Here is a 243793-nt window from a genome sequence, read left to right on the forward strand (position 1 = left end):
TACATAACCCCACAGAAAGAAATCGCATGGGTTAAGTTGGGAGAGCGTGGAGGCCATGACATGAATTGCTGATCATGATCTCCACCATGACCGATCCATCGGTTTTCCAATCTCCTGTGTAAGAAATGCAGAACATCATGATGGAAGTGCGGTGGAGCACCATCCTGTTGAAAGATGAAGTCGGCGCTGTCGGTCTCCAGTTGTGGCATGAGCCAATTTTCCAGCATGTCCAGATACACGTGTTCAACCGTTTCTTCGCTCACTGCAGGCCGACCCGTTGATTTCCCCTTACAGAGGCATCCAGAAGCTTTAAACTGTGCATACCATCACCGAATGGAGTTAGCAGTTGGTGGATCTTTGTTGAACTTCGTCCTGAAGTGTCGTTGCACTGTTATGACTGACTGATGTGAATGCATTTCAAGCACGACATACGCTTTCTCGGCTCCTGTCGCCATTTTGTCTCACTGCGCTCTCGAGCGCTCTGGCATCAAAAATCTGAAGTGCGGCTTCAGCCAAACAAAACTTTATGAGTTTTTGTATGTATCTGTAGTGTGTCGTGACCATATGTCAATGAATGGAGCTACAGTGAATTTATGAAATCGCTTCAATCATTTGTAATAGCCCTGTACATTGAGGCATTGACGGACATCATTTTGAGCCTTTATTGCATGAATGTGGTATTTACAGGTAATCACGCTGTAACAGCATGTGTTCTCAGAAATGATAAGTTCACAAAGGTACATGTATCACATTGGAACAACTGAAATAAAGTGTTCAAACATACCTACGCTCTATATTTTAATTTAAAAAAACTACCTGTTACCAACTGTTCGTCTAAAATTGTGAGCCAAACGTTTGTGACAATTACAGTGCCATCTACCACAAAGCGAAAAAAGAGGTCCAACTAAAACATTCATATTTCTTTACGCACTACACGAATATGTAACAAAAAATGGGGGGTTCCTATTTTAAAAAAACGCAGTTGATATCCGTTTGACCTATGGCAGCGCCACCTGGCTTCCCCCTTCAAGATAGACAAATTTCGTTCTTTGTAGTTTTTTCGTTTGCGCTTATTTCGTGAAATATTTGGCCTGGTCACGATCAATGGACCACACTGTGTGTGTGTGTGTGTGTGTGTGTGTGTGTGTGTGTGTGCGTAATAACCAGAAAATTGACTTTTTGTTAAGCACCAAGTTGCTTCAAAATACTGTTTATGTGACTTCAGTATTGGTACGTTGCACTTTATTTTTCGTATCTCGCGAGGAAGACTGTTCATGGTGCCAAATTTAGTTTCAAAAAGAATTTATGTTTTAATTCCAATACTGCAAGTAGTAATTATCTCTCATTACGAAATTTCATGGCGATTCATGCTCTTTGTGTCAGCTGCTGGGCTGCCTCCCAGCACAGTTATTCCAAAATTGACCAACAAAACTACCACACATTACAAAAACAGATGGAAGGATGCTCAACAAATTAGGGGACCAGATAAAATATATAGGTAGTTGGAGCAATTGCAAAATGATTTGAGTGAATATTGCAGTTATAGTGGTTGGGGAGAGAAACAATGTGAAGTGTTCAGAGCTGATGTAGTTATGCTAATGCACGTTTAGCTGCACCAGGAATTGTAAGCCAAGAAACGCAGACACGAATGGATGTGTGCGTGTTGAGTGACAATGTGGGAGTTCTGAAATATTGCTTTAAGTTTTATTCATTTGAGTTTGGGTGTGTGGCTTGATGTTTTCCTTGTCTCCCTAACTATGTACAGCAATGCCGGTGTAACTGCGGCAGATATTCTCTCTTTGTGTTGACTTCTTCTCCGAAAAGGTTCATTTACAAATGCAAGACCTCGTCGCATCAGGAGGTGGAGATTAGGACGTAGCTTGTTAGAATGAAAACTTGTGGCTTATGCATATTATAACTTTTAATAAATACAATATTTGGAGAGCACTTGTACATACGTCTTTATTGCCCCGGCTCAAAAAACTGACAGACACCAACATCAGTGGAGGAGAGGAATTAGAGGTACATAAAAAAGCAGTTTAATAAGTCATGGCTGCAAAATACTAACACGAATTCTATACAGATGAATAGAATAACTGGTAGAAGCCAACCTCGAGGAAGATCACTTTCGATTCCGTTGAAATGTTGTAACATGCAAGGAAATACTGACCATACGACTTATCTTAGAAGATAGATTAAGGAAAGGAAAACCTATGTTTCTAGCATTTGTAGACTTAGAGAGAGCTTTTGACAATTTTGATTGGTGTACTTTCTTTCAAATTCTGAAGGTCGCAGGGGTAAAATACAGGGAGCGGAAGGCTATTTACAATCTGCACATAAGCCAGGTGGCAATTATAAGAGTTGAGGGACATGAAAGGGAAGGGAGTGAGACCGAGTTGTAGCCTATCCCCAATGTTATTCATTCTTTATATTGAGCAAGCAGCTACGGAAAGAAAAGAACAATTTGGAGTAGGAAGTAAAACCCATGAAAAAGAAATATAAACTTGGAGGTTTGCTGATGACATTGTAATTCTGTCAGTGACAGCAAAGGATCTGGAAGCGCAGTTGAACGGAATGTGTGATGAAGGAAGGTGGGGTAGTTTTAATTCCCCTCATGTTTTGCCATCTGCCTCGTTAAAATTCATTTTTTCTTAACAAATTACCATTAACATACGGAAACAGAATCTGCATTTATCATAAACGAGAAAGGTTGGCCCTCACTTTTAAGGAATACAACACCAGATCTAATTTTGTGCTTAGTTTTATGTATGTAATTGCTCTTCTCATTTATTTCAACTATTCCTAGTTATTATCTTTCATCACATGGTGAAATCAGTGATTGTTTCGTAACTTGAATTCCATTGTTGACATATGATGATGATGATGATGATGAGGTCCCATACTCCGAGGAGTGTAGGGGACGATGCGGGAGACCCGCACCGCCGACTAGGCAATGTCCTAGCGGAGGTGGTTTGCTATTGCCTTCCTCCGACCGTAATGGGGATGAATGAAGATGAAGACGACACAACAACACCCAGACATCTCGAGCCGGGAAAAATACCTAACCCCGCCGGGAATCGAACCCGGGACCCCGTGAAGCATGAATGCTACTGCAAGACCACTAGCTGCGACATACAAACAAATAAAAGTTCTGTAATAATTGTAAACATTTAGAAGGCGAAATGCTAGAATTTTTAAAGTATGTATTAGTCTCTGGTTGGAAACATGTTAGCAAAACCAGCCTTTAATTAATTCCAAAGTAATTTCCAGTTTCGTCGGAAGTATTGTTTGCGTAACTATATTTGTTAATTTCATGATTTAAACAAATAATTCGGCCTAACTCTTGCAGTAGAAGAAACTGTTAAAAAGAACCAATTTTTCGATGTATTCTGTTAATGTAATGAGTTAAGTTTTAATTGTAATTTCTGTAAATTAAACTTCGAACAATGTGCAGTTTCAGCACCTATTATTGTGATGATATAAGAGGGTCCGATTTTTGGTCACGAGACAGTCAGTTCACGGCCGAGTTTCAGACGAGGAACCTGTGCTGGTTACAACTACTGTGGTGTCACCACCAGACACCACACTTGCTAGGTGGTAGCCTTTAAATCGGCCGCGGTCCGCTAGTATACGTCGGACCCGCGTGTCGCCACTGTCAGTGATTGCAGAACGAGCGCCGCCACACGGCAGGTCTAGAGACACTTCCTAGCACTCGCCCCAATTGTACAGCCGACTTTGTTAGAGATGGTTCACTGACAAATTACGCTCTCATTTGCCGAGACGATAGTTAACATAGCCCTCAGCTACGTCATTTGCTACGACCTATCAAGGCGCCATTATCATTTGCTATTTATCTTGTGATGCATGTACCGTCAGACCGATGTTCACCAATTATGGATTAAAGTTAAGTATTCCAGAAGCTACGTACTTTTCTTCCTACTATAAACTCCTATAACTGTTTCAGATCTCACGCCAGCCTGCGTGAGCTTAGACGCGTGCCTTTCCGCTACCAATCATAGTGGCTTGGCTGTCTTGCCAAGTCACAACAACAACAACAACAAAGCTTCACCTTAACAGTGGAGTATGTGTCAAACAATTAGGCCATGTGTAAAAACAATAACACTGTCTGTTCCATACGTACTTGTTTATTCTCAAAGAACTGTGAATTATGTGTTTATGTTTTTACTGCTCGTAGATGTTAGTAGTAAACTATTGTAGCAGTATATGCAGGTATTCCTGCAAACTATTAACGAGGCTTATCGAAATATAACAACAGTGCACTGGCCAAATAACTGTGTATTATTGGGGGGTTGTGAATAGTGAAATTAAAGTACTATGAGACGTAACTGTGCATCTGTCGGCTACATTATTTACCGTAGTCAGTGTCCAAATTACAAACCACATTTTTCAGCCAGTGTAGTAATGCAGTACGTCGACACCAAGGACAACAAACGAAGAAATAAAAGCAGGTGGAACCGCTACAAATGGACAGTATCTTGAAAGGATGATATAAGATGATCATCATCAAAAGCAAAACGAGGATAATGGAATGTAGTCTAATTAAGTCAAGTAATGCTGAGAGAATTAGATTAGGAAATAAGAAACTTAAAGTAGTAGATGAGTTCTGCTACTTGGGTAGCAAAATTATTGATCATGGTCGAAGTAGATAGGATATAAAATGCAGACTGGCTTGGCAAGAAAAACGTTTCTGAAGAAGACAAATTGTTAATATCAAGTGTAGATTTAAGTGTCAGGAACTCTTTTTCTGAAAGTATTTGTATGGAGTGTAGCCCAGTATGAAAGTGAAACATAGAAAATAAATACCTTGGACAAGAAGAGAATGAAAAGTTTCGAAACGTGGTGCTACAGAAGAATGCTGAAGATTTGATGGGTAGATCACGTAACTAATGAGGAGATACTGAATAGAATCGGGTAGGAGAGGAATTTGTGGCACAACCTGACTAAAAGAAGGGATCAGTTTGTAGGACACGTTCTGAGGCATCAAGGGAGGGAAGCCTGAAGGGTTAAAATCGCAGAGGGAGACCAAGGGATGAATACACCATGCAGATTCAGAAGGATGTAGGTTGCAGTACTTACTCGGAGATAAAGAAGCTTGCACAGGATAGAGTAGCACGGAGAGCTGCATCACACTAGTCTCTGGACTGAAGACAACAACAACAACAAAAAAAAAAAAACTTTCTCAGATATGATCATAACTCTCTGTAATACCTTTTCTGTACTGGACTTCAGTATACAGGGGTGGTGCATTAAACTACTTGCACCTTCTTTGTTCTTTAAAGTCTTGGCTGTCAGCGTACTGAGACCTATATCCGTGGCCAAGTTTATCTCGTTTACTCCCGAACGTGTCATTAAATAACATATGTTCGACGACGTATGCAGGAGGATGGACTATCAGCTCGGAGCCCATAGCTGCAGTTACCCTTGATGCTGCATCACAGACAGGAGCACCAGCGATGGTGTACTCAACGACGAACCTGAGTGCACGAATGGCAAAACGTCAGTTTTTCGGATGAATCCAGGTTCTGTTTACAGCATCACAATAGTCGCATCCATGTTTGGTGACATCGCAGTGAATGTACATTGGAAGCGTGTATTGCAGTGAACGTACATTGGAAGCGTGTATTCGTAATCGCTATATTGGTGTATCACCCCGCGTGATGGTATGGGGTGCCATTGGTCACACGTCTCGGTCACCTCTTGTTCACATTGACGGCACTTTGAACTGTGGACGTTACATTTCAGATGTGTTACGACCCGTGGCTCCACCCTTCATTCGATCCCTGTGAAACACTACATTTCAGCAGGATAATGCACGACTGCATGTTCCAGGCCCTGTATGGGCCTAACTGGATACAGAAAATATTCGACTGCTGCCATGGCCAGTACATTTTCCTGATCTCTCATCAATTGAAAACGTCTGGTCAATGGTGGCCGAGCAACTGGCTCGTCACAATACACCAGTCACTACTCTTGATGAACTGTGGTATCGTGTTGAAGCTGCATGGGCAGCTGTACCTGTACACGCCATCCAAGCTCTGTTTGACTCAATGCCCAGGCGTATCAAGGCCGTTATTATTCTGGGTACTGATTTCTCAGGCTCTATGCACCCAAATTGCGTGAAAATGTAATCACATGTCAGTTCTAGTATAATACAGGGTTATTACAAATGATTGAAGCGATTTCACAGCTCCACAATAACTTTATTATTTGAGATATTTTCACAATGCTTTGCACACACATACAAAAACTCAAAAAGTTTTTTTAGGCATTCACAAATGTTCGATATGTGCCCCTTTAGTGATTCGGCAGACATCAAGCTGATAATCAAGTTCCTCCCACACTCGGCGCAGCATGTCCCCGTCAATGAGTTCGAAAGCATCGTTGATGCGAGTTCGCAGTTCTGGCACATTTCTTGGTAGAGGAGGTTTAAACACTGAATCTTTTACATAACCCCACAGAAAGAAATCACATGGGTTAAGTCGGGAGAGCGTGGAGGCCATGACATGAATTGCTGATCATGATCTCCACCATGACCGATCCATCGGTTTTCCAATCTCCTGTTTAAGAAATGCTGAACATCATGATGGAAGTGCGGTGGAGCACCATCCTGTTGAAAGATGAAGTCGGCGCTGTCGGTCTCCAGTTCTGGCATGAGCCAATTTTCCGCGGGCTACGCGTGAAACTTGCCCGCACGCGTTCAACCGTTTCTTCGCTCACTGCAGGCTGACCCGTTGATTTCCCCTTACAGAGGCATCCAGAAGCTTTAAACTGCGCATACCATCGCCGGATGGAGTTAGCAGTTGGTGGACCTTTGTTGAACTTCGTCCTGAAGTGTCGTTGCACTGTTATGACTGACTGATGTGAATGCATTTCAAGCACGACATACGCTTTCTCGGCTCCTGTCGCCATTTTGTCTCACTGCGCTCTCGAGCGCTCTGGCATCAAAAATCTGAAGTGCGGCTTCAGCCGAACAAAACTTTATGAGTTTTTCTACGTATCTGTAGTGTGTCGTGACCATATGTCAATGAATGGAGCTACAGTGAATTTATGAAATCGCTTCAATCATTTGTAATGGCCCTGTATATTTGTCCAATGAATACCTGTTTATCATCTGCATTTCTTCATGCTGTAGCAATTTTAATGGCCAGTAGTGTAATTCATGTGTTTCAGTGGTTGAACCAGGCTCACACTATCAGCATCTTGAAGACACTTTAATGGGTTCAAGGTAAGTCTCCAATGGCTTTATTCATTTCCATACCCTCTCTGAGGTGGATTGTCTTGTCAACACCCAAGTGCACCCAGGATATACAGGTTTGTTACTACCCAGTACTGGCACACATTTTTTGTAGAGGAACACACAAAATTATGGGTTTAAAATCTTCACAAAATGTTCGCAGCACATTTACAGTTATTAGTTCACATATGTAGTCCTGGAAAACTTGATTAGCTTTACACTGTGTCATAGTTTTTACATTTGATAATTTTTATGACAACCTAAGCATTTACATTTTAAAATATATTGTCATCTACATTTCTTTACATAAATACACTCCTGGAAATGGAAAAAAGAAAACATTGACACCGGTGTGTCAGACCCACCCTACTTGCTCCGGACACTGCGAGAGGGCTGTACAAGCAATGATCACACGCACGGCACAGCGGACACACCAGGAACCGCGGTGTTGGCCGTCGAATGGCGCTAGCTGCGCAGCATTTGTGCACCGCCGCCGTCAGTGTCAGCCAGTTTGCCGTGGCATACGGAGCTCCATCGCAGTCTTTAACACTGGTAGCATGCCGCGACAGCGTGGACGTGAACCGTATGTGCAGTTGACGGACTTTGAGCGAGGGCATATAGTGGGCATGCGGGAGGCCGGGTGGACGTACCGCCGAATTGCTCAACACGTGGGGCGTGAGGTCTCCACAGTACATCGATGTTGTCGCCAGTGGTCGGCGGAAGGTGCATGTGCCCGTCGACCTGGGACCGGACCGCAGCGACGCACGGATGCACGCCAAGACCGTAGGATCCTACGCAGTGCCGTAGGGGACCGCACCGCCACTTCCCAGCAAATTAGGGACACTGTTGCTCCTGGGGTATCGGCGAGGACCATTCGCAACCGTCTCCATGAAGCTGGGCTACGGTCCCGCACACCGTTAGGCCGTCTTCCGCTCACGCCCCAACATCGTGCAGCCCGCCTCCAGTGGTGTCGCGACAGGCGTGAATGGAGGGACGAATGGAGACGTGTCGTCTTCAGCGATGAGAGTCGCTTCTGCCTTGGTGCCAATGATGGTCGTATGCGTGTTTGGCGCTGTGCAGGTGAGCGCCACAATCAGGACTGCATACGACCGAGGCACACAGGGCCAACACCCGGCATCATGGTGTGGGGAGCGATCTCCTACACTGGCCGTACACCACTGGTGATCGTCGAGGGGACACTGAATAGTGCATGGTACATCCAAACCGTCATCGAACCCATCGTTCTACCATTCCTAGACCAGCAAGGGAACTTGCTGTTCCAACAGGACAATGCACGTTCGCATGTATCCCGTGCCACCCAACGTGCTCTAGAAGGTGTAAGTCAACTACCCTGGCCAGCAAGATCTCCGGATCTGTCCCCCATTGAGCATGTTTGGGACTGGATGAAGCGTTGTCTCACGCGGTCTGCACGTCCAGCACGAACGCTGGTCCAACTGAGGCGCCAGGTGGAAATGGCATGGCAAGCCGTTCCACAGGACTACATACAGCATCTCTACAATCGTCTCCATGGGAGAATAGCAGCCTGCATTGCTGCGAAAGGTGGATATACACTGTACTAGTGCCGACATTGTGCATGCACTGTTGCCTGTGTCTATGTGCCTGTGGTTCTGTCAGTGTGATCATGTGATGTATCTGACCCCAGGAATGTGTCAATAAAGTTTCCCCTTCCTGGGACAACGAATTCACGGTGTTCTTATTTCAATTTCCAGGAGTGTATTCTAAAAAATTTACATAAAAAATGTACAGAAATTAAAAATATAAGATATAAAACCACATGAAATGTATGTAGTACAGGGCTATTCAAAAAGAAGGAACATATTTCAGACATTTATTGCTTCCAAACAACAAAAGATAGAAACAGAATTCTGATGTTCCTGGAAAGAGAGAAGTTCAAATTTTTATACATTCAGTGTGCCCACCATGTGTTATGTCGCAAATATCAAAGTGGTGGCTCATATCCTGCCACACAAAAAGCAGCTGGGAGGCCACCAGTGATGAGGTAGGGCCTACATTTTCTGCTCCTCCCAGGTTACCAGACCTCACTCTTATTGACTTTTATATGTAGGTTTAAGCACAAGACCACATTCTTATCACCCCTATGCCTAAGACACTTGAAAGTCTGCAACATCGAGTGCTGAAGCGTTAATTCCATAATGGTGCTCACACTGAATACATGAAAAATTGAACTTTTCTCTTTCCAGGAATGCTGGAATTGTTTTTCTATCTTTTGTAGTTTGGAAGCAATAAATGTCTGAAATCTGTTTCTTCTTTTTAAAAAGCCCTTTATTACCCACATTTGATTTTAAGTCAAGTAACATCATTCAATTTTTTCCATTATCATTTTTACCACATTTTGCTCTCTGGAATTACCCTTTTGAATGTTCTTTTGTGAACAATCTGTATTCATAGTCTCATCTTATTTTAACTTTACACAGGTTGTCATATTTTCAATCTCATTTTCCAGTATTGATAAAATATTTGCATGCAACATTATCACACGATGTGCATAAATTATGTGTTAACACATTGTACTTTACACTAGTATCCATTTTCACAGATTCTGACGAAAGAAAGCTTCATAACATGAAATCATGATAAGCTTACATACCTACATTTAGCTATGCCTCTGATAAATTTACTAGGATGTGTCTACTGTTCTAGAGGAAATTTTATGGGCAGGAAGAACCATTCATTTTCACTCTACTGCAGCAATCCTTCGTTCATCATGAGATAACTATTGCACACATCATTTCATGATATCTACTCATGTCAAACCACTTACTTCATGTTTGCTTTCTAATGATACATTCTGGTAGTATACTGTGTTATACAAGTGTCATCCTCAACTGTAAACAGTTTCTGTTGTGCATGAATATGTCTCTACAAGAACTTTGTCACAGACCAAGTGTAGAACAATGTTGAGACAACTTGGGATCATGTGTAAATGTACTGTAATCATGCTTGCTTGGCCCTCTCGTCAGTCACAAGAATTTGTAATGCTTGATCTGACCCCTTTTCATTTGGTAGCACAAGATCTTAGGTTCAGCCTTTTTATACATCTGGCGTACTGTAGCTTTTACACACACACACACACACACACACACACACACACACACACACACACACACACACACACAATTTTTTTTTTTTTTTCGCATCCCGCAACTACCCTCCCGACCTGGTACAGAAGCAAATAACCAGAGCCATTTCCTCATCCCTTCAAACCCAGAACCTCCCACAGAAGAACCCCAAAAGTGCACCACTTGTGACAGGAAACTTTCCGGGACTGGATCAGACTCTGAATGTGGCTCTCCAGCAGGGATACGACTTACTCAAATCCTGCCCTGAAATGAGATCCATCCTTCATGAAATCCTCCCCACTCCACCAAGAGTGTCTTCCGCCGTCCAGCTAACCTTCGTAACCTCGTAGTTCATTCCTATGAAATCCCCAAACCACCTTCCCTACCCTCTGGCTCCTACCCTTGTAACCGCCCCCTGTGTAAAACCTGTCCCATGCACCCTCCCACCACCACCTACTCCAGTCCTGTAACCCGGAACGTATACACGATCAAAGGCAGAGCCACGTGTGAAAGCACCCACGTGATTTACCAACTGACCTGCCTACACTGTGAAGCTTACTATGTGGGAATGACCAGCAACAAACTGTCCATTCGCATGAATGGACACAGGCAGACAGTGTTTGTTGGTTATGAGGATCACCCTGTGGCTAAACATGCCTTGGTGCACAACCAGCACATCTTGGCGCAGTGTTACACCGTCTGGGTTATATGGATACTTCCCACTAACACCAACCTGTCAGAACTCCGGAGATGGGATCTTGTCCTTCAGTATATCCTCTCTTCTCGTTATGTCTTTCAACAACATCTTTGCCTCTTTACTTCCACCTCGACTGACATCTCTGCCCAAACTCTTTGCCTTTACAAATGTGTGCTTGTGTGTGTGTGTGTGTGTGTGTGTGTGCGCACGCGAGTGTAAACCTGTCCTTTTTTTCCCCTTAGGTAAGTCTTTCCGCTCCCGTGATTGGAATGACTCCTTACCCTCTCCCTTAAAACCCACATCCTTTCGTCTTTCCCTCTCCTTCCCTCTCTCCTGATGAAGCAACCGTTTGTTGCGAAAGCTTGAATTTTGTGTGTATGTTTGTGTGTCTATCGACCTGACAGCGCTTTTGTTTGGTAAGTCTCATCATTTTTGTTTTTATATATATACATATATATATAATCATTTATTTTCAGTGCTGCCTTTATACTTTGGTACCAAACACCTAAGTATTGTGTTCTCTATTTACTTAGACTATGGCTGCGTATTATTTATTTTAGTCCTTCTAATCCTACATGTATAGAATATATACAAGGATATTGGACATGGTTAGGTCTTTAGAAGATAAAATACAGTTTGTATTGCATTCCTAAGAACTAGATATTTAAGTAATTTAGCAAAGAGTCATATATACAACAGACATTAGAGACAACATATAAAGTATAATATTCATAATCCATCTTTATTTTTGTTGTTTGGTTTCTAGGTACTCGTCAGACTGTAAAAGCAATTACCAATTAAATATGCATTTACCTCAGCCTTAAAATTACTTAGTTTACTTACTGATTTAATATGGTTAGGCAGATAATTGCAAATTTTTTTCCCAGTATGTAGAGTGCCTTTTTGGCACACTGATGTTCTCACCTGTTTCATATGAAGATCAGATTTTTGTCTTGTATTGTATTGTATGAATGTTTATCTTCATTTTAATGAGGTATCTGGGTGTCTATCAACACATTGTTTGATGAAAACTGACGTCTTGTAGATAAAAATGCAAGGAAGAGGAAGAACTGACAGTTTTTTGAATATGGGTCTGCATGATTTCCTATTGTTTACCCCTTCAATAATTCTTAATATTCTCTTTTGCATGCACATAGGAGTAGTATACATTTAACAGGCTGGCTTTGCTGCAACAAGTTTTTAAGATCCTTATCATGTAGCAGGTTTTACTTAGTTTTCTTTACAAATATTCAATGTGTACCTCCCATTTTGAGTTGTTGTGGAGCCAGAGACTCAGAAATTTTGTGCTGTCAGCACTTTCAACAACTCTGTCCATTAGTTCCATTTGTATGTTTGGATGGTGCCTTCCTTTTAGATTATAGAAGTTCAGTGCTACTGTCTGTTCTTTGTAATTAGCTTGTTATAGCTGAACCACTCTTCTACACTGTTCATCATTTGGATAGCAGAGTCTTAGTTTTTCTTCTGTTTTCCCCACTAATAAGAAAGCTTGTATTGCCTGCAAATTGGAGGGTGGTTTGGCAATACTTCTTGTACATAAGATCATTGACATAGAGGAGAAACAGATTGGGTCCTAATACTGATCCTCGAAGGACATCGTATTTCACATCCTGAATACAGGTAGCTGATTTTGTTATGTCAGTATATGGCACTTCAACCACCTGTTTGCAACCACATAGGTATGTCCTGAGCCACTCATTGGATATACCTGTAATTCCTAATTGCTTCTGCAGAAGGGCATTGTGATCAATGAAGTCAAAAGCTTTGGATAAATCAAGACACATGCCCGTCACAAACTCACTCGCATCCAGTTTAGCACAGATTTCATTAAGAAATTCAAATATTACACTTTCAGCTGAATAGCTTTCCTGAAACGATGCTGTGAGGGAAAGAGAATTTTATATTTATTTAGGAAATCAGACAATCTCTTGAAATACAGGAAATAGGGCTATTGATCTATAATTTGAAATACCTTCTGGATTTCCTTTTTTGAGCAGTGGTTTCAGTTTTGCTGTTTTTAAGCGTGAAGGGAAGGTTCCTGATGCTAGTGAGCTGTTGCACAAGTGTGTCAAGCGTTCAGTTAAGGCAAGACGGCATTTTTTAATAATCACATCTGGTATTCCATCAATTCCACATCATCACTGTTTTCAAGATTTTTATAATTGTGGACGTGATATTTTGTTGTGTTCGTCCAGTCTACTCACCAACTGTTCACTTATGTTTGCAAAATATTTGTTGACGGTCTCTGCAATTTTTGTTGGGCAATAAATCATTTGTCTTTCATAACGTAAGTTTATATTTTTATGTTGTTTGGTTTCGCTTGTTTGATTTTTTATAACTTACTATATAGCTTTCAATTTGTTTTTTGAATTTTCAATGTATTTGTCATTTGCCATTGTTTTAGCTTTCCTTACGACATTTTTGAGGAGCCTCTTGTAATACTTCAGGTACAAATGAAATTCATGAGGCCTGTTCTGTGTCTTTGCTATATTGCGTTATCTTCTTTTCTCTGAACAGGAGATTCTAATACCTATTGTAATCCATTTGTTCTTTTTTAAGTTAGGTTGACATTTCTGTTTTTTTAATAGAAATGCAGCTTCAAAATATGACATGAAGATTTCCATGAATTTTTCAAACTTTTTGTTGGTATTTTCACAATTACACACTTCACTTCATACCAGGTTTCTTCATTTAGTCTCTGTATAAAAACGTTTGTGTGTTTGTTAGTGAATTTTGTTTCTCCTACAGGTTCATCTTTCTCATTTGTTTCGATTGGGGTGTGTAACGCAATAAAATGTGTATAGTGATCAATGAATCCAGTATTAATATTTCTGGCACAGAAATTGTGATTTACATTTGTATTTATTAATATCCGATCAATTGTTGAGCTTCTTGTTGGTGTAACTCTTGTAGGAGAGTCTATGGTGGCTTTTATGTTACATGTTTCCAGTAGGGCCATTAAGCTGTGCTGGTCTTTAGAGATTTCTTGAAAATCAATGTTAAAATCTCCACATATGATCACTGTTTTGTTTAAATGTTTTATAGTATTTAAAGCTGCTTCTAGTAGATGACAAATGATTGAAGTTCCCATCAGGGCTCCTATATACACAAATGATTATTAATTTTAATGCAGAGTGTTCAATTGCAGATACTTCAAAAACTCTCTCTTCAGCTAACAGTTCAATGAGTTTTATATTACAAAATCAATACCAGTTTTAACAAATATACATGACCCTCCATGACTGGATGAAATTTTAGAGAATGATGACGAAAGATTGAAGTCTGCAAGTTTTGTGACTGACATTGCATCTTTAGGCAGCCAGTGTTCTAAACGTTACAGGAGTGTCGTTTTTTAGCTCATCAGTAAATAAAGTTTCAAGTTCATTTAATTTATTTAGCAATGATTGGACATTTTGATGAATCAGCATGAAATGAAAAGATCTGTTAGACTTTGGCATATTTAATTGATCACTTACTTTTATCTTGTCAATAAAAAGTCATTCAGGGTACTGGAAGTGCTACTTTTCTTTTCCCTATTTATTCTTCTATTATCATCTGCTGCAGAATTTTCTTCTGTGTCTGGCTCACCTGTTAGTTGGTCAGCTGTTCCAGCTGATGATTTTGCTGCTGATGTTAGAGCTGTTACTGCAGACATACCGTGCGCGCGCGCACACACATGCACGCACGCACGCACACACAGACACACACACACACACACACACACACACACACACACACACACACACACACACACAGGTCATTAACAATCTTACAAATTCTTCCACTGGTTTCACACCAAATGAATTAATGTTTTAAACCAGACAAAAGGACAAATGGGAGTCACCCCTACCAAAAATACCAGCGGTGGAAATGACATTGGAGGAGACAATTAAAAAAGCAGCAATCACACTGGAAAGCAGGGCTGAATGTAGGAACATTGTCTATGATCAGAAACTGAAGTGTTTTACACAGTTTACTGAAGTCCAACGAGTTCTGTTACGAACCCATCCTAAATCAAGAAAAGTAGGAAAATTAAACAAGAAGTGGCAATTACTTTATACAGGACCGTATATAATTTCCAAAATCCCCTATCCTGGAGATTATAGATTGATTTACGAGAGGGCTGGTCGAGACAAAGGTCTCTACCCCCACAAGGACAAAGGCATTTGTGGAATAAACAGTTTTGACAAAAGTATTTTTACTGAAAATGACTGCACATAGTGTACATAATAGTAATTTAATATCTGTTTTCTTTTGAATTCTAGTGTTAAGGACACATGTTTAGAAACGAGATTTTTACTTGTATTTTGACATATGAAGTAGCAGGTAAATGAAATTGAGATGGATATTAAACGATACAGTGCTTCACTTGATGTGAAGAGCGACGAAGCAGAGCAGAACTTACAATGCACACTGTAGTGTAATCGCAACTGTGGTTACATCAGCAGACAAGGTGAAAGCAACAACTCGCGCGCATGTGCAGTAAACACGGCCACAGGAGATTTCATTATTAGACAGCTGACATGATAAACGACTGCCAGCGAACACAATTAAACGCAACTCGCCCTCACACATATTTATAAGAATTATAAACATATAGGAAGGAAGAAGGAATAACTATATTATGGATATAAACTTACGGTGGACTACATCTAATATATACACACATCAAAATATGTTTTGCATCTCCTCAGTTCCGAGAGTTCTGGAACATGTACAGAAAATTGGAACAGAGATCAATATCAACATCATTTCCACCCTTTTTATTGCTCATGAAAACCACACAATGCATGTTGTACCATCATACAGCGAAACCTTCAGAGGTGGTGGTCCAGACTGCTGTACACACCGGTACCTCTAATACCCAGTAGCACATCCTCTTGCATCGATGCATGCCTGTATTCATCATGCCATACTATCCCCAAGTTCATCAAGACACTGTTGGTCCAGCTTGTCCCACTCCTCAACCGCGATTCAGCGTAGATCCCTCAGAGTGGTTGGTGGGTCGTCGATAAAAAGCCCTTTTCAAGCTATTCCAGGCATGTTCAGTAGGGTTCACGTCTGGAGAACATTCTGGCCACTCTAGTCAAGTGACGTTATCCTGAAGGAAGTCATTCACAAGATGTGCATGACGAGGGTGCGAATTGTTGCCCATGAAGACGAATGCGTCGCCAATATGCTGCTGATAGGTTGCACTATCAGTCGGAGGATGGCATTCATGAATTGTACATCTATTTCAGCGCCTTCCATGACCACTAACGGTGTACGTCGGCCCCACATAATGCCACCCCAAAACAGCAGGGAACAGTCACCTTGCTGCACTCACTGGACAGTGTGTCTAAGGTGTTCAGCCTGACTGGGTTGCCTCCAAACACGTCTCCGATGATAGTCTGGTTGAAGGCATATGGAACACTCATCGGTGAAGAGAACGTGATGCCAATCCTGAGTGGTCCACCCGTACCACACTGCATGGTGTCACGGTTGCCAAGATGGACCTCAGCATGGATATCAGGAGTGAAGTTCCGCATCATGCAGCCTATTGCGCACAGTTTGATTTGTAACACGATGTCCTGTGGCTGCATGCAAAGCAATATTCAACAAGGTGGCGTTGCTGTCAGGGTTCCTCCAAGCCATAATCCGTAGGTAGCGGTCATCAACTGCAGCTCTTAGGTGGCCTGAGAAAGGCATGTCATTGACAGTTCTTGTGTATGTATTTCCTCCATGTCCAAATATCACTTTCGTTCACTCCAATATGCCTGGACGCTTCCCTTATTGAGAGCCCTTCCTGGCACAAAGTAACAATGCGGACGCGATCGAAATGCGGTATTGACCATCTAGGCATGGTTGAACTACAGACAACACGAGCCATGTACCTCGTAACTGGTGGGATCACTGGAACTGATCGGCTGTTGGACCCTGTATAATAGGCACTGCTCATGCATGGTTGTTTACATCTTTGGGTAGGTTTAGTGACATCTCTGAACAGTCAAGGGACTGTGTCTGTGATACAATATCCACAGTCAATGGCTATCTTCAGGAGTTCTGGGAACCGGGATAATGCAAAACTTTTTTTGATTGTGTATTGGAGCCCCAAGCACGTTCTCCTCCTAATACATTAGGGCCCTCCTTCAATCATGTCAGCAGGTGAACTTCCAAGAACACTCTGGACATTAGCCACCTGAGTCGAGCAGGCAATGTGTAAGGCGCAAGTAAACAGTTGCCCACAACACTCAAATATGTTGAACGAAGGAAATCTACAGGAGACTGCGAGCAATATCTACATAAAAATGATAATGTTAACCTACTCTATACAAATATGTACAGGTGTTTACAGAAAGTGAACATTTAAGGATATTAATGATGACAGCGAAGATGAAAGCAGGATACAGAGATGAGGAACATAAATGTCTCACGCTTTACAGAGTAAAGGTCAGTGAGGCTAGTGATTTACTGGCCAGAAGTGGTGAATAAAACAGCTGCATACTGATGTAAAAGAATTACTGAATCAGTGGCCACTGAGCTACTACACATCTAGTTCTAAGTTGTAGTGCCACGAGAATTTCGGGGTAAATTCTAGAGACACTCAGTCTTCCACCGTCTCAAACACTCAACATTTTAAATAAGAGTGTGGCAGAGTGGAGATGTGTCTACCACGCCACCAGTTTTTGTGTGTGCAGGATGGACATGTATCGGGAGAATACTGCAATCATGGAGGTTGATCGGCGCAAACAAGTGTTTGCCGCTCACGCTATGAAAGATGTATTTGACGTACAAGGAAAAAGCATGTGTTATTCTTTGACGGTGTAATGATAGTAATTGTTATGAACAAATGTAATATAATTTGACTAGAGACTCTTAATTCGGGTGTTAGACTTGCTATAAGCAATAACTGTCTTTGAATTTCTGGTGGTTATTAAACTCACCACATTGTAAATATACTTAATTGTATCTGACAGGTAACGATGCAGTTGACTTGCAAGAATTTGTATACATGTGAGATTTGTGGAAATGGAAATATACCAGAACTGAACTGAAAGTATTATGAAGTTACCTAGTTATTTCACGAGCAGAGAGAGTCTTCAGAGAAGAAGTTGTGGAGATCAACGCACCCGCGTATCCAGAGAAGAGGATCGGCTGAATGTTTCAAGTACGTCAATTGTAATAAGAGAAAAGAAAGTTCACAATCCAGTTTTGCACAGCTTCTCTTGTCGCCGAACCCGTTAGAAAGTTTTTACATTTCAGGGACCAGTGCGTCGACACGGCGTGAAAGAAGAGACGATAACCTTCGAGAGTGGCATGGTACCATACAACACACACACACACACACACACACACACACACACACACACACACACCTAAAAACAATGATGATGTGACTTACCAAATGAAAGTGCTGACAGGTCGACAGACACACAAACGAACACAAACATACACACAAAATTCAAGCTTTCGCAACAAACTGTTGCCTCATCAGGAAAGAGGGAAGGAGAGGGAAAGACGAAAGGATGTGGGTTTTAAGGGAGAGGGTAAGGAGTCATTCCAGTCCCGGGAGCGGAAAGACTTACCTTAGGGGGGAAAAAGGGACGGGTATACACTCGCGCACACACACACATATCCATCCACACATATACAGACACAAGCAGACATATTTAAAGACAAAGAGTTTGGGCAGAGATGTCAGTCGAGGCAGAAGTGCAGAGGCAAAGATGTTGTTGAATGACAGGTGAGGTATGAGTGGCGGCAACTTGAAATTAGCGGAGGTTGAGGCCTGGCGGATAACGGGAAGAGAGGATATATTGAAGAGCAAGTTCCCATCTCCGGAGTTCGGATAGGTTGGTGTTGTGGGAAGTATCCAGATAACCCGGACGGTGTAACACTGCGCCAAGATGTGCTGGCCGTGCACCAAGGCATGTTTAGCCACAGGGTGATCCTCATTACCAACAAACACTGTCTGCCTGTGTCCATTCATGCGAATGGACAGTTTGTTGATGGTCATTCCCACATAGAATGCATCACAGTGTAGGCAGGTCAGTTGGTAGATCACGTGGGTGCTTTCACACGTGGCTCTGCCTTTGATTGTGTACACCTTCCGGGTTACAGGACTGGAGTAGGTGGTGGTGGGAGGGTGCATGGGACAGGTTTTACACTGGGGGCGGTTACAAGGGTAGGAGCCAGAGGGTAGGGAAGGTGGTTTGGGGATTTCATAGGGATGAACTAAGAGGTTATGAAGGTTAGGCGGACGGCGGAAAGACACTCTTGGTGGAGTGGGGAGGATTTCATGAAGGATGGATCTCATTTCAGGGCAGGATCCTCTCAAACCCAGAACCTCCCACAGAAGAACCACAAAAGTGCCCCACTTGTGACAGGATACTTTCCGGGACTGGATCAGATTCTGAATGTGGCTCTCCAGCAGGGATACGACTCCCCAAATATATATAATATGAATGAACGATTCAAAGTATATGCAGTAGCAGTCCGGTAAGTGACGTCGTAATGACAGGTTTGATGCTACCAAAGAAGTAAAGGGCTGACTTACACACAGGATACAGTCACTGGTACAGAAACAACTAACACCAATTTTTTTCCTTACAATGTGTGTACAACAACAATTATGACAAACATGTGTCACGAGTACTTAAGTTACACATCGTATAAAGTAAACAATTTCTATTTAATGTAGTAGGAACATAACAAGAATCTACCGTGAACAATGCTAATTGAGTCTTCTTGTAACACATGCCCTTTTCTTAGTAATCCCGAACTGATGACCTCAGATGTTAAGTCCATAGGGCTTAGAGCCATTTGGACCATTATTTGCGAACTAAAGTGATATGACTGTTCACAAAAATAATCAAAATGACTGCTTATGAAGTAAGTATGAGTGTAATGTCAAGAATATATAGTAATAGTACTATATGAATGTATTAAAATTGTAACTACATAAATAATGGTTTGTTTAAACAGTAACAGCGTAAGAAAGCAAACACTTTATGCAAAATAAGTGAGTAATAGGGTTGGATGGCAATTCAGCAAGGAACCTGGGTAAAAGTGATTTTTTTTTTTTTTTTTTAAAGTAAAGTGTGTTTATGCTTAATACGCATGTGCAAACCTACAAAAATGTTTACTAGACAACACTGAGTTCTGAATAAATGGAGAAGTGTTTTATAAGGGACTTACCTTATCGTCGAGTGCTGATTGACAGATTTCGTCTCCACAGAATAAGGATGTTACGACAGGTAAACAATGTGTCCCAGGCCGTAAAACTGTATGTCACCTGTCACAGCATTGAAATTACGACAAGCATACACACCATTTCAAAGAAATGAACAAATATTTGTGGAGGAATCCATGATGCAACACACGATGACTTCGCTGTTTTACTCCGCGTGAAATGGAGACGCACGAGTTAAAATATGTAGATATAATAAGGAGAAGCTGACATCTGCACTTAACATGACATAAGTCTATCCAGAAGACCGATAAATAAAGGGCTTTGACCCCCACATCGGTAATAAATAGCTACCGATTAATCATACGATACTGCCTAGCACTGTACACCTCCATACAATGTCAGTGGGGGGAAATTATGTACTACCTTTTTAGTTTTTCTCGCAATATGAATGTTTTCTTTTCCTCATTACTAATAAGAAATTTGTACATTGCCGCAAAAGATGGCAGAGATAGGCTTTTAAAATTGTCTTTGTAACAAAGGAGAAATTCCAGGAGAACATTCAATTTCTTTTAACAACTTTTGTTTTGATATCGCTTGAGAGTACTTATGTTTTAGATCTCATATATACGTGTAATTTTTACTTGTGCGTCAACAATCGGTGTAGTAAATGCTATGTGTGATAAAAATACAAAAGGAAAAAATATATATAAAGAGCTATCATAGATGAACAGTTTTATTTATTACGCCAACACTGTTCACAAGCTTGACTTTTGCCTGCAATCATAAGAAGATGCAGTAATTTCTTCCATCCTGCAAGACCTCTTAAAATATGTATGTGCTGATCATCAAGATTTTGTGGATGGACTGTATGATTGGTATCCACAGAAAATTACATGTAACATCAGTGAAACTTAACATACGGTTTGCGTGAGTTCAGTATTGGTATGTAGCATTGTATTTTTCTTACGTTGCAAGGAAGACTGTTACGGTACCAAATTTAGCTTCAACAAGAGTTCATCCTTTAATTCCAGTACTGCAAGTAGTATTTATCTCTTACTGCACAAATTTCACGCCGATTCATGTTGCGCTGTCTCACAGCACAGTTATCGTAAAATCAACCAACAGAACTAATACAGGCTGTAGTCTGGTGATAAGCTCATCGGTCTGGTGTTCCTAAGCACATCATCGTAGGTGTAATTGCATGATTTGTTGCCACGAGTGCTGGTTATTCAGTGGCCGGTCACTGTCTGTTTATGTAGCTCCACCATTGTCAATAATGTGGTTAACAGTGCCATAAGGTGGTGAGAGACAACTCAAAAATATTATTAGTTATAAGAAGTAAGCAGCGATACAGCAAGCTGCTGTCAAGAAGTTGTGTGGTGCTGCCATTGTGGATTATTTTAAGGGCTGGCTACAACAACAACAGTGGATTGTTAAGTCTATTATTTGCAAAGGAGTGTTGTAATGCATACCTGCCATCATAAAGTGACGGAACGAACTATTAGTGAGTTAGTGGTCACCTCTTATGAGTATAGTAAATATTGATTTTCCTGTCTTGTTCTTGTTATCACCTTGGTATGGTATCCAAAACAGAGAAAATTGGAGTGTGGAACATCCATGCATCCTGTGGTGTGTTGTCACATGGTCAGACTGTTCCCGACAATGCAGGGCATTGTGAGATCAATTGTCTTATTTGTAATTGGTATTCATTTTGTTTGTTGAACTTCAAGGCCTTATGTTTATGTTAATGGGACTTTTAAGTTTTGTTCTTGTTGTCACTAAGTATTTAGTCTTTGCAAAATTACTTGCAGGATGAAATTAATAATTGACATGGTAGTTTCAGGTGTCCTACCACGCGCATATTGCAGTTTCGGCCAGTTCTCACCAGCCAGTCCAGCAGGATGCCCTGAATTTGACCAAGATTCAGAATTATGCCAGCAGGACAGAGAGGGTACCTTCCATCTTCGCATTATTCAAAGGATGCCAGGCAACATCCATTCTGGAGAGGTTGGTCCTTTTATTGTCCAGAGCAATTTAAAGAACTGGAGAGATTTCATTGAATTCAGCCTCGACAATTTATACCTAGTGTGATGAAACATGCTGGGATATTTTTACTGTCCCTTGTTTTGCCATCTGCCTCCTTTAAATTAGTTTTTTCCACTTTTAACTAATTAACATTAACATACGTGAGTATAATTTGCACTTTCATAAAAGAGGAAGGTTGGCCCTCAGTTTTAAAGAATATAACACCAGATCTAATTTTGTGCTTAGTTTTACGTATGTAATTGATTTTCTAATTTATTTCAACTCTTCATAGTTAGTATCTTTCATTACAGGGTGAAATCAGTAATTGTTTCGTAACTTAAATTCTATTGTTGACTGATAAACAAATGTAAATTCTGTATTAATTATAAACATTTAGAGGAACAACTATTAGTATTCCTGAAGGATATATTTGACTCTATTCGAAAACATGTTAGCAAAGCCAGCTCTTATTTAATTCCAAAGTAATTAACAGTTTTGTCAAAAGTATTGTGTGCATAACGATATTTGTGAATTTCAACATTTAAATAAATGATTTGGCCCAAAACTCTTGTAGTAGAAGAAACTGTTAAAAAGAATCAATTTTTCGATGTATTCAGTTAATTTAATGAGTTAAGTTTTAATTGTGATTTCTGTAAATCAAACTTCGAACAATTTTAAGTTTCACAATAGTGCACTGGCCATATATAATTGTGTATTACTGGGGAGTTGTGAACAGTGAAAGTCAACTACTGAGAAACACAATTTGCACCTGTCGGCTTCATTATTTAAAGTAGTCAGTGTTGTACTTCCACACCCCATTTTTTCAGACAGTATCACAACTTAGTACGTCGACACCGAGGACAACAAACGAAGAAATAAACGAGGTGAACAGTCACACTAGTCCTCCACAACTGTCAAAATTGGGTTCACACTTACAAATCAGAATAGAAAACAAATACTGCATCTGGGCCATCCACTGACAATTTGAATGGTTCAAGTGGATATATAAAATGAATTATTGAATGATAAACAAGAACTTACGCTACATTCATGAAAATATGAAGAAGCTCATTACATACTAAAATATATGGCAGAAGCAGATTCACGCAGTACTACCTATATTTTGTACAGTTTAATGCAGCTTGACAATCGTCAGTTGAAACGCTGTTCAACCCAGATTCAGCAGTCGTCCATCGAGCAACAGTGCAACACAGATTCATCTGTCACTCACAGCACAAACTCAATCAAGCTGCAGTCCAACGCAGATTACTCTTTCATACATGGGCATTGAAGTTTGACGCACTGCTACCAGACAGCACTTGCACTACGCAGCCACCCTATCAACAATATCAGCATGCAGCCACACCAAAGAAGGCAGTTACAGCAGCAGACGACACATGATGTGATCCATTTTCTCCAACTACTGAGTAACCCGGTGGGTGCAATCATTTCTGAAGAGCGAAGTAATGTGATTTGTGGCCAAAAAGGTGGTGCTGAATCACAGATAAGCATAAAACTACAGAAATTTTCAGTTTCATCTTAACTTCATATAGAAACCACATAGTTACGAGTAGCATTTGACAAAAAGATATCCTAATTAGCAAACATTTTATTACTAAATAATTATTCATAAAATACAGGTTACTTAGGTAGAGGGAAATATGACTATGAAAGCATTTATGCGAATGGTGCTCTTTCCACACACAAATACAAAAATTTCAGAAACAGATGGCAAGTTAACTCTGGCAGGTAATAAATTTTCTCACGCAGACAGCAAGTTAAATAATGTAATAACGAATCTACATAAACAGAAAACTGAATATAACTAATGGCTATTTCAGTGCAAGATTTCAACTCTAAATTAAATGAAATTATGGACAAAACAGATACTACAATACACTTAGGAAAAATCATGTTATCAGATTGCAAATGATCGTTTAAATTTAGTGGATGAAACAGCATAAGCCATACTGGGTAAGTAGTTTCTATTAATTTGGCACAAGACAGTAAACAGGACGAGGAACACCTTAGAAGCAAAATCATTAGAAACATCACATATTTTAGAAGAAGTTACAATTAAGAATGTGGAGAATGTTAAAGTAATTATGAATGATATGCAACAACTAGACAAGTTACAAACTATGGAGAACCATGTGATAGTGAGATAACTACTCATAATGTAGATTTACTAGATAAAAGGCTATGATATATTAGTACTGAGACAGTGATAGATATAGGTGCTACTGACAAATTTTTACCATGTATTCTTTCCAGGAATTTACAGTCATCTGTTACAACTGAGTACATGCTACCTTCAGTATCTGCTGAGAATTTACCACCTACTGCTACCACAGAGCATTTACTGGCATTTGCAATTAGCAGGAATTAATTATCTTCAGCAACTACAGAAATTTTTCTTTGTTTGTTGTTAGCACCGAGCAGTTACCAGCATTTGCAATTAGTAGGAATTAATTACCTTCAGCAGTTACAGAAATTTATCTTTGTCTGTTTTTAGTAGTAACTTAATAAGTGCAATCACTATTGGCAAGATACAGCACTCTTTTATTAATATGAAGTTAAAGTTGAAAGTTAATTACTTATTGCTATTACTGGTATCGTTTATCACTATTGTACAGGTTGATGTAGGCGATAAGAAAAAACTTTATTACATATAGTTCACATTTAGTATTGCAAGAAAAATGTTGAACCGTGCTGGCCCATTGCCTCGTGGCCTGAGAAAGCACATGATGACCCATTGCCCCATGGCTGGGGAGAGTGGCAGGCACTCCCACTGGCATTATTTTATACAACTGATACACAGTTAGTGTAAGGAGATTTTACAGACGGCATAAGACATAATTTCTGATTTGTGACAGTCTTTAAGGAAACCTTTCCAAATGACCAATGTACACAACTTCTAAATTTTGATAAAACCTGTAGCATCGGAAATTCTCAACTACATATTGCGAACTTAGGTGGAAGTAATATTTTGGCTAGATGGGAAATAGGGCACAAAGCAATTGCACTTGCTTCCCACTTCGAGGATCAAAAGAAACAAAGTAGTGCTTAGGCACAATGGAGAAAATGTGGTAATAATTAAGCAACACATCTGTACGCTTTTGACAGACTTATTCTTTTTCTTACGAATCCACGCCAAGGTACACGTGTGAGGGTACACGATTTTCAGGATTTTAATTTAAGGAGAGTCTCACGAATTTCTTCGATTTAAAATTTCTGTACTTTCAACATTATATATAAGAATGAATAAATGTTATAAATTGTTTGACATAATACGAATAACGATTGCATAAGGTTTCAATTTTGATAACCAGTGATTTACTTATGTACGAGAATAAGTTTCTACTTGTGTTCTGTAATTTCTGTTTGAGGTATTTGTTGGTCATCTTGCAGTGTTGTGGAGACAGTGACAATGCTACGATGTCACAATACGTGTAGAAGAGAGACTCAATGTCACCATTCCACTGAATACTTCAAGCGCAGAGGTCTTCCTTGAGAAATGTTAAATGTCAGGAGAGAGAGAGAGAGAGAGAGAGAGAGAGAGAGAGAGAGAGAGAGAGAGAGACAGAGAGACAGAGAGAGAGAGAGATTGTCTGTCATATAAAATCGTTCATGTTGACGAGGTCTATGTATCCAAAATACAACATTTACACTGTTTGTTATATGAAATTCCCCAGTTACTCGTTGCAGTAAACTCAGTAGGTCTATATTTAAAAGAATAAAGTGGATAAATGTTCTGCAGGTCCAGAAGACATAATTTTATCCCCCTGGACCATCACAAAAGGTTAAAAGTACTTTTGAACTATGAATCTTTATTGTTTGGTTGATGTTTCACAGTAGTGATGACATCACTCATCTAAGGGGAGAAATCTGTAGTGTAAAATACCACTTTGGTGAAGGGATATCTGCACAAGCACCTTTCAAACCAACGAATGGTAATAACCACTATAGAGGGTCTATTTCTGTAACGAATTAGATAAACTACTGTTCAATGTGTTTTATTTGTGTGCTTGTGTCACATAATGGATGGACGCAGCATATCTGCAACCTGTGACAAAACTAATCATCATAGCACATTCGTAGTACCTGCCGTTCATTTTGTGTTATCGGGTCTTCCCTCGGAGGTATGGCGCAGGCCACGACAACACATACGATGTCACAGGGATGATGGAAAACTTGTTGTACACTCACTCAACTGGAATCTGTTACATAAGACAGACTGTTTTTGGACTTAGTCCTTATCAATGTAATTGTGATGTTCCGAATACTGATGCAACTTTATAATTTATGTTCACTGTAAACAAGACTACAACATACGATACACTGTTCGTGAGAAGCCTCGTATTTATTTTGAGAATCGAGTGTGGGGTCGGCACTCTTTACTTCTAGTAGCAAATGCAGCTATTCGAGAAACGAAGTTCGATTAGAAGAGTGTGGCAAGTGTGCTGAAATAGTAAGGTGAGCAAGACAGAAAAATAGTAAGTATTAGCCCCTGATCAGACATTATTTCATCACCCAATGTCACAGTAAAGAACCAATGGAAAATCAAACACATTAGAACAGCAGGTGTGGACCTACAGACTACAGGACGAGAGAAGAGCCGCGACAGTGTAACGGGACATGATGTGGCCGCTTAACGTGCTTTCCACGAGCAGTCACATAAAACAGTTCTGTTACAGCTCCTATAGCAACACATCAATGTTGCCTAAGTTGTAGGCAGCGATGGCTTTACAGCAGTACCGATAACTTTTCACACTCCACACTTCAAAGTGGGCGACAGTACTACCAGCTCTCAGCCTACCTCTTTCACAGTATGGAGTACAGTATTCTAAGGCTATCCATCCCCCCCCCCCCCCTCCCTCCCCAGTACCTATACACTATGTTTTGTACCAACATTTGAGGCAACTTATGCAAACCTCTGAATCATCCTGTCAATCTCCTATCCCAACTAACCACTGTCTGCAAGGTTGTGTCATGGAGAAGATGTGAACACTAGTAGTATCAGTATATAATATTATAAAGTGTGCTGACAATTATTGCAAACAAGTATTCCATTCGAGATATAAGACTACACGTAATGAAAACCCAGCAACTAATGACAAAGTATTTTTAATGTGCTTGTGAAATACAAATATTTGAGTACAAATCAACATTTTAATAAATAATTGTTAATTTACTGATACACACTTGTATTCTTACATATGTACACGGCCTCATTGTCACAACCAAATACAACATTTGCCTTGCTCACATCAAGGGAGTTGATTGGTTTATGCAGCTGTGGCATCAGTGCATATATCTGAATTCTTTGCTTTGCTACTGCACCACTAACCCACGGGCTTTCTTCTGCAGTCATATCTGGGGAAGAAAAATGAAAATACAATATTCATGTCATTTTGATTGAACATTAGGTAAGGAGCTATAAATGAAAATAAAATAAAATTGTCAACAGGGGAGAAGAGGAGGCGGACCGGGGTAGGGGGAGGAAGAGAGGTGGGGTCGACCTACTCAAACTTGAGAGGGGTGGAGAGGAATCCCCGAGAATTTCTGACAAGTATTACAAATTACCAAGCGAATATATTCATTTCATTGTTGTATATCATAACTAGAGCCTGGATTTCCACACATACATTTGAAATAATTTGCTCTTTGGGAGTAATGTATATTTTGAAGATTTCTATGATATAACTGCATAAATTTAGACCAGTGGTCATCAAACTACTGGGCGCACATAGCCCGAATGAATATTCATTAAGCCCCTGGTTCTCAGCTGTATTTTATAATAATATGCATATTGCAACTAGCAACTGAATACAAAAACATCAACGAACATTAATAGCTTGTTATGAGAGTAGTTTTCTCACTCAGCAACAAATAAAAATAGTTACAGAGACAGTGACATTTTAGGATGTGCTTAATTTTAATTGATGTGAATTTTGCCATGAGCTAGGTAAAGTTGGCCACTTACCTCAGGCCAGAGGCGTAAGTAGCACAGAACCTGCAAGGTTAGAGGATGTGAGAGTGGAAATGTTTGACTGTTTATCTACCACTACTGAGAACTCACAGGCATGTGCAACTCAAGCCAATCAGTTGCTATGGTATAAACTTCAGACAGAAGTAACATTGACTCATAAGTGATCATTATAGAGATGGTTGTTGTGGGTTGGCAGGAGAGCCAACACTGGTATGAGAGGAAGCCGAAAGGCACGCGTTTTAGCTCACGCAGGCTGGTGTGAGGTCTGGAACAGGACAAGGAAATTAGACTGTAGAAAAAACTGACGTAGCTGGTGGAATACTTAACTTTAATCCATAAATGGTGAACGTCGCTCTTGACAGTACATTATTCATAATATCAATAGTAACTGGTACTGGCGCCTTGCTAGGTCGTAGCAAATGACTTAGCTGAAGGCTATGCTAACTATCGTCTCGGCAAATGAGAGCGTATTTTGTCAGTGAACCATCGCTTGCAAAGTCGGTTGTACCACTGGGGCGAGTGCTAGGAAGTCTCTCTAGACCTGCCGTGTGGCGGCGCTCGGTCTGCAATCACTGATAGTGGCGACACGCGGATCCGACGTATACTAACGGACCGCGGCCGATTTAAAGGCTACCACCTAGCAAGTGTGGTGTCTGGCGGTGACACCACAATGGTCATCTTCAAATGTGATGCTTATTTGCAACAAGGAAAATGAAATTAAATTAAGGCTGTTGTAATACAAAACAATGAGCAGAAATAAAATGCCATTCAAAACATTTAGTAATCACTTGGGACAACATTAGGGCACTGGGGGGTGGCAGCTATTTGACAGTCAACACCAAGCATTCCCAGATGGTGCCGTCTTTTGATGGTCAGTACGTGAAGGCAACTGGTAACTTATTGCATCCTTACTATAGCTAGTCTATTGAGGCTGATAACAGTAATTTATGTACATTATTGAGTAATAATAAGATTGGTACTGTGATATTACTGGATTTCAGACATTTTGCATATGAGAAAAGGACAGCCACCGAGCTGTAGTTTGTAAAGGTACTAAGCATAACAACGCGAGAGTAAAGAAATAAAATTGTTTATAACGTGCGCCTATACCAACACGCGCGGCCAACGTTTAAAAGGTACTTTTAAACACTATGACTCCCTAGGCGCAGGTATTTAAAATCATTGCCGCAGCGCTTGATAGCAAGAAGCTGCGAAACAGAAGAAAGAACAATTTATCATTTGTTAGGAAAATTCTAGAGTCTTTATTGTTAGTTGTACTTCTGGTCGCCGATATGTTAACATTTACTTCATTACCTTTGATGTTTGGTCGCCGACTTGTTAAGACGTGTTGTGTAGCAACGCTACAAGTTATATTACATTTAGTGTGAAAAACCACGTTATCACCAAGAAAAAAGAAACGCTTTTGTAAACCTTGTGACGATAAAAAATACTTACGCGCACGCCAGGACATTTAATTTTTACAAAATATACACATACAAAAGCAGCGATTGTTGGACTGTTCCATGTATGAGAAAAACATAAAAATGTAAGTTTTGTATTCATTGTAAATTTGTTAATGTTTATAGCTTAACGCCTTTCTTCTTTGAGAATATATTGATGCTTCACTGTACAGAAAATCTATGCTTATTCTTTTCTTTAAATTAACCACAAATAATGTTTATGTTTAAATGAACTTTGTTACAGGTTCGCTCTTTATCGTGGTGTCTCGATTGTATTTGGGAGACCATTAATGTGTTCAATTTCCGATCTGACAACCTTTTTTACAAAATTTCACTGTTTTGCATTCATTTCCAATTTTTTTTTATTATCCAAATAGGTCCCTTAGGTAATTTCATTGAAGAGTCTGATTGCGTGAAAGCAATCCGGGTTAAGAGGTCATTTGAGAAACTATTTTCGCGCAATCAATCAGTACGTCTCCTGAACACAATCGAGAACCGACGCATCGGCGATCATTCATTAATTTTTCTCTCTTTCCAAGTCGTACCAAAAAACGGCCAAGGAGAACTGCCGTGAGTACGCAATCTAGTGTTAAAGGTTGCATTCTTTATCTTGTCAGCCAACATTGCCATAAATTATCATCATCAATGTTACATTTGGTTAAATGTGAAAAGCAAAAAAACCTTTTAACGCTAGAGTACATGTGCAGCCAGAGGTGCCTCCCCCCAATACCAGTATAGGCTCTAGAGTAAGAAAGGTTGAATGACCACCGATTCACACATTTATAATGCACATTATATCATTTTTCTGGCCCTCAAGGGTCCCAGTTTGATTCAGTAGATGCAGGCAGAAGTCAATATCCCTCACGCCAATAAATTTAAATAAAAACAGGACCTACTCTTGTTTAGTTATGCTGCCCCATATATGGATGAAGCCGTCAGGAAAGCAATTAAAATATGTTATCCTAACCTAAACCACATTACACAATTAGTACATGTGCTATATCGTGTAGCTGAAACAGTACTTCTAAAATAAGACAGTGTGACTGTGCTGATATCCTCCAAAAACAAGGTAAACAGATGCACAAAAAACAAAGGTTTGATAACTCTGACAGCATTAAGTCAGTCATCTATATGCTGACACTTTTTCCCTATTGAAGGTATCCTTGAAATCACCTGTCCATGTTGCTGCACTTACATATCTACAGCCAGATTTAGCTTTGTCACAACCTATTTTAATCAGATGGGGCATTAGGATAAATGCCATCATCTTTCACTGTGATAATTCTGATGAAATTTTGTTGCTATCAGACCATAAATTATTGTACATTTATTGAAGTTCATATCTGTTTCCTTCATACTATTGAAAATCTAAGTTACTGCCCCCCTGATTGGTGTTTTTTTCCCTTTCTAATTCTGGCTCATAGACACTTGCAAAGCCACTAAAGCAGCTTGCAGAAGTGGCATTCAAGAAGCCAGATCTGATCTACATCAGATCGAATTTTGCACATTTGCAATGAACAAAGTTATCAGATCAAATCTCGATTTTGAGTTTACGGAGATGACAAAAAATACATTGCGGCAAAAATGTAAAAGACTTTCAATTTGATCTGACTTTGTCCGAAATTTATCCACTGAAGTATGCACCAGACACGTCTGGCATAGACAGGTCATTTTCTATGCACAAAAATATTTTGTCTGATTAAGTCTAACATGAAAATTTGGAGAAATTGGTTGTTGTCTCCCTCAACAATTTTTACACCATCCCCCCTGCCCCCCACCCCCAATACTAAATTGGTGATCCCTTGATGTCTATCAATTGATCCCTTCTTCTATTCAGTTTGTGCCCTAAACTACTTTTCTCCCCAAATCTGCTCAATATCTCCACATTAATTACATGATTACCCAGCTAATTTTGAACATTCTTCTGCAGCATCACATTTCAAAACCTTCTATTGTCTTACTGTCTAAACTGTTTGTCTTCCATGTTTCACTTCCATACACAGCTACACTCCAGACAAATACCTTCACAAAAGACATCCTAACATGTAAGTCTATATCCAATGTTAACAAATTTCTCCTCTTCAGAAACACTTTTCTTGCCACTGCCAGTCTACATTTTATATCCTCTCTACATCAACCATCAGCAGTTATTTTGCTGCACAAATAGCAAACTCATCTGCTACTTTAAGTGTCTCTTTTCCTAAATCAATTCCCTCAGCATCACCAATTTGACTACATTCCATTAGCCTTGTTTTGCTGTTGATGATGTTCATCAGACCTTGCAAGACACTGTCAACGCTGTTCAACTGCACTTCTAAGTCCTTTGCTGTCTCTGATAAAATTACAATGTCACTGACAAACTTAAAAGTTTTTATTTATTCTCCCTGAACTTTAATTCCTACTCCAAATTTTTCTTTAGTTTCCTTTACCACTTGCTCAATGCACAGGTTGAATAACATCAGGATACACTACAACCCTGTCTCACTCACTTCTCCAACCAGTGCTTTCCTTTCATGCCCCTCTACTCTTGTATCGGCCATCTGGTTTCTGTATAAGGTGTAAATAGCCTTTCACTAGTTGTATTTTATCACTGCAACCTTCAGAATTTCAAAGATCGAAGCCTACAAATGATACAAACATAGGTTTTCCTTTCCTTAACCTACTTCCGGAGTCTTGTTGCAACTTAAGTCTTTCAGTGATGAGTCAAACTCTTCTTGTAATATCATATCTCCCACTTACCTTCACTTATGTCCTCTTCCATTTCTACAATACCACCTTCAAGATCATCTCCCTTGTATATAGTACGTACATATAGACTACGAGAAAGGAGTGAAAGAGGAAGCCACCAGGTAGAATGTAGCACAGAGCATAATTTAATCAACACAAAAACTTGGTTCAAGAATCTTGAAGAGAGGTTGTATTCTTGGGAGAGACCTGGAAACACTGGAATATTTCAGGCAGATTATACGAGTTAATGGTAACATAGAGATTTTGGAACGAGATTTAAAATTGAAAGACATTTCCATATGCAGATGTGGACTTTGACCACAATTTATTGGTTATGAACTGTAGATTAAAACTTGAGAAATTGCAAAAAGTAGGGAATTAAGGAGATGGGACTTAGATAAGTAAAAAGTACCAGAGGTTGTTGAGAGTTTCAGAGGGAGCATTAGGCAACGGTTGACTAGAACATAGTAAAGGAATACAGCAGGAGTTGAAGAGCTGTTTTAAGAGATGAAATAGTGAAGGCAGCAGAGGATCAAACAGGTAAAAAGATGAGGCCTAGTAAAAATCTTTGGCTAACACAGGAGATATTGAATTTATATTATGTATGGAGAAAATATAAAAATGCAGCAAACAAAGCTGGTGAAAGAGAACACAAATGACTAGCAAGCATCCTTATACACCATAATATAATTTTCTGCTACAAAAATAAACTCTTCAAATTCTACTTGCAATTACAAGTAATGTGTACTTACACAATAGAGTGTAGTGATTCGAGAATTTCTGTGTAAATTCTAGAACCACTCAGCCTTCAACCATCTCGAAAACACGATATTCTGGATATGAGTGTAGGATGGTAGAATCCTAGCTACTGCGCGTCACATGTTTGTATGTGCAGGTTTAAAATCAGTTGCGGGAAGGAAGTAGATGCGGCGGTCAGACAATACCGACAAGTACCTGTCAGGCAACCCATTGATGATTTAGGGAGTGTGTAAGGAAGAATCATGGAGTTTATATGCAGCTCTGCATTTACTGTGTCATTGACTATTATTATTAAAACAAGAAAAAGTACTTGTGTAGACCCTTGACACAAGAACATTAGAACATGGCGACCTGTGTGAAAGGACTGAGAAAACAGGACTTTTATGTAAAAAATGAGAGAAGAAGCTGTTATGTATTGCCATAGCACCCAACATAATAAGACAAGGGAATTATTCTGAGACATTGTAATATGTTTAAGTATCCAATGGAGCAAAATTTAAATGGAAAAAACATTGAAGACATGAAAAATTCACAACAATAAAAATGGTAAAGAAGATTTCGACATATTTCTCTAAGTAGTAGTACACATAGAACACTTCAGCTAAGAAGATCCAGTCCAGGGAGTATACAGCTCTCATACACATCGCGGGGATGCAGATGCTGAAACCTACATACATCCGATGTCGCAGGCACCAGCTGCTGTTCACTAGTGATGACCTAACTCCACATCCGCTCACCTACCCAACGAGAACTCTAGGCTGGGTGAGCGTGAAACAAAACTTGATTACTTTAGTATGAAGTGGTACAAGATACTGTTGAGTGAACTGTTATTGCGTAATTATCATATTTAAAGTTAGTTTTAAATAACTACAAGAGCTAAGGCATATAAAAGTATGCAAAATATACAACAGGTTGAGAAACTCAAGACCCAGCTATGGCTATGAAGATTAGCAAAGAAGTGCCTGGCTAGACTGAGTTGATAAATTTAATCAAAGCTCAGAATCTTAAGTTAAACTCATTAAATTCTCAATTAAAGGCTCAGAGTGTGACTCTTGGTAAAGAAGTAGACTTGATAAATTCTCAATTAAATACACAAATGACAAATTTAGATTTGTTAAACACAAACGTCGACTCTCAAAGCAAAGAATTTAGTAATCTTGGCGAAGGCATGGGTGCTTTGAAGACTGAATTCGACCCCATAAGTAATAAAGTAGAGAATTTAAAAGTAGATTTAAACGACTTGACAAATTCTTTGACCACTCATATAAATCATATGTTTGCTGACATTAGTCATAAACAGAATGACACTTTTCAAGATTAATCGAAAATGTTAGAAGTTGACATTGAGAACAAATGTAATAATGTAGAATCAGAACTTCTCAAAAAGTTAGGGGCTTTGAAAACATGTACAATATTAAATATAAAGATGTAAGACCGGGAATGTACACTTTGAAAGAGAGTGTAGATAAGCATAATGAATTAATGCCAATCACTCAATCGCAAATTACAGGTGTCAATACATGGGTAAATAATGCAGAAAGGAATTTCAAAGCGAAAATAGCTAACTCCAATATTATAAAATAATTAGTTTGGAGGAACAATTTGGAGATATTATAGGGCAAAAGGTTACCTAGGACATAACATCTGGAAACTTATCGCCTATTCCTTCTTCCGAACTTAATGACACCATGAAGGGTATGGACGACCTGTGGAGAGAAATTAAGCTTATCCAAGACAAAGTAGAAAAAAGGGTAACTTCACCTAATGTTGTGTTACCTAGTGAAGCGTTGACTAATTTGCAATGGGAAGCTAATTCAGGGTTATCTAGACAATTCCCTAAATTTAAGCCAGACAGAGATGTACATCTGACCCATTTCTTAAAAAGATTTAACCAAGCTTTGTCAAAAAATTGGGAAGCTTACAAGAAGATCTAATTTGCTGCGGAGTACCTTCTAGTGGAACATCAGAATGTGGAACAGTAAATACTGAGAATTTTTCCTCTTGGGAAGACCTTCAAAAGAAATTTAAAGAGAAGTACTGGTCTGCCAGTGCTCAAGAAAAGTTGATATACGATCTATGGGTCCTACAATATTATAATAATACTTGGAGTACTATGAGGAAATATTTCAATTGGCATTTAACATGAGCAAAGTATTTAGATAAGCCAATGGAAGAAGAAGGATTAATATGTATTTTAATTAGACGCTTGCCAATCTTTGCGAGAAAAGACATCTTATGTATTGTTTGGTGGTTCATGGTGTGGGTTCCTGTAGTCACGTCCGAGTTCATGAACCATAGGCAACGTATGAGTGGCCAAGTAAGTGGTCCCGACAGTCGGGATACCAGTTACTTTGGAATAAGGCAGGGCATCTCAGACATATTCTGAGTCATGGTCACCTTTGTGCTCATATGGTAAAGACTACCAAATCCACCGGTTAATCCCTCAACCGTTAGGGGTAATACCCAATGGGACTCGGGGCAAGTAAGGCTAGCAACCTGCTCCCCTAGTACTTTAAATATGATGCTGGCAACAATCAGAGCAAAATGCCTCGGACCTTTGTAGGTGCCGAAGTCCCACCTCTAACTGACAAACCAGGTACTCCTAAGATACGACTCGGCAAACAAATGGTAATGAGATGGGGAGCTATTAATAGCAATGGGGGCTACTCTGGGAAGAAGGTAGAGCTGGCAGAGGCTGCGAGTAAGATGGGGATGGACGTTTTAGCTGTTAGTGACATTCGGGTAAGGGGTGAGAAAGAAGAGGAAGTGGGAGAATACAAGGTCTACCTGTCAGGAGTCAAAGCAGGAATAGCACAATGGGGTGTAGGGCTTTACATCAGGAAAGAAATGGAACCCAGCATAGTTGCAATAAGGTATGTAAACGAACAACTTATGTGGATAGATGTGACAGTGTCTAGCAAGAAAATTAGAATCGTGTCAGTATATTTGCATTGTGAAGGGATAGATCAAGATAAGATGGATAGTTTTTATGAGACACTCACTCAGTGATGTAGTTGTCAGAGTAAAGGACAAGGACAGTGTTCTGCTCATGGGTGATTTTAATGCCAGGATTGGAAATCGAACAGAAGGGTATGAAAAGGTTATGGGTAAATTTGGAGAGGATATGGAGGCCAACAGGAACGGGAAACAACTCTTGGATTTCTGTGCCACTATGGGCTTAGTAATCACAAACTCCTTTTTTAAACATAAGAACATTCACCAGTATACTTGGGAAGGCAGGAGAACCAGATCTGTCATTGACTATATAATAACAGATCAGGAATTCAGGAAGGCTGTGAGGGACACACGTGTATTCAGGGGATTCTTTGATGACACTGATCATTATTTAATCTGCAGTGAAATTGGGATTGTGAGGCCAAAAGTGCAGGAGGTCAGGTCTGTATGTAGGAGGATAAGAGTGGAGAAACTTTAGGATAAGGAAATCAGGCACAAGTACATAACAGCGATCTCAGAAAGGTACCAGTTAGTTGAATGTAGTCAATTACAGTCATTGGAAAAGGAATGGACAAGGTACAGGGACACAGTATTAGAAGTGGCTAAAGAATGTCTTGAAACAGTAGTGCGTAAAAGTAGGATGAAGCAAACAGCTTGGTGGAATGACACAGTCAAGGCAGCCTGTAAAAGGAAAAAGGAGGCGTATCAAAATTGGCTACATACTAGAACTCAGGTAGACAGATAAAGTTACGTTGAAGAAAGAAACAAAGCCAAACAGATAATTGCAGCATCGAAGAAGAAATCTTGGGAAGACTTTGGAAACAGGTTGGAGACTATGGGTCAAGCTGCTGGAATACCATTCTGGAGTTTAATCAGCAGCCTTCGAAAGGGAGGTAAGAAGGAAATGACAAGTATTGTGGACACGTCAGGAAAACTGCTGGTGAATCCTGTGGGTGCCTTGGGCAGATGGAGGGAATATTTTGAAGAGTTGCTCAATGTAGGTGAAAATACGATCAGTAATGTTTCAGATTTCGAGGTAGAATGGGATAGGAATGATGATGGAAATAGGATCACATTTGAGGAAGTGGAGAAAATGGTCAATAGATTGCAGTGCAATAAAGCGGCTGGGGTGGATGAAATTAAGTCGGAACTCATCAAATACAGTGGAATGTCAGGTCTTAAATGGCTACACAGGATAATTGAAATGGCCTGGGAGTCGGGACATGTTCCATCAGACTGGACAAAAGCAGTAATCACACCAATCTTTAAACATGGAAACAGAAAAGATTGTAACAACTACAGAGGTATCTCTCTAATCAGCGTTGTGGGTAAAATCTTCTCAGGTATTGTTGAAAGGAAAGTGCGAGTATTAGTTGAGGACCAATAGGATGAAAATCAGTGTGGGTTTAGGCCTCTTAGAGGTTGTCAGGACCAAATCTTTAGCTTACGGCAAATAATGGAGAAGTGTTATGAGTGGAACAGGGAATTGTATCTATGCTTTATAGATCTAGAAAAGGCATATGACCGGGTTCCTAGGAGGAAGTTACTGTCTGTTCTACGAGATTATGGAATAGGAGGCAAACTTTTGCAAGCAATTAAAGGTCTTTACATGGATAGTCAGGCAGCAGTTAGAGCTGACGGTAAATTGAGTTCATGGCTCAGAGTAGTTTCAGGGGTAAGACAAGGCTGCAACTTGTCTCCACTACTGTTCATATTATTTATGGATCATATGTTGAAAACAATAGACTGGCTGGGTGAGATTAAGATATGGGAACACAAAATAAGCAGTCTTGAGCAACAAAGTTAGAACAGGTGGACGGTTTCAAGTACTTAGGATGCATATTCTCACAGGATGGCAACATAGTGAAAGAACTGGAAGCGAGGTGTAGCAAAGCTAATGCAGTGAGCGCTCAGCTACGATCTACTCTCTTCTGCAAGAAGGAAGTCAGTACCAAGACTAAGTTATCTGTGCACCGTTCAATCTTTCGACCAACTTTGTTGCATGGGAGCGAAAGCTGGGTGGATTCAGGTTACCTTATCAACAAGGTTGAGGTTATGGATATGAAAGTAGCTACGATGATTGCACATACTAGTAGATGGGAACAATGGCAGGAGGGTGTCCACAATGAGGAAATCAAAGAAAAACTGGGAATGAACTCTATAGATGTAGCAGTCCCCCCATAAACCATGGACCTTGCCGTTGGTTGGGAGGCTTGCGAGCCTCAGCGATACAGATGGCCGTACCGTAGGTACAACCACAACGGAGGGGTATCTGTTGAGAGGCCAGACAAACGTGTGGTTCCTGAAGAGGGGCAGCAGCCTTTTCAGTAGTTGCAAGGGCAACAGTCTGGATGATTGACTGATCTGGCCTTGTAACAATAACCAAAACGGCATTGCTGTGCTGGTACTGCGAACAGCTGAAAGCAAGGGGAAAATACGGCCGTAATTTTTCCCGAGGGCATGCAGCTTTACTGTATGATTAAATGATGATGGCGTCCTCTTGGGTAAAATAGTCCCCCATTCGGATCTTCGGGCAGGGACTACTCAAGAGGATGTCGTTATCAGGAGAAAGAAAACTGGCGTCCTACGGATCGGAGCGTGGAATGTCAGATCCCTTAATCGGGCAGGTTGGTTAGAAAATTTAAAAAGGGAAATGGATAGGTTAAATTTAGATATAGTGGGAATTAGTGAAGTTCGGTGGCAGGAGAAACAAGACTTATGGTCAGGTGACTACAGGGTTATAAACACAAAGTCAAATAGGGGTAATGCAGGAGTAGGTTTAATAATGAATAGGAAAATAGGAATGCGGGTAAGCTACTACAAACAGCATAGTGAACGCATTATTGTGGCCAAGATAGACACGAAGCCCACACCTACTACAGTAGTACAAGTGTATATGCCAACTAGCTCTGCAGAAGACGAAGAAATTGAAGAAATGTATGATGATATAAAAGAAATTATTCAGATAGTGAAGGGAGACGAAAATTTAATAGTCATGGGTGACTGGAATTCGAGTGTAGGAAAAGGGAGAGAAGGAGACGTAGTAGGTGAATATGGATTGGGGCTAAGAAATGAAAGAGGAAGCCGCCTGGTAGAATTTTGCACAGGGCACAACTTAATTATAGCTAACACTTGGTTCAAGAATCATGATAGAAGGTTGTATACATGGAAGAACCCTGGAGATACTAAAAGGTATCAGATAGATTATATAATGATAAGACAGAGATTTAGGAACCAGGTTTTAAATTGTAAGACATTTCCAGGGGCAGATGTGGACTCTGACCACAATCTATTGGTTATGACCTGTAGATTAAAACTGAAGAAACTGCAAAAAGGTGGGAATTTAAGGAGATGGGACCTGGATAAACTGAAAGAACCAGAGGTTGTACAGAGTTTTAGGGAGAGCATAAGGGAACAATTGACAGGAATGGGGGAAAGAAATACAGTAGAAGAAGAATGGGTAGCTTTGAGGGATGAAGTAGTGAAGGCAGCAGATGATCAAGTAGGTAAAAATACCAGGGCTCTTAGAAATCCTTGGGTAACAGAAGAAATATTGAATTTAATTGATGAAAGGAGAAAATATAAAAATGCAGTTAATGAAGCAGGCAAAAAGGAATACAAACGTATCAAAAATGAGATCGACAGGAAGTGCAAAATGGCTAAGCAGGGATGGTTAGAGGACAAATGTAAGGATGTAGAGGCTTATCTCACTAGGGGTAAGATAGATACTGCCTACAATAATATTAAAGAGACCTTTGGAGAAAAGAGAGCCACTTGTATGAACATCAAGAGCTCAGATGGAAACCCAGTTCTAAGCAAGGAAGGGAAAGCAGAAAGGTGGAAGGAGTATATAGAGGGTCTATACAAGGGCGATGTACTTGAGGACAATATAATGGGAGATACGATACTGCGTGAAGAGTTTGACAGACCACTGAAAGACCTGAGTCGAAACAAGGCCCCCGGAGTAGACAACATTCCATTGGAACTACTGACTGCCTTGGGAGAGCCAGTCATGACAAATCTCTACCATCTGGTGAGCAAGATGTATGAAACAGGCGAAATACCCTCAGACTTCAAGAAGAATATAATAATTCCAATCCCAAAGAAAGCTGGTGTTGACAGATGTGAAAATTACCGAACAATCAGTTTAATAAGCCACAGCTGCAAAATACTAACACGAATTCTTTACAGACGAATGGAAAAACTAGTAGAAGCCGACCTCGGGGAAGATCAGTTTGGATTCCGTAGAAATACTGGAACACGTGAGGCAATACTGACCTTACGATTTATCTTAGAAGAAAGATTAAGGAAAGGCAAACCTACGTTTCTAGCATTTGTAGACTTAGAGAAAGCTTTTGACAATGTTGACTGGAATACTCTCTTTCAAATTCTAAAGGTGGCAGGGGTAAAATAAAGGGAGCGAAAGGCTATTTACAATTGCTACAGAAACCAGATGGCAGTTATAAGAGTCGACGGACATGAAAGGGAAGCAGTGGTTGGGAAGGGATTAAGACAGGGTTGTAGCCTCTCCCCGATGTTATTCAATCTGTATATTGAGCAAGCAGTAAAGGAACAAAAGAAAAATTCGGAGTAGGTATTAAAATCCATGGAGAAGAAATAAAAACCTTGAGGTTTGCCGATGACATTGTAATTCTGTCACAGACAGCGAAGGACCTGGAAGAGCAGTTGAACGGAATGGACAGTGTCTTGAAAGGAGGATATAAGATGAAAAAAAGAGGATAATGGAATGTAGTCGAATTAAGTCGGGTGATGCTGAGGGAATTAGATTAGGAAATGAGACACTTAAAGTAGTAAAGGAGTTTTGCTATTTGGGGAGCAAAATAACTGATGATGGTCGAAGTAGAGAGGATATAAATGTAGACTGGCAATGGCAAGGAAAGCGTTTCTGAAGAAGAGAAATTTGTTAACATCGAGTATAGATTTAAGTGTCAGGAAGTCGTTTCTGAAAGTATTTGTATGTAGTGTAGCCATGTATGGAAGTGAAACATGGACGGTAAATAGTTTGGACAAGAAGAGAATAGAAGCTTTCGAAATGTGGTGCTACAGAAGAATGCTGAAGATTAGATGGGTAGATCACATAACTAATGAGGAAGTATTGAATAGGATTGGGGAGAAGAGAAGTTTGTGGCACAACTTGACCAGAAGAAGGGATCGGTTGGTAGGACATGTTCTGAGGCATCAAGGGATCACCAATTTAGTATTGGAGGGCAGCGTGGAGGGTAAAAATCGTAGGGGGAGACCAAGAGATGAATACACTAAGCAGATTCAGAAGGATGTAGGTTGCAGTAGGTACTGGGAGATGAAGAAGCTTGCACAGGATAGAGTAGCATGGAGAGCTGCATCAAACCAGTCTCAGGACTGAAGATCACAACAACAACATCAATAGATGTAGCAGTCAGGGCGAACAGGCTTAGATGGTGGGGTCATGTTACACGCATGGGAGAAGTAAGGTTACCCAAGTGTAGGGAAGCAGCCTAATCACGCCGTATAAAATTCATATCAGTATTTCCATTGTGTGCCAGCCTAGTCCGCTGTAACTAGCTCTGACGTCATAGATGTTGCGCAATAGTTTAAAAATCAAGTAAATAACCTGAAACGTTTCTAGCATGTCAGGAGTAATACAAAATCAATATGTGTTGAATATCAGTTCAATAACTTTAACCATTTTCGAAATTTGGACGTTTTTCTGTAAAAATCATTGGCGCAACAGAAAAGAGCTAGAAACTTAAAAACTTATATTTAGATTCCTTTTGCATAATAATTTAGTAGAAACAGTATTCTGGATCTCACAAATTAAAATTTTAGTTGAAATTAATGACTTTCTGATTTTTATCTTAAAAATTAAGGAAGCAAGAGAGATTAAGAAGGCAAATAAATAAAGCTAGGATGTTTAAATTTAAGTAGAAGGGAGATCCGCTATAATCATAAAGATGTGAGAAGTTTCCACAGAACAACTATAAAACTATAGCGATAGCGATCTCCAAAAAGGCAAGTTCAGAGCTCGTCTACTGCGTGTAGTGTAATTAAATTAATTCTCTCGCCCAAAATATTTGACTCAGCCACGTCAGACTTTTATTATGAGCACTTACATGTGTGCTGACTGCACAATTAAATTGAGAGCTTCATTGGCCATCAGCAAAGGAAGCAATGATTTATTCAGTAACTTAAAGTGGTGCATTACTAGCCCAGCGGCTAGTCTGGAGAGCGGATTTGATCAGGCGTTCCCTTAGCTGTCCGCACCGCAGCTTTATATATAAGAACGCTGCGCAAGAGAAAAATGCCCCAGTTCTCTCCGGACGCTGATTAGCGCACCACCTGTGCCGGGAGTCGCGTCGCGCCGGTATCATTGCTATAAACAGCCTCGGATGCCGTAATAAGTTACTCGGGATACGCATAACCATGAAATCGTTTTCGAGTGAAGTGTTAATTCTGGGATAACTTTAATGATCTATCTTCAGTTTGCGTACGTCGTATTTTCACGTGCCGCCACAGGACAGACATTCTACCATTATTTAGCGTGGCGTTTGATGAACATTATCATCAAATTATGGCGAGCATTCACTTACACATTTAATTTGAACAGTTATAGTTGCATCAGCGCATTAGACTCTGAACTGCTCTGGTAGTTTGATTGTGTGGATTCTTTTTGGTCTGTGACTTTCAGAATGTAGTGAACATTCTAGAGAGAATGGTTTTTGATCATGAATCCCAGACAATCTCCTAATTCATCAGAGCTATAAGCTGTAGCTATAAATGTATTTCTCAGATGAGTGGGCACTAGGAATTCTAATTACAGGCTTCACGTTTTGCTAATCACTTTCTAGTTGCCAATATTGTAGTTAGAGAGGCAGTGTTGAGAACGGCAAACAACAGCATTAAATAAAAAATACAAAACATTCATAACAAATATTCCACCCGCCGCCCCACACAAGAGACTCATGGGTTCAGCAGTAGAGGGTAGGAGTTGGGGCAGACCAAGGAGAAGGTACCTGGATTCGGTTAAGAATGATTTTGAAATAATAGGTTTAACATCAGAAGAGGCACCAATGTTAGCACTGAATAGGGGATCGTGGAGGAATTTTATAAGGGGGCTATGCTCCAGACTGAATGCTGAAAGGCATAATCAGTCTTAAATGATGATGATGATGATGATGATGTATTGTTTGGAAAACGATAGAAGAGTTGTTGTCTTTTGTTGGCGCACTTGATGCAATAAATAAGGACCGCAATGAAACTTTACACAAAGGTGAAAGTTCAAACTATTAAAGAAATAGCGGAAATAATTTTAAAAACATGAGGCAAACTTAGCAAAAGTACACCAGTACAATAAGAAAAGTTGTAATGACAATTGTCAAAAGAAGCATCCAGATTCAAATTTAGATCCGGCAGCTTCTCAAGAATTTGTACCGAGTAACCATAAAACACAGAGTGGGAATGTAGTATCTCATTTCAGTAACCAACCCATAATTGGTAGTTGTGAGGAAAATGTTCAACCTGGATCCAGGGCCGGGGTCCAGGTGAAGGAGATACATTAGGAGGCCTTATTCCACGTAAGTATGTTAACTTTACACACAAAATACCCAGAAAGGAATGGTTGCTGCTTGAAGAACCAAGCTTAGCCACTAATAACCCACAACCTATAATAGCAGGGACAGTGGAAAATTCCGAGGTTAACATATTTATAGATTTGGGAAGTGAAGTATCACTCATCTCAAACGCATTTTTTAATTCGCTACAGAATAAACAGCACTTAACATTTTTGCCAGTGACTGGAGTATACATAATTGGGATAACGGGAACAAAAGTAAACTTGTAAAATACGACACTCAAGTGAACTGCAGTATTGGAAATATGTTATTTCGTCAAACGGTATTAATAGTAGAGAATATTAATAGATCTTAAAACAAAGATGATGTGACTTACCAAACGAAAGTGCTGGCATGTTGATAGACACACAAACAAACACAAACATACACACAAAATTAATAGAGACGTACTATTCGGTTTAGATTGGTTGTTAGACTTTAAAGTCACCTTAAACTCTGATGAACATCATCTTTGTTTTGGTAGAGGGGACATTAGATGCTGGACACCATTTGTGACAAATGGTGACATTGAGGGACAAACAACTGAGTGTCAGTATCTGTGATTAACAGCTACAGCTCAATTATCACCAAAAATCGACAATGTGGATCAAGGAACACATCACACTGATGTACAAGACAAAGTTAATGAATCCCTAATATTAACCGATCAACAAAGGCGAGATTTATATAAAATTTTAATGGAGTATGAAGGGGTGTTTTCCGATTGTCCAGGTAACATCAGTGACTATATCTGTAAGTTCAAAATCAAAGATGACACTCCATTCTTTTGCAAACCGTATCCAATATCAGGGAGTTTGAAGGAAGCAGTTTGGGATGAGATTAACAAAATGATTGATAATAATATTATAGAACGAAGTTCCAGTGTAATGAATAATCCTCTGGTCGTGGTGAGAAAAGCTACATGCAGGGTACGATTAGTCTTAGATGCTCTCACCTTGAACCGACATATAGAGACAGAGAGAGGATGATCGATTAATATCAATTAATTGTTATCCAAATTTAAAAAGGCAAGATTGTTTAGCACAATGGACTTGACTGTGGGATATTGGCAGATAAAATTACATCCAGACTCCAAAAAGTATACAGCCTTTTTGTTTGATGGAAAGCCTTATCATTTCAATGTATTGGCATTCGGACTTAATATCTATGTGTCCGTATTTATACGTGCATTAGATGAAGCACTAGGGAGAGACTTATTGAAGGATTTGATAATATACATAGACAACATCCTAATACTATCAGCTACTTGGGAGGAATATTGTCTAACGTTGTGCAAGACTGAAAAAATTTATAGAGGAAGGGATTACAGTGAAGCTGTCAAAATTGTTTTTTGTGCACCAAGAACTTAAGTTCTTAGGTCATATTATAGGGGTAAAGGGAGTTACACCAGACACTGAATGCATGAAAGCTATCGAAGAATGTCTGCACCCCAGAAACGTAAGACAATTAAAAGGATTTATAGGTATGGCTGGATACTATCGACGGTACGTACAAGGGCAAGAGTTAAATGACCCGAGAATTTTACGTTTATTAATAAAGGGAGTACCATTACATGGGATCAAGGTGCAAATGATACATTTGAAAACGTTAAAAGAACGCTTGCTGCTACACCCAAGTTACATTATCAGTTATGAGCGAACCGTTTAAACTTTCGACAGATGCATCTGATTATGGTGTTGATGCCGAACTTTGGGAGAATGGGATCCAAGTGATGTAGAATACAGAACCATAGCTTTTGCTAGCCGCAGCCTAAATAAGCACAAACTAAATTACACAGCTACCGAAGAGAACTACCGTATTTACACGAATCTAAGCCGCACTTTTTTTCCGGTTTTTGTAATCCAAAAAACTGCCTGCGGCTTAGAATCGAGTGCAAAGCAAGCGGAAGTTCTTAAAAATGTCGGTGGGTGCCGCCACAACTTAGTTCTGCCGCCGAATATATGTAGCGCTACAGAGGCATCCTTTGTAGGCACAAAGATAAATACTGGCACCAAAACCTCTGCGTCAGTAAATCAATTAAAAAAAAAAAAAAAAAAAAAAGGTGGAAGACAAGCTTTTTTTCTCCGCACCGAGTTTCGACCACTGCATTTTCATACATTATCCAACGAAGTAAATACAAATTCCGTATTGTTCATCTTCGAATGTAGTAGCATTTCAATGTACTACGAAAACCCGACTGGCAAGAATGTTCAGAATGTTTGTCAATATGGCCAACTCTACGTTCTGAATTTTTTCCTATCTGTGAGAAGAGATGGTTGCTAATAGGAACTTTTATAAATTGTGAATCACATGCAGTATTCTCGTCACCATAAGAATAATACGAACATAAACATTTTGCCTTGTTCTGTTTCGTGTTTGCTGCTATCTCATTTAAATCCTGTCTGCGTAATAAACCACAAAACTAGAGTGAGACAACAGCAAACGCGGAAGAATATACATATCATGTCTTGTTTGTATTGGTATTACTCTTATGCTAAACAGTGATACAGTCAGAAATGAAGCGAGCAATTGACTAGATTTTTAAATCTAAGATGACTCTAATTTCTGTGCAGAATGTAATGTACTAAAGAGGCGCCTGCAAAGATTTTCAAACGGAGAAAATTTTTCGCTAAACTCTCGTTCAGAACATCTTCTATCATACGCAGTCTATTATTTGGTTCTTGTTGATCATTATCAAAGAAAGCAGCAGTGTAAGTAACAACAAGTAGCAGTCTCTTGCCATTGTTTCGCTAATGAGACGATTCCTCTCTCTCTCTCTCTCTCTCTCTCTCTCTCTATCTCTTTTTTTTATTTGTAAGCGGCGGTAGCGCGCACAAAAGCAAGCCATGCCGCGATCGGCGACAGGCCGTAAACACGCAGTATCGGAGTACGACAAACAAAGCATGACACAGTACAGTAATGCATATTCAGCGTAGAGTGACGTAAACACCTATAACAAAGAAAACTGCGCTAATCAGATCAAAGAAAAATAAGCAATCAATTCAAAACAGACGAAGCACGTGAAAAAGGAAGGGTACCCGTATAAATACGGACGGAGCGCCTGACGCATAGCAATGGCTACCTGGTAAAGCTTAACTGCTAAGCTTACGACTCGAACCAAACTACTGTAGCTGTATCGTCATTCATTCGACCTAAATTGTCTCATATTACAGTGGACCAACTTTGTTTTGATTTGGAGATGCGGCCTAAAACTTTTCTCTCCCCTTGAATTTCGAGACTCAAATTTCAGGTGCGGCTTAGATTCGGGAAATTTTTTTTCCCTTGATTTCGAGTCTCATTTTTCAGGTGCGGCTTAGATTCGAGTGCGGCTCAGACTCGAGTAAATACGGTATTGGCAATTGTGCGGAGTATTCAAAAGATTCATACACTAGTATGGGGATCAGAAATCCATATTTATACAGATCATCAAGCTTGATCTTTTCTTATGAATAGTCGATTACTACACAGTAGGTTGATGCAATGGATGCTTTTCCAACAGGAATACGATATAAGATACGATACGTAAAGGGTTCTGAAAATATTGTACCTGATGCTTTACTGAGGCGAACCATAGGAATGGAAGAATTAAAATGTACGGAAGAGCCTGGTGTTATTTTTGCGATTAATTTTATGTCAGTAGAATATCATTACATCACTGTAAAGGGGATTGCTCAAAGAATAACAGGGAATATCCATCATGATCCTTATTTCACAGAAATATTTTCTATGTGTATCCAGAACATATTACCTCCTAATCAATTAGGAAAATGGAAAATTATAGGTCATAACTTGTTTTGGAGAGACAGCGTAACATCACAGTGTTGGTGCTTGTGTATTCCGAAGGTAGTGGAAGACGCACTTGTGTGGTATGTTCATACAGGATATGGACACTTTGGTTTCAAAAAGGGTATAGCCCATATGAATAAATTTTATTATTTTAAGAAGCTAGGACATAGAATAGCATCTTTGATAAGAACTGGTGAAATCTGCCAGAAAGTGAAAGAGAATATACTCATACGAAATACAAAATGTATCCTATTATTCTTAAGTCATTAGACAATCTCACAGCGGCAGATTTTTTTTGGACCAATTCTAAAAGGAAAGGGAGGAGTATCATAAGTTTTGGTCATCATAGAATGATGGTCAAAATATGTTAAACTATATCCCGTTAAAAGAGCAAATACACAGACGGTTATACACTGTTTGCAACAATACATTCTACAAGTAGGTAAACAAAAATGGTTTCTTATGGGTAATGGACCACAATTTGTGAGTAATGGAATTTAGAAAATTCCTAGCATGGGAAGGTTTCGGCAAGTGTTAATATCCAATTATAACCTGTCATCAAATCCGTGTGAGCAAGTAAAGAAGGAAACTGGAAAATTATGTCGTACTTACTACCATGAAAAACATACTTCATGGGCAACGAAAATTAAGGACTTTGAACTTATGCTAAATGAATTACCCCATTTATGAACTGGGTTGACACCTTTAGAAGTTATAGGCAAACCTTTTGTAGGAGAACCTCTAATTAAGTGTTTTAATTGGCCTAAACAGCCTTGTGTCGTCAATTACAAAGTAAATCAGGAAATAGTTTCTAAAAATTTAATTGAAAAGGCGCTACAAAGAGTAAGTAAGCATAACGGAAAGGCTGTGGAACCTCAGTACCAAGTCAATGACCTGGTGCTTATAAAACAACATCTTCCCAGCTCGACTCTGAAGAAAGAGACTCATAAGTTTTTCTAAAAATATGAGAGACCGTGCCAGGTACAAACGGTAGTCCACCCTAAAATGTTATTTTTAGTAGATCCCTCAACTGGATTAGAGAATGGTAAATACAATGTAAAGGATGTAATATTGTATATCCCCAGGGACGTTAACATTCCAAGTTAACGGGTGAAGCAACGACCGTCGGATCCAGAGTTGTTATCGGTGTTTTTTCCAAATAGTTTCCTTCATCAAATTCCTTTAAAATCTAGAACTATTCTGTAATCTTATTGCTAAGAAAACCGGATACAACTATGAAATAGAGAACAACTTAAGAGAATCACAGAAAAGAGTGATATCTAGATGAAATAAACTAAATAGAATACTATATTTGTGGAAAATATAATAAGATGTGACTAGCTGAACAACTGTTATACCGAAGTGTATAGCTTTTCTATTTTGTATAGAATATTTTATACCTTTTATGAGATGTGATATAGAAGGGAGGGTTTGTATAAATTTTGAAAGGGGTGGGTATTGTAGCTAAAAGCATGATTTACAAGAACAGATACTTCATGACCAACACAAAACATTCATCACACCTTTCAGATTTCCTTCGGGGACCTCAAAGGGTGAAGGTGGGACAAATCCATTCTGTAGGGGACGATTTAACACCAAATCTCCTCCAGCGTCTCACTGAAGTACCTAAGGGGTAGGGATTCTAGGGAATGGAAGGGTTTCCTGTCTTTGGGGCTATCTTCTTTCTCTTCTTCGATCCTAGCATCCATATCTGTTTTTTACTTTCTTACTTCTCATTTGAGGACCTTTCTATTCTTTCCCTCTTTCCATATTCACAAACTTCTACCACTGAAGTCCTTCCTTATTTCCGTGATTACCAAAAACCTAAATCTTATCTTTAGATAAGAAGGTCGAAGAATCAGACTACACAAACACACATCCACATATACATAAATATACACTTCTACACATACATTAAATCACATAAGAGGAAACTTGTCACGATGTGAGAACCACAAGGTGTTGTAGGGAAAATGTGTGTACATATGGCAATATGCGCACATATGTAGGAAGCTATGATGGTTATACATCAAATATACATAAGAAGAGGTGCAAATACATAACGAACAATTATGAAGTACTAATAAGTAATGGATAAATGAATGAATGAGGCATGGAAAAAAACGGAAAGTAGGAGTAGAATTAGTCATGTTGATCATTAAGAAATGTCAGCATAATGAATACTCTGATGAATTGAAGGATAGTGGGATGTAAATAGTATATGTAGACATAGTATCAGTTGAAAGTATAGAAGTTGGTAAGTAGAGGAGGACTCTAGGGAGTAAATGATATATTAAAGAAAGAATGCGAAGTTTAAAACAGACTTACAACTACCAGAAGATACTTAATTATGGTAAACATATAAGTGTATACTAGGGTACTGAACCGTGAGGCTTACTCAGAAAGGATAAGGGGGGCGTACCCGGCATTCACTAAGTATAAAGGGTAGGCATACCTACGTGGAGATAGGACGATCTGTGGCCTAAAAAATAGAGGCGTATCTACCAGAATGGAAAGAGGAAGTGCTCTCGTAAGGTCAACCCACAACCAAGGAATAGGTGCTTATCCTTGGAGAAGGGAACAGTGTCATGGCAAAAGTCATAAATTTTATAGGAATTATTCTGGGAAGTGTGAATTCTATGGAAGACTAGCATTATTATGTTTCATGGAACTAAATGAGAGTCAAAAGAACACTTCAATTTTGTCCAGAGTTCCACCAAGCGACAAATAATGAAAATAGTACATACTAGAAAAAACTTAGTACAAAAGATAAGAATAGAAAATAGTTTACTTATGTGTCATGAGTCTTCACAATTCCTTAATATTAGTAAAGCTGACTAAAACCATGAGTAAATGCTCATGTCTTAATAAGAAAGTAAAATAAGATTCTAGAACCACTCAGCCTTCTACAATCTCGAACACACTATATTCTGGATATGAGTGTGGGATAGTAGAATTCTACCTAATGTGCGTCACATGTTTGTGTGTGCAGGTTTAAAAACAGAAGTGGGAATAAAGTAGATGTGGCAGTCGGACGGCACCGACAAGTACTTGTTGCGCAATCCATAGATGTTTTAGGGAGTGTGTAAGGGAGAACCATGGAGTTTATATGCAGCTCTGTGCTTATTGTGTCATTGACTACTGTTATTAAAACAAAAACAGTTGAATAGAGTACTCTTGTGGACCCTTGACACAACCTTGTTAGAAGCAAGACTCTCTTTATGATTAATGTCAGGAAAGGTCATGTTATCCAAGCCAATTTCTTTTATCTATAACTCAATTTGTTTCTAACGTCCGACTGTACAAGAAACTCGCAGGAAATTACATATTCATGTGGAAAGTGAGATTTTTATTGTGTATGGAGGTCAAATATATTGTTAGTTGACGAAAAATAAAGTTTGTATGTCTACTTATTTCATAAGTAGAAAGAGTCTAAAAGTTCCTGTACCTAGTGTTATTCGACGGAGAAGAAGTCAAGAGGGTTCCAGCAGCCGGCTATTCAGTAAAGAGGAGTGGCTGCAAATTCCAAGTAAGTCACCTCGTAATAAAGTGGAAGGTGGTTTGGGGGAGTAAGCCGATATAACCCAGATCTACATTCACACTGTAAGTAGTGAGAACATTATAAGATATATTTTGGAATGTTTCATTTATGCAATTTCCAGTCACATAAAATGTCTATTTAGAAATTTTGGAAGGTAAAAATTATGGTCTTTGTATGATAAATTTTGAAACACGGTAGTTAACACAATGCCACTTTGCATTCACTACACTGGAAGCTAGCGTCTTTGGGCGATACTTTCCCAGTAAGCTTTTTGCCTCTCAGAGAACACACTACACATTCTTTTGTGTTTGTTTCTTGCCTATTTCTGTCTCAATCTTTCCCAGAAAATGGTTTCCAGTTGATAGTCTGGAAAGTCCCAATGTACCAGGTTGTGGTTGAAGATCTGTGATGTTGTGAGGCATTTTCCAGTTACCTTGTTGTACAACATACTTGAATTTATTATCACCATTAGTATTCTGTGGAATGACAACTTTCTCCACCACTTCACAGTTCAATGCTCAAAAGCCCTGTACGATAGACGTTGGTCTGGTAAGTCAACACCCAACTTGTTTTTATTATAGTCCACCACACAGGCTCGTTTTGACTTCTCTCTGCTTATCAATAAACGTCACAATCTCAGCAGTGTGCCTTGTACGAGGTGCATTCAAGTTCTAAGGCCTCCGATTTTTTTCTCCGGACTGGAAAGAGATAGAAACATGCGCATTGTTTTAAAATGAGCCTGCGTTCATTGTCAATACGTCCCAGAGATGGCAGCACCGTACGGCAGATGGAATTTTACCGCCAGTGGTGAGAATGAGAACTGTTTTAAATACTTAAAATGGCGACGTTTTCCTTACTTGAACAGCGTGCAATCATTCGTTTTCTGAATTTGTGTGGTGTGAAACCAATTGAAATTCATCGACAGTTGAAGGAGACATGTGGTGATGGAGTTATGGATGTGTCGAAAGTGCGTTCGTGGGTGCGACAGTTTAATGAAGGCAGAACATCGAGTGACAACAAACCGAAACAACCTCGGGCTCGCACAAGCCGGTCTGACGACATGATCGAGGAAGTGGAGAGAATTGTTTTGGGGGATCGCCGAATGACTGTTGAACAGATTGCCTCCAGAGTTGGCATTTCTGTGGGTTCTGTGCACACAATCCTGCATGACGACCTGAAAACGCGAAAAGTTCATCCAGGTGGGTGCCACGAATGCTGATGGACTACCACATGGCTGCCCGTGTGGCATGTTGCCAAGCAATGTTGACGCCCAACGACAGCATGAATGGGACTTTCTTTTCGTCGGTTGTGACAATGGATGAGACGTGGATGCCATTTTTCAATCCAGAAACAAAGCGCCAGTCAGCTCAATGGAAGCACACAGCTTCACCGCCACCAAAAAAATTTTGGGTAACCGCCAGTGCTGAAAAAATGATGGTGTCCATGTTCTGGGACAGCGAGGGCGTAATCCTTACCCATTGCGTTCCAAAGGGCACTAAGGTAACAGGTGCATCCTACGAAAATGTTTTGAAGAACAAATTCCTTCCTGCACTGCAACAAAAACGTCCGGGAAGGGCTGCGCGTGTGCTGTTTCACCAAGAAAACGCACCCGCACATCTAGCTAACGTTACGCAACAGTTTCTTTGTGATAACAACTTCGAAAGAATTTCTCATGCTCCCTACTCACCTGACCTGGCTCCTAGTGACTTTTGGCTTTTTCCAACAATAAAAGACACACTCTGTGGGCGCACATTCACCAGCCGTGCTGCTATTGCCTCAGCGATTTGTCAGTGGTCAAAACATACTCCTAAAGAAGCCTTCGCCGCTGCTATGGAATCATGGCGTCAGCGTTGTGAAAAATGTGTACATCTGCAGGGCGATTACGTCGAGAAGTCACACCAGTTTCATCGATTTCGGGTGAGTAGTTAATTAGAAAAAAAATCGGAGGCCTTAGAACTTGAATGCACCTCGTACTTATTGTGTGCACATTTCTTTTGTCCTTCCAACAAAATGCCAAGATATTTCCTTTACGCCTAAAAATTAGTTCACCTCGCTGAAGTTTCTGATCTTTTATAGGAAAAGGTAATCCCTGTCTAGATTTTCTTGTAGTTCCCACAAGAGCAGTTTCTGCAGCTTCCAGTTCTGAAGCAAGGACTGGACTGGTGTAGAATCTGTCTGTAAACAAAGTATAACCTTTTCTTGGCAGATTCCCAAGCAATGTCTTTACGAGTGTCACTGTGTCAGACCTCTCACCTGCATAAACAGAAAAAAATCCATACGTAACCTGTCTCTGACTCTGACGTGTAAAGTTTTATACCATATTTATTTGGCTTCTGTGGCATGCACTGCTTGACATACACACGACCTTGAAATTTGCACATGGCTTCATCAATTGTAACGTTTTGAAAGGGTTTATATGCTCCCTGGAAATTAGCAGACACCACATACAGGAGGGGTCTTACCTTGTGCAGTGGGTAATAGCCAGCTTCTCCTTTTTTCTTAGCAACTGAAAGTTTCTCGAAATAGAAAGAAACCTGTCATGTCTCAGGATGTTTGGACAAAAATTACATGACACAACAGGATTCTTGGACCAGTGCTCTTGTGTATGGGGTCTCACACTTACACACATATGGACTACAATTGCCAGAAACTTTCTTATTTCTACAAGAGTGCCTCTTTTCCACTTTGATAGTGAGCAGGTAGGGGAAAGGGAATTTGTGTTTCATAATTTCCTTATGCTTTGTTGTGCATACAGATTAGTTTGCTGCTTTTATATGATTCACCATACTGTCTGTAAGTAAACACAAAAAGGAGTCTAGACATGTGCTGTTCTGATCTAAACTGGTAAGGTTGCCCTTTGCAGAGTGACCCGAGAACTGATAGATATTTGGCACATGATCAATAGTCGTCCAGCCTTCCTCAGGATTGGTACGGCATGAAGTTCTCAGTCTCGCACTCACCCTTGGTCACCCACGCACTTCAGGTGTGGTATCAGCAGGAACAATGGCAATACATGCTTCTGAAGAACTTGGACACCCACTCTCCTAGTTTAAATCTGCCATAAAAGTAGTATTTGCAAATAAAATCACTAACTACAGTAGTTACGTACTGAAAGCTCTTTCAATTGAAATCTTATTAAAAATAGTGCTTATTTTGTTATCTGCATTCCTTAGCTGAAGACTCAGAATCTTCTTCTTGAATACAGTCTATGTCATCATCAGAATCTAGCAAAACATCATCCTTCGAAAAATCAACATCACTTTCTTCAAACTCGCGCGATTTCATCATCTGTCAAACCATCTTTGCCATGACGATGCAACAGAACGCACCCACGGCAGAATATTCCCACTAAAAAAAAAAAAAAAAAAAACAACGGGGAGTGGTTCTCCCTTGTCCAGCATGCCTGCACTATCTAGTGTCAAATACTTTAACTATAGCCTCTGCCGTGCCTCCCAGACCATTGGGAGCCCTATGAATATGTAAAGGGAGGAAGGGGCACACATGCCCGTAAAATTATGGGCGTCGGATTTTCGGGTTGGTCAGGCGCACCCGTATTTTTATGAGCATCAGCTCCTAAGTGTTAATGACAATATAACTGTCACCTGTTTGTGTATGCAGCTTGAATCAGTAATTAAATGCTGTCTCACAGCAGGAGGGTCTCTGAATTCATAAGTGAGAATTTCCTGTTTCAAATATGTTTCAACGTTAACACTTGGTTGAAAGTAACTTGCAACTGTCCCCTCACAATAAAATTACATGTTACCCCCTTCCTTTGCATCTTGTCCTGTGCCTAATGATGCTACAATGAAGTTTACGATCCCTTTGAAATCACTGCTTATTTTATTTCTGACTTTACAGTATACTAATTAATACTTCAATATACTTATCATTTTTAAATTTAATTATCTTTCTTATGAGCAATCAACACCACTTGCTTCACGGCAAAATTTCACAATCAGAACAACTACAAGAGGCAAGCAAATGAAAATGATACAAGATGGAAAAACAATAAACTAAACTGTTTACTATTTCGAAAGTTATCACCACTGTTAATACATTACCACAATGTGAGACAAAACAGTCAACCCAAGAGAGTATCAAAAATGAGAAGAAATTGCTACAATTTTCATAAGCATGCTTCCAGAACAAATAAATTGCTTATCCACTACCGATCTACTTTCACCATGAGATATACTGCAAAAGATAACAAACCTGTCATCTTTGTGAGCTGAGAGACTCTACTGCCTTCAGTTTTCCAGTGCCATATACCACCATCAGCAGAACATGAGAATAAATGTTCAGGGCGATCAGGGTGGAATTCCAGATCTTTTACTGAAACAAGAGGAAAATAAATACAGAAAGAAGACTAATTACTCAACTTGAAAATATTAATTGAATTTTACCAACATACAAACGTAAAGAACATATGTTAAGTTTTTAGAAAACTTTCTTCTATAAAATATACAAATTACAACTAAAAGTCTTAAATAATTTTTAGTACTCTGACAAACTGCATTTGGGTCTAGTTTGATGTTTTAGTGCGGCAGCACGTTTCTTTCAGCTGGACCAAGAAATATGGAATAAGGTAGAAGACTACTTGTTATGCAAGCTAAGATTTATTTAGTTCTCTTGTCTTTGTATACAGTGCAACTTTTTGGCCATTTCACTACATGTAATTTAAGACCCTTCATTGGTGTTACTGTAATCGGAGGACAGGTACATGTAAGCATTTTTGCGTGTACTAAATGTTTGTTGCGACAGGTCTTGGTTTAACATGGGGACCTTACAGATTGGCCCCTCTTCAATTTTCTTCATATTTATAAGATTGAAGGTCAGTGCCTAGACATCAATTTTTACAGTCAGTATGAAAAACTTTTCAAAACCTCTCAAAAAATTGTCTTTGAAGATTTTGGAATGTCCCATACTTATTTTTCTGCCACTGCTGCTGCTGCTGCTGAGACTGAAACAAGAAATTTGTAGCTGCATTTCATAACTACTGTTTCTTTCTCCTGCAACTTACTTACAATTAAGATACAAGACACAATTGTGCCTTGTTTTTGCATTTTATAACTTTAAAACGTAAATTCAGGCAGTCTGCAGCACAGCTGTTATTGATTTGTTTGTTCTGAGGTGCCAGCAACCGTTCTCTAACTGTTGTTTGTTTCAAAGCTGCAGAGTAGTAAGTTACATACACTGGTGTCCAAAATTACCGATATTTTGCAAAGGTTGCATTTATTTTGGCACAAAAAGGGACAATCAGGTGACAATAATGTAGAAACAATACAAAGAATACAGAATCTAAACAACTGCAAAATGCATAATGTTAGACAAAAATATTCTTCATTTTTTCCAACTTAATGTATTTACACACATTCAGACAACTGGTTAATGTGCTCACTATGGGGTGTGACCACCTCCGACAGCAATAAAGCCTGACAAATGACGGGACACACTGTGAATGATGTCATCAATCTCATGGTGAGGCAGCAACGACCATTCTTCCTGCAGCATAGCTCGCAAGTCTTGGGGAGTGGTTGGTGGATGCTGCAGTGATGCAACCTGTATCCCTAGTGCATCCCAAAGGTGCTGTATGGGATTCAAATCTGCAGAGCAAGCAGGCCATGCTATGCATGCAATATCTTTCATTTCCAACGAAGACATCAACCATGCATGTTCTATGAAGTTGGGCATTATCATCCAGCAATACGAAGTCTGGGTCCACAGCACCACGCTACAACCACACGAGGTTCCAAGATCTCATTATGATACCTGACAGCAATTACAACCTTGCCAATTTAACCGTACAATTTCATGAAGTGTTCGAGTGGTCAACAAAATCCCTGCTCACAGCATTTGGGAACATCCTCAATATCAGTTTTTTTCCACATTGGTTGGGTTCCAAAATCGTGTTCCACATTCCATCAGCATGCGAATCTGTCAAGAATCACTGTCCAGACCAAATCGGGAGTCATTCTGGGAAAAGAACATTGACTAACTGTTCGACCGTCTAGGTGGCATGTTGACGGCTCCAGTCTAGACTTTCCCTTCGGGGAAGACGCGTCAGAGGTACACACACAGCAGGTCTCCAACAACCAAGGCCACTCTGCCGAAGTTTTCTATACACTGTTTGCCTCAGTTCAACACTTGAAGTGGATGCGGCGAGGTCAAATGCCAGTTACCGTTGTAATGGGGCTCCCTTTTCTAAATTAACTTTTTTTTGTAGAAGTAGCTGATACCAAGGATTAATCCCAAATCTGGTATAGGTGAATGTTCTTGGCTGTTTCACTGAAAGAATTTCATTTGATTTTGTATACAATGTATTATATTTCAGACTAAAATGTATAAAAAGAAATTAATTTGTTACACTCTGTATTTACAGTTAAAATTACTCTCCTTGTAGAAATATTTGATATTACGAAATTTCTGGTATACTTAAAATTCATATTGTTAATTGCACAGTCTAACGCAAATTATTAAATTTATTTCTGGACTCATTTATAAAACAGTGTTATATCTTGGTGATAATTCTTCTTTTGTCAAGAAAGTTTGTAAACTCTTTGGAATATTGTGAGTTCTGTACAATGTTAGTAGTAGTGGGCATGCCTCTGATGAAGACAAGACGTATTTTTTTTTAATGACTGACACTAACAATGTAATTTAGAATATTAAGTGTATATTGTAAACATGGTGTGATATTGAAAAATGTGACAGAGAAGAAAATTCAAGAATAATACCGACAAATCTTCATTAGTTATTTAGTTATCAGGAATCCACAACATTATAAATCAAAATTTCAGCCTCAAGAATGTATCCCTAGATGCAAGAATTGGAGCCAACTACAAGGGAAAATGAAGATAAGTAAAAAGTTTTTCTTTTGTAAACCTTACACCTCTCTAAGCTTTTGAAACTAATGAAGGCACTAAGAAAAATTTAATAGTGATCTGTGGGAGGCTAAGATTACACCGTGCAGTACTAAGGTGGTATCATTGTGACCTTACAGTTCTATCTCTCTGATGTTACATGTGGTTGGCCCCGCGATGGTCTCCAGGATACGGTTTTGATCTCTATAAACTGTCACCACACCCCAAAACCAACAGAACGATTCACATTAAGTCATCGTGCCACATCAGTTTGTGACTGCCCTGCTTCCATTCTTCCCATTGCGCTCCACTGCAGAAAGCCTCGTAGGCATCTTCTCTGAGCCATACTGCATGGTCTGTGATTGCGTGTGCAGCTATTGTGGATGTGGAACTACCCGGCAAACACTATCCCATTTGGTAGGTGCCCTGATGTCGTCGTTGGCATGCTTGTCCATCAACCAGAATTCCATCTTCCATGCAGGACACGACCGTATCAACATCTGTTGACAGTTTGTATGATTATATCGTGAATTAGACACAAGTGGGGAAATAGTGGTTTGTTGCTTTAATTTTGGACACCAGTGTATTTAGCTTCTTCTGTGTTTTCTTAGCAGTGCTGGGATGGATAGGAATTGTCTATACACTGTGTGCGGATGCAGCAGCAGCTAGCCGCAGATGCAAACAGCTGACGGTGCTTATGGCTGCAATCAGATGACTTCAGGCTGCTGCCTCAAGGTGTAGCAGTGGTGGATTATCTAGCATGTCACATGAGACACTTCACGTGTCGCTTGTTTCACCCATGGGAGCTGTAGCTGAAGCACCTTCCAGTGGATCTGACATGAGGGACTCGCCCTAACTGCAGGGTGAGTGGCGGGTAATAATGTGTTTGTGTCACTGAAGGCAGAAGGCCAATGTGGAGGCTGGTCTTGTCCTTTCACTTTGTGAGTGGACAGCTCCTTTAGTAAGAACTGAGCAGGCACATGGGGGGAGTGGTTCACTAGTTATCAGGAGATCTGATGTTAGGCACATTATGGAGCCTCTTATGAGAATAGCATTCAGGGCTGGCAAGAAAGACATGTGCATTTACCTCTGCCAGGGGACCTCATTCAAGACGTAGAGAAGGCCTAGCCTGCGGCTATTAAGCATGCAGTGTGCAGTCATCTGCAAGCTGCAGCTTATGTTGGCACCAATGACACCTGACGCTTGGGTTCTGATGCCACCCTCAGTTCATATGGGCGGATGGCAGAAGTGAAGAAGTTGCTGGCCTCATCCGTGGGGTGCAAGCAGAGCTTGCAATTAGCAGCTTTATTCCCAAAGTAGTTAGGAGCCAAGTGGAGTGTCTCAAGCAAAGACTTTTTCGACTGTTTGATGGTCTTGGCTGCAGGCCTCTGTACCTGCACAATTGAATAGAGAGTTATAGTTAGGACACTACACAAAGGAAGATACCGAAGTCATACCACGTTCAGAGTACAGATACTTTTGCTACCAAAATTTTGTCATTAATTTGAAGTATTTGTTACAAAATGCCTGAATTTACTGTCCTGCTGAAAGTATGCCATGCTCAAATCATTCTCAGGAACAAGAGCTGGCTGAAACCCAAAGTAGAAAGCTCTGAAATGTTTAGCAAGTCATGGAACATATAATGGACAGAAAGATTAGACGCCAGAGGAGCGGGAGTGTACACTGCAGCTGCCGGACATATTGTCTCCAATGAAGTCGATTTTGAGTGTAACTGTGAAGTTATCTTCATGAATCAAGTTAATTGTTGGAAGTTTTTAACAGCCACCTGATACTGGGATGATAGCTTTACAGTCATTCAAGTATTAAATTTCACGTTTAACATCCCACACGCGGAGAAAATCTCATACCCAGCTGGGAATTGTTACATGACAGACAGACAGACAGACATGCTGACAACTCAGCGCAGGGAGTAGACTAATAAACAAGAAATAAACTGCATATGTTACCTTTACTGTCTCAGGTCCAATACCCAACATCTATAAAGATATGTTCAGTGGTATGTGCTAAACTGAGGTCATTCCGTAGAGCCTTTACTGTCAGCTAATGGTTCCCCCAAGGGCCAAATATTATTTTAATAAGATTTGGTAGTCACTTTAAGCCCCTGCATGAACCTTGGACCCTGCCGTGGGTGGGGAGGCTTGCGTGCCTCAGCGATACAGATAGCCATACCGTAGGTGCAACCACAACGGACAGTTATCTGTTGAGAGGCCAGACAAACTTGTGGTTCCTGAAGAGGAGCAGCAGCCTTTTCAGTAGTTGCAGGGGCAACTGTCTGGATGATTGTCTGATTTGGCATTGTAAAACTAACCAAAACGGCCTTGCTGTGCAGGTACTGTGGATGGCTGAAAGCAAGGGGAAACTACAGCCTTAATTTTTCCTGAGGGCATGCAACTTTACTGTATGGTTAAATGACGATGGCGCCCTCTTGGGTAAAATATTCCGGAGGTAAAATATTCCCCCATTCAGATCTCCGGGCGGGGACTACTCAAGAGGACGTCATTATCAGGAGAAAGAAAACTGGTGTTCTACGGATCGGAGCGTGGAATGTCAGATCCCTTAAACGAGCAGGTAGGTTAGAAAATTTAAAAAGGGAAATTGATAGGTTAAAGTTAGATATAGTGGGAATTAGTGAAGTTTGGTGGCAGGAGGAATAAGACTTTTGGTCAGGTGAATACAGGGTTATAAATACAAAATCAAATAGAGGTAATGCAGCAGTAAGTTTAATAATGAATAAAAAAATAGGATTTCAGTTAAGCAACTACAAACAACATAGTGAACGCATTATTGTGTCCAACATAGACACGAAGCCCACGCCTACAACAGTAGTACAAGTTTATATGCCAACTAGCTCTGCAGATGACGAAGAAATTGATGAAATGTATGATGAGGTAAAGGAAATTATTCAGGTAGTGAAGGGAGACGAAAATTTAATAGTCATGGGTGATTGGAATTCGAGAGTAGGAAAAGGGAGAGAAGGAAACATAGTAGGTGAATATGGATTGGGGCTAAGAAATGAAAGAGGAAGCCGCCTGGTAGAATTTTGTGCAGAGCATAACTTCATCATAGCTAACACTTGGTTCAAGAATCATGAAATAAGTTTGTATACATGGAAGAACCCTGGAGATACTAGAAGGTTTCAGATAGATTATATAATGGTAAGACAGAGATTTAGGAACCAGGTTTTAAATTGTAAGACATTTCCAGGGGCACATGTGGACTCTGACCACAATCTATTGGTTATGAAATGTAGATTAAAACTGAAGAAACTGCAAAAAGGTGGGAATTTAAGGAGATGGGACCTGTATAAACTAACTAAACCAGAGGTTGTACAGAGTTTCAGGGAGAGCATAAGGGAACAATTGACAGGAATGGGGGAAAGAAATACAGTAGAAAAAGAATGGATAGCTTTGAGGGATGAAGTAGTTAAGACAGCAGAGGATCAAGTAGGCAAAAAGACGAGGGCTAGTAAAAATCCTTGGGTAACAGAAGAAATGTCGAATTTAATTGGTGGAAGGAGAAAATATAAAAACGCAGTAAATGAAGAAGGCAAAAAGGAATACAAACGTCCCAAAAATGAGATCGACAGGAAGTGCAAAATGGCTAAGCAGGGATGGCTAGAGGACAAAGGTAAAAATGTAGAGACATACATCACTAGGGGGTAAGATAGATATTGCCAACAGGAAAATTAAGAGACACATCTGGAGAAAAGAGGATCACCTGTATGAATATTAAGAGCTCATATGGAAAACCAGTCCTACACACAGAAGCGAAAGCAGAAAGGTGGAAAGAGTATATAGAGGGTCTATACAAGGGTGATGTACTTGAGGACACTATTGTGGAAATGTAAGAGGATGTAGATGAAGATGAATTGTGAGATATGATACTGTGTGAAGAATTTGACAGAGCACCGAAAGACCTAAGTCGAAACAAGGCCCCGGGAGTAGACAACATTCCATCAGAATTACTCATAGCCTTGGGAGAGCCAGTCCTGACAAAACTCTACCATCTAGTGAGCAAGATGTATGAGACAGGGAAAATACCCTCAGCCTTCAAATAAAATATAATAAATCCAATCCCCAAAAAAGCAGGTGTTGACAGTTGTGTAAATTACCGAACTACCAGTTTAATAAGTCACGACTGAAAAATACTAACACGAATTCTATAAAGACGAATGGAAAACCGATAGAAGTCGACCTCAGGGAAGATCAATTTGGATTCCATAAAAATATTGGAACATGTGAGGCTTACTGACCTTACGACTTATCTTAGCAAATAGATTAAGGAAAGGCAAACCAATGTTTCTAGCATTTGTAGACTTGGAGAAAGCTTTTGACAATGTTGACTGGAATACTCTTTTTCAAATTCTGAAGGTGGAAGGGGTCAAATACAGGGAGCAAAAGGCTATTTACAATTTGTACAGAAACCAGGTGACAGTTACAAGAGTCAAGGGGTATGAAAGGGAAGCAGTGGTTGGGAAGGGAGTGAGACAGGGTTGTAGCCTCTCCCCGATGTTATTCAATCTGTATACTGAGCAAGCAGTAAAGGAAACAAAATAAAAATTCGGAGTAGGAATTAAAATTCATGGAGAAGAAATAAAAACTTTGAGGTTCGCCGATGACATTGTAATTCTGTCAAAGACAGCAAAGGACTTGGAAGAGCAGTTGAACGGAATGGACAGTGTCTTGAAAGGAGGATATAAGATGACCAACAACAAAAGCAAAATGAGGGTAATGGAATGTAGTCGAATTAAATCGGATGATGTTGAGGGAATTAGATTAGGAAATGAGACACTCAAAGTAGTAGATGAGTTTTGCTATTTGGGGAGCAAAATAACTGATGATGGTTGAAGTAGAGAGGATATCAAATGTAGACTGGCAATGGGAAGGAAAGTGTTTCTGAAGAAGAGAAATCTGTTAACATCAAGTAAAGATTTAAGTGTCAGGAAGTCATTTCTGAAAGTATTTGTATGGAGTGTAGCCATGTATGGAAGTGAAACACGGACGATAAACAGTTTGGACACGAAGAGAATAGAAGCTTTTGAAATGTGGTGCTACAGAAGAATGCTGAAGATTTGATGGGTAGATCACATAACTAATGAGAAGGTATTGAATAGAATCGGGGAGAACAGGAGTTTGTGGCACAACTTGACAAGAGGAAGGGACTGTTTGGTAGGACATGTTCTGAGGCATCACGGGATCATCAACTTAGTATTGGAGGGCAGAGTGGAGGGTAAAAATCGTAGAGGGAGACCATGAGATGAATACACTAAGCAGATTCAGAAGGATGTAGGTTGCAGTAGGTACTGGGAGATGAAGAAGCTTGCACAGGATAGAGTAGCATGGAGAGCTGCATCAAACCAGTCTCAGGACTGGACCACCACCACCACCACCACCACCACCACCACCACCACCACCACCACCACCACCACCACAACAACAACAACAACAACAGTCACTTTAAGATAATTTTAAGGTTGGACAGGTTGAATGGTTATTACAGACAGTTGGTTTCTACACTTCTCATACTTTTACTGCCTTCGCCGATATACACACATAACAACTTGATTTGCAACTATCAGATACTATAACAGTTTTTAGTGTTGTACGCCACTATAACCCTGTCAAGTGACTGTTTTCATGGTGTTTAGTTCAGATAAATACCTTCTTTTTAATTTCTGGAACACAAAAATCGATATATCATATTATAACAAGTTATGTGCTTATGCTGTTGTTCACAGAAAGGATGCTACATTATTTCTGTATATCTATTACTGTAATCTTTGATTAGACCAAAGAACATTTGTAATCTTTTAGGTGTTCATCCTTTGTACATGTTTCAACTTGATCTCTTGCACAATCATGTAGTATTTGTACCTTTGTCAATTACAAAGTGTCAATTATTAAGTGTGGAGTTATAATCAAGTATGCACTACTGTAATTGTGCTAAGACACAGCACATTTATATGTACTGTATTAAGACAGACTTTTATGACAATTATATTTGTTCTACATTTGGCAGGTGCACACATGACGAAAATGTATGTTTGATTCATTGATGAACACTATGTAAGTACTGTGGTTTTGAAAATAGCTTTTTTTATTCCTCCATGGTGCTTGTGTATATTCTATATTTATCTTTTTTGTATTGTCAAATGGGGTGATTTCGGACGCCAGGGCGAATTCGGACAGTACGGCTTACTTGCTCTTTGCCACTGCCTTGAAACAAAGAGTTACTTATTTTAACATCCGTGCACCAGTTATTTTAAGTGCAAGATTGCATTTATCGCTTTCCACAACTTTTATTTCGCATCAATTGTTTCCCTCGGTGAATAATTGACAAACAGTCTCAGTGTTAAAAATCCACACATTATCGTAAAGTGGAAACTTTCTATTGTTGCGCTGAGCGGGAAGTTATTGTAACTGTAATTGTTGACGCGCTCAGTAGCTAACAGCATTGAGACAATTTATGTTCAAGTTTTTCGAGTTTCTCGTGCAAGGTTATAAAATAACAATGGTTTTTGTGAAACTGTGTACTGTGTGGGGTGATTTCGGACAATGCCAAGAACGTATAAGAGCAGGAGAGGTGCTACAGTACGGTGCAAGTATGACCCAGAACTTTTAGATAAAGCTGTTCGTGATATTCAGAGTGGTAAATTATCGTACAGAAAAGTGTGCGATTTGTATGGTATACCTAAATCAACCCTACAAAATAAAGTACAGGAAGCACATACGAAGAAAAAAAAATTGGAGGACAGCCAGTGCTAAATAAAGAAGAAGAAGAAGAAGAAGAAGAAGAAGAAGAAGAAGAAATGTTGAAGCAAGGTATCTTGAAGGCTGCACATTGGGAATTTCCCTTCACTAAATTGGATATTTAATTAAAGGCTACCTTGATAAATCTGGCCGAAAAGAGAAGAAATTTTGTAATAATTTGCCAGGAGAAGAATGAGTGCATTTATTCCTCAAATGACAATCAGAAGATCTTTCCATTGGCTTAAGTGAAAATATTAAACGAGCTCGTGCAGAAGTGAACAAAGAGACTGTTAAGATGTTTTTTTTCCAATATCAAAGCAAAGCTGGAAATCTCCCACCTAACAACATGATCAACTATGATGAAACCAACATGTCAGATGATCCAGGCAAGCAGCAGATAATTACAAAAGAGGGAGTAAGCATGCTGAAAAAGTGATGGACTCATCAAAATCTAGTCTCTCAATAATGATGGCATCAAGTGCTGATGGTAAACTGCTTCCTCCGTATGTCCTTTACAAATCAGAGCATTTGTAGGACACGTGGCAAGAAGGTGGACCACATGGAACCCGTTTCAATAGGAACAAAACTGGATGGTTTGACCTGCCAGTATTTGAAGACTGGTTCTTTACAATCTCTTTGCCCTATTTGAAGAGGCAAAAGGGGCCAACAGTCACGATTGGAGACAACTTATCCAGTCACATGTCTTTAAGTGTTATTGAAGAGTATGAGCGGAACAATATTTCATTCATTCTCCTTCCCCCCCAATAGCACGCACCTCCTCCAAACGCTCAATGTAAGCTTCTTAAGGCCAATGAAAGCAGCGTGGTGAGCTGTATTAACTGATTGGAAGGAACACACTCGTGGGACCATTTCCAATGATCCCTTCCCATCTCTTCTGAAGCAGACTCTGACTAAGATTTCAGCAAACTCCACTGAAAACATAAAAGGTGGATTTCGCACCACAGGCCTAACCCCTTTTGATCCAGATCATGTCTTACGAAAATTGCCTGATAATGAGGAGAGCCAGCAAAGCAACACAGATGCATGGTCTTCCACTTTTGAAGAAATGCTCAAAGAAATTCGTTATCCTCCAAATAAGCTTGGTAGCTCCCGCCGCAGCCGCAAACTAGGCGTTCAACCTGGAAAATCAACCACTAGCCGAGATTTTCAAGGAAACGAAAACAGTGCTGAAACAAGTGACAGTGCTTCTAGCAGTAGTGAAAGTGAAAATGACACACCATCCAATGAAGTTTTACTGCTGAAAGAAGAGGTTTTTCTTGTTGCAGAGTACAAATATAAACATGGAAACATCGAGCAAACAAGACAGTATGTTTGAGTGGCCACAAATGTTGGTGCTACGGAAGTAAGTGTGAAATTCTTGCACCCACACGAGAACAGTAAAAACATATTTGTGTTTCCTAATATCCTCGATGAAGACACAATAGAAAAATTGCAAATTTTGAGAATACTTCCCATACCAGTTGAGAAGAGAGGAATGTTCATTTTTCGAGAAGATGTGCTTTAGACTTTAAGACAATAGTTTATTTAAAGTGTTTGCAACTTAATTTAGAATGATGAGTGAGAAAAATTATTTTGACCTTTTAGTTAAATTACTTTGTTTCTGTCTGGTTCTAATATTTCAGTTAAAAACTGTAAAAAATTTTTTTATTTAAATTCTTGCAAAATAAAAACTTATGGAATGATATAATGAATTTTATATATTACAGATATCCCTTATTCGTAACAAAGGACTACCTTAAAATGTGTAAAATGTCACCAAAATCAAATAAAAAGAATGTAGAATTTTTTTAAAAAAAAAGGCAGTAACTGTCCAAATTCGCCCTCTATATATTGTAACTTCGGACAGAGATTTAAAAAACACATATGTCCAAAATCACCCCAATCCATGGGGTGACTTCGGACACTTTATTTAACTGCTTCAGATAAATATACCTACACATACACTTTCTGGTTCTGGGATATTTTATTCGTTACACATATACCCTACCACTTCCATAACAATCAATTTAATCTACCAATATATGTAAAAGTTATAATCAAAGTAATGACAAAACCATCCAAAATCACCCCATTTTACGGTACCTTACAGTTTTCTCCTGTATCTTCAGAGGAAACCAGAACAGAACAAACATACAAGTGTACAGCTGAAGTCATAAATATGATTTTTTTTAACAAAAAAAAGTGATTAAAATTTACCATATTGTGAACAGTACTTGTGAAAGAGCGATGTGAGAAATTTTGCTCCACTGAGTTTATCTCTTTTTACTTTATCATACTTTTTAAAACCATCCTCAATTTCTGAATTTTCTACGAACACCAGTTGTGTCTCCACCACAACACAAATTTACCCTAAGTTATTGCATAACGACATAATGCACCTCACAACGGTACACCAGGTGTAGAAGTATGAAACCGGAATTTCCCAATAGATGGTGCTAGCCGTCAGCGTAGGGCCCATGAGAACGCATCTGCAGCGCCATCTGCTTCCTCGTCACAGCTGATGACGAATATCAGCACACAGTAACCCAAGTTCTGTACATCAGTATCTGTTTCAAACCTGTAAAAATGTCGAGTTTTGAGGCTATGAACTACAATTTGTGGACAGCACTGGTTTTCTGTTATCGTTTGAAGAAAACTGATGCAGTATCACATCGAATGTTTGTCGAAACTTTCAGCGAACTTGCTCTTGGGAAAACACAGAGTTTCAAATGGATAAAAAAAATTCATAGGTGGTAATTTTGACATGAGAAATGACCAGCATGGGAAACCAGTGAAAAAGTTAGAAGACAGCAGATTGCAGGCCTTACTGGATGAAGATGATACTCACACTCAACAGGAACTCACGGAACAATTGAATGATACGCCAAAAGCCATTTCTCTTTGGTTGAAAGCTATGGGAAAGGTGCATAAAGTGGGAAAATGGGTTCCGCATGAAATGGATGGAAGACAGCCAGCAAATCGAAAGACCACTTGTGAAATGCTGCTCACCAGATACGAAAGAAAGTCATTTCTCCACCGAATTGTGATAGGTGGTGAAAAATATTCTGAGAATCCTACGTGTCATAAATCGTGGGTGAAACCACGCAAACCATCGACATCCACTGCAAGACCAAAGTGGTTTGGAAAGAAGACAATGCTCTGTGTTTGGTGGGATCAGAAGGGTGTAATCTATTATGAGCTGCTAAAACCTGGTGAAACCATTACCACTGATCACTACCAACAGCAAATGATCAATTTAAATTGAGCATTATGTGAAAAATGATCGGAATATGGAAAAAGGTGACACAAAGTCATATTGCTCCAGGGTAACACCCCATCACACACAGAAAAACAGGTCAGGGATTGCTCCATCTGATTATCATGTATTTGCATCACAGGGACATTCTCTTGCTGAACAATGTTTCAATTTGTATGAAAATGTGCGAAAATGGCTTGCTGACTGGTTTGCTTCAAAAGAACTTTTTTTTTGGCATGGCATTCACAGCCTCACACAGAGTTAAGAGAAATGTAATTATTGCAACCAAATTCTGATTTCATACTTCTACACCTGGTATAACGATGCGGTATCTAGCACAAGCTGCTTCTGCTGTACAGATCATTTAGCTGATGTGTATCCTATAGGTTTTGGAATGAATATAACTTCATCGTATTAAGCAGAACTAGAAATCTAAGGCTGCTGCTTCCTCTAATTCACCTACAATCTGCTTATTTATGTTCTACACATTGCATACACACTCGTCTCCCTATCTTCACATCTGTTTCACAGTCTAAGGTATCTTTGTAACAAAAGCCTCTTATGTAATTCTGAATGTTGTGTAATTCCATTGTAACAAAAGAATGTTCCCCTAACTCTTTTACTTTGCATAAGATTGCTTAAATGGGTGGAAATACTCTTTACAAAATAGGTTCCTTTACAAATACATTTCAATAATTTCAAAGTTCACCCCAGTCTTAGGCCTTTACACATGTAAACAGGACGCACTTCTTTCAAGCCCCTCATGACAATTCATTACAAAGGGACACTGTGATGCCACTTTTCTTAAATCTGCATGTTCACGTGAGCCATGCTACCTTGGTTGGTTAGTTGTCGATACTCCTTAGAGGTCCATTAAAGCCTCTGAGTTTTTAGAAGTAGTTCACTTGGTGCCAAGGGGGTTTTACTTTTACAGAGATTTCTACCACAGTTGTAAACCAAAAAATTAAGTTAAGCTCAATGATGGAAAAACAACTAAAACTTACGGTAACAGGAGAGAGCCAGCACTGACTAATCACCAGTTTCAGAACCTCAGGTTTGCCGACATGAACGTAATCACATTCAACCAAGCTCTGAGGAGTTAACCATTTAGCATCAGCCAGAATGAGTGCATATTCATCTTATGGAATATACATATGTGAAGAAGATTACCTCTGCTATAGCAGATTGGTACTTCTGTTAGTTAATGACAAGATATTTAAACAGAGACAAGCAGCAGAATGTCCCAAAACATATGAATCAGAAAATGTACACTTGTTACCATTACATGATAAGGCAACACACACAAAATGCAGACATTACGAACATATCTAACAACTTCAATGGAGAAAGCCTAAGAGCTTCCGTTCCCTCCCACAACCCAGTACTGTTTCCCTTTGGTACTATTCTGTAAAACTCTACATTACTCAGTGCCCATCCTTTTCTTTCTACACTTTCCCGAGTTTTACTGTTTCTAATTCTGAGCAAGAACTTTGTCCAAAAGATTAAATATTTCTAGTTTCATTTTTCATTGTGCCTGTCTGCCACTGAACACCACCTCTATGCAGTGAGTAGCAATCTATCCTTTCCATATTTTCACTAAAGGTCCTCAAACTTTCACAACAAAACTAACAAGTAACTGATACAATGACACTTTTATACCTAACTGTCCTGCAATACCGTCCTACCTAATGTGAGAACTTCTCATTCAAGAATTGACCAATGAATTTTATTTTTTCTATTTGTAGATCAATTGATTAAAATCTCTATTGGAAAGTAAAAGTGCATGAAGGATTAATATATTTAAAAAATAAATAAACATAAAAGAAAACACAGGGACTTCTAGCAAAAAAGTACACTAATGAGGTAAAACATTCATACTACTGCTTGAATGTGCGTTGAGCACAGTGATTGGGTATATACTGTGACGTAGATCCCATACAACGAGAGCACCTTCCTCACCACCCGCCAACACCAGGTGGCGTTGTGTTGGATGATGAACCACACAAGAAGCAGACACCTGGAACATAATTTTGTCATACATACATCAAAATATATTAAGGAGCATGTAAAATTTTTTTTGAGAAAAAGCTTATTTTTACCAAAACTATGCACATTAAATATAAATATCAGAGACAATACCTTTTGGAATCAGGGATACCTTCCTTCAGCAAAAGAATGCAGACAGTCTGAGGAATATAGCAATTAATTAATTAATTAATTAGGTGTGCATTTTACCTAGTATGAATTTTCTATTAATCTAGTGCCACCTGTAAGCAAATGGGTGTTCCTTTTTCACAAATTAATCGTTAAGAAATAATTCTTTGTAGAAGATAAATCTTCAGATAAAACAAGAGACTAAATGCAAATGATGTTTCGAAACTAGTTGTAGTATTTAAACTAGTAGACAGTACATTTGCATACTGGAAAGACAAGGCATCATACTGTGATACTCTATTCCAAAGAAGTTTAACATAATCTCATCTCTTGTGAGATGCTGAAAGGTGGACAGCATCTCAGCCACTGGCTATGCCACGTCAGTGTTTCGAACAGATGAACTTTATATTTTATTTTCTGGACATCTAACAGGCCTAGTATCCAGCATGATAATATCTACGAAGAGTAGAAAATGTCCTTGATATTCAGTACATCTTTCTCAGCTTGTTGAGAGAAGTCTGAGAGTAAAATAATAATAATAATAATAATAATAATAATAATAATAATAAAGAAATGTCTCCCAACTCAATTTCATATAATTGTGCAATGTGTCTGCTCATTTAAAAACTAAAGGTTACCTTGGGAGGAGGAGGGAGAGGGAGATAAAGGATGCTGCTGTTGCTGATGACAGTTCACCATCCAACAACAAACTTATTCCTGAGATGGATCCTAATAAATTTATTCTGAACAGGTATCCTAAAGACAAGAATATGAGAAATAAATCTGGGGTTGCCAAAAGCATGAAACAGAAATGCAGGATATGGATATTGTGAACGAGGGGAAAAAAAATTAAGTGGTGATAGTACATGTAGCTTCCAGTGATGCTAATGAACTGCATTACTATTTGCTCCTGCCCTTTCAATCAGAATGACAAGAAAAATATTTCTCTCAAATGGTAGAAGCAAAAATATTTTATAACAAGCGAGTTTATCAAATAATCAAGATGGAAAAAACCACAGATCAAAGCAGACAATAATAATAATAATAATACCCCAGAAGACATGACAATGTAGCAAAAATAATACAACAACAACTTGCCATAAAACATAAACTAATAAAACAACACGTCCCCACATACAAGTACACACCACAAAATGTACTGGAGAATGATGAATACAAATTATACTGGAACAGAATGATTATAACAAATAAAACAACACCACATAACAAGCCTGACATCATACTCACCAATAAAAAGAAGAAATTAACACAACTAATTGAAATATCCATACCCAACACAACAAATATACAGAAGAAAACAGGAGAAAAAATTGAAAAATACATCCAACTGGCTGAGGAAGTCAAGGACATGTGGCATCAGGATAAAGTCGACATTATCCCAATTATACTATCAACTACAGGAGTCATACCTCACAATATCCACCAGTACATCAATGCAATACAGCTACATCCAAACATATATACACAACTACAAAAATCTGTAATTATTGATACATGTTCAATTACCCGAAGGTTCCTAAATGCAATATAACATATACCATACAGTTACAAGGAAGTCACGCTTGACCGAGGTCCGCGTCACGTTCCATTTTTAACCAGACTTAAGTCTGAGAAAAAAAAGTCAATAATAATAATACAGCTACATCCAAACTTATATATATAACTACAGAAATAGGTAATTATTGATACATGTTCAATTACCCAAAAGTTCCTAAATGCAATATAACGTATACTGTACAGTTAAAAGGAAGTCACGCTTGATCAAGTTCCATATCACTTTCCATTTTTGACCAGAGATAACGTCTGAGAAAAGAAAGCAATAATAATAATAATAATAATAATAATAATAATAATAATAATAATCCCCGTGGAGGCCCGGGAAAAGAATAGGCCTCCGGTATGTTCTGCCAGTCGTAAAAGGCGACGAAGAGAACAAACCACTAATAGGGCTAACCCCCCTTTTAGTGTGATTACTTGGTTCAGGACAGAACTAAAGAAGCCTCGGACAAGCGCCGTCGTGGTCGGGGACGACGCTTGAACCCTATGCCCGCCCACAATGGTAACGACACTGCTAGCCAACTGGAAAATGATTTAAATCCAAATAGAGGTGTTTTGCAGGATATGCTTCCTGCAACCACCCTAGAAGGAAAACAAAGACAGAGGATGAGATGGTCAGATGAAGTTAATCGACACCTCATGTTCTGTTACTACCAAGCAAAAAACGTAGGAACCAATACAACTGGATACAGATCACAAGTATACACAACATTTATTACCAGATACCCGGAATTAAATTTTTAACAGAACAACGACTAGCTGATCAGATCCGTGTAATAATCAAAAATAACAGGATACCCCAGTCAGAATTAGAAAACATCAAACAACAAGTACAACATATTCTGGAACAAAATAATGTGCAATCAGAAGAGGAAGAAAACACAGTAATGGACTCAAACATACCAGAGCAAACAAACAAAGGCCAACACGCATCAATTAAACAATCAGAGGAAAACGAAATCTTAAGACAGCCACCAGAACAAGCACAAATAGAACACGAAGAGACACATGTGTTAGATATAGAAGAGAAATTTCAGCTGACATATATAGAATACAAAGACACAAATACAGACATTAGACCATTCTTGCATAGACCGCCAAATAACCCACAAGTCGAAACAACAATAAAAACTATCAACACAATCATACACAACAAAATAAATGAAAACACAACTATGGAAGAGTTACAACTATTGGTTTATATAGGAGCACTCACTACACTAAATATACACACTAGGCAGAGATCAGAACAAAACAACACACAGAAGAAACCCACAAAACCAGCATGGAAACACAGACTACAGATCAGAATAGAAAAACTGAGAAAAGACATCGGACAGCTAACACAATTTATAAGAAATGAAATATCAGACAAAAAACGAAAAAGGTTAGGTAAAATCTCACAACAAGAAGCAATATAACAATTAGATGAAAAAAAGCAGAAATTGCAAGCATTGGCCAAACGACTTAGAAGATACAAAAAAAGTGAAAATAGAAGGAAACAAAACCAAACATTCAACACAAACCAAAAGAGATTTTACCAAACAATGGATAACACACACATTAAAATAGACAATCCACCAAACATAACAGACATGGAACACTTCTGGAGCAGCATATGGTCAAACCCGGTACAACATAACAGGCATGCACGGTGGATACAAGCAGAAACAGACACATACAAGATGATACCACAAATGCCTGAAGTGATAATTTTGCAACATGAAGTCACCCGAGCAATTAATTCTACACACAATTGGAAAGCCCCTGGAAATGATAAAATAGCAAATTACTGGCTAAAGAAGTTCACCTCCACACATTCACATCTAACTAAATTATTTAACAGTTACATTGCAGACCAATACACATTCCCTGATACACTTGCACATGGAATAACCTATCTGAAACCTAAAGATCAAGCAGACACAGCAAACCCAGCTAAATATCGCCCCATAACATGCCTACCAACAATATACAAAATATTAACTTCAGTCATCACACAGAAATTAATGACACATACAACACAGAACAAAATTATAAATGAAGAACAAAAAGGCTGCTGCAAAGGAGCACGAGGATGTAAAGAGCAACTGATAATAGATACAGAGGTGACATATCAAGCAAAAACTAAACAAAGATCCCTACACTACGCATACATTGATTACCAAAAAGCCTTTGATAGTGTACCCCACTCATGGTTACTACAGATATTGGAAATATACAAAGTAGATCCTAAATTGATACAGTTTCTAAACACAGTAATGAAAAACTGGAAAACCACACTTAATATCCAAACAAATTCAGATAACATCACATCACAGCCAATACAGATTAAGCGTGGAATATACCAAGGAGACTCATTAAGTCCTTTCTGGTTCTGTCTTGCTCTGAACCCACTATCCAACATGCTAAATAATACAAATTATGGATACAATATTACTGGAACATACCCACACAAAATCACACATTTGCTATACATGGATGATCTAAAACTACTGGCAGCAACAAATCAACAACTCAACCAATTACTAAAGATAACAGAAGTATTCAGCAATGATATAAATATGGCTTTTGGAACAGACAAATGTAAGAAAAATAGCATAGTCAAGGGCAAACACACTAAACAAGAAGATTACATATTGGATAACCACAGCGACTGCATAGAAGCGATGGAAAAAACAGATGCCTATAAATACCTATGATACAGACAAAAAATAGGAATAGATCATACAAATATTAAAGAAGAACTAAAAGAAAAATATAGACAAACACTAACAAAGATACTGAAAACAGAATTGACAGCAAGAAACAAGACAAAAGCTATAAATACTTATGCTATACCAGTATTGACCTACTCATTTGGAGTAGTGAAATGGAGTGACACAGACCTAGAAGCACTCAATACACTTACACGATCACAATGCCACAAATATAGAATACATCACATACATTCAGCAACAGAAAGATTCACATTAAGCAGAAAGGAAGGTGGAAGGGGATTTATAGATATAAAAAAACCTATATTATGGACAGGTAGACAATTTAAGAAAATTCTTTCTAGAACGAGCAGAAACTAGCAAAATACACAAAGCAATCACTCATATAAATACATCAGCTACACCATTGCAATTTCATAACCACTTCTACAACCCTTTAGATCACATAACATCAACAGATACAAAGAAAGTAAATTGGAAAAAGAAAACACTACACGGCAAGCACCCGTATCATCTAACACAGCCACACATAGATCAAGACGCATCCAACACATGGCTAAGAAACGGCAATATATACAGTGAGACGGAAGGATTCATGATCGCAATACAGGATCAAACAATAAACACCAGATATTACAGCAAGCATATTATTAAAGATCCCAATACCACAACAGATAAATGCAGACTTTGTAAACAACAAATAGAAACAGTAGATCACATCACAAGCGGATGTACAATACTAGCAAATACAGAATACCCCAGAAGACATGACAATGTAGCAAAAATAATACATCAACAACTTGCCATAAAACATAAACTAATAAAACAACACGTTCCCACATACAAGTACACACCACAAAATGTACTGGAGAATGATGAATACAAATTATACTGGAACAGAACGATTATAACAGATAAAACAACACCACATAACAAACCTGACATCATACTCACCAATAAAAAGAAGAAATTAACAAAACTAATTGAAATATCCATACCCAACACAACAAATATACAGAAGAAAACAGGAGAAAAAATTGAAAAATACATCCAACTGGCTGAGGAAGTCAAGGACATGTGGCATCAGGATAAAGTCGACATTATCCCAATTATACTATCAACTACAGGAGTCATACCTCACAATATTCACCAGTAAATCAATGCAATACAGCTACATCCGAACATATATATACAACTACAAAAATCTGTAATTATTGATACATGTTCAATTACCCGAAAGTTCCTAAATGCAATATAACATATACCATACAGTTAAAAGGGAGTCACGCTTGACCGAGGTCCGCGTCACGTTCCATTTTTAACCAGACTTAAGTCTGAGAAAAAAAAGTCAATAATAATAATAATTCCCGTGGAGGCCCGGGAAAAGAATAGGCCTCCGGTATGTTCTGCCAGTCGTAAAAGGCGACGAAAAGAACAAACCACTAATAGGGCTAACCCCCCTTTTAGTGTGATTACTTGGTTCAGGACAGAACTAAAGAAGCCTTGGACAAGCGCCGTCATGGTCGGGGACGACGCTTGAACCCTATACCCGCCCACAATGGTAACGACACTGCTAGCCAAATGGAAAATGATTTAAATCCAAATAGATGTGTTTTGCAGGATATGCTTCCTGCAACCACCCTAGAAGGAAAACAAAGACAGAGGATGAGATTGTCAGATGAAGTTAATCGACACCTCATGTTCTGTTACTACCAAGCAAAAAACGTAGGAACCAATACAACTGGATACAGATCACAAGTATACACAACATTTATTACCAGATACCCGGAATTAAATTTTTAACAGAACAACGACTAGCTGATCAGATCCGTGTAATAATCAAAAATAACAGGATACCCCAGTCAGAATTAGAAAACATCAAACAACAAGTACAACAAATACTAGAACAAAATAATGTGCAATCAGAAGAAGAAGAAAATACAGTAACGGACTCAATCATCCCAGAGAAAACAAACAAAGAACAAAACGCGTCAATTAAACAACCAGAGAAAAACGACATCTTAAGACAGCCACCAGAACAAGCACAAATAGAACACGAAGTGACACACATGTTAGATATAGAAGAAAAATTTCAGCTGACATATATAGAATACAAAGACACAAATACAGACATTAGTCCATTCTTGCATAGACCACCAAATAACCCACAAGTCGAAACAACAATGACAAATATCAACACAATCATACACAACAAAATAAATGAAAACACAACTATGGAAGAGTTACAACTACTGGTTTATACACACTAGGCAGAGATCAGAACCAACCAACACACAGAAGAAGCCCACAAAACCAGCATGGCAACACAGGCTACAGATCAGAATAGAAAAACTGAGAAAAGACATCGGACAGCTAACACAATTTATAAGAAATGAAATATCAGACAAAAAACGAAAAAGGTTAGGTAAAACCTCACAACAAGAAGCAATAGAGCAATTAGATGAAAAGAAGCAGAAATTACAAGCATTGGCCAAACGACTTAGAAGATACAAAAAAAGTGAAAATAGAAGGAAACAAAACCAAACATTCAACACAAACCAAAAGAGATTTTACCAAACAATGGATAACACACACATTAAAATAGACAATCCACCAAACATAACAGACATGGAACACTTCTGGAGCAGCATATGGTCAAACCCGGTACAACATAACAGGCATGCACGGTGGATACAAGCAGAAACAGACACATACAAGACGATACCACAAATGCCTGAAGTGATAATTTTGCAACATGAAGTCACCCGAGCAATTAATTCTACTTACAATTGGAAAGCCCCTGGAAATGACAAAATAGCAAATTTCTGGCTAAAGAAGTTCACCTCAACACATTCACATCTAACTAAATTATTTAACAAACGTAATTGTTGGGTTCAAATTAATGATATGAATATAATAGAGGGAAACATTCCACGTGGAAAAAATATATCTAAAAAGAAAGATGATGAGACACATTTTCAATGTCAATGTCAATGTCTGCTTGTGTCTGTGTATATGCGGATGGATATGTGTGTGTGTGCGAGTGTATACCTGTCCTTTTTTCCCCCTAAGGTAAGTCTTTCCGCTCCCGGGATTGGGATGACTCCTTACCCTCTCCCTTAAAACCCATATCCTTTCGTCTTTCCCTCTCCTTCCCTCTTTCCTGATGAAGCAACTGTTTGTTGCGAAAGCTAGAATTTTGTGTGTATGTTTGTGTTTGTTTGTGTGTCTATCGACCTGCCAGCGCTTTTGTTTGGTAAGTCTCATCATCTTTCTTTTTAGATATAAATTATTTAACAGTTACATTGCAGACCCATACACATTCCCTGATACACTTACACATGGAATAACCTATCTGAAACCTAAAGATCAAGCAGACACAGCAAACCCAGCTACATATCGCCCCATAATAAGCCTACCAACAATCTACAAAATATTAACTTCAGTCATTACACAGAAATTAATGACACATACAACACAGAACAAAATTATAAATGAAGAACAAAAAGGCTGCTGCAAAGGAGCACGAGGATGTAAAGAGCAACTGATAATAGATGCAGAGGCGACATATCAAGCTAAAACTAAACAAAGGTCACTACACTACGCATACATTGATTACCAAAAAGCTTTTGATAGTGTACCCCACTCATGGTTACTATAGATATTGGAAATATACAAAGTAGATCCTAAATTGATACAGTTCCTAAACATAGTCATGAGAAACTGGAAAACCACACTTAATATCCAAACAAACTCTAATAACATCACATCACAACCAATACAGATTAAGCGTGGAATATACCAAGGAGACTCATTAAGTCCTTTCTGGTTCTGTCTTGCTCTGAACCCACTATCCAACATGCTAAATAATACAAATTACGGATATAATATTACTGGAACATACCCACACAAAATCACACATTTGCTATACATGGATGATCTAAAACTACTGGCAGCAACAAATCAACAACTCAACCAATTACTAAAGATAACAGAAGTATTCAGCAATGATATAAATATGGCTTTTGGAACAGACAAATGTAAGAAAAATAGCATAGTCAAGGGAAAACACAGTAAACAAGAAGATTACATACTGAATAACCACAGTGACTCCATAGAAGTGATGGAAAAACAGATGCCTATAAATATCTAGGATACAGACAAAAAATAGGAATAGATAATACAAATATTAAAGAAGAATTAAAAGAAAAATATAGACAAAGACTAACAAAAATACTGAAAACAGAACTGACAGCAAGAAACAAGACAAAAGCTATAAATACTTATGCTATACCAATATTGACCAACTCATTTGGAGTAGTGAAATGGTGTATCACAGACCTAGAAGCACTCAATACACTTACACGTTCACAATGTCACAAATATAGAATAAATCACATACATTCAGCAACAGAAAGATTCACATTAAGCAGAAAGGAAGGAGGAAGGGGATTCATCGACACAAAAAACCTACATTATGGACAGGTAGACAATTTAAGAAAATTCTTTATAGAACGAGCAGAAACTAGCAAAACATACAAAGCAATCACTCATATAAATACATCGGCTACACCATTGCAATTTCATAACCAATTCTACAACCCTTTAGATCACATATCATCAACAGATATGAAGAAAGTAAATTGGAAAAAGAAAACACTACATGGCAAGCACCTGTATCATCTAACACAGCCACACATCGATCAAGACGCATCCAACACATGGCTAAGAAAAGGCAATATATCCAGTGAGACGGAAGGATTCATGATCGCAATACAGGATCAAACAATAAACACCAGATAGTACAGCAAGCATATTATTAAAGATCCCAACACCACAACAGATAAATGCAGACTTTGCAAACAACAAATAGAAACAGTAGATCACATCACAAGTGGATGTACAATACTAGCAAATACAGAATACCCCAGAAGACATGACAATGTAGCAAAAATAATACATCAACAGCTTGCCTTACAACATAAACTTATAAAACAACACGTACCCACATACAAGTATGCACCACAAAATGTACTGGAGAATGATGAATACAAATTATACTGGAACAGAACCATTATAACCGATAAAACAACACCACATAACAAACCTGACATCATACTCACCAATAAAAAGAAGAAAGTAACACAACTAATCGAAATATCCATACCCAATACAACAAATATACAAAAGAAAACAGGAGAAAAAATTGAAAAATACATCCAACTGGCTGAGGAAGCCAAGGACATGTGGCATCAGGATAAAGTTGACATTATACCAATTATACTATCAACTACAGGAGTCATACCACACAATATCCACCAGTACATCAATGCAATACAGCTACATCCAAACTTATATATACAATTACAGAAATCCGTAATTATTGATACATGTTCAATTAGCCGAAAGTTCCTAAATGCAATATAACATATACCGAACAGTTAAAAGGAAGTGACGCTTGATCAAGGTCCGCGTCACTTCCCATTTTTAACCAGACTTAACATCTGAGAAAGTAAAGAAATAATAATAATTATTATTATAATTATTATTATAACTTGATTGGTCACATTGGACCACCTGAGTCACTCGATGTTCTTTCTCTTTGAAGTTGGACCACTTGCTTCTTGCACTCAGCCCAGTACTACTTCATTCGTTCATTCCAAATGCAATTTTCTTAACTCGTCTGAAATCTCTGAGGGTCTTCTGTGTGTCATTTCTGCTGCAAATTTATGATTCATAAGCAGAGAGTCAATTTTGTTTTCGTTCTCTGCATCAGTAATTCTAAGTCCAACTGCTTCAAGATCTTGCTGAGTTTCTTCGACGCATTGACCTCCTGCCTTTTTTCCGAGACTTCTCCTCACTAGTTGTTTTAAAATCCTGTAGTCAGGCAGTCTTAAGACATGAAAGAAATATGAGATTCTTTTCTTCTTCATTGTGCTGGTGATTGGGTCAATCTCACAACAGACAGTTTCATTAGGGAGGATTCTCCAGAATCCATCAACCTGGTATTTTTTATTGACGCATGTTCTGATAATTCTTTGTTCAGTCTTGAGGAGTCGATTGGTTCTTCTGTCATTTTTAATTTGGGAAGAGTTACAGTTTTGTAATGTTTGATCTTAGTGTCTATTGACATGCATTTCTTATTATATGTTGACCAGGTTAGAAATTGTGCTTTTTTCGTTTTGTTGGTTCTATTTATCCATGTTGGTTTGTCACCTAAGTTGTGCAAAATAATTTGTCCAAGATATTTAAATTTTAGAACTATGTTAATTGCTTTATCACTTATGAAGATTTTATATATACAAAGAGGTTTCATTGACATGGTTTCAGTTTTCTCAAAGGATATTTGTAATCCTATTCTTAAGGAAATTTTCTGGAGACTTGTGTTCTGAGCACGAATTTCTTCCATGTCAAAGGTTGAAGAGAGCTAATGCTGTTTGCTCTTATTGCTGATTTTCCTCCAATTTTACATGGATTTTCTTTTTGCCAGATTATCATGATGTAATTAAGAGCCACACAAAAAAGCTAATGGGACAATCCATTACTTTGTCTGAGTCCTGTTTTCATTGTAAAAGCGTTTGACATTTCCTCTCTAAACTTTACCTTTGAATCTGTGTTAGTTAAAGTTAGCTGAATGAGTCGTAGCAGGATTATCTAAGGATTTTAAGAAGTGTGGGTCTATGAACACTATCATATGTTTTTTTTAAATCTACAAATGAGATGAATAACTGTTTGTTTCTATACTTGTAATACTCCATTATTAGTTTCAGGCTAAGAATTTGGTCTGAGCAGCTTCTGTATGGTCAAAATCCTTCTTGATATTCTCCAAGTTGTGGCCCCAGAACATTTTTGATCCTAAAGTAATTTATGCGGGAGAAAATTTTGTATGTGCTGTCCAGAAGGGTTATTCCTCTGTAATTATCTGGGTTGGTTCTATATCCTTTTTAAAATAATGGACAGATTATTCCTGAGGTCCAGTGCTCTGGAATTTTCTCTGTGATCCACATTTCAATTAGATGTCGGTGGAGATTTATTACTACAGGTTTTCCAGCATTGTTCCAGTTTTCTGCAAATACACGGTCTTCACGACATGCCTTTGCAAGGATCTCTGCATTTTCTTGATTACTATGCGCAAACTTTCCTGACTTCTCTATCAGCATCAGTGTCGGGGACTCATACTTTTTAAGATATCTCCCAAAGGTTTTGTAGTAATCTCTTGACCGTTTCTTCTGGAAGTTCTCTTCTGTCTTTTCTAGGGTATTTTTAAGATGTTTGCATTTTGTCTGTCTGACGATTTATGGGTTGACTTTCTTTGTTTAGTTCTAGATGTGATTCTTCAGACTTTTGGGCTTGATACTTTATCCAAGCTTGGTGTCTTCTTTCTAATGCCTGGTCACATTCTGCATTCCACAACTCATGTTTCTTCCTGGGATTTACTGGAGGCAACTCTTCTGCTACGGATTTTAATTTGGTGGTTAATTCTTCTAGTGTGTTATAGCTGATAGACCCTTCACCTGATTTCCTAGTGTATTCATCATTTTTTGTTAAGACGGTTGGGTTGAATTTTCTTCTAGGTTCCCCCCCCCCCCCCCCCTCCCAATGTCTTTTCCTTACCATTGGTGTTAATTTTATTTTGATCTTCACAACATAGTGGTCTGACCCTGAGTCTTCACCCCTTAAAACTTTGACATTGTAGATTTCACAATGGTGAAATTTAACCATGCATACATGGTCCAGTTGCCATTTGACCTTTTGGAAATCAGGGTGCTTCCAGGTTTTTAATTTGTGAGGTTTCCTCTTAAAACATGTTGATGTTGAGACCAGGTTATGGTTTCTACAAGTTTCAATTAACCTTTGACCATTTTGTTGGTCGATTTATGTGCTGGCCATTTTCCAGAGATATCTCTGTATCTTCTTTCTTGCCCCAGTTGAGCATTTAAGTCGCCAAGGAGAATTTTTATGTTTGATGGAAGAATGTTGATTAAGACTTGATCCAGGAGATCCAAAAATTTGTCTTTCTTCTTTGTCCTTCAGAGTATTATTTTTCTGATTGGTGGGAGCATGTGCATTGATAATTGTGTATGTCTTATTTGCAGATTTCAAAGTTAGAGTTGCAAGTCTGGGGGACTGAGATTTGAATTCTATGACAGAGTCGATAACTTTCAGATCTATAAGGAAACCATTGCCAAATTGTGGACAGTTTTTCAGTACTCTTTTTCCAGGGATTCCTTTATAAAGTCGGTATCCCTGTGATTCTAGATGGCCTTGATCACAGTTTCTGATTGATTGAAGAGCTATGTTTACAATTTTGTGTTTCTTTATGATGTCAGTGATGATTATTAATTTTTCAGCTTGGCACAAGGAGCCAACATTGTGTGTCGAGAAGAACGAGATTTGTTTAGGTTTAATCCTTTGATGTTTAAGGTTTGTACGAACTGTTGAATTTCTAGGCGCTCTGATCCACCATTATCTTCTGAATGACAGCCCACTGAATTTGAATGCAATTTATGGTTGCAGCCAGTGGAATTATTCTTCAACACTGTTCATGGTCGACTGTCTATGGTATCACCTTGGTGTGAAGATAAATCCTCGAATTACAATTCTGAATGTTATTCAGAAAGGTGATGATGAAGGATGAAAGATGACAACATGATATTGTGAAGATGGAAAAAAAATAGAAGGGGTCCATCACTTCGAAAATTGAAGAAATAGGCCAAACAAAGACAAGGACGATTAAAGTGCGTGAAAATGAAAGACACCCTAGGCCTCAATACTTAATACCGTCAGGGTCACAAAAGAACAAGAGTTGACCAAGAGAGGTCAGATAGGACTGACTATATTATACAGCAGCCAGTGAAGCAGGTACTGAATTATTGCAGTGACATTCCAACTGCTAAAATCACAGGAAATTATTCTGTATCAGGTAAAAAGTAATAAATTCCACTTGCTGGAGGAAAACTACAGGGACAATGACAACAGGGGCAGGAAACTGTCAGCCAGATGTTGCATTGCAATGGCCAAAGACTGTGTTCAGTTCAATAACACATAACAATGTTGAAAAAGCTTTTGTAATGCAACTGGGTTTTTTAGTGTTCTGGACCCTAATATGGCAGCAAAACAGCACCATCAATCATCATTACTTTATAATTAGCACTCAAGAACAGAAAGAAGAATTTTAGTGAATCTAATAACATATATTTGATATACAATACAGGATGGAATGTAACAATATTATGAGAAGGAAAGCTGCTGCTCACCATATAGCGGAGATGCTGAGCTGCAGATAGGCACAACAAAAGGACTCTCATGACTAAAGCTTTCAGCCATTAAGACTGCAGTCGTGCATGTGAGTTGTGTTAGTGTGAGTGTGTGTGAGTGTCTGTCTTGTTGCCGAAGGCTTTAATGGCCAAAAGCTTTAGTCGCGCGAGTCCTTTTGTTGTGCCTATAAGTTACTCAGCATCTCCGCTATATGGTGAGTAGCAACTTTCCTTTTTGTAATAGTGATATAATATTTCATTAATAAAAACTTAAGATGAAAATTTTAGTGGCAGTTGTTGCACTGGTTAGTATACATAGTAACTATTGTAAATAGCTCTTTGGCTCTTCTCTTTGCACGTACTACCAGGGTATCTTACAAAATTCTACTATTATACCACCTCTATGTATTAAGATGCGCCTAATAAAACAGTTTGTGAAAGACTTTTCCGAAGACGAAGCATGTTTCAAGTACCTCTGCAAGAAGTTTCCTCATAATTCATTTAACCTGTCACTCAAGAAATGATGTCCAATTCCTATGCTGAATCAAAAATGACAGGGAGAGATTTGGGTATTATTCAGTGTTGATAATACATTTTTAAAGAACACAAAGAACCGACTTTATATATCTGTTTCAGCTAACATGTTGGAGAAGCAGGGCAGGTGGTAGAAACATCATAAAATGAGTACACTGGGAATTGGAGCACTCAGCCACTTTTTCAACACTCCCTCACGCACCTAGAATACTCTAAAAGTGACAATTTCCCACCTCTGAGTATTATCTTAATTTCTCAAAACTATGTGCTGCTACAGATGGTGCATGCATGCACACACACACAGTTCAGCCATACAGTCTCACTTGTAAGTGGCAGACAACTTAAAGTAGGTGTAATTAAGCCAAACACAATCAGCATATAACGTACAGCATTTGACTACGCAAGGAACCACACTGCAGAACAGTGAAGAGTGAAATATACAAGACGAATCCAACAGGGCAAAGGGAAAAAAAAGCATATGAATACATAAAATCACTTTTCCTCTATGCAGTGTTTGCTTCAATCACAAAGAAAACCACTTCAACAAATTCTGCCACTGTGTCCTTCTGAAGCCAGTACGAGCATTTGCCCTGCAGAGGGGCTCCCATGGAAAAGACCAAGTTGGCCCTAAACAGAAACTTAGAAAATAGAATGCTGTCTACAACAAAACATGCTTACAGGCAACATCAAAATATTAACAATATGGCCACAGAGGAATCAAGTTAAAGTTTCAATATGACATACAGTTTTAATCTAACATCCAGTTTACAGGGAGACACACTGTTTTAAAACTGTGCTGGTAGCCACTGCATATGCTCAACTTGTTGTGGCAAAAGTCATTGGCAAAGCTATTCAGAGTCCAACTTTAAAGATATAAAACCATCAATTGCATATGATTTTAAATCAGACATTTTTCAATAAAAGTGACATGAAGTGGAGAATTGAGAAAATTGTTGGTTTTTGAGCAGTTACGCTGTAAACGGGAGTCTATGGCATGTTGACGAGACAATTCTTCATTTTAAGTACATCAAAGGATTGACAATGTCAGAGTTACTGAACAAAATACATTCCACAAGAAATAATAAGATGTCTAAGATTAACGAAAATCCCTTTCTGCGTTTGGAAAATTCTGCAGATGCTCTTAGGTCAAGATGAAGCTACCCTGAACAGACTGACTTCCGTAAAACCCAGCTGCACAAATGTGGTAGCTGTCAACAGAATACAAACTGGAGCTAATGGAGCTAACAGTGGAAATAAAATATTTAAGATGTATGATGGAAAAGATTGATGCCTGAAAGTGGGAGATAAGAAAATCCCAAATAGTTGGCTTCAGGAACACCTAGGACACATTTGGCAGTTGTGGATTCTGGAATGTGATATTGATACTACAGGGAGAAGAAATAAAAATATAGACTTGGGAGGGGGTGTGCAGGGGAACATCATCAACAACAACAACAACAACAACAACAAAACACACAGTGTTCTTCAGTGTCAGTTCCAATCATCATCTTTCCTTATAGCATCTTCAACACTGCCAAGATGTGTGCCTTGTTCTGATGTCATTTTTAGGTAGATGCAGTAGGTTCTGAAACTAATCTACCAACACTTCATAGTAATATATGTTTTGAATAGTTCACAGGTCTGCATTTTGCTTATGATGATATGTGTTAATACATACAGGGTGTTACAAAAAGGTACGGCCAAACTTTCAGTAAACATTCCTCACACACAAAGAAAGAAAATATGTTATGTGGACATGTGTCCAGAAATGCTTACTTTCCATGTTAGAGCTCATTTTATTACTTCTCTTCAAATCACATTAATCATGGAATGGAAACACACAGCAACAGAACGTACCAGCGTGACTTGAAACACTTTGTTACAGGAAATGTTCAAAATGTCCTCCGTTAGCGAGGATACATGCATCCACCCTCTGTCGCATGGAATCCCTGATGCGCTGATGCAGCCCAGGAGAGTGGCGTATTGCACCACAGCCGTCCGCAATACGAACACGAAGAGTCTCTACATTTGGTACCGGGGTTGCGTAGACAAGAGCTTTCAAATGCCCCCATAAACGAAAGTCAAGAGGGTTGAGGTCAGGAGAGCATGGAGGCCATGGAATTGGTCCGCCTCTACCAATCCATCGGTCACCAAATCTGTTGTTGAGAAGCGTACGAATGTGCAGGAGCTCCAACGTGCATGAACCACATGTTGTGTCATACTTGTAAAGGCACACGTTCCAGCAGCACAGGTAGAGTATCCCGTATGAGTATCTCCATTGAGCGTAGGTGGAAGAACATGGGGCCCAATCAAGATATCACCAACAATGCCTGCCCAAACGTTCAAAGAAAATCTGAGCTGATGACATGATTGCACAATTGTGAGCGGATTCTCGTCAGCCCACACATGTTGATTGTGAAAATTTACAATTTGATCACGTTGGAATGAAGCCTCATCCGTAAAGAGAACATTTGCACTGAAATGAGGATTGACACATTGTTGGATGAACCATTCGCAGAAGTGTACCCGTGGAGGCCAATCAGCTGCTGATAGTGCCTGCACATGCTGTACATGGTACGGAAACAACTGGTTCTCCCGTAGCACTCTCCATGCAGTGAAGTGGTCAACGTTACCTTGTACAGCAGCAACTTCTCTGACGCTGACATTAGGGTTATCGTCAACTGCACGAAGAATTGCCTCGTCCATTGCAGGTGTCCTCGTTGTTCTAGGTCTTCACCCGGTCGCGAGTCAAAGGCTGGAATGTTCCGTGCTCCCTAAGACGCCGATCAATTGCTTCGAACATCTTCCTGTCGGGACACCTTCGTTCTGGAAATCTGTCTCGATACAAACGTACCGCGCCACGGCTATTGCCCCGTGGTAATCCATACATCAAATGGGCATCTGCCAACTCCGCATTTGTAAACATTGCACTGACTACAAAACCACGTTCATGATGAACACTAACCTGTTGATGCTACGTACAGATGTGCTTGATGCTAGTACTGTAGAGCAATGAGTCACATGTCAACACGAGCACCAAAGTCAACATTACCTTCCTTCAATTGGGCCAACTGGCGGTGAATCAAGGAAGTACAGTACATACTGACTAAACTAAAATGAGCTCTAACATGGAAATTAAGCGTTTCCGGACACATGTCCACATAACATCTTTTCTTTATTTGTATGTGAGGAATGTTTCCTGAAAGTTTGGCCGTACCTTTTTGTAGCACCCTGTATATTTGCTTGTGCTGTATTATTATTTTGTTGAGATACTCCTTTGATGGTGTGATGCTGTTGGAGTTCGCCAGCAGATACCTTTATGCCACAGCAAGTAGGGCAGAGAGTTTCCCAAATATGCAAGGATGTCATAAGGAGCAACCTCATTAGAACAGATATCTAAGATCACCAATGACAACTATACACAAGAACGTATATTTAAAACTTGCACACAAAAGCTGCAAGTTTGTTTCAGTACTGAAAGTTAAACTCCGATGTCCACACAGAAAGAATGTTGTACTAGTTCATGAAATTAATGTACACTGTTATTTAACCCTGTGGATAATTATTTACAGTAAATGGATAGCTATAATATACGGAATTTATCAACACCAAATAATGCAATTATATTTTTTTCCACAATTTTACCACCTACAACCCTCTCAAAATAAGTTTTGGAACTCAGTGTGTCCATGTAAATTATATAAATTATACTTAAGTTACCATACATTTTCCATCTCATCTGCAGAGCAAGCTTCACTCACCCTCTGTATGAATTTCAAGGTACTTTTCTGTATACTGCAGTTCATGGAAAAATACTTTCAGAACAATAATGAAAATCATCAATATTACAGAGCTTCCGCAACATACCGGGTGATCAAAAAGTCAGTATAAATTTGAAAACTGAATAAATCACGGAATAATGTAGAAAGAGAGGTACAAATTGACACACATGCTTGGAATGACATGGGGTTTTATTAGAACCAAAAAAATACAAAAGTTCAAAAAATGTCTGACAGATGGCGCTTCATCTGATCAGAATAGCAATAATTAGCATAAAGTAAGACAAAGCAAAGATGATGTTCTTTACAGGATGTGCTCAATGTGTCCACCATCATTCCTCAACAATAGCTTTAGTCGAGGAATAATGTTGTGAACAGCACTGTAAAGCATGTTCGGAGTTATGGTGAGGCATTGGCGTCAGATTTTGTCTTTCAGCATCCCTAGAGATGTCGGTCGATCACAATACAATTGCGACTTCAGGTAACCCCAAAGCCAATAATCGCACGGATTGAGGTCTGGGGACCTGGGAGGCCAAGCATGACGAAAGTGGCGGCTGATCACATGATCATCACCAAACGACACGTGCAAGAGATCTTTCATGCGTCTAGCAATATGGGATGGTTCTAATAAAACCCTATGTCATTCCATGCTTTATTAAGTTTTCAAATTTATACTGACATTTTGATCACCCGCTATTTTGTTTTACATCATTTTCATGGCTGAAAAAGGAACTGCCTCTATTGACATTGCTGCCCCCATCTAGTTACCACAGTATACATTACTACAAAAAATGTTTGATATTTGAAATAGCTAAATAAAAATCAGAATGGATAACTGATAATCTCCAATATCATGCATCTAAACAACTGTATACGTACCTGCTCATGTGGCATTGTGAATGACATGGTAGGCCTAACAGTTGAACTTTTCAAGTCCCAAATTTTCAGTATGCCACGCAAATTTCCAGTAAGAATTTCACTGTGTTTAAGGAAGCAAACACATCGAAGTGTACTGCTGTCAGCTTCATCTGCAAAGTACAAGAATACTATTGGCTAGCAAAAAGTTAATTTCATTCAATGTCTTGTTATGAAAGCATGTCTGAACAGATGCAGGTATCACTTGCATTGTGGCATAACTGTAGCATGGGCAGGCCAGAAGTGATTCATAGTTCTAGTTACCTGGTATTAAACAATGAGGTGTAACAACTACTACGGCTTCTGACATCAAATGTAACAGCTGTGTTACTAAATGTGACACTTCTGTCACTCAATGTAACTGGGTTTTCTCTTTTGATGCTGTCAATTGTCAGGATGAGCATTCTCAAGCATTCTGTCAGGGTGAAAATATTAAATAAATAAACTTTTCTCTCTTACAAAATGTGGGCAGGGTGGGTTCTTCCTTGGCTCGGGTATGAGGTCGAATGAAACATCATTTTTACAAAAGATAACTTTTATTGAAAGTTTCGTACAGCTGTTATCTTACTGGACGTTCTGGTTCGGAGAGCGGCAGCCGTGTCGTTTGCGTAGCCTTCTGCTGCGGCAGCGGCGGCGGCGGCGGCGGCGGCGGCGTCTGATTACGCGTAGCGGTGTGTATCTCGTGTCGCCGTCTCGCCCAGCTGACCGGAGACGCGCAGCGCGAGGTGGCCTGTTTAATTATTGCGAGCGGCGTCGTGCATCGGATGGTGATACCTTGAATGTGGCGTCCCAGTGTTTCTCTTCTCTAAGCGGCCGCGTGTGTTGTGCGTCGGCCAGCAGAGCGGCGCGGCGGGGGAAGGCCAGTGTCCCGGACTCGAACCACGGACTCCCGCTTGCCAGTCTTCGGCTGTCAGGTCTTCATCCCAGCTCACAGGTGACTGCTGAAGTGAGGCCGTCTCCTTCCCGTCCTCACGAGTCACCCGGGTATGTAAAATCAGACTTCAAAATACCTTTTAACTTCTTCTTCTGACACTGAGGCTGCTGCTTGCTATTCCATTACAGCGGCGGACTTGGTGCGTCTGTGCATGAGGTAGTCTCTTCTTGCATGACGGTCTTCAGCACCGAAACTCACTTAAAACAACTGCTACGCTTCTTCTTCGTCTTCTTCGTCGCTCGTCTCCGTCTTCGTCTCCGTCTTCGCCTTCGTCTTCCTCTCGTCTTCATCTACATCCCCCGGGCCCACTGCGTCTCGCGTATTTATTCACTTCAGTTTACTGGAGGTGAACGACTTCACGGCCATTGCCTCTTCTGTCACGTTGAAAAGATTCTCGAAGATTCTTCTTAACGTCGGTCATTGGCTCTTGGAATGTAGGCGAGGGCCTTTGCTCACATACGACAACTGAGAAACACGTGAGCCGGTCATTGCCTCTTCTGTCACGTTGAAAAGCTTCTCGAAGAATCTTCTTAACGTCGGTCATTGGCTCTTGGGATGTAGGTGAGGGCCTTTGCTCACATACGACAACTGAGAAACACGTGAGCCGGTCGGGCGATGCCCTGACGGCTGAATCGACAGCGCCCGCTTATGTGGAACTTGCTGACTTCACGGTCATTGTCTCTGCTGTTCGGCCCGCTGTGAGCCAGTATGTAGCTCTCCAAACTAAACCAAGTTTTCCATTTATATTCTAATTTCTAGTTCACTTTGATTTCACTAATTTATTTACTTAAGTACCACTCAACATTCACTTTGATTTCACTAATTTATTTACTTAAGTACCACTCAACATTCCTCCACCCTTCGGAGAAATTCGCCCTCGAATTTACCACTCAACATTCCTCCACTCTTCACACGGAAAAAACACAAGCACTGAAAACTCTCGACTTACACATGCATCACATTAAGTATGTTGAAAATACTGTAGCACTTTATAAAAGCCCTGTGCGCTCATGAATCACATAGTTTACACATAAATGGTTATAATAAGAGTAACAAATCTTGATGAGAATGAATAAACAAAAAATAGATTTTTCACTTAGAAAATTACATAGCAACAGCTGTTTAATCTACGCTATACTAATGCAAGAATATCTATTCTACAGTATTGTTTATTTTAACAAGAGACTGTTTAATGAAGAATGAAGTACAATAAACAAAATTAATACACTAATGCTCAAAAGTAACTACTGAAGTACACCAGTTAAGAGTGTGGTATCCAATTAACAGGGATTTGATGAAGTGGTATATTGTTATTTGGCTTATTTTTTCGTCTTAAATAAAAGAAAACTGTACAAAGCAGAAACACCAACACAAAGGTTCCAGATATACCCGTTCCTAGCATTATAATTTTAGTTTTGTGTTCACCTTTTAATTTTAAAACATGTTGCATTATAACATTGGCATCAATTTTGTCTTGCTGTGAGTTTATGAACGTATCTAATGACTTCAGAAGGGAACTGTTAAGGGAGTCATTGAGGGAGGATAGGTTTTGTGTAGGAAATGCTTTGCATGGCGTTTTCTGAAAAAAGCAAACAACATGGTTATGGTCCTACGAACCTAGTAAAAAACAAAAATAAAGAAAAGAGGAAATATATTGTTAACTACAAGATCTACATCAATCTACGTTCAACCTTTTTTTTTTTTCTTAAAAAAATAAACCATTATCATTTATTAATTATCTACATTTGTATACTATCCACAGTCTACTATGATTCAACTAGGACATTCGCACCCTTGGTCGAAGATTGTATGGTGCCATGTCTGTATGTTGTGCTGGCGTGGCCACTCTTTTTCCTTTTCGGGTACTTCCTCCACCCTTCGGAAAAGCAGACACTATTGTTGAAGGAATTACATCTGGAGCGCCCTTAAAAGGTTTTAAACGACTTACATGGACAATGGTAGTTCGGGTGGGCAGTTGCAATTTAACGTTGACTGGTGACGTGATCTCAATAATTTGATAAGGACCTCTGTAGTTTGTTACAAATTTCTTTGTTTTTCCTTTTGCAACGTATGGAGTTAAAAGCATAACCCACTGACCGATTTTGTAATTTGGATATTTAGCTTGGGTATTACCTAATCTTTCCTGTCGTTCCAAAGCCTTTGTATTAGATTTTTGAACCTTTTTCCATACATCTTTCATCATTCGACTGAAATCTCTTACTGTTTCTCCGACTTTTCCGTTTTTCTGCCTGATTACATCAAAAGGGGACGGCATTTTTCTCCCATAAACCACTTCATAAGGTGACATGCCAGTTGCGTCATGCGTTTTGGCGTTGTATACCGACACGATTATTGGTAAATACGTATCCCAATTAGAATGTTGTTCGTTAATATAATAACTAAGCATCTTGCCAATTGTCCGATGAACTCTTTCTGTGCGTCCGTTGCACTGAGGGTGTAACGGAGTTGTGCGTAATTTGCGTATTTTTAGTAAGTGGCAGAGCTGTTTCATTAGTTCAGACATAAAATTAGATCCCTGATCTGTGATAATAGCTTCAGGTACGCCAAATTTAAGTATCCAGTTGTTAACTAAAGCTTGGGCAACTGTATTTGCTTGCTGATCTGGGAGACTCACCATAGCTAGATAGCGTGAAAAGTGATCTATAATTGTAAGAACATACTTATTACCAGCAGGTGTTTTATGAAATGGCCCGTAGAGATCCACTCCGCAGATTTGAAATGGACATGAAGCCTCGGGGAGCCTCTGTAAGGGTATTTTTGAACGAGAAAGTTCAGCTCGTTGTGCGCACGCAATGCAATTACGAACGTACTGCGCAACATCCTGCTTTCTGGTTTGCCACCAAAATCGCTCTGCTACACGTCTTTCGGTTGTCCGCTGTCCACCGTGTCCTGCAAGGATATGATCGTGGGCCTCTGCCATTATTTCTTGTCTAAGGTGTTGGGGAACAACAATTCGCGGTCCAAGTTTTGTTTTACGGCATAATACACCATCTTCAAAGCAAAATTGTTTTTGAGATGCATATTTTTTGCATTCTGTATCCTCATCTTGTGCCTTTCTCCAGTCCTCAGTATCTCGGCCTGTTGCTTCCAAAAGTGCTATTTTCCGACTTAGACAATCTGCATTCGTGTGTTTTTTGCCTGGTTTATGGATAACTTCGAAATCCATTTCGGAAAGACATAGGGACCAACGCGTGAGACGACTAGATGGATCCTTTAACCCAAGCAACCATTTTAAAGCTGCGTGGTCTGTAATGACCTTGAATTTCCTACCATACAAGTAGCATTTAAAGTATTTGATACCATAAATAACACTTAACAATTCTTTCTCTGTTGTGGAATAATTTCTTTCTGCTGTTGTTAGTTGTCTCGAAGCGTAGGCTATGGGGTGTTCCGCGCCATTAATATTCTGACTCAAAACAACTCCTACTGAATGACCACTTGCGTCACAGGATAAAATAAATTCTTTGTTATAATCTGGGTAGGCTAATACTGGACTGTGTGTTAACTTATCTTTAAGGGTTTGAAATGCTGATTCACAATCTTCAGACCAATGAAATTTTGCACCCTTTTTCAATAATTGGGTCAAGGGTCGGGCAATTTCAGCAAAATTTTGAACATATTTTCGGTAATACGATGCGAGACCAATGAAACTTTGTACCTCCTTAACGCGTTGTGGTGTTGGGAAGTCCTTAACTGCCGAAATTAATCGAGGATCTGTTCTAATTCCTTTTTCACTAATGACATGCCCTAGGTATGTAACCTCTGTCAATGCAAAACTACATTTTTCCATATTTAATGTTAATTTAGCTTTTCTAAGTCTCTGAAAAACATTACGCAGACGCACAGCATGTTCATTAATGTCTTTGGAGAATACAATAATATCGTCTAGATATACACAACATTGCTGAGTTTTTAGTCCTCGCAATACTCCATCGAGTAGTCTTTGAAAAGTTGCTGGTGCATTTTTCAAACCGAAAGGCATTCTTTTAAATTGCCAGTGGCCTCCAGGGGTAGAAAATGCTGTTTTATGCCTATCTTCAGGTGCAACTTCCAATTGATGATATCCGCTACGTAAATCGATTGTTGAAAAGTATTTACTGTTACCTAAACTGTCAATGATATCTGTAATGTTTGGAAGAGGATAAACATCTGAGATAGTTTGTTTGTTAAGGTGTCTGTAGTCACAACAAAATCTATATCGTTTCGTACCGTCGGGAGACTTCTTTGGAATAATTACAATATTTGAATTATAAGGCGAATCAGAATATTCTATGATTCCATCTTTTAGATGCTGTTCTAAAAATTCATCCAGTACTGGCTGTAAGTGATGCGCAACTCTATAAGGCTTTCTATAAACTGGGGGGCTATTTCCTGTTGGGATCCTATGCTGTGTGATATCTGTTGCTGGCAGTGGACCTTCTGCATTAAATAAATCTTGAAACTCAACTAAAACTGCTTCTATCGTGTCTCTATCCTTTCCTTGCAGATGCTCAATCTTCTGGCGTAATGCGGTTTTATAGGCGTCTGGTTTCTGACCATCATTAATATCGGACCAAATAAAATCTTCTTCTTCAAAAGTACTGACTGTAGCTACTAATATTCCCTTATGCAACTCTTTGTCCTCCACTCCGAAATTGTCAATATGTACCGGTACTTTTCTTTCTCCCTCAACGTCTTGAACCCGTACAACACTTCTACGTACAAAACAATGTGATACATCTAATTCCTCATTTTCCTCTAGTGGCTCTATTAGACATATTGTGTCTATAGGTACCTCGGGGTCAACGGTCATCCAGAGAAGTTTTCCTGAGCCAGATGGTATCTGATCCCGCGAATCAACCTGCAAGGACGTTGCACGCAGTGTAGTTGATTTCGCCTTCCGGTTAGGGAAATCTTGCGGCAGAGGGCCCTTTGCAGCGGTGTCACCTAGCTGAAATACTATTCCGCTAAGTTCTACAGTTTGCTGTCTGAGGTCGATTTTAGCGTGATGTTTATTCAGGAAATCCAACCCTAGGATCGCGTCGTACCCGTCAGTTATCTTTGTTACCACTTCTACATCTTCTTGAAATTGTACACCGTGAATATAGAAAATCAATGATGTACATCCTAATGACTTCACTGTACCTCCTCCTACTCCACTCAATCTATACCTTGGAGGGTCATATTTCTTTTCTCCAATACATTCATTACTCACTATTGATACGTTTGCGCCTGTATCCACCAGTATCCTTACCTCTTTATCCCGTATGGTAGCAGATAACCAGCATTCCGCCTTCACATTCGCCTTAATGGCATGAAATTTTATTGGGAACGCCTGGCGGCGGCTCCGACATTCCCGTTTGAGTTTAACTGATTTCTATTTCCAAAAACTTTCTTAGACCTGCATTCCTTGAATGTGTGACCTATTCTTTGACAATTAGTGCATTTAGGTTGTCTGCAGTTTTTTGCTATATGGCCCTGTCGATTGCACCTAAAACATCGTACTCCTGCTGAAAATACGTTTCGCTTCTCCTTGTATCTGGTGGCAATGTCAATTTCTTCAAAAGCTGTCGCCACAGATACAGCTTCTGCTAAATTCTTAGGAAACTCTGCCCTGACACGACGGGACGTTTCAGGAGGTAACCCACGTAAAAATGTATCGAGAGCTCTATCTTCTGCCTCTTGTAAAATAACTTTATTTGCTTCATCACTAGTTGTCAACTGATAGGTGTTAATATTAACTTTTCTAATCCTATCTACAAAGCTTTCTAATGACTCGTTTTGCTTCTGAGTGATAGTGTGTAATTTTTCTCTATAAAATCTACAGCTGTTCTGTTTTTGAAAACGTTTAACTAATCCTTTCTTCAATTCCTCAAATGTTGGAGCATTCCGTAATTCTTCATGGTATAATACGTGTGCTTTAGCCTCTCCTAGCAATCTTAACTTTGTCATTTGTAAGAGCTGTTCATCTGACCATGATCCTAACTTTGCAGCTGCTACTAAATCATCAAAAAAGGCTGTTATGTCTTCGCCAGGTTTACCTGAAAAAGGAGTTACCAAGGTTGCTGCTGAGGAATCTAGGGTGGGAGGGACTGAACTGGTTTGCCTAACCTCACACAACTGTTTAAATAATGCATTATTATCATTTTTAAGCTGTGCTATTTGATTAACTAAGCTCTGAATAGCTTCCTCAGTAGAAACCGCTTGTGGTGCTGACTCTGACTTTGTACGATTTCGTGTCATCATTTTACAAACTGTTAGTTACACAATCTTACCACACTGAATGAAAAAGAAGTTTAAATATTTTCGACAAACTCTTAAAATTATGAGAGAGAATACACTTCTAAATAAAGAAAATATTACGACTGCTATGCAAACCTCTATCCTTTCACACATTAAACAATACTAACTGTGGACCGTTAGTGACTGTCATTCACACCTCATATTGAGCCAAGGGTTTTTCTCTGACACCAAATGTAACAACTACTACGGCTTCTGACATCAAATGTAACAGCTGTGTTACTAAATGTGACACTTCTGTCACTCAATGTAACTGGGTTTTCTCTTTTGATGCTGTCAATTGTCAGGATGAGCATTCTCAAGCATTCTGTCAGGGTGAAAATATTAAATAAATAAACTTTTCTCTCTTACAAAATGTGGGCAGGGTGGGTTCTTCCTTGGCTCGGGTATGAGGTCGAATGAAACATCATTTTTACAAAAGATAACTTTTATTGAAAGTTTCGTACAGCTGTTATCTTACTGGACGTTCTGGTTCGGAGAGCGGCAGCCGTGTCGTTTGCGTAGCCTTCTGCTGCGGCAGCGGCGGCGGCGGCGGCGGCGGCGGCGTCTGATTACGCGTAGCGGTGTGTATCTCGTGTCGCCGTCTCGCCCAGCTGACCGGAGACGCGCAGCGCGAGGTGGCCTGTTTAATTATTGCGAGCGGCGTCGTGCATCGGATGGTGATACCTTGAATGTGGCGTCCCAGTGTTTCTCTTCTCTAAGCGGCCGCGTGTGTTGTGCGTCGGCCAGCAGAGCGGCGCGGCGGGGGAAGGCCAGTGTCCCGGACTCGAACCACGGACTCCCGCTTGCCAGTCTTCGGCTGTCAGGTCTTCATCCCAGCTCACAGGTGACTGCTGAAGTGAGGCCGTCTCCTTCCCGTCCTCACGAGTCACCCGGGTATGTAAAATCAGACTTCAAAATACCTTTTAACTTCTTCTTCTGACACTGAGGCTGCTGCTTGCTATTCCATTACAGCGGCGGACTTGGTGCGTCTGTGCATGAGGTAGTCTCTTCTTGCATGACGGTCTTCAGCACCGAAACTCACTTAAAACAACTGCTACGCTTCTTCTTCGTCTTCTTCGTCGCTCGTCTCCGTCTTCGTCTCCGTCTTCGCCTTCGTCTTCCTCTCGTCTTCATCTACATCCCCCGGGCCCACTGCGTCTCGCGTATTTATTCACTTCAGTTTACTGGAGGTGAACGACTTCACGGCCATTGCCTCTTCTGTCACGTTGAAAAGATTCTCGAAGATTCTTCTTAACGTCGGTCATTGGCTCTTGGAATGTAGGCGAGGGCCTTTGCTCACATACGACAACTGAGAAACACGTGAGCCGGTCATTGCCTCTTCTGTCACGTTGAAAAGCTTCTCGAAGAATCTTCTTAACGTCGGTCATTGGCTCTTGGGATGTAGGTGAGGGCCTTTGCTCACATACGACAACTGAGAAACACGTGAGCCGGTCGGGCGATGCCCTGACGGCTGAATCGACAGCGCCCGCTTATGTGGAACTTGCTGACTTCACGGTCATTGTCTCTGCTGTTCGGCCCGCTGTGAGCCAGTATGTAGCTCTCCAAACTAAACCAAGTTTTCCATTTATATTCTAATTTCTAGTTCACTTTGATTTCACTAATTTATTTACTTAAGTACCACTCAACATTCACTTTGATTTCACTAATTTATTTACTTAAGTACCACTCAACAGAGGGTTCAAAGTGTTTTTGTCAGTTCTCTAATATGGTAAAATTCATCTTACTGCATGGGAAGAGAGAATTTTTGCATCATGACTGTACTGGTTGCAGCTATGCCCAGTCAGCTGTAAGTGTGGTGGCACCACACACAGGAACCAACCTAGGCTGCATTGAAAGACAGAGGAGAGTTGGTGGTTTACAAATCTCTGCTGTAATTAATGTGTGATTGATGGTGTGCTTCTGCATAATCTGCAAGTTGCTATTTGTGTAATTTAGAATTTCTCTGGGAGATGCACAAATGAAATTTTGGTGAGGACTGGGTTTACAGCCATTACATAATTATTGAATGTGGCCTGCCGCTTATGGCTGTTAAATATCATTTTCCAGTAGAGTGGAATGTTAAAACCCAATCTACAAGCTGGAACATAGTTTCCAGCAGTCTGAATGCAAATTTGTATAGTGGTGTAAGTACATCCTGGCTTACACACAACTATGAGCATGAGCCACATGCAAGCACAAAAACAAGACTCTACTTGCATAAAAATAAAAACTTCCTCTCCAATATACAGGGGAACAACTTGCTCATTTAGCCAGTGTGTGCTTACGTCCTTATTCTACTGCTGCTGTAATACAACCACCAAGTTACCTACAAGAGTGCTTTGTTCCTTCGCAAATTCTGGCCAAGATTTTTATTTTTATAGATATGCACTCTTGGGTGAAATATTCCAGAGGAAGAATAGTCCTCCAGGTGTACCTTTGGCTGGGGGCTACTGAAGTCAATACTCTCAACAAGGAAAAAAAAATCTGGCACTCTACAGGTCAGAGTGTGGAATGTTAAGATTCCTTACATGGGTAAGTGGGTCAGAGAATCTAAAAATTGAAATCGATAGTTTGAAGTTTGATATAGTGGAAATTGGGGTGTGGAATGGCAGGGAGAACAGGACTCTTTATTAGGTCGGTACACGGTTATCAATGCACAATCAGATAGGAGTAATGCACGAAGGAGGTCTAATAATGAATAAGAAAACAGGAATGCAACTGAGCTACTACGAATAGCACAGTGAACACATTATCGAAGCCAAGATAAACACGAAGCCAACACCCATGACATTAGGACAATTTTCTACACCAACTACTTCTGTAGATGAAGGGATCGAAAGGATGAGACAAAAGAAATTATTTTAATACTTAAGGCAGGCAAAATTTGTGAGGGGGACTGGAATTTGATAGTAGGAATACGAAGAGATGTAAAAATAGAAGAAAAGGGGACTTGGGGGGAAACGAATGCAGAGGAAGCCACCTGGTCGAGTTCTGCACAGAGTGTAATTTAGTCACTGCTAACATTGCTTTTGAATCACGAAAGGCCTGTGGGTACATGGAAGAGATTGGAAATGCTGGAAGGCTTCAGACAGATTTCACAATGGTAAGAATGTTTTGAAACCAGATTATAAACTGCGAAACAGTTCCAGTGACAGATGTGGACTCAGACCAACAAGACAGAAAAAATGAGGTACAGGTAGGAAATTATGGAACCAAGACCTGGATAAACTGGAAGGAGGAGAGTTATCAAGGGCTTCAAAAGTGGTTGTTAAACAATGATAGATCACCAGGTGACCATAGAAGATGAATAGATAGGTTTGAGAGATGGAACAGTGAGGGGAGCAGAACATTAAATAGGCAAAGAGACAACTGACAGTTGAAATCATTGGATAACACATTTAACCCTTTAAGTGACACTGTGTTAAATGCTGTTTAGCATTTTATTTACTACAAACAATCAATTTCACTGATATTAATATATTCACAATAGCCTCTCTGGTAAGTATGACTACCATTTTTATGTTTCTTGGTTGCTAGACTTGAGATATCAGTGAAAAAGTGTTTAATGGTATAAATATTTACCAATGGTCAAAAGGTACCTGTCTACAGAGCTGGTTTTGCGTTCAGCTGGCATTTGTAGCTTGTGGATTTATTCTTCTGATACCTTAGAATATAAGCTACAGTACATCCAATTTACAGTAAAATTTCCTGCACTATAAAGAATAAAATAAATGTGTGGGTCATTTTTAAGAATATTTACAGCTAGTGTTGTTCTGCCTCGTACATGGAAACAAGTGGTTCATCGTGAATTTAGTTCCTAATTGCACCCAATTTTACTGAGTATATCCTCTGAAATGCTTCCTTTGATTAAGAAGGAATATTGAGGGTAATATTGTTCCACAAATTATCTCAAAAATGTTAGCTGCTTAGACAATATAATTATTTCCATTAACTGTGTACATGTGGAATGATTACTGAAAATATGCAACATGATGAAAACAGTTTATGCATATACTTGAATGTAACAGAAATATTATTTTCTCATTTTTGGTTGTTTTATATGCACAGGTTTGCAAAACTTAAGGACGGAAGTAACTTTCACATAATATGTCACCGTCAAGTAATGTAACTCAATGAAACTTCAACCATATACATAAAGAAAGGCTACACTGTAGTACAGAAGTTAACAAAGAAATAGGCAATGAGACAAACAGAAATGACACTTTTGTTAAGTGACAATAATTACACTGAAGTCACTGCGATTCATGATGCCCCCAGACATTATACAAGGCGGAACATTGTTCTTAATAGGGTTTGTGATCAGTGCGGACTCTGCAACATGCTCCAATGTTGGTCAAAAGTAAGGAACTCTTGTGATAAGAGTGTTCCATTCCTCCATCAGTGTGACTGTCCAACGCTAGATTGTTGTAGGTGCATGTCGACATGCTTCAATACATTTCCCCCAATGCAGCCCACACATGCTTGGTGGGATTTAAGTCACAGGAAAGTGCAAGCCAGTTCATTCACCAAATATCTTCTTGTTCCAAGAGACCTACACCTGCACCAGTTGATGCGGTCACATGATATCATCCATAAATATGAAGGGCCAAACACACTCCTGAAAAGATGCACATGGTGAAGGAGTATAGCGTCACTATAATGTTGACCTGTGAGTGTTCAATGGTATGGATGTTAGTACACCCATGCATCATTACTCCCTCCCCACTTTAACATCTCGATCTCCAAAACGATCATGTTCAACAATGTTCCTGGGTGCATTGTGTGTTCTCATCTCTAGCCATGTGAGGGTACATCCAGCTTGCTGAACATGATTGTTTTGGTGGCCCAGGTGTTATGTTATGGGGAGGCATAATGTTGCATTGACATACTGACCTCAAAATCTTTGAAAACGGTACATTCCCTGGTTCACACTGTTGTGATACTTCACTCTAGATCTACATCTATATTTTGCAAACCACTGTGAAGCGCATGGCAAAGACATCACCACATTGTACCAATTATTAGGGTTTTGTTCTTGTTCCATTCACATATGGAGGGCAGGAAGAATGACTGTTCAAAAGCCTCTGTGTGTGCTGTGATTAATTAAATTTTGTCTTCATGATCCCTATGACAGCGATAAGTAAAGGGGGGGTGGGGGGGGGGGGGGGGGGACTTGCAGTATATTCCTAGAGTCCACACACTTTGTAAGTAGGTTTTCTTGGTATACTTCCTCAAGAGTCTGCCAGTTAAATTTTCTTCAGCATCTCTGTGACACTCTCCCATGGATCAAAAAACCTGTGACAATTTGTGCTGCCCTTCTCTCTCTATTTTCAACAACCGCTGCTATTCCTATCTGGTACAGGTCCCACACAGTTGAGCAATATGTAGGATGTCACACAAGTGATTTATAAGCAATATTTGGTCACCTGAGTGATTTATAAGCAATATTGTTTGTAGATTAACTGCATTTGGCTCTGACTTAATTTTTGCAGATGACAAAGTGCAACAGCATCAAACTGCTTAGATGGATGAGCTCTAGGAATGAGTGGATATTTGGGGAATGGACTAGCCTGCCTGTTCCCCCAACAGAGGAGCTCTTGCACCAAGAGGATATTTGGGAATGGACTGGCCTTTCCGTTCCCCCGATTTAAATCCCATCAACCATGTGTGGGATGTTTTGGGGAGAAATACTGCAGCGCATCCTCGTGCTCCAATGACCATCCAGTAGTTGTCAATCACGATAGTGGAAGAATGGAGTGCCCTAAAACAAGAAATTGTAATAAACTTTTCGACACCCTACTTACAAGGGAACCTCCCCATCGCACCCCCCTCAGATTTAGTTATAAGTTGGCACAGTGGATAGGCCTTGAAAAACTGAACACAGATCAATCGAGAAAAAAGGAAGAAGTTGTGTGGAACTATGAAAAAATAAGCAAAATATATAAACTGAGTAGTCCATGTGCAAGATAGGCAACATCAAGGATAATGAGAGCTCAGGGGCGCCGTGGTCCCACGGTTAGCGTGAGCAGCTGCGGAATGAGAGGTCCTTGGTTCAAGTCTACCCTCGAGTGAAATATTTTCTTTCTTTATTTTCGCAAAGTTATGATCTGTCCATTCGTTCATTGACGTCTCTGTTCACTGTAGTAAGTTTAATGTCTGCGTTTTGCGACCGCACAGCAAAACCGTGCGATGGTAGTTTGGGTAACATAGTGTCAAGCGGACCAGTGACAAACGTCTAGTGCAAATGCAGCAGGTATGGTAAACTGTTTGCCTATACTTGAGCAAGCTACTGAAGTGGCTGCAAATGTTGATTTATATGTATGGTTTAAAGTTGGTTGTGAAACTCAGACCTTTGGGAAATGTCTTCCTCCTGAAGGTGTAAGCTTACTAACGGAAGTCGAAATTGCTATTCCCTGCAGATTTCTCAAAAATTTTCAGTGTAAATTTCATGCTTGCAGTTCACTGGTATGGATATTTGCCACCCCATAACTCATGGTGGGCTTAGAAATACATAATAAACTGAGTAGGTTTATTGATCATTATCCTCAAATTACATACCAACATGTATTGCATTGTTATACTGGATAAAACATTTTGTCACTAAAAGGGTTAACTGACAAAAAGAGAAAATATATATGGACTTGGAAGAGAAGTTGAATGTAATGGACAATGTCTTGAAGAAAGACTAAGACAAACACCAATAAAAATAAAATTACGCTATTTGGGTAGCAAAATGAATGACAATGAACAAAACAGAGAGTATATAAAATGTAGATTGCCAATACCACGAAAAATGTTTAAAGAGACATTTGTTAATAATAACGATTCAAGTGTTGGAAAATCTTTTCAGAAGGCATTTGTCTAGTGTGTAGCCTTATACTGAGATGAAAGATGGGCAATAAACAGTTAAACAGGAGTTTTTCAAACGTGGTGGTGCAGAAAAATTCTGAAGGTTAAATGGCTAGATTGGATAACTAATGAGGACACACTGACTGGAATTACGAAGAATAGAAATTTATGACATATTCTGAGGCAACCAAGAATCATCAGTTTCATAATGGAGAGATACAAAGTTTAGAGGAACACTAAGCTTTGACAGTAAACAAGTTCAAATGTATGTATGCTGCAATGGTTATGTTGAGATGAAGAGGCTCGTACAGTATAAACTAGCATGGAAAGCTGCATTAAACCATACGGTGGACTGGGTGTTTTGTATTAGGTTCTTTGTAGCTGGATTTCTCAATCACAGGGTTGTGACTATCATCAAAAGATTACCCTAGACTTTTCAGGTTAAAACTGCAAATTTCCACAAACCAAATCTGGTTGCATTTTTTCCCATCTAAGTGATTCATCCTTGACAAAAAGTACTAAAGAATGTGCTGTTTTCACTTGGTTTTGGTCTTAACTTGACCACAGACTGGATGTGTGTGCATCAAGCTCACACATTGGGCTATTCAAGTTTCTTTACTCCTTGAAGTCCATGTCTGCCTGCCCGACAACTTCAAATATGTGGTTGCTTTTATTATTGCTGTTCTGTTCAAGCCTCTCTTCTTCTTTGTGCTACAGTCAGGTCTCCTCCTCCAAAGGGTTATGGAATACACTGGAAGACAGCTTAATTCTTGATATAGCTACAAAACATCTCAAACACCAAATTCCATTTAAAATATATATTCTCCTCAGTTAATAAAACAACTTGGTTATACTATATCACCCAGCCTTATGAATCTCAGCTCAAACATTTGCCTGCACCTCAAGTACTTGTTCCATAAAAAGAACACTTTTCATGACACTTTCATTCATGTCTGCACGGAACACCACGCGCCGACTACTGCAGGTAGAGATATGCACTGAATGTCTGCTTCCACTAGGCAAGCAGCTCTGCACAGACACAGAACCTAGTAGTCGACTCCTCTATTGTTCATCATCATCATCTATCATCATCATCTAAGACTGATTATGCCTTTCAGCGTTCAGTCTGGAGCATAGCACCCCTTATAAAATTCCTCCATGATCCCCTATTCAGTGCTAACATTGGTGCCTCTTCTGATGTTAAACCTATTACTTCAAAATCATTCTTAACCAAATCCAGGTACCTTCTCCTTGGTCTGCCCTGACTCCTCCTACCCTCTACTGCTGAACCCATGAGTCTCTTGGGTAACCTTGCTTCTCCCATGCGTGTAACATGACCCCACCATCTAAGCCTGTTCGCCATGACTGCTACATCTATAGAGTTCATTCCCAGTTTTTCTTTGATTTCCTCATTGTGGACACCCTCCTGCCATTGTTCCCGTCTACTAGTACCTGCAATCATCCTAACTACTTTCATATCCGTAACCTCAACCTTGTTGATAAGATAACCTGAATCCACCCAGCTTTCGTTCCCATACAACAAAGTTGGTCGAAAGATTGAACGGTGCACAGATAACTTAGTCTTGGTACTGACTTCCTTCTTGCAGAAGAGAGTAGATCGTAGCTGAGTGCTCACTGCATTAGCTTTGCTACACCTCGCTTCCAGTTCTTTCACTATGTTGCCATCCTGTGAGAATATGCATCCTAAGTACTTGAAACCGTCCACCTGTTCTAACTTTGTTCCTCCTATTTGGCACTCAATCCGTTTATATTTCTTTCCCACTGACATTACTTTCGTTTTGGAGGTGCTAATCTTCATACCATAGTCCTTACATTTCTGATCTAGCTCTGAAATATTACTTTGCAAACTTTCAATTGAATCTGCCATCACAACTAAGTCATCCGCATATGCAAGACTGCTTATTTTGTGTTCCCATATCTTAATCTCACCCAGCCAGTCTATTGTTTTCAACATATGATCCATAAATAATATGAACAATAGTGGAGACAAGTTGCAGCCTTGTCTTACCCCTGAAACTACTCTGAGCCATGAACTCAATTTACCGTCAACTCTAACTGCTGCCTGACTATCCATGTAAAGACCTTTAATTGCTTGCAAAAGTTTGCCTCCTATTCCATAATCTCGTAGAACAGACAGTAACTTCCTCCTAGGAACCCGGTCATATGCCTTTTCTAGATCTATAAAGCATAGATACAATTCCCTGTTCCACTCATAACACTTCTCCATTATTTGCCGTAAGCTAAAGATTTGGTCCTGACAACCTCTAAGAGGCCTAAACCCACACTGATTTTCATCCTATTGGTCCTCAACTAATACTCGCACTTTCCTTTCAACAATACCTGAGAAGATTTTACCCACAACGCTGATTAAAGAGATACCTCTGTAGTTGTTACAATCTTTTCTGTTTCCATGTTTAAAGATTGGTGTGATTACTGCTTTTTTCCAGTCTGATGGAACCTGTCCCGACTCCCAGGCCATTTCAATTATCCTGTATAGCCATTTAAGACCTGACATTCCACTGTATTTGATGAGTTCCGACTTAATTTCATCCACCCCAGCCGCTTTATCGCACTGCAATCTATTGATCATTTTCTCCACTTCCTCAAATGTGATCCTATTTCCATCATCATTCCTAGCCCATTCTACCTCGAAATCTGAGACATTACTGATCGTATTTTCACCTACATTGAGCAACTCCTCAAAATATTCCCTGCATCTGCCCAAGGCATCCACAGGATTCACCAGCAGTTTTCCTGACGTGTCGAAAATACTTGTCATTTCCTTCTTACCTCCCTTTCGAAGACTGCTAATTACACTCCAGAACGGTTTTCCAGCAGCTTGACCCATAGGCTCCAACCTATTTCTAAAGTCTTCCCACGATTTCTTCTTCGATGTTGCAATTATCTGTTTGGCTTTGTTTCTTTCTTCAACATAACTTTCTCTGTCTACCTGAGTTCTAGTATGTAGCCATTTTTGATACGCCTTCTTTCTCCTTTTACAGGCTGCCTTGACTGTGTCATTCCACCAAGCTGTTTGCTTCATCCTACTTTTACACACTACTGTTCCAAGACATTCTTTAGCCACTTCTAGTACTGTGTCCCTGTACCTTTTCCAATGACTGTAATTGACTACATTCAACTAACTGGTACCTTTCTGAGATCGCTGTTATGTACTTGTGCCTGATTTCCTTATCCTGAAGTTTCTCCACTCTTATCCTCCTACATATGGACCTGACCTGCACTTTCAGCCTCACAATCCCAATTTCACTGCAGATTAAATAATGATCAGTGTCATCAAAGAATCCCCTGAATACATGTACGTCCCTCACAGCCTTCCTGAATTCCTGATCTGTTATTATATAGTCAATGACAGATCTGGTTCCCCTGCCTTCCCAAGTATACCGGTGAATGTTCTTATGTTTAAAAAAGGAGTTTGTGATTACTAAGCCCATAGTGGCACAGAAATCTGAGAGTTGTTTCCCGTTCCTGTTGGCCTCCATACCCTCTCCAAATTTACCCATAACCTTTTCATACCCTTCTGTTCGATTTCCCATTGATATTAATAGCTCCCCATCTCATTACCATTTGTTTGCCAAGTCGTATCTTAGGAGTCCCTGGTTTGTCAGTTAGAGGTGGGACTCCGTCACCTACAAAGGTCCGAGGCATTTTGCTCTGATTGTTGCCAGCATCATATTTAAAGTACCAGGGAAGCAGGTTGCTAGCCTTACTTGCCCCGAGTCCCATTGGGTACTACCCCTAACGGTTGAGGGACTAACCGCTGGATTTGGTAGTCTTTGCCGTATGAGCACAAAGGTGGCCATGACTCAGAATATGTCCGAGATGCCCAGCCTTATTCTATTGTTCTTCCTTAACTTAAATCCTTTCTCTTTCTTCATGCAGATATTTTACATCTCTTGCAGAGCCTAAAAGGTGTACACTGCCATTTTCGATTTTAAATAACATCTAAAACCACACGAAAACAGCAAAATTTATCAAAAAGTGTCCTGTCATAAGAATTATTATTATAATTCAGTTTCACATGCAGAATCCTCTAAAATATTATACTCATCTTTGTGATTGGTTATGTGCAAAACTTTATCACCGAAAATTTGATTTGCTACTGTTTCGTATCTGTTGTTTTTCTTAACTTCTTTTTGGGCATTTGTTAAAACTTTGGTACATTTTGACATCAACTCATTTGCTACAAGACGACACTCCATATCTTCAATATAAAAAAGTGTGTGTGTGTGTGTGTGTGTGTGTGTGTGTGTGTGTGTGTGTGTGTGTAATGCCAAATAGAAGAGACTATTAGAGCTATATTCTCTGCACCATCCTATTACATAATGTCATGATATATCTTACTAGATGTAAAACTGAGTTTCTTTTCACATTCTTAAAAAGGCACTTTGCGTTCACAGAGAAAGCTTATCACTCTGCTGTGAAAATATCGATTAGGAATACACCTGAACAGCCAAGAGCTGCAGGTATTCCTGCTTTGGTCCATGAAAGAACACTATAGTAAATTTCTGATGCTTATTCAGAATGATCTAAAATAAAGAATTTTGAGTTACATGCATGGTACAATTCATTTGCGGTTCTGTACATACTAAAATAACTCTAAGCCTCTTAAGCAACAAAGTTGGTGAACTGTTCCATTCTTGAGGCAAACATTAACACACACCACAAACCATTACAAAATGGTAATTGTTCATCTGAGTCCCAAAATGTATTGCTGCTTACAGACATTTATTAAAACATTGTTGCATTAGTGACAGAGCAATGGTATATTATTTTGATGCCTGTGACACCTACAAAATTTTATAAGCTTGCTGGACCACAACAAATTGCTATTTTATGTAAAGCTGCTAAGTTGCTGGATGTTGTGTGTAAAGGTAGTGCTGGCATGACTAACAACTATGGCCAAAGGATCATAAGGGTAACACTTGTTTCTAATCTACACAAATGATCTTCCATATGACTGAAAAAGATGTTTCAAAACTAGTAGTGCATGCTGATGATACAAGTGTATTAATCAAAGGTATAAACTCAACGTTGCCAGACAATTCAGATGAAAGATGAACATGCCTACAAGTGGTTCTCAGCCAACAGCTGAAGTCCTAGTATCACAATGTCTTACATTAAACCATTTTAAACCAGCAGTAACGACCTGTTAGCAACAGAAAAGTCAGTGGGCAAAGTAATGAAACAACCTGTGTAAAATTCCTTGGGGTCCAGTGGAATAACAGGTTAAAATGTAGTTAATAACTATGTAATCGTGGTACATGGCTGAAAGGAAGACTACACTGGTTACACAAAACACAAGTACAGTACTCGAAACTAAGTCCAGATGTAGTCAATGATATGCTGTAATTGTGAATGCAGCCAGTGCAGCAAACCTCACAAGTCCGAAACTGTCACAGTGGTCATCATATAAATAACAGCCAGATCACGGAGTCTGAGTAACGGTTAGGAATAACATTCAAGTGGTCCTCCACCAGCATGCTGGCACCTATATTGTGTGTTAGATGAAGCTCGCTGGTGTCACATCATCCTAGCTCGTGCCACCATTCACAGTATAAATGCAGTGATTTATGTTCTGTTGGTGGTGGGATCACACAAACCCAATTGCTGGTATTGATATCTAAATTGCTGGATACAGCAACATAAACAAATTAAGAAGTAAAGTTCTGCATGTTTTTCCCCTAAATGTCTCACCGCCGGAAGGCAAGACTGTTGACTTGTTTCACACATTTTCACCCTGTTAGATTGTGTTACTTTCTGGAACAGTGCACCTGAAGTAAACAGAGTGTTTATTCAGCTGAAGTGAGCATAAGGATATGTTGTAAAGTACACATCTACACATCTTTTAAGGATCTTTGAATTCTTCCATTCTCTTCCCAATAAATTTATTCTTTAATGGTTTTAGATGCTGATCAGTTTCAACTGAATTGATTCAATGAGTCACAAAGGCACAACAACAATTTTCATCCAGACTTCACCTTTAGGGTTTAAAATGGAGTCATGTGCTCTGCTGTATGCTGGAAAGATTTTCAATGAGCTCCCATTTAACAAAGCAAGAAATTAAGAATCTGTATCAATTCCATGAAAATCAAAAATGATTTTGTTAGCCACTCTTTCTGCAAATTACCTGACACACTATATTCAGGGACTGAAAAGTTCTGTTACCTTCTTGGCAATTAGCAGTGCGCATTGTAATGCTGTCTGAACATGTAGCGATGTGCTGGAAATAGAACTCACTATTCACAAACTCACGTACATACAATATGGTGATAAAAGTCATCGAATAGTGATATGCAAATATACACATGATGGAAGTGTCATGTACCCGAGGTATAAAAGAATACTGCATTGGCAGAGTTGTCATTTGTAATTAGCAGATCTATGTGAAAAGGTTTCCAACATGATTATGGGTGCATAATGGGAATTAACAGACTTTGAACACGAAATGGTAGTCGGAGCTAGATGCATCGGACTTTCCATTTCTGAAATTGTTGGGAAATTCAATATTCCGAGATCCACAATACCAAGAGTTTGCCAATAACACAAAAATGCAGGCATTTCCTCTTACCATGCACAATGCAGTAGCGATAGCCTTCATTTTAGCAACCGAGAGCTATGGCGTTCGCGTAGAGCTGTCACTACTGACAGACAAACAACACTGCGTCAAATAACCACACAAATCAATGTGGGATATGCAACAAACGTATCTGTTAGGACAGTGCAGTGAAATTAGATATTTATGGGCTGTGTCAGCAGATGACTGACTCAAGTGCCTTTGCTAACAGCATGACATCACCTGCACGTGACCTGGTCAGATGTGTCTCAATTTCAGTTTGGTAAGTGATGATGGCAGTTCAGTTTGGTAGGTGCTGATGGCAGAGTTTGAGTGTGGGGCAGACCCCACAAAGCCATGGATCCAAATTGTCAACAAAAACACTGTGCAAGCTGGTGGAGGGACTGTAATGGTGTGGGCTATATTTACACGGAACAGACTGGATCCTATGGACGATTTGCTGAGTACACAGCACGTCGAGTTGCCGCACTACACTGGGCAAAAGAAGGATTGACACAATATTAGGAGGTGTCTCATGACTTTTGCCACTCACTGTATTTCCTCTGAAAAATGCCATTATGCATAAGTAAATAATTTTTTGATTTCCTTCAAGTTCATGGGTTGTGGCAGATGGAAAAGCTGAAATGCAGATGTGATGTCCACAACCTTAACTGTTTCTTTAAAATTTTAAACAGTGGCCATGTCCTTAGGGAAAAGGGAATAGAATAACGGCAGCTACAAAGAACACAATCACGTATCTCAGCTGAGAACTTTGTATCTCTCTACTCCATCGTCTTCTACTTTCTGTTGTGGTGTTGCTGCACTGGAGGCACAATATGACATAAATCATCTGCAAGTAACAAACACTGGCCAGAATTGGTGTAATAGGTGTTGTACTGTTTGAAAGTAACTGCAAATATACTGTCATTTCCTCTGATTTTAGGGACAACAGTGTCACTTGTTCAAAGTTCAGGAATGATGTTAGCAATCTGATATTAAAAATAACATGGTGAGAAGAAGGTCCTATTTGTGTGGCTGTCTGTTGATATTATACCTGAAAGTCGTTAAAAATCAGTCCACCAGGAATTTGATTTGCCTGTGCAGGAAAACCTGTTGTGCAGTCTCGTACAGTAGGACCAGGTTTGGATGACAGAGTGAGTTCATAAACACAAACTGAATGAAACTTGAGAAGTGTTAATATTCTAAGAGCTCGACAACGTAGCAACTCCTAAGCATATTCTACACAGCCGGTACAGGGTAAGTCATGGTAGCTGTATTTGTGTGTATGTACCTTCCTACAGGGTGTATACGTGGACGAGGGAAAAAAAAAATCCAGATTTCCCGGTTAAAAATACTCTTTCTCCCGGATGAAAATACACTTTTTACGTGTTAAGTAACAGTATACCTTTCCTTGGAACTGTAAAACTTATTAATTCTTTCAATGGTTGTGGTTTTATACACTGGCGTAGAATTTCCCGGCACTTTAGAAAACGAAACTCAGGGGGGAAAAAACATGTTTTGGAAAGATGTGTGATGTGCAGCAACATGTACACTGCATTATTTTCATATTACGAAAGTATAAATATGAATTCCACCAAACATCACACGTTACTTTCCAAAGGATTGAAATCGAGATTGCGATGTGCTTTTGTAAGCCAGTTGTAGCTCATGTCAAGCCATCTTGCCAGTCGATGACAGCGGATATTCGGAGCATAGGACACGTGATGTAGTCAGCCAACAGCGACATCACTGTTAAGCAGTGCGAACACACAAATAGGAAAATGTAATGGTTTAAATTAATATACATAGCATTGCTACAAGAAAAGAAAAGCTTTCACAAATAATGTTGGATTAATAAGCTGCATGAGAAGCTAAGCTTTCACACATAATGTTGATCTTTTTTGTGCGTGTTACACTAAGATACATCATACAAATGTGCCAAATGTGCCAGTAAAATTTTTAGCAAGGACATAAATGTCTGATCTTCAGTGCTCTTCTGGGCTCAAAAATATTCTAAATGGTCGTCCTCAAAGATTTGATTTTTGAATGAGAGTCAAACGCTCTGCGATTTAAGAAATTCATCGGAAATTCGCGCACAGAGTTCATCTTGTGTGGAAGGAAATTTACTTTACTTGAAAATAACGCTTTTCAAACAACCATTTGGAAAATATTCCCGCGACCTGTTAGAAATAGATTCGTTTCAGCAGATGCGCCAGATGACAGGTGTCGCCGCGCCTGTGCAGCTACGATGATGCAGGAAGCCTGTACATTCGTACGTGTAAAACATTAAAAGATCTTAAATTATGTCATAAAACAAACAAGACATTAGCGGATACTCCAAGAGTATGGAAATTTTGTGAACCATATTAAAGGGTAATTCGACTTTAAGTGCACATTCGTATGTCCAGATTCAGATGTAAATTTTCTTGGAGTATCAGTACCCTAATATCTCATGTTTGGTTTCTTATTATGGCATAATGCCATGCATGCTAGAAGATGAAAATGTGAACTTGAAATGCAGCGAACAATTGAAATTAACAATAGTGTGGAATTAAACACTTCGTTTCAAATAAATTGACCACCTCAGCAGAAAAGATTAATAAAAGTCAAATTTCCTTAACAAACCGACAAAAAAAAAACTTCATTGTTCTGCAAGGCGATTAACGCTTGACTGTCCGAAAGGTGGAAACAAAATCTGAAACTAACAACGTATTTTAGCCTTTTGTAATTATGTGAATGACTTTTAATTCACTTGATGGCTGCCGGCCACAGAAATCCATTTTGTTTTCATTTGACATGAGAGCAATAAACGAAGAGGAAACAACAAAATCACTTAAACATGGGTCACGTGGAGACTACCACCTGCCCACTACAACTCAGACTGCTCTGTGCATCAGGTCCGGATCTACGATATTTCCGAACCGGGACAATATTAGATAGTGGCGCTCCCCCTCCCTCAAGCGTTTGAGGCACGAAGCCAAAAATTTAAAAAATCGACTTTTCAAAAAAATCTTCAATTTGTAGCGCACATCTTTCTGAAGAGTCTGATACATGAAACATACGTTTGAGGGAACGTAAGAAATGTTATTTGGTCTTAAGTGTGCCGAATTGCAGTGCCACGCCTCTTCACACAGCATTCTTCCATCGGACGTCACCGTATTTCGCACTGTGGAATTCAAACATGTAATATTTTGTAATGAATGCCATCAAACTATATTCAGGCCAGTGGACATTAAAATGTCCTGTGGTGCCTCTCCTGCCCCAGTCGGCCCGTTTGACATCTACATCTACATCTACATCTACAGCCATACTCTGCAAGCCACCTGACAGTGTGTGGTGGAGGGTACTTGGAGTACCTCTATCGGTTCTCCCTTCTATTCCAGTCTCGTATTGTTCGTGGAAAGAAAGATTGTTGGTGTGCCTCTGTGTGGGCTCTAATCTCTCTGATTTTATCCCCAAGGTCTCTTCACGAGATATATGTAGGAGGGAGCAATATACTGCTTGACTCCTCGGTGAAGGTATGTTCTCGAAACTTCAACAAAAGCACGTACCAAGCTACTGAGCGTCTCTCTTGCAGAGTCTTCCACTGGAGTTTATCTATCATCTCTGTAACACTTTTGCGATTACTAAATGATCCTTTAATGAAGCGCGCTTCACTCTGTTGGATCTTCTCTATCTCTTCTATCAACCCTATCTGGTACGGCTCCCACACCGGCGAGCGGTATTCAAGCGGTGGGCGAACAAGTGTACTGTAACCTACTTCCTTTGTTTTCGGACTGCATTTCCTTAGGATTCTTCCAATGAATCTGTCTGGCATCTGCTTTACCAACGATTAATTTTATATCGACATTCCATTTTAAATCACTCCTTATGCCTACTCCCAGATAATTTATGGAATTAACTGCTTCCAGTTACTGACCTGCTATATTGTAGCTAAATAATAAAGGATCTTTCTTTCTATGTATTCACAGCACATTACACTTGTCTACATTGAGATTAAATTGCCATTCCCTGCACCATGCGTCAATTCGTTGCAGATCCTCCTGCCCCTCTTAAAATAATAAACTCACAATTAATACTGGATGATATTATTTGTAATTGGAAGAAAAAGAATTCTTAAGAAATTTGCACTCTTTATTGCCTATTAGCTAATAACTTGCTGTTTTGTGAGACATAAAATTAAATATACGGTACATAAAACCAGTAAAGACAGGAGACAAGCAAGACAGTACACATTTCTTCAATTCCCAAGTCCTAGCATTTTTTTTTCTCTCTAATCTTGCTACAACTTTACATGGTGTGCTTTCCTTTCTAAGAAATAATCTATTACCTCATCGAAGTTCGTCAACGTTTTGCTACACGAAAAAACAAAATGTCGTTGTCTAATACTAGAAAAGCTGTTAATACAAGTAGTACCCAAGACTGGTGTGGCTTCTCGATCTGATTACGTGTATTTTCTGCCTAATATTCCAGCAATTGTTACACACACAAAATAAACGAGACAGTTTTGGCACAAATGGCCATTTTCATAACACGGCAGAATATAGTTCACAAAGGACCAATATCAAATGCCTATCAGGCCTACTTTAAGCAAAAAGTTTTATGTTAGGAAATAGTTTCACATTTCATTCATACTCTCTAGCTTCTGAAGCATGAGATCGAAAAGTAGTGGTACAAAATTTTTATATAAATTTGGAATCGTCATATTCTTCCATAATTTGTGGGTGTCCCCGTTTCTTCTCCTTCCTCGTTCTAACACACAATCTTGTCATCACTAATTGTGTAACTATTCCTGCCAGTGTCAAAATTTATTATCTGGTTAACCTCCTCACAAACCCTGCCACAATCACCAGTTTAGTTATCCTGTATTTATTCTCCGGTTCAGCATTATTACGTGTTCGTACAACGTGTTTTCCCTGCTACTTCCAGAATAGAGCTTTAGTGGCTGCTAGCCGGAGACTAGACAATACATAATCTTTGTTGCCTGTTATTCCTGTTAGTCGTTTATTTCCACTCTGGTAGTCTGAATCTATGGAATTCGCTAGTAATTATAGCAACGCTGATCATTTGCAAACCCAGTCAACCACATAAACAGCGACTGTCATTCACCTTACGTGTATTGCACGTAGACCTGTCCTCTTTTGTTTTCAGGAAAGTTTATTTCTAGATGGAACGGGGATTCCCCTGACAGAGACATCACATACACTATGCACGCATTCAAAAATCAACTTACGATCCATTCAGAAATCAATATAGAATTTGATCAAAAATGCTCAAAAACCAACAGGGATGTGTTCAAAATCATATGAGTAATCGATAGACCAACGTGCGCTGGATGCTAGGCGCTTTGTGAAACAAGGTCTTTTTACTCAATAATATGAATTTGGTGCTCCCAAAACTACCGCCCGGGGCAGATACCTCGGTTTGCAGACACTTGTATGAGCACTGTGCTTTGTTCTTGTATATGGTGCATTTCCTTTGCAACTTACGTTTTACTTTCATTTTTTTTTCTCTCTTGATCGTGTTTCATTGCTGCAGTATTATTCTGCAGTATCGAGATACAGTAATATTCTTTGATAAAGTATTCGTTCTTACCAGTCAAAGTTACAAAAATTTAACTCAAAACTAAAACAATGAAGAATTCCCAAAAAAACTCCCAGTTTTCTCCCGGATGAAAAAATTCCCGGGTTTTTCCTGGATCTCCCAGTTGTCCCGGGTCGTATACACCCTGTCCTAGAACTCAAGAGGGGGACTGAAAGCGAATCCCTCTGCAAATCAGAAAACTGTTCTGATACTCAAACTAAAGTTGAAAGAGTGAGGTGGATTTCTTTACTTCTCCCAGTGAAATGCAATGTCATCATATAATTGATCATACTGTGACTTGATAACAATGATAACATTTTGGTACTTATTCGAGTCATTTATTTTCATCTTATTACCATGACAATTCCTGTACCATTCTGAGATGATTATCCTTTTTTGTATAGATGAGAAAATAAATGAGGTACAGGTAATGTCTGTGGCACAACTCCATGACCAAATTATCAGCCTGATTGCAACCCTCATCATCTCCCATGATCTTGACAGCAGGCTGAATGGACCTGGGGCCATTCTGGAGAGATTGGAATGAGGAAAAGTCCCTGTCCCCACTTGGGATTGAACCCTGGGCCTTCAAGGGCAGAATTTAATGCTCCACCATCTAGATCACCTAGGGTAGATACATACATAAATAAATAAAAAGTAAATAAAATTTAACTGAATAAGTTTTAAACATCATGGAGACATGGATGTTAAATACAACGTCCATTCAAAAACTGAGTTGCTCAGTGAGCAATGGAGAGATTCATGTTAGGAAAATCTGTGATACACGAAAATTTAAAAAATGGTCAGGGAGCAAATTTGATTGGAGGATGTAAGTATGACAGCAATGAAAATAAAATGGAGGAGAGTATGGTATGAAGCTAGGTGAACAGAGGTACATGAATGAAAGGATTCCAAGACATAAGTAAAAACTGAGATTATGAGCAAACAGAAAGGTGGGGAGAGGAAACTTTTACACACAAGAGCACCATGGATGGATACAGCTCCAGATACTAATATGCACAGAAAAGTGACAATAGGCCTCTGCCCAGCAATAGATTTCGAATGTCTAATCAGAGTGTAGGCTGCCTAACAAACACTCAGACTCCAGTAGTGCTGCTTGTCAAGATTGTGGACTTTACATACTTTCCAAGAGAAGCTATGAACATATAAATTGACTCAGATCTCCCCAAAATTAACAAATTTAATACAGCTGGGGTGAGGCAGGTGCCTGTCATCTCTTTTGCCTCAACAGCCATCCACCTGATCAGTATGAAGCAAAAACTGGAACTGACATTTCTTCAAGTTTCAATACTCACAAATTGTTAAGAATATTCCCTTTACTTGTATCACATCAAATTCTACAGTCGCACTGAAGAGTGGTAACTGAAGCAGGAGAGACTTAATGGCACCGGATGGATGGATGGTTGTGAGGACAGCTGAAAATGCTCAAGTGCATTTGCTCACAGAATAATTAAGCAGACTTTATAACTCACCACATTTGTTGAATTAACTGAATAACATCCAAAATATGTCAAAAGCTATTTCTGCACTGTTTTGCAGACTGAAGGGTCAGAACAATTAATTTGGCAGAGCAGTAATTTACCGCATAATTTTTACACTGTACTTCAATTGTTCACCAAAGAACAGACTGTCTAATCGAATGCCAACAACAATACTCAACAAGAAATCTCGCATCTCTCAAACAAAGGCCACAAACATTGTCTGAAATAGCGATTAGTTTCAATTTTACTACACCATCTCCCCATGGAAACACTCAGTGGTATCAAAAATCTTGCTGGAAAAAGGACATACCCACCCGTCTGTCTGTCAGTCAGAAGTGCTTTCAGAAATGGTACTGGTGACAACTGGGCTTTTGTAACAGGCTGAGGCACAAAGTTGAGCATTTCTGAAAAATTCTGGTTTGATCGTGCTTCAAGTCACTGTTGTACTCTTGCTATTTAATAACAGATTAAGTGTGTGGTCTCCTCTTTTCAATATCTGGGATGGTCCGTTATATGGTGGCTGAAGCACTGGTAGGGCACCATCTGCACATTAACATCACATATGTACAACTTTTATAAAGTCCTGGTGGACAAAGGTAGGTACAAAAGCCTACCTGAATGTCAGATAAGGGTGAATGTTAGTGATGTGGTCACACAGGGGTGCAACAAAATCTGGGTGCGTGTCTTATGGCAGTATGGCAATCATGTCAACAAATTCATCAGGCAGGCAAAATGGATCACCATAAACCAGTTCAGCTGACAAGGTGTCATAATCAACTTTATGTATGTGGCACTGACATCAACATATGCACAAGCCAACTCACAGGAACCATTTTCAACATGCAACTCTCCCTGCAATAATTCCTACATTCCCGCAATCCTCCTGACCACAACCAACATTAGTCATTGTCCTTCAGCCACCTACCCTCCTCCCAAACCAGCACACTAAACAGCCCTCTATTCCAACAATGCATCCTCAGTCTTTTTACTTTTCTCCTTTTCTGGTACACCTTCCCTCTCCCCCTGTCTAACCAGCCTACTGCACCTAGCTGCCCTACCCCCTCCCCACTTTGTCCTTATTGTATGATCCCACAAGCAGCTCATAAGCATGCCCCACCTCTACCCTGCTAACCCACCCTCTCCCCACCCCAACCTCCTCCTTACCCCCAACACTCAGACTGCTTCCCTCATCAGGTGCTGTAGCTTGCGGTCGGGCTTCAGCAGCTGAATACAGTAGTTGTGTGTGCGAGTTGTGTTGTGTTTGCATGAATATGTGTGTGTGTGTGTGTGTGTGTGTGTGTGTGTGTGTGTGTGTGTGTGTGTGTGTGTGTGTGCGCGCGCGCGCGCGCGTGTGCGTGCCTTTTTCAATTCAGAAGAAGTTCTTTTGGCTGAAAGCTTACTTGTTTAACAGTCTTTTTGTTGTGCCTGTCTGCAAATCAGCATCATCTTAACAATCTGTCATAAATAAGTGTGGACTCTTATTAGGATATTCTTTCCTTCTCCTATATGGTGTTCTCAAGACATATTAACTTCAAATCCATAAAAATTTCCCTCCTTACAACACTTTATACGTTTCTTCAGGTCCAACATAACCTTTTCAATGTCTACAGGAAGTATGTCTTGTTTTCCCAAAAGTCTAATTGTTTTAGAAAATTCAGGTAAAGTTGCTTTTAAAAAATACAGAACATACTTTGCTAATGTTAATGAATACTTGTTTATTTTGTATTGTGAACTAATAAATTTCCAAATTAGGTTTCTTTTTTCTTTTTTTTTCCCCACACCGTGATACCTCCTACATCTTTAAAATTCGCCACATCTTAAAAGATGATCCACAACTGAATGCAACCATTTACAAAACATCCTGTAGCCAACAAGGCTGATGTACCAACTAATATTTGCAAGGTGTTGAAGACACAACACCTAAATTCAGCTAGAAGGAACGGTTGAGGCTTTCCAGTGAAGATGTCATGAAGAGCTGAATGACCTATCTGAGAATGTCGATGGGTCGCAGTTAGAAGCCTGTAGAAGCATTGTTCAAGCATTTTTCGTGTTTGGAACTAGTTTTCTGGGTCTTAGCAACCTCTGCAAAATCCAAGCAGCTGAATATGGTACTAACACAAGAGAACGAATCTGTGATTTAGTCCAATACCAGCATAGCGATTTTATAAGCACAATACATATACTGTGAGCAATTTATGGTCAATAAACAATTCTTTACATGATCTTGTGTCCACCTTGGCAACCAGCCCTATTGATCTATTTTGCAACAAGAAAACTCCCTTTGCGTAACTGTAAAAAGTGCCTCCACAACACCAAACCATTTGCAATGTAAGGAAAATTTTTCCCAAAATGTACCATCCTTAAAGAACTGAATTGGTGCACAAGTTTGTAGGTTTTTCCTGGAAGTTTAATAAACGTAACGGATACACAATACAGACTTTCGTCATCAATAATATATTCTCCTTCACTATTTACAGCAGTCTGACAACATCCAGAAAGGAACATCCTTAAAGGTTGATCGATAAAGAGCAGAAAAGGAGAAAATCTGAAGTGCGCAAGATCAGGTGAATAAGGTGGGTGTGGAATGACTTCCCCACCCAACTCTTATAAAGTGTTTTTTGTCAGTCTAGCACATTGTGGGTGGGTGTTATCATGAAGTAGCATTACTTCACACTGTCTTCCTGGTCATTGTTCTACGACTGCATCTGCAAGACATCTCAGTTGTTGACAACAAATATCAGCAGTGATGGTTACACCTCAGTGAAGCAATCTGTAGTACACCACATAGTCACTGTTCCACCAGATGCAAAACAATATCTTTTGTGGATGTGCTCAGGTCTTTGTATGGGGAGTTGTTGCTTTGTTTGGATTCAACCATTCCTTTCTTTTCCCTATGTTAGCACAGAGACACCATTTCTCGTCACCAGTAACGATACATGATAGTTGCAGTTCATGAGTCAGTTGATGACGAGCAAGCAGATATGCACATATGAGTACCTGCTGATTTTGTGATTTTGGCTCAGAGCATGCAATACCCAAATAACAGATTTTTTAACCTTCCCCATTGCACAAAAACGTCTCATGATGATGGAATGTTCACAGTTCATCATATTTCCCAGTTTTTGAGTACATTGACGTGGATCATTGTGGGTTAATGTGTTTAAATTGTCTTCTTCATAACCCAAAGGTCTTTCTGAACATGGAGAGTCACTAATGTCAGAACGATCCTGCTCAAAACGAAAACACTAATGGCAGTATCCCCATGCATGGCACAAGCGTTTCTGGCTGTATCTGCTGCTGTCGTCCCTCCATTGAAAAACAGAAGAATACATTGGAAATGTACAAATTTCTCCACCTGACACTTCATTTTCTGGTTTGCACTGCTCCACTCAGCATCACCAAACAACAAATTCACTATATATCATATCAAATAGCAACAGTGAACTACAAATGAAAATGACAATTGATAAATAAACCCATTGCAACCAGAATACCATTGTGAAAAACAAAAATGCTAAAAACTTGAGCACCAACATAAAATATGTTAACATCTTCAATTTTTGCAGTCCTGTTGTCCACAGCTGCATATAATATTACAGCATGTTGTTAATTTATACTTTTGGACTGTCTAATTACAACTGAATGAATCAAAATTGTGGTGTAATACATGTTTAGCCTTTATTCTTTCAAGGCATCTTCAGTGGCCTGGAATATGTACAAATTTTTGTTTACACTGTTTAGTTTACATTTGAAAGAATATATGTATAGGTTATAACCAGTTTTGGTGGTTTGCCTTTCTATAACGTAGTAATTATTTAAAGTTCTGCCTACAGATTTTGTGGATGTTTTACATGTTGTGTTTCTGTTCCATTTATTGCACTGTTCTTCTTCTTATAATTGCCATTTGGAACTTTGGGAAGGGGGGGAGGGAGAGAGAGAGAGAGAGAGAGAGAGAGAGAGAGAGAGAGAGAGAGCACTAACTGCATGTTTTTATCTTACTTTCTTTTATTAAGTTTAGCAGAGAGTTTGTATTGATGTATGTATGCTCATTTATCACATTTGTTCTCAGCAACTGCTTTCTGGATGTAGTAATTTGCCTGCATTTTTTATGAGGTATTTGTCATGGTTGTTTATTATGATTATTGTCATACCATGTTTCATATTTCTTGGACTATGATTGTGATGTTTTATGTGCTCTGCAGATGTGGAATTGTCTGTTTCATACTTCCAACACCTGATGTGTTCTTTGTACCTTTTTTTTTCTTTTTTTTTTTTTTTTATTCCTGCATGTCATGCCATTGTATATTGCATCACAACTTTGACATTTAAGTGTATATTCCTGATCCCTAGAATTTGTTCTCTTGATTGTTGGTTGGCTTAAGTTTGATTAGAGGGTTTACTCAGTTGTATATGCTATTTGGAAGTCCTGTTTCTTTAGTGTATTTGCACCTCTGTGCAATAATCTGTGTGTGTAAATCATTAAGAAAAGTGTTTCTGAAGAAGAGAAATTTATTAACATGAAGTGTATATTTAAGTGTCAGGAAGTCTTTTCTAAAAGTATTTGTATGGAGTGTAGCCCTGTATGGAAGTGAAACATGGACAACAAATAGTTTAGACAAGAAGAGAATAAAAGCTTTCGAAATGTGGTGCTACAGAAGAATGCTGAAGATTAGATGGGCAGATCACATAAATAATGAGGAGGTACTGAACAGAAATGGGGAGAAGAGGAATTTGTGGCACCACTTGACTAGAAGAAGGGATTGGTTGGTAGGAAACATTCTGGAGGCATCAAGAGATCACAAATTTAGTATTGAAGGGAAGCGTGGAGGGTAAAAATCATATAGGGAGACCAAAGGATGAACACACTAAGTTGATGCAGAAGGATGTAGATTGCAGTGGTTACTCGTAGATGAAGAAGCTTGCACAGGATGGAGTAGCATGGAGAGCTGCATCAAACCAGTCTCCGGACTGAAGACGATGACAACAACAACAACAACAACAACAACAACAAAAATCATAGTGTACCATCTGCTTCTTTTCTATGTGATGTGTATTCATTTCTTTTTAATTTTTCAGTTTCTCTTGCTGAGTGAAATCCTGTTTATTCTATGTAACATGTGTCTTAGTGCTGCAAGCTTCTGATTGTAGGGATAGTTAGATGTGGAATGTATTATTGTGTCTATGGCCGTTGGTTTTTCTGAAAGTATTAAAAGAATGTTTGCCATTTTCTTTTATTATTGTAATGTCACGAAAGTTTGTTTTATGTTTTCTTTTTCACATATGAATTTTATGTTCTGATGAGCTTTCTTGATTTTGGAGTTCATGTATTTTTCATTTGGTTCACCAACTGGACAAATAATGACATCCACGTATTTGTACCAATATAGGATTTTGAATCTTTCCTCAGGGGTTATTTTTGCAGATATTTGATTTTTTAAGTTACTGATAAAAAATGTTTGTTTGTGTTCCATGGGCAGTCCATAACTTTGCAGGTAACATTCATTCTTGAACTGGAAGTAGTTTTGTCCAGTTATCAAACTGAGTATACTTGTTATTTCTGTTATTGCTTCTTTAGGGCACGAGATCTTATGCTACGATTTCTATTGTTTATGTTACAGGAAAGGCGGTATACATGTTTTAATGACATCAGTGATGCTGTGTGTGGGGTAACTGTATGTTCTGGATGTGTTCTATTAGGTCTCCTGTGAGATTAGATTAGATTAGATTTAATACTTGTTCCATAGATCATGAATACGACACTTCGTAATGATGTGGAACGTGTCAGGTTAATAAAAGATGTCTGTACAAGATATATTGCATGACACTAATGTTTAACTTGTTTTTTCCCCCCTTAATTTATATCTAAAAATTCAGCCAATGAGTAGAAGGAGTTGTTATCTAGAAATTCTTTTAATTTATTTTTAAATGTTTTTATCACTGTGTGTTACTAAATCACTGTTCTGTTGCTTTTTATTTTATAGTGTTTTGTGATTATCTTTTGAGATGTTTGACCATTATATATGTTGGGGCTTTTCTGAAATTAAAAACTGTTATCACCAGTATATCTTATTTGTGTATCTTTGATTGGCTGCAGAGTGTTGGTACTTGTGGGTTCTTCGTGTTATGTAGTCTTTCTGTTTATCAATGAGTGCTTGTTCAATGCTTTTCGGTGTACTTTTCGGATGACATAAATCACGTGGTTGGGTCTACTTTCAGCTTTTGTATGGTGTTGGCATTTGTGTATTCCTTGGCTTTTGTGATTTATTTTTCTTTGTCCATAAATACTGTTACATTTCCTTTGCCTGCTCTTGTTGTTATTATGTTACTGGTCATTAACTTCTGTTTCAACATTTTCACATTGGCTGCCTCTCTGTGGTTGTTATTATTATGTGCCTTCCGTATTTGTTTTATTGTGCCATTTATTTTCTTTTCACAAATTCTCTTGTCAGTCCGATGTTTATATCACAATTATGTTATTGATTTTCCCGTGTAAAGACATATTCATCTTCTAATATGAGATTTTCTATTATTGGATGTTTAACTTCTGTTGTTGCAGTGTTTCAATAATTTTTCCAAGAGCATTTTTTTTTTCTTTTTCATGCAGTTCTGTCTCTGTAAGGTTAACTAGACATGAGCGAAATGTGTGTTTATGTTCTTGTGATTTCACATTCCAGATGTACATATATTTTTGCCTTTTTACTGTTAGTATCATTATTTTCTGTTTAAGACTGTTTTGTAGATGTTTCACTACTGGGTGTTCAGATTTTTTTTCTATCAGTGCCATGAAGACAGTGGGGTTCCCTGTGCTGCGCTAACTCTAAATGGGTCTCATACAATATGTTTAGGTGCTCTTTTTTTTTAAATAGCCTCTTAATTTCATTAAACAGTATCTTCATTTCATTTAGTAACCAATACCTTTCTGCATATTAATTCAACTTATGTGCCGCTCTAGAACTGTCCTTAACCTTCACAATAATGTAACTTGGTATTAAGTTGTTCTTTTTGCAAGTTTTGTTGAATTTTATGTACTGTATTGACTTATGGAGCCCAGATGAATTCTCTTGAACTTGTACATGTTTTCAGAGAATGCTTGTCATGGCTGTAGTGACTTCTTCAACTTTGTAGTCCCGTCCAAATAATTAGAAAGCCTTCTTAGCAGATAAATACTGCTGAACATGCTTGAGCATATATGATCAATACACTTGTTACACATAAAATTTTTAACAAAAAACATCCCCAAAAACATACAAAATGCTTGCTATCAAAACGTATGCTACTATTTACAATCAATAAGGTAGTATCATTATTTCCTATGCCAAAGTTAACTAGTTTAGTCTTGTTTAAGTTTGTTAAATGTCTTTCCGGGAATGAATAACATAGGACAGCCTTTAATTCTAAGTAGTTACTTGCCAAGCACAGCCTGGAACTGTCATCACCGTACATACTGTTGGTTACATTCTCAACTGACTGGAAGTCATTAACATTGTAAGAGTACAGATAAGGACCAAGGTGAGAGCCCAGAGGAAGTCTCTGAACCGCCAATGCAGTTACCGGATCACACACTCTGTATCATCCTTACTGTCAGTAAAGTGAATTTTGGTGCACTGACTTTTGTTTCAAAGAAAAGGAATGGAGAAATCCAATGTCATAATAAGAAATTAGATTATCTGTCTACATCTACATGGATTTTCTGCAAATCTCACTTAAGTGCCTGGCAGAGGGTTTATCGAACCACCTTCACAATAACTAACTATTATTCCAACTTTTAATAGAGCATGGAAAAAACACTTACATCTTTCCATGTGAGCTCTCATTTCCCTTGATTTATTATGATGATCATTTCTCCCTATGCAGGTCAGCGTCAATGAAATACTTTTGCATTTGAAGGAGAAAGTTTGCAATTGAAATCTCATAAGAAGATTCCACCACAACAAAACATGCCTTTGTTTTAGTGATGTCCACCCAAATCCCGTACCATATCAGTCACACCTTCTCCCCTATTTTGCGATAATACCAAATGTGTTGTTCTTTTCTGAACTTTCATGATGTACTCTGTTGATCCTATCTGGTAAGGATCACAGACCCTGCAGCAGTACTCCAAAAGAGGATAGACAAGCATAGTGTATGCACTCTCTTTAGTAGATCTGTTACATTTTCTGAATGTTCAGCCAATAAAATGCAGTCTTTGTTTTGCCTTCCCCACAACATTTTCTGTATGTTCTTTTCAATTTACGTTGTTAGTAAAGAATTTTGTGACTGACCCAGTCAAAGGCCTTTGATAGGTCAAGGCACAGACCCGCTACCTTGCAACCAGAGGGTGAGTTTGTCTAGTCTTATTTACAAGCATCTCATTACTGACCAAACGGGAAAGTAGGGAAACCTTAAGTCCACACTGTCAGAAACTATTATGCCAATTAATAGCTAGCTGAAATAGTAATAAAACGACACATTAAAAGTTGGGTCACTTTAAAACCTGCTAACTAAAAGTTGATAACTAATAGGGGCTTACATAAGATCAGAACTGAGACGAATTTTTTTAAAAAAAAAAAAAAAAAAAAAAAAAAAAAAAAAAAAAAAAGGGCAGGTAAATTTTAAATTAGTGAGGACACACAATAATGCACATAGTCATAGGACAAAAAATGAATAACATGCAAACTTCTATTAAAAGAGGACATTTTCCAGCTATGTAAAATGAACTGGATGGATGCTTGTAAATAGGAGTGGCACATGTGTATGTTCATTTAATTGATGACTGTGGTGTGTTTTTCCATGTAGCCACATATATATCCCCACTAAATTAAGAACTTGAATACCACTTGTGTTAAGGAAAAAATTTCACTGCATTTCATGGTTTTTACATGAATTTTATGTCACCAGCTTCCACTCAGTTTTACTACAGTTCTGTACTGCTCCTTTACGACACATAATGAACTTTCTGTATAATGTTTCCTTTTTTCATTTTCCATTTTAAATGTAAATCACTAATTCAACTGAACATCTGGGCTAGTGACCCAGCATTCTTATTCCTGTCAACAGATGACAGTACTTTTGCCATTCTGGTTTACCAGTTGGCTCCTTCCTTCATGAATGCTAGTTTACGCTCTGGACTCGCTGGTAGCACACCGCATCTTGCACTCGTCCACCGCGGCACTCAGAGTCACAGCACCAAGTGTAGGTGTCCTGGTATTCTTGGCATATTTCTTTACTCAGGCAATCTTCTGCAGTACTGTCTGGTGTTACTTTGGCATTGACTTACGTTTTAGAGGACCTAGCCCGACCAGTGGTTTTTAAATTTTAAGAAATTTTTTGTTTGTGTATTACCTGCAAGTAAAAATTATCTCCGATCTCTTGCTATTTTCAGTACGACACCTGAAGATGGCCGGATAGGAGCCCGAAACTGGTTGTGTCCTAAATAAAAGAACTTTACAACCGTAACGGTATTTTCAAGCTCTGGTATAACGTTCAATAGTGGATGTTCCTCCAACAAGATTGTTTGTGTATATATATTCAGTTTTTGCTCGTTTATAACTATCTTTGTGCAACCCATTTGCATTATTTACAAAGAGGTCCACACGTTACACATTTCATATAGTAAACTAAGTGCGGAAGCACCTAGAAATACCTTACCTTCTTTACTGTTATTTATTTTACAGACCTCTGTAACAGAACAATTCATATCTAAATGCCATGTGAGAATATTAAAAAAACCTTCAATTGATTGTTTACGTCTTGACACAGGAAACAGGGTCCAAATTTTCTGAGGCTGAACTGTATTTAATAAGTATATCTGAAAATTCTCTCTTTACTTAAAATATCCTACACCTACAGAGATACTCTACAAGCTACCATACGGTTCCTGGCAGGGGGTACCCCGCACTACTACTAGTCATTTTCTTTCCTGTTTCACTTTCAAATAGTCATTTTCTTTCCTGTTTCACTTTCACATAGTCATTTTCTTTCATGTTTCACTTTCAAATAGAATGAGGGAAAAACAACTACCTATATACCTCCGTATGAGCCCCAATTTCTCATATCTTATCTTCATGGTCCCTGTGCGCAAAGTATGTTGACGGCAGTAGAATCATGTGGCAGTCAGCTTCAAATGCCAGTTCTCTACATTTTCTCAATAGCATTCCTCAAAAAGAATGTCACCTTCCTTCCAGCAATTCCCATTCGAGTTTCCGAAGCAGCTCTGTAACACTTACGTATTGTTCGAACCTAACAAATCTAGCAGATTGTCTCTGAATTGATTTCGTGTCTTCCTTCAACCTAACCTGGTATGGATCCCAAATACTCTAGCAGAACTCAATAATACGTCACACCATAGTCCTATATGCAATCTCCTTTACAGCTAAAACACTCTTTCCTAAAATTCTCACAATAAAGTCAGACTGACCATTAACCTTCCCTGCCACAGGCTCATTCCATTTCATACCACTCTGCAACGTTATGCCTGGATATTTAACTGATCTGACTGTGTCGAGCACTGCACTAGTAATATTGTATCCCAACATTACAGTTATGTTCTTCCTTCTTATCATCATTAACTTACATTTGTCCAAATTTAGAGCTAGCAGCCATTCATCACACAAACTAGAAATTTTGTCTAAGTTGTCTTTTATCTTCCTACAGTCACTCAACTTTGACACCTTACTGTACACCACAGCATCATCAGCAATGAACTGCAGATTCCTGCTGCCCACACTGCCCGCCAAATCATTTATGTATATAGAGTACAACAGCAGCCTTATCACACTTCCCCGGGGCGTACCTGGTTTTTATTTTATTTTTATTTACACATCAAGTTCCAGTACATGAAATTACAACACAAAAGAAATAACAGATAAAAATAAAATGTTTATGAACCCAGAAAAAGTCAAGCCATAAGTTTAAGTGAACACAATCAACAATACAACAAGAATCAGCTAATTTTTCAAGGAAATCCTTGACAGAATAGGAGGAGTGACCCATGAGGAAACTCTTCAGTTCCAATTTGAAGGCGCGTGGATTAATGCTAAGATTTTTGAATTCTTGTGGTAGCTTACTGAAAATGGATGCAGCAGTATACTTCACACCTTCCTGCACAAGAGTTACGGAAGTCCGATCCAAATGCAGGTTTGATTTCTGCTGAGTATTAACCGAGTGAAAGCTGCTTATTATTGGGAATAAGTTGACACTGTTGACAAGAAACGACAGTTAAGTATACATGTATTGAGAGGCCGATGTCGAAATCCCCAGACTAGTGAACAGGGGTCAGCAAGAGGTTCGCAAACTTACACCACTTATTGCCCGAACTGCTCGTTTCCGAGTCAAAAATATCCTTTTAGAATGGGAAGAAGTACCCCAAAATATAATACCACACGACATAAGTGTATGAAAATAAGCAAAGTAGACTAATTTTCATGTTGAACAATCACTTACTTCAGCTACCATTCGAATAGTAAAAACGGCAGCATTGAGTCTTTGAACACGATCCTAAACATGGGCTTTCCACGACAGTTTACTATCTGAACACCTAGAAATTTGAACTGTTCAGTTTCACTAATCATATGCCCATTCTGTCAAATTAAAACATCACGTTTTGTTGAATTGTGTGTTAGAAACTGTAAAAACAACATTACTGTAAAAACAGTCTTATTGTGATTTAGCATTAGTTTATTTTCTACAAGCCATGCACTTATGTCATGAAATGCACTATTTGAAATCAAGCCAATGTTGCATACAACTTCCTTTACTGCCAAGCTAGTGTCATCAGCATACAGCAACATTTTAGTTAGCTGTAATACTGGAGGGCATATCATTTATATAAATAAGGAACAGGAGTGACACCCTCCATTTGACCGTATCCCACTCAGACCCCACACCACAGCCATTCTCAACACTGTGAATAATGAATGACCTTTTGCTGTCTGTTGTAAAAGTAAGAGGTGAACCAATTGTGAGCTTCTCCCTGTATTCTGTAATGGTACAATTTCTGGAGCAATATTTTGTGATCAACACAATCAAATGCCTTAGTTACATCAAAAAATACACCCAGCGTTCAAAGCTTTTTGTTAACCCATCCAGTACCTCACAGAGAAAAGAGAATATAGCATTTTCAGTTGTTAAACCACCCCCAAAGCTGAAATGTACACTTGATAGCAAATGATGTGAAATAAAATGATCAATTATCCTTACATACACAGCCTTTTCAGTAACTTTAGCAAACAATGATGGTATTTGAATAGGTTTAAAATCGTCTACATTTTCCCTTTCTCCCTTTTTATGGACTGGCTTTACTACTGAGTACTTTAATCGTTCAGGAAACTGAGCATTCCAAAAGGAAACTTACAAATATGGCTAACATGTGCAGCACATTACTTTAATATTCTGCTAGGAACTCCACCATGTCCATGAAACCCCTTGGTCTTCTTTATGGATTCTTCCATTGCTTCTTGGTAGAAGAATTTCATATTGAGGGTTGAATAACACTTAGGCAGTTTTTTGTTCTACTGATTTTTATTTGTATGAACTAGTTTTTGGCTTATTAGGCCATCTTCAGGTAACTACTGGCTATAGTTTACAAGGAGCTTGTGTTCTTGTGTTGTATCTTAGTCCAGAATGTCTGGTTCGCAAGAACACAAGCTCCTTGTAAATAACAGCCAGTAGTTATCTGAGGATGGCCTAATAAGCCGAAAACTAGTTCATACAAATAAAAATCAGTAAAAGAAAAAACAGCCTAAGTGTTATTCACCCCCTTAGCCTTCAATGATTTAATTATTGACTCAATCTCCCCCTTGTCTGTATCACATAGTATTTCAGACATCAATCTCGGAAAGGCATTTGCCAAGAGATTTATACAATTCCCTGTAGAAACTAAATTTTTATTTAATTCACCAGCAATGTTCAGAAGATGATCGTTAAACACTGTATGTATATCTAACTTATCAGTAACACAAATATTTTTGCTATGAACTGACTTTATATCATCGACCTTGTGCTGCTGACCAGACAGGTCCTTCACAACTGACCATATGGTTTTAATTTTATCCTGTGAATTTGTTATTCTATTTGAGTACCAAATACACTCTGCCTTCCTAATAACATTTTTAAGCACCTTAAAGTATTGTTTGTAATGGGCTACTGTAGCTTGATTGTGACTACTTCTTACATTTTGATGTAATTCCCGCTTTGTTCTACATGTTTTGTTCCTTATCTCACTTGTCAGCTACCCAGTCTGCCTTTTACTGCTAGCACCCCATTTAAAACCTTCTAATGGAAAGCAACTCTCAAAGAGCATGAGAAATGTTTTAAGGAAAACATTACATTTGTCACCATTGTTACTGGCACTATAAACATCCTACCACTCTTGTTCCTTGTGAGTTTTAAAAAACTCTCTATTGCCATTGGATTAACTTTCCTACATAATTATATGTGACATTTGTTTGAGTACAAAAGCCTTTTAGTGTTAAAATTTGTGCATCAGGGTCTGACAGGCCATTCACCCTTTTACTAACAGGATGCCCATCTAATACAAGGGTAGTTTGAAAAGTTCTTGGAGTGGAATAGAATATAATAAAGTACTTAAATCACTGAACCTTTTTTTTATTTTTCAGTGTAGTCTCCTTGTGGACTAATGCACTTGGTCCATTGATGTTGCCGTGCCTTGATCCCATCTCAAAAATGAGTTTCCTCCAGGCCTGCAAAACAGTTGTCAACTCCGGCTATCAATTCTTCGTTTGACATGAATCTTTGTCCACCAAGAAAAATTTTCAGTTTTGGGAAGATATGGAAGTCTGACAGAGCCATATCAGGTGAATAAGGTGGGTGTGGCAACAATTCGTACTTTACTTCACATAATTTTGCGATGGCAAGTGTGCAGGCTTGCATTGTCTTGATGGAAAAGGACTGTCTTCCTTGCTAAACCTGACTTTTTTCATGTATCTTTTGTTGCAATTTGTCCAGGCTAGCATAGTATTTTCCAGTAATTGTTTGCTCAGTGGGGAGATAAGAATCCCCTTCGCATCCGAGAACACGGATGCCATGACCTTTCCCATCAAAGGAATTCTCTTTGCTTTTTTTGGTGGCAGAGAATCAGCACGTTTCCACTACTTTGACTGTTGTTTTGTCTTTGGGGTATAATAATGCACCCATGATTCATCTATGGTCACAAACCCGCACAAAAAATCTTGTTTGTTCCTCCTAAAACGGGTCAAACATTGTTCCGATATGTCCATTCTCATGCGTTTATGATCCAGCGTCAAGAGTCGCGGCATCCATCTTGGAGATAAGTTTTTCATTCCTAATTCTTCAGTTAACATGTGATACACCCTTTCAGATGACATCTGGCAAGCATGAGCAATTTCACGCACTTTCAATCAGCGATCCTCTGTGACCATTTTGTGCACTTTTGCAATGATTTCTGGAGTAGTGACACAGCTTGGCTGACCACTGCACAGATCACTGTCTAAGTTCTCCACTTGGGAACAGTTGAATATGAAGGAGCAGAGTCCCCCAGTGTATTCTGGAAATTGGCATGAATGTCCTTTGCTTTCATACCTTTCTTTACAAAGTACTCAATCACTGCTTGAATCCCAATTGTTTCCATCTCCGCAAATCACTACGCGGGAACAACAGAGCCATGTCACTGCCACAGCTCTCTTCCAAGAGTGGCACTTGCTTACAGGCAACAGTCCAATGAATATCACGTGAACAAAACATTGCGCTAGCACTGATCTCTTGTGGAGATTCAGAGAACTTTTCAAACCACCCTTGTAATGAAGAATAAATAAAAAACTGTCTATGGCTGTGCTACTGTTCCCCTGCACCCTAGTTGTAAAAATACAGTCCGCATCAGATCATATGACTTTACGAGATCTACCAACGTCCTTTTCCTTGCACCGTTGTATACAAAATTTATATTGAAGTCACCACATATAACTAATTTCTGGTAATTCCTACAAAGTGAATCAAGAACCCTCTCTAGCTTGAGCAGAAATGCTCTGAAGTCAGGGTTAGGGGGCGTATAAACAACAAAAATTAGACGTTTAGTTCCACTAAATTCAACTGCCCCAGTACAAATTTGAAATATCTGTTGAGTGCAGTGCCGTGATACATCTATGGACTCAAACGGAATACTGCTTTTTTACATACATGGCCACTCAGCTACGAACTCCTTGAAAAACAGACAACTAATCTGTATCGTGGTAAAGGAAGCCTCTGAATTGTAAAATTATTTAATTGTAAGTGGTCCCGACAGTCGGGATACCAGTTACTTTGGAATAAGGTTGGGCATCTCGGACATATTCTGAGTCGTGGTCACCTTTGTGCTCATACGGCAAAGACTACCAAATCCACCGGTTAGTCCCTCAACCGTTAGGGGTAAAACCCAATGGGACTCGGGGCAAGTAAGGCTAGCAACCTGCTTCCCTGGTACTTTAAATATGATGCTGGCAATAATCAGAGCAAAATGCCTCGGACCTTTGGAGGTGACGGAGTCCCACCTCTAACTGACAAACCTAAGATACGACTTGGCAAACAAATGGTAATGAGATGGGGAGCTATTAATAGCAATGGGGGCTACTCTGGGAAGAAGGTAGAGCTGGCAGAGGCTGCAAGTAAGATGGGGATGGACGTTTTAGCTGTTAGTGACATTCGGGTAAGGGGTGAGAAAGAAGAGGAAGTGGGAGAATACAAGGTCTACCTGTCAGGAGTCAAAGCAGGAATAGCACAATGGGGTGTAGGGCTTTACATCAGGAAAGAAATGGAATCCAGCATGGTTGCAATAAGGTATGTAAACAAACGACTGATGTGGATAGATTTAACAGTGTCTAGCAAGAAAATTAGGATTGTGTCAGTATATTCGCATTGTGAAGGGACAGATCAAGATAAGATGGATAGTTTTTATGAGGCACTCAGTGATGTAGTTGTTAGAGTAAAGGACAAGGACAGTGTTCTGCTCATGGGTGATTTTAACGCCAGGATTGGAAATCTAACAGAAGGGTATGAAAAGGTTATGGGTAAATTTGGAGAGGATATGGAGGCCAACAGGAACGGGAAACAACTCTTGGATTTCTGTGCCACTATGGGCTTAGTAATCACAAACTCCTTTTTTAAACATAAGAACATTCACCAGTATACTTGGGAAGGCAGGGGAACCAGATCTGTCGTTGACTATATAATAACAGATCAGGAATTCAGGAAGGCTGTGAGGGACACACGTGTATTCAGGGAATTCTTTGATGACACTGATCATTATTTAATCTGCAGTGAAATTGGGATTGTGAGGCCGAAAGTGCAGGAGGTCAGGTCCATATGTAGGAGGATAAGAGTGGAGAAACTTCAGGATAAGGAAATCAGGCACAAGTACATAACAGCGATCTCAGAAAGGTACCAGTTAGTTGAATGTAGTCAATTACAGTCAGTGGAAAAGGAATGGACAAGGTACAGGGACACAGTACTAGAAGTGGCTAAAGAATGTCTTGGAACAGTAGTGTGTAAAAGTAGGATGAAGCAAACAGCTTGGTGGAATGATACAGTCAAGGCAGCCTGTAAAAGGAAAAAGAAGGCGTATCAAAAATGGCTACATACCAGAACCCAGGTAGACAGAGAAAGTTATGTTGAAGAAAGAAACAAAGCCAAACAGATAATTGCAACATCGAAGAAGAAATCGTGGGAAGACTTTGGAAACAGGTTGGAGACTTTGGGTCAAGCTGCTGGAAAACCATTCTGGAGTGTAATTAGCAGTATTTGAAAGGGAAGTAAGAAGGAAATGACAAGTATTTTGGACAGGTCAGGAAAACTGCTGATGAATCCTGTGGATGCCTTGGGCAGATGGAGGGAATATTTTGAAGAGTTGCTCAATGTAGGTGAAAATACGATCAGTAATTTTTCAGATTTCGGGGTAGAATGGGATAGGAATGATGATGGAAATAGGATCACATTTGAGGAAGTGGAAAAAATGGTCAATAGATTGCAGTGCAATAAAGCGGCTGGGGTGGATGAAATTAAGTCGGAACTCATCAAATACAGTGGAATGTCAGGTCTTAAATGGATACACAGGATAATTGAAATGGCCTGGGAGTCGGGACAGGTTCCATCAGACTGGACAAAAGCAGTAATCACACCAATCTTTAAACATGGAAACAGAAAAGATTGTAACAACTACAGAGGTATCTCTTTAATCAGCGTTGTGGGTAAAATCTTCTCAGGTATTGTTGAAAGGAAAGTGCGAGTATTAGTTGAGGACCAATTGGATGAAAATCAGTGTGGGTTTAGGCCTCTTAGAGGTTGTCAGGACCAGATCTTTAGCTTACGGCAAATAATGGAGAAGTGTTATGAGTGGAACAGGGAATTGTATCTATGCTTTATAGATCTAGAAAAGGCATATGACCGGGTTCCTAGGAGGAAGTTATTGTCTGTTCTACAAGATTATGGAATAGGAGGCAAACTTTTGCAAGCAATTAAAGGTCTTTACATGGATAGTCAGGCAGCAGTTAGAGTTGACGGTAAATTGAGTTCATGGTTCAGAGTAGTTTCAGGGGTAAGACAAGGCTGCAATCTGTCTCCACTATTGTTCATATTATTTATGGATCATATGTTGAAAACAATAGACTGGCTGGGTGAGATTAAGATATGGGAACACAAAATAAGCAGTCTTGCATATGCAGATGACTTAGTTGTGATGGCAGATTCAATTGAAAGTTTGCAAAGTAATATTTCAGAGCTAGATCAGAAATGTAAGGACTATGGTATGAAGATTAGCATCTCCAAAACGAAAGTAATGTCAGTGGGAAAGAAATATAAACGGATTGAGTGCCAAATAGGAGGAACAAAGTTAGAACAGGTGGACGGTTTCAAGTACTTAGGATGCATATTCTCACAGGATGGCAACATAGTGAAAGAACTGGAAGCGAGGTGTAGCAAAGCTAATGCAGTGAGCACTCAGCTACGATCTACTCTCTTCTGCAAGAAGGAAGTCAGTACCAAGACTAAGTTATCTGTGCACCGTTCAATCTTTCGACCAACTTTGTTGTATGGGAACGAAAGCTGGGTGGATTCAGGTTATCTTATCAACAAGGTTGAGGTTACGGATATGAAAGTAGTTAGGATGATTGCAGGTACTAGTAGACGGGAACAATGGCAGGAGGGTGTCCACAATGAGGAAATCAAAGAAAAACTGGGAATGAACTCTATAGATGTAGCAGTCATGGCGAACAGGCTTAGATGGTGGGGTCATGTTACACGCATGGGAGAAGCAAGGTTACCCAAGAGACTCATGGGTTCAGCAGTAGAGGGTAGGAGGAGTCAGGGCAGACCAAGGAGAAGGTACCTGGATTTGGTTAAGAATGATTTTGAAGTAATAGGTTTAACATCAGAAGAGGCACCAATGTTAGCACTGAATAGAGGATCATGGAGGAACTGTATAAGGGGGGCTATGCTCCAGACTGAATGCTGAAAGGCATCATCAGTCTTAAATGATGATGATGATGATGATCCGATATACCAATAATTTCACAGTCAACATCTATAAGCAGTTCACTAACTTCATCTCTAATACCTCTCATATTTTGATGAAATATGCTAATTCCTTCTCTACTTGGAAACCTGTTGTCCTCTGAAGATGATTCCTTAGTAAGAGGGACTTCCCTTAAGCAGGTATACCTATCAGCTTGTGATGAAGCAAGTTGGGATAATTTTACTTCCCCTCTTGTTTTGCAATTTCCCTACGTAAAATTCATTTTGTTCTTAACTATGTACCATTAACATATACGAGTATAATCTGCATTTCCATAAAAGAGAAACATTGGCCCTCAGTTTTAAAGAATATAACACCAGATCTAATTTTGTGCTTAGTTTTATGTATGTAATTGATTTTCTAATTTATTTCAACTCTTCTTTCATTACAGGGTGAAATCGGTAATTGTTTCGTAACTTAAATTCTATTGTTGACTGATAAACATTTAGAGGAACAACTATTAGTATTCCTGAAGGATTTATCTGGCTCTATTCGAAAACATGTTAGCAAAGCCAGCTCTTAATTAATTCCGAAGTAATTAACAGTTGTGTCAAAAGTATTGTGTGCATAACGATATTTGTTAATTTCACCATTTAAACAAATGATTCGGCCTAAAACTCTTGTTGCAGAAGAAACTGTTAAGAAGAACCAATTTTTCGATGTATTCAGTTAATTTAATGAGTTAAGTTTTAATTGTAATTTCTGTAAATTATACTTTGAACAATGTGTGGTTTCAGCACCTATTATTGTGAGGATATGTAAGGGCCCCATTTTTGGTTACGAGACAGTCAATCCATGCCCGAGTTTCAGACGAGAAACCTGTGTTGGTTAGAACAACAACAAGTATGCATCAGTGTAAATGTGAAATAAGTGTAACACAATTAGGCTGTGGGTTAAAACAACAAATACCTGATTATTCCGAAAGGACTGCAAATTAGGTGGTTATGTTTTCTACTGCTCATAGATATTCAACTGTAAACTACTGTAGCAGTATGTGGATGTTCGCCTGAAAACTATTAATGAGGCTTATCAAAAGTTAAACAATAGTGCACTGGCCATATTAAATGTGTGTATGGGGGTTGTGAAAAGTGAAAGTACACAACTTTGAAATGCTAATGTGCACGTGTCGGCTACATCATTCACAGTAGACTGTACTGCTATTTTTTCAGCCAGTACGTCGACACCGAGGACAACAAATGAAGAAATAAAAGAAAGCAGGGAATGTCATCACAAGCTGACTTCAATCTAAAAAAAGATTCAGCTGTAACACTAACTACCAAAGGAATTTCTCCACGAGTGATCCCACCACCACCCACTACACTGTCACCTATAAGCTCTGCCAGCCTGCCCTTCCCATATCTATTGAGGTGCAGGCCATGTCTAGTGAAACCCGATCTGCTGATAGACTCAACTGGCACTGCTGCAATGTGACCCACGCCCTCTGCCACCAGTGCCTTCTCCAACCCCTTGTTAATGTGACTAACAGCCGGATTAAGATGAGACCAATCACGATGCTGAAACAGTTGCACGAAATACACATTAGTGTTATCAGTTTGAGTGGCTATCTTTACCAGGTCACCATCTGCCTCATATTCCCTATCCCTATCGAGACTGTTGCCTGCTCCACCCACTATCACTACCTGATCCTCTTTCGTAAAATTCCTACACAACTCCCCTATCCTGTCAGTCACCTGAGTCAACCCTGCACTAGGCTTCACAATGCTAGTGACCTGGTACTCACTCCCCACAACTTCCTGCAACTGCTGGCCCACACCTCTAACGTGCGAACTACTGAGCAGAAGAACCTCCTTCTTTCTGTTAGATTTAGCAACTGACCCAAACTTCTTAACTGCTCAGGATTGCTGCATGTTTCGTACACCTGCAGCTAAAGAGGCTCCTCTCCACTGAACTCAACTCTGACAGTTGGTCAAATCTATTGCATATTAGCAAAGTAAAACTGTCTGAATACCTCCTTCTCCCCCTCCTCCTCCTAGTTGCCTTCTTTCCAACGGCCATTTCCCATTCCCCACCACCCTTCACCCTCCTCAACCTATGTAGTTCCTCCTTTGCATATTTTAACAGCATCTGAAGGGCACAGATCTTAGGCTCCTGCTTACCTAAGTTCCGTTACACCAGTAGAACTATTTATAGAGCTAAAAATAGCGGTCTCAGAATTCTCTCTCTACTAAGAAAGCAACTACTTTTATTAATACTACAAACCACAACTAATACCAATATCAACAAAACTTCACAAAATTATTAGCTAAAATCACAAATTCAAACAGCCACTGGAACACTCAATGAAGTTAAAACAGTGACTCAAAATTTTACTGAAATATATTCACTATAAACAATAACAAACATCAGCTGAAAACTAAAGCACGAAATTTACTAAAAAACTTCAATGCACAGAAAACTCTGAAATCCACAGAGAGCTAATGTTTCCAAAAGTTTATTAAATCGTTATTCTGCCACAAACAGCACAAAACACCACTGGAAACTAGAAAATTGAATAACAGTATAACAGTGCACAAATAACTTAGTCAGTACTTAGCTTCATAACTGCTACAGCTGCAACCGCACACCACAAAATGTAAACATACCACTGAGGTGTGAGGCTTGGATGAGCGACGTAAGTACACTCACAAATAACAGACAACTCGAGTCAATAACACAGGAGGAAAGACTGAAATTAATGAAACCCACTAATAAGTTACTTTTACAGCAAATATTAGCACCAATAAACTGGTGATACCCTTGTCTCTGATGAACACCCGTCATCGAGGAAAACGCATTGCGTTCTATTACTTAACAAGTCTTCGAGCCACTCGTGTATATGTTAACTTACTCCATACGCTCAAATCTTTGTTAACGGCCTACTGTGGGGCACTGTGTCAAATGCAACCCAAAAACCTAGATATATGGAATCACCCTATTGCCCTTCATACATAGTTCACAGAATATCATGTGAGAAAAATGTATGCCGAGTTTTACATGAGCAACACTTTCTAAAACCCTGCTGATTTGGGGACATAAGCTTCTCACTCTTAAGAAAGTTTAATATATTCGAACTGAGAATATATTCCAGAATTTGGCAGCATACTGAAGTTTGGAATAAAGCAAAAATTGGAAAATCCAGGATGGAACGTAACAATATTATGAAAGGAAAGTTGCTACTCACCATATAGCAGAGATGCTGAGTCACAGATAGCCACAACAAAAAACTGTCACAAATAAAGCTTTCAGCCATTATGACCTTCGTTAACAATAAATACACACACACACACACACACACACACACACACACACACACACAGGTGTGCACGCTCACGTGCCCGCTTGCAGTCTCAGGCAACTGAAACCACACCACAACGAGTGTGGTTTCAGTTGCCTGAGACTGCAGTCGTGTGTGTGTGTGTGTGTGTGTGTGTGTGGGGGGGGGGGGGGGGGGGCGCGTACGCTTGCACGCATGTCTCTACATCTATTGTTGAAGGCCTTGGCCGAACGCTTTATTTGTGACAGTCTTCTTGTTGTGCCTATCTGCGACTCAGCACCTCCGCTATATGCTGAGTAGCAACTTTCCTTTTCATAATATTGAAGTTAGGGATATTGGTCTGTAATTTTGCGGGTCTGTTCTTTTACCCTTCTTATATACTAGAGTCACCTGCACTTTTTTCCATCACTTGGCACTTTGTGCTGTGCGACATGTTCACGACAACTGCAGGCTAGATAAGGGAAAAAAGCTGCTGAGTCCTCTTTGTAAAACCGAACTGGAGTTCCATCCAGACCTGGTGATTTACTTGCTTTCAAATCTTTCAATTGTTTCTCTATGCCAGAGATGGGTATTACTATGTCGTCCGTACAGGAGTCTGCCTGATGGTCAAATGACAATTTGTGTGCACGATTCTCTAGTGTGAACAATTTTGTTTTGCAGTGTTCAACTGCCACGTCGTACTGGTCAACGAGGAACTGAATAGAAGGTCTAGATCTGCTTAGCGATTTTACACAAGACCAGAATCTCTTACGAAAGTGTGACAGTGGCAACTGTTGCATGCTTTGCACTTTGCTCTTTCCACAGATGGACGAATCTCTACTAATCTTCACTTGTCGTCATTGGTGCATTCTCTTTTGAACTGAGAATGCAACGGCCTCTGCTTCCTCAGCGTCTTCCGAATTTTGTTACTAAGCCATGATGGATCTTTTCCATCCTTTATCCACTTACTCGCCACATGACTCTCCAGACTACAATTTACAGTCTGCTTGAACTTGCCCATAATTCCTCTACATCCATCTCACTGGAACTAAGTGATGTTACTTCACTGTCTAAGTGAGATGCTAATGACTTCTTACCTGTTCTATCTAGCAGAAACTCTCTCCTAGCCTTCTTGACTGATTTATTAACTTACATAATCATAGTTGCTATAATGACACCATGATTGCTAATCGCCATTTGCTGATGAGGTCCAGCCTACATACAGCTAAAAGATCTAAGATATTTCCACTGTGTGTGGGCTGCCAAGCTAGCTGCTCCAACTGTGTTCAGAAGTATTCTCCCCATAAAGAATACACCAACATCCCAGTCTATAATGAGTAGGTTAAAGTCGCCTCCAACTAATATTGCATGATCTTGGTATTTACTCACTAATGACTGTAGACTTCCTTTGAATGACTCTAGAACTGTCACAGTGGAATTGGATGTTTGGTAAGAACACCCAACATCTAACTAGGTTTCACCAACATCTGTTATTCACAAACAGGTAACTTCACTGTAACTTTCGACTTTGATATTTTTGTCAACTGCAACGAACACTCTCCCTCCTATGGCTTCTAATCAGTCTTCTCAATATACGTTCGATGATTCACTGAGTATCTCAGAGCTTTCCACCTTAGGTTTCAGATAGCACTTGGTCCCAAAATCAATCTGAACATGAGAACTTTCCTGGCGGGCAATAAATTCTGGAACTTTACTACAAATACTTCAACAGTTTACTGATAAAATTTTTACAGTCAAGGTGACTTTATTCTGAATGCTGCCTGACTTCCCTTGCTGCATATTGACTGGCGAGTGTTCATCAGAGCACCTGACACTACCATCTAGTCTAAAAAAAACCTTCATGTGCACTCCACAAGTACTCTCTTACCCAAGTAGCTGTTTCCTCAGTGCAGTGCAACACAATAATGTGTATCTAAAAATCTGTCGCCAAGACTGTCATTTTTTGTTGAGACTCTCCACTAGGCTCCAAACCAAAGGACCCCAATCAACTCTGGGAACAACGCAACAAATTGTGAACTTTGTTTGCACCCCAAGTGTGAGGGTAGTAGCCTTCACTACCTCCACCAGCTGGCTGTATGAACTGAGGATAGCCTCAGAACCCATGCGACAGGTGTCGTTGGAGCCAATGTGAGCCAAAATTAGCAGACAACTGCACCCTGCATGCTCAATAGCCATAGGCAAGACTGCGTCAACTTTACAGATGAGGCCCCCTGGCTGTGAATGGGTGGGACCAGGCAGCCAGTCTTCACAATGGGTCTCCACCTCAAGCGAAGCGAATGCATTACCACCCGCCACTCACCCTGCTGTGCGGATGGATCCACAGCATTGAGTGCACTAGGAGATGCCTCAGAAGCAGGGCCCATGGGCAAAACAAGCAACACCTGAGGTGTCCCTCGCAACATGCCATATGCTCCTCCAGTGCTACATCCCGACACAGCAGCCTGAAGGGGGATCATAGCCAAAGGCACATTCAGCTGTTTGCGAATCGACACCTTCCTGACATGTCAGCAATGGACACTGATGCGTTAATGAGCTATGTAGATGGCTGTTCAGTGAGCAGCTATTGCGCTACAGAGTGAATGAATTTACTCTTACAAAAATGCAAGATTAAACCTCTTAAACAGAAAAACATGCATGAAATTTAATACTGTTTGAGGAAAACACAGAAAAAGATAAACACTTGCTGCTCTGTAGACGTATATCAGTACAGAGCTGGAGCCTGACTGATTGTCTTGCTAAATAGATGTTCAATCTTGGCTCATTATATTATTAAAATCAATTAACTTGACAGAGTGGTCAGCTACAAAATCATTTAGCACAATAGCCTTAAAACAATTTGTAACAGTAATTAAACGGTCAGTAGACGAGGAACTATTGTAGGTACTTCTAGGTGACAAATGGCCAAGACAGACAGTCCGAAAGATGTAATAGTATCCATGAACTTAGTCCTATCGTTGTTATCCTGAAGAGCATCCACATTAATATAAAAACATGAGCATTTTCATTTTTATAAATACTGCTCAAAAACCTGAAGGTTTTCACTGAAGATAGAAAAAGTTCCATTAGAGGAACCATATATCCCTAAAATGTAGACTACAAATGTGCAAACAATTAACTTAACCATAGCTATTTCAAAGTCAAGATCCACATAAGAATTGTTCACCCCACAAATCTTTGAAATAAAACTTAACAGGCCATCCCTCAACACCTTTATATATAGTTCCACAGGATGAAGATATCGGAGTGAAGTTCTTAAATTTAGAAAGTTGTAGATCATCTAGGGAATGTTGATCCTCTGTTAAAACGAAACAGTCAGGAAGAAGATCGATGAAAAACTGTTCTACATAACCAAACTTATTTCCTAGTCCTTCAACATTTTGATGAAGTAGGTGTCGATTTATCTTATGCCTCTCTTTTTAGGTTAGTATTATTTACTTCAAGAGACTGCTCCCTAAAAAAAGAGTCCGTGTTCCATTTTCACATGGCCTGACAAGCCTAGGCTGAAAGGAGTTTCTAGGTAATTCATACTCCTTCACAAAAATACCAATTGGCCAGAAGTCGTCTTCGAGTAAAGTAATAAAGCCCTTTTCAGAATGATTTACTTGGAACTGTTGAAAGAAAAATGTTTGGTTCTAAGTTTGTTACAACTGAAGTTTGCAATACCTCCACCCTTAATACAGCTTCAACATGCTCCACTCTAGTATCACAGTCACATCTAGAAATAAAAATCCATTTCTTTTTCAGTGCAGGTTTGCTGCACATTTTCCGGTATTAGGTCCAATTACTGTCTTAATTTTTTTACCTTTCCCTCAGTTTAACTCAGCCACTTTTACAAAACTTTATATCTTTTTTTGCCCAAACATGTCTATGCATGACAGCTGAGCTGTAGAGAGGAAGCTTAAAAGTGTACTTGTTAGCAGTTTCTTCTGTGACCTCTAATTTTTTCCCCATAAAGGTCTGCAAGTCTTTTTTTTTTCCCACTAGTGTTTGGTCGTGCTGATTTCACCAATAAGAAATGAAAATTTTGCCAAACTTACACGTGAATTTTGCAAAAAAAGGATGTCAGTTTTCAGGTTCCTCCAAATAATATGGCTGACAATGTGCACAGCCAACCAACATTAACAACCTGTATGACAGATTCAACTATGGTATGACCTGCATTCATGTTCATATATATGGATGTGATGAATGTCAGTCACAGCAAAGTACTGACTGTCAAATCCACCATATAGCATGTTAATGTTTATTCCCTGAGCCCAATGTTGGCCATATTGTGCGTCTTTCGTATGTACTCAAATTCCATAACATAACAATTGGTTTACAAGGCTAGATATGTTATTTTCCAGAAGTCAGACACTTTGAGATTACAACTTCCAGTTGAGGAAGGCTATAAAGTCAATATCATGATTGTGTGAAACAAATGAGTAGGAATGTACAGAGTTCTACAACACTGTTGTGCCCACAAATGTAAAGTCAGCGATTCATGCAAGCTTTAAATTCTGTGGTTTCAGTGCTCTTTTAATGTCTTAAAGTATGACAAATATTAGGCTGAAATTTTACACTGCTGTTAGCTACTGAAATGTGAAAATATAGTGCGCAGTTTTGTTCTATTTGTTATATGGCAAATGGTGCATTTAATTTTACAATTGCATTTGCAAACATTATTTTGTTGCCTGTAAAACAGTGACACCTCTTGGCCGGAGCTAACGGCTGCTGGCAAAGAGCTGGCTCACATGAATGAACATCTATGGAGAAGTGATGACTCACCATCTGTAGGAAATTAACTTCTGACTGTTCGATATGAGCAATGTATGGTGCTACGCTGCAGTGTCCAGTATAGTTACGCAGAATTTGTAACTGACCACATTCATTGAATTAACAAAGCTGGTTGATGAATCATGGAGATTAAAGACTCTGAACATTTTCAGAACTGTAATCACATTATTTACACCAAACTCCCATTGTCCAACAAAAAAGTCTGTCTTTCATTGTACACCAATAACCGTGTTCAATGCCAATTCTCACACCATATTTGGTGGCAAGGCTGTGAACACTGTACAAAATAGTGATCAGTTTTCAATCACACTACATGGAATAGTCTTACAGCCCAGTCATTCCTCACAAAATGTGCTTATCATTTGGTATGCGGCAAGAAACATGTTGTTTATCAAATGTTAAAAGATGGTGAAATGATCCCATGATCTGATGAGATGAAATACATGTAACAAGTGAAGAACTTTTTGATGAACTTCTGAAAAGGAACTTCAAGATCTGTCCTGTTTTAGGGCACTGTTGTCAATTAAATAGCAGCCAACAGTTACTATGTGACAACGGTGTTTGTGTACTAGATCAGAAGCTTCTACAGTTTGAGTTACCCAACATTCGCTCAAGTGTTAGAATATTTCGGAATTCATGTGTACACAATTACTTTGATAATGTCTCATTTCTCCAGAATTTTATTCTTGTGCTGATTGGGAGAGCTAGATCATGGTATAGAGGAACAGTAATGTATCTTCTTCCATTATCTACAGTGAATGAATAAAAATCGTCTTCCAGTCTGACTAATGACTAAATGCTTAATCTAACAGAAGTAGTAGTAGTAGTAGTAATAACTGATGCACAATTTTTCCTCTAGTAAATACCAATTATATGATGTCAGATAGCCTAATATCTAAGAACAATAAATCAACAGGCACAAACATACCTACAACATGCACTGGTTTTTGTTGTCTTAAAGTGAGCAAATTCAGTTTCCCATCCTCTCCCACTGTGGCTATGTCTTCTTCAAAACAGGACAAGGATGTACACGAGCATCTTGTTCCATACCTGAAAGATATCACAGAAAATTCCTTAAGGTATTAAAACAAATTAACTGTTCCCCAAGCTGGAATACCTGTGTTGATTTTGGTATACATAATCTGACTGATGGAGTGAGGAGCAATCTATGACTTTTTGCTGATGACTCTTTATGTAGGAATATGCGCGGTTACTAGAATAGTATATTTACTTGGTGTGATGAGTGGCAGCTTGCTACGAAAGTGGAAAAACCTAGTGTGTGTGTGTGTGTGTGTGTGTGTGTGTGTGTGTGTGTGTGTGTGTGTGTGTGTATCTGATAGGTGCACAATGGCGAGGTCATCAGCGCCCTTATGCTTATAAAAACAAACGAATGTGGAGATGAACTAAAAGTGTTGTACATGCATGCACTCTAAATATGAACCCAGTCACTCTGTATAACATGCACTCTCACGTGCACTAAAACCAATTAGGAGGGAGGAGAGCTAATCAAGAAATTAAAACACAACTAAAACAAAACACAGAAGAACTAAAAGAAAAGAACAGGGAAATGTGACTGGTTGACCACTCACAAAAATCTACGGTGAGCCAGCCACCCTCTGACACATTAAGAACATCTCTCTAAAATCTTGATAAAAACGTTTGACAATTTACAAAACTTTAAAACCTTAACCACATTCGTTTGATCATTACATAAAATAGATAGCAGATCAGCTGACAAATCCACCACAGACCGTTGGTCGGCAAATAAAATGCATCCAATAAAATGTGCCGCACCGTGATCTGCACACCACAAGCATCACAAATTGGAGGGTCCTCTCAACGGAGTAAGAAGGACGTAATCCTGCCGATGTGGCTGGAAGGAAGTACTCCATGGCTGAGTTGTGGGCTCGCTGACACGGAACTTGTTATTGGTCACTGCCAACCACGTGTCTTCCCATCAACACATGACTGTACCTCAACAGCGACGTGATGGCACACCGAAATACCAGAGGCTCACGACACGCCTCCTTGGCTACTCAATCCGCCCTTTCATTCCCCGCAATTCCAATGTGCCCAGACACCAAGCAAAAAGACACCAACTTCCCCAGTCATTGTAGTTGTAGGTGGTCATCCTGAATATTCTGGGTTACTGTATCTGCTGGATACAAACACTGGAGAGAGTAAAGGGCACTCAGAGAGTCTGAGCAGACGAGAATTCTAACACAGAGAACATCTCATCTGCTCCAGTGCTCGCAAGATCGCATATAATTCTGCATCGAAGACCGAAGACAGTAAATTCTGGAGGCAGTCTGATCTTGAGGGCACAATCCGGGGAAATGAGAGAGCAACCAAAAGTTTCCCCCCCCCCCCCTCCCTCTCACGCTTTGACCATCTATAAAAAACAGCTACATGGTCGTGGTACTCAGACAAAACATAGGAGAATATCATATTAAAAACAGAAGCAGGAATGCTATCTCTTCTGCACAGCATCAAATCTAGAATCACTCTGGGTCTCTCCAGTAACCAGGGCAGCAGGCAGGTAAAACCCTGTATTTAGGGTCATATTGGCTTCAAACTGAGTGACTCCAGCACACACCACACGCAAATCCCAAATGGCATCGTGGCTCATGGACGGTTGGAAAAAAAGCATTCCAGAGGTCAACAGGCACCAGTATGGTGTGCGGGTGAAGTTGGAGCTGCAAGGAACTGACATGCCTGACACACCATGAGAAGCTGAAGCCAGGTGGTAAGTGGCAGTTACCCCGCTAACATTACGAGTCAAGATAGCTGTAACGGAAATTGAATGGCGTAAAGTTATCATTAAAAACGCACGCCGCGCGATTTGTGACGATTTGGTTGGTCATAATAGTAGTAACATGCTTTTGAATACAATTAAAATATAACGGCGATACCTGTTTAGTGTTATTGGAAACAATATGTAGTAAATTAATGAGTAAGGTAGCTGATCCTATAAGAAGAGGTGAAATTGGGCATATTAAGGTGTTTTGCTTTATGTCGACTAAGCCGATTATACGGCGTCTTTTTTTTCGTTTACTCTTAGAAATAAATAAGTAACGAAGTGCTAATTGTGCGTTGTGAAAAATATAGGGGCGAATTTTAAATAGCTACAGTGTATAATCAGACAAACAAATGGACATTCAGTTATGCGAAATAGCGGGCAGCGAAGTGTAGTCATTAAATTGAGTACACCTACAGGGCGGTCAATTCCGGGATAAGTCTATTCGCATCTCACGAGGGACGCGGTATTGAGACCGTTTTTTTTTATTATATCGTGGAGAGCGGGCTTCAATTTATAAAAAGGAGAAAAGCTGTATCATTATCATTGACTGTTGGTGTTAAGCAACCAAAACTGTTCATCAAAGGGTTTCGGTGAATGAGTGGTGAATGCGAAATGAAACTGTGAACGAAGTTATGTTAAATAAAGCAGAAGAGACAAGACAGTTTGGTCGTATCTGTTATTATTCCATAAACCGTAACATTTCTTCTCGTTGTACGAAGCCCTTATAGACGATCGTTATGACCATTTGCTTTGAAGGGATCTCGTTACGAGTTAAGTTTTGGGGACCTGGTCAACAGGGGATAGTTCGTAGATCTTAGCTACTGCAGCTATTCTGGAATCAGGTGCTACCGTGACCGTTGTGTGTTGTCAATGGCTTAAGGTCATCATATCTCATGCTCTAAGATCGACGCGCCTTTCCTCTTGGTATAACGGTGTCTCACGGTAACAACGACAACGCCGACGGCGAAGGAAGATACGGTAGACCGCCTCAGCACAGATGCTAGGATTGGGACTTGTCTGACAAGTGCCCATGGCCAGCCGAATCCCCTCATTATGGACAGCGTCAATGATAAGCAGGTAAGAGGGCCTCGCTGACCCATACACCGTACAACCATAGTCCAGGCGTGAACGAACAAAACCGTGATAAAACTGAAGGAGATGCGCCCTATCCACTCCCTCAAGACCTGTGGCTATGACACTTGATGACGTTCAGTACCTCCAGGGTTCTGGCTTTCAGATCTCGCACGTGTGGTAACACACACACACACACACACACACACACACACACACACACACACACACACACACACACACACTCTCTCTCTCTCTCTCTCTCTCTCTCTCTCTCTCTTACAGAAAACTGAAAATCCATTTTTGCAGCCCACTCCTCTAAACGCCGCACTGTAAGTTGCAACTGACAGCTCGCCATTGCGACACTGGAGGAGGAACAGAAAACAGCAAAATCGTCTACAAATAAGGAGCACTGGATAGCACTCCTTACCATAGATTTGATACTGTTGATGGCTATGGCAAAAAGGGCAACACTTAAACGGGCCTTAAAAAACCGCTGAGAAAGGAAAGACTGTAGAACAGGGATTCCCAAAGTGGTCGATATCGACCCCTTGGGGTCGATATAAACAAAAACTGATTTTGGGGGTCGACGAGGTCTAAAAATCGACCCCTATTAAATTAACACAAGTTCTTATTTAAAACTTTCAAGATAGGTAGGTACTGTATTGTTTATGTTGTGTTACGTGTACTAAGAATAATTAATATTTTGTAGGAAATAGCATTGTTGTAGTAATGTAAAGTCTCAAGTTCGTACAAAATGAAAAACTCGGCAAGTCTGTGTGGACAAGTTTGTGCAAGATAATGAGTTCGAGCGTACGTCTTTCAGCGGCATTTTGACTTGCTCTCTATTTGACGCTTACACGATTTAACACGACCGAATTCATGATCAAGTCCAAACATGTTCCTGATATTTTACTATTTAATGAGCTTGCACTTAGGTTGAAAGTTCATTTGCGTTTTGAAATTTGTTGGACCTTGAACGATAATAACTCATATAAGTACTCATTTATTTCAAGAGATTACAAAGTTACTACATAGCTAAATTAAGTGAAGTAAAGTGACTGAAAAAGTGGTAAACACAACATACAACATATTTTAAATAGGTAGGTATAAAAGCATTTGTATAAATACTCTGTAGCAGCTGTTTTAAGTTAGCGGACCATTATAAATAAGGGGGTTGATCTTAAAAGTAGGTAATTTGGCCATGGGGGGGTCTGAGGTAACAGTTCATTTTGGAAAAGGGGTCACTTGTCCAAAATAGTTTGGGGATCCCTGCTGTAGAAGATGGGGAGGTGGCCATGAAAGCCCCATTGATGCAGCTGTGCAAGAATACAGTGTCTCCAAGTAGTATCGTATGCCTTACTTGTATCGAAGAACATGCCACTAAATACAGTGATGCTTATGGAGGAACGCCTTCTGAACAACCACCTCTAGGAGGGTCCGATTGTCAACAGTAGACCGAAATCTTCAGACACCACACTGAGAGCGGTTAAGGAGTTGCCTGGTCTCGTAACAACCAGACCAGACAATGGTTAATCATTCACTCCAGGGTCTTTCCTACACAGCTTGTTAAGGTGATACTCCAATAACTACTGAGACATTTGCAGCCCTTTCCTGGTTTGAGGAGAGGGATCAGAATTGCCTAGCTCCACGATTTGGGGAAGTTGTCTGTCTGCCATATTAGATTAAAACATTCGAGGAGGATATCCTTTGATGCCGCTGGCAAATGTCGAAGCATGCACTACTGGATTTAGTCATCACTGGATGCAGTGTCACAAATCTCAGTCAGTGCCGGTTCGAGCTCCAACATGGAGAAAGGGGAGTTGTAGGCCACAGAACTATTGGACCTGAAGTCCCACTTTTCCTTCGCTACAGTCGCACGATAGCGATGAAATGCTGGATCCTGACTTGGATTGGCAGTAGTTTGTGCAAATGTTCGGCCAGTGTCTGAGCACTGACTCTAGGTGTTGTTTGGAGGCACCCCTGTTTCAGCACTGCTGCGATCAGTAAACAGCTGCATTTACTGGAAAACCTTCCCTAATGACATGTCAAGCCTTGGCCCTCACGACTCGAAAAGCCCCACGGTTGTCTGCTGTTTGTCGGCATTTAAAATTTTTAAGAGGCGCATGCTTTTCCCGGATCATGGAACGGCACTCATCTGTCCACCAAGGTACTTGTCACCTCCTAAGATGACTGTGGGATAGAGAGGTCAGCGGCACAATGGATCTACATCTACATCTACATTTATACTCCGCAAGCCACCCAACGGTGTGTGGCGGAGGGCACTCTACGTGCCACTGTCATTACCTCCCTTTCCTGTTCCAGTCGCGTATGGTTCGCAGGAAGAACGACTGTCTGAAAGCCTCCGTGCACGCTCTAATCTCTCTAATTTTACATTCGTGATCTCCTCGGGAGGTATAAGTAGGGGGAAGCAATATATTCGATACCTCATCCAGAAACGCACCCTCTTGAAACCTGGCGAGCAAGCTACACCGCGACGCAGAGCGCCTCTCTCTTGCAGAGTCTGCCACTTGAGTTTGTTAAACATCTCCGTAACGCTATCACGGTTACCAAATAACCCTGTGATGAAACGCGCCGCTCTTCTTTGGATCTTCTCTATCTCCTCCGTCAACCCGATCTGGTACGGATCCCACACTGATGCGCAATACTCAAGTATAGGTCGAACGAGTGTTTTGTAAGCCACCTCCTTTGTTGATGGACTACATTTTCTAAGGACTCTCCCGATGAATCTCAACCTGGTACCCGCCTTACCAACAATTAATTTTATATGATCATTCCACTTCAAATCGTTCCGCACGCATACTCCCAGATATTTTACAGAAGTAACTGCTACCAGTGTTTGTTCTGCTATCATATGATCATACAATAAAGGATCCTTCTTTCTATGTATTCGCAATACGTTACATTTGTCTATGTTAAGGGTCAGTTGCCACTCCCTGCACCAAGTGCCTATCCGCTGCAGATCTTCCTGCATTCCGCTACAATTTTCTAATGCTGCAACTTCTCTGTACATTACAGCATCATCCGCGAAAAACCGCATGGAACTTCTGACACTATCTACTAGGTCGTTTATGTATATTGTGAAAAGCAATGGTCCCATAACACTCCCCTGTGGCACGCCAGAGGTTACTTTAACGTCTGTAGATGTCTCGCCATTGATAACAACATTCTGTGTTCTGTTTGCTAAAAACTCTTCAATCCAGCCACACAGCTGGTCTGATATTCCGTAGGCTCTTACTTTGTTTATCAGGCGACAGTGCGGAACTGTATCGAACGCCTTCCGGAAGTCAAGGAAAATAGCATCTACCTGGGAGCCTGTATCTAATATTTTCTGGGTCTCATGAACAAATAAAGCGAGTTGGGTCTCACACGATCGCTGTTTCCGGAATCCGTGTTGATTCCTACATAGTAGATTCTGGGTTTCCAAAAACGACATGATACTCGAGCAAAACACATGTTCTAAAATTCTACAACAGATTGACGTCAGAGATATAGGTCTATAGTTTTGCTCATCTGCTCGACGACCCTTCTTGAAGACTGGGACTACCTGTGCTCTTTTCCAATCATTTGCAACCTTCCGTTCCTCTAGAGACTTGCGGTACACGGCTGTTAGAAGGGGGGCAAGTTCTTTCGCGTACTCTGTGTAGAATCGAATTGGTATCCCGTCAGGTCCAGTAGACTTTCCTCTGTTGAGTGATTCCAGTTGCTTTTCTATTCCTTTGACACTTATTTCGATGTCAGCCATTTTTTCGTTTGTGCGAGGATTTAGAGAAGGAACTGCAGTGCGGTCTTCCTCTGTGAAACAGCTTTGGAAAAAGGTGTTTAGTATTTCAGCTTTACACGTGTCATCCTCTGTTTCAATGCCTTCATCATCCCGGAGTGTCTGGATATGCTGTTTCGATCCACTTACTGATTTAACGTAAGACCAGAACTTCCTAGGATTTTCTGTCAAGTCGGTACATAGAATTTTACTTTCGAATTCACTGAACGCTTCACGCATAGCCCTCCTTACGCTAACTTTGAAATCGTTTAGCTTCTGTTTGTCTGAGAGGTTTTGGCTGCGTTTAAACTTTTAGTGAAGCTCTCTTTGCTTTCGCAGTAGTTTGCTAACTTTGTTGTTTTACCACGGTGGGTCCCTCACAGTTTTACTCGGCACGTACCTGTCTAAAACTCATTTTACGATTGCCCTGAACTTTTTCCATAAACACTCAACAATGTCAGTGTCGGAACAGAAATTTTCGTTTTGATCTGTTAGGTAGTCTGAAATCTACCTTCTATTACTCTTGCGAAACAGATAAACCTTCCTCCATTTTTTTTATATTCCTATTTACTTCCATATTCAGGGATGCTGCAACGGCCTTATGATCACTGATTCCCTGTTCTGCGCTTACAGAGTCGAAAAGTTCGGGTCTGTTTGTTATCAGTAGGTCCAAGATGTTATCTCCACGAGTCGGTTCTCTGTTTAATTGCTCGAGGTAATTTTCGGATATTGCACTCAGTATAATGTCACTCGATGCTCTGTTCCTACCACCCGTCCTAAACATCTGAGTGTCCCAGTCTATATCTGGTAAATTGAAATCTCCACCTAAGACCATAACATGCTGAGAAAATTTATGTGAAATGTATTCCAAATTTTCTCTCAGTTGTTCTGCCACTAATGCTGCCGAGTCGGGAGGTCGGTAAAAGGAGCCAATTATTAACCTAGCTCGGTTGTTGAGTGTAACCTCCACCCATTATAATTCGCAGGAACTATCCACTTCTACTTCACTACAGGATAAACTACTACTAACAGCGACGAACACTCCACCACCGGTTGCATGCAATCTATCCTTTCTAAACACCATCTGTACCTTTGTAAAAATTTCGGCAGAATTTATCTCTGGCTTCAGCCAGCTTTCTGTACCTATAACGATTTCAGCTTCGGTGCTTTCTATCAGCGTTTGAAGTTCCGGTACTTTACCAGCGCAGCTTCGACAGTTTACAATTACAATACCGATTGCTGCTTGGTCCCCGCATGTCCTGACTTTTCCCCGCACCTGTTGAGGTTGTTGCCCTTTCTGTACTTGCCCAAGGCCATCTAACCTGAAAAACCGCCCAGCCCATGCCACACAACCCCTGCTACCCGTGTAGCTGCTTGTTGCGTGTAGTGGACTCCTGACCTACCCAGCGGAACCCGAAACCCCACCACCCTATGGCGCAAGTGTGTGATGTGGTCCACCCATCCCTGGATGCTGTTATAGTGTTCAAACACAGCCAGCTGCCTGAAACGCATCCAGTTAGTCCTTCTGACCATTGATTTTGGGGACTTGACTTCAGGTGATGAGCCATTTAGCAGGTGAAGGCAGACTGGGAAGTGGTCACTGGAATGAAGGTTGTCAATGACCTCCCACTGAACAGAGTCGGCAAGGGTGGGAGAACAAAGAGAGGTCGATGGCTGAGAATGATACAGTAGCAGTAGAGAAATGTGTTTGAGTACCCTTGTTGAGGAAGCACAACTTGTGAGATGTCATAAGGCCCTCCAAAACCCGACCCCTAGGGCAAGTATTGGTCAAGCCCCACAGGACATGATGGGCATTGAAGTCTCTCAAGAAGAGGAATGGTCGCAGGAATTGTGCAATAAGATCAGTGAGACCCTCAGAGTCTACTGTACCTTGTGGAAGTAAATACAACGACCAAACAGTGATCCTTCGACACACATGAATTTGAACTGCAACTGCTTGCAGGTCAGTAGCCAAGGGGAGAACAGAGGACTGGTGCATATTAGTAACAAACACTGTGACGCCTCCCTGGCCCATTCCCCCGATAGTTCATATTTGCGGTATAGCATATATCCCTGTAGCACAAGGACATCTGTATAATTAAAATATGTTTCTTGTAAACATAAGCACGTGAGATGTGCCTCTGCTAAGAGTTTCAGTTCCTCCCCATGATCCCTAAACCTATTCATGTTCCACTGTAGTATGGAAGCCATGTCATCGGTGCAGTTTTAATTTGCCCCTGTCTTTGCACTGGCAAGGTGAGGCACTTTAAGAGCAAGGGCGGAGCAGAGGGGCTGCCTGGCTCCAAGACATCTATCTCCATGATATCCTCCTTGTCAGACAGGAAAGAATAACGTCTGGCAGCGCTCGGGACAGTTTTTGACATCGTGAGCCTTTCCCTGCATCCTGTCCCTTCGAGAATGAGGGGGAAAGGGGGCGTTGAGAGGCACTATGCTTTTCTTGTACCTTCTGGATGCTCGCTGCAGAACTGTTGTTGGTCTTTACTGGTGCAGCTCCCTGATTGATTTGTCTTTACTCTTCTTCCCTTGAAATGCAAGTACAGGTGCTTGTGGTGGATACAGGCACACTAGGCGCCATCTGGTTGAAGTGTCCATCTTGGGAATAGGTTTTAGCATCATGGAAGAATATGAGGCAACAAAGATAGGAGGTTTCGTCACCTTACATTCTTTTTTGGCTTTGATATAGAGGCTCCGGTTGGTCACTTATCTCCTGTATTTTGTGTTCTTCAGCAAAAACGGGGCAGTCTTGGCTCCAGACTGGATGGTTCCCAGAGCTGTTGATGCAGGTCACCGGAGATGGGCAGTCAGTCCCAGCGTCATCAGTGGCTTTTCTGCAGTTCCCGCAGATCGCTTCACCTCTACAACTCATGGTTGAATGGCCGAATTGCTGGCATTTATAGCACTGCATAGGGCCAAACACTAAGTCGAAGGAACCCTGCCATAAGATGTTCAGGCAGTGTCAGAGAATTGAACGTGACAATGAAAGTGACAGTCTTTTCAGTTGCTCCATTATTCCTGCACATTTGTTGTTCCACTTCGACTATTCCCTGGGATGCCCATTCTTGCTTCAGTTCTGCTATGCCCATGTCCATGATATCTTGGCATTTGACAACACCTGTACTGCAGTTGAAAGAGGTGTGCACCTCAACAATATCATAGTCACCCAGTTTCTGCGATTTCTTAAGAAGGTCTACCTGCATTGACCTGTTAGTTTCGACCGACAGTGAGCCATTGCGCAATCGTTTTATAGATTTTAATGTTCCAGCGAGGCTTTCCAAACCCTTAAGGATACAAAAGGTGGACACTTTTTCAAATGTCCCCTCCTTCCTCTTTATCACCAGAAATACAATGTTTGTCATGACTCCATGAGCCCTGTTACTGCAGTCCAAAGTATTTTGATTATCGAGATGACTAGCTTCTCTCATTCTTTTGGATGAATGGGCGTGAATACTCTCAGGGGAGGAGAAGATGATTTCGAGGGTTCCATCTCAGTCCCACAAGCAGCTAGGAAAATACGGGTCCACTCACACAGAGCCCCACGTGCCTGAGTAAGCCTTATACAACTGAGGAGTGCCATGTTCCTAACAGGTTGCCCACTAACGGCTGTTCATCTCAACAGCCTTGCATCTCATTCATACGCAACACGCCTTGAGATTGAGGTGGCTTTTATAGAGGTTTATCCCGTCCTTGCAATCCGGATGGTCAAGCCAAGATCCCCGTTCCCTGAGACACACAACATTCCACCGCCACACTGCGCAGTGCTCGCTGACACATGCACAGATCTTACAGTGATGGAGAACTGGCAGCACTTACTAGTCCCCAGCTCAAACATCACGGGCACCAAGCCCGTACACAGCAAATCAATGCTGAGCCCCTGAGGGCAAAAAAAAGGAAAAGTAAGTTAATGCAGATGAGTAGGAGAAACAATCTTGTAATGTTTGAATATACACACATCAAAAAATGTTTTGCATCACCCCGGTTCCCAGAACTCCTGAAGACAGACATTGACTGTGGATATTGTATCACAGACACAGTCTCATTGACACTGTTCAAAGATGTCACTAAACCCGCTGTAAGATGCATACAGCCATGCATGAGCAGCGCCTATTGGACGTAGGGGGTCCAACACCTGATCAGTTCCAGTCATTCCACTAGGAAGGAGGTACACGGCTCGTGTGTCTGTAGTTCAACCATGCCTGGATGGCCAATACTGCGGTTTGATCGCGTCTGCATTGTTATTTTGTGCCAGGAAGGGCTCTCAACAAGGAAAGTATCCATGCACCTCAGAGTGAAAAAAAAAAAAAAAAAAAAAAAAAAAGAAAAAGTGAAGTAGTTCGGACATGGAGGAGACACAGCTCAGGCTGCCCAAGGACTACTAATGCAGTGGATGACCGCTACCTATGGTTTATGGCTCGGAGGAATCCTGACAGCAACACCACCATGTTAAATAATGCTTTTCATGCAGCCACAGGACGTGGTGTTACGATTAAAACTGTGCACAAAAGGCTGCGTGATGTGCATGATGCACAACTTCACTCCCGATGACCATCTTTGCAACCACAACACCATGCAGTGCAGTATAGATGGGCCCAACAACATGAAGAATGGACCACTCAGGATTGTCATCACGTTCTCTTCACTGAAGAGTGTTGTATATGTCTTCAACCACACAATCATTGGAGACGTGTTTGGATGCAACCCAGTCAGGCTGAAAACCTTAGACACACTGTCCAGCAAGTGCAGCAAGGTGGAGGTTCACTGCTATTTGGGGTGATATTATGTGGGGCTGACATACGCCGCTGGTGGTCATGGAAGGGACTGTAACGGCTGTATGATACATGAATGCCATTCTCTGACCGATAGTGCAACCATATCAGCAGCATTCGGCTAGGCATTCGTCTTCATGGACAACAATTTGAGCCCCCATCGTGCACATCTTGTGAATGACTTCCCCCCAGGATAATGACATCGTTAGACTAGAGTGGCTAGCACGTTCTCCAGACATGAATCCTATCGAAAATGCCTAGGATAAATTGAAAAGGGCTGTTTATGGACAACGTGACCCACCAACCATTCTGAAGGATCTATGCTGAATCGCCGTTGAGGAGTGGGACAATCTGGACCAACAGTGCCTTGATGAACTTGGGGATAGTATGCCACAACGAATACAGGCATGCATCAATGCAAGAGGATGTGCTACTGGGTATTAGAGGTACCGATGTGTACAGCAATCTGGACCACCACTTCTGAAGATCTCGCTGTATGGTGGTACAACAGGTAATGTGTGGTTTTTATGGGCAATAAAAATGGTGGAAATGATGTTTATGTTGATCTCTATTCCAATTTTCTGTACAGGTTCCGGATCTCTCGGAAATGAGGAGATGCAAAACTTTCTTTTTGTGTGTGTAGTATTAGTTGTATACTGCTCGACACAGCTATGTCAATTAAAGTGACATGAAATAGAACAACTACGTAAAGTTGAATGTACAGAAGGCAAACTGTCAACTTCGTTTCATTGGAAGAATTTTAATAATGCACATCTCGTCTATAAAGGCGACCGCATTCGGAACATTTGTGAACCATTCTCAAGTACTGCTCAAATGTTTGGCATCTCCATCATGTTGAATTAGGTGAAGACACTGAGGCAATAGAGAGTTGGGTTGCAAGTTCTGTTACCAATAGGTGTGATCAACATGTGAGAGTTATGGAAATGTTCTGCAAACCAAATGGGAATCCCTGGAGGGAAGAAGACTTTTTTTCTCAATGCACTACTAAGAACATTTAGAGAACCGGCATTTGCAACAGATTGGGAAATGATCCCACTGCTACAAACTTACATTTCACATAATGCCTACAAAGACAAGATGGTTGGTTGGTTGCCCCAACAAGGTTATCAGTCTCTTGATCCAAGAGTGATGCATCCAGAACTAAAGACGTCCACTGCAATAATTTTCTGATCTAGTCGAGAGCGTCACAACAGTAAAAGCAAGAAGGATAGAAATGTAATGGACATCTTTTATACCCTCAATAATAAAAGTGAAATGAAGGAAATTGGTAAGTCAGTAGGTGGGTGCCCCAGAGCTCTGCATGTGACAGGAAATGTTGTACCCACAGCTGTCCCATGCCTGATCAATTACAGTCCAGAGTGCCCACTATTCAACAAAATATGACACCCAAAACAGAAAACTGCGTGTAACAGAAAGGAGCAAACAGAATCTAAAAGCGAATAAAATAGCATAAAAGAGGGTTGAAAGAATAGCCTGGTCAAGGAAGTAAGGTGGGGGAACCCTCACATCCACCACACTGCAGGATATGCCCCATCGCCAACCACCCTGTCCCTGCTCCAGAGGTACACTAAAACTTTATAACCGAGAATATAAACCACTTTCTCAGAGAAAACTTAGAAACAGTTCCACCATCCATGAATCATCTCCCAATATTACAGGCAGAAGTCCATGATTAGCAAGGTGGTCAAAAGGAAAGGGGTATTCCACCTAGATACCAGATAATTTCGTGAAGTGTAGCTACTTATGGAGGGCTGCCAATGTGCACTGTAATTATTGTATGTGAGTGAAAGTTGGTACATATGCTAATGTGTTAATGCAGAAGCGATTTATGTTGGAATGAAATTAATTCCTATTTTGGCCATCGGGTGCAAATCTGGCACTGTAGATCATCTCATCAACTACTCAGGTGCTCATACTGAACAAATTGTATTCAGTGGTGGATAATAATAAAATCAGTATTATGTATTTCTCACTTGGTTGATCTTTTATGCCCTTGGCCCGTTCTTAATCTATTACATATGGAATCACTTCTATGCGTGTCTCTTGCATTCACAGGGCCAGATTTGTACCTGGTGGCCAAAATTTGAACTGGTCTTCCCCCCACCCCCCTCCTCCCCAAGCATAAATCAGTTTTGCATTAACACATTATAGTAGTATTAAGTTTAGCTGCTATATTTTAATTACAGCCCACAATGGACCTCTGTGAGTAGTTGTACTTTAATTATAACCACCTGGTATGAGCTACTGGCTATAAGGCTCCGGAATCACAATGCAGGGGTGGCTCATTACGCAAAATAAAACTATGGGTTAACCTGCTATGACCGGTGTGGAGATGGCACAAGACTGAAGGAAGAGTGCCATGCTGCAGCAGTCTCCCTGACTGTGCTGGGTTTGTACAATGGGACAGTAGCTCATTGGATGTCTTTCCATTAATGAGCAAGCAGGTGACCAGCAGCCAAACAGAGGTCACTAACCCACCCACTGATGGCGATGAAGAGAGTGACAACACAGAGTCCTACGGTACATGCTCCTCTTGGACCCAGGCCAGTTCAGTTCAGTGAAGTGCCAACTGATCTGGATAAAAACTGATAAATAAAAATTGGTAGGAGGCCTCAAAAGCTCCAGTCACATACGATAAGTAAATTGTGATGATGCCAAGTGGTGTCTTCTGCCTTATACATGTAAAAACAAAAAAGACTGCAATAAGGTGCTGGCGTTTAGAGAAAGCCTACCAGACTGCTGCTTCCAACCTCAGCAGATGGTTTGTTGTGGAGAGACCCTCCTGGAAACCACACTGAAAGGGGCACAAAAGACCCCGAGATTTGAGAAACAAGTGGGCTATGTGGGCACCCACCCTTTCAAGCAGCTTACGGAGTACGCTGGTCAGGCTAATAAATCAGTAATTGTCGAGAGACGCTGGGTTTTTGCGTGACCTAAGGGCTGGGACAACTATGCTATCTTGCAATTTCGAGGGGCATCTTGGAGCCAAACACAGTTGAAGACCCTGAAGAAATGTCACCTTTGGGGAAGATTCAGGTATTTGATCATCTGGTTGTACAATGAATCAGGGCCTGGAGCTGTGTCATGGGACAAGGCAAGAGCCTGAAGTAGTTCCCAGTCATTATACGAGTCAGATTGGCAGAGAGTGAAAAACGTGGGTCGCAAGGTGTTCTGCAAGAATCGATGAATCAGTACCAAGACCACCCTGAAGGACAAGATCTGGAACAGCTGTTGATTGATGGTGTCCCATATGGCCATGTAGCTTGGCCTACATCTGAGATGAAGAGGCACGTGTCTCCAAGGAGGAGACAGTATTTCCAGCATTCCTTCTTACTGCGTTACATTAGATAGTGAGCCTTATTGATTAAAGGAGGATTATGGGACTAAACAGAGATGTCATCAGTCGCTCTATTCCAAAGTTACTTGTGTAAGAGAGAGGGTCCACTAAAAGTGGCTGGATCCAGTCAGAGAGGTGACATAATAAAGCGAGGAAGTTAAAACACACACAGTAAAAGGAATCAAAGAGTATGCTAAATCTAAAAACTGGAAAAACAGAGGGATAAAAGAATAGTCTTTGCACGAGGGAGAGGTCATGAGTCCCAGACCTAGAAAACACGAAGAGAGGTGCCAACCACAAAAACCCTGCCCCTGCCTCTGGAGTGAAGCAAAACCTTACATCTGAAAATAAAAACCACTTTCATGTAGGAAACTAAGCACTAGTTCAACCATCTGTGAATGATTTGCTAATATTAAAGACAAGGAATGTGGAAGAGTATACTTAGTACAAAGTGTGACTAAGCAAGCTGGGATAATTTTACTTCCTCTCTTGTTTTGCCATCTGCCTCCTTAAATTCCTTTTTTCATTTTTGACTAGTTACTATCAACATGCAGGAGTATAATCTGCATTTACATAGAAGAGAAAGGTTGGCCCTCAGTCTTAATAATTATAAACATTTGGAGGAACAACTAATAGTATTCTTTAAATATTTATTTGGTTCTATTCAAAAACATGTTAGCAAAGCTAGCCCTGATTTAATTCCAAAATAATGACCAATTTTGTCAAAAATATTATTTGTATAACTGTATCTGTTAATTTCATCATTTAAACAAATAAGTCAGCTTAACCCTCGCAATAGAAGAAACTGTTAAAAAGAGAGAATTTTTCTATATGGTCAGTTAACTGAATGACTTATGATTTAATTGTAATTTCTGTAACTTAAACATCGAACAATGTATAGTTTCAGTACCTGTTATTGTGATGATATATAAAGGCCCGATTTTTGGTCTCGAGACAGTCAGTCCACGGCCGATTTTCAGATGAGGAACCCGTATTGGTTAGATCAACAACAATGCATCAACTGAAGCATGAAATAAGTGTAAGACAAATAGGCCGTGTGTTAAAACAATGACTGTGTCTGTTCAATACATACCGTATTATTCTGCAAGAACTGTGTGGTTCGATTTTTACTGCTCATAGATATTCAACAGTATACTTTCATAGCAGTGTGCTGATGTTTGCCTGCAACCTATAGTCAACTGGTCATATTAACTGTGTAATATTGTGGGGTTGTGAACAATGAAAGTAAAGAACTATTAAACACAACTGAGCACTGTCGGATACATTATTTACAGTAGTCAGTGACGGACTTCCACCTCCCATATTTCAGCCAGTATAGCAACACACTATGTCGGCATCAAGAACTATCAATGAAGAAATAAAGCAGGCGAATGTCACAAAATGCCCAAAAGAAGGGGACATTCTGCCAATGTATGGGACACTGTCAGTCTGGCTCCATAGCCAAACTGTGGGGATGGCTTGTTACACAAGAGAAAACAATGGGTGACCCTGGGTTGACCAATACATAGACGGCATAGGACAGTGGACTCCTTCCGAGAGGAGAGGAAGGAAGAGTGCCAAACTTCAGTAGTCTCCTTGATTGTGCAGAGTTTATTACTGAGAGCAGTAGTGCACCAGATGTCATTCCACTTTTGGACAAAGAGAGATCTGATGTTGATCCACATATCTGCACCTGGAATCATGAAAGGGAATGGTGGGTAAATATCTGCCCCTCTAACCAAATGGTCCACCAGTTCATTCCCTTGGATGCCCACATGACATAGGATCCACAGAAAGACAACAGAGCAGGTGGCACGGTCAAGGGCAGGGACGTGGTTATCGATAGCAGTGAACAAAGGGTGACTGGAGAAACATTGGTCTATAGACTGCACGCTGCTCACAGAGTCATTACATATTAAAATATTGGGGGGCAGGCCTGTATATAAAAATGGATGGTCCTGTTAATAGCTAGTGGCTCTGCTGTGAACACACTACGTGATCCCGGCAGTAAATGGTGTTCGATGCCACTAGCAGACAAAAAGGCATATGCCACACTAGCTATCATTTTAGAACCATCAGTGTAGGAGATGGCAGCACCCTGGGACTCTCTGAGGATGGAACATACAGGACGCCGAAATATCACAGTTACGACAGAGACCTTAGGACCCTGGAACAGGTGGTTCTTAACCTGTTGTTGAGTCACCATCCAAGGAGACATCCCTCACTTGCAAAGAGTAGGGGGTGAACAGGATGGTCTGGAAATCATCGAATGGTGATTGCATAACAAACCAGGAGGTGGGTCCGTTGTATTTGGAGAGGGGGAATCTCCACTTCTGCAAGGAGACTGTCAACATGATTAGTGCGAAAGGCACTGATAGCCAGATGAGACCCATAAAGACGAACAGGGCCAAGTAGTTTCAGAGTAGAAGGCATCGCCAAGCCATAAACCTGACTACCATAATCTAGTCTGGAAAAAACCAGATCGCAGCAAAGATGAAGAGTAGCACAGTCTGCACGCCAAGATGTGTGGGTCAGGATGTGCAGAGCATTAAGCATGCAGGTAGCCTTCAGGTGGCGAATATGGGGCAGCAATGTCAGCTTTTTATCAAAAGAAGGCCCAAGAAGTGGGACTGTGCTACAATGTCTAGAAACTGGTCATCTAAATAAAGTTCTAGATCAGAGTATACTCTGAGTCGATGGCAAAAATGTGTATCCCAAGTTTTGGAGGGAGAAAACTGGAAGCCATGGGAGAGGTCCAATACAGAGGTCCTTCAAAGGATGTCTTGGAGATGGCATTCAGCAGATGCTACCGAATGGGAGCTGCACTAGGTGCAAAAATCATCGACATACAACACCACAGTAGCCAGAGGCCCAACAGAGGTTGCAAGCCCCTTAATGGTGATTAAGAGAGTGACACTTAATACAGAACCCTGGGGATACCATTCACCTGGGTCTGAGGGGTGCTGAGTGAAGTGCCAACTTGAACCCAGAAAAGCAGGTGGGATAAAAAGTCACGGATAAAAATTTGGGTAGCAAAAATCTGACGGCACCAAGCCATGTCATATGCCTTATTTAGGTCAAAGAAGACCGCAACAAGATGACAGCGGTTAGCAAATCTGTCAGACTGTTGTTTTCAACTGGAGTAAATGGTCATTTGGAGGTTGTCCTTCCCAGAAGCCAGATTGATACAGGGACAAAAGGCTCAGAGATTTGAGTATCCAACATAATATGATGCTAACCATTCTCATGAGCAGTTTACAAGTTACATTGGACAGGCTAATTGGGCTGTAGCTGTCAAAAGACTTTTGGTTCTACCCCGGCTTAAGGGGATAACTATGTTATCTCGCCATTGATGGGTAAGGCACCCATGAGCCAAATGCAGTTAAAGACCCTGAATAGATGTTGCCTCTGGGTAACTTCCAAGTGTTAGACTGCCTCTGTGTAACATCCAATTGTTGGATCATCTGGCTGTGGATGGAATACAGGCCCGGGGCCATTTCATCTGAAGAAGTGCCTGCAAGAATTCCCATTCAGTGAAGTGTTCGTTACATGATTCAGCTTGGTGGGGGTTGAAACAGACGGGGGTTGAAACTTCCTGGCAGATCAAAACTGTGTGCCGGACTGAGACTCAAACTAGGGACCTTTGCCTTTCGCAGGCAAGTGCTCTACCATCTGAGCTACCCAAGCACAGGGGTTTCTTCAATTTGTCGTTTCTGTCGGAGAAAGGTTGCAGGACAGGATGAGGGCACCAATGCAGTCACAAACTGAGTAATGAGGTGTTCTGCCAGGACCAATGGATTAGTACACAGAGCACCCTGTAGGATAAGACTATCGACAGTCGATTGTCGCTGGCAGCCCAGAATGCTACATGGCTTGGACAACACCTACAATGAAGAGGCATACATCTCCAGGGAGGAAACACAGCGCTCCCAGCTTTCCTTTGTACTCTGCTTAATAAGGTACCAAGCCTTAGCAAAGAAACACTTAAAAGCAATAAGGTTGGTCTGGAAAGGGTGTCATTTAAATTGCTGCAGCACCCGTCAGTCATTGAGGAAACACTAATCGAAGTCTGTAATAAGTTGGTCAATTACAAGACCCCTACTCGTCAAAGTGACATTCCCCCCCACAGGAGGTGGTGTGCATTTAAGTCTCTGAGGAGGTAGTATGGGGGATAGAGTTGCTGTATTAAGGTAGGGAAGTCAACATGAGGACATGGCCTAACCTGGAGGGAGGTAAATTGCATATGGCAATTGCTGAGGTTGTTCTCACTCGTACTTCCTGGTTGCTACAAAGGGAGAGCCAATCACTGATGACATTGATACGAACCAATGTGTAGACCCCTTCAGAAGCTATCCCGGGACCGGCCTGGTTCTGAGAGAATGCCCGATAAACACAAAATGTCAGAGAGTGGTTACCACAGAAGTGCAGTTCTTGAATACAGAACACAGAGCAAGAGGAAACAGCTTGTTGTATTTCCGGTGGATGACAGTAATATCCACTGCAATTCCACAGGATTGTTGTGTGATGAGAATAAATAAGATGTCAGACTCAGGTTGTGAAGGAGAGACGGCACCTCCAGGAGCACCGGGAGGGCCTTGTCCTGGGACTTCTATTTGAGAAACTGAGGAGGGCAGGGCATTGACGGAGAGCAGGCTTCCACAAGATCTGAAACTGAAAGAGAGAGCAGGTGACCACGGGGCACCAGATGGTGCATCCCATGGCTGAGTTGTGGGAGCAGACCTCCAGCCTCAAGGACACCGAGGGAGGAGGGGTCTTGGAGAGGGGGCCGCACTTGCGGGTGCTGAAGAAAGCGGGCACTTCTTCGCCTGGGAAGGGAGAGTGGGAACCACAGGGGAGGGGGAGATAAGAGAGGGATAGGGCTGGGGAAGGAAGAGGTAGGACTGAGAAAGGATGTAACAGAGGCAAAAGTTGAAGAAATCGACATTGGATGGAGGTGGTCATATTTTTGGCAAGCCTTAGCATAAGATAAAGGATCTAGGGACTTGTACTCTTGAATCTTCTTTTTTTTCTTGTAAACCAGGCAATCTGGTGAGTGTGGAGAGTGGTGGTCACGACAGTTACACACAGGTGGCAGAACACAGGGGCTACCCTCATTGTGTGGGTGGCCATGGTCACCACAGAGAGGGTCCGCCATACAGCAGGAAGACAATGCCCAAAATGCAACCACCAAAAGCAACTCATGGATGGCAGGACATACGGCTTGACGTCACATCAGTAACACATATAATCTAGACATTCTCTGGAAGGTACCCCCTCAAAAGCCATAATAAAATTACCAGTATCGGTGAAGTTATCTTTACAACCCTTCTGCACACGCTGAACAAAATGAATGTGCGTCGCATCATATTATCCCGGAGTTCCTCATCAGTTTGCTGGATGAGGTCCCTATGAAAAATCACTCCCTGGGCCATATTCAGAGACTGCTGAGAGCTAACAGATACCAGAACGTCGCCAAGGCAATCACAAGCATGAAGAGCTGCAGGTCTGGTGGCAGAAGCAGCTTTAATCAACAGGGAGTCTGACCGCATCTTACTGAGAGACTCCACTTTGCCAAACTTGTCCTCAATATTTCCCACAAAAAACAGGAGCTTTGTGGCAGTGAATGTGTCCCCATCCATCCTAGTACAGACCAGCTTGGCCCTCCTCACAGGGTGTAGACAGCAAAGGGAAGGCTGCAGGGTCATACAAAGCAGCATTCAATAATCCAGTACCACTTGAACAGATGGCTGTTTGAGAACAGCCAGATTTTTGCATCTTGATATGTTTCAGGTGCCAAGCATCTGCTCTGATACCACAAACTCTGATCAGGGGCTCTCCCCATGGGTGCCACCCAGCCACAGAACGGCCGTTTGGCATGGTAGCCACTGCTGAGTGTTCCAATGCTCCAGGATGACAAGCAACCAATCCTTGGCATACAGGGGAGGAAACAGCTCATGTATCACTAGTGTGATTCCTGTGTCACCAGGTGGCTGTGATCCCTGTGTCGCGAGGTGGCTCAGCCATATGGGTACAATAATGGCTCCACCACAAAGAATGGCTACAGGTGCTGGTGAACTAGCGGTGTGGAGCAGGGGCTACAGCAAGGAAGGAAGGGAGGAAAGAAGGGGGAAGAGGAATGCATACCACAGATGCTACAGAGGGAGTTCTTCCCCAAATGGCTCACACTAAAGATGAAAAATTTAGAATTTGAGGTCAAACCCCAAGGGGAACCAAAACGCTAAAATGGATGAAAGAGAATAGGCAAGAGGAACAAAACTGCAAGGAATATTGGCAACCAGATGGATAGCCAGTTCGACAGAAATCAGTACACCGAGAGAGGTGAGGGAGGGTGGTTATGATTTGAGGTGAGGGACGCTTAACATCAAAGTCATCAGCATCCTGATGAAAAGTCAGCATGCCAATCTCATGGGTGGGGACAAAGGCTGTCCCCACATGCAGAGCAGTTTATAATGTATTAAAGTCTGCCTCCCTTCCCCATCAATTTAACGATGAGGCCTGACAGTTCACAAAATTGCACCACTCTTTTAACACTGAAATCAGTATCTATGAGGAGGGTGGGCATATCTGAGGGCTGCCCTAAAATTAGTATATAGGACACAAATTGCCAAAATATGCTGAACTGAAAGTGGTATGCCACAAACTTCACAGAGTGGTGGATCTTCCCGCCACAGAAGAAAGCCATGTGTTAAAGGACTATGTCCGATGCACAGTCTGGTAAGCAGAAACTCCTTCCAGAGGTGAGGCTGAAGTGAAGTCAACCATGCCTGTGTTGTTGATTTGAGTGACCGCAGTTTGTTTTCTGTCACCTGCAACCATTCAGTCTCCCACTGACGCATGATCGTCTGTCAGTTTATGAGATGATGGCGTGCAACGGGATGGGACACTGATGGACAGCACCATCCCAACATGCTTCCTTGGCAGCTTTGTTGGCCATGTTGTTTCCCTGTCATCCCAACATGCTTCCTTGCTGCTTTGTCAGCCATGTTGTTTCCCTGTATCCTGACGTGGCCAGTTACCCAGCAAAATATCACCTCCTTGCCATGGTGTTGGAGCTGCTGTAAGGATTCATGGATGAGCTGAATCAGCTGGTCTACTGGATATATTTGGTGGTGCTTCCAGTGCACTAAGCGAGACAGAACAGACAAGAAATCTTGAATGGTGATATCTGTGAATCCTGTCCAGTGCCATCAGAAAGCAATGTAATTCTGCATCATAATTTATAAATTAATAAAAGAGCCACTTTAAAACCCTATCAGGGAAAACAGCAGAACAACCAAGGACATTCTCTTGCTGGGATCCATCTGTATAAACAACGATAAAACTGTGGTACATACTTAAAATGGACAAAAACAAAGTTGTAAAGACATAATGCGCAGTACAAGTTTTATTGTACTGTGTCAAGCTTAAAATCGCTATGGGCTTCTGAAGACACCAAGGCAACAATGCATTCCATCCCTGGCTGTGTATTTTGATGTGTGATAGATCCAGATCCTTGAGACAGTCTGTAGCACGTATCCCAATTGCTTTGGTCCCATCGGACCAATTCGTGAACAGCTGTTCAGAGGTGGGGTTGACTACTGCACTAAATGCTAATGACTGAGTGACACAGAGATTTTCAGTACCTGTTGAGCCAAAGGCTACATCACCGAAGGGGATGATGGGATCGATAACAAAGCTGCAGAGGTTGCGTTTTTAAATGAACAGAAAAACTTAATGAGAACTGATTCGGTAAATGATAGTGGTTATAAATCAAAAATGAGTGTAAATTTGAATGATGGAAACGAAAGTCATATTGTAAATGAAATGATAAAAGTGTAATCTACAATGTGTGTTGATGCGAGCGAAATGGACGAAAACAGTACTGAACTGGGTGAAATCGTTAAGGTTGAGGAGGAGAAACCTAGTAGCAAAAGTCAACAAAAGCAAAAGTTTATGGCAGACAGAAAATTGGAAGCAAGGTTAAGGCAAATTATGAGTAGTTTGAGTAGTACTAGTACAAAAGAAGACATTAGTAGGGTGGAAAACAAAACTGATAGCATTAAAGCTGACATAACTAGCTTAGAGGATGAACTGAAGAAAAAAATTAAAAGGAAATTGAGGTAGTCAGCTCTAATCTTTCAGAATTAAATAAGAAGGTTGAGACAGCAGTGAAAGATTGTGATGAAAAGATAAAGAAAATAGTACAGAATACTAACGAGAAATTAACATTTATGAGCAGTAAATGTGTAGAAGAGAGGAAGGAACTTGGTGATCACTATTGTAGGAGACTTCCAAGAAACAGTGTAAATGTGAAGTCAAAGCGGCCACGAAATTTTGTGCTGAAAATAGGGTTAAACTTGAGAACAAAATCGATCAGATTAAAAATGAGGAAGTTACTATAATAAAATTAAGAGTGTGTTGCTGTTGCTCAGGATGTCTGAAGTATCAAAATGGATGAAGAGTTTAAGAGGACATACAGAATTCAGGTGTTTTGCTTTGTGAACTAATACTGGAAACAAGGATCAACTAATTAGCCAGATATTTGAGGAAAATGAAAGTGCCAGTGGGTCTGATTCCGACAGTAGTAGCAATGATGATAGCGATGACGAATCCAGTAGTTATGAGGATGAGATATTTGAATGAAAGAATAGAGGAGGATAATATTAGGCCTGCTGAAGAGTTAGAGTTTAAGGAGAGTGGTAACGAGGAAAAGGACAATGCTCTCTGTCATTTGACTGTGTCTGATAATTGTTTTCGTAAGCAAGGTTATAGTTTTTCCAAGGAAAGGATTAATGAGGATTTGTTGAATGAAGATCAATTGGTAAGTAAAAAGAAACTGTGACATGCCGTAATAACACCAAGTGTACAAGGTATACATGTTAAGTGTTTAATGGACATTGGTAGTGATTTGAATGGCACTTCACAGGCATTTTTTGAATCTATTAAGAACACGGAGGGTATAATAGTGATGCATGTTTCTGGAATAAAAATGATTGGAGCTACTGGTAAGCTATCAAAGAGTGTGAAACGAGAGGTACTATTAACTGTGAAATTGGCAAGACAGCTGTTGGACTGCAATTTCTTGGTGATTCAAAATCTCAGCATAGATGTAATTTTTGGAACTAATTTCTTGTACAGATAATGTGTAAATATTGATTTTGCTAGTGGTAAATTTAGCTTTAAGTGTACTGGAAGTAGGGACGAAGTATCATTTTGGAAAGTATCGACAAGTGTGTGTGTAAATTGAATTAGATTTGCCATTAAGAGTTTTGACCACTGGGCAGCTTACTGAGGAAAAGAGGAGGAGAGAGAGTAAGGTGGGAAGTAATAAAGAGGGTTGTAGATATTGAAGGTATTACAAATAATCAAAGGGAGGAATTAAAAGGTATTCTCCTGGGCAGCTGTATGGCATTTTCAGACAGGCCAGGTTTGGTAAAAGTTTTTGAGTGCAAATTAAAGTTTGAGGATCATTTGAGGATCATCAACCATTTTTCAGGAAGTCTTATATTATTCTATTTTCAAAAAAGGAAGCTGTGAGAAAAGAAATTCAAAAGATTATTGAAAGGTCAACCAGCAGGTATAACAACTCACGTGTGGTTGTAAAGAAGAAGAACGGTGGTGTCAGGTTGGTTCTGGATGCCAGGAAGTTAAATGAAATCGTAGTAGGCAGAGTGACAGACCAGCTAACATAGATGAAACTTTGCAAAAGTTCCATGGATGTAAATTTCTGACTACTTTTGATGTGACTCGTGGCTACTGGAATATCAGTTTGGCCAGGAATCTAGGCCATGTACATTTTTACATGAAGTGTTACCACTACTGTTTGGTGCCATTTGGTCTGAACCTTTGTGTGTGTGTGTGTGTGTGTGTGTGTGTGTGTGTGTGTGTGAGAGAGAGAGAGAGAGAGAGAGAGAGAGAGAGAGAGAGAGAGAGAGAGAGAGAGAGAGAGAGAGAGAGAGAGTGAGGGGGGAGGGGGGGGAGGGAAGGGGGGTTGCAGTAACGTATGCTGAGATGTTAATTTTTGTTTACTCAGTCCAGAACTTAAGGGGGGGGGGGGGTGTTTACTCTGGCTTATTGTGTAATATATTCTCCATGGTTGACTATTTCATAAAATTATATACTATCCAGATCACCTAGTAAAATCCGAATAAACATGTTTCTACTCTGGCTGGCAGACTACTACTACTATGCAGTGTCTTCAGTGCAAGAGACTGAAAGAAAGCTGGAATCCTCCTCGAGTTTACGTACCAACAATATTTCTTCTTTCAACACCAATCTATTTAAGCCTCTTTGTACAATGAGCTAACTGTCATCAGATATCTATATTACAACTTATCACAAATGTTTGGGTACAAATTTATTTTACAATGAGAATACACTTAGACACAAAAAATGTCAAAGAATATAAGACACAATGACAGTTTTTAAAACTTCTTTTGTTCTTGCTGCTACAAAGTCACTACTGTTGCTGTGAGCACCATTCTTCCATGGCTGCAATGTCTAAGAAAAAGCAACCCACAGCCGGCAGATACACTGAACTCATCGACCCAGGTTCCATATATGCTGCATCCATGTGCCTTGCATTACCTGCACATAATAATAAACCATTTCTCTGACAATATGCTGTCCAAAAATTAACTACTAATAAGAATGTTTAATAAATGTCACAATCTTCATTCACTGTTTAGACGGACCGAGAGTGTACCTCATCATCTTACTTAAAATGACATGTTACACCTCACCGTACTCATTCTCTCTCTCTCTCTGGTTCATTATTAGTACTACCAAATGTGAATTTTTTTTTTTTTTTTTTTTTTTATAAATCACTGTCACTTTTAATCTCCGATAATTTAGGGATTCAACTTACCATACACTTGTGTACTCCACAAGTCTTTTGTGGTGGCATACCTGAATAAAATCTTACTGAACAGCTTCCCTTACTTTGTATTTAATATCACCCAGTATTTGAGATAATGCACTAATATCTGAAGTTCACTGCTGACAAGGTACACATTTCAGTGGTGCCAGCTGAGAGTGTCCATAGGTCAGGCTATGCTAGACATGGACTACACCTGAATATGGTTGGTGAAGATTGTGGGTGAGTTAAGTGGATCTTGTCCCACTCAAGGCCATATTTTGGTGGTAATGTGTAAAAGGGCTAGACCATTTTTAGGATAAATTCAAGAGAGAGGTACCTCTACTTCAGGAGGTTCCTCTAATGCTTGAACATAGTTCAATAGATGTAAAATGCTGATCATTTGTCAAATTGCTGAAAAATTACAAATAGATGTATTGCTAACAGATCTTCGCACTGACATTACCTGCATCTCATAATATCATTTACACAGCAAAATAATACGAAGGGTTCCTTTGGAGGGGAGCACTTTATGCAATTTCCATGCAAGAAGTTGATTGCAAAAGGAAGGAGTGGCTACTCCTCAGATGCAATGTTTCATTTGAAAGAGCTGACATAACAAAACACCCTGAAGATCAAATATCTGAAGCACAGTTTGAATTTCTAAGGAATACACTTTTCGTTACAGGCCTTTTTCTTCATCTTCTGCAAAGAACTTCCAGCCTGTTCAATTCTAAAGTGAAGTTCTTGAGAAAAGTCCCATTTTCATTGATATGACACCCCAAATATTTATGTGATGAAACTTCTTCAATCCCCTCATTACTGAGTGCAAGAGTGTACTGAATTTCATCTCAGTTTCTGTTGACACCCATTCATTTTGTCTCTTTCACATTTAAAATTAACACTGCCGTACTGCTCCCTTCAGTAACAGTGTTTAGAACTTCTTGCAGATCTTCCAGACTTGCTGCAAGTAAGACAGTATCCTCAGCATATTTGATAATATTAATAACGCTACTGATTACCAGTCCTAATACTTCCCATGACGAGAATTTCAGAAAATCTCTTTCAGAATACTTGTTTAAAAGTAACTGACAGAGACTGCTGTCCTGGCAAACTACTTTCATAATCGATACTGCTTCTTACAGCTAACTATCGAAGGCACACCTGCAATTTTGTTCCAGCACACATTTCAAATCAATCTGATATTACAATGATCCAACCCCAGTTTACCTATGATTTGCATCAGTTTGTTATATTGAACATCAACAGCTTTCTCATAATCAATGGGACAGCATGAACAACAAAATTAACATCTCAACATCATTACATCAATACCTGAAAATTGAGCAACCCCCCGAGATCCATAACCACTCCTGAATCCAAAATGTGTCTCTAATGCTCTTCTCACATTTATGTTACATCTTCAAATGCAGTATTTTAAGGAACAACTTGACAGTGTTACTTATTGAACTATCATTCTATAGTAATTGCAGCACTTTGCATTGACCTGTTTGGGAAGTGTTACAAACACTGATTTGAGCCAGTCTTACGATATGCTTCTGTTTTTGGAAGATACTGTTCAACAAATGAACCAACAATGGAAGAGATCTTTCATCCTTTGGCAGTTTTAGCACTTTAAAGCACCTTTTGTCAGGACCTGAAGTCCGCCAACTCTGACAATGTCAGGACCTGAAGTCTACCAACTCTGACAATGTTAAGGCATGCTATTCTTTTGCTCTTGCAATATACGTACCACAGCTCTCCCAGACCCCATTATACCATAATCAACATTCTGCTGTCCTGTAAGTAATTTCCAATGTATTCCATCCACTTAACCAGTTTCTCTTCAGTACTACAGAAGACATTGTCATCTCTGTCTATGAAGAGCCCACCTCCTCTGCTGTTGTAGATCACTGCTGCTTGCCTTGATTTCGAGTACATTTTGACTCAGTCAATGTGAAATAATGCCTCCCGTGACTCGGTAGAAATAATTAACTATTTATGTCAAAGGAAAGATATATTTTGCATTAACTGCAGCGATCATGTAACGCTGATTGTCTGAGTGTTAATGCCAAGCTTACTGTGATTGGTGCGATATTAACATCTCTGTTACTACTATAAATTACGATGCGTGACCGATTTTGCATACTCTATTGTTCTAGCGATTTTCTGTTAGCCTCTCGAACTACCAGATTCTATCTTGTCAGACATTTTAGCCTTAGTGAGCTCTATTTCTTAATATTGTAATAATTATTTTTGTCTTATGACATATTATTCATCACAATTACCCCAATATAATTATTTCCCACAATGATTTGCTCTGCTGATGAGCATTCTAATTTCTAAACATGAAATATTAAACTTTATTAACAATAACTAATTTTCACCATAAGTTGGCACATTCCATTGTGTTTTCTTTGCAGAAGACGTCTGCCATGAAACTTGTAAATTTGCCAAATAATTTTTCTAAATAATAACCTGAATTGCTCTAAGAAAAATGGGGTTTTCACAAAATTATTTAGTAGTTAGATTTCCAGAGTATCAGATATTCTATATTTCATCATTAGTCGACCCCACTTCTGGACACTAATAAGAAAAAATACTTTTCTTCGCAAAGTTTTACCCAGCTCTTTAAAAGCTAGCTGTCGTACAAACCAAAAAAGATATATTTACCGCTGAATGACTTCTTCCAGAACTTTGCTACAGAAACTACAAAAGGTAAATCTTATGCTGTTAACTTATAAAAGTTACTATTTACTGTCAATAGAAGTCACCTCAATTATAAAATATTCTCCCTACTTAACAAGATTTAACATTCTTTCAAGTAATGTAAATAGAAAGCTATATTTTATCAAGCTCTGCATTTGGTTCTTCCATTCCAATACATGCCTTTGAAAGATGTTGCTCTTATGCCAAAGCTGTATGTATTTCCTTCTCTATTACTTTCTGAAATACTATGTACTTTACCAAATATTTTCTCTTGGAGGATCTATGATCAATCAATTATAGGATTTCCTCTGTCATCCTGGCTTGCATTTCTAACTCTGCAATCTTTTGTTTTTCTTGGCTCACTCAATTCAGTATTGTATCTCAAAAAACCTATTGAGAATGGGAAGTGTCAGGATGCAGCCCTGGCACTCCTTTCATAACTGATACTACTTATGACAGCTGACCGTTGATATGCACGCCAGCAGATGTCTTCAACATTGTTTATACCTATGTTTGACTGGATGAAATCTAGTTTTGTACTCAATGCTGTCTGAATGACGTTCCTCAGTATTGGATCTTTGATTGTATTGATTGCAATCATCTCCAAGGGACAACATCATGTTGAAACACTGAAGCACTGACCATGCAACTGGAGAGGTTTGCATGTTCGCATATAGGCTGTAGCTATGCTGGCTGTAGCGCAACTACTGGCAGTGTCTGTCATGCCAGACAGGACTCAGCAGATGAACCAGATGAAGAGTGTTCCACAGCGACCCATCTCGCACCAGTCCATTCCCACAGTTCTACCCCAGTTTCTCAAGTACCAACCCAAGGTGTGACGTGATACATATCAAGGGGTTCGTGGTACATTGGAAGAAGTATCATGAATGGAGCCTCAGGTGTACCAGGTGATCTCCCTGAGTAACTAACCTTGTAGTGCTGAGTAACTAACATTGTAGCATGTGAGGCTCCGTAGTGTCAACATAATTAATACCCATTTCTCGTGGGATCGAAATGGCTAACACAGAATGAAACAAAACACAAACTGAGAGACTTGATGGGGTCTCAAACATTCAAGCATTGGGGCTAGAACTAATGGAAGCTGTTTCCACAACTGGATTGGGTGGCAGACCACTTCAAGAAGTGCAAACTGTCATTGGGAAGTTGGACCAGCTCAAGATGAAATCTTTGTCTATGGTCAGAAGAGAAAACTTCTCAGAAGAACAGGAGGGCAAAGAATGGCTTCCTAAACAAAACTGGAGGGAATTAAAAGGTCTCGACATTAAGACCCCCAATAAAAGACTGTCTCAAGGTGAAAGGGGTAAACACATCCCTTCTATCTCCAAGACAGGAAACATGACAACTAGGGAGCGTTTAATACTCCCACTTTTCAGGATAATCAGATCCACAAAAACCCAAAGCAAGAAATACAGAAACAGATAGTATTGCTGTCTCAGTTTTCAGGATGGCAGTTATTCAACAGAGACATTCACTGCTCAACATAACTTTGCAGCAGGAGGAGCTTATTCAGATGGCTTTCTTCAAGATCATTGGGGGAGGAGGGAGGAAGTCCTGGGCCCAAATTAAGGAGGGTCTATCTGGACAAAGTACTCTAACATTTGTTTTTGATGGCATGGGAACAGTGGGTTGGCTTAAGGAGATAGTGTCAAAGATATATCTGTGACTGGAGGTGAAACTACTGTCAACAGAGAAGGTGAGCTCTTCAAGACTGCAAAGATATTAATTTGGGTGCCAAAACTTCTTAACCACACTTCTCCAAAGACTCCTTTCAAGAAAGTGTGGCCACAGAAATAGAAGGTCTTGATAGAGCATTGGAGGATAATCAACCAATAGATTGTACTGGATGGCCAAACCCTTAAGATTGAAGGCAGTGAAGAATACCTGTGTGCAATGTGAGAACAAAACCTGAAACCGTACTTACGATTCTTACAGGTGACTGTCAGGATAATCTAAGATATTGGAAGTGACCATGGTGGCAAGTTCGAAGCTGCTGCCGAGTCATCATCTGGGAACACAGGAGTTATAAGTGGCCCTGATCCAGGGACCCTATTTACATAAATGGGATGTTTCTGGCCTTGAAGGAACTGGAGGTAAGTTGATTTATGCTAGAAATCTAAAGAACTCCAGAACACGGATGAAGCAGCAAAAGGAAAGTAGCACAAGAGAAACTGTACTGGCCTCAGCCTACCTTCCTTATGAGGACAGTGCTGCTCCATCCCAGTAAGTGAGGAGACTGGTAGACAGCAGTTCACAGCTGAATGAACAACTGTCTACTGGTTGTGATGCTAATGCCAGAAACCTGGTGTGGGGAAGCAGCAATGTCAACAGTCAAGGTGAACATATTTTCTGATATTTACTCAAGAGTAGCTTGGAGACCTTGAATAGGAGCAGAGAACCTACCTTCCAGAGCATGAGAAAGGAAGAAGTAATTGACATAACTTTTAGGTCCACATTAATGTGCAGTTATGGCAAACAATAGCTTGTGGAAGTGGAGCCATCCTTATCTGGCAATGTGTATATAAAGTTTGGGATTAAAATGAAGGGCAAAGATAGTAACAGAGCAAAGAATGTCTTCAAGCTGGCGAGTCGGGACAGCAAAAGTGAGAAGGCTAAAAATGTAATGGGCATCAGTTGGACCATCAATAATTTAAAAAAGTGGAGAGCAACAGGTAAGGCGGCATGTGGGTGTCCAAATAGAAAATGGGATGCAACAGAAAAGGAGACAAACTAAAAGGAAGAGAGGGATGAAAGTTTGAACCCGTCAAGGAGGTAGGGTACGGGGTCCCCCAGACACGGCATACAGCGGGTGATGCCCCAATCCCAACTGTCCCACCCCTTGCCCTGGAGATAGCTTAAAACCCTATACCCCAAAATATAAACCAGAGATGTCCCTACCCCCACCATCCAACCCTGCTCCGAAGGCAACTTAACTCCTTATATGGGCGGGAGGGGGTCAACACTTTCATGGAGGGAACAGAGAACCAGTTAAACTGTCCCAGAGTCATCTGCCAGTATTTACGGCAAAGAATTTGAAAGGCCATGCTTAGCACGGAGGGACAGAGAAAAAGGGGAAATTCCACCAAGATTTGAGCTTTTGTCTGCAAGGCTCCACAACAACCTGTGGGTGGATCGCTACATAAAATAAAAAATAAATAAATAAATAAAACATGGGTTACCCTGGTGTGACCAATGCAGATGTGACATAGGATGGTGGACTCTTTCCAGGAGGAACAGAAGGAAGAGTGCCGTGCAGCAGTAGTCTCCTTGATAGCGTTGAGTCTATTACAGGGGGCAGTAGCCAACTGGGCATTGTTCCATCTCTGAGTGAGGAGAGGTGGGACCTGCACAAACAAATCTGCAATTGAGACCAGCAAAGGGAATGGCGGTGAATAACCACTCCCCTAGCCAAACTATCAGCCATTTCATTCCCTGGGACACCTGCAAATTTGCAAGCAAGACAACGACAACCAAACAATCAACATGACTAAGGGCATAAGGTCAGTCAGTAGGTCATGGACAGCAGAGACCATAGAGCAACTTGAGTAACATCAGTCAATGACCTGAAGACTGCTCATTGAGTCACTATGTATTAAAATGCAGTCAAGAGAGGTTTGTTTAAAACAGCGGAGAGCTCTGTTAATGGCTACCAGCTACGCCGTAAAAAAAGATGTTTCTGGCAACGAATGGTGTTCCTGACCAGCAGGTGGATGTAAAAACATATTCCATCTTATCCATGGTCTTAGAGCCATCAGTGTAAAAGATGGTAGCACCCCGAAACTACTGAAGAACGGAACTTAACAGACAGTGAAAGACCTGGCAATAGTCTTTAGAACCTTGAAATGGAATGTTCCTAATTCGAGACTTGAGCATGAGAAAACACTGGGAGCATGTACCAGGGGGGAGAGGTGGAGACTGGCAGAGAGCTGCGAGATACATTCCAACTAGCAAACCCACCACAGGGAGGGCATCAGGAGTTACCCATTCTTGTTGTTGTTGTTGTTGTGGTCTTCAGTCCTAAGACTGGTTTGATGCAGCTCTCCATGCTACCCTATCCTGTGCAAGCTTCTTCATCTCCCAGTACTCACTGCAACCTACATCCTTCTGAATCTGCTTAGTGTATTTATCTCTTGGTCTCCCTCTATGATTTTTACCCTCCAATGCTAAATTTGTGATCCCGTGATGCCTCAGAACATGTCCTACCAACCGATCCCTTCTTCTCGTCAAGTTGTCCCACAAACTCCTCTTCTCCCCAATTCTATTCAATACCTCCTCATTAGTTATGTGATCTACCCATCTAATCTTCAGCATTCTTCCGTAGCATCACATTTCGAAAGCTTCTATCCTCTTCTTGTCCAAACTATTTATCATCCTTGTTTCACTTCCATACATGGCTACACTCCATACAAATACTTTCAGAAACGACTTCCTGACACTTAAATCTATACTCGATGTTAACAAATTTTTCTTCTTCAGAAATGCTTTCCTTGCCATTGCCAGTCTACATTTATATCCTCTCTACTTCGACCATCATCAGTTATTTTGCTTCCCAAATAGCAAAACTCATTTACTACTTTAAGTGTCTCATTTCCTAAGCTAATTCCCTCAGCATCACCAAACTTAATTCAACTACATTCCATTATCCTCGTTTTGCTTTTGTTGATGTTCATCTTATATCCTCCTTTCAAGACACTGTCCATTCCGTTCAACTGCTCTTCCAAGTCCTTTGCTGTCTCTGACAGAATTACAATGTCATCGGCAAACCTCAAAGTTTTTATTTCTTCTCCATGGATTTTAATACCTACTCCGAATTTTTCTTTTGTTTCCTTTACTGCTTGCTCAATATACAGATTGAAAAACATCGGGGACAGGCTACAACCCTGTCTCACTCCCTTCCCAACCACTGCTTCCCTTTCACGCCCCTCGACTCTTACAACTGCCACCTGATTTCTGTAGAAATTGTAAATAGCCTTTCACTCCCTGTATTTTACCCCTGCCACCTTTAGAATCTGAAAGAGAGTATTCCAGTCAACACTGTCAAGAGGTTTCTCTAAGTCTACAAATGCTAGAAACGTAGGTTTGCCTTTCCTTATTCTTTCTTCTAAGATTAAGTCGTAAGGTCAGTATTGCCTCACGTGTTCCAACATTTCTACGGAATCCAAACTGATCTTCCCAGAGGTCCGCTACTACCAGTTTTCCATTCGTCTGTAAAGAATTCGCATTAGTATTTTGCAGCTGTGACTTATTAAACTGATAGTTCGGTAATTTTCACATATCTCAACACCTGCTTTCTTTGGGATTGGAATTATTATATTCTTCTTGAAGTCTGAGGGTATTTCGCTTGTCTCACACATCTTGCTCACCAGTTGTTAGAGTTTTGTCAGGACTGGCTCTCCCAAGGCGGTCAGTAGTTTTAATGGAATGTTGTATACTCCCGGGGCCTTCTTTTGACACATGTCATTCAGTGCTCTGTCAAACTCTTCACACAGTATCATATCTCCCATTTCATCTACATCCTCTTCTATTTCCATAATATTGTCTTGAAGTACATCACCCTTGTATAGACCCTCTATATACTCCTTCCACCTTTCTGCTTTCCCTTCTTTGCTTAGAACTGGGTTTCCATCTGAGCTCTTGATATTCATACAAGTGGCTCTCTTTTCTCCAAAGGTCTCTTTAATATTATTGTAGGCAGTATCTATCTTACCCCTAGTGAGATAAGCCTCTACATCCTTACATTTGTCCTCTAACCATCCCTGCTTAGCCATTTTGCACTTCCTGTCGATCTCATTTTTGAGACATTTGTATTCCTTTTTGCCTGCTTCATTTACTGCATTTTTATATTTTCTCCTTTCATCAATTAAATTCAATATTTCTTCTGTTACCCAAGGATTCCTACTAGCCCTCATCTTTTTACCTACTTGATCCTCTGCTGCCTTCACTACTTCATCCCTCAAAGCTACCCATTCTTCTTCTACTGTATTTCTTTCCCCCATTCCTGTCAATTGTTCCCTTATGCTCTCCCTGAAGCTCTGTACAACCTCTGGTTTATTCAGTTTATCCAGGTCCCATCTCCTTAAATTCCCACCTTTTTGCAGTTTCTTCAGTTTTAATCTACAGTTCATAACCAATAGATTGTGGTCAGAGTCCACATCTGCCCCTGGTAATGTCTTACAATTTAAAACCTGGTTCCTAAATCTCTTTCTTACCATTATATAATCTATCTGATACCTTCTAGTATCTCCAGGATTCTTCCATGTATACAACCTTCTTTTATGATTCTTGAACCACGTGTTAGCTATGATTAAGTTATGCTCTGTGTAAAATTCTACCATACGGCTTCCTCTTTTATTTCTTACCTCTAATCCATGTTCTCCTACTATGTTTCCTTCTCTCCCTTTTCCTACACTCGAATTCTAGTCACCCATGACTATTAAATTTTCATCTCCCTTCACTATCTGAATAATATCTTTTATCTCATCATACATTTCATTAATTTCTTCGTCATCTGGAGAGCTAGTTGGCATATAAACTTGTACTACTGTAGTAGGCATGGGCTTCGTGTCTATCTTGGGCACAATATTGTGTTCACTATGCTGTTTGTCGTAACTTACCCGCACTCCTATTTTCCTATTCGTTATTAAACCTACTCCTGCATTACCCCTATTTGATTTTGTGTTTATAACCCTGTAGTCACCTGACCAAAAGTCTTGTTCCTCCTGCCACCAAACTTCACTAATTCCCACTATATCTCTATCCATTTCCCTTTTTAAATTTTCTAACCTACCTGCCCGATTAAGGGATCTGACATTCCACGCTCCGATCCGTAGAATGCCAGTTTTCTTTCTCCTGATAACGACGTCCTCTTGAGTAGTCCCCGCCCGGAGATCTGAATGGGGGAATATTTTACCTCCGGAATATTTTACCCAAGAGGACGCCATCATCATTTAACCATACAGTAAAGCTGCATGCCCTCGGGAAAAATTATGGCCGTAGTTTCCCCTTGCTTTCAGCCGTTCGCAGTACCAGCACTGTAAGGTCGTTTTGGTTAGTGTTACAAGGCCAGATCAGTGAATCATCCAGACTGTTGCCCCTGCAACTACTGAAAAGGCTGCTGCCCCTCTTCAGGAACCACACATTTGTCTGGCCTCTCAACAGACACCCCTCCATTGTGGTTGCACCTACGGTACGGCCATCTGTATCGCTGAGTCACGCAAGCCTCCCCACCGACGGCTAGGTCCATGGTTCATGGGGGGAGGTCCACACTCATGGGATATGTTGATCAGTGAATTGTAATGGCATAAATTCATATGAGATCAAGAGTTCATACTGTCAGAACTGAAGAGGTAAAATCCCCACTTCAACAAGGAGACTGTCAATAGCCCGGAAGATGTCAGAGGCCAGATGAACTCCATGAGGATGGACTTTTATCTAACAATTTCAAATCTGAAGAAGCCACCGAGCCATAAACCTGTTAACCATAGTCCAGTCAGAATGAGATCAGCAACCGGTAAATATAGAGAAAAGTAGCGCAATCCACACCGGAAGAGGTGTGGGCAAAAAAGCAGTGAACATTAAGCTTCTGCATTCAGTTAATCTTTAGTTGATGAATATAGGGCAATCAAGTTAACTTTTTATCAAAAGTAATGCCCAAAAATGAGACTGTGCACCAACTTCCAAGTGCAGGTTTACCATGTAGAATTCTGGTTCAGGATGGATAATGGCACGGTGACAGAGATGCATGACCCATATTTTTGCAGAAGAGAAGTGGAAACCAAGGGGAAAGGTCCGAGAAGAGGCTTGTTGGATGGCAACTTGGAGCTGGTGTTCAGCTGAGGCTAGTTACTGAGTGGGAGCTGTACGAAATTGAAAAGTCCTTGACAAACAGCACAAGGATCGCCAACAGGTGAGGTCACTAGCCCAAAGGTGAGGTCACTAACCCTTTAAAGGCACTGATGAAGAGAGAGATATTCAGGTCACATTTCTGGGGGATAATGGTCTCTTGGACCTGTCTAGGAACAAACAGTGTGATGAAAACTGACAAAATTTAGTAGGAAGCCTCAAAAGCCCCAGTAATGGAGGGTAAGCAAAATGTGATGGCACCAAGCAGTGTCATATGCCTTTTGTAGATCAAAGAGACTGCAATGAGATGTTGGTGCTGAGAAGCAGCCTGTCAGATTGCAGTTTCCAGCCGGACCAGATGGTCAGTTGTGGGTCATACCTCATGAAAACCACAATTTTAAGGGAACCACGACTCCAAGACTCAAGAACCCACCATAACCTGCAGGCAACCATCCCTTCAACCAGTTTTCAGAGCACATTGGTGAAGCTAATCGTTTGGTAGATGAAAGACTGTTTTTGCCTGGCTTAAGGATTGTGACAATAATACTATCTCAGCATTGCAAATGGAAGACATCTTTGAGAGAGAGATATGGTTGAAGACCCTGAGTAGAATTACTTCGGTAGAGATTCGCCATAGCCAAGGTGATCAACTGCTGGTGGGATGCGATGCCAATGCCCACATCCTAGTGTGGGGCAGTAAGGACACCAACAGTAGAGGTGAGTACCTTCTTGAATTTCTCTTAGCTAACGACTTAGACGTCCTGAATACAGGCAATGAACCTACATTCAGGAATAGCAGAAGGGAAGAAGCAATTGACATAGCCTTTGGTTCCATGATGGTGGGTAGCTATATCAAATAATGGCATGTGGTGTTGGAGCCATCATCATCAGACCCATGTACATCAAATTTAAGGTTGAAATGGGAATCAGACAGACCATGACCTATAGGAATCCCAGGGAAACAGACTGGGAGACATATAGGAGGGACCTTGACTTAGGCTTATCGGAAATTAAAACCTCGATAAGGAATCAAGTAGAATTTGAGGAAGTAGCAGAGGCTGTTACCTCTGCCATAATGACCTCATATCAGGACAACTGCACAATCACCAGGAAGTGCACAAATAGGAGTGTTCCTTGGTGGAATAATAAACTGGAAATGCAAAGAAAACAGGTACAGAGATTGTTTAATATTGCGAGACGTAAAGGACAATGGGCTAAATGTCCTGAGGCCCTTGTCAATTACAATCTTGCAATCAGACAAGCAAAGGAGGCATCCTGGAAGGCATTCTGTGAGGAAGTGGAGGGCACAGCTGCACAAGCCAGACTTCACAAGATTCTCAACAGAGTACCAACCAACCCAGGAGGTATGTTGAGGAAGGAGGTTCAGGAATATACAAAAACAGCACATGAGATGCTGGAATTGCTCCTCAAAACTCACTTTCCTCAATATGCTCTGCCAGACAACACAGACCAGTATGTGACCACAGAGAGACAACAGTTCTCAGGCACTCGAAGAGAGGACTGAGAATCAGCCAAAGAGTAAGTGGACTCTTTAATAAAATCCAATGGGCAGTGGGGACATTCCAACCGTTCAAGTAACCTGGCCCAGACGGAATTTTTCCAGCTCTTCTGTAACAGGCTGGAGGAAAGCTCATAAGAGTCCTATGCAGGCTATTCAGGGTTAGCCTAGCAGTAGGAATCATTCCCAATGCTTGGAAGGAAGTGAAGGTTGTCTTCATTCCAAAGCCAGGGAGAATTGATCACACCAAGGCCAAGAATATGAGACCAATCTGTCTGTCCTCCTCCATTCTCAAAACATTGGAAAAACTGGTTAATGTATATGCTGGGGAGAGGAGGCTAAGTAGGGTCCCTCTACAGTCAAACCAACATGCATATCAACCAGGTAAATCATATGAGACAGCTCTCCACCAACTCATTGGGAAGATGGAGAAAGCACTTCACTTCCAAGAAATAGCCCTCTACATCTTCCTGGATATCGATGGGGCCTTCAGTAACACAACCTTCGATTCCATGGTAAGGGCAGCAGAGGTGCATTACCTGGGGACCACTATATGTAGGTGGACCAGGGCCATGCTTATGGAAGGAAGGTAGAGGCTACCATGATGAATGAAAAGATGGTAATTAACACCACTAGAGGCTGCCCACAAGGAGGAGTTTTGTCTCCGCTATTGTGGATTCTAGTGGTGAACGAACTCATTGAGGAATTAAATTCTAGACAATGCTTCTGCCAAGAATATGCAGATGACCTTGTAATAGTAATACTTGGCAAATTCAGTGACACAGTTAGGAATACGGCACAAGGAGGATTGCACATTGTGCAAAAATGGATCATTAAGCAGGATCTGAGAGTTAATCCTAAAAAAGACTGTTGTGGTGCCATTTCTGAAGAGACATATTCAGCATGCAAGTTGGAATCTAAAGCTCTTCAATGAAACTCTACCTGTGAAGGGGATAGTGAAATATCTTGGGGTAACCTTGGATGAGAAGCTAACTTGGACCCCTCAAGTTAAGAGTATCTGTTCCAGGGCAAAGAGTATCTGCTCCAAAGCAAAAAGTACTCTAGTGAGTACTAGGAGGGCTTGTGGCAAAAACTGGGGCCTAAGCCCCTGAGGTATGCACTGGATATACACCACAGTGGTTAGACCTAGGATTTTCTATGGGGCCGTAGTGTGGTGGAAGAAGGTAGAACAGTGGGTTGCTGCTAAGGAGCTTTCTGAGGTGCAGAATTGCAGCACATCAACTGCTGGAAAGGAAGCCGTGCTATCCTGGGGAAAAAAAACACACACACAAAAAAATGAAAGAGTTGCTATATTAACTTAAGTATGTTGTTAAATTAACTTAATTATGTCATGTATTGGAAAATTTGACTCGTTCCACATCATTACGAAATATCGTATTCATGATCCATGGAACTAGTATTAATCTAATCTAATCTAATCTAATCTAACTTCCACTCCACCTTTGGGTCAAGATGGTGGAAGCAGCTGGGGCACACAGACTTAAAACTGGCAAAAACTGGATCTCATTCAGATATCCAGAATCACACACTAACATAGTGAGTGAGGTAAATATGGGAATGGCTGGGGAAATGCCTGCTGACTATATAATAACTCCCAACTGCAACGATAAACCTTACAACATAATAATTGGAAGTAGGTAGCAGTGGGAAAAAACAGTTCAACACCGTATGGGGGACATAGTTTGGTTCACCAATGGGTCAAAAACAGACCAAGGCATTGGGGCAGGGGCGTACGGGAGTACGGGAAACTGGCCTCTGTATTCCAAGCTGGAATTACTGCAATCAGGGCAAGTGTGGAGGAGAATACTCGTAGGTGCTACAATGACCGTAGCATCTACATCTATTCAGACAACCAGGCAGCCCTGACATCATTGGCAACTCCTGCAACAAGATCTAAGATTCTTGCAGATTGCCACAGGGCTCTGGTGGAGCTAGGGGGAAGCAATAGGGTAAACCTAGTGTGGGTCCCTGGCCACTCACGGATGTGTGGCAATGAACAAGCCGATAGATTGGCTAGGATGGGGGCAACAACTCCATTTCTTGGACCAGTACCTGTCCTGACAATCGCCAAGGCTATGATCAAATTAGAACTACGGAACTGGCTTAGGAAACAGCACATAGGATATTGGACCAAGGTCCATAAACAAAAACATGGTAAGGCAGGCTCATCCACAAATCGCGCCCCGCGGGTGCAAGGCAGTGTAGTTCAGCGCCCTGTCCGCGACTGTGTGTCACTAGTGTCGGCATAGGAGCGAGAGAGACAGCTGCAGAACAAGTGAGATCGCACAGCACTGCCCTGCGCTCGACTGTCCCGCAGTCAGATCCAACGTAAACAAAGTAACGGAGGAAGTGCAACTCTGTAAAAGTGGTCCATGAGCGGTAAAACAAGCAAACCATTTACTGTTTAGATAAGAACCAGTGTTTGTGTGGCAGAATTATTACGCAAGGCTTTAGAAAAATATATCCAAAACACAAATCGAAGAACTACTTAGTAGTATTCTGACCCACAGGTTGATTCTACTAGTACTGCACATGCACACTCGTCATATGAACAATAGGAGTCTTCTGAAAAATATATCAGTTTCTTAAATGAACTGGAGTCATAAATATTCTATTTTAGAAATAATTTTATGTAAGGGATATAGTGTCTCATTCTTACTGTTAGTAGTTAGAAGTAGATATTTTTTGTTGTACTTCGTGCTACAGCTTTTTGCAGCCCTTTTCAGAGTTTAGAAATCGGATGCTTAGTTTGCTGTTTTGTACTTAATAATTTTAACTGACCAAGTTTGAAAATAGAATTAACATTATAAAGCTCTTTAATTCCTACAGTCAACATTGTTAAAGAAGAAGATTAACATTTTATATGTTTTTCGAGGAAACGATTTTGCCAAGGTTTGGTAGAATATCCCGTGAGACTGCTAACCTCAAAGAATTAGTCAAATTTTTATTGGCAAGGAATGAACGGTTCTTAGTTTTAGCAAGCTTTAACAGAGAGAAAAAGAGCTCACAAATATGTGGAACCAAACATTGAGAGAACTTTGGCCGCGTGCTTGTGCAAAAGAGGGTATTTCTCTCATGGAAGACAGCTGTAAAAGTCATCCAGAGTTTTACACATAAGAAAGCGGTCCTTCATGCGGATATCGCACTGCAGGTCAATCAGCTCTAGTTGAAGCACTTGTGAGACGTCCTCACAAAAAAAAAAAACAAAAACGGGCAAACAAATGTATCTAAGGCTGGTTGAAGCTCACTTATCGCCAAAAATCTGTTTTCAAACTGTTCTTGTAATTCAAAAATGATTTGAACATAATCTGAAAAACCTACATCTTCCTTAACGCTGTATAGTGCAGGAAAGTGGCCACAATTCTTCTCGCGCAACTGTTTTTCCCACTAAATAAGATTTTTTTGAAATGCTTGAATTGTCTGCACTAAATCAACAACAGAGTCATTTTCGCCTTGGAGTGAAAAGTTCAAAGTATTTAAATGACCACTAAGATCACTCAAGAAAGCCAAATTCGCCACCCACGTAAGATCACAAAGTAATTCTCCTGGACATCCTTTCGTTTCCAAAAAGATATTTATTTCACCCCTCAAGGAGAAAAACCGATGAAGCACTTTTCCTCTGTTCAGCCATCTTACTTTGGCGTGGTAGGGGATGTCGGGGTATTCCGCTTCGATATCAGCTGGAAATTCTTTAAATTGACGATGTGTGAGACCACGTGATCGAAGATAATTAACCGTTCGAAGAACTGTGTTCATAACATTTTTTTATCTTGACAATCTTCGCACAAAGTGCCTCCTGGTGTATCAGTCAATGGACTGGAATCCAGTATCTGAAATTCTGACGGTGATGCTGAACCATATGCAAGACTCCCATAATCAAGACAGAACAGAATCAGGGCTTTGTAGAGCTGCCAAAGGATACAGCGATCTGTACCCAGCTAGTGTTACTTCAAGCAGTGACGTGTATTGCGATGCCGCCAGCACTTTCACTTAAGTTGATGAAGGTGGGGAAGCCACATCAGCTGAGAACTGGAAGACTAGTCTCAGAAAGTGGTGCATCTCAACTTCAAGAAGTAAATGATCATCTAGGTAAAGCTCTGGGTGTGGGCTGGCAGCACGACAGCGGCGACAGAAGTGCATGACCTGAGTCTTGGCAGCTGAAAACCAAAACCAATGGATGAGAGTCCATGATGGTACCTTTCATATGGTGCCCTCTAGGTGATGTTCAGCAACAATCACACTAGAGGAGCAATAATAAAAGAAAAAATAGTTGGCATATAAGGAGGGCGATACCAAAGACCCCACAGCTGCCGCTAGACCACTGATAGCCACCAGGAAGAGGGGGACACTCAGTACAGAGCCCTGCAGAACCCTGGTCTCTTGGATATGGTGGTACTGAGTGAAGTCCCCACTTCAACTCTGAATGTATGGTGCGACAAGAAGTTCTTGACAAAAACTGGGAGTGGAACCTGGAGACCCCACTCATGTAAAGTAGTAATGGTGACACTACATTCTTGTCATAAGCCTTCTGTGGACCGAGAAAGACAGCAATGAGGTGCTGATAACGTGCAAAGGCTGTCCAGATAGTGGACTCCAGGAGAACCAAATTATCAGCAGTGGGGCAGCCTTTGTGAAAACCGCCCTGAGATGCAGCCAAAAGGCTCCGAGACTCAAGGAGCCAACACAACTGCTTGCTCATCATGTGTTCGAGCAACTTACAGAGAATTCCAAGGGACCTCTTCCTAACTACAGAAGCTGGAGGAGGATGACGTGCCTCCGGCTGATGGATAGGCCTTGTGTCCCCAGCAGGTGGAGAGCCAATGCTCCCAACATCGATGTGGCAGAAGCCTCAGGGGGAAAGGGTGTGTGTGTGTGTGGGGGGGGGGGGGGGGGGGGCACATATCAGTGGGCATTTCTGAGGGTACACTAAGAGGTGCAGCAGGGGAAGGCACTGTTGACAGAGAAAGTGACTATGTTGTCGGTGCAGTGTAAGTTTGTGTCATTCTTAGCACTGTAGAATTTACCAAGTGACCTTTCGCAAGAACAGTTAATTTGCGAGATTAATTCATGGCCCTTTGGTGTAAATATTCAGTTTTTAATAAAAGTGTCATCTTCTAGCCATGTGCAGAACAGTCCTTCCAGCACCTAGAAAGCCACACTCTGCTACATTGTATTTAGTTTCAGAAAATTAGATGTGGAAACAATCCTCACACATGGAAGACAAAAGTCTTGAGTTCGAGTCTTAGTCTGGCTCACAGTTTTAATCTGCCAGAAACTTTCAAAAATTTAAATAACACAGCTACTGCAGTTTTCCTTGTTATTAGCAATTTCCATTGTGTACAATTTCAAAATAAGTGCAAGGAAAACAAATTGTTCTTACATCATTAATATGATTGTTAGCTACTAATAAAGTGTGTATATATATATATATATATATATATATATATATATATATATATATATATATATATATATATATATATATATATTTTTTTTTTTTTTTTTTTTTTTTTTTTTTTTGAATATACAGCCCTAATCAATTTCAGCACAGAAAATTGAAAATCCGCCAATTACTGTTATTGTGATAATAAGTTAGTTGACAATTTTGTATTTAATTTATCTTCAGACTAAGTAAAAACTCAATTGCACATCATCCAGCCGAGACCTAGAGCTTTCCAATTAAGTTAATAACTTTCTTTTTTCTTCTTTTTCTTTTACATATTGGTTTGCTTCTAATACTGAAAATTTACGTATTTTGTTTCAAATAGAAGCAGAAATTAAAATTGCAATAACTTTTATACCTTAAATACCAATCGGATCATTACAATCAGCTTTTTAAAGGAAGGTGCAGTACAAAACTGCAACCTTTGCGCCACTGGCTGCTTCACAGCCTGTGCCATCTTAATTCTTCCCACCAACACCAGCTTTTCTGAACTGCGCAGATGGGAACTCTTCCTGCAACATCATATCCTTTGTTCCCATAAACCCCCTTCATTAGTCCCTGTCTCCCACCTATCTATCCCCTACCTTCCCCCATACCAATGCTTCACATGTTTACTAACCCATCAATGCATCTACATAGTCCTTTCCTTTGTCTTATCTCCCCCCCCCCCCCTCCCCCCCAGACTGATGCTAGGCTTTTTTGGAAGTGCCACACTCAAGATCTTGTTCAGTAACTGAACACTGCTGTCTTAGCTATAAGTATGATCTCTACTGCCTCTGACATTGAAACACAAATGAGCATTTACTTTGCTTGCTTACACACTATTATTTCATGTGGCATTATACATTTTGTGCCAACTCTTTGCATTCACCATGAACATTCTTAGCTCAGGTGAGTTCAGTCACACAAGTCTGCAGTGTCGGCTCAGGAACTTCATGTAGGCTGTTATTCAGGTCTCTACAACTCTGCCATCCCTGTATTTACACCTGTCTGATTTGTAGTTGGTTATATTGACTCATTCAGAAGAAACTGCTTCATTCATTTAGTGAATATTATATGGAAAACCAAATTTTACTTGGATAACAACTGCCATAAGCATTTTACAAAAAGATGTACACTATTGTAGTTGGTTACAGTTTTAAAACACTTCCCGCAAAACTGGAAAAGTGTAGTGACAAACTCCAGGTATTCAAATCCCAGTTGAAATGTTTCCTTGTAGCACACTACTGTTCCTTACTGGAATTCATCACAATGCTTGAGAACTTTTCCCTGGACTGTGTTGTTCATTCATGTACTCTTACAAGTCCTTCATATTTTCTTAATTCTTTCGTTTATAAATTTTATAATTAGCAGTCTGTAAATTATGTACTGACTATTTTTATGGCCATTTAGCTGTGGCTAGCAAAGCCACAAGGGACCTTTCTGTAAATACCTGTAAATACAATAAGCTGGCAAATATCATCTCCATTTTTAAAAATTTAAACAATCATCTTTTCACTAAGTGACAAGACACAACTAAAACTTCCAAAATAACGTAATTATTTTTTATACAACAATATAACTTACGGTAGATAATGAAGTTTTTCCCATGATGTAACTTCCCTAAGGTCTGCACTCTGTGGATATCTAACATCAACTCTAAAGCATCTGACAGAGCCCCCTGAAGTGGCCACAACACATGTACTGCTGTTTACAAACTGTAAGAGAAAATTTGTAAAAGCTGATATACTGTGATTGAGTTTCACAAGAGATGATAATAAAGAGAAAAATCTTTAACTTATAATGAAAAAACGGAATTAATAGATTTTTAATTCCTCTTAGTTTACTTATAAATTTTGCAGCTCTTCATGCAATTAAGAGTTACATCTGCAGGTATATTTCCACTTCTTCAAAATGAGATATGCCAACTATCAATGGGAACAACATAAGACAACATGTCTATTCAAAAATTGAAATCAAAATTAAGTCACAAATTATTTCTATCACATAATTTGAACTAAGTTTTATTATGCAACTAATAACAAGTAATACATAAAATGCATTTTGCGTATATGTGACTGAATATGACAGAAAATAATATCTGATAACTTTGTGTTCAAAACTTCCACTCTTTTGTACCCAAATCATGCCCCTTTATACTGTTTATCAATTTGTGTTCAAAACTTCCACTCTTTTGTACCCAAATCATGCCCCTTTATACTGTTTATCAATGAACGTTGTACAACAGGGTGATCAGTCTGTGGATATCAAAGTAATTTCCTGTTTTGGGCTTTTAATACCTACCACATTTTCTGCAACCCTTTGCTGCTCCTGTCTTGCAATGGGGCTGAGGGCCAGAGGAGTGCTTTATAGCACTACTACTACAACAAGAATGAACATCCACCACCAAACTATGCCCAACAGCATAGCTGATCACCCAATGGTGCGACATGCTGCTGAGCAAACAGGTTTAAGTTCATGACTGCTTTACAATCCATGCCACCTGGAATCTGCTCTCCAGCACCAACTTTTCTTAATCACAGAGACAGGAGTTATATAAGCAAGACATTCTTTGTTCTCTTAATACTCACAGCCTCAATCTCTGCTAACCCAGTGTACCCACACCTTCTACCCAACAGAATCACCTTCCTCTGTCCTGTCACCCCTCCAAATCCCACCTTCAAGTCATACTCCTTGTGCATTTTGCCTGTGATGGGACTACAACAGGATGTGCACAATAGGTGAATTGCGGAAGTCTTGCATCAGGGTCTTCCACAGGGATTATGACATCTGTGGCAAGGTGTTGGGAGTGGCATAGGGATGCACCAGGATGTTGCGTAACTTGGATGGGCTATGAATACCACTCACGGAGGTTTGACTTCAGAGCAATTCCACTCAAGCTAGAGAGGATTCTTGATTAACTTTATAGGAAATTGGTTATATGTGATGACTTCAATATTAATTTTGAATGTGACTGTGCAAGAAAAAGAATGTTAGTAGATCTACTAAAGTCTTATGATCTGATGCAGATTGTGTATTTTTCAACTAGGGTGCAGGGGAACAGCAGCACAGCCATAGACAATATTTTTATTTATTCTTCATTACTAGATGGGCATTCTGTTAGTAAAAGGGTGAATGGCCTTTCAGACAATGATGCACAAATTTTAACACTAAAGGCTTTTGTACTCAACCAAATGTCACATATAATTACAAACTATGTAGGAAATTTAATTCAATGGCAATAGAGAGTTTTTTTTTAAAACTCATCAAGGAACAAGAGCAGCAGGATGTTTATAGTGCCGATAACACAGATAACAAATATAATGCTTTCCTAAACACATTTTTCATGCTCTTTTTGGAGTTACTTTCCATTAGAAAGTACTAAACCGTGTACTAGCAATAATAGGTAGCCCAGGTGGTTGACTAGTGAGATAAGGATATTATGTAGAACACAGTGGGAATTATATGAAAATGTTAGAAGTAGTCACAATCAAGCTACAGCAGCTCATTACAAACAGTATTGCAGGGTGCTTAAAACTCTTTTTAGGAAGGCAAAGAGTATGTGGAATGCAAAGAGAATAACTGATTCACAGGATAAAATTAAAACCACATGGGCAGTTGTGAAGGAAGTGTCTGATCAGCTGCACAAGGTCGACGATATAAAGCCAGTTCATAGTAAAAATATTTCTGTTACTGACAAATCAGATATATGTACAGTATTTAACAATCATTTATTGAGCAATACTGGTATTTTAAATAAAAATTTAGTTTCTACAGAGAATCGTATAACTCTCTTGGCAAATGCCTTTCTGAGATTGATGTCTGAACTACTCCTCTGTGATACAAACAAGGGGGCATAGTCTATATCAATTCAAGCAGGCCAGGAAAAAATCTTACCTTCATAGTCTCAGATGTTATTGAATTTAGCGTATGTTAAAATGAAGTACTAAGTAAGGAACACATTTTTTTGCTTTCTCCAAAAAACTTCCTGCTCCAAGATACAGCCCTCCAAAGGTGACACTGTGCATACCATTTTGAATATGCGAATTTTGGAAAAAAAATTAAAAATGCTGTATCTCTGGAACAGTTCTAGATATTTTGATGGGTTTTTTTATTTGAAAGATAATTACTTCATGATTCCCAAAAAATCTTCCTCTTGGACTCATCTGTCAAAGTTCTTTTATCATAGCGTTCTGAACTTTTCCTGCCAACCTGTACAATTTTAATTTTTTTCTGTTGGTTAGTACCATATAGTTCTACATTCCCTGAAAAGGAGAGCTTCCACTTTTACGCCGAACAGATTTTATAAGCAATTGAAATTTTTGCCATACATAAAACCTGTCTTACTGCCACATTATCACATAACAGGCTCATAAAAATCAAAATCTAGCCTTATTTAACATAAATTTGATTTTGTAAGATGAGTAAGAGACTCATTTTTCAAGCATTTTAAATGGTTCCAAAATGTATGTGAAAGGCCCAAAGACAAAGGTTTCTATTTATACAACTTCTGTGCACTCTGTTTTGTACTGAAATTAGCCAGTCAATGAACTAAAAATGTGTTCCACTGCTTCAGTATCTTCCTTTGATATAGAGTGATGCCTTTCTGTTGAACCAAAAGGAACTGAAACACTTACAGTCTTCAACACATTGTGAACAAGAAGTGAGCACTGATGGCGTTGTTGCTGTCCTTCAGCTGGAAACCTATATCCAGCAGCTGGTCCACGTGGTAGCATAAAGTTCACTACAGTTTCATTTACCTCATAACTGGTGTCTATAATCTCTGCAATTCACCATCACAGTCATACAAATACACCACAAATACCCCCTTCTCAGGTTGTGGATCTGAATATTATCCTGCTGTTTCTGAGGTGTTGGCTGAATGAACAAAATTTCTTCTTTCTTGTTCTTTAAAGTGTGTGCAGTATGAGTTCGCCCATCACTTATAAAGTGTTCTTCTGAGTTCCTTTCACAGGAGTAGTTTATTTGGACCACTCTCCTTTTCTCGACTCACAGAATTCTTCGATTTCCTCTTTCGACAAAAGAGTGAGGGCTGTGGATGTGTAACATTTCACAACTCTCGCAAAATCTCAGCATTCTGAATCACAGCTGTATTTGGTGTGGAAAGGTTATGTTTTGTAGCATGGTGCTTCAGCAGGCTTCCTACACCATCACAAGGCCCCCTTCCCATGACCAGTAGCACTGTATACCCAGTCAGTTGGCACAAGCGACTTACTCGATTCAAACAGCTGGTAACGATTTTTAAAATAACTAGGAGCAATATGAAAATAATGATGACCTTCTCTGCCAGTTTGCAGCTGAAGAATTTTGCGCATTGCTATCAAAGCACATGCTGAATCATGTCCTGTGTCATCACTTATAACTGCAACACTTATGGTCTTGTTTTGAAATATGTCACTCTGTAAAAATTGAAACCTGTCATTATTGCAATATACCGTCCACTTCTTGTGGGAGAATTACAGACCAGTTCTCAGCAAAATCACAGTGAAGCACACTAAACATTAGTTCTTTAGCCTGTACACACCCTTTCACTCCTTCAATGTGTTACTGTCGTAATTTCTTCAGTTGCTGCTTTCACTGACCATTTACCAAGTTCATCAGTGGAAACTGTCAAAGGCAACAGTTTTCTTAATTTATTTTCCTCCATGTCACATATGTAATTTTTGCAGAGTTATCTGCTACATCTTCCAGGCCACATGTCTGTAAAGACAGTCCTCCCTTTCTAGGGCAGTCACCACATTCTCTTGCTTTATATTTCAGACTACTATTGACTTCACACACCAACCAAGGTGTCATATGTCACGTGCTCCAGTAAGTTCTTCAAAGTGACCACACAAAGTTCAAAAATTCGCACAGTACATATGCATAAACAGACATCTCTAGGTGGGTGTGGAACTACCCACTTAGGTCATAGTGCATAAAATTTTTATCTTCCAATATGTGAGGTTGTATAGTTGCCTTATAAATTGCAAAAGTTTCTGTAATACTGCTGGTCATGTACCTCTTCACTTTAACAACCTTTTGATCTTCAACTGATACAGGTACAGTGTATTTTTTTGTTGGCACTCTGGCAAGAACAGAGTGCAGACTGCACTATTTGAACTTGAGCTGCTTCTACAGGATGACCATAATAGGGATCTGGTCTTCCAAAAACTCCTTTTACAGACCTCACACTTCTTGATTTGTCTATCATGTACCTTAATACTGATGGAAAGTGGTTCAAAATTGTTTTCTTAAAAATGTCTGAGGAATAATAGTTGAAACTTGCATCTTTTCACTGCAGGATGCTCAATATTCAACAGCTGAACTGATATTTGTGAAAAATTCCTGGCAAGAGGTGCAAGAGTGATTTCGTTCATTTTCTTCTGAAGATGGAATTTCTACTTTGAAGAGTGTGGTCAGTTTTGCTGCAGTGTATTCATCCATAACTTTAGTAATTTCTCTGCACTTTCTTGATGCATAGAGCTTACCACTCAACTTCACTGACCACAGTTTCTCAACAGGACTAACACCTACCTCTGTAGTTGACTGATCCAGGGTATTTAATTCTTCCTCTTTTGGTGCAAAATCTGCATCACCTGCACAATGGGAGGCTTCACCTTGTTCAGATGCTATCATTGTTGTTATTCTGCCAAAACATTTAGAGCACAAAAAGTTCTCACTGGAAACAGCTTCACTTTGAAACAGTCTTCAAATGTGAACACTAATTCCCAACATGAACAAACACCGTTTTTTTGTCTTATATAAAAACTCTTTTATGGATATGCAAATAGTCAGTATGCTTCACTCTCTGTGGTCCCAGTCATAAGACATTTCAAACAGTCCTTTTCACAAAACACACCACAACTTTGTCAACTGTAAATTCCTCACAAAGACACAGAACTCACTGGATGGTCTCAGATTTCTTAAAAGCCTCATCAATTAACAAATTAGCACTGAACAACTACAATACAGAAACCTGCAATGAACAACAACGACAAAGAAACTGAGAAGAAACTACAACAAAGTATAAGAAACATCTGCACAATAAAAGTGAAAAGAAATAACTGCAACAAAGACAACAGAAATAAACATTGTAACAAAGAAATTAGTAAGAAACAACTTCAGTGGAGGCATACATTACCCTTGAAAGTTAAAAAAAAACGATTTTTTAAAATAAAAAATGTTCAACTTAAAAATGGAAGCTCTCCTTCACAGAGAATACGGTACTACACGGTGCTAATCAACAGAAAAAAATCTAACTTTTCTGGATTGCATTTTTGAAAAACAAATTTTTCTGTAAACTATAAAAAAAATTTGAAAGGCAACAGTAAAAGAACTTTGACAGATGTGTCCAAACGGAGGATACCATTGTAATCATAAAGCAATTATCTTTCAAATAAAAAAATCTAACAAAATATCTAAAACTGTTACAGAAAATTTTCCAAAATTCGCATCTTGAAAATGAAGTTCGCAGTGTCATCTTTGGAGGCCTGTACCTCGGGGCAGAAACTTTGGGGGGGGGGGGGGGGGGGGGGGGGGGCACGTTTCTTACTTACTCCTGGAATTTTAACAGATGCTAAATTCAATAACGTCCGAGACTATGAAGGTAACCCCCTGCCTGAAGTGATACGGATTATGCCTTGGTGAGATTGAGTCAATAATTAAATCACTGAAGACTAAGGACTCTCATGGATATGATGGCGTGCCTAGTGGAATATTGGAATAATACAGCCACTTTATAAAAGGGAGAAAGGGATAATGTAGACAATTTTAAACCTATTTCTATGCCATCAGTGTTTGCTAAAGTTATTGAAAAGGCTGTGTATATAAGGATAACTGATCATTTTATATCACATAATTTGCTATCAAATGTACAGTTCAGCTTTCTAAGTCATTTAACATCTGAAAATGCTATATTACCATTTCTCTGTGAGTTACTGGATGAGCCAAACAAAAGGGTTTGAACTCTAGGCACGTTTTGATTTAACTAAGGCATTTGATTGTGTTGATCACAAAATATTGCTCCAGAAATTGTACCATTACAGAATACAGGGAAAAGCTCACAATTGATTCACCTCTTACTTTTACAACAGACAGCAAAAGGTCATTCATTATTCACAGTGTTGAGAATGGCTGTGATGTGGGGTCTGAGTGGAGTATGGTCAAACAGAGAGTGTCAGTGTTGGGGCCACTCCTGTTCCTTATTTATATAAATGATACGCCCTCTAGTATTAAGGGTAACTCTAAAATACTGCTGTTTGCTGATGACACTAGCTTGGTAGTAAAGGATGTTGTGTGCAACATTGGCTCGATTTCAAATAGTGCATTTGATTGCATAAGTGCATGGCTTGTAGAAAATAAACTAATGCTAAATCACAATAAGACTGTTTTTACAGTAATATTGTTTTTACAGTTTCTAACACACAATTCAACAAAACGTGATGTTTTAATTTTACAGAATGGGCATATGATTAGTGAAACTGAACAGTTCAAATCTCTTGGTGTTCAGATAGGTAGTGAAATGTGGAAAGGCCATGGTCACGATCTTGTTCAAAGACTTGATGCTGCCATTTTTACTATTCAAACAGTATCCAAAGTAAGTGATTGTTTGACACAAAAATTAGTCTACTTTGTTTATTTTCATTCGATTATGTCATATGATATTTTATTTTGGGGTAACTCTTCCTATTCTAAACAGATTTTTTGGCTCAGAAACAGGCAGTTCGGACAATAAGTGGTGTAAGTTCACGTACTCAGCAGAAATCAAACCTGCATTTGGATCAGACTTCCGTAACTCTTGTGCAGAAAGGTCTACAGTATACTGCTGAATCCATTTTCAATAAGCTACCACAATAATTCAAAAATCTTAGTAGTAATCCACGCGCCTTCAAATTGAAACTAAAGAGTTTCCTCATAGGTCACTCCTCCTAGTCTGTCGAGGACTTCCTTGAAAAATTAAGCTGATACTTGTTGTATTGTTGATTGTGTTCACTTAAACTTATGGCTTGACATTTTCTGGGTTCATGAACATTCCATTTTTATCTGTTATTATTTTTGTGTTGTAATTTCATGTACTAACACATTCCATGACCTGGGAAATTTGCTCCTCAATTTGGTCCTACAGAACTATACATGTAAACAAATAAATAAATAAATGCACCAGGTCCAGTGCCTCTGTGCTGAATTCCAGTCCCCTGCTGCCTCTCCTCCTGGAGGGGGGGGGGGACACAGCCGAAGGGGGGAGGGAGGGGGGTTGGGGTGGAGGAGGGCTGGAGGACCCAAGGGGGCGGGGATGGACTGGAGGAGAGGGCTGGCGGCAGATGGGAAAGGAACCACTCTTGTGGGGGGAGCAGCAGGACAGAGGACTGGCCCAGCAGTGGAATGGGCAGGGGGCCCAGCAGCAGAAGGGGAGGGTGGGATACCGGTTGATGGAGCTGTATAATGGAAGGTAATTCATTCAACATGGTGTTTTCACACCTACTTTTGTAAATAAGCTAATAAGTATGTCAGTTTGCCATATTCTTAATGCAGGGTATGGAATTTTTGGCACAAAGTTGAGGAGTAGAAGTATTAAAATGTCTGAAGTAGCTTTTGCAACACGTTGTTGAATTAGAGAGAACTTTGTAGCTGACTATGGCAGTCAGTCAGCACCTGAAATTTTCATTACATTCAAGTAGCTCCAATTTCCAAGACCTTTGTATATTGCCCTATTGTATTGCATGGGTCCTGAAACTAAAGATAAGTGTAAAAAGTGAGGAAAATCACAGAAAAAAAGACTAACTTTTAAAGTAATATGTCTTGTGCACACAGAGTAGGCATTTGGTAATGGATTGTGAATTAAAAATTTCTAGTATGTGTAATCATTACATTGAATTAATTGTTTAACAACACAAAAGAGAGCTACACTCCTGGAAATGGAAAAAAGAACACATTGACACCGGTGTGTCAGACCCACCATACTTGCTCTGGACACTGCGAGAGGGCTGTACAAGCAATGATCACAAGCACGGCACAGCGGACACACCAGGAACCGCGGTGTTGGCCGTCGAATGGCGCTAGCTGCGCAGCATTTGTGCACCGCCGCCGTCAGTGTCAGCCAGTTTGCCGTGGCATACGGAGCTCCATCGCAGTCTTTAACACTGGTAGCATGCCGCGACAGCGTGGACGTGAACCGTATGTGCAGTTGACGGACTTTGAGCGAGGGCGTATAGTGGGCATGCGGGAGGCCGGGTGGACGTACCGCCGAATTGCTCAACACGTGGGGCGTGAGGTCTCCACAGTACATCGATGTTGTCGCCAGTGGTCGGCGGAAGGTGCACGTGCCCGTCGACCTGGGACCGGACCGCAGCGACGCACGGATGCACGCCAAGACCGTAGGATCCTACGCAGTGCCGTAGGGGACCGCACCGCCACTTACCAGCAAATTAGGGACACTGTTGCTCCTGGGGTATCGGCGAGGACCATTCGCAACCGTCTCCATGAAGCTGGGCTACGGTCCCGCACACCGTTAGGCCGTCTTCCGCTCACGCCCCAACATCGTGCAGCCCGCCTCCAGTGGTGTCGCGACAGGCGTGAATGGAGGGACGAATGGAGACGTGTCGTCTTCAGCGATGAGAGTCGCTTCTGCCTTGGTGCCAATGATGGTTGTATGCGTGTTTGGCGCCGTGCAGGTGAGCGCCACAATCAGGACTGCATACAACCGAGGCACACAGGGCCAACACCCAGCATCATGGTGTGGGGAGCGATCTCCTACACTGGCCGTACACCACTGGTGATCGTCGAGGGGACACTGAATAGTGCACGGTACATCCAAACCGTCATCGAACCCATCGTTCTACCATTCCTAGACCGGCAAGGGAACTTGCTGTTCCAACAGGACAATGCACGTCCGCATGTATCCCGTGCCACCCAACGTGCTCTAGAAGGTGTAAGTCAACTACCCTGGCCAGCAAGATCTCCGGATCTGTCCCCCATTGAGCATGTTTGGGACTGGATGAAGCGTCGTCTCACGCAGTCTGCACGTCCAGCACGAACGCTGGTCCAACTGAGGCGCCAGGTGGAAATGGCATGGCAAGCCGTTCCACAGGACTACATCCAGCATCTCTACGATCGTCTCCATGGGAGAATAGCAGCCTGCATTGCTGCGAAAGGTGGATATACACTGTACTAGTGCCGACATTGTGCATGCTCTGTTGCCTGTGTCTATGTGCCTGTGGTTCTGTCAGTGTGATCACGTGATGTATCTGACCCCAGGAATGTGTCAATGAAGTTTCCCCTTCCTGGGACAATGAATTCACGGTGTTCTTATTTCAATTTCCAGGAGTGTACATGCAAATGAGGTGAGACATCCAATATAATACATGTAAGTGGGTTTTTTTCTACAAATGGAATGGGGCATGACAAATCCAGCTTTTATAAAAAAAATTTCAATGAAAAAACGAAAGGAAAATAAGAAAGTTCAAGAGAAAACTGAAAGAAGCTGTGAGGCTACATAATGCCTCACTAAGTATTGTGTAGAATGTTTTGAATTAAGAGTCCACTCAAGCCCAATTTTTATGAGAAATAGTCAACTAAGATATTGAAGGGGACTGGCCCAGACACAAAACAATACCCACTTCCATTTCCCCAGCTCTAATCATAGCCTTCTTAAAAGAGCTTTATAGGCTCAGAAAACAAAACAGTGATTTATGCCAGACGGGTAAGATTCATATGTCAATTTCAGTTCACCTTTTAAGTATGGTTAGGAAAGTTCTGGCAGAATGTAAATAGTTTTAGATTAGAGGAGACAACTCAGTGAATAGTGGGAGCACTGACACATCGAAAGGCACACAAAAAGGATGGAAGCTTGGACTATACTATTAATGGGCTAGAATGACATCCCCCCCCCCCCCCCCCTCAAGATAGTGTATTGGGTTCAATTTTGTTTAAGGAACACAAATAGATTTAGGAGGGGGTGACAGGACACACGAAGGGGATACTTGGGTCTGTACCCAAGTATCCCCTTCGTGTGTTCTGTATGTGTAATGTGTTGGTAGAGACTGACGTAAGGAGGATCAGTGGAACAAAGAATGTGTTGCTAGGATAACTCCCATGTACACAGTCTAGAAAAGATGGTGCTCGAGGGGGGAAGGGGGGGGAGGGGGGGCCCTGATGTCAAGGGTTGTGAAACAGCCACTGAACTAGAGTTTGTTGTGGTCAGCAGCATGTTCTGGCACCGGGTGGTCAAGTCTGCTCTTGCCACAGTTTGACAGTGGTCGTCTATTCTTATGGAGATGTCCACACAAAATGCTGTGCAGAAATTTGCAGTGGAGCTGGTACACAACATGGCCACTTTCACAGGTGGTCCTGCTTCTGATGGGACAGAGTAAACCAGTGACATGGCTAGAGTAGGATGTATTGGGCGGGTGAGTCAGATACGTTGTAAGCCCTGTGACGAAGGGTTGGAAGAGGTAGTGAGATAAGGATGGACTGGGATGATGTGCATGTTGGACAGACAGCGGAGTGCCATTTTAGAAAGGGTGGTAAGGACTGTGGGTCTCTTTCTCTGGATATGATGATTGATAGCAAACCCTAGCAGAAGATGTGGTTCGGTTGCTCCAGTTTGAGATGATATGGAGTGATGAGAGGATTGTTCCTTTGCATCTGGTTCTTGCAGGTGGTGTAAGGATATAGCACGGGAAATCTGTTTGTGGGCTAGCTCTTGAGCAATAGTGCCTGTCTGTGAAGGCCTTTGTGAGATCTTCAGCATACTGTGCAAGGAAATTCTCATCTCTGTGGATATGCCATCCACAGATGACCAGGCTTTATTGAAGTGATTTTTGTTGGAAGGAATGACAGCTGTTAAGATAGAGGTATTTTGGGGGCTAGTGGACTTGGTATGGACAGTTATATGGATGGAGACATCAACAAGGTGCAATGTAGTGTTTCAAAATATAAGCTGAAACACTGTCACCTTTTCCCACCTGAGCAGCATCAGATAAGTAACAATTAATTATCTGAATTTATATTATTAAGTGTTTATCAGTGTACTAAACACATGTGTATTTTCTGTGTGTTAAAAGTCAAACACATCTGTTCATGACAACATGGTCCAGTGGTTATCTATGGCTGCGGCACGTGGCAGTGCAGGTCACTTGAAGTAATCAGCCACGAGCCAGTGAATAGGAAAGACCACAACTACATTGTCAAGAAAAGTGGTGCATACTATTATAGAGAAATAATTTTTAATTTTGTAAGGAAACATTTCAGTTCTGTATGGGTTCTTAATGAGTTCTCATCAGCTCTGTGTGTAGCCTTTATTCAGTCGTTATACTGACACAATAAAATCTCAAGCACAGAAAGTTATAAGTGAATGAAAACCTTTTTGGAGTTTTTTATTACCAATAACTTCTACTGAAATACTTAGATTAAAAATCTCACTAATCTACATTACCTATGGAAAAGAAAGGTAATCTTTAAAATATAGTAATGGGTAGTCAAGAAATACTGCAAATTACAGATGAAGAAATTATATCTCTGGCAGAGACTTTACTTGACTTAACAAATTCCAATGTGATTTAACTAATATGTTTAACTAACACAAGCATTTGAAGTCCTAACTTGTGCAAAATCTCTATACTCTCTGCTGAATGGTAGAACGAATTTGATTCAAGATAAAAGTTAACATACTTATAAATCTTCAGGTTATACGAATCATCAAGAAAAAGAGGAAAAGATATATTCATGATGTTAGTGGTGTTGCTACTGGTGACATGGTCCTGCATGAGTGAGACATCAATAAATTAAGATCATCCATTACATAAGGAAAATTTACTACAGAATTTAGCAGCAACACCAAAGGATATCTATGTCTAGGAAGAAGTCATCTTGGGATAAGAAGGACCTGGTGAAGTGAATAGGGGACAAGGTTTAGGGGCCACAGAGGAACGAGGAAAAGGTGTATTGGCTCTGGGTACAGACCATGAAAATATCATGAATGAACCTGAAACACACAAGGGATTTTTTGGGGTTTGGGAAGCTAGAAAACCTTCTCCTAGATGGCCAATAAATAGATTAGCATGGTGCCACACAGGTACTCATGACTGTGTCAGAAGTTGGTTTATACACATTCAAGGGAGAAGTAGTTATGTGTGAGGATACATCATCACATATGTAAGGAATGAGGTAGTGGGTTTGGAACCAGAAAGACAATGGGGGAGGTAGTGTTCGACAGCAGCAACTCCATGAGCATGGGGGATGTTGGTGTAGGGGAGGTGGCATCAACAGTGGTAACTAGGGATCTAGGTGACGATGGGCTGGGAATGTCAAGAGTCAGTGAAGAAAGTTGTTTGTATCTTTAATATGAGAGAATAAGCTTCAAGCAATTAGTTGGAGGTGTTGATCAACAGAATCGGAAATTTTGCCATTAGGAGCACAGTAACGAGGTACAAAGGGTTGTCTAGGATTGATGGGTTTATGCAGTTTGGGAAACATGTAGAATGCATGCTCATCGATTTTGCTCAGTGGTCAATTCAGCTATGCAAATATGCTGATGCATGGAGCAGGCCATTGGTGGGATTTCAACTCTAAACAACAGAAAAAATGCTGTGAATGGCCAGTGTTGGGATCACGTGGTGTGTACAGGCCCCTAGTGGCAGGACAGCACAAGGAGAGATGGGTGGCCGCCATCAATGGAAGTGTATGTGGCTGAAATCTTTTAGTGCTGGGGCTGTGGCCTTGGCACTGGATTTCTAGTGCCAAGTCCTGATAGAGGTTGTGATTTGGCTTTGATTACACCTTGCCTGTGGAACTAAGGTGAGCATTCTCAAACATTATCAATGAGTTCCTCTATTTTTGCCCAGCTCACCTTAACCCTCCTCTGTGCATAAGACTTCAAGAGGTCCACTTTGAGCTATGGAGCCGAGCATGAATGCGATTGTGTGCTCTATTTTCCTGTACTTGAGTTAAGTGTTGAAATTTTGAAAGACACAGATATGATTGGGGTTTTTATGTCAAAGACAACTGCGTACAGAGTGTCATTCGTTAAGGTTGCCTTATGGCAATCATGCGACATAATTTATGCTGTACTTAATTCTATTCTAAATGATTAGTGGAAAATCTCATATAAAGATGTGAAACAAATACTAACAAAGAGAGAGAGGGGCTGGCCAGTACTTACCTCAGCTCAGAACAGCCGATAGATTTTTGTGTTATCCATCGGCTGTACTGAGCTGAGGTAAGTACTGGCCAGCCCCTCTATCTCTTAATTCTATTCTGTCTGTTATAGTGTTCTATGTGATTTGGCCATCTCTTGAAATTACTTTCTACAGTATGCTGATGCACTGGCAGCAGCTAAAGGTTACATTACAATGGCACTATTCACTGTGAGTAAGCTGGCTGAAAGTTTTACATGCCGTGTAGAGTACCGCTGATAATTGCATAAAAAGCTCATATGTCTTTATTTGAGGTTGTTCTATATTATTAAGTCTATTGTTCCGTACTTAAAGAGAATTCAGGGCCTTGTGCTTATCTGTCTTGCTATTTGTTTTCCCTTGGTTATTCACAGCTGTGATCTTGAAGAAAAGTGACCTTAAATGAGTTATCTGTCAGTTTGTACTGGCCACTGTTGCTTAAAGGATACTCCTGTCTTCAAGTGCCTTAAAGTGTTGTGTGTTCGGCACTGGTTGGTCAGACCCCAGTTTTATTTAAGAAGATTAATTTACTTGGCTATTGATTAATGACAACCACACACTTAATACTATGTTAAATTTCCTTTTAAATATTTAACCTACCTGATTTTACCAGTCAGTTACAACTATCTCTGCTTAATGAAAATTTGCATTCCGCCTTGTGTTCTGCTGACGTTACTGGCCTGTTTAACATTTTCGGTTGCAGCCATTTTTTTAAAGAAATTGGTGTTATTAATGGTTCCAGCCATTGCTCTCATTATTCTCAATGAGATTTGTGCGGTTTGTAACTAACTAAATTTGCTGAAGTGGGTTTGAGTCAGCTGTGGTCATCTTGCCTACTGCTTTACCACTTTAAATTTACCTTGCTCATTTTACTGTTGGTTAGCTATGGTCATTTGAGGATAAAAAAAATTTTAATAAAAATAATTTGGAATGTCTACATGGAGATGTAATTGAGACTGCTCTCTGGAATTAGTGGACTTAAATCATTTTTAAGAAAAGGGTAATTGTTCTGAAAATGCTTCAGACAAATTTAATGCCAGTACAGATTTAATTGAAATTGCTTGTATATTATAACACAAGGGCTTCAATTGTAACTTTTGTGGGAATAACAGTACAGTTTTTAAGGAAAGAAATGTTTTTAATTATGTAGGTCTTTTTCTGTATTTCTCAAGTACCAATATATGAACTGTCTGCTTTGATGTTAAAATAAATTTTGCGAAGAGTTAAGTGGCTTACCACTCAGGGACCATGGTGTCCAAACAAACTACCTCCAAAATTTAATACCACCCATCACCTCCCCATCCTGGGTGAGTTTCAGTTGGGGTGAAAAGGGAGACAGAGTCACACAAGATACTCTAGGATAGGCCTAAGTATTTGAGTAGAGATTGGAGGTTACAATGGACTTCTGAGATTGGATTACTATGGTAGAACTTGTAGGTGGGGGAGTCAAGATAATTGGCAGAAGCGCTCTGTCAGGTAGTAACTACAATTCATCATGACAGTGTTGAAGCCTTTGTCTGCACAGAGGATGATTACACCAAGGTTTGTCTTGAGGTTTCAGATGGCTGTTTTTTCTTCCACTGAGATATTTGCGTTCCAGATAAGCGACCTGAGGAAGGAGGCCAAGTTGGAGGTAAGGGATTCCTGAAAGCTAACTCTGGATCAATCAGTTGAAGAAGAGAAGGTCCAATCCAATGGTGGTATGAACTGTAAGAGTCTAGTTCAATGTTGAGATTAGATGGCTTAGGTTGGAGGAATTGGTAGTAAAGATGTGTTTCCACTGCAAGGATTGGGAGAAGAAGAGTAGGCCTTTGACAAGTCCAGCATGGTTGAACTTAGATGGGGGACTGATGGTGAGGACCTTGGGTAGAACTGAAAGTTCTATTGGATTAAGATTTTCAACGTATAGGTTGCAACAGTGTTTTGTGTAATGTTAAGAGGAGGTTTTAGAGGAAGTTGCTGATGGGAAACATCAGCAAGGCAGTGTTTGGGTGCTACGAGGGGTTGATGAGAGGTCAGGTTTCACTGGGTGTAGGACAGGTATTGATGGACAGTAGTGCACTGAGGTGTGAGTAACATTTTAATAAATTCTGATAATTTTTGGAGATGGTGTCTGGTGTGTTCTTTGAGGTGTTGGTGGACAAGGATTTCAGTTATGGAGATATGGTGAAGGTACTTCAGATTGCACAGTAACAGTATCTTGTAATGGGAGTAGAAGTGGTCCTGGGGTGCCAGTGAAAGCAGCTGTATCGTATCAGCTTTGCTGCACTCACTGCACAGCATTTCATGTGGCCTTGACCACCAAACAGCTGTCTACAAGAATAAATAACCACTGTTAAACTATAGTAGAAGAGCAGTGTTGACCACACAATTGCAGAATATGCAGCTAAGCACAACATAATCAAGTTCAATGGTTCACTCACAAACCATGCCCACTGGATCCTTCCCTCCAGCACCAGCCTTTCTGAGTTGTGTTGATGGGAGTATCCTTGCAACACACACTTTGTCCCCATAATCCTCCTGCTCTCAATCTTCACTAACCTACTGCATCCACACCTACCCAGCCATCTCCCCCCTTTCCCTGTCCTGTCATTATCTCCCAAACCCATTCCACCGAAGCATCATCGTGCATGACACATATTCACCAGCACTAGTGCCTGTATGTTGCTTTTCTATGCCATGAACTTGATGCCTCTGTGTCCTGCATTCCGATCTAACATGTATTTATCTCCCTCAGAGATGCCACCCACCTTTCCTCAACTTTCATTCTCATCTCATTTCTCCCTGTACCCTCCTCTCACCCCACCTGACACTAACTCTCACTCCAGCCTACTGACTGACATGCAGCCCCAGCACTACTTGCTGACCTGCATCCACAGCATTGTGTGTTCAGTTGGCACAATGTAACTGCATATAGGTGTGTGTGTGTGTGTGTGTGTGTGTGTGTGTGTGTGTGTGTGTGTGTGTGTGTGAGAGAGAGAGAGAGAGAGAGAGAGAGAGAGAGAGAGAGAGAGAGAGAGAGAGAGAGAGAGTGAGAGAGAGAGAGAGTGAGAGAGTTAGTTTTCATTCTTTTTTTTGTGCCTGCTGAGAACTCATCAACTAACCTTCTAGTAGTCTGAATGTAAACCCTTCTCATCTATGAATTGAGTCTGTCTTCTAATGTGGCTAGCAACAGGATAGATCTAAGTTCCACACATACGAAATGCTCTGTTATGATAACAGCTGAAAAACTTACTGTCATGTATCTGAGGAGTAGCCACAAAGACTCAAAAGCATCTGAGGAGCAGCCACAAAGAAGTAGCGGAAAAGAAGGGAAGCAAAAACACTGGGTGTGATGATGAAATGAGGGCTGTGTAGTGCTGGAATGTGAACAAGGAATGAGAAATGCCCTTCCCACTATCCTTCCCACCCCTCCCACAGTGTTATTTCCCCATCCACCAAGCCTACACAATAATACTTGTCCATCCCTCACAGCCCCTGCTTCCAACCCCCTATCTCATGGCTCATATCCCTGTAATATGACCTAGATACAAGACCTGTCCAAGACATTCTCCCACCACCACTTACTCCAGTCAGGTCACAAATACCAGCTGTCCCATCAAAGTCAGGGCTACCTGTGAAACCAGGCATGTGATTTACAAGCTACGCTGCAACCACTGTGCTGCATTCTATGTAGGCATGGCAACCAACAAGCTGTCTGTCCAGATGAATGGCCACCAACAAACTGTTGCCAAGAAACGTGTGGACCTCCCTGTCCAGAGCATGCTGCCCAGCAAGACATCCTTCATTTCAATGACTGCTACACAGCCTGTACCATATGGATCCTCCCCACCAACACCAGCTTTTCTTAATTTCACAGGTGGAACTTTCCCTGCAATATATCCTATGTTCCTGTAACCCTCCTGGCCTCAACTTTCATCAGTCATTGTCCTCACCCATCCAGTCCCTTCTCTGTTCCCATTCCAGCACTACATAGCCCTCATTCCACCATCGCACCCAGTCTTTTTACACTTCTCTCCTTTCCCACCCCTACCCCTCCCCTGCCATCCGTCTAACGTCCCAATTGCTGAAAGCTGCCCCACCCTCTCTTCGTCTTGTTCCTGCGCATTCCCTAGCAGCACTTCACTGTCGCTCACACCTACCCACATCCCTCCCTCTCCCTGCACCAGGTTCCTCCATACCCCCACCCTGTCACCACTCCCATCATGCACTGCTGCTGCTTGCAGTGTGGTTTCAGTTGCAGAAACTGCAGTCATGTGTGTGTGTGTGGGGGGGGGGGGGGGGGTGCGCACGCTCTATTTTTGACAAAGGCCTTGCTGGCCAAAAGCTTATTTGTGACAACGCTTTTGTTGTGCCAATCTGCAACTCACCATCTCTATTATATGGTGAGTAGCAACTTTTCTTCCATAATATTGGTATCTATATAACTGATATTACTGTGATATTACAACCTCTTACTGTTTTGAATCAATGTATGTAAAATTTTATCCACATATTTTTGGTTAAAACAGGATAAAATTAAATTCTCATGTTCTTTAAGCAGTGCTTCACAAATCTGAAGAGCACTGCATGTATACGTCCAACTAAAATAATTTTAACTACATAACTTGCATTTATTAGTAAAATACTTACTTTTATTTCAGTAATATCACCACAATTGGGAACAGTTCTCAGTTTTGCAGGAATGCTGTATGACTCATCTTCATCAGATGCATATGACCAAAGTGCTAAGTGGCAGATCTGAAAAGGAAAGAAAAGAGGATTAATACCTTATTTCAGTATCCAGAAGAATGGCTGACATCAACAAAATCAATTAAAGAAAAAAGGCACTGGTCTGGAAATAAAGACATTTGGTAATGTTTTTTCTTTCTCTAGATCATTCTTCTGAAATCTGATGCTTAAGAAGTTGCTGCATGGGATGATGGATAATGTGGGTCATCAACTTCCGCCTTCATTACTTGAATTCCAGTCCTTGAACGGCACATTGGTATGTATCTCTCAGCGCTGGTGGGTTTCTCTCTCTCTCTCTCTCTCTCTCTCTCTCTCTCTCTCTCTCTCTCTCAGCCAGTCATCAGTCTTCTTACTAGTTTAATGCAGACCGACATGAGTCATGAATTAATCACAGTATATACTGCAACCTTATTCCAACCTCTCCCCCCCCCCACCCCCACCCCTACAGCTTTTACCCTCTGTAGCTACCTCTATTAGCATAAAAGTTAATCTCTGATGTCTCAATAAATGTTCCATCATCCTGTTTTTTTCTTTTCACTGTTTTCCATATATTCTCTCTTTGCCTTTACAAATGTCTGCTTGTGTCTGTATATGTGCGGATGGGTGTGTGTGTGTGTGTGTGTGTGTGTGTGTGTGTGTGTGTGTGTGTGTGTGTGTGTGCGTGTGCGCGAGCGCGAGCGAGAGTGTATACCTGTCCTTTTTTCCCCCTAAGGTAAGTCTTTCCGCTCCCGGGATTGGAATAACTCCTTACCCTCTCCCTTAAAACCCACATCCTTTCATCTTTCCCTCTCCTTTCCTCTTTCCTGATGAAGCAACCGTTGGTTGCGAAAGCTTGAATTTTGTGTGTGTGTGTGTGTGTGTGTGTGTGTGTGTGTGTGTGTGCGCGCGCGCGAGCTGTCACAAAAGTAAGTCTGCAGCGGACCGATGACAATCATATCATAACACCTCAAGAAATGTTTGAATTCTTTAAAGAGCATATCAAAGGAACTACCTAAGTTTTTGTACAATGTGAGGAAATAAAAAGTCTATGACAGTGTCTTGAAGGAAAGGTACAACACTTGTCAGAAGATTAAAGGCACTCGATCTTTTCATTGTTTTGTACCCCATTCACACAACTTACTGAAGTGTAAGATCACATCAATTTTGCCTGATAGTGAACTTCATCAGTGTGAAAAACTTGTACAACTGTTTCTTCCAAATAAAGATATAGTGGCTTATGTTTACGATAAACGGTGGTGGACTGGCTAAGTTGATAATATTGACTGTCAAAACCACTATGTACATGTTGTATTTTATCACCCTCCAGGACCAAGGACATCTTTTAAAAAAATTGAGAAGGATCAAGTTTGGATGCCACTTAAAAATGTACTAAGGAAGCTGTCTCCCATGGAATTTACAACTGTGACTGGGTGAACTTACAATCTAACACCCAAACTGAGTGAACAAATTTCTCAAATGTTCAATGAGCAATGTACTAAAAACAAATAACAAGAGAACAATATAATGTAATTAGTATGCTTATTTTTAATAAAAAAGTAAGTAATCATAGATATGATTAAATTATATACTTTAACTGATATATTTTATTCCATAAGCCTAGATGTCGCAGATACTAAAAAACGTATTTTTGACAAGTTAATTTTTTTCCCATAACTTCTAATTTAATCTCAAAGATGAAATTTATAGTGAAGTTTGATACCATAAAGGTGCATTAACTGTGAAATTTTCAGATTTTTATCTGGTCCCCCAACAAAGATATTGCAGGCCACAAAATGGACATTTTTTAAAAATTCATTTTTTTAAATAGTGTGTATTTTTAAGTGTAAGCTGCTCACCATTGATACTCTATAAAAAGTAACTATACTATACAGTGTAATAGCAGAAAAATATTAAAGCTGCAAAATTAATCTTTCTTTGGAAAACTACTGTTCAAAAATTGTGGCTGATACCTTTGAACTATTAAAAATATATTAAAGAATACATTCAGCTAAGTGATAATGATATTAATTTGTAGCCCAGAGTGTGTTGAACTAAATGCATTTTATCTGAAAGGCTCAGGACAATCCACTACTGAATAATTGTAAAAAATGTAGATGCTTGCAAATACGAAAAAACGCATGCGGCCTGGAACAAATATGGCTGCCATTTCAAAATAATAAACAATAAATTTTTGTAAAAATATTTTTGTGACTACTAAACATTGGGGAATCCATCCAGCAAATATAAAATTTTTCTGAGATGGCCAAGCAACCAATTATTTTTTTCTTGGGGCACTTGGTATGGATTGACCCATATCTGCTGAGGAGAAAGTCACGGTGGTAGAATGGCCGTAGTTCATCAGCTTCTGCATACATACTCTCACACGGAGTAGTGTAAAAGGTGCCAGTCGACAAACAGACTCTACAGTAATGGACAGCTTTGAGATGGCATAAGAGGTACAAACATGCAGATGCATAAACAAAACACCCATGGTCTAGTTTCAAATAGACAAGGGACTGGTACAAATGGAAGAGGGTGGTTTGATCTGCTCCCCAGGAAGTACCACTGAGGACACGTAGGACATTCGGGGACTGCATACTGCGGGAAGCCTGGTAAGACATGTGGGAGGACCAAGAAAGTTTCCTATCCAGCATGAGCCCCCAAAATTTCACAGTTTCAATGAACGGAAGAGCAACAGGCCCACGATGTAAAGATGGTGGAAGACACCAATTGCACCGCCAGAATCATACAAACGGTTTTCTCAGTGGAGAAACGAAAGCCAATGAGTGAAGACAATTGAGACATCACAGAAAACCATTCATGACATGAACTAACAAAGAGACAAGGTGGTCAACTGCAGAATGGCATGCTCGGAAATCACAGACTGCGGTGGTTAGTAAATTGCAGGACTCTGCCACCATACCAGCCAGGGATGAATCATACATTCCACCACCTTGCAAACAAAGCTGGTGAGAGAAAGGGGGTAATAGCTAGAAGGAAGGTGTTAGTCCTTACCAGGATTAGGTATGAGTATAACAATGGCTTCATGCTAGCTTCTGGGAAACATGACCTCTGCCCAGATACACTTGTATGTATGAAGGAGAAAGTGCTTGCCCACAAGAGAAAGATGCTGCAAAATCGGAGTGTGAATTTTGGCTTGCACTAAGATGGAGGATCTGAATGAAGTGAGAGCATGATCTAGCTCCCTCATAGTAACAACTCACTATTCTGAGAAGAGAATGGCATCACCTGAGCATACTCCACTCAGTTTCTGATGGAGGAAGGCAGGGTGATAGTGGGAAATGCTCAAAATCTGCACAAAATGGTGGCCCAAGGTGCTGGAGATAGCAGTAGGGTCCACTATGACATCATCTGCTACTGTCAGGCCGGAAACTGGGGAATGGACCTTGGCCCCAGAGAGCCTTCAGAGGTTGGCCCACATGACGGAAAAGGAACTGGAACTATTAAAAGGATTAGTAAATGAAATCCAGCTAGCTTTTTTTGCTATTCCAAAGAAAGTGACGACAATATACACGCAGCCATTTACAAGGAAAGCGGTTTGTCATCGTAGGACGACGGCTAAAAATCTGCCGTGCATGTCTCCAGGTGTGAATAGCGTCGTGGCATGCCTCAGTCTATCAACGAACCGGGACATGGAGTGGTAAAGAAGAAGTGTGACAAATGAACATTCTGCAGCAGTAAGGATAAAGTTTGTAAGATATTCCACTTCATCATCGCAACTGGGGAAATGTTGTTCATTGAAGGTCGCCAGGGAGGACTGATTAGTTGGTTGGTTGATTTGGGTATAAAGGGACCAAACTAAAGGGTCGTCAGTCTCTTTTTTCAAGGTACAAAAACACCCGAAGTATGTTTGAGAAAGTAAAAGAGGAAAAAGGAATGGGGAACCACAGCTAAAAAGAAAACTAATGGAACGAACAAAAAACAGGGAAATCATACACCACAAGGAAACGTAGAAGAAGGTATTAAAAACCATAGGGCAGATGATCTGGGCTGGCTGATCACAAGAATAAAAGAGGATGAGCCAGCCACTCTGTAACACGTTAAAACGTCCACCCCAAAAAGACAAGGCGAGATGAACACACATAGGGAAAAGACGACAACCAAGACAAACCAATGCAAAGAAAGTGCGACAAAGTTAAAGTGGAGGGAGGGTGGCAGCCTCGGAGAGAAGGCTAAACGCCTACCCTCACAGATGGTACGATAAAAAAAATAAAAAAAAAATAAAAAAAAAACCCTCACGAATAAAATGTAAAACTAAATCTGCTGTTGAGGTACTGTTGTCCAACGGCGAAAGTAGGGTGTTGGGAAGGTTAAAAGTCCGACACAGAGGGGTTAAAAGCGGGCAATCCAGCAAAATATGGACGACAGTTATATGTGAGCCACAGTGACACCGAGGTGGGTCCTTGCAATGAAGGAGGCAACTATGTGTTGGCCACGTATGGCCAATGCAGAGCCATTAGAGAACCACAGAGTCCCTGCAAGAGGCCCACATGGAGGACTTCCCCATATTTGTAGGCTCCTTAATGGCACGCAGTTTGTTGCGCGTACTGAGATTATGCCATTCCGTCTCCCAAAACTGAAAAATCTTGCAGCGTAATAATGATCGCAGGTCAGTTACAGGGATGTCGACCTCCAGAAGCGGTTTCCGTGTAGCCTGTTTGGCCTGCCTGTCAGGAAGTTCATTTCCTTGGGGTCCACACAAACACCACGGAATGACTAGTCCGTTCCAGGGCATAGATGGACTCCAGGATGGTCACTACCAAAGGATGGCAGGGGTAGCATTGGTCGATAGCTGGTAGGCTGCTCAAGGAGAGAGTACAGAGAAGGAATGACTCACAAGGACATGAGTGGATGTGCTCAAGAGCATGAGAAACGGCCACCAGCTCTGCAGTGAAAACACTGAAGCCATCTGGGAAGGAGTGCTGTTCAGTATGTCCTCCATGAACATATGCAAAGCCAACGTGACCATCAGCCATCGGGTAAACTACTTCATTGCCCCGGTACATGTAGAGAATCGAGAGCAAGTGACAGCGGAAAGCCGCGGGGTTAACGGAGTCCATAGGGCCATGTCAAAGGACCACGCAAAGCTTCAGCCTAGGTGTACACCGTGGAGGCGTACGCGAATGGATCTCAAGTATAGGTGGTAAAGGCACAGACTCCACTTCAGACAGAAGAGATTGGACACAAACCGCAACCATAAGCCCTGACCTGGGCCGCTAATGCGGGAGATGAATTATTGTGGGTGGGAAAAGGACATGTTAATTCAGATGCTCAGGAAAACTATGAATGTGTGCAACGTAACTGGCGAGCAGTTGCGCACACCTAACTTTCAATGGAGGGACTCCAGCCTCCACCAGGATGCTGGTCACCGGACTCGTCCTTAAAGCTCCCATTGCCAGTCGAACACCACAGTGATGCACTGGGTCGAGTAAACGCAATGCTGAGGGTGCCACCGAACCATAAAGCAGACTTCCCTAGTCTGATGAAAATGACGAGGAGATGTCGCTTGTAGTCGGACACTGTAGTCTGACAAGAGATGTTTGATCATCTGACTGTGGATCTGATATGGCCCAGGAGCTGTGTCAGGGCAATGTGCGAAGGCGCTGAGGAGCTCCCAATCTGTAAATGGAGCATTATAGAGTTCACGGTGATGTTCAGTAAATGAGAGGGCTTTCCTTTCCATCCGCCATTTGAGGGTGTGAAAGGCTGGGGGATAATTCTCCGATGCAGAGGCTCGAGCATAATACTCAGCAAAGTGCTCGGCAATCGTGTTTGCGTCTGCAGATAGGCCATTGATGTTAATGTCAGTGACACATGTCAGGGTCTGGTACCCAAAAACACGTCTGATCTTCGTCCAGACTTGGGAAGGTGACGAATGGCACCCAATGGTCGAGACATACCTCTCCTGACATTGCTGTTTCTGTCTTTTTATAAGCTGGCGAACGCAAGCACAGAGCCATTTAAAAGCTATTAGGTGCTATAGGAAAGGGTCCCCACTTACGTCGCTGTAGAGCCCGCCGAATCTCTTTAATGACCTCAGCGATTTCCGGCGACCACCAAGGTACTGACTTTCGCCAGGGGCACCCTAAAGAACAAGGGATTGTGTTTTCCGCTGGAAAAAAGATCGTTCTAGTGACCCGCTCAACCACCACAGTGATGGTACCATGCAGGGGAGATTCAACGATGACAGCAGAGATGAAAGCTTCCCAGTCCGCCTTGTTTAAAGCCCATCTGGGTAGACGTCCAGGAGAATGGCGCTGAGGGAGTGACAGGAAGATGGGGAAATGGTCACTAGCATACAAGTCATCATGGGCTCTCCAGTGGACAGATGGGGGAAGTCCTGGACTGCAGAGGGATAAATCAAAGGCCGAGTAAGTGCCATGAGCCACACTTAATTGAGTGGGGGCCCCAGTATTTAAAAGGCAGAGGTCAAGTTGAGGCAGTAAATTTTCAACATCTCTACCTCGGCCAGTAAACACCGTGCCACCCCACAAGGGGTTATGGGCATTAAAATCTTCCCAAAGTAGGAAAGGTTTTGGGAGCTGATGAATCAGTGCAGCCAATGCATTCAGGGGGAATGCACCATCTGGAGGAAGATAAACATTGCAAGCAATTATTTCCTGTGTCATCCTGATGCTGACAGCCACAGGGGGCACAGGTTCACTGCATATGGAGTTCAGGACATAGACACAAACTCCATCTGACACTCTATCATAGTCGCTATGGTTCTTGTAATATCCCCTACAGCTGCAGAGGGCAGGGGTCTGCATTGCCGGAAGAAAGGTTTCCTGGAGTACAATGCAGAAAGCAGTTGTAATGCTTAACAGTTGCCATAGCTCATCCAGATGGTGGAAAAAACCACAGCAATTCCTCTGGAGGATGACATTATCGTGAGGCTGGGAAGGTATGAAGCGTGCAGGTTATGTCTCAGGGTTGCATGCTGCCACCAATTGAGTATTTGAATCCATTCCTATTGGGGATGGGGCATCAGTGAGATCCAGGTCCTCAGGGGACGCTAAGATCTCCACCTCATCCTCAGATGCAGAATTGATAGGGAGTGGTGGTGTTGGGGCCACTGGAGGGTCCTCTTTCTTAGCAGACTACTACTTTGTTTGCTCACTCTCTCGCTTCTCTTTAGGGGCTTGCTGGGAGGACTTCTCCAAAGTAGCTTCACACACGGAGGAAGACCGTGAAGCTCTTCATCCAGCAGTGTTTGGCTCCTTTAGCCCCTGGCGAGTGCCCACTGTGGCATTAGCGGAGACCTTAGGAGAGGGGGTCCCAAGGGAGCCCTTCTGCATGAGAGGAGCCGGAGGAGGCTGTTGCTTCTCCAGCTGGGGGGAAGGGGGGGGGGGGGACCGAAGTCCCCTGCATTTGGGAAGGGGGGGGGGGCGGGGGGAAGGGCCCTTGCTCCTGAAATAGGACTTTGGGAGCAACGGAAGAAGATTTTCCCCCCTACCACCAATGGGGCGGATGTATTCTGGAGGCCCGGAGGGCCCACTGTTCATGGAAACGAGTGTGGTATGACTAGTACTTGTGACTGTGATGGTAATGTAGCTGCAGCATATGTGGAGGGTGTAACAATTCAAATTTACATTTAGCCTCTTGGTAGGTCAACTGGTCCAGGATCTTTTACTCCGCGATTTTCCGCTCCTTTTGGAGTATTGTGCAGTCTGGCGAGCAGGGGGAGTGCTGCTCTACACAGGTGATAGAAGTGGAAGGAGGCATATATCGCGTATCTGGATGCAGTGTTCATCCGCAGTCTCTACATGTGGCACTGGAAGTGCAGTGGGAAGACGTGTCCACATTTCCAGCACTCAAACCACCGCATAGGGAGAGGGATGTATGGTTTAACTTCACAGCAGTAAACCATCATCTTGACCTTTTCAGACATGGAATCACTCTCAAAGGCCAAGATGAAGGCACTGGTGGCAACCCTGTTGTCTTTGGGTCCCCTGTAAACACGCCAGATGAAATGAACATCCCACCATTCTAGACTGGCGCGGAGCTCATCATCAGACTGCAGGAGGAGGTCGCGATGGAAAACCCCCTAGACCACGTTGAGGCTTTTACGGGGAGTGACGGAAACAGGAATATTACCCAGCTGGTCACAAGCGAGTAATACCCAGGATTGGGCTGTGGATGCTGTCTGAATCAAGACAGCACAGCAGCTCATCTTGGACAGCTATGTCACTTCCCCAAACTTATCCTGAAGATGTACAACAAAAAATTGAGACTTCATACGTAGAAAGGAGTCCCTATCCATTCTGCTACAGACTAAATACCGAGGCAAATATGGCTCTCTTCTTTCTGTAGCCTTACATTCCTCCCATGGCATAGCGAGGGAGGGAAACGATTCAGGGTCATACCTGTCGGCATTGTAACAGAGGTTGAAAATACCACTCCAGTTGTAAATTTCTTTATTTTCACACTACCGGTTTCGGACTGTTATAAGCCCATCCTCAGGTGTCGTAGCGGTGCTGTGGCCCCCGAGCACTGCATCTGCCAGGTGCGGTGCGCTGCCTATGAGTGCAGAACAGGGAGCCTGCATTCATAGGCAGCATAATGCGCCTGGTACACGTGGTGCTCCAGGACCACAGTACGACTACGACACCTGAGGATAGGCTTATAATAGTTCAAAACCAGTCATTGGATTGTTTGTGTCAAATTGTACTTGATCTTGCCCTTTCTTAGAGACTGCTGGCACCGTACGGTCACTAGCAAGAGATGACTTAGTCCGCTACATTGCGGGTCATCTGCCCTGATGCACCTACTCCGATCAGGGGCTCTCCCCATGGACGCCACCCAGCCACAGCAAAGGCAACCTGGCATGATGGCCGTTGCCGGGAGTCCTGATACCCCAGGAAGACAGGCATCTACTCCTTGGCATTTGTGGGGAGTTTACAGCTCAGGCATCAACAGCGCAATCCTTGTGTTGTCAGGGGTCTACCACCAAATGGGTAAATGACAGCCCCACCACAGTGGACTGGCTACCGTGCTGGATATTGGGTGCACAGAAAGTGTTCTCGCCCAAATAGCTGAATTACAGGTGAAGATGCATAGCCATGACAACAAGGAGTTCAGGAGATCAAATCTAAGGGCACTATGCATAACTCATGCACCACATATGGCATCCCTCCCCATATGGCCCGCACTTCTGTAGAATTTGGCAAGTGGCAGGTCAAACCATAAAATGGGACCTGAACTTATAGGGTCGAAAAGTGCTTTTAGTCACCTCTTATGACAGGCAGGAATACCTCGGGCCTATTCTAACCCCTGGATCTGCAGGGGGGTTGCCAGGTAGGAGTAAAGCCTCCTGTCGGCCTTAGAAAGCTGCCGTTTGGATGTGCACTTAGGTGGGGAAGGAGTCAGCAATCAGATGGCACACGAGAAATGGTTGCTCGAGCACATACCACAACTGACCACTCAAGATTATGGGCAAGCTGGGCAGTGCAGAGAGAAGTCCAAATGGTAATAGGTGTGAGTGGAATCTGAAAGGAATTTGGGTGCTGCCGTGTTAAGACAGATGACGTTAAGGTGATTGGGAAGGTCATCCAACAGGGCACCTTTCTGACGGTTCTGGGCGAGCCCCAATAGGTATGGTGTGCATTTAAGTCACCGAGTGGCAGAAAGAGGTGAGGGAGATGCCCAGTAAGCTAAAGGAAGTCTGCCCTGGTGACACTGAATGATGGAGGGATGTAAACAGTACAAAGGGAAAAAGTCAAGTGAGGAAGGAAAATGCGGACTGGCAACAGCTTGCAGCTGGGTGTTCAGAGAGATGGGTTGACTATGAGCATCATCTCTGACAAGCAGCATGACTCTCCCATGAGACAGAATGCCGTCCTCGGGGAGAGGGAGGGGGCGAAGTGGACCGGGAAGAAATGCAAGAGCTCAAAGCAGTCATGAGGATGCAATTTTTTGTTTCCTGGAGGCCGATTACAAGTGGACCCTGTGATTCTACGAGCAGCCGTAAGTCCTCTTTGTTGGATCAAAGGTCGTAAATGTTCCACAGGAGGAATGAAGGGGTGTCACCTCAGCGGCTGCTGAGTGCCAGTCTTCGAAGACTAGCTGCTACAGGGCACAGAAGCTGGGGGATCCTGCTCCATGAGGTCTACAGAGGCGCTGGCATTTTCCTTCCATCAGTCTGCAGAGTCCAGGGCAGGAAAACAGTTGGTGGTGCGCACTGGTGACTCTGAGGTCGGCCAGGCAAGGGTATCACACGGCAACACCATCGAAGAGGCTCTCCGAGTCCGTGAAGGAGAAGATCGTTTCCCTTTGTTTGACTTCTGGGAGCCTTTCCAGTTGACGGAGGAAGAGTCAGATGTTTGTCGGCTGGAGGGACGTAGGAAGTCTTCGGGGGAGTATTCCTTCTGTCTTTTCCGGCCTGCTGGTTGCGTAGCAGGTGACTTCCCCCCATGAGGCGAAAGTCTGGTGGTTTGTTGCAGAGCTGGGGGAGGATATGGGGACGCTGTAACATTACATGAGTATGTCCAAATAGTCGGGTCTACTTTGTGCCACATGAGTTTAGGGGAGTGAAAACCAGTAGTGGCCCATGACGTTGTATCAACTTGCGATTTTTATTTATACACGTAATTCATTTCTAAATTTTATTAATTATTTACGGAGTAAAGAATTTAATTGTTTACAACATTTAATGAGTTTTAATGAGACAGATATAAATATGTTTTGACACAGCAAATCACCTTGTTGCATTATGCATGATATGTTTTCTCTTTGTAAGAAAAAAAACTTTCGTGTTGCTCGAGTACGTGATCAAGTAGTCGTCGAGTGCGGATCTGGTGTAACTTTCATGAATGGGCAGAGAATTGTTAATTTACAACCCAGAGTTGATTTAAAAATTATTCTAGGGAACCATGGCCTGACATTGGTGCAAACAAATCATACGCAAATTCTCAAATATCAGCATGGAGTTTAAGAGACGCGGCTGGATATCAAGCATTATCATTGTGTATACGATTCAGTAACATTAACCACAATTTACAGACATTAGCTTGATAATAACTATCAAAGACTTATATGAGTGGCATAGATTCATGGGACAATTGCGGGTGGAGGCCACATGGTCACCATTGTGGTTGATACAGCAGGGAGGAGGAGGCAGACAATCTCCCTTGTGAGCATCTCTACCACAATTTACACATTTGCCCGGATGTCGACAGGACTCTCAAGTGTGGTTGTAATAATGACACTGGTAGCAGAACATTGGGTTTCGCATGTGTGGTTGTACTGTGATAACTTCATAGCCTGCTTTGATCTTTGCCGGAAGAACAACTCTATCAAAAGTGAGAAAAGGAGTGGGTATGGCTCTAAGGATGCATCCACTTTTTTCATCACCCAATGTATGCAGATCCTGCACACTGATCAGAGGTATGTTTTTTGCCCCAGTCAGACCATCCAGCAACTTCGTGTAAGTAACACCATGGGAAGAATTCAGCATTTGATGGGCCTCGACACGAACAGGATAACAATGGAGGAACAAAGCTGCATGCAGTTGTTCTTGAGAATCAAAAGTAGTCTCCAAAAGCAAAGTGCCATTTTGTAAATGAGAGCAGGATTTAACAGGGCCACCAACTGCATCAACCCATTTCACAATAATATACGGATTTACCGTAGCAAAGGACTGATCGCCTTCAGTCCATGAGACCACAAGGAACCATGGTGCATCTGGGAGGGTCTTTGGATTGTTAGCGTCACGTTTAGTAGACGTAAACTGAGAAGATGATGTTTAGTTCATTGCAAGAAAATCTCCCATGATTACCAGCATCTCCAATGGTGCACTCCATCCAACCTGGGCAGCCCCCTCATGACGGGATGCACCCACCTTAGCTTACTGTTCACACCCCCTGAATGCCTTACAGAGACACCAATCAGCAATTTATGAAGGTAGCAACTCAGACAATCACCCTTCCCTGGGCCTGGCCTTTAATACGGGTACGTGCGAACGCTACTTGTCAACCCAGCATTGGAGATTGCAAGTTACCCAGTCACCTGTTATGCGTCAGATGTTTGGGCTGGCCTTTAGGAGCTCACAGGGAGGAAGAAGCAAAAGAGGAACCTCAAATGCCAAAGCAGATGAAGGATACGAGAAGGGGAACAAAGAAAGAAAGAAGGAATGAAAGACGGTGGTGAGACTGTTCTGGTATCTGTGACTAAATTTGCAGAACACATTTCCAACAACATCCCAGATATGTTCTCCAAGGGAGGGGAAAAAGAATAGCTAAATGATAGACATGCAGCACAGAAAGGAGATGTCCTGCAAAAACTGGGGTCCTGTGGTAGCCAAGCACGAACCCGCCAAACCACAATGTCAGAACTCTCTCTATGGATCCTTTACCTTTCCTAAAACCAAACTGATCACCCTCTAAAAGATTCTCAATTTTCTTTTCAATTCCTCAATTCCCCTGTATATTATTATTGTCAGCAACTTGGGTGCATGAGCTGTTAAGATGATTGTGTGGTAATTCTCATACCTGTCAGTTCTTACTATCTTTGGAACTGTAAGGATGATGTTTTTTCCGAAAGTCTGATGGTATACTGCCAGTCTCTCACATTCTACACACCAACACGAATAATTGTTTTGCTACCATGTTCCACAATAACTCTTGGAATTCTGATCGAATGTTATCCGCCCCTTCTGCCTTATTTGATCTTAATTCTTCCAGGAAGGTCTATGAAGTTCTGATTCTAATACTGGATCACCTATCGCTTTTCTGTTGACATCTGTTTCTTCTTTGATCACATTGTCAGACAAGTCCCCCTCTCATAGAGGCCTTCAATGAACTCTTTCCACCCATCCCACTCTCCCCTGCATTTAATAGAGGAATTCTCATTATATTGTTAATGTTACCATCCTTGTTTTTAATTCCACCGAAGGCAGCTTTTACTCTTCTATATCCTGAGTCAGTCCTCCAATCTTTTTTTTTTTTTTTTTTTTTTTTTCGATTTTTTCACATGTTTCAAGTAGCCATTCCACCTTAGCTTCCCTGCACTTCGTATTTATTTCATTCCAAAGTGACCTGTATGTCTGTGTTCCTGAATTTCCCAGCACATTTTTGTAATTCCTCCTTTGATCCATCAACTGAAGTATTTCTTCTGTTATCCATGGTTTCTTCCCAGTTATCTTCCTTGTACCTACGTATTTTCTCCAGCTTCCATGACTGCCCTTTTCAGAGATGTCCATTCCTCTTCAACTGAACTGCCTACTGAGCTATTCATTATCACGCTACCTATGGCTTCGAAGAACTTCAAGCCTATCTCTTCATTCTTTAGAGCTTCTATTTCCCACTACTTTGCACACAAATTCTTCCTCACTAGTCTCAAACTTCAACCTATTATTCATCATTAATAAGTTGCGATCTGAGCCTATATCTGCTCCTGGGTGAGCCTTACAATTAATTGTCTCTACCTGACCATGATCTAATCTAACTGAAATCTTTCCGCATCCCCTTGCCTTTTATAAGTACACCACCTCCTCTTGTGATTCTTGAACAGAGTATTTGCTATTACTAACTGATATTTATGGTAAAGCTCAATTAGGCTTTTCTCCTCTCTCGTTTCTACTATCAAGCCCATATTGTCCTGTAACACTTTCTTCAACCCCCTCCTCTACAACCGCATTCCAACTCCCCATGATTATTAATTTTAATCTCCCTTTACATACTGAATTACCCATTCAATATCATCATCATATACTTCATCTATCTCTTCATCCTACACTTTCAACTATGACATGCACACCTGAACCATTACTGTTGGTGTTTACTTGCTGTCGATTCTTGTTTTGCTTAGTTTTGTTTTAGGGCACTCACGCGCCCATGTCAGAAACACAGAACACCAAGATGAAAAAGGAGTTAGAAGTGACTACACATTACATTCACTCAAGAGAAGGAAAGACAGCTCAAAACAGGAACTTTCTGTTGGAGAAAGGTCCATAAAACATGCACTGCAGACAATGGAGGTCCTGAACTAAAGATTAAATTTCTGCCATGCTGCTATGATGAGTAAATGAAAAACACAGTCAACAGCCCGCGCATCTTTCACTAAAATGACCAGTAACTCAGATAGCAAACACAAATTAGAATGTAAGTGGTTAAAAAAAGCATTCCATCAGGAAATGGCGAACCGTCAAAAGTTGATGGCAAGGAGCACAAAGAGGAAGGAAGGTCACCACTTACCAAATGGCGAAAGCTAAACAACAGTGCCCAATATGCAATATAACTAAAATTATATCCTTGCAGCAAGAGAGCTGAGAGACAGTCGGCCAACCACTGGGAGAAGTTTAATTCCCCAGAGCTTGTTCCATGAAGGGGAGACCAGTGGTGATGCCAAAGTGACACCACCTGCTGACAGACAGCAATGCAGAGATCATAGGAGGGAATGGGAGAGCTAGTAGGTCAAGGAACAAAGATTGCAGCCTTGGCAGCAGCATCAGCGGACTCATTTCCCTTCAGACCAACGTGTCCAGGAACTCACATCAACATTACAGCAGCTCCATCAAGAGTGAACAAGTGAACGCTTTCCTGGACTCATTGCACTAAGGAATGAACAATGTACAGGGCACAGAAGCTCTGAAGAGCACTGAGAAAGCTGGAGCAAATGATACAATTGAAAAGCCTGTGTCACCGGATGTACTGTGGGGCCTGACACAGTGCAAAGAACTCTGCTGTAACTTCTGAGCAGTGTTCAGAAGCTGACACCAAAAAGTGTCGGTGCCAAAAACGAAGGTACACCCGACCACAGTCCAAGAGCCATCAGAGTCCACAAAGGTACTATGGCAAACAGCCGTGCAAAAGTCAAGAAACTTACGCAACAGAGCAGGTCTGGATAGTATCCTTAGGAAGCGAATGAAGTCTGAGGTGAATACAGGACCCTGGACAAAGCCAAGATGGTGAAAGATTCACATCCATGGGGAAAGTGGCAGGTAGCACAAAAATAAACTGCCAGAACAGTAGCCGAAAGCAAACCAGGAGGCAACACAAGAAAGACGCGCTCCATACTGGTGGTCAAAGAAGTGATTGAAAAACAGGTATAGGATTGGTGGCCAGGCATGGCAGACAAATGGCATACGTATTCACCAAGGAGAACATCATATCAGTATGATAGTGGTAGTTCAGCAGTTTCTGCATTGACACACTCAAACGAGCTGGTGTAAAAGGCGCCAGTGAGCAAACGGATGCCACAATGGTGGATTGTATTGAGGCAGCAGAAGATGGGCAGACGGGCAGACGTGCAGACGCACAAACGAAACACCCATTGTCTATTCTCGAATGGAGGAGGTTGGCTCGATTCGCTTCACACGCTGAGGACACTGAGGGATTGGGTACAGCGGGCAGCCAGGTAAGACACATGGGAGGATTAGTGAAGTTTCATATTGAGCAAGAGCCCATATTGAGCAAGAGCCTCAGGAATGTCATATGTTCAACAAATGGAAGAGCAACATGCCCAAGATGTAAAGACAGTGGAAGAAAATCATTGCGCCGCCAGAAATTCATACAAACAGTTTGGTCAGTGAAAAAGTGAAAGCCATTGTCACTGTTCCACGAGTAAAGACAATTGAGACAACACTGAAGACGCCGCTTAATAAGCGAAGTCTGAGGAAAACTGCAATAGACGGCAAAATCATCGACAGAAAGGGAGCCAGAGATGCCCAGCGAGAGATAGGATGTAACAGGGTTAATGGCAATACCAAAGAGGACGACGCGAATGGCGGAACACTGAGGCACACCGTTTTTCTGGACGAAGGTGTCCAACAAGGCAGAACTCACATGTACCTTGAAAACACTGTCATTTAAAAATTCCTGAAGGAACTGGGGCAGGTGGCCTTGTAAACTCCACATGTAGAGAGTACACAGGGTAGAAGTCCTCCAGAAGGTGTCTAGGCTTTCTCCAAATCAGAAAACCATTCACGGGATGGATTAACAAAGTAATGAGACGGTCAACTGCAGAATGGCATGCTCGAAATCCACACTGTGCAGTGGTTAGTAAATTGTGAGACTCGAGCCACCACACCAGCCAGGCATGGAGCAAACACAACTGGTGAGAGAAATAGGACGGTAGTTAGAAGGAAGGTGTTTGTCCTTACCGGGCTTAGGTACGGGTGTGATTGGTTGGTTTAAAAGAGGGGGGAAGGGACCAAACTACGAGGTCATCAGTCCCTTGTTCCGAATGAAACAATGCCACAAGGGTGAGAATAAGACAGTGAGACCTACAACACAAAACAGAATGAAAGGAAAAACCACAAAAAGGACTGAAGGGCAACGAACTTTTAAATGGACAAAAGAGGAAAAGAATACCACAAAGATGCAAGAAACAGGTAGAAGAGGTTAAAACAAGAAAGCAGGTTACCATGGCTAGCTGACCATGAGGATAAAAATGAAAAGCCACTCTGCAAAACATTAAAACCTCCACCCTGAAAGCACTAGGCTGGAGGACACACAGGGACAAAGGACATGTGCTCAAACTTAGAGTAAATGATAAAACTCACCCTCACGAATAAAAGATAAAACTAAAGTTGCTGTTGAGGCATTGTCGTCCAAGACCGAAGGTAGGGTACTGGGAAAGTTAAAAGTCCGCCACGACTGTCATTCGTGAGATGGGTCCTCGCGACGGAGGAGGTAACCATGCGTCACTCACGTATGGCCAATGCAGAGCTGACAGAGAAGCACAGAGTCTCTGCGAGAGGCAAGCACGGAGGTCTTCCACACCTTCATAGGCACCTTAATGGCACACAGCTTGTTGTGCGTACTGAGGTTATGCCATTCCATCTCCCAAAGCCGCAAAACCTTGCGGCATAATACTGAACGCAGGTCAGTTTCAGAGATGCTCATCTCCAGGAGCGGTTTCCACGTCGCTTGTTTGGGCAGCCTGTTAGCAAGTTCGTTGCCTGGGATTCCGACCTGTCCTGGGTTCCACACAGACACCACTGAACGACTGGACCATTCCAGTGCAGAGATGGACTCCTGGATGTTCGCTACCAAAGGATGATGAGGGTAGCACTGGTCGATAGTTTGTAAGCTGCTCAGGGAGTCAGAACACAGAAGAAATGACTCACCAGAACAGGAACGGATGTACTGAAGTGCACTAGATATGACCACAAGCTCTGCAGTGAATGCACTGCAGCCAGCAGGCAAGGAATGCTGTTCAATATGGCCTCTGTGGACGTAGGCGAAGCCAACATTACCATCAGCCATCAAGCCATCTGTGTAAACAACTTCAGAGCCCCTGAACATGTCAAGAATCGAGAGGAAGTGACAGCAGAGAGCAGCGGGGTTAATGGAGTCCTTACGGCCATGCCAGAAGTCCAGATGAAGCTTCGGCTGAGGTGTACACTATGGAGGTGTACGTGAATGGACCTCAAGTAGAGGTGGTAAAGGGAAGGACGCCAGTTCGGAGAGAAGGGATCACACGCGAACCACAATTGTGAGCCCTGACCTGGGCCGCCAATGCGGGGGATGACCCGTGGGTGGGAAAAGGAGATGGTAATTCGGATGCTCAAGAGAACTACAAAAGTGTGCAACATAACTGGCGAGCAGTTGGGCATGTTGGATCGGCAATGGAGGCACTCCGGCCTCCACCAGGACACTGATGACCGGACTCATTCTAAAGGAACCTGTTGCTAGGCGAATGCCACAGTGGTGCACTGGGTCGAGGAAACGCAATGTTGAGGGCACTGCCAAATCATAAACCAGACTCCCACAGTCACGGCGGGATTGAACAAGGGCTCTGTAGAGCTGCAGCAGCATAGAGCGATCTGCACCCCATTTGATGTTGCTCAGGCAGCGGAGAGCATTGAGGTGCTGCCAGCACTCCCGCTTAAGCTGATGAAGGTGAGGTAGCCAAGTCAATCAGGATACCAGTCCTAAGAATTGATATGTCTCCACTACAGTTAGTGGATGGTCATTAAGATAAAGTTCAGGTTCCGGATGAGCGGTACGACACAGACAGAAGTGCATGACACACGACTTCGTGGCTTAAAACTGGAAGCATGGACTAGAGCCCATGACTGCGCCTTGTCAATGGCTCCCTCTAGGCACTCCTCAGCAACACCAATACTGGAGGAGCAATACGACATGTGAGAGTCATCTGCATATAGAGAAGGGGAGACCGACGGCCCTACAGCTGCTGCTAGGCTGTTGATGGCCACTAAAAGTAGAAATACACTCAATACGGAACCCTGCGAAATGCAATTTTCCTGAATAAGGGGGAGGGGGGGGAACTATGGGAGGCATCAACTTGGACACAGAAAGTATGGAGCAACAGGAAGTTTTGGATAAAAATTGGGAGCGGGCCACAGAGACCCCACTCATGCAATGTGGCAAGGATATAATGTCTGCAGGTCGTGTTGTATACTTTACTCAAGTCAAAAGACTGCAACCAGATGTTGGCGCCTGGGAAATGCTGAACAGGTGACAGACTTGAGGGACACAACATTATCAGTGGTGGTGTGACCCAGGCGGAAGTCACCCTGACATGGAGCCAGTAGGCCACGTGACTCAGGACCTGACCCAACGGCTGACACACCATACATTCCAGCAGCTTACAAAGAACTTTGGTGAGGCTGATGGGCCAATAGCTATGCACATCAAGAAGATATTTACCAGATTTTATCACCAGAATGATGGTGCTCTCCTGACATTGCGATGGAAAGACGCCATCGCACCAGATCCAGTTGAAGGTGAAGAGGAGATATCACTTGTAGTCAGATGAGAGATGTTTAATCTTCTGACTGAGGATCTGATCCGGCCCAAGAGCTGTGTCGAGGTAATGTGCAAGGGCACTGAGGAATTCCTACTTTGTAAATGGGGCATTATATGGTTCACTGTGGCGTGTAGTGAACGAGAGGACTTTCCTTTCCATCCGCTGTTTGAGGGTGCGAAAGGCTGGGGGGTAGTTCTCCGATGCAGAAGCTCAAGCATACTGCTCAGCAAAGTGCTCGGCAACCACATTTGTGTTGGTAGAGAGCACGCCATAGATGTTAACGCCAGGGACTCCTGTTTGGGTCTCGTACCCAAAAAGATGTCCGATCTTCATCCAGACTTGGGAAAGTGACATATGGCACCCAATGGTCGTCACGCACCTTTCCAAACACTCCTGTTTCCATTGTTTTATAAGCATGTGAATGAGGGCACGGAGCTGCTTAAAGGCTATTATGTGCTCTAGGGAAGGGTCCCCACTTATGTCACTGTAGAGCTCATCAACGCTCTGTAACTCCCTCAGTGACTTCTGGTGACCACCAAGGGACTGTCTTTCGCCTGGGGCACCACAGAGAATGAGGGATCGCGTTTTCCGCCACAGAAATTATATTAGTTGTGACCTGCTCACAACATTGATGGCACCACGTGGGGGGAGATTCAATAGTGACAGCAGAGAAGGCTACCCAGTCTGCCTTGTTTAAAGCCCATCTGGGTAGGCATCCAGGGGAGTGACAGGAAGATGGGGAAGACATCACTACCACACAGGTCGTCATGTGCTCTCCAATGGATAGATGGGAGGAGTCCTCGGCTGCAAATTTATTTTATAAGTCAATGGACTAGTAACTACCATGAGCCACACAGAAATGTGTGGTGGCCCCAGTATTGAAGAGGCACAGGTCAAGTTGGGACAGTAAACTTTCAACATCTCTGCCACAGCCAGTAAGCATTGTGCTAACCTACAAGGGGTTATGGCATTAAAATCTCCCACAAGAAAGGAAACATTTAGGGAGTCGATCAATCAGTGCACCCAATACATTCAGGGATACCGCACCATCTGGAGGGAGATACACATTACAGACAGTTATGTCCTGTGTCTTCCGTATCCTGACAGCCACAGCTTCAAGAGGAGTTTGAAGAGGCGTGGTTCACTGCATATTGAAATCAGGACATACACACAAACTCCATCTGACACACTATTCTAGTCGCTATGGTTCTTGTAATATCCCCTGTAGCCACGAAGGGCAGGGCTCCGCATTGCCGGGAACCAGGTTTCCTGGAGGACAATGCATAAAGCAGGTGTAAAGCTTAACAGTTGCCATAGCTCAGCCAGGTGGTGGAAAAAACCGTCACAATTCCACTGAAGGATGACGTGATCGTGACACTGGGAAGGCATGAAACACTCAATAAGGTAGTCTATGCCTCAGAGTCGCCTGCTGCCACCGACTTATTTCCTGAACAGATTATATCCATTGTGTCCGTGTGTCTGGCGAGATCTAGGTCCTCAGCAGACACCAGAATCTTTACCTCATCCTTAGACGTAGAGCTTGTAGGCAGCAGTGTGGGTGCCACCGCAATTCCCTTGGTCTTGGGGGTCATCTTTCTGGAATTCTGTCGCTGATCTGTGGGTTCCTCTGGCTGGGAGGGCTTCACTGATTCAGTCTCCGGGACTGAAGATGATCGTGAAGTCCTATGACCAGCTGCTTTTGGGCACTTCAGTCACTGGCGGGTGTCACATTTCCCACTAGCAGAAACCTGGGAAGGGAGTGACCCAAGGGACCTCTTCCTCGCGAGGAGCTGAAGAAGACTCCAGCTGAGAAGTGGGGAGTGGTGTCCCAAATGGTTAGGGGGACAGTGCTCTCGGGGTAGGTGGTGTGGGAGCAACAGGGAGGGAAGTGCCCCCCCAACATCAATGGGGCAGGTGTAGTCTTCCGGCTCTGAGAGCCAACTGGAACTCGCGGAACTGATGGGGCTACAACAGTTCTCATAGCGGCAGCATAAGAGGAGACCATAGCCACACGATGTAGGTGCTCAAATTTCCTCTTGACCTCAGTGTAGGCCAGTCGGTCCAGGGTCTAGAGTCTCATGATTTTCCTTTCTCACTGTAAAATCCTGCAGTCTGGTGTGCAAGGGGAATGATGCTCTCTGCAGTTGACACAGATGGGAGGCGGGGCAATTGGAGTATTGGGATGGGATGGACGTCCACAATCTTGACATGTGATGCTGGATGTACAGTGTGAAGACATATGGCCAAAATTCCACCACTTAAAGCACCACTCTGGGGGAGGGATATATGGCTTGACATCACAGTGATAGACCATTACCTTGACCTTCTCGGGTAATGTGTCACCCTTGAAGGACAAGATTAAGGCACCGCGATGGCAACCTGATTATTTCTCGGACCCTGATAGACATGCCGGATGAAATGAACTCCTTGTCGCTCTAAGTTGGTGTGCAGCTCGTTATCAGACTGCAAAAGAAGGTCCCTGTGGAATATAATACCCTGGACCATATTTAAGCTCTTACGAGGCATGATGGTAATGGAAACACCCCCCAGCTTGTCACAAGTGAGTAATGCCTGTGACTGGGCAGAGGATGCTGTTTTCACCAAGACTCGCCCTGACCACATTTTGGACAAGCCCTCCACCTCCCCAAACTTGTCCTCTAAATGCTCTACAAAAAACAGACTTCATCGAGACAAAGGAGTCCCTATAGGCGTTTGTACATACGAGGTACCAGGGTGAATAAGGTTCACTGCCATCCTTAGCCTGACATTTCTCCCATGGTGTGGCCAGGGAGGGGAATGACTTAGGATCATACTTCCTTGCATTGTACTGAGACTTTGAACGCTTAGAGACTGTTGGCGTCTGATCACCAGTAAGTGATGATGTGGTACACTTCAACGTGCATCATCCATCCTGATGCCACCCACTCCGACCAGGAGCCCTCCCCACAGGCGCCACCCAGCCGCAGCAAAGGCCCCTTGGCAGGATGGTCACTGCCAGGAGACTCAATGTCCCAGGGTGACAGGCATTTACCCATGGGCATATGTGGGGAGTTAACAGCACAGGCATCAGCAGAGCGATCCCTGTGTAGTCGGTGGGCTACAACCAACAGGGTACACGGCAGCCCCACCACAACACACTCTCTACCATGTTGGATATGAGGTGCAAAGAATTCCATGGTCCTCGTCAGCGCAGAAAACGACACTGCATAGTGGGTGGAGAATAGTGGACCCAGGAAGGTGTCCTGGCTGAAGAGATGGAGGATGACTGGGACTGCAATGCCATGATGAGAAATTGGGCTACAGATCTCAATGCACGATGGCGCACCATGTAAAGCGCCCTTCCCCAATTGGCTCGGTCTTCAGGAAAATTTTGAAAAATGGAGGTCGAACTGTACAGGGGACCATCACATAAAGGCCAAAAGGTGTGAGACTCCTATTAGTCGCCTCTTAAGACAGGCAAAAATACCTAGGGCCTATTCTAACCACTGGGCCCGCAGGAGGGCCGTGTGTTAGAACAATTAATGACAATGTGTGTTTAATTTATTTGAAAAATAGTGTCACACATAGCATACTACACTCCTGGAAATGGAAAAAAGAACACATTGACACCGGTGTGTCAGACCCACCATACTTGCTCCGGACACTGCGAGAGGGCTGTACAAGCAATGATCACACGCACGGCACAGCGGACACACCAGGAACCGCGGTGTTGGCCGTCGAATGGTGCTAGCTGCGCAGCATTTGTGCACCGCCGCCGTCAGTGTCAGCCAGTTTCCCGTGGCATACGGAGCTCCATCGCCGTCTTTAACACTGGTAGCATGCCGCGACAGCGTGGACGTGAACCGTATGTGCAGTTGACGGACTTTGAGCGAGGGCGTATAGTGGGCATGCTGGAGGCCAGGTCGACGTACCGCCAAATTGCTCAACACGTGGGGCGTGAGGTCTCCACAGTACATCGATGTTGTCGCCAGTGGTCGGCGGAAGGTGCACGTGCCCGTCGACCTGGGACCGGACCGCAGCGACGCACGGATGCACGCCAAGACCGTAGGATCCTACGCAGTGCCGTAGGGGACCGCACCGCCACTTCCCAGCAAATTAGGGACACTGTTGCTCCTGGGGTATTGGCGAGGACCATTCGCTACCGTCTCCATGAAGCTGGGCTACGGTCCCGCACACCGTTAGGCCGTCTTCCGCTCACGCCCCAACATCGTGCAGCCCGCCTCCAGTGGTGTCGCGACAGGCGTGAATGGAGGGACGAATGGAGACGTGTCGTCTTCAGCGATGAGAGTCGCTTCTGCCTTGGTGCCAATGATGGTTGTATGCGTGTTTGGCGCCGTGCAGGTGAGCGCCACAATCAGGACTGCATACGACCGAGGCACACAGGGCCAACACCCGGCATCATGGTGTGGGGAGCGATCTCCTACACTGGCCGTACACCACTGGTGATCGACGACGGGACACTGAATAGTGCACGGTACATCCAAACCGTCATCGAACCCATCGTTCTACCATTCCTAGACCGGCAAGGGAACTTGCTGTTCCAACAGGACAATGCACGTCCGCATGTATCCCGTGCCACCCAACGTGCTCTAGAAGGTGTAAGTCAACTACCCTGGCCAGCAAGATCTCCGGATCTGTCCCCCATTGAGCATGTTTGGGACTGGATGAAGCGTCGTCTCAAGCGGTCTGCACGTCCAGCACGAACGCTGGTCCAACTGAGGCGCCAGGTGGAAATGGCATCGCAAGCCGTTCCACAGGACTACATCCAGCATCTCTACGATCGTCTCCATGGGAGAATAGCAGCGTGCATTGCTGCGAAAGGTGGATATACACTGTACTAGTGCCGACATTGTGCATGCTCTGTTGCCTGTGTCTATGTGCCTGTAGTTCTGTCAGTGTGATCATGTGATGTATCTGACCCCAGGAATGTGTCAATAAAGTTTCCCCTTCCTGGGACAATGAATTCACGATGTTCTTATTTCAATTTCCAGGAGTGTATTCAGCAAGAACTGTAAACTGTGTGATTAGGTTTTTACTAGTCATAGATGTTCAACAGCAAAACTATTGTAGCAGTATGCTGTTGTTGCCTGCAACATATTAATGAGAATGAGGCTTATCAACTAATATTGGTGTGGGGGGGGGGGGGGGGTGTTGTGAACAGTGAAAGTAAAGAACAGTGAAACGCAACTGAGCATCTGTCGGCTACATCATATACATTAGTCAGTGTTGAACTTCCATCCTCCAATGTTCAGCCAGTATAACAGTGCAGTACGTCGACACCAACAACTATCAACAAAGAAATAAAGCAGGTGAACGTCACACAGGGGCTGTGAATGAAGTGTTAGACCTATTACGCGTCAGATGCGTGGGCTGGCTTTCAGGAGAATACAGGGATGAATAAGTGAAAGAGGAACCTCAAATACTGAGGTGGACAAAGGATAGGAGAAGGCAAATCAAGAAAGATACAAAGGGATTGTTCTGATGTCTGTTGTTGTGGTCTTCAGTCCTGAGACTGGTTTGATGCAGCTCTCCATGCTACCCTATCCCATGCAAGCTGCTTCATCTCCCAGTACTTACTGCAACCTACATCCTTCTGAATCTGCTTAGTGTATTCATCTCTTGGTCTCCCTCTACGATTTTTACCCTCCACGCTGCCCTCCAATACTAGATTGGTGATCCCTTGATGCCTCAGAACATGTCCTACCAACCAGTCCCTTCTTCTTGTCAAGTTGTGCCACAAACTTCTCTTCTCCCCAATTCTATTCAATACCTCCTCATTAGTTATGTGATCTACCCATCTAATCTTCAGCATTCTTCTGTACCACCACATTTCGAAAGCTTCTATTCTCTTCTTGTCCAAACTATTTATTGTCCATGTTTCACTTCCATACATGGCTACACTCCGTACAAATACTTTCAGAAATGACTTCCTGACACTTAAATCTATACTCTATGTTAACAAATTCTTCTTCTTCAGAAATGGTTTCCTTGCCATTGCCAGTCTACATTTTATATCTTCTCTACTTCGACCATCATCAGTTATTTTGCTCCCCAAATAGCAAAACTCCTTTACTACTGTAATTGTCTCATTTCCTAATCTAATTCCCTCAGCATCACCCGACTTAATTCGGCTATATTCCATTATATTCGTTTTGCTTTTGTTGATGTTCATCTTATATCATCCTTTCAAGACAATGTCCATTCCATTCAACTGCTCTTCCAAGTCCTTTGCTGTCCCTGACAGAATTACAATTTCATCGGCGAACCTCAAAGTTTTTATTTCTTCTCCATGGATTTTAATTCCTACTCCAAATTTTTCTTTTGTTTCCTTTACTGCTTGCTCAATATACAGATTGAATATCATCGGGGAGAGGCTACAGCCCTGTCTCACTCCTTTCCCAACCACTGCTTCCCTTTCATACCCCTCGACTCTTTATAACTGCCATCTGCTTTCTGTACAAATTGTAAATAGCCTTTCGCTCCCTGTATTTTACCCCTGCCACCTTCAGAATTTGAAAGAAAGTATTCCAGTCAACACTGTCAAAAGCTTTCTCTAAGTCTACAAATGCCAGAAACGTAGGTTTGCCTTTCCATAATCTATTTTCTAAGATCAGATTGTAAGGTCAGTATTGCCTCACGTGTTCCAATATTTCTATGGAATCCAAACTGATCTTCCCCAAGGTCAGCTTCTACCAGTTTTTCCATTCGTCTGTAAAGAATTCGCATTAATATTTTGCAGCTGTGACTTATTAAACTGACTGTTCGGTAATTTTCACATCTGCCAGCACCTGCTTTCTTTGGCATTGGAATTATTTTATTCTTCTTGAAGTCTGAGGGTATTTCTGCTGTCAGGACTGGATCTCCCAAGGCTGTCAGTAGTTCTAATGGAATGTTGTCTACTCTCGGGGTCTTGTTTCGACTTGGGTCTTTCAGTGCTCTGTCAAACTCTTCACGCAGTATCATACCTCTTATTTCATCTACATTCTCTTCCATTTCTATAATTTTGTCCTCAAGAACATCACCCTTGGATAGACCCTCTATATACTCCTTCCACCTTTCTGCTTTCCCTTCTTTGCTTAGAACTGGGTTTCCATCTGAGCTCTTGATATTCATGCAAGTCATTCTCTTTTCTCCAAAGATCTCTTTAATTTTCCTGTACGGAGTATCTATCTAACCCCTAGTGATATGCGCCTCTACATCCTTACATTTGTCCTCTAGCCATCCCTGCTTAGACATTTTGCACTTCCTGTCTATCTCATTTTTGTGACATTTGTATTCCTTCTTTTTGCCTGCTTCATTTACTGCATTTTTATATTTTCTCCTTCCATCAGTTAAATTCAATATTTCTTCTGTTACCCAAGGATTTCTACTAGCCCTCATCTTTTTACCTACTTGATCCTCTGCTGCCTTCACTACTTCATCCCTCAAAGCTACCCATTCTTCTTCTACTGTATTTCTTTCCCCCATTCTTGCCAATTGTTCCCTTATGCACTCCCTGAAACTCTATACAACCTCTGGTTCCTTCAGTTTATCCAGGTCCCATCTCCTTAAATTCCCACCTTTTTGCAGTTTCTTCAGTTTTAATCTACAGTTCATAACCAATAGATTGTGGTCAGAGTCCACATCTGGCCCTGGAAATGTCTTACAATTTAAAACCTGGTTCCTAAATCTCTGTCTTACCATTATATAATCTATCTGATACCTTCTAGTATCTCCAGGATTCTTCCATGTATACAACTTTCTTTCATGATTCTTGGACCAAGTGTTAGCTATGATTATGTTATGCTCTATGCAAAATTCTACCAGACGGCTTCCTCTTTCACTTCTTACCCCCAATCCATATTCATCTACTATGTTTCCTTCTCTCCCTTTTCCTACTGTCGAATTCCAGTCACCCTTGACTATTAAATTTTCAATTTTCATCTCCCTTCACTACCTGAATAATTGCTTTTATCTCACCATACATTTCATCAATTTCTTCATCTGCAGAGCTAGTTGGCATATAATCTTGTACTACTGTAGTAGGCGTGGGCTTCGTGCCTATCTTGGCCATAATAATGCGTTCACTATGCTGTTTGTAGTAGCTTACCCGAACTCCTATTTTTTTTTATTCATTATTAAACCTACTCCTGCATTACCCCTATTTGATTTTGTATTTATAACCCTGGATTCACCTGACCAAAAGTATTGTTCATCCTGCCACCAAACTTCACTAATTCCCACTGTATCTAACTTTAACCTATCCATTTCCCTTTTTAAATTTTCTAACCTACCTGCCCAATTAAGCGATCTGACATTCCACACTCTGATCCGTAGAATACCAGTTTTCTTTCTCCTGATAACGATGTCCTCTTGAGTAGTACCCACCCAGAGATCCGAATGGGGGACTATTTTACCTCCGGAATATTTTAGCCAAGAGGACGCCATCATCATTTAACCACACAGTAAAGCTGCATGCCCTCGGGAAAAATTACAGCTGTAGTTTCCCCTTGCTTTCAGCCGGCCGCAGTACCAGCACAGCAAGGCCGTTTTGGTTAGGTTACAAGGCTAGATCAGTCAATCATCCAGACTGTTGCCCCTGCAACTACTGAAAAGGCTGCTGACCCTCTTCAGGAACCACACGTTTGTCTGGCCTCTCAACAGACACCCCTCCGTTGTGGTTGCACCTACGGTACGGCCATCTGTATCGCTGAGGCACGCAAGCCTACCCACCAACGACAAGGTCCATGGTTCATGTGTGGGGGGGAGGGGACGGGGGGGGGGGGGGGGGGGAGCCTTCAATTCTGGTGAGAATAATCTTATCACTGAACTGTTCACATTAACTCACACTCTGCCCTATCTTCCTATTCGTTACGAATCCTACTCCCGTTATACCATTTTCTGCTGCTATTAATATTATCCTATACTCGTCTAACCAGAAAACATTGTCTTCTTTCTGCATCATTTCACTGACCCCCAACTATATCTAGACTGAGCTTCTGCATGTCTCTTTTCAGATTTTATAGCTTTCCTACCATATTCAAACTTCTGACATTCCACACCCAAACTCATAGAATGTTACTATTTCATTGGTTATTCGATCTTTTTCTCATGGTCACCTCCCACCTCCCCCTTGGCCGCCCTCTCCTGCAGTAGATCTGAATGGGAGATTGGTCTGCAATCCTTTTGCCAATGACGGGATCATCATGACACTTTTTCAATTACAGGCCACTTGATTTGTGTACACACATTGGGTGTGTCTATTGCAATGGTTTCCTTTGCCTTTTGCATCTTTATGCGGTTGATCATTCTTCTGCCTTTTAGAGGCAGTTTCCCACTCCAAAAGTACGAAAGTGCATGATAGTACAATGAAAGCCATTCCAAATCATCATCTTGGGAAGTAGATGATGGCAGCAACATTCATCAAATCTCCTGCATTTTTCATCAACTCACTTGGAAACCAGTTTTTTATATCAGCTGGGACCCACACTTAAGATTCTTCTTAACAACAAATTTCACATACCACATTACTTTTATATTTCCTGAATTAACGGCAATAAAGACAGCACAGTGGTTAGTAACACAATCAAAGCCTTCAGGTGAAGCTATATTACGTTTTACTTAAGACAGTACTTGGGCATTGAATGATAGACATCAGGCTAGTATTCTCAGTATTCTTGACTTCTGTTACCCACAACATTCTGCAAGGCCTCTGACAGAGATGATGGGTTTAATCCCAGGTAATGGTATGTTGTTGGTCTATATCTGTGGTTAAGTTGCTATGAATTTCTACAGCAATGGTGTAATTCCCAAGCTAACTGGCCTGTGGTAACTGCCTTCCTGGCATAAGATAACAGTATCTGTTTCACTTTAGTTGTTTGTTATTACATAAGTGCCTAATAAATCTAAGATGCCTTACATTTCTACCTATCCTTTTTTGTGTGAAAAATAATGTCTCAATTTGTTTACAAGTTCTTGGTTTTGCAGTCGAGCTGTAATTTTATCTTTAACAATAATTCAACAACATCCTTACCGGTTTGACAAGTTTGAAGCAACAAAACCTCTACTTTACAACTGAAGAAAATAACCAGGGACATTGTCGAAATATCAACTGAAGAAAAAATGGCATCGCAACTCAAACCCAAACACCTGTAAACCATCAATTTTACTGAGAGCGCTTGAAGGATTATAATTTTTCAATTGTACTTGTACTTTCTTTAAGAGAATGAATGCATTACTGCAAGATGGAGCTGCAACAATGTCCAACATCTTTGCTTCCGAAGATCAAGCCTTTTTAAGTCTTTCAGTGGAATGAATGTTAGGGACTGCCAGTATTTGTCTTATTTGTGATTTGTTCTGGCCTTTGTAGTTTTGTTATTCATAAGTATCTCACTTCAGCTGCCTGGCAAACTGTGGGAACAAAAGTACTGTCACATTTGCGGAATTGTTATACTTTCTCTATAATTTAGGCCATCTCCTCTCTCCACATTTCCTTAGCCTTTCTGTTTATATACATTAATCTCACTATATGAGAGTGGTATAAAGAATAAATCAGGTGTTGATTCACAGATATATGAATCTTTTTAAAACTTGTGGGCAGGTTAAATCTTATGCACAACAGTGTCAGCAATGACTTCATTTAATTCACTTTTATAAATTTGTACCCACAGTGCCTTACATAACATGCACAATTTATTCTGAGAGCTGACAATATTGTCTGCCTTGCCCTAGGTATGGACAACACTTAAAACACATGCACAAGCAAAAACACAAGTGGTACAGTGCATTGCAAGCAAATTATTAATTTAGGCTGCAGCCACGAGATATGTAATATTACTTCATCCCTTACACTGGGAGTTTGTCAACTTTGGTAGTTACGAGCTATTTGAAACGCTACAATAAACAGAGAACTAAACCATTCAGCAAGACAGTGTACTAATTTAGGTATACTTAATATAAATGGTGTACAGGAAGTGTTGTAGAACTTACCCAGGAACAACTACTCTGTAGCACAATGTTTCACCATAAGCTCGTGGTAATGAAAGATTCTTGCTGCTGACCATTTCCTAATACATACGGGAATCAGGATTTGCAAAAAGGAACTCTTCCACTGCTGACTATACTTCCTGAGAGTTACTAAGAGGTAGCTGGAGTTGACACTGTGTGTGTGCATTCCGGTTACACACTTGACAATGACCACAATTCCCTCCTCTTTTCACCATCTGCAAATGTTGATGAGAATGTTGTTGCTGATGGTCTGTCTACAGTATGAATCACCTCCCAACAACTTTATTTACATAAGCAAGTAATGGTGCTGATCAGTTATGCTGAACTGAATGAATGGATGCTAAGAATATTGGTTCTTTGTTTGCAGGGCAGACCACTATTGGGCATCAATGGAACAGTACATTGAGACAAAAACCACAGTTTGGCCTCAGCCATACGTTTATGTTACTTTATGCAGCTTTGTATTTCAGTACTTACAAAAAACAACTAACTTAGCTATCTTTGCTGCCAATTGAGTGGTGATGCTGAACTTTGTATGGCCCAGTGTACAGAACAATGATCGAGGGCTTGACCCAAAATTTCACTTTTGTCTGGTTCCCAAGTTCAGGACAATAATCCCTGGAGAGAGCAATGAAATTACCTGAGGGGTTAAAATTAAGAGTGAAACTTCCTGGAAGATTAAAACTATGTGGCGGACCGAGACTCAAACTCGGGACCTTTGCCTTTCCCGGTAAACTGCTCTACCAAATGAGCTACCCAAGCACGACTCTCAACCTGTCCTCACAGCTTTAATTCTGCCAGTACCTCGTCCCTCATTCCAGAAAATTAAGAGTGTTTATTACAATGTTATTGCACCATTCTTTTCAAAAATTCTCTTTGTAACACTATTTCATTAGTGTATAGTATTTATTAGACCATCATTGTCCACATCAATCATGGTTACTAATTTGACATCCACTGTTAGGTAAAGACGTCATTACACTTTTTTTTATGCAGTCATGTCTAATACCCACTCATGCTGCTTCTACATATTTTCTAATCTGCCTTCCTTTAAGTTGTGAACCTGGTCTTTTCTTATTTCAGATTCCAGTGAAAAAAATCACTGTTTCATTCCTCTTGCTACTTGTCCCACCAACCTCCACATAATTTCCATAGCAATCTTACTATTCGGCATTGGTCTGTTACTTTGCTTGCATTTATCATGAATCTCTTGTCCAGCAGAAAAGTTCAAACAACCGTAAAAAAGTGCAAGTGACTATATAACAAGGTTAAAAGAACACACCCACAAAATATAGGTTTGCTGCAGAATTATTGAGCATATTCTGAGCTCAAATGTGATAAATTCCATTTACACAGAAAATCTTCTGTCCAAAAATCAGCACAGATACAGAAAGCATAGCTGGTGCAAAAATCAGCTTACTGTTTTCTTGCACAATATCCAGTGAACCGTGGATGAAGGGTTACAGGCAGATTCTGTGTTCCTGTACTTTTGAAATGTGTTTCACATACCCCCTTCTGCAGACTATTAATGAAGGTCTGATCATATGGAATAGATTCTCAGGTACACGAGTGGTTCAAAGACTCCTTAAGTAATAGAACCCTGCATCTTGTCCTGGACAGCAAGACTATTGCCACAGGTGCCTCGTGGAAGTGTGATATGGCATCTCTCATTCTCTACCTACACAACAAACTGACAAATAGGGTGAGCTGCAATCTGCAACACTTTGCTGATGACACCGCAGTGTTTGGGAAGGTGTCATCGTTAGGTGACTGTAGGAAGACACGGGACAGCTTAGTGTAATATTGTGTCCTGCCCGCGACGTAATAATGTACTATTTTCCTTTCCTATTGAAATATCAAAAGTTAAAGATATAATTTAATCTTCATGCCAATTAACTGCGCTGGAAGTCAGCGAATATGTACGCCCAGGATAATGAGAATGGCATAGCATTATCATCTGTACTTTGCCCTATATAAGAATGTGCGCTCGTCTTTTCTTTCTCTCTCTTTAGTCGCGCGCCTTTCCGACAGCATCTTACGCTATCAGATTCCTATATTCTTCCATTTTGTTTCAAATGAACTGAAATTGTATTCCTATTAGGAATTTGTTTAGTTGTGTCATTATTATTGGCAACTGCAATTACCGAAATGACTTTACTATGAATATTTTTCTTTCGCTCCAGAATCGAGCTGAGATTACTGTAATTTGTACGTGTTTCACCGAAATACAGCACAATTCTTAATTTTGTTCAAAACTGTGAGATTAGTGTTTGAGATGTCAGGTATAAAAAATTTGCTTTGTGAAATTGCTTAATTTGGCATTTCTGCTTTCATTTCATAGTAATGGTCATCAATCCCCACTTTATAAAATGTTACAGATTTTGCTTTGCTACATTTTTTCTTACGTTATCAATGTGATACCTATGAAATTAATTTAGGACTGATCTGAATTTTCTCGCAAGGCGAGAAAACAATTTTCCATTCCCCTGAGATTTTAAGATCGCAAACTAAACGTTTTTCCAGCACGTTAAGAGTCTACTGATCTTCACTTCAAACAACAAAAAAGGTAAAAACGATTAAGAAAGTGATTTGTGTATGCAAATGAGATATTTAAATTCATTTTACTTTTCATTTATTAGCTTTCCTCCTGACTAATCAATTATTGATTACACACACAAAAACTTATTAATTATATAGACCTATTATTTATTATTATGTTAGACAAAACTTCTATTAGGTATGATAAATGGCAGAAAAATGCTGGTGAGTAGGAAAAACAACCCTGTAACATTCAAATGCACTATTAGTGGTGTGGGACATGCAAAACCACATCAATTAAATTTCTATGCATGGTGTGTAACAAAGCAAAGTAACTGTAATGGAAAGAGCCAGTGAAGTAGGTCGCAGGAAGGCGAATAGTCAACTACAGTTTCCTAGAAGAATTCTATAAAAGTCTAGTTCACTTTTAAAGGAGACCACCTACAGAACACTACTGTGACTTTTGAGTACTGTCCAAGTACTTGGGAGCTCCACCAGACCAGGTTAAAGGAAGACATCAAAGAAATTCAGAGATGAGCTGTTAGTTTTGTTATTTGTGTGTTTTATTCATATGTAAATATTACTTTGTGATCTTAAATGGGAATCCCTGGAGCAAAGTCGCAATTCTTTTCATGAAATTTCCCTGAGAAAATTTAAAGAGTTGGCAGTTGTGGCTGAATGCAGAGCAATTCTTCTTACACCAATGTAAATTTTGCATAAGGACAATGAAGACAAATATGAAAAATAACACTCATACAGAGGCATGCAGGCAGTCATTTTTTCCTTGCTTTTGCAAGTGTAACAAGAAAGGGAATCATTAGCAGGGGTTATAGGGTATCCTCAGCCGAGCACCATAAAGTGGCCTACAGAGCGTGTATGTAGTCAATATACTGGTTTTCATGAGTTACCCAGTAATTCCTATTGTGCATCAATCTCCTACTCACACAGCAGACATCAGTATTTGAATGGTTTTCGCATCTGTAGTACATAATTCCTAAGTGGGGATACAAACGCATCTTAAGCTATCAGTTTAGACACATTGGAAGATTTATGGAGAAAACTTATTTGGTTTATTTAGTTTGTCCAACGCATGCCAAGTAATTTTTTGTCTCATTTTCATTTATGTTGCTGTCCATCAAGTTGTCTCTTATAATCAGTAATAACATATAATAGCACCTTCCTTCCTGATCTGAAAAACCGAAAATAAATTCTTAGATTGTAAGAATCTTTTTCTGAGGATGAAAATATATTTAGGTACTGAAATGAGAGCCAAACTTGAACTATTTGGGCTCTGTAAAGAAAACAAACTGAAAAACAGACTGTGGTGATGAAGTAACATTTTGGTGAAAAGTTGGTCACTGGAAAAAAGCCTTAAGGCTACCAATACCAAAAACCACAACTTCCATGTGTAAAAGGAAACATTCAACAATGCTAGGAAAAAAGCAAGGAACTGAAAGAACAATAAACATAGCTTGTGATGTACGTTACTTGACAGTGTACCAAATATAACCGGTGTCAGAAAAAAAAAAACCTGTAGTATAAACCACCTCACTGATGGCTGAAGTTACGTATTGGACCCCCTGATATCTTGGTTGTGCTGACAGACTGATTTGTAGCACAGCCCGAGGTCTAGGTTAGGTTGGAAGGTGACAACTTGGTTTTGAGTTGGTGAAGTCGACAAATGTGAAAGAAGAAAATACGGTTATGGTAATAAATTGATCGGTAGCAAAGCTTAATGTTTACGTCCGTGCCTTACTGAAAAATCCAAGGGGTCCAATGCATAACTTTCATCCTCCCTGACTATTTCTTGGTTTACAAAAAGCCTTACAAATCTGTATGTTTTATTTCTTTTAAATTTGCCAAGTAATATTTATTTACAAATAATGGTGTTAGATTTTTTCCTTTTCAATCTAAACTCTTCATTTACTGCCAGGTGACAAACTTTATTGGGATGTTGGCTACGACCTGAATTTTCTCAGAAGTATACCTAATGGCCTCCTAATGATTCAGAACCACTGGGATACAGCATTACAGCTAGCCCAGAATAAGACAGTCAATCAAGATTGTCACTGTGAGAACAAGTATCCTGTAGCCTGATGTGGCTACGGCATTCACATTATAAGAACAGAATAGTGCTAGGCAGCTTTCAATGGCACAGAACAGTGCTGTCACCATTCACTTAGGGCTACCATCATGTGTAATATGACCACTACTGCTGAACCTGTGCAGTGCATTGCCAGAGAATTGTCAGGCATCTGTTGCAGAGATTAACTGCAGCCTCTGGCAGCTGAAGTCACTCAGCAAGCAGCAGCACGTGACGGGAGTGGCAACTGGGTGGGTGTAATGAGGAGGCTGGGGCGGGAAGGGATAGCAGGGTAGGCCTAGGAAATGGTGCTGTGCCAAATACGCGGTAAAAATCACATATGTGTGTATAACAAACATCTGAAGTGAGATTGATGATACGTGACGAATGCCAGCCAGCTTAACAACATAAGGACTTTCGTTTTCGCAGACATGGCCATGGAAAAACACATCTTCCAGTGTTGAGGATTGATATTAATAGCTTTGGAGCTCCCAAACATCATCCCTTTCTGGTCAGAGAACATGGTGACACAAAGTTACCCTCAAAATAAAATGAAAAAACTATGTTGCATCCACTGGTGAGTGTAAGCTTATGTATTCCCTTTTGAGTGGGCACCAGAGCCTCAATAAATTTGAAGACAAACATTATTCATCCAGGCTGTATTCCTAATTACTTTACCTGTACTTCTAGTTTCAGCCCCAGGCCATTCTCAAATGCACCTATAGCAACAGATGTGGGTGCACTATTCTCATCTCATCATCAAAACCTTGCATGCCATGCATTTTTGTGCATAGTAAGGTCAATCAATGTTCATGATCTAAAATACAAAGTGCACAACACGATGGTGGCTACGAGAACAATCATGTGTCTTAAATATTTTTTAGCTGTTCATTGTTGACAACCATGCTATGTACAAATAAAGGTTGTTCCATTATTTGGTAAAGTGAGACGTATCCACATCTGTGTGGACTTCCCGAGAATGGACCTTGCCAAAAATTAATTGTGCAAATAATGGGATTTGGAATATTGTCCTGTGTAATTGTGTCCTTTGAAATGGTACACTAGAGTGACATAGAGAATTTGGCACCCGCTACTGGGCAACTGCAATGGAATCCCATATCCAGCAATTCAGATTGCAGATGCCCCTTTTCGGATATGGTCCACGCAGTGCAACAAAAAATCAGGAGAAAGAAACACAACTGCAGTGACAAGGCATAGCCGATGAGTGTCGTTCTAGCTGAATCACAATTGCAGTATTCTCCTTCGCCGCAGGTTCAGATTAATTTGATTTGAAAAATACGGGCATAAATTGTAGAGCGTCAGTTTTACTGTAAAAATATATATGCACCTAACACAGCACGAAAACCATGTCAAATCGAGACAGACACTTGAGCACTTACCTGTTCATCCCAACTGCCAGTAACAAAATAGCTGGAGCATGATAAAGCCTCGGGTTTCCATCTTACTTTATTTATTTTTTCCCCGACAAATACTGCTTGAACATCATCCATAGTTAAAGTTTTCGCAAAAACCAAGGTAAAAACTTTCACTCGTAAAATCTATTTAGTTTTTACCGCCACTCGCAAAGATACTAGCATCAGTAGCAGACGCTCACAGAAATTAAATGTGCATTTAATTTTATCAGTGAGCTCAATACTTAACCGAAGAGACTACTCAAAGGCGTCTTTGCCTAGAAAACGGTGAAGGTCTTTGGTGGAGTCGCCGTATTGTAGCGAAGCAATTGTTCCTCTGCTTGTGACTTTGAAGTCCATCTGTTTCTTTTTCTAACAAACACTTTCAACACTTATACTGCATACGGCTGCAGTAATCGATGAAAAACAGGAAGTGGTATTCAATTTCACCTGTAAGTTACATATGCTTTGCTATATGGTAAATGAAATAGTGTTCGGGAAATTCAAATACTGTAAAAAGCTATCTAACTTCTTTTCAGTTTTCATCACTCGCTCCAGAATACTTTAAAAAAAAGGAGTGCACGCAGTACGAAGGGAATACTGGACTCCATCGAAACATAGCGCCATTTGTATTTCACACTTTACAAAAGACAGCTGCATGTTTCGATGACAAACTGATAGACAGCTGATGAAGGATAACCCCATACCAAGTTTGTTCAGTTTTCCAGGTCATTTGCAAATGAAAGTCAGTCGGAGAAGGCAACTTGTTG

The 243793-nt window shown here is 40.8% G+C and overlaps 1 protein-coding gene across 1 annotated transcript; it reads right to left on the minus strand.

Moving 5' to 3' along the window:
- Window positions 1–27379: 27379 nt before the first annotated feature.
- LOC126187415 (nucleoporin Nup43) lies at window positions 27380–243242 on the minus strand. The gene is made up of 8 exons (XM_049928482.1): window positions 243012–243242; window positions 207192–207299; window positions 188974–189104; window positions 144135–144256; window positions 88880–89028; window positions 69860–69998; window positions 55308–55427; window positions 27380–27644 (listed from the first exon to the last, which is right to left on the minus strand). The coding sequence occupies exons 1-8, from the start codon at window positions 243120–243122 to the stop codon at window positions 27460–27462; spliced, it is 1065 nt and encodes a 354-aa protein (XP_049784439.1). The 5' UTR covers window positions 243123–243242; the 3' UTR covers window positions 27380–27459.
- Window positions 243243–243793: the final 551 nt, after the last annotated feature.

Source organism: Schistocerca cancellata, chromosome 5, assembly GCF_023864275.1.
Source record: "Schistocerca cancellata isolate TAMUIC-IGC-003103 chromosome 5, iqSchCanc2.1, whole genome shotgun sequence".
Lineage (NCBI taxonomy): Eukaryota > Metazoa > Arthropoda > Insecta > Orthoptera > Acrididae > Schistocerca > Schistocerca cancellata.

Bases quoted from the DNA above. Each gene is read 5' to 3' on its own strand.
- LOC126187415 (XM_049928482.1), bottom strand. From the start codon at position 243,122: ATGGATGATGTTCAAGCAGTATTTGTCGGGGAAAAAATAAATAAAGTA. The intron at 55,428-69,859 runs GTATGAATGTTT...CTCTTGTTTCAG, and splicing joins CAACGCACATTCAAGCAGTA to TAAAAGATCTGGAATTCCAC. The intron at 27,645-55,307 runs GTTTGTTATCTT...TTTCTTCCCCAG, and splicing joins TCAGCTCACAAAGATGACAG to ATATGACTGCAGAAGAAAGC.